We start from the raw sequence: 288358 nt of genomic DNA, 5'->3' as shown, positions 1-288358 counted from the left end.
TGATAGGCAGGAACACAGCAGAAAGGCCACTTAGAGCAAAAGTTACTGCAAGTTTCATGGAATATGTCGGGGGAGAGATCCAATTAAAGAATCAGAACTAGAAAGTCTAAGAAAGTTTGTGACGATTAATCCAATAACTTGAAAGAGATACTAGAAAAGAAGAAGTTTAAGAAACATCCACAGAAGCCAAGAATAAGCTTTGACTACTAGCAGGACTGATTTTCTACTCATCAAAGAGGCTGCACCTGGGAAAAAAGTTTGGCCCTGAGTTCCCTGTATATATATATATATATATATATACACGTATGATATATATATAAAAATACAAGGCATAGGGAAAAATGTTGATAAAATGATTCCAGCATCAAAACTGCTCAATAATTATTAAATGCTTGCTTATATTAAATAGGCAGCAACAAGTCACATCTTATTTTGAGGATCCATTCTGTTAGATATTCCATGTGGGTTAGGAGGAGTAACGGTATGTATTACAGTAACTCTCTTTGAAAAGATTACATTAGTTGAAAGGTAGACAAATGCTAGACAAAAGGAAATGCTATCTTCCTTACTGTATGTATACTGCTAACTATACTTTGGAGCAGAATTGTAGAAGAGGGGAGGGACTGGGGAAAGGGAGGGCTGGGAACAGAAGAAAAGGAGAAGGGGACAGCAAGGAGGCACCTGCTGAAGATTAACAGGGCCAGCTGGGGTCAACGAGAAAGAGGGACCGGCCAAGGAGCAGCAGGGAGGTAAGAACAAGTGTGACTTGATTAAATCTAACTGAGGCGGGAGCTGGTCTTGCCACTGCAGCGGGAAGAAGGGAGGCACGGGTCATTGCTAGCCCGAAGAGCTGGAAAGACTGCTGATCACATCCAGTGCAAGCATGAGCAGGGGGTCCTGCAGAGCCCTTCTCAGCACACAATAAAATGGGGCAAATACACCTGAGTCCTGGTTATTAGTGCTGCCTGGGTCCCAGAATAGACCCAGGGCAGATAGGGAAAGAAAGAGTGAAACAAGGTGCTAAATACCTAGTGAATTAAAACCTTCCTGAAAAGGTGAGAACCAAGAGTAGGAGCCAGGGCTCCTTTCTTATCTCCCGTGGGACAACACCAACTTTCACCTTTGTCTTCTCTCAGTCCAGGTAGGACTCCTGAACATGTGAACTTGAGAAGTACATTCCAGTAGTTTAAAGTTCCTGATTCCCTGGGGATGGAGGGAGAGTCCTTTACCTTTCCAGCCCCCTATACTTCTGATGGTTTATCATCACGGTGCTACGTCAGCATAAGATAATTGTGGAGAGATGACAAAAATGGCCTGAGAGACTACCACGTGATCATGAGGCTTGGTTTCTTCCATGCTTGCTCCCAAAGCTGTGGCCGCATCTCCCATCTCAGGGTTACCTGTGGTGACCACCCACTCCTGCAGGGAGCTGGGTGTGCAGGATCATTCCTTTCTGCCATGCTCCTGGAAAGATCCTGGTGCAGAGACTGCAGTTCCGCTGCTAATTGCCTTATATTTCAGTCTCCCCACTGACAGTGGCCACCCCTCTCCACTGTCATTGAGAGAATTTAACTACAGGAATTGATGTGAGAATAAAGAGACGGTGTAGTGGAGCTGATGAAAACAGTACTCTTTTTCCTGGGCTAAAAAGCACCAGGTGCAGAGGAGTTATGCTGGGAATCTGACCCTTCAAGTGGTACATACACACAGTAGGTGTGTATATTCCCCTCTCTTTCTTGACATTCTTGAGGCCACATCCACCAAGTAGTCTAGGGTGCTACTTTCTTACAATTAGGTAGGACTAACAGAAGCAAGAAGGGAGAACACTTTTTCTTGACCAAGTTAAAACCAGTCCTACGCAAGCCTGAGTAAAACAGATAAATATGCATATGCTAGTTTGAATATGTGGTTTGTCAGCTAGTTGCCTACATGTATTTAACACCCACAGAAAGCCTAAGGCAGCAGCCATAGACTTTCTTCAACTTGCTTTTTTGCAGAGATCTTACAGAAACCCCAAAGGAGTTAAATTACTGCCATTATGATGGTATGAATGACTGATAGAAGTATATTACTCTCCAAAGCATTGGTTGGCTTAATGCAAGCAAAAATGCAGCTAGTGCATAATGGCTTGGCACTAATTCTGCTGGATCCTCAGCTACAGCCTTTAGGAGCTCAGGAAAGTTGGCTTGTGTTTGTCATGTAGTCATTCTCTTTTCCGTTATGTGCCTCAAAGAGTGATATAAGCTGGGTCTTGGGGCTATCTATGTTGTTAGTATATGTCAGTACATATGTGTAGGTGCAGATAAATTAGGGAAGATAATTCTTTCTGATTCCTCCATCTTCTTGCCCCACTTGCTTAAGCTAGGTGGTAAGAGTTTAATTTGTATTTGGCTAATCAACAATAGTAGCATACATATTTGTAAGCTGAAACATCCCCTGATTTTTCAGCTTCTTGACAGAAGAAAAGGTATTTATTTCTAGGGCACTGTGTACTACTGTTTTAAAGTCAGTTTACCCTGACTTTAGTGAAACCATTTAGTGAATCATTCATTGTAAGTAAGTAGCAATTTGGATAAAAGTCTTGATTCTGCTGAAAATAAAAGTAAAAGCAACTTCTATATGAAATTAATTTTAAAAGAAAGAGAGCGTGAAATCTCATTTGTATACAATATTTCAATTGGGGCTATAGTAAATGTATAAAGTTCTACACCCATAATGGAGAGATGTCTAGGTAGAAAAACACATGTTCTTAGAAAAATGAAGGAGCCTTTGTCAAAGGCATGCATCTCACAAAAATCTTTATTCCCTCTCCATCGCCTGCTTTAGGACACAGCATATATCTGCATGACTTTGTGGGAGGGATCTATTCACTTATAGTTCCAGAGATCATTTGGAGAGCTGATAATTGTTGGGATTCTCATGGTTCTATCTCATCCTGTCTCCCTTTAAAACATCTGAATATAGATGGGTGCTGACTATATGGCTATTTTGATATGACAGTTTCCTAACAGACAGCTGGTATCATCCGGTATTTGATGTCCAACATCAATGATGGTGCCATTTTCTTTTGATTGTGAAGGGATTTCCTTTTACTTGGTAGCAAGCTGATGAGCACTCTGAGAGAAGAGAGGAAAACAGGGAGGTGAAATTGTGCTTATTTACAAGTTTCATTCTGAGGCCCACAGAAAAAGGAATGTAATACGTGGAAAATTTGCAAAGTAATAGATGAGAACACCAAATGAATGGCTTTCAGATGGAAGAGTTTGGGGACAGGATATTACTGAAGCAGAGGATTGAGGGGAAATGGGGATGATGCAGCACCACAGTGTTGTGCAAGGGCATGGGGAGCTCCGAGTTCTGCTGGGTGCCATGGTGGGAAGAAGCAGCAGTATGTTTTGGCAGACCCTAAAGCCCAGGGTAGGCATGAGCTGCTTCTGTTGATTAAAGTCTACACATCAGTATTTTGGAGGAAATTTCAAAAGCATTCTACAAACTCACACAACAATGAGGTGTTCCTATTCAATAAACAGTACAATTCCTCTGCCATTGGGGAAAAACTGGTATTTAACAAGGCTCTTAATGGCAAATTACCGACTGGAGCAAGGCTTCTTTGTTACCCGAGTTCCTAGACATTGCATGTTTTTAATGGAACAAGTGGGTTAGAAATTACTGTTATAAAGTAAATCAATTTAAAAAAAGAACTTTTCAGTTCAAAAGTTTTTAATGTTGCACTGTTACATTAGGCTTTTTCAGCTAAGATGAGAATTTGAATAATGACTTTTCTTCTTCCCACCCTCTCAATAAAATGCCAATGTATATCCTCATAATCAGTTGCAGTATTTAGAGTAAATCACTTGGTACTGTATACTTTAACATGGTTTTGGGCTGTTTTTCACTTTTGTAGTAAAGTGAAACTCAGTTTGCATGCTATTTGAGTTGGTTTGTTTTAATTTAAATAACATCTTTTCGACTCCTGCCATTCCAATGTGCCAACTTTTAACCCAGGAGGATGGTGAAACATCTGCAGAAACCCAAATATTAGCCAGACTGATCCCCTTTGTAAAAGACAAATGAGCATTCTGTAAATACAAACCCAGTTTGTTGATTTCCAGCTTCAGACTTCTCTCTTCTTTGCACTGGAAATAACTTTAAGGAAATTTCACTTATCTCTGCATAATCACAAGCCTTGCCCCGGGGCCTGCAGAAACAGAACTGTAATGCTATAGCACAAGAAAGAGAAAGTGCTACAGGTGAGGACAGACAGTGAAAAGGCTTGCAGATACAAAGGCTGGGGAGCAGTCTCTTCCAAGGCTCTTGGTGATATTCTGCATTTAGTGTCCCTCTCCTCCTCCCATGGGTCTCTCACAGAGCATCACGAGTGGAAACTGTGCCCAAAAATCCTGTTATGCACCTGATTTTCATTCTGCTTTTTTCAAGGCCCATTGGAGACTAGGGTATTCTTGGACTTATTCTTCCCTTCATTAAACTGCTCTAAATGCTTGTTTGATACTTTTAAATCAAGGTTCTTGCCTGTTCTCAGGCACATCTCACATCATCTTTACATTCTTTATAAATATTAACTTGTATAACGCCAGTTATGGCTACCCGTCCCTTTATGTGTACAGAGGAGGCAGTTTCTATATCTAAGATGTGACAACAGATGCAAAGACTTAGATATAATTACAGTATTGTCACCCTTAGTTAATGAAACATTTGGAGTAATTAAGAAGCAGTAATGTAACAGATTAGGAGCACACGTTAGCTTTATTATGTACAGCTATTACACTTGTATTGACTTAATTTTTGCTGAGTTCTGTATTTTGGGAGCATAACACAAAATTAAATGTCAGGGCTGCTGTTTGTAAAATCTTGGTGAGTGGGTATTATTATCTTTATTATCTATATTATCTGTATCTTCTGTATCATCTGTATTTATAATATGGCTATTAGTAGTAGCAAGTAAGGCTACGAAAATTAGCACATAGAGTTGTAGCACTGTGCTGTAAACAAGAATTTCATTTACACAGAGGTCATCTCTTTTTTTAAATAAAGGTCCTTAGGGAGTCACTCTGGTGTTCATTTTGCAAGACATGCTCCCCTGAGGTCCATCAGCCAGCACGCAGAACCTGGGGAACTCTGCCCACGGCGAAATGCCGCAGCTTCAGTAACAGATGCTGAGCTCTGCACCACGTTTCCAGGTCCTCCTGCCCAGCAGCTCCCCAGTCTCTCCCGTTTTGGCTGAGAAGTACCAAATGGAGCATGCAGAATAGAAAAGCTGGGTCTTTGCTGTGCATCTGATCTCCAGATGGGACCTTCCAGCCTGCTTCCTGGAAACACGTTCAGGAAGCAATGGGTTGAAAGAAGCAGGGAAGCATCCGTACCAAGGCTTGGGAATAGAATAGAATAGAATAGAATAGAATAATTTCAGTTGGAAGGGACCTACAACAACCATCTAGTCCAACTACCTGACCACTCCAGGGCTGACCAAATTAAAGCATGTTATTACGGGCATTGTCCAAATGCCTCTTAAACACTGACAGGCTTGGGGTATCAACCACCTCCCTAGGAAACCTGTTCCAGTGTTTGACCACCCTCCCAGCAAAGAAATGTTTCCTAATGTCCAGTCTAAACCTCCCTTGGCGCAGCTTTGAGCCATTCCCACGCGTCCTGTCACCGGATCCCAGGGAGAAGAACTCAGCACCTCCCTCTGCACATCCCCTCCTCAAGAAGCTGCAGAGAGCAATAAGGTCACCCCTCAGCCTCCTTTTCTCCAAACTAGACAAACCCAAAGTCCTTAGCCGCTCCTCATAGGACATGCCTTTCAGCTCTTTCACCAGCTTTGTTGCTCTCCTCTGGATGCATTTTGATGAGGCATGGAGACAAAGTTGTTTTACTGGCAGTGGTGTTTCTCCATCTTCTGACAATGTTGTTTGATCAGAGGTAGAAGAAAGCAGCTGTCCACGTGCTCATTTGATGTTGGCTTCTTCTGGAAGCTTTGCTTGTGCATACTTTGAAAAAATATTGTCTCAGCAACAAAAAGGCAGAAATGAAGATGCTGCAGCCCACAGCAACCACCGCCTCATTTCCTGAGTCAGCTTCTTTTTGCTACTACATTTCCACCTGAGGAGCTCTGAGGTCCAGCATTATTAGTGGTAGCATTGGTAAAGAGTGGCATTGGCTTGGTGGAGTACACAGGGATATTATTATATCCTGAATCATAGATGCAGCATGAATCATAGAATCATAGTTCAGGTTGGGAGGAACCTTTAAAGGTCATCTAGTCCAACCCCGCTGCAATGAGCAGGGACATCTTCAACTAGATCAGGTTGCTCAGAGCCCCGTCCAACCTGACCTTGAATGTTCCCAGGGATGGGGCATCTACCACCTCTCTGGGCAACCTGTTCCAGTGTTTCACCACCCTCATCATAAAAAATTTTTTCCTTATATCTAGTCTGATGAGGCAGTGACTGATAGATTGAGCACACTATATGTTAACTGCAAGCAAAACACTTGCTCTTATCATGTTCAGTCTCCATTTAAATGTTTTTGCTCTGAGATATTCACACAAAGTCTTACCTGTGCCTCTGTCCTACTGCACTGTTCCATGCAGGAGAAAGGAAACTGGGATAAAGATATCATTTATCTCACCAAAAATGTGTGCTTTCTGAGCTACTCCAGAGATTTGGACATTGATTAGCTGGGAGTAAACAGCTAGAAATCTTAGAGATCTGCTAATGGAATATCAATACTGCAAAGCTTGCAGGTTGAGAACTCAGGATATCCACTCAAAGGATCCTGTGGGATTATTCTACTTTCCTTTGAAACCTCATTATATTTTGGTCATCTGGATTACTATTATTTTTTAACTCCCGCATTAGCTTCTCCTGAGGAGGAAAATTTTCAGTAAAATCCACCAGAGACAGGAAGAGATTCTCCGATTCCTGATGGAGGACTGGGGTGTTTCCCCTGTTTGGAGACTGCCCCTTAACAGTGTTGAGATCAAGCTGTTTCTTATTACCTCTGCCTCCACTCCTACAAAACTCTGTCATCTTCTCTACTACCTTTGCACTAGGAAGACAGGCTGGCAGAAGGAAGTGCAATGGGCTGTCAACTGTGATAAGGCATGGGGCACATCTTCCTTTTCATTTTTACCACTGCTGGCCTCTGGGAGCCGAAGGGGAATGGGTAGGACCTTCCACTTTGACATCACATCTAGCATCCTTCTGCCCTCTATAATACTGAGAGAGCTGGTAGTAGTTTGAGCAGCACTCTCTCAACTGATGGTGACCAACAGCAGCATCTAGTGGCTCAAGCATTGTTTCAAAGAAGATTTTGGTCTGAAATCTTCAGACTTGAGGAATTTGTTTGCACATTGCAATGGAGTATAATTTCTCCAAAGTCACGACACTTGTGAAAGTATGCCATTTGGCAATCTTAATGCACAGAGAGGTTTTACAGCTGGATGAGGAGTTTGAATGCATCGCCTTTTGTGCGCAGACCTGATGGCCTCCAGGGAATGACTCTAGATCAAATTGACAGTGAGCATCTGAACACTGAGAGATGTAAAGAACAAAAGAAGAAAGAGCCAAACAATACGTCAGTGAAGCAGAGCGTGTAGTAGCCATGCTTGTAGAACCCGACTGATGAGTAGCTTCCTCCAGTGCTGCCTGCCCATCAGTTGCAGGCTCGTCTGTGAACCGAGCTGCTACACGGAGGTAGTTGGTTGTGTATGCAGTTGATGAGCATCTCTGGTGTGCAAACTCAGCAGAGGAGCCCACAAACGAGCTACTTGCCTGGGCAGAAAAATAAATACCAAAACTAAATGCTGATTTCCATACAGGCCACATAGCTAATCTTGTCATGTATTTTGGGGAGGAGTCTGAATATAAGACTCTAGTACCTTGTATCAAAATGGACTTTCTGCTCCTGTCTTTCAAGGGTTGATAAATGAAGTAGTTGTATATACTTACAGAAGCTTTCCCCATTTCCCTGGACCTAAGAAATTATCTGAAGAGTTGTTGTGTGTTAATTCTGTGCCTAAGTTTCTTCTGGGTAAAACTGCAGAAAGGGAGGGCCAGATTTCTTCCTTACGTTCTTCCAGTAACACAGGCAATATATATGTTCTGCAGCCATTTCTTGAGAACATTACTGTTTTGGAGAGAGGGCAGTTTCTGCCTGTTGTTTACATTTATCTCTGTTCAAGGGGTGCTGAAATTAAGAATTTTTTAAAAAACAGCCAATAGCTCGGGAGGTTCTGGTGCCTGACACACTAGGCTAAAAGTGGAGGTCTTCTTGCAAATTGAATGACTTGAATATTAAGCACTGGCTGTTTACTGTAAACAAGGATCTGTGTGGTTTGGCAGATAATTAATCTCCTGACAAGCCTATTTACCTGCAGCCCACCTCCCTCCCCTACTGTCTAATTTCTGGCTCTACCCTACTAAGTCCACACACGTAATTAAAGCATTTGTGCTTGTTTTCTATGCATAGCTGTTTTCATCCAGCAATGGGTCTAAGCCCTGCTTCTTATTTACTCAGACTAGGCTTGCATATGTGAATGTGTGGCTTCCTTGGGTTTAATCTGTATTTTTTCCCCAGTACAGAGCAGTTTGTCCCTCTAAGCTAGAAGGATTAAGCATTTGCTACTAAGTGCCTTGCCTTACGTAAGTATGTGGTCTTAAGTGTAATTATTTTACACGGGATTTCTCACCTGCCAGTGATAACGGGGTCTGTGTAATTACCAGTGTGATACAGGACTTCATCTGAACACACCTCTTCAAGCAGATTTGATTGTCCTTTTATCCTGTTGGTAAGCTGCATGTTGTTTGGGGTTTTGTCGGGTTTCTTTTAATTTGAACAAAATATTCGCCATGCCAAAATACTTCGGGGGTGCCTGACCCCCAATGGGTGCTGCCCTCCTTTGAAACCCCCTTTCCCAGCTGCCAGGTTGCCTCAGGACAGGGAGCAAGGCTCCTTTCAACTGCTTCCAAGAATGGCGTGGCTCAAAATGACCAGAAACTATGCAAAGGGGAGATTAGACCAATTTAAATTAATTCTACGTTTGAGACATAGCCACGGGACAAAGACAGAATTTGGACTGGTCACAGAAATCACCTGCATGTGGAGGGAATAGTCTGTATGTAGCTTTTGCAGTGTTTTCCAGTGCAAAGAAATAAGGGAGCGCAGCAGAGGGGTTTTGCGCAGAAGTCATCCCTGACAAAGTGCAGCAGTTCACGAACGCGGGATTAACAGATACAAACCTCTATTGCATCAAGTTATCAGATTTGTCTCTCAGTGCTCAGCTCCTTGCCTTGGTTGCAGCTTCTGTAAATTACCTGGGAGCTTTTGAAGGCATTAGTGCCTTTCTCTGTTGCGTCCGTAACAACATTAAGGCCGAAATGACTTTCTTACAGTTTTAAAAATAATATTGTAGTGCCTGCTTCAAATCTGGCTGAAGTTAATAGGAACTGGCTTAAGTGAGTTTCAGTCAAGGTCTGGGGATTTCAAAAAGTTGTTCAGAATTACCTGCGTTTTTTACATTATTACGTGGTTGTCTGAGCTACAGCAGGTGGGGGTCCCCTAGCCAAGACAGTTTTCTGAAACAGCAGCCAGTACCACCACGGATGCCCAGGCAGGGACGCGGTGCACAGAAACCCCTGCTGAGGGAACAGTTGAAGTTTTGACACCACCAGCCAGCTCAGCTCCTCCGGCGCAAGGTGCGAACTCCGCAATCACAGCACATCGCCAGGCAGCAGCAAAGACCTCGGCCCCGTCCCCCTTTTTCCTCTTGGCCATCAGAGAGGGTCAGTGAGCAGCCGGGTGGCATTAGCCTGTCCCAAGCTCTGGGCTGCCCCAGGCGGCTTCTCACTCGGCTCCAGCTGGCAGTTGTATCCATCCACGTCCACAGTCTCATCGCCGGTGCTGCAAGAGGTGTCTCAAACAGCATCCCCCACATCCTCAGCCGCCTCCGCAGCCAACGGGATTGAGAGCAACACTTTCGAGGAGCTGGAGTGTTACGGTCTGGTGCCTTCCAAGAAGTTATCGCTTTGCTAGAGGATCCCAGCAGAGAATCAGCTCTCTCCTGGGCTGGTCGCCAGACATACATATAGCGCTGATAGTGTCTCTGCCCTCAGGAAACTCACTGTCAAGAATTTACACCAGGGCTACTTAATACACTTTTACTATTTTCTGCTGGGTAATTTTACGATTATGATTTTATGATTAGGAAGGGAGCATGGCTTTTTCTGCTTTGCCAGGCTAGTCTTTCACATCATACCGCCTTCAGAGGGGGGAAACTGCAGTCTCCGCCTGGGACACGGGGAGGATAACCACAAATGCAAATCATTGGGGGGAATATGGAGACATCTGGGAGGTATCTATACTCTGAGTAGGGCATATTAGCCAAAAAAGTAGCAGTTACCAGAGCCAAAGCTCATAAGATTTTATGGTAGTTCTCTGACAAAACTCCATGCCTTCTGGAGCTTGTCCAATTTGCAAGAGGTGAAGGAGCATGTAAGAACTGTGACAACTGCTTTTGCATAGCTTAGTGCTCACGTTGGTCTGTGGTCAACTCTACCTGCTGTCAGTCTGAGAAGCACCTTAATACGCGAGGTCCTGCCTGAAAATTTCTAACTTAGAAACTCCACACATAAACTTCCTAACATTGCATTTGTAATGTTTTTCAGCTAGGCCTTCTCCCATGCCTGGAGGCTGCTGACAACACCTTTACATCCTAATGCCTACACCTCTCTCCAGTTCTTGAATTTCTGAGGCACTCAAGTGATTTTTATGCTGTTATTTTTTGAAAAGTGGGGTAAGGGAAAAATACCTTGCTCATTAAGGCTACAGTTGACCTTTTGAGACAGACCCCTTGCCATATTGTCCTTCAAAGAGGTGCTCTTCTAATGTAAGCATGCTCAGGAGGAGGGATGGAGCAGCAGATCCAACAATGAAGCCTTGTGTTCAGTAGGAGAGAATTGTTCCTGCCAGAATGTGAAACAATTCCTGTATCCCTGCCAAAACAAGTGCTTGATGTGTGCTCCCTAATAGCTCATAATGAACCACAAACAAGCTTTTAAAGTAAGGATAAGGACACACATGCTTATAATGTTCATAGACTGAACATCCAGAGAATTGAACAAAGAGCCAAAGAATAGCTCAGCTAAAGGGAGATGCAGTTTGCTCTTCAGTGTTTTTCTAATTAAAACAATGGGTCTCTGAATTACAGTATTTCCACTTTTTGGGATATTTAAACACTCAGATTCTTCCAAAGCGGCATTCCTCCAATCAGTGTGTTGGAAGGAAAATAGAGTCCTGATCCTGAAAAAAGAACCATAGGTGGTTCCCTCCGTTCATTAATTCAGTGAAGATTTGTGCAGGAAAAGGACTCGGCCAGGCCATTGGTCTGGGATCACATAAGTCCTACAGTAATGTGGACTGTGGATATTGTGACATAGAATGTTTGATCTACAGCAGTATCTGTTTAATATGCTTGGCACTGATAGCCTGCTTCAAATCTGCTGAAATCTGGGCGCACCTCTCCATTGACTTGAGCGGCCTTCAGTTTCTGTTCTCTGCTTTCTTTCTTTAATCTCTTCTTAAATGTTTTTAAAATAAGACTGTTTATTCCTGTAATAAACCAGATTTTAAAAGGAAGTTAGTGGATACCCAAAGCACTTGCTTAATGCTTTCCATCCACATATCTCAATCATGTGAGGAGTTGAATACATGTGGGTTTTATATTCACTTTTGACCACTGGGATAATAGAAGCACACAATGTCCAGATGAGTCACCCAAGGTCAGAGCAAGTCAATGGCTTAGAAAGAAATTAAAGTCTCCCTAATTTCCCAGGTCTTATCCACATGAGAATGTTGCCTTTTATATGAAAGGAGCAAAAAAAAAAAGGTTTTATTCATTTATGGGAAGGAAAAACACAAGTATCCCTGAGGATGACAATAAATTATTAGTCCAAAATTCACAGAAGGTTTTTATGCTGTATGATTTGCAACACCCAGCAAAATTCAACAGTTACAGCATTAAATAATAGAGAGAAATTAAAAGCTATAAGCAGAAGGGGGAAAAAAAAGTAGTTTTTTAATAAAATGTGGGAAGGAAGCAGGAATCAGTGAGGCAGGAAGCTGCAGGCAAAAGTATTGCAAGGGACTGGAAGCGTGAAGTCTCTTGCACCAAGATGGTGAGTTTATATTAATCTATTTATAGCAACAACAGTTATCCAAGTTGAAAGGTATACAGTACATACATATACATACAGAGGGAGCAACATGTTAAAATACAGCTTTAGGTTGAGCATGAGATAGCTCCTTATTGCCTTAATTTGTGCAAACAGTTCCAGCACAGTTGTTGGTACTATCTGTGTGACTAAAAAGAGAAAGGTCTCTGGGGCCCAGGCCAGCTTTTAACTTGGCCAAATGCTAGACAGCTGGAACATATTTTTAAATGTAATTTTTTTCTGACTACTATTTCAAGGGCATTCTCAACAAAAGTCTGTTTTGCTTCTTCTCTTATTTTAAAAAGTTGAGGCCTCAGCAAAAGCAACAAAGTGATAGAGAAGAAATAGGAATTGCTGGAAGAAGGAAGCCTGTGGTGGTTGATGCACAACCTGAGACGCAGAGTAGCCTACCCGTCCTGAAGCCAGGAGCCCTATTTGTCCCACTCTTGCTTGTCTTCATACAATACATGCCAAGGACAGGCCAGGTCCATACCATTGTTCTCTATATGCTCCCATAGCATAAAATGCAGCATAATTGCAAGTGCTAATTACCCTACAGCCGCTGATGCTGTATGCACATATGGGTGCAGCTGTTTAGAGTACATCCCAGTATACCTTAGCTGTAGAAGTGTGTGAAGGGAGGGCTAAGTTATATCAGTCATAGGACTCTAGCAAGAAACCTGTATGGAAAGAAGTTGGTATGTGGAGTCAAACCCGGAGGACACAAAGCTTTCACTGAAGCAATGAAAACCAGCCTCATAGGTAGGGAATTGAACTCCAGGGAGTTAGGTTCAATTTTCCAGCACTTCAGCCCCAGATTTGTTTGATTCTGAGCCGGTTAGATAGATACATCAAAACACAGGTGCAGACAAATCAAAGCCCATGAAAATTATCTCCCTTCTTCCTGTACGAGATATCTTCAACACCAGCGTTTCTCAGAAACAGGCAGCCACTGAAACTCCAGCCAGGTGAGCTCCTCTCTCTGATCAGTTGCCTGGTGATGAGAAGGCTATAAACTGGTGTAAGGGCACTGGGAATTTTCCCCAAGAGTCACATGTTTCTTTATTACTAATACTAGGTAGTATTTCATTCACTTTGATATTAGGACTTACTCTGAGGCCTGAGCTGCTTGCCCCTGTGTTAATAGAAGCTTTTCCGTTGCCTTCACTGGATGTACAGCTGGGCCCAGTACACAAATAGCCGAGGCATGTTTCTCACTACTGACACTACTATTCATCCTCTCTATGCTTATGTTGTTTTCATGACAAAATTCAGAAGGTGGTTGTGTAGAATATCATTTGGGCATATGTCTCTGGAGGTGCACAGGAAAAAAAACCAATACTCATGGAGTCATATCCTGGCATCACTGACCGCTTTTCCCCCTAACAAAATAAACTAATAGCATTTTCAGTACTTTTCCAACCACTTTCGACCCTGCCAATCCCAGAGGGAAAAGAGCTATGGAAAACTATGCCATTTTGAGGAAGGGCTGTTTCCAAGCTGTATCAGTACATTTGCAGGAAAGGTTACCAGGCCAGAACATGCAGTTGCATTTTATCTAGAAAGGAGGTTTCCTTGCTAATGCATGCAGGCAATTATAATTAATCAAAATGGTTTGGGAATTCCAGCCTAATCTAAGATCATTGTTGGACATTTTTGCAAAGACATGTGGCATGTTGTTGCACTCAGATTGTGCTGTAGATGTTTACTTCTTCCAGCCCTTCATCTAGGACCTCACTTAAAACATTACACATGTTAGAAGAGCACAGTGAGAATAGCTCCACCATACAAAGATGTTTTATATATAAAAAGTTTGGCAGCTTAAAAGGTCAAGTTAAGTGAAATATAACCATTGTTTTCTTTCTATCCAGAAGTCCCATATTTGGGTTTATATGCCCTAGAAGGCTGGCCAAATGTCCTTTATTGTCCTGTTTCACTTAAATATTTAAACATGTTTATACTTATGAATCCTGACATGGATGACAGGCTGAGGCAGGGTGGGAGACTATGCTTGAGATTTATTTTTTTTTAATGTGCCAAATTTTGGATTAAATAATTTTTTGCTTCAAAAAAGGACAATAACTAATCAGTCTGAGGGGGAATATCTAATAGGCATTAAAATAATAGACTAATCCTACCAGGATTTAAAACTTGCTGTTTCTGCAGTATGATGCAGATTGGCAAAGAGGTCCAAAGTAGCTAGAATGTGTAATTCACATTGCTTTGCAATTGCTCTCAACACATGCAAAAATTTATCTTCCTTCTAAACTGTGTTGGCTTTTGTACTGTTGAGTCTCATGTGGATGGTACAAAGAATTCAGAAAAGACTGAGCTGGGCTGCTAATTCATCAGTAGAAGGAAAAAAAAATATGGCATTTGCACAGGGAAAATATGTTGATAGCATAGCTGCAGAAATTTTCATATGCTTTAAAATAAAGACTCAGAGTTACCCATTTACTTGTGCCTAAATACAATATAGAAATTTTTTCCCCTCAATCTTACAGACTTATTTCCATCAGGTTCTTGTATACTGAACAAAAGGTTTCAGGAGTGAATCCTCAAAAGTTATGAATTAAGACTTAGAATTACTTGTACTTTCTCTAACAGCAGCACTCTCCAATACACCAGCCACAGCCAAAACAAAATTAAAATCTTTGCTGGTAGCTTGCTCCAAAAGCCATTCAGTTCTTCACAGTGTGGATGAGTGCTTGGGGATGGAGAGATACCAGGATCATAGAATCATAGAATCATTTAGGTTGGAAAAGGCCTTCGACCATGCCCACTAAACCACGTCCTGAAGTGCATTGTCTACCTTGTCTAAGGGATCTAATCCCTGCGGGTCTCTTGGTCTCTTTGTGGCATTGTATGGTGGCACTGTGACCCTGCAATATCACCATGATGCTGAGACTCCAGAGAGTCTTCCCCATGACAGCTCATGATCGTCTTCAACCCTTACATATCTCCAGAGATCAAGGAGTACCAGGGACTCGGCCTAAATGCCACAGGGTACAGGTTTACTAGATACAGCTCCAGGACAGCTGGAAAGATATAATGGAGGTGTCTGTTGGGAGCATCCCTCACCAAGCATTCAAATAAACTGAGCTACTGAAAAAAGTCCATTTGTCCTGGCATGGATAAAAAGCTGGCTGACAAATAGGAAAAAAAGAGCAAGTATAAAAGATGATGTTTCACGATGGATGGATGTTAGCAGGGTGGTCCCACAAGACCTGTACTGGGATCTGTGCATTTCAAAATTGTCAAGGGTAATCTGGACAAGAAGGTTAAAAATGAGGCAAGGAAGTATGCAGAAAACAGAATTATTTGGGATACTGAAATGTGCAGTAGACTACAAACAGCTATGGAAGGATCTCACAGTACTGAGTGATGAGGCAATAAAATCACAGATAAAATTCAATGAAAATCACAAATGAAATGTCAATAAATGCAAGTAAGGTGCACGAAGGAGAAAAAACAACTATCTATATGACTACATACACAGTGATGAACTCTAAATTAGCTATTAGCTGGGAGAATTAGCTATTACCAATCTAGCAAGAGATCTGGAAGTCATTATGGGTAGTGCTTTGAAAAGTCAGCTCCATGGCAGTGAAGTGGCAAATAGTGCATTGGGAATTATTAGGAAAGGAACTGAAAATAAAATAGATAGCATCCTTGTGATGTTATATAAATGCATGGTGTGTCTGCATCTTAATTACTACTGGGAATTTTAGTTACCTCTTTGGAAAAGGATATCATAACATGAGGAGAGATGCTGAGAAGAATCACAGCAGAATGAGGGAGACTAAATAGGTCTGGATATTTCTACATGGAAAAAGAGATGATGGAACAGGTACATGACAAAGCAAACAGTGGGAATGGGCCTTTCTGATGGGAGCAGGAGAGGGGAGTAATAAACTTCTCCAAGGGGCTGACAGAAACTCTAGGAAAACTCCGTATAACCTTTGTGTCTCTCCACCTTTCTTGCCCACGGTATTTTTTTTTCCTTTGTGGTAGCTGTTTGAGACATAACACTTGCCTCGTAGCATTGTGGACATGAGAAGCAAGCAGAACCAAAGGATCCAGCTCAGGCTGGAGTTCACTGGGTGAACACAGAGATGAATACCTATCTCTCGACAGAGCCCAGGCTAGGCAGGGCTACTGCAATGTTGGGCTGCCAGGAGCCAGGATGCTAAGGGTGGTGTGGGATTGAAGTTATCCTTCTCCCTGCAGTGCAAAGAGCAAGTAGGAAGGGGAGAACCTGGTCTCAGGAGGAGTTCTGAAGTTTTTGAAGAGGCTCCTTAGAAGTTCTGAGGGCAAACTGGGCAATGAAGAGTTATTTCTGGAAGCTGGTACAAGTCCAGGACTGGCTTTGTTGGGCACTGGCATGCAAGGGCTTGGTGAGGGGACAGAAAGTTACACTTCAAAGGAGGAGCGGGGAGCTGATGGATGGGCTTTATTTGGGAAAGGTCAAAGAATGAAGTTACATAGGCATGTATGATGGGAAAAGATAAGGCCAAAGAAAAGTGGAATAAATGGTCAAATCTGAATACTCAGTTTAATTATGATGTAGAAACTCATGGATGGTACAGAGAAGTCAAACAGGGAATGATTATTCAATATTTTCTATAAAACAGCCTGAGTAATGATCAGATGGAAGATTTAAACCAAACTTATAAAAATACTTTTTAACCCGCAAAGCATAATGATACTGTGGAAATCACTAAGAGATGTTGTGAAGGCCAGTGGTGTTCAAAAAGGAGCAAGCAAACAGGTAATGACTGACCTGGAAAATATTATGTTGTCAATTCATCACTTCAATTAGTACCACCTGTACCTTCCTCTGCTTTCAAAGAAGAAGTCACTAAGGACCACCTTGGAGCCTAGTATGTCCATCAGTGGGCATTACCTTCCCCATGTGGAAAAGCACTGAGTGTGAGCGGGTATAGTTTGTACATCACAGAGCGGAAAAAAAGCAATGTCTCCACACTATAAATTAGGTTTTTCTGCTTTCTTCTACTCAAAGCTGTAAGAACACCTAATGTAGCTCTTAAAGTATGTTTAATGGAAAAAGTACTGCTTTACATGGAACCTCTCCTTACAGATTTCTTACAGTAAAGTGCATGTTAATTTTGATGCTGACGCCAAGGACAGCAAAATCAGGCTGTTACATGGCAGCCTAGGAAGTATTTCATTTGAACCTGAGCACGGTTTGATTGAAAATTAAAGGCAAAACTCTTTTTAGGCTCAATGAGACTCTCACTGGACTAGTTTTCTTGAAGAATTAGGACAGGCTTGGTCACCAAAGTGCTACTACCATACTTTCCATCGAAACATTGAATAGCATTTAAAAAAAAAAACGACTGAAGCCCCCTACATTCGGATTGTTCTAGATAGCTAGCTGTCTGTCTATCTATCTGCCTCACCAGTTAAAGAAAACCACGCAGAATTTCTTGGTTTGCTTTGCGAATTGGAAGAATTCTGTCCTTTTTTCTCCTTTTTATGTCTTTAGTGTTCTCCATAGACAGCATGGGATGTATAGATAGATAGATTAATTGACAGATAGATTCGTAGATAGATGCACATATAGATAGTTATGTATCAATTCCTCTGTCTTGCAAGGAACCTCACAAATAAACCAAATGCTATAAAGTCTGCCTGGGCATCACCATGTAAATTAATTCAGGGCACCTATTATTACAAGAGCCTGACAACTGTATCAATTTAATGAAACAGATGATGCTAAATTAACCAACCTAAAGCTAGTTCAGCTCTACTATCTGGACAAACCCAGGCTTGGTCATGTGTGTTGCATATTTGGGTTCATGGAGTCTTTCTTTCTCTCTTGGTCTTTAATCTCTCAAACAGTTACCAAGCACAGGCTAAGAAAATACGTTAGACAACAACTCTTTTAAATATATGCCTATATGTGTTTGTCTGAGTGACAGTAGCAGTCAGAATCACCTCCTTAGAAATATGTCCCAAATTCTGGAAGAAAATTGTCTTTGCATAGAAAATAATGACATGACTGTATTTCTTTTCTAGTATTTCTAGTAGCTGAAATCACTGTTGTGACTCAATTAGCCCATTCAGGTAAGGAGAGAGAGAGAATCTTCTTCTTCCTTGGTGGTGCAGAGCTCATGTATTTACAAGGGAAGTCTTCCTGAAAGAGCATGTGGTATCTATACATTTGCCACCACAATTCCCAGGGAAGACAAGCTTGATTTATTTCTGCAAGGTAGCTGTGACTTGTTTCCCCTTGAAATTCTTAAAAAGCTATTACCATGTAAGAGAGAAATAGAATATATAGTTAATGTCAAGACACGTACATAATTTTCACGTTAATCTACAGTTAATCTGCCTGTGTATTCATTATTTCTTGGACAGAATTTGCTTGAGTTGCGCAAAGTCTTTCCTTTTCTCTCTCTGTCTCTCCCTCCCTTTTCTCATAATAGTGTGGTTATAAATTAGGAAGTGTATTACAATAAAAGAGCCTCAGACTGAGGTTCTGCTCCAAAGATCGATTGCAGCTATACTCCAGGAGAGCAAGCTGCCAATAACTGAGAGCAGGAGGACTTGGTGATAGGCCATATTACTCAAAACGTGACATGAGAGAGGAAGAGCCAAAGCATAGCTCCTGTACTGTTGGAAAGTTCAGCTCAGCAAACAACCAGTGAATGGAAAGCTGCTCCGCTTGCCCTCTGCCAGGCAGTAGTCAGAAAGCTGCTGGAAATGCTAACACTGTTTTGTTTTTTTTTCCTGGCAGGAAGATTTTCCACAAAAGGGTAAGGTTTGCACCTGCTTTAACATAGGTTGTTAGAAACGTGAATGATTCAAATGACTCTCTTGTGTTAGATAATTCAGAGACCATGGAGAAAAATCCACATTTTTCAACTGCAATATCTTTTTGTGAACTGGTGGAAAAGTACATATTCATTGGCTTCACTAATACTCTGAAACTCGTTTAAACCAATGTTTGTCCCACCTGCAAAAAAAGCCACAGATAAATCTAGTGAATACATGCTATTTATGAAGCTCTTTCTTCCCATAAAAAGCAGATGGATCATATAAAGTTATTGCAGTTTTGCTGCTAAAAGCAATGTGACCCATTAAGGATGTTAGGATAGTTAGGAGAGAGTACCTGGCTCTGGAATGTGCCCAGGAGACAGGGATTTAATTGCTCTCCGTCCTTGATTTCCTGAATGTTTCCTTGCTGTCACTACTCCTCAATTCTTCCACCATAAAGATAACACTCTTCTACCTTCTGGGATGTTGGCAAGGATAAATATATTAAACAAGTTTAGGTGCTATGGCATAGAGAGGGAATTTATAAAACTGTCTAAGAAGGAGAGTCTATTCTTCATTGCAACATACGTCTAAGAAGGAGAGTCTATTCTTCATTGCAATATACACAACTCTTGACTCCCACAAGCTCTTCCACCGAGGACTGGTGATTCATATTTGGCAGATGGAAGCAGAGTGATCAGGCCAAACACCCTCTGGAACAAGATCTATAATACATTGCAAAGTATTAATCAGTGCAATGCTCTTCTGCCCACCTTAGAATCTACGTGTAATCTTAACAGAAGTATAGTGCTATGGATTTACCTGAAAGGTGACTGTGCAATGCATTAGATGCTGCACTGGAATAAACCATTATAGCCTTAGTGAAAGTATACTGAATTATAACACTTAACAATCTGGTCTAAAGTTTAATTGACAGAGTGTATACTTCATGTCTAAACAGTTAAGAGAAAGGTACTGTCTCTGGCTGTATAAACTTATAGGAAAGTGAAATATTTCTCCCCAGGCAGAATCCAGGAATAAACTCTGGATGGTTTGGAATCCTTGAAATAATCTATATTTCCCTAGTTTCAGTACAGGGAAGTTAAGATAATTAATATATTTTAGCCAGAATGTTAAAAGAGAAAAAGAAGGAAAAACAGAGAGAGAACAATTATATGATTTTGTTTACTACACTGATTTTTTCTGAAGGTGATATCCAGGTTTAGATCAGTGACCTTTGCAATGCAATCTGTGCAAAGCAGGAACTAGGCTTATTCATAAACATATATGTCTTTCTAAAGCACTTTCTCAGATTGATTCATATTTTCTCTTTCTTGGCTGAACAGTGACAAAACACCCAAAACAATGTCTATCAATTTCTAACAATTTCTATTTACTAAAATGCTTTTGGGGGAGGGTGACCAAGTGAAGAATCTTCCCCTCAGAACCAGCACATCCCTCAATGGCTCTGATGTCCAGGTCCCCTTGGGCAGGGTTTGCTGCTCTAGTTGGAGAGAGGCGATACTGCAAGCCGATTCCCCTGATTGTATTTCTCAGTTTAATTGGAAAACTCCTGCTAGAACAAGTAGTCTTCCTGACATGTGTTGCTATGGTATGACAGTTTTGTCTAGCTGTGTGAGGTATTTATTACAGTACTGTGTGCCCCAGAGTTCAGAAGCAAAGGCATAGATCAAACCTGCGGCTGGTTCCACTTCTCTCTCCCAACCTCTGACAAGGCGACAGAGATGGAAGGGCTAAGTATGGCACCATGGTCTGTATCACCCACTGTCTGCCAAAATAAACGCTCCATGCAAGTGGACGAGAGGAAAGCGAGTAAAGAACTGTGTTGTGGACCACAACTTTGCCTTGGAGGGATAATGTTTGCTCAGGTATTTACACATCATTCTGAAGACACATACACATCAAATGTATGCGTCTAAAATCTCAGTGAGCACGTGGTTTACTCACTTCTCCATACAAGAAAAGTTCTTCTCCTCTCTTGGCCCAAAGAAAGGGAACTACCATTTTTCCTTGTAAAGGAAATGTTCTTCCAAAGCTAACTAGGGCATGGTTGGACTCGATGATCTTGAAGGTCTTTTCCAACCCAAATGATTCTATGATTCTATGATCATCAAAAAAGTGTCAGCGATTTCATACTCTGAAAGGAGTATACTTCCTCTCAAGAGTGAAACTGGAATCCTTACCCATCCAAACAAGTGGGTCCCATAGAAGTGTCTGATTCTAGTGTGGCTGAAGACATGTGCAGAATTTAACAGTTGCAGGTCTTTCTGATACACTATGTCTTCTGAAAAGCTGCAATAAAGGAATAGGTCTGGTCCCCTAGATGAAACACTGAGCATTACAGTTGCTCTGTCAAGGCAGCTGAGCATCAGGAAATCTTTTCTGCCAGAGGTCTGGACTTCTGAAGTGGATGGTGCTGGTGGTGCTTGCTTGGGAGGTATGAGCTGCCCTCCACAAAACAGGTGTGAAGGCACCCTTTTCCACGGTCAGCTCTAGCTTCCCAATACTGTCCTGCAATGCTTTACTAAGTACTTATGGCACCCTAACAGGATCCTCTGCTGTGCCAGGGACACCCTCATGAGATGTTACCCAGCTGCTAAAGCCTCAGCGTAGCCAATCCTTGAAAACAGTAATCCCAGGATTTTGTTGACCCAGCTAACTTAATGGCTTACAGGAACCCAGAAATTCCCCATGAATACCTGAAGAGGCAGTACCTGAATCCCAAATAAACCCAAGCTTTACAGGGGACTATGTCATATTATATATCTTGTTGACTATTAAAAATCAATTGTAAATTGAAGGAAGAGGGGGGCAATCAGACTCAGCTCATTCAGTTTATTAAACGCAAAAGATTACTAATAATTAGCAAAACAAAGTTATCATATTCTCATGTCTTGGTTACCATAGAAGTGCCACACCAGCTGAGAAAGGGACAAGTTCACTTGACAGAAAGATTATCTACCCAAATGTATACCCCGTTTATTGACTACAAAACCCCTGAACTGCTCCCTGATTTCCATCTCCTTATTTTATAAGCAGAAGGGGAAGAAAAACACAATAGCACCCATGACAACAAATAGAAGAGGAATCTTCCTTGATTTTCCTTAAAGTAACAAATAAATATATAAACTGGAAAGATATGTACCAAGAATGGTTATTCATACCATAGAACAAGAATCTTTTTGTCAGTGACATGGTAAATATGAAAAAGAGTTAACTATGCTGCAGGTCATGGAGAGTTCAGCTGACATAAATAGTGGAGTAGTAGAAGTTTGCCTTAGAGTTTAGAGCAGCAATAGTAAACTTTAATAATAGTGAAGTGTTTAATACAAATACCACCTTAACTAGATTTACAGTTACAGGCCTGAGCTATTGATTTCATAGTATTATATTGATGCATTATAGCTGCAGGGGACAGGAACACCTTATTCCAGGGAACAGCCAGCATGGTGCCATGTTGATTTAGCCTCTTCCTAACTGCTATGCTTTCAATACATGTAGTTCAAAAAGCAGGGAGTAGGTATATTCTCCTTCTATTTCTTCTCTAAACTATCATACCATAGCTAAATGAGCTTGCAGTGTCAGCAACCACACACAGTTATACACCCTTTGATGATAATTTTTGGACTGTGTCTCTCCTGCTCTGTTTTTCAACCATTTTTTTGCCAACTCCACTTCTAGAAGAACAATGGCATTATACAGATTAATTAGGAGCTTGAAAGGAAAGAACTTCTGTCGCAGCAATAGGTACAGAAAAGTAAAAGCGCTGAGATAATTTCTGTGTCTCGCAGCTTCACTAGTTCCTTCAGCTTTGAGCTAATGTGAAATGTTATGAGACCTGACTGTTCCGTAAGAATATTTCCCCTCTTTCTTCCAAACTTATTTTAAATGGTTAAACTTATTTAAATCACAACCACCCACCCTGCTCCTCCGGATTACTGCAGAGTACTGCACACGTTGTGTTGATGCAGAAGTGCTGCAAACAGAGTGTTTAAGGCAAAGATGCTCAAATAACCTGGCTTTCTGCAGCACCCCCCACACCTGGGGCTCTGAGATGAGAGGCATTATCCTCCCCAGGCACCCTGCCTGGCAATTCGGCCGCCTCTCCCACCATTGTGTGAGCCGCCCCTGGAATGCACAGGCAAATTCCTCCGACATGTCATCTCTTGAGTCCCCTTTCATCCGGTTGAGGATAGAGACAGGTGTTAAATCAGTGTTAGCACCCACCATACCGCAGATGCTGGTGGGTAAAAATGAGAAGAAAAAGACAACGTCCCTTTTGCCCAGACTATAATTTCTATGTTAAGACAGAACCTGTGTTGCTTCTTCACGTTCAGTCAAGTTCTTTGTCACAAGCTCCTTGTGCTCCATCCCCTGTGTTGGATGCCTCCAGAGACTAGGATGAACCTTTTTTTGCCACAGTGACCAGGAATAGGTTATTTGCTAGCTGCAAAGAATAAAAATATACAAATTTGAGTATGGTTGAGAAGGATTTTACTCCCATTACCAGAAGAGACAGGTCCTTCTCCCAGTATCCCCAAACCTTCAGAAACAGAGGACATTCCTGAGCACCCTGCACAAACATAATTTTAACCCTGGAAGTGTTTGCTTCTATGCATTGTGTAGCTTAAAATAAAAATAATCACGTTGAAATCTTTAGAATAAAGATGACAGAGATTTCAAGTTTGCCTTGTTATTTGTTTCTCATGTTTTCTACTGCTCACAACATTTAGTTTTATTTATAGTTAAAGCACCTTTGAAAACATCTTTACAATTATGGTTCCACATCCTAAGCAGTACATTAAAACACCAGCCTTTAGTGCAATAAAATCTGTGACAAAGTAAACAAAAATCCCTACATGAACTGTAATATGTGCACTGTTGAACTCGCATATAAAGAGCACGCATAACAGATTTAGGATCAAAGCCAAAACCAAAGGAACGTGCCTTGTTTTCAGACATCTTCAGTCGTATCATAGCAGCACAACACATTCCCACCTGTATGCTCTGAGCAGTGGTGGCATTTTATGGAAGCCTCCTTTCTAGTTGCTCAGTACCTCCTCCAGCCTCCCTTCTTGGACACACAGGAATTCTCACTCTTAAGCTTACCAAAGCTCTGCAAAGCAAATCAAGCTATTACAATGAGATGCATCTACTTCTTGCCACCCATCAGCTTTAATATCAGACTCCTCAATGTGTCCTTCGGTCCTCTGGGTACCGGTGGGTATGGCAAATTCTCCTTCCTTCTATCCAAACACTCTGTGAGAGGTCTTTACCCAGACAGTAAGCCAGTCTTCTCCAAAAGGCTGAAGCTATGCTGTGGATGGTACAAGTCTCCAGGTGAGGATGGCCATGTGCATCTGGCACATGGAGTGAAGCCCGTGGTGGCTGCTCCATCACTGTGGCCCTGAGAGTCAGCAACAGCACCCTGCCCCAAGAGAACAGTATCTTGGCTTGGCTCTGAAGTTGGGGCTCCCCAGAAAAAAAAATCCCAGAGGAACATCTTCATGATTTCAGGCATTGCCAGAGGTGTCCTGAGCCAAGAAGTTACAGCCTGAGTGTAGTTATGCTAACCCACACCTATTTGTATTCATCACCATGAGGACTGCAACGTTCAACAGCATCTCATCCATGGTGCCACTTGGAAAATGGCATTGGCTGTCTCACACGAAGTAGATGTATGGTGGGATGAAACTGGGGGAACACTGGGAGATGTATAGCTCAGTCGCAGCTTGTGTTGTCTCCCTGCAAGCCATCATGGGGCAGCAGAACAATGCACAGTGGGGTGCCCGACCAGATTTCCTTGGCGTGTATGTCAAAACACGGCAGTGTGGCACGGCAGCAGCTTAGTCAGCAGTTGCTAATACTTGTGTGCACGCTAATCGTGCAACAGGGGCTGCAGATCAGTTAATGCAGGATACACAGAAACCACAATAAGTGCCGGGTGTGAACGTGCCTCAAGTTGCATTGGTGGAGCCCTTTGCCTGCCCCAAGCCCTTGGGCATGTGTAGAAGGATGACTCTGCACCCTTCCTCCCCCACAGCTTCTCCTGAGCCAAGCTCTGGCCTGGCACAGGGAAGCATGAAATCTTTTGTTCAGAGCTGGACTCTGAGACCCGAACTTGCAGGGAATTAGCAACCTCAATGTACACCTGAATCCAAATTTCCAGGGTGTGGACTGAACCAAAAAATAATGGATTGAACTAGTACCTACTCTAAAGAGTCCCAAAAGTTAGGGTTCAAATTCTGAGCAGCTCCAGTGTTATTGCTAAACTAATCCTGCAGGTTGAGATGACAGGGATCCAGCTTGCCTGGTTTTCTGAGTGACATTTCTGAGACTTGGCCTTTTGCCCTGGCCTGCTTTCTGTCTTGTAAAGACTATTTTTCATTCCCTCCCCTTTCTCTCCTCCTTATCCTTTTAACTTACCACTAGCACATTTTATACATTTTAAATCTTTATACATAAAAATTTTCAAAAAAATATTTCTAGGCTGACAGTCTTTCATCATAGCTGTCATCTCCTATTACTCTCTGTGACATGACAGACCCTCATATGAATATGATGCATTATGACACGACACATGACACCAGTTACCCAGCATTGTACCTCATTAGAGGAAACTATAAAGGCATAAACCAGGGGTGAGCCCTTTCTATTAATCTCTTGTTCTTTTTACTAACGTCATTAGGAGTTCATGTGGTTGTTTCAGATTTTTTTCCCCCGTCGTCAGTCTCTTAATTGTTTTTGAGTACAGATAAAAAACAAAAAAGGGGGGGGGAAAAAACCCCTGAAATGTTAAAGCCCATCACACTCTTTTCTCTGTGAGCCCAGAAAGAAAATGTTTTGAGAAAGACCTAGTTGATCCCTTCTTGATATCTGGAAGGAAGATAAGAATTTGTATATCCCTGACAGCATTCAATGGATTTAGTTATTTCCTGACCACAGAATGTGTTGATCAGAGTTACTGTTGTCCAGGCAGGAACAAATCATCATGAAATATGCTGGGTTCAATTCTAGCTACAGTTTGGCAAAAAAAAATTGACAATTCTCAGATTACAGTAACATGTTTTCTGTCAAAATCTGCTGGAGAGAAAAAATGCAAAAGCTGATGTAGGAAAGTTGGATTATTGTTGCTGTTGCTTCTAGTTCCTCCCTTATGCTTGATAAATGGCATCTCTGATCTTTTTTCTTTCTAATTTTTACCTACAAAACTATCAGCTCCTAATACGGTAGAATGAGCCTGCATCGTTGTCGTGCAAAACTGTGCATGGAAAGACATGGAGGCCAGTTTCTCATCTGTTTCTGTGGAGCTCATAATTTCCCAGAATAGGAAGAAGCTGTTACAAAGGTGGATATTAGCCCAGAAGATAAGCCTCAGTCTGACTTTCAGTTATCCCAGCTGCCACTGCCTCGTTGTGTTCAGCACGGGCACTCTCTGTGTTGCACTAACATCTCAGGCCTGGCTAACAAACTCCTGCTCGGTGTGTGGTGACTACAGCTCATGAAACACCAAGGCTGTCTATGTTTCATAAATTTTAGTAGCAGAGAGGGTGAATGAGAAGTGGATGTTTATAAAACTGTAGGAAGCAGTAGGAGGCAAATCAATCAATACCAACAGCAGATTAGATATCTGGAGATAAGTTGCTAGCTCCTGCACTTACATCAGAGTCAGGGGATACAGCTGCAAACTATAAAATGGCCAGTATCTCCCACTAGATAGAAGAGTGTATGCATATATCTCAGATAACTGAAGATATTTCAGGAGGATGTCATTTGGGTTCCTTGACCACATTTGGTGTCATGAAGAGATCTTGTGTGTTAAGAAGAATAAAACATTCCCCTGGAGTTCACTGAATTGAACCAGTTATGACTGACAGTCACCACCCACCTGACAAAGACAGATGTTTGCATCCCCCAAAGACACATTTGGCTCAGTTGGCACCTTTAATGTCCATCTCAATGGACCAGGTAAAGATGGAGTAATCATGGAAAAAGTAATACTAAGTTGGCTCCTTCAGGCTAGAAGGATCTTCTACTGGCTATGCAGATGTGGCATGATGCTGTTTTGCTGTCGCACCTGAAGGTGAATAAATGTTCTTGCTCTTTTACACTGGCATTCTCTAACCTTTCACAAGATTTAAATTCACTTTAAGAGAAGGGGAGAATATTTTTAGGATTGGATTTATAGTTGGACTTCATCAACCTGTTATTGAGCTTGCTATTTCTAGAAAAATATACTTCGCAAAGCAGAAAGCTAATTTTCTGTTTGTTAGTAAATGCCAGATATTATACTGCAGCTCAGCAGAACAAATCTGAGGCACTCACCTTAACTAATTGGTACAACTGGTTTTAGAATGTGTTAACACGGAAAAGATTAGTGATACCCTCAAAATCCTCAATGAAAATTATTTCTGAACATTTGGTTGCTTATCTCTGACTTCTGCTGGGGAAAAAAACCAAAGTCCTGTAGAAAAGCTACTAACCTTCTTTTTCAATCTGCTGAGCTTTTTTTCTTTATTGGTTATGTTTGCCACAGAGCTTCCAACAACTTTGACACAGTCCATTATAAGGAATGAACTCTCTCTAACTGTGTTTTTTTTCATCTTAAGTGCCCCAAATAAGTAACAAGTTAGCTCTATAAAAAGCTTTTTCACTGCAGATGGCATATTCTCCATTTGTAATGGTTTTCTTTTGACATTGCAGGTGTTAAGAGCTGTCTAACACAGCAGACACTTCCCTAGTGAGGTGCCAGTAAATACTAGGTTATAGGAGGCCTCATTCTGAAAAAAGATGTGTGCATGGGCAGCCACCAGCTGCCAAATAATCCATCTGCAGGATCCATTTCTAATACCACGCCCTTCCTTCATGCAGGTGATCCATTTTGACTGAGGGAATGATCCTGGATAGCTACTCTATCTAACAGAACCATAATCTCTTGTGACACAAATCATAATATGTTTGGGGATCTGTGGCTTTGGGCTGTTTGAAAAAGTAGGTAGTTTTGCCTCTTTTAGTATCTAAAGGCACTGTGTACTTTCTTCAAATCTGTTCTGCTGCTACCTAACCTTACTAAGGACTTAGCTGTCTAGAAGACAAAATTCACCCAACAGGGTTTACACTTAGAATTGCTGCCTGCCATTCTCAGGTGCCCCATTAGACCTCCAATCCCTAAGCAGGTGTCCAGGCCCCCCACTAAAGGAATGGTTCCTGGTAAGCAGGACAAGCTCATCCAACTGAGAAGCAAGCACCAAAGAGACAAAAGCAGGGCTTAAAGGATCAGAGATGAACCTGGTTAACTCCAGGTTAGAAAAAGCCTTTTTTTTTTAACCAGGATTTATGTTCCTGAACCTCTTCTGAAAGCAGGCTAGGTCAGAAGAGTTTCTGGGGGAAAACAGTTGTGATGCCAATGGACATAGTGTTAGATGGTAGATTAGCACCTGAACACGTAGATATCAACACACTATTTTAGTGGCATCATGAAAAATGACCAAAAAGGCAAATTTTCTCAACAGGTTTCCATTCACTTTGGAGCGAATGAAAAATCTGTAGCGTTCTGTAAGTCAAAAAAAGGATGAAAACAGTCAACTAAAGTCCTGCATTTGTTTCAAAACTGGAAAGACCAGACACGGGTATCTTAAGCACCTAATCTGACACCCAGCTCCAAGACAGAGCTCATGTTTTATGATCAAAGCAAAAAAATGTACATACTGTCCAGAAGAGGAACCAATTTCTAGCAAATCCAGCCCCTGCCTACTTTCTCTGCATTTTGCTTCCACCTAGTATAGGCTGCTTTAGAGTGGTAAACATGCTGCTAGGCTTCTTTCTGCTGATTTGTACCCTAAATTACCAGCTACCCCTCCACACAACATCTAGCCCAGCACTAGCATGATAATTCTGTTTGCTAGAAGGCCACATAAGGATTAGTTGTTGCAGCGGTGCCTGAAGTGCAATACTCTTGATCAGACAAGTATTGTAACAAGAGCCTAATCCATGGCATACTGAAGTCACTGGAAATATTTCCACTAGTACAAATGGATTGAATTAGGACTTTCAAATCTTTGAGGCAGATATTGCTATTCAAGTATAGTTCCTTTGTTAATGATAATGATGAATACCTCTTTAAAAACAAAAAAAATTCCCTTTGAAAGTTAAGTTCTCATGTTTTAAATTGGTTGACACCAGATGTTCTTCCCCATAGGTTGATGTACAAGTAGAACATAGGGTATGAGAGGCCAAACTATTTTTTGGTACGTTTTAGGTCTATATATTTCTCAAAATTAATATTAGGTAGTTTTATTCTATCACTTTATGGGTTACTTCTCCATCCTTTCTGAACCCTCAGAAGCCTGATACCCTGACTATTGATCCATGGCTTACGTACCACTCTCAGATTTTTCTTATTTTGAAAGTTAATGAGCTGATTTCAGTCACGCTCATACAAAATGAGTAGCTCCCTCTGAAAATCATTATTGTTAATAATACTTTTGCAAAAAGGTACTGCTTAGCACCATCTGAGCCACACCAAATATGAGGAACACTGAAGCACAACTACCCTTAGCAACAGATTTCATTATCTTTACTCAAAAATTGTGGTATGCCTTACGCTGTGAGCAGTCACAGGGGTGGATTTATAAGAAAGAAGGTGGAGAGGAAGGGAGAACAAGAGGAATGTGGGTATTGATCAGCATGGCATGTGCTCTTGATCATGTAAGGACAGGTTGCAGAGCCCTTACCTAGCTCATGGTAGACCTGGCCTTGAGTAATACTGGTGTGAGGGGACTTGCTGTGGGGAAGAACGGTTGTGGCAGCAGCGTCCAGTCATTCAGTGGGGCTGGAGAACCCAAATAATACCTGAGTTTCTGTCCAAAGAGCAATGTAAAATTGTTATCTCTGTCCCAGTGTTGGCTACCCACCTGGACCCTCCCCAAAGCCTTTTCCTCCCCCCTTTCTCAGTCACAACCCCTCTGCCTCCATCTGCTTGATGGTGGGAAGGAGGAAGGAGAGAGGCGGCTGGGCCGGTATGAGGGGAGCAGATCTGTAAGATCTGCCTCCTGCCAGCTGAAACCACTCATTTTACTTTAAAACCTCCTTTGAAGGAAAGGTGATCTTTTTCTCTTTGTTCTCAATAAGGGCTGGGCTGTGACGCAGGTGCAATGCAGCTCTGGCATCAGCTACACGCAAAAGCCCTAAAAGCAGCTTCCAAGGGAGGGAGCCCTAGGAAGACAGCCGAAATCCTAGAGGCAGGAGTGTGCCCCAGGCCCTAAATTACCTGCAATTTTAAAGTGGCCTTTTCCACCGCAAAGAACCGGCACAAGGCCTTCACCGTCATTTTAGCCCTTACCTGAGCATCTACAACACGTAGACAAGCCTGCACAGGGTCAGCTGAATTACTAGAGAAATGAAAAATTCATTGCTCATTGAGGTGGTCTCTCTGCCAGCTTTATTTATCTATGAGGGTATCAAGGATGCTGAAAACAGCCTGAAGGGAGAAAATAAAACTGAGTTTTAAAGGCACGTGACAATGTCTGTATAATCCCAACAGATTGCCCACTATTCCTACATACCATAGCAATTTCTGTTCCTGTAATTCCCTGTATGTCAGCCAGATACCATATTGTGGGCAAGGGAAGACTTGGGAAGAATTAGGGTGTGGTACGAAAGACAAGCACAAGCACAAGACTGATGTATCAGATTGTATGCAAGGATGCGCAGCACAAAGCCGCTTTGAGCGAGGGGCCTGATACCATCTCCCAGGGACACTTGCCTGGAGTTACCCATCCTTGTGTGTGCAGGCTTGTTGCTAGAAAACCACGAAAGGCTCGGGCCGGCATTCAGCTGTGCTGTGACCTGAGGGTGTGAGGAAGGGAAGCTGCACAGCCGGGGAGCTGTCACCACCTCTCCTGTGCCTGCTCGGTGCTGACAGTGGGGAGGACTGTCCCATTAGCCCCAACCTCCATAAACGTGTTCTGGCAGATGCTGATCAGCACACCAAGACTTCACTACCTCCATGCAAAGCACAATCCATGGTGCTAGAAGGCTGTCACCACCGGTGTTGCTAGCAAATGCTTGCCTTGTTTTTTCCAGGAGGGGACAGGCAGATGGGGACAAGTGGAGCTGCAGTGCAACCCCCTGACGAGCCCCAGCCGGGTCTCCAGGCCAGCCCATGGGAGGAGCAGGGCTGCAAGGGACTGCAACTAAACAGAAACAGGCTGAAACCTGAAACACCCTCCTGCCTCCCTGTTCTGTCTTCGGCTCTGGTCTGGAACAAAAAAGCCTTTGCTATAGGATGCTGCCTACCTAAAATGGACCAAAGCCTAGATCAGAGCTATCTTGCTGATCTTGCCCTGGGTGATGCCCACAATGCTTTCTTGAAACTCCTTTGAACATATAGTTTAATCGTTTCCTCTTCTGAGCAAGACAGCTAAGACTCAATTAAATGCATTTCTTTTCTGTTCACAGGCTTTTTCTCTAACTGGCTCTACTGCTATTGTAGCAAGGTCTCGAATACTACAGAAGAAAGTACATTGATGTAAAAATATATGTCATCCTTGCCTTTTACAGAATGTCTTGGGAACGTATTTTTAGAGGTAGATTTTATAAAGGCTTGTGTTCGCTTTACTTAAACTTTGGACAAAGCAAAGTCAACAAAATCTTTTTAATACCAGCAGAGAGGCTGCTGGATACGAGGCAGAAAAAAGGAAGAAAAAAGGAAGCACTAAACTTATTGTAGTGCTGTAGTATATGCAATGTAATCTGTTCCCTCCGACATCAATAGGGTTTAAGCATGCTTAGCGCAGTAGGCTCCTTCTAAAGCTTTTTCTGTACGTCAAGGCAGAATTTCCATTGGTTTCAATAGCTGAGCTTTATTACGATGAAGTTTAAAGTTTTTAAAAGCATAAGTAGAAACAATGGAGTTGTTACAGTACTGGGGAAAGACTCTAACTGTAATCATGTCCAGAAGCATTTGAACTGAAGGATAAATTAAAAAAACTGTGGAAAACAATAGCCCACTACAATGGCAAAACCCATCAGCTGAAGAAAGCAGGGCAGACGTGGTCAAGGCATTGTGCTTAAAGGATATCCATAAGATACACACATACAGTAACAGAGAGTGACATTCTTCATGTTGTATCAGTTTAAAAATCCAGATAGATCTAGATATAGATGTCAGCTACTAGGACAACCAGGCTTCATCGCCCATGGACATCAGCACAGCCAGCACCTGTCTGCTCAGCAGGTTGCGTGCCTCATGGTGAAGGGATAAACATCATCCGCTCCTCCGAGCCCCCGCCACCCCCGTGCACGGGCCGCGGCACCAGCAGCCCGCAGCCCACAGTGTGCCTCCCACCAGGCTGTGCCAGCACATGGAGTGCAGTCAGGGGAGGCAACTTATAATTATTTGATGCAGATTGCAGATGGTCACTTCATTAGCATCGACGCAGAGCCACCCCTCACAAAGCGTGGGGTCGCCTTTGTCCCGTTGCAGAGGGGGGTGGCTCGCTCGTTCTGATCTTTTAATGCCTCTCCCGGGGCTTGATCCAGGGAGGTGCTGAGCAAGGTCTCTTACATTAAAGAAGTAGAAAAGACCAAATTAACAGCCCTTTGGGATAGAGGCTTGAAAAGGAAATTAGAGAATAGGATTTCTGCATCGTAAAATATTAGGGACAGAGTGTATTAAATTGCTCCTAAATGGTGACAAAGGCGATCTGTTTCACTGTCTGTTTTATTAATTGTTTTAACTAAAGGACGTGTCTCTCTTGTGGGGTATGGACTGTTAATTCCAAAAGTACAAATATTGCTGGTGCGTTATAATTAGGCTACTACGCCAATTTTTAACGAAATAATAATCAAGTTATGTATGTTGTGCTTCCAACATTTATTTACTTGTTAAAACCAGGCCTTTTATTGAGAGTGGTTTCATGCATTCTTTCACCAGTCAAGTCAACATTACTGTCTTTTTAAAACAGCTGTAAATCTCTTTGATTGGGACTTGAGGCTGGAATCATTCGTGCTGTGTTAAACTAAACTGTCTTATCTCCTTGAGTGCTATGCAGCCTCTAGCATGTCCAGAGCTGCATCTGCCCATGGCCTAAGGAGGCCAATATTTGAAAGCTATTAATAAAGACATTTGGGGAGGAGACAGAGACACGCCTTTAACCCTCAGTGCAATGCATTAGAAGAGATGACAGAGTAGGAGAGGCATACTTTTTCATTTTCAAGGATAGGGGTTATTTCTTTTAAATAGGGACAATCCGTGTCCTGCAAATAACCCATAATTTTCAAAAGAATGCAGGCTGCTGAACATCTGCACCACAGGATGGAAGGCCAACCCAGATAAAGGTTTCAAACCAAATATGGGATGAAAAAATAAAATTGCCACAAAACTGGCCCCCGTCAGCACCACAGCAGGGAGGGACGCACCTCTGGCAGCTCCTCCTGCCCTTACAGCCCCAAAACTGCTGAACTCTAGGCAGAGGGGAGACCCTCCTGTGGGCCTGGAGAGCCCCGGAAGTTTCCATAGGGCTGAGTCAACTAAGGAAACCGTAACGCACATTTACATGGGACCAGGACTTGCCTTGCATGGGGGAGTCCTGTCTTCCCACTCAGGCAGAATCTGCACTTTTGATGTCAAGGTGGCCCACAGAGAGTTTCAAACTGGTCCCATCATATCTTAGTACTAATTAGCCAGGAGGTCAAGTCCTGCTGTAATATGGAACACATAGTTCCCCTAGAGACATCAAATTACAAAAGAGAGGTCAAATGCCCAGCTTGTTTTTCCGTTTTCCCCACCTCAACGTGCACGATAAGGAGCGAGCCCTTGGTTAAAAGCTGGACTTTTGAGGGAGGCAGTATTAAAAATCTCCAGGCTGCTGGAGACAGGTGGCAGGAACTCCTCAGCTATCCAAAGTCAGACATCTAAGTGTCTGTACGGCCAACGTTGAAAAGCTGGGCACATCCAGAGCGGAGTTGTCACATCCATTGCAGAAGGTGGCTTAGTTCCTTCCAGCATGACAAGTGGACAGGGCACAGGTGACATGGGTCCTCTCAAACTTCAGCTTCCACAGAGATTAGTTTCACCCAGAGCAGTATCTGGGGCTTTGTCATGGCAAAGCCACTGACATCACTCTCAAATACGCACCATAAAACCAGGGTGGACATGGGGAAGGGAAGCTGTGAGATTGCTCTATAAAGCATGCTGGCTCCTGGTTTTCCTCTGAATCAGCTCTGCTGGGGATACTTCCTTTCTGGTGCTGAAGGTGTTGGTGACTTGTGCCGAATGAGTTGTACGCTCCTATCCCCACACTCCCTACCCCTACAGCTCTGCTCTCAGGAGCTGCCTGTTTCTCACAACTCACCAAGCTGAACCACACGTTTCTCTTAGAAGTTACGTCCAGAGGTGTCTGCTGCACTTCCTTCCAAGCTGGGCTACTTGTATTTAACATCAGGCAGTCAGGAAGGACTGTGCTCATGGCTAGGGGAAAGGCAAGTAAGTTATCACATTGCAAGGCAGGGTATGCCCTTGCAGTTGTCATTGCTTATTACAGTAAACCTTTGAAACCAAGATTTGGCCTCAGCTTCCCTTCGTGTTGTAGCCTCTTCTGCAGCAGTGAAAACTCAATGATCTCAATTCTCTCCACTGCCACAACTGCCTTTTTGATCTCCACAGTACTGATCACAGTAAAAAGAAAATCCAAGTACTACCTCTTACAAAAGTCCTCAGAGAGCACAGCACTGGTGACATACAAAAGGCCAGCCTTGCCCCTGAGAAGAGCAGCACCTATCTCAAAAGAAAGGTTCGTGAATGGACCGTCAGTTCTTTCAGAGACAAATCGGACAGTTTTCTCACTGGGGCAAACTCTACTCTACACTTGGTATTTTATGTCTATTTAAATAAGGAATTTCTCTGAGTTCTTGGATCATTTACCTATGTGGTAAAGAAAAAAAGACATGATAAACTAAAGTCATACAAAAAACACAGTTATCTACTTCAAAATGTCAAATTGTTACCATGCAAAAAGCTCAAAGTGATGGGACCAGCTTCTTCAATGCCAAGTCTGGAAAGTCCCAGTGAAATCACCACTCCCTGGATAGCACATAAATGGGCTCACTCGGCAGGCCTTCAAGCTCTGCTCTCACCCCAAATCTCAGAAGGCTTGTACCGAAGTTCATTTTCCTGGCCTCCAAAACTGCCTTTAGCTTTTTCTCCCAGAACAGTCTCCTTTGTTCAAATTTTTTTGCCACCACAGAAATCCCATTACAAAAAAACGAAAACTTTATGAATCAATGCTGCAGTTATAATAGGTCTAACAGTCCACTCAAAACAAATGTGTGACGATTTTCTTACAATTAAAATGGTCGGTTTTTTAATACAGAATTCTGACATTTTTGTCCAAAAGCAATTGTTTCTATTTAAACTGAAAAATTATGAAGATAGGAAATTGCAGTTGGGGGGAGGAGAGGACTGTGGAGAGCCCTCCCTCAAAATATATGCTATTTTCTGACTACCACTTTCTCTTATTTCTAAAACTTCCATCACTGCACTAACTGAGCAGCCTGAAGTCCAGATCATATTTAGTTTCATTTCAGAAGTGCTAAAGAGATTAAACGCCTTGCAGATTGGGTGATATTGCATGATATGCCCTATACATAATCATACAGAAACTGGAGCTCAGCTTCCCATTAATTGTGCATCAACTCACTTTAAACAGGCTCTGGATACAGGCTGAGATGTATTGATAATATTTTATTGTATTTTAACTCACTTCTGCTCTTATTAACTCATTAATTTATTTTAATGAATTATTTAGTTTTTCTCATAAGATTTATTAATGTGTCAGACCATACTCTCACCTGTAGTTTTATATTATATCTATGGCTGAGAGGAAATACCAAGGAAAAAAGCAGAAAGAATTTTTGTAGAGTATCTTTGTTCCAGTTGTACTATGTTAATTTATTATTACTATTTTGTTGCCTTACTCTGCACAAGTAAATTAACCAATGAGTGCCTAAGGACATGTAGCACATGTTCAGGGTTTGTGGCACAGAAGTGGATAAACAAAGATGGTAATACCGGCTAATAGAACATCACATCCCACAAGGGGTTTTCATTTCTTTTCTTTGTACAGTTCCAGTAAGCAATGCTAACCCTTTAAAAGGAGAAAGGCATTTGTCCCCGTGAGGTTTAGGCTAGCAGGACATAGGCTGTCTGGTTGCAACTATTTTCTTCCCAATCAGCTTGCAGTTGGGTGCGAAGTCATGCTGGTTTGCAGTTCTACCTTCATCTGACCTTCAAGATCATCTGCAGTGTTATCTCTTCAGCATCAAAAATCACAACAGACTTGGGCAGAACTGACAGAAGAAATCTGTGCTAGAAACCACACCAGCTCTAAAGAGGGTAAGGAAATTGGTGAAGCAGTGATTATTTCCCTGCAACTGAAACCGATCTTCTCCTCGAATAGAAAGCTTTCAGTGCCCCACATTTAGCAGAACTGAAGAGAAATCTGCAAACATTAAACGTTTTAGCAGCATTACCTTTATAATGAAGAATCTGCTGTTGCCATTACACTCAGATCAGAATATTTTAATCAGTGCTATTTTTGTGGCACTTGGGCTTTGATCATCTTGTATCCTATATCCTTTAACTGCCTTTTTCCCATTACAAGATCAAAACATCTGTGTGCATCTACTTGCAGCAGCAGACCCTGAACCCTAGATACACTGTCTTTCCAAGTAAGCACAAACCAGCGTGTTCCCTTATGTTCACAAGTTGTGATGACTCATCTAGGATCAAAGATTCATCAGATTTAAGACAAGAAAAAATATATTTGTCAAGTAATTTATTCCCCAGTTTATCTTGATTTAAAGATACCAAGAAACAAAAAACCCACCAATTCCCTGGCTACCTTACTTCGTGTTTAATCACCCTCTGTCTTGAGAACCTGCACTTAATTTCCTGTGTGAATTTGTGAGGTTTCAACTTCAGCCACCAGTACTAGTTCAGGAGCCCTGTAGTAGCCAGTATTTCTTCCCTTTCAAGGCCCTCGTACTCATACACCGCAGCATAAAAATTTGTTTCTGTGACTCTCTTCACCGCTGTTTTCGGTTGTTCCCACCTCCCCTTTACCATATGAACAGGAGACCTCACACCAGCATTGTGAGGTCAATGCTAGCCTCACACCAGCATTGGTCTCATCCAGGCTTTCAGAAAAAGACTACTCCTTCCCCGCTCCTACCTGTGTAGACCTACAGGGTCCCACAGGGAGTTCATTTTCAGCTCCTTGTCTAAGCGCTCTCTGCCTCCCCTGCCTTACCCTATGGACCACCTCCCACGCCCCTCAGGTACAGCTTGTATTCTTAGCATGGAAATGCTTTTTGTTTAAATGGGCCCATCCTTCCAAGGAATTTCAGTCGCTATGTAATTGTCCCCACTGCTGTTTATCACTTAGAGTTGTCTGCAAATTTTGCCAGCAGCGATGTTGCAATTCCAGACCATTGAAGAAAATGTTGAAGAACATCATCTTTAATGTCTCCTAGTTTTCTTTCCCCTGTTGGTCACAAACCACCAATTCACTGTGTTTATACCCTCCTCTTTTGTAATGTCTGCGGTACAGCTTTTTCAGGATGATGTGACACGCAATGTGTATTTCCAGTTGTGCACCTTCTCCATGAGCCTTCAGTCTGTGATCCACCAACCTTTCCTGTCCTTTGGCAAAAATCACACATCTACAGCAGGTCCAGAAGCTGTTCCTTCTGCTACGTGCCAATTCCTTCCACCTAAGTGGAAAGAATCAGCCCTAAAATCTCCCTCAAAACTTCTGTTCACCCACTCCGAGCGTCAGTGATGAGGTCTCCTTACGCAGCTGTACCACTGAGAGAGGACTGATCTGTTGGAGGTATCAAATCTTGGGTTTGATCAAGGGTTCAAGCCCTGGGTTCTCTGCAGGAAGCTGCATAGCTGGAGGCAGCCGACACACACAGCAAGGTAACATTTGTGTGTGGCTTTGGGTTGATCTCAGAGAACGGGCAAAGCAAGCCCACATCTGCCCGCTGGAGGCCGTGTAGACGTAACCCCAGGGCACAAACAGCAGAGCTGTTTCATGTGGCCTCCCCTTCCCCTCCAGCACACACTGAGACAGAGAAATCCAGAATTTATGGACTTCAGCAGATGGGGAAAAAATTAAGCAAAGAGTTGTGCCTGGCAGTTCTTTAACTGTAGCAAAGGTCTATATGGAAGCATTTTTCTGTAGGGAGTGAAGAGGGCAGGGAGACAGAGGGGGAATGTCCTGACTCCAGCTCCGTCGCGGGAGCTGCAGCATTCCAGGCAGCGTAGGCAGTGTGAGAGATGGGTCAGAGATAGTGCTGCATCCCAGGAACCCTATCACCAGGGCTTTGCCTACTGCGCCTACACCTCACAGCCCTGGGCAGCAGCCAACTGCTTGGCTGAGGTAGCTGGAAGGCTGCTTTCTCCTTCCTCTACTCCCTTCCCTCTACCTCATTAAAGCCAATGAGGAATTCTTCGTGCTGTTTTTTAAGCAGACTGAAAGAAAAAATGCAGTTGGATGGCATTTACCTACCCTCAGCCAAATTTCAGACAGAAGTTTATGCATTCAAAGAAATATAGATAGTAATCTTGACTTTTTTGTTTGTTGTTTGGATTGCAAAAGTATCAGGAAGCAAAGGTGCCCTGGAACTAATTTCTATTGTATTCTCCAGACAGCTTGCTCAGTAGCATAAATCCTATTAATAGATGACCTCAGATGTTGCCTTGTGAGCGGTGGTGAGTTTTTGAAGGCATGAGCAATGTTTGTCTGTGGCTCTATAATTTCGCTACTGAATAAACAATCCTCTTTCCTCCCCTTCCCCCAAGTGTGACTGCTTCATCAGCACTTCCCTGGCTGTGTGTGAAACATGGGCATGCTAAACAATAAACACTCTGTTTTCCACAGCTGTACTTGTGCCAGTACAACTCTTTGTATCACTCAGACTAAAAGCTCTCACCCCTCGCCTCATTCTCCTTGTGTGCACACCACAGATCCTTGGAGAAAAACCTGGCTTGTTCAGCTACAGTGAGCCTTACTTCATTAGCCCTTTAATCGATGAGAAGAAAGTCACTGGAATATGTGCCATAGCTGCCGTGCTGGAGAGCACTGCCGAGCCCAGCTTCTGAAAGGGAGGCAGGCAGCTGAGGCTGGAACTAGTATGTGATGCTACTAACGTTGTCTGCTGAGCACTCAAAAATGGACTTGTCACCTGCTGGGAAAAAGTCCCTTGCAGCCTCATTAACTGTGGCCAATGCAGTGGAAACTCCTGTGTATGACTCTGTTGGAAACACTCTGATCAAGAGATTAAAAAATTATCTCTGAGCTTATTTTCTCTCCTGCTTCCTCTCTCCCTCCCTCTTGCTATCCTTTTCAAGTTCATGGATCTCAGACTTGCTGATGGTAAGGAATCCACTCAGAATGAAGATGCTGTAAAAGAGGAGAGCTGAAACCAAGACAGTCAACACTTCAGCTCTTACAAGGGATTTGAACACAGTCTTATGCAAAATTCAATACTAAAGCCATCTTTCATTTTGCTTTGTTTACCTACCCGAAGTGGGCTCTTGCCAAAATCCCTTTTGCACAATTTGCCCAAATTATGACAAAACCAGGACTCGCCTCTGGGAAGAAGGGCCAGAAAGGAAAGGAAAAAATACTGCTGAACTTTTCCAAGTAAACCTCCCGTCAGACCAAAGGTGGTGTGACTTTGCGTTTCAAGACCTGTCATGAAAGACCCACGCGCTCTGTCAACTTCCAGCTCTTCAGCCCACTCACCTTGAAAAGCCATAGGGCTAAGCTAGCCCCGTTGCATTGTGAGCAGCACGTGGGTTTAACACCTACATTTGTGCTCTGCATCTGTCACTATGTGTAATTGTACTTCCCTACTGCTGTTTGCACAGTGTGGGACCACCGTGTAGAGCTATAGCTCTCTCCTTATTAAAGTACTTGGGTTTAATCAAGGTTACAGCAGCTTGAGGATGACACAGGCTGCCCACAGAACAGACAGCATCCCAAACTAGATTAACTAACTGAATAAATAGATAAAGAGGAGAGAAAGGAAGCAGTGCTTTTGTTCCTTTCACTTTGCACTTCTGCATTCCAGCTGCCAGGGCAGAGGGCCAGCACTTGCTTTTGCAGGCAGCCAGAACTGCAGGCTGTGTGTGTGCTCTCTTTCATATCGGAGCTGCTGAGCTCTGCTCCTGGACAGACCACATTGGATACCAGCATGGGGGTGGACATCCCTTGGGTCACCCTTCCAGCTGACTCTGCCTCTGGGGGAGGCTGGAAGGCAGAAGTGGGGAAAGGCTGGAGGAGGGAGATGTGAGCCAGAAGTCCTGCAGCCCTGTGGCTGCCAGAGTACCATGTGCCATAGCCCTCTAATACCTAAAAGCCTGGCTAGATTTTTTCTATCTGTAAATACTATGCTTGCCACTGTCTAGCTAATTTTCCAGTGACACTTGAAGTTTTCATACTAGGTCATGGATTCTGCAAACAGCTGTGCCTGTCAAAGACTATCATTCCTAACTGGGGGTTACCATGCCCCTACTAGAAGGCATTGTCACCTCAGTTCTGCCAAGAAAAGGGCACACAAGCCCTTCCTCATCTGCTTCAAGCCAGACAGTTAGCAAAACTGCCTTCCTTAGTTGTGTAACCCACCCAGCTGCCTTGCCCAAGAGCTCTCTCTGGATCACGTCTTCTGGCAGGAGTAGTAACTTCCAGCAACTAGGATGGGAACACCTTCAACCTGTGCTGTTCTGTGCAGAAAGAACATGCACCTATAGCTTCACTCAGCAGCACCAGCAGCAGGTACAAGACCATCCTTGCATGTGTATTCTGTTTCCTAATCACATTTAACCACCTATGCATCTGATACATACCTCCATCCCTGCATCCTGTGGACATCTTGGAAGCTCCGTAGTTACAAGAAGGATGGAGATGTCTAGATTTGGCATCCACTTCTGCTGTTTCTAGTCTTATGGCTGTGGAAAAGGGATGCCAAGCCCTTGAAGTGGACCATCATAGAAGCCATGCAATCATTTTTTCTCATATTCATAATGTGTTGGATTTGGGTTTTGTCATTTTTCCTAGCTAGGCAAAATCAAGCCTGATCACCTGGGGTAGAATTCCCCACTGAAACGACAAAGAGTCATTGGTAAGCACAGACACGGTTCCCTCCTGCAAGTCAGCTTGCCTGAAAGGTATGTTCATGTTACTGCAGCGTCATGCCTGAGCTCGCACTACCAGCATATCAGGTACCACACTTCTCTGTCGGTGCTGAACCAATTTCTTTAACACCTGTTTATGGGCTGCTTCAAGCTTCACATCTAGAGGCACAAAAGATATCTTGAACTTCTTCTGGCAGCATGTTGTTATTTGCTATTAGCTAACTTTTGAGTGCCCAATCACTGCAATAGTTTGTGTCAAAACACACTACACAGTGCTTGACAAAAGCTAGGCACCTCATAATGGAAGCCAAAACAGTCAATACACTTTGCAATGTAATTGTAGCCTCCTGAGGCTTAGCGCAACGTGGCATGAAACTCTGGACAAACAGGTGTATCTTCAGTTTCGCTTCTTCCAGGGGCTGAGGTATTTAATCTGTTGTAAGATACAGTTAACATAAATTTAGGATTCACTGCCTGGAATGCTGTCCCATGTGGATCATGGTACTCCTGTTTTTTAACAGCTGGCCACAAAAGAAGCAGGTCATTTGCCCAGCTGGAGCTGCCCTTGGATGGAGGAGGACTCAGCAAGAGGGAGAGCCAAATCAATGACCTTCATCCTTCGGGCTCCTGTCAGCTAGGAATGAGAGAGGAGGTTGAATGCCCTTGAACAGAGGAGGGCAGAGAACTGGAGACTTCACGGCACACGTCCCATGGTACTGCCACTTGGTCTCCTCTGTCCTGGGTAGGGCAGGGTTTAGGTTTGTGTGCCAGCTTGAGCAAAAAACAGGCCTTGCTTTAGGGGTGGCTGTGTGTAATTATGTACTGCTGAGGCAGTCACTGCAGACACTTGTAAGTAAAGTTCCCTGAATGATCCCTGCATAATTGTAAGCTATATAAACACTTTTTTCTTTTTTCTTTTTTCTTTTTTTTTTATATCAAAGTCCAGGCTATTTGTGCCTATCCTCACTTACCCAGAGCTTACTGGGACACAAAGCCTGAGGAATTTTAAGCACTGCTGCAAAGTACTGTTCCTCATTAAATTCTGTCCTTCCACACCCACGTCCCCTCACCTCACAGTATTAGGTGCCACTGCTACCTTGCAGCACAAAGCCATCAGCCCCGAGAAGTGATGATAGCCTATTTCAGGACTGCAGCACTGCTGTGAACAAGGTGCTCAAGTATGATACATTATCCCTCCAAGGCTGAAAATATCACCTCTGCGATGCTCCTAAGCTCTGAGCTAGGTGAGGTTAACACCACAGCCCAGGTTTCTCATGTGATAGAACATTATGCTCCTAACCAAAAAATCAAGACTGTTTATACATACAGGACACTGGAGCTTATTACCCTCTGCACTGCTCTGTGCACGATTTGTGTGATATCTGATGTGGGCAGAACAGTTAGTTGCTCAGAGTAGCATTCCAATAAGCTTTTACACATGTGGCAGAATTTGGTTAATTAGCACCAGCTAGTGGAAGCCCCACTATGAATTACTGAATTTTGTAAATTAATAGCTATGAGACTAAAGACTATCAAATGAACCAGCAAAGGATACTTCACCAGACATTAGATTTATTTCCTTGACAGATGTAGTATAGTTTTAATGCATTTACTGCAGTCGTTCTTGGTGTAAACTTAAATTAGTTTAATATATTTATAATGACAAAGCAAATTCTGTGATAAAAACCCAAAGTGGTCCACTAAAATGGAACTCCCCTACCTCGGTGTCCTATAGAGCCAAATTACAAAACAAAGGGATGCCTGCCACCACCTGGGCAGTAAAGGACAGAGAGGACAGATTTATTTTAAACCAGGTTTTTCTGCCCTGTCACATTAATGACTTGTACCATAGCTCATGCCATTCAAATGTTTAAATAAAGGCGCAAGTAGGTACTTCTATGACAGCAACCACTTCTCTCTGACTCTGTGTTTATAAAATTGTAGGCACCTGAAATATGATTCTTCTAAGACTTCATTTGAACTCGAAATTCACACACACACAGAGCCAAGATGAATCTTCCTCCAAGCAGAATGCACTTGCTAGTCCTATCATAGAGCAACACTGCACAAAACTGCTGGAAACAAACTGAAGAGTGCTTTATCCAATTGCAACTGCCTGGGGTCAATGAAGAAGATACTAGTTTTATTTTTAGCTTGCTTTTATAGCCTAATTGTGTTTTCCATAAGATAATCCAGTAGAGGTTCTCCTCTCCGTTGCTTTGGGTTTCTTTTTAATCATCAGGTTGGCCACATTATTAATTAACAAGTTCTTGATAAATCATTGACTGTTTAATGTGAATCAGAAGAAGCAAACACTGACATCGCTTGACTAAATTTTTTCATAGTTTGTTAATAGAAGTTCTAGGGTGTTCATCACTGAAGTATCTCAGCACCTCTCAGACAATAAAGAATTTGGTCTCATGATATCAATGAGAAGTGGAAGAGTGATGTAAAAAGAGGCTAACAAGTAGGGAACAGAGCAAAGACCAATTAAAAAAATTGCTTGCAGTCTCAAAAGAAACTGGTAGCATCAATGTCAAGGCATAGTAGGCTGTTTATCAGTTGGTCCTATCTGATAACCATCTTGCAGTCCCTCAACAGTCCTGGGTTTAGTTTTTAGTTCAGATTGGAAGACTACAGAAAGAACAGACTGCGGATGAAAATCAAGAGCCAAACTTGCTTGCAGTTTGGCTTTTGATATCAGATCCTGAACATGTATTTGCTTTTGTGTAAAGCTAGAGTCCCTGCTTGAAAAAATCTATGCCATGATGTTTTTAGTAACACTAGCAGTAAGGGTTCAGAAATCATGAGGTTAGTGTAAAAATTATAGGAATGTTTTTAAAGAAATAGTCTTTTTTTGTTTTTATTTTTGTCTTTATTCACACTTGCTCTAAAAAAGTCTTGAAACTTGTATCCAACAATGCCTTCAGGAGCTGGGTTTTTAAGACAAATGCTCAATGTTGTAAAACTCGTGGAAAAAATTGCTAGAGTTAGTACTGTATTTATTCAATAGCATTGATTATGCAGGGGGATTAATTCCAGCAACTTAAAGGGTTATGCCTTATAAAGCCTGGTGGCAGGCAAACATGAAGATTTTAGACGGAATTTCAATAATATCGAGTTGTCGCCTTTTGAGCCAAGACAGAGGGTTGGATTCCAAAGGCATGTTATTGGCCTTGTCAGGTCTTCTCTAGCTATAAACCTAATGCCCAGAATAAGAGGTGAAGATCAGGATTTACTGATGCTGTGGGCAAACACCCAGATGCTAACATCTCTGTTTTGCTCACCGTAGCTGGCACCGAAGTTGGGTGAGAGAGGAGTTGCTGAGGCAGTGGTGTGATGCAGTTGCCTGCACAGAGTGGGCTGATGCCCCCGAGATGCCGGTGGGTTAGACGAGGCTGGGGCAACCAGCGGGTATGGCCGGCAGGAGCCTGAAGCGGCCGCCGGGGGCCCATGCATGCTCTCCACGCTTCCCATGGCACAAGCCCCCCGTGTTCAGACAAATGTGTTAAGCCCAGCATTATGAGCCTGTACCATGACATACAGCCCTCCTTTGGTCCGATGTACTTGGGAGAGCAGAGTGAGTACAGAACAGGACAACATCTAACCAAGCAGAAACACATTCAGAGATATTTTTTTCCTAACCAAAACTTTTAAAATCCTTTGTTACAACAGACGATCTTTCCGCCTTTCTCTACCAACATCCACCTGCCACTGCCTCCATCTCTAGTGAGACTCATTTGGCAGGTCACTCACCTAACATGCATTTTGTTTCCCTAACTATCAGCATTGAGGTATTGGCTTTGCGTGACCGACGGTCAAAGCACTGCGCAAATCGCAAGGAAGGAGAAAACTCCCACTGGGAAATTCTGTGCCTTTTTGTAAAAAAATTTCATCCGTGCATTTACCTGTCTTTTCGGTGTGTAAAACACATCTAGTCTCGGTCTTAAAATGGTAGTCTTGTCTCTGTTAGTTTCCTCTTAAATAGGACATTGTGGTTGGGAACTTTTAATTCCTCTCTTCAGCCACTTTTTTACTCTTAAAATAAGTGTTTTGATCAGAAGGTAGAACACTGAAGCTGGCTGAGAGTGTATGCAAATTCAGCCAAAGCCTTTTGCCCAGTTGATTCAATCTTCCCTTTAATCCCCACAATGATCCGCAGTAATGGATAAAAATTCTGAGTAGGAGAAAGAAGGAAAAAAAAACCCCTCAGGAAGCAATTTCGATTGCTGTGAGGAAGCACTGGAGGCTCTTGGCCCTGGGGAACTCTCCCCAGTTCATTGGAGGCTTTTAGATACCATGGTGATGGGGGACTTTATGAATAACTAGATAGATAAATGGTAAGTGCTTTTGATCTCCGCTAGCCTGTATTTCATTTTGTCAGCTGGAGAAGAGGCTATTCAAATCTGTCGGCTGTAGGAGGTCAGCCAGGAGAGAGAAAATGTCTTCATTACAGCCTTCTGTTCAGCCAGTCCTCCCAGCTGACCTCAGTGCCCAGGCTTGTCAGTCAGACAAGGCAAATTTTCCAACTGAGGGAAGACATCGCTGCACCAGATTTATCCCTGGTGTAAGAGCTCGGAGGCAGCAGCGTGAGGCCAAGGAACACGTAGCTTGCATTGGGACATCTCCCCCAAAACAGCCATGGGATTCGCCGACACCTTCCCCAGTGGGGTGCACGTGGGGAACCTGAACCCGTTTATCTCAGTGCTGTTTTCAATACCACTGGGGCAGGAGGCTCCAAAGGCAGGCGTAACTGAGCGATTATAGAAGACAGCCTTACTCTGTAGTTAGAAATGCCTAAATATTAATTACATTTTCTGCACTGAGTCTTTTCAATCAGCTAGTCCCGTCTCATGGATCTGATATAAACTTCAGGTGACGGAACTGGAGTGCACTTTAGTTTACTTTGCAAGCTGAAGGTGAATTTCTTGTGTTTAACGATCATGCTCTGGCTCTGCGGGCACAGTCCCGCTGAGTTTTGTGGCAATACTCAGGAAGGAAACCAGGACAGGTTATCACGACGCAGAGCCCCGTCTAATGGAGAAGGAAGATCTCAGCTATTCAGGAGGGAGAAGGAGGGCACGTTTTTGCAAGAGGATGCATAAAAACTGAAATAGGAATTCCAATCCCATTATTTGGTAATGGGATTTGTAAACCTCATGTTCACAGGCTGAGATAAACAATATACGCTTCCTGAATTCCTCTTGGAAGAAGAGCTCCTTGCAGCATAGCTAAATTACACAGTAAGTTATCATTTACAAAGAACGAAAATAGGAAAAGGAGTCAGTGAAATTAGTTTATGTCTAAAGGATTTCTCAGTTTTTGGATTGAAGGGCGGGGAAGCGGAATCGCCTCCAAAACCACACTCTTAATGGAGATGGTTTTACTGTGTTAGATCATTTCCAGAAAGCATTATAAAAATGTTCCCTTTACTCAAGCCAGCCAGGTTTTAATAGTATCAAAGCAAAATATAGTCTGCTATTAGCATGAAATAACATTAGCATAAATGGAAAAGAGTAAGGACACTTGAAAAAAATTCCACGTAAGTGGCCTGCTCATTTCACTAGACATCACTTTAGCTGAGAAACTGTGAAATTTCCATAATAATCGAGTGCAGAGAAAAACAAACAACAATTTTATTGATAGGGAAATTACATCCTGTTGCTGAATATAAAACTACAGCTCTGTTCAATGGCCCTTTAACAGCACTGAAAGTATATATTAATTTGTAAGTGTAAATGAAATGTAAATAAAATATTCAGTTCAGTCTGGCCACAGAAACCTCCTGATAGTATTTCAGTGCAGGAACCCAGGAGACATATATTTGGATTCCATATCCTAGACCCTGAGCTAGTGGCATCTGATACCTTTGTGGAAAAGATTTACTCAGCTGCTATGTGGTGATATACTTCTGACAGAAAGCACAGTACCAACTGGTCTATGAGACAGTACTGGCTTTGGGGGAGAAGGGCTCCTTTGGGTTTTTTTTGCTTCCTTTCTTTTAAAAAGAGGATCCTTCAATACTTTGCAGCAATAATCCCAGATATTGCAGTTTGAAGTTATACTGCTGCAGCGCTTAGGACTTACAGTGGTGCTTTTCTTTGCAATAGGATTGTATTTCCAAGGGGAAGCAAATTGCTTTTTTTACCATCTGGGGAGCAGTAAGGAAAGCAGCTATGGAAAATGAGTCCAGTTGGGAGGGACCACAGACCATACCAGTTGTTACTACACAGACCCAGAGCTGGCAGCCGGGGGACAGGGCTCTGGCCGCAGGGCTGTTGGCTGCCCTGTGGGCTGCTCCACCAGCCCCTGGCTCCTTCAGGGCTGGGACGTGCGTGGTCACAGCAATGAAGCTGCTTAGGTTTCTTAATGAGCATCTTGCCAGCTGAAATTCAGCAGCAGTTACCATGAAGCTTGGAAAACCCACAGGGAGTCAGGGGCTCGCGCACACACAAGCTCGCTGGAGCCCCTAAGTTGCTGTGGTCCCAGCCCCTAGGTTGCTGTGGTCCCAGCAAGCAGAGGGGACCCCTCCACCCGTCTCAGCAGTCCTGGTAGCAGCAGATTTCTTCCTCCTGCCTGTAAATGTGCCTAGGCACTGAAGGCTGCTCTCCCCATCACCTCCTGCAGCCATAAACTCTCCTGCAAAGTAGGTCTGAAGCACTACCCAGCCAGCACCAGGGTGCTTTACATCCCCTGTGTGCTCTGCATGGCAGTATATGATTTCCCCCAGGGCAGCACAATGGAGAAAAAGGCACTGAAATTGTGCCTTTAGCCATGCTCCTGCCAGGTAGCCCCCACAGAGCCCTCCCTGGATGGCTCATCCTCAAAATGGTGTTCGGGGGAGAAAGGTTGGGGGGGGGGGGCTGGAAGCGATTGTGTGGCTGCACAAAGCCCGTTGAACAGTTAATGCTTTAACCTTGCGTATAATTTATACAATAAACAAAGTCACATGTTTCTCTAATAATTTAGATGTAAGCAAATGTTGATTTATTCAGGAAGGCTACTGCCAGCAGCAAAGCCTGCAGCACTGAAATTTGAATTAAACTAGGACAGAAGCAGGCTAGTCTATAATAACATTTGTATAATTTTATTTTTGCCCTTGGCTCAGTTCATTTCCTTCTACAGTAGATGCATGAAATTGGTTCTTCAGCCACCTTTAGCTGATGTTCATTGATATCGGGGGTAGGCAGAGAAGCAAGAGAATGTAACCTTTTTAGACTTTGTGTTTGCAATCATAAGGCCATGAATTCTTAGGTCATTTATGACAATAATTTTCTTCTCTGCCTTTCCTTCCTGCAGTACTCTCTGAATGGCTCCATTTAACCTGGAGTGATGGGGCTTTTCCCCCCATTTTTTTTCCCAGCATGGAGACTTCTAGAACAGAGCCTGTTAAAGAGATGCAAATGTTGTGTTGTTTTTATTCTTTTATTCAGGCCTGAGGGCATGGAATTGGAGTTCTCTTACTCTGCTTTCAACATGAAGGAAGGGGACTGTATGATACTTTAAAAATGATGGTGAAAAAAATATGCGCTAGTACAGATATCTGGAATGGATCCCTTGGCTTCTTTTCCAACTTTGCCTTCGAGGAGGAGAAAATGGGCTGGGTAACAGGGAAGATGCAGAGCAGCACAGGGCAGTGGTTCTGTCAGGGATTTCTGGTGTCAGCAAAAGCCCTGGTCCCGAGCCTCAGAGGATTCATTCACAGTGCCGGAACACAAAGATAAACCTCTTCGCTTTTGTCCAGGGAACCCACAACAGGTTTCCGAGCAAAGTCAGAGGACCCCGCTCTGCGAGCGAGATCTTCTGTTCCCAGGCTGGCCGGCACCGGGCACTGAGCAGGACCACACACCCTCCCACTGTGGAGGGGAAGCCTGGTGTTGTTACCTGGCTGAGAGCCCACAGGCCCTCTCCAGCACTGGGCTGATATGTCCTGCAGAGCCTGCTCAAAACTCTTCCAAGGGCACATTGTTCGCTTTTGCTGAGCCACGAGGGACACTTTTAGGCTGAGGGGACTTTACAGGCAAAGAAGCGGAGGTAAAGGAGAGGCTGGAGAGCCGGGGAGGTGAGGGGATGGAGAGGGGAGCTAAGAGTAGCACTGGTAGAAGAGTGAAAATGTCTCTGTCTGGCAATGTGACAAGGATCATCTTTTAACTGCAACCAGGACGAGCAAGATTGTTGCAGAGGAATGACTCAAGTTGTTTTTTGCCAGATGTAAGCCCGGCCAGGTGCAAAAACTCAAATGCCTATTGCAAACTGAGGTAGTGCTGCTCTTACACATCACCCATGTATGCAGTGATTTCATGGCTGTGGTATGAAAATGCTAAAGAGTAACTTCATTTTTGCAATCCTTTACATTGCAAAGAAAAGCTTCTTAACACGAGCCAAAATGAAACCAAGTCCTGTGGGCTCAGGGCAGTTTCTGGGACTCACGACCTGTCCCTAGCCGTGCACATGTCTGTGTCCCCAGCATGCACAGACCCTGAAACCTGTCAGTGACACTTGCAAAGACCAGCCTGATAAAAGTTTCAGCAGAAACAGCCACCTGATGTGTTTCAGTAGAGGGCCATGGCTGACTGTCAGGATGGGAAATGCCAGCCTCAAGCTCCTCCCTTGAAAAAGTAATATACTCCCTCTCCTCACCACATAGCGACCACAAAAATGGTATCGGCCCATGCTCCTCCAACGGCCGTACTGCCTCAGGAGTGTGAAAACTGAAACAGGAGTTTTCTAGTTCTAAATCCTAACAGTATGTGACCTATGGATGCCTTGAATCCTATGGCCCCACAAGATCCACCTTGCACTGTCTCACCTGGAAACTAAGGGCCATGACATATTCCCCTTCAAACAGCTTTCCCTGGCTGCAGACCACGGTGAAGGGAGGAGAACCACCTCTGCGTGACTGCTGCGTCCATTCGGCTCTGCCCGTGACAATACTTGCAGACCTTTGTTCCAGTCCCCGCTCCTCTTCCTCTCCCCACGTGCTGGTTCCTGCAAGCAAGAGAAGGGTATGTTGGGGGTATTTCCTTTTCCAAACCATGTGGGAAGCAGGAGTAGACTGCAACACCACCAGCCACAGTCTCCCAGGCTGCTCCTCGGATAGCGCTGCCATGTGCTGCCCCTGACCTGGGGCAAAGTCATGGCTGAGCCCTTAGTCCACTTATTATTAATTAAAACATCGGAGGACATCCTCAGCTGGAGTAAATATTCATTGCTTCTGGCCCTAGCCCACTGCTTTCTGAAAGCATGCAGAAGTAGCCACATTTATGCTGTTAACACTGAACTTAGATCACACTTCTGCGGTCAAATAAATAAATATCACTGCATCCCATTTAGCTCTGTTAATGCCACATTAAGAATGGCATGTGTTTCGACATAACCACCCTTTCCCCCTTTTTTTTAAACACCATAAATGAAGCATTAAAAGTCCCAATCCATCATGGTGACATCGGATCAGTGGACTGTGACTTTTATGACATCAGAGCAATTGATTATATGACTCTTTTATGTGTAGCTTGCTATGCAATGATTGCTCTTCTCTCCATATATTACATCCTAACATCCTGGAATAATCTCAAGAGATAAAAAGGAATCACTGTGAAGCAGTGAAGTACAGTAGTTACAGAATTGCCATAAAACTGTCATAAAAATTGTAGAAACAAAAATGCCTTTAAAGATGGCAATGTTCCATTATGGGTCCCTAGCTAATGGTCTGTAGTTGCCCTATGCATACCTTACTATATTTACTGCTTCTGGATATTTCTGTACTTTTCTCCCAGAAGCTTATATGGTTACCAAGACATGCAGGGCTGTTACCCTGCATACTGTAAGTCCCTTTATCCCATTATATCACCTCTAACAAGTCAAGTGCTGTTTTTACCAGGCTAAACTCAGGGCTTCTTTTCAAATAACCCAAAAAAAGGGGGAGAGAAAAAAAAAAAAAAAAAAAAGCTGACAAAGAGAGAGGTATAAGCTGTTTGTTGCCATAAAATTGCTGAAAGAAAACAGATACTCTGTAGTGCTTATAAAGAAAGGTGCTGTTCAAATTAGATTCAAGGCACAGAATAAGTAGCTCTTTCCTGCTGAGAAGTGACATGGAAAGCTCTGCCCAGAAGACAGAGCTCCAACTGGATTTTTTACTATAAACCCGCACGTGCCAGAGCCCAGTTAACACGCAAGGTGCTGTGCCACGTAGCTATGTGTTTTCTTGTACTCTCCAGGTTATCCACACCAGGTTACTACTGTGAGCAATGAGCAAGCCAGTGTTTCTCTTTCTCAGATACGAATGTGGCCTTTGTTGCTCTGTGGGAGGATAAGCCCCAACAGGCAAAGTTAAAGGCTCTTTTTTTTTTTGCCCCCCTTTTTTAATCTCAAGGCAATTTAATGTAAGCAAAGAGGTGCTACAGTCATAAGGAAGGTGCAAGCCATCTGAGAAGTTTATGCCTGGGGTCCTGAAAGATGAGATCTCGCAAATCTCTCCCCTGCCGCTGCGGATGTCCGTGCCCCCCAGCTCTCCACCCACGTTCCCTGTCACTGCCTCTGAGCAGGGGCACGGAAAGCATTGTGGGCCAGTGCCCTCCCTGCTCCAGCTCCCTGTGCTTCCCTGGGGAATGAGGATGGATGTACACCATTGCAGCAGCCCGCACAGGAGCCACAGAGGCATGGACAGGCATCTCTCCCACTACCTCTGCTCCTGCAAGGGGTGACCTCTGCGAGAGGAGAGAGGCGGGTGACCAGCGTGAGGGCTGTTATCACCTGAGCAACTGCAGCTGTTGCTGCTATACCTGTGGGTGGGCACCTACAGTCGCTTCCCCAAGTTGTCTTCCTCACTGAAGCAGCTTCATGAAACATCTTTAAAATACTTCGGGATCCTTATACAGAAGGCACTAGAGAAAAGATGTATTTCTATAAAAATCTGACAGGTAGCCGGGCGTGCCAACATCCTCTAGTCACCCTCAGAAATGATGCAGTGGAAGAAAAGCAGCACCTCTCCGGCTGGCTTTCTCCAGCCCCTCTAGTGTGCACAGGCACGCACATACGCCTGCCTGGGAGCTGCAAACCACAGCTGGACAAGCCATTTGCTGGGGGGGAGAGAGAGCACAGTCTGTTGGCCCTTCAGCCAAAATTGCCAAGCGGGGGAAGCTGCAGCGAGTTCAGCAGCCTAAAACCCAACCTCTGTGCCTGGTGGCACCTCTGCAGTAACCCTGGTGCTGGGGTGGGAGGTGAGATTCTCCAGCTGCTCCCAGCCTGGCTTGGTACTCATGAGGAGCAGGGAGGTGACACCTGGAGGTGAAATACTCCATGCCCTCTTTCTTCTTCCTCTGTACCTCCCAAACAGGCATATTTTGACAGGCTGAGAGACAATCTAAGCTATCTAAGACGATGAATGATTAGTACTTATCCTTCTTTCAAGGATGTGTGCTCTGTTTTATGGGGGCAAGGGGGGAAGAGATGTGTGGCTGGGACATTTACAAGTGCCCTGTGCAGACTTCAGGGTGATTTCAAGGGCAGCTTATGGCATAGGATATTGACAACAACAGAGCCCAGCTTGAGCACCCACCCTTAACTCACTCTAATTTATATGCAGACCAAGCAGCAACATTATTGTTCAGCTGGGGGCATATTTAATTGCTGAATGTTCTGCAGATGTCTTGCAGGCTGTATAGATAAAGGCATTTAAGTTGCTGACTTATAACAGCACATCTTTCTTCTTTTAACATAAAAATTCCTACCTTCTTTGATGGATGCGGAATTTTTAGGACTGAAATCCTGTGCTAGTCCTTTAGAATATTTTAGCGAATGTTAAACTCCCCAGCACCGCAAGGGAGCAGCTAAATCCTGACGCCTTTTCATCGGGGAAAAAAATGAGCTTCATTACTGTAAAAGCAGTGCTTTCCCATGGTATGAAATTGAGGAAGGTCCATTATTGTTTCTTTAAGCCCAGCAGTATGACTTGTCAGGCTCTAGCCAGACACTGAAGTGATTGCAGTTTATTTAAGTGCAAGCAGTCTGCTCGGTGCTGAATAAGATGTACAAGGAGTCGGAAGCCTTGCCCCAAGGAGACTGCAACCCAAGGGCAGTCGTGCAAAGTATTGCTGGTGCCAAGGGTCCGGCACAGCTCCCCTTCACAGCACTGCTGGGAGGTGGCAAGCGATACAGGATAAGGCCCATGAACTTAAAACTCTTGTCCATTGCTAGTTCATATCTTATACTTAAGGACTAAATACTGGATATTGTCTCTTTTTTCGTGGTTTGTTTTGTGTTTTTTTTTTTTAAATCCCTCCCAACTCTCAAGAATAATCAGATTTACAAACAGATGTCCCGTATATTTTTTTAATGACACCTACAATGTCCTTTCTGGCTTGCACTGCACCAGGACACCTCTGTCCTAGTGACATAGGTGTCTGACAATTTGTCAGGGAGATAGCCGTAAGTTAGGCAGAAAACCGGACTCCATTAAAAAAACATAAAAGCTGGGAGGAGGCAACTTGATGTGGCATGGCTCCTGGCAATGAGGAAGCATGAGTGCATACTGAAGCTTAGAAATAGAAAGTGATGTCCTCATAAAAATATGGCTTTAGGCTGGTGTGCCACTAGAAATTCTTCTGTCAGTTTAGAATATTTAGCTCTAAGGGATCTCTACTTTCAAATGCATCTTTTGATGCAAAATAGGCTGCACAGACAGAGATAGTGTTGAAGAAGGGAAAGTCGCATTCGCTCTCAGTTATGCTTGGTAAACTGAAGATTTTTAGATAGGCTTTTTGATCCCAAAGTATTGAGTGGGCAGGTGGGTTACCTTACCGGTGCATTAGGTCTCCAGGCCCTTCTAACTGAAAACCGTTACTGATGCCTGGGCAGCTAAATAATACTGAAAGCTTCAACACTGCTGGTTATCAGGGGAACCTCTTTAGCCTAATTTGAAAGCTCAAAGCTCCAGGCAACTGAATTTTTTTCGTTACAGGCTCTTTTGTGTGATGTTCCAATGCAGTATATCCAATCAATGATGTGATATCACGCACAGTACCATCATGTGGATGTTTATTCCCCCCGTGTTTTGTATTTGACTTGTTAAACTGCAAGAAGAGTTCAGGGAACAAACGGAAAAAAAAAAAAAAAGGCAAATTCCTCAGCTCCCCTGCTGCAGAAATTTAAAACTAGCAAATACACAAGCCTCAGTGCTCCAAGAGAAATCAAAAAGAGCAGAAAGTGAAAATATATACATATGTATACACATGAACAAAACATGAGCCACAGTCATGGCAATCTGGGCTCCAATGTGCCAGACAAAAGGGGTTATTCCTCCAAGCAATCTTTGTGCCGTAAAATTTAGGACACAACAAGGCTGGTTTGTGATCACACTGTAGATTCCACTATAAAACTACACAGTCGCAGTACAGTAAATTCCACTGGATGATTAGGGCAGGCTGGTTTGGGGGATTTTTAATATTGCATTTTCTAAAAGAAGTAATGTTAAGGATAGTCTGGATGGGGGGAAGGGGTCAAGACTAATTATCAAGATACTCATTCTTCCTTCCTTCTATAATTCCTCTCACACACCCTCTTTGTAATTTAAGTTCATTTGGGGAAATTACAAGAATTGTGAGGATACTTTCCACATTGATTTTTTTAATACAAATAATAATGGGCCAGATCTTCAGATGAAATAAATCAGCCCAGACCATTACATTTACTGTGTGGCTGTGTAAATAATGTTAAATTGATTTTATTTATTAGGATGCCAAAAATAAAAGTAAAAGCAAGCTCCATGATGAATGACTTCTTATTTACAGAGGGTGCCTAATGCCTCCTGAGGTTTTGGCCCAGAAGAGCAGGAGCAGCTTATGGAAACTTCATTTTTTTATAACACTTTTGATTTAATTTGTTGTGAGCTATTTCATTCAGTTCAATGCTAAAAACATAAGAGATGGTTCAGGACTAAGAATTCAAGCAGGACTAGGTTAAAAGATTTCAAACCTTTGGAATGAAGATTTCAGCTCAACTCAAACCAATACTTACATTAACTGCATTTTTCTGTGTTTACAAGATTTTACTTCCAGTCTGGTTTCTCTTGCCGCTCTGTTCTGAAGCAAGCCATAAACATGCATTTCTGATGCTGTAGTCCCTGGTCAGTGGGATAACTGTGACACTGGGAGTTTCTCCTTGTCATTTCACATGGTCATGCTTAAATGAGAACTCATATTTGAACCCTAATATCTGCGACGAAGACGCAAATGGGCAATCAAAAGTGGCAGGCATCTGATGGGGCAAGCTTCCATGATATACTCGGAGCTGTTTTCTTACACCAAGAGAAGAATCCCTTCTTGTCTGGCTTGATTGTGCTGGTGCTTAGTGACAGCTGATGGTGCTGATAACCTTGTGCTGTCATTGACATGAGCCAGGCATGAGGCTATTCCATCCTGCAGGACTGTATCCTGTGCTTGACATTACCTGGGAGCATTTACCAGGTAGCTGGATCTTACTTTTGGTTTTGGCATCCTAAAAATGAAATCACCTTACCACTATTGATACAGTTCCATGGAAGCAAAGTCTCTGTGGACATACGCAGGCCTCGAGTTCCACTAACGCTGCTGGCCCTTTCACTGCACTAGCTCTCTGCCACGTGAGTCTTCACAGTGAGTTCACGATGATTTTGCTGATTTCTGGAAGATGTCATCAGTGTAGCTGTGGCAGTGAGGGAGTGAGGAATGAAGCAACACTTACACATTCACACTGGGTGTATTAATCTCATTTACAAGGGAAACGTTATCCAAAATTAAAGGTATTGTTGACTTAGTAAACAAATCACTGCTGAAGTCAGCTGGGCGTGATCAGGTGAGACCTCTTTTCTCTCTTAAAGGCTTTAGCATCAGAGTAACAAATCAAAAGGCCAGCGCCCTGAAGTTTTGATCAAATTCACCCAAGAGGAGCAAAATTTTCCTTCTTATACCTACCTGTCTTACTCTCTGCATCCCCACAGTTCAGATCTTTTTGTCCGTCCACCTTCTAGCTGTTTTCAGCTTATGCCATTTGTAAACACGGGAAGGTAACCATAAGGAGGCAACAACTGCTGCTCAGGATACTCAGTTAAATAATGAAAAGACAGCACTCTCCAGATAGATAGGAAGAATGGCAGAAAAGCAAAGAATTACATTACTAGGAAACGAGGTGAGCCAGCTAACCTCCCATCCCAGTGAGGTAGAAAGGATCGAAAGGCCTGCCCAGGTCTGCAGGGGGTCTGCAGTCCCCAGGAGTCCTGGAAATTGTGCCAACACCTGCCAAAATGTGCCTGAGGTGGCACAGCATCACCTACCTTTTGGATTCCTCTCAAATCTGAAATGAAGCTCAGCAGAACCAAAACTAAATAAAACTGAAGGCTTTAGGCATTCAGCCTGTATAACCAGGCACTAAGAAACTAAAAAAAAAAAAAAACAAACCAACCCCAAAACACCAAACAGGTAGGGACTGTGTTTATTTAACCACCCCAGCTAAGAGATTATGAAACTAGGCGCGTTACAAACCCCATGCTCAAATGATGTAGCAAGTGACATTAAGAGGAATGCTTTCAGTACAGTCAAAGGTAATCTGATACAGAATTACCTTCAAAATTCAATAAGGCAGTGACAGCAACTATTTTACCTACTCCCAGCTTATTTTCCTCATTCATACATGACTGGTTGGGAGAGACGTTTTTCCAAAACCTTATGATCCAGAGGTTCTGGAAATATCGGCATCCCCACAAGCAAGAGTTTTTCCTTTTGCTGCTGTTTATTTTTGCTTTGTGCTGGGGGAACCTAACATGCATTTCTGTCAAGTCACATGGTAGCAAGTATACTGAAATGAATGCTCATCCTAACAACAATGTCTGAAATAACTCATTTTTCCAAACAGCAAATTTTAATTGCCAGCTTAATCTACTGTAATAACAATACGGAGGCTTTAGGCCTCAGTTCATTAAAGCATTTAAACACATGCTGAAGTATCATTGTATTTAATGAGACTTAAGTCTCTGCCTAAGTCTTCAGCTAGTTCAGCGACTTGACACAGGAACTGAGGAGTAAATGTTCACCGATTAAGTCAGACTGCTGTCAGTATGATTTCAGAAAATAGTGTCCGAGTAAAAACTTCTGAGTGTAAAGTTTAAGAATGCAAGGAAATTAGCAGGCTGAAAGGCAAAATAAAACTCTTAAGACTGGTGAATGAACTTGTCGCTATTATGAGCAGTCTCTCAAAGGAGGAGCTGATTGGCATACTCCCATACAAAACAGAAACATTAAAAAGTAATCAAATACCATTACACAGCAGAATCCAGCAAGTCAAATCAAGAAAACACCCTTTGAGAAGATGAGCTTGTCTCCAAATGGTAGTCAGGAAACAGGTCACCTCCCATCACTGGCGATCCCATTATGTACAGAAATGGCTGCCGTCTGCAGTCACCCAGAAACACCCGATGGCCAAGCAGGGGGACGGGCACCTGGACCTTGAGAGAGCCTTCGGGCAGTCTGTGATCCAACCCAGCAATTTCAGAGTATGGCATTTACATATCTTCTGCAATTGTCTCCACAGTCTGCCCAGCAGTCTTTCCAATTTTCCCATTTTTTCTCTTAAAAAAAATTACTGTAGGAAAGTCAGTAGGAGAAAGCCATTCTGAATAGAGCACTGATTGTATAGCTCATCATTTGAAAATTTAGGAAATGCAGAAGTAAGGGGTTTGTGCATAGCTTTGACTCTGTTGCTCACAGATAGAGATATGTATGTGTATATACACACATACAGATATATGCAGAAGAGTAGTCAGTACTACTACTCCTGTAAAGGAGTTCCTGTAAAACCAGGGAATGTTTAAAACCTGAAAAAAATGTAACACAACATATTTGTTACCAGTACTAGAAGTAATATGAAATTGCAGTATGTTTGTTTCCACAAACTTACACTTGGGATCTGTGATATGATCTTCACAGTAATATTAATTTAGAGATCAAAATAGAAATCAGAAGTACAAACCTGGATTATTTAAATCTATAGGAACTTTGCTATTGACTTCAGTTTGACAAGGAGTATAGTTGGCATGAAAATTATTTTTTCAAGGGACATACAAATCACTGAAGTGCACCAAGTAACTCTCTGAAAAATCCAGAAGGGTGGTGTGTGGTACACATCTACTTGCAAGTTCCTCATTCCCTGAAGTGCTATAATTAAAAAAGCCAAGCATTCATTACAAGGAAGTTTGCAGCTTAAATCTTCCAGTTAGTAAAGTTGGTTAAGAATAGAAACTTTAAAACACATGTAAAAAAAATCCTGCAGCTGTATAGCTAAGGCCATAGAGTTGTACTAACTTTACTTGAGAAAAAGATTGCATCTTTGTGATCTTACGACATCATTTCTCGCTGAAAGCTGGCAAGTGCGCGAGTTCCTTTTACAAACGTAAGTCATCTGCACCAATATAGGACAGTTCAGATGATTTATTTGGATTTCCTTCAAGCTTTTGACAAGATGCCTTACTAAAAAATCCTGTAAAAGCTGTACAGTAGAAAAGGAGTGTTGTTCTCTGTTGTAAAACGTGGACTGGGAGACAGGAACTACCGAGTTCTCATTGTATTTCCTTTGATCTATATGCCCTGTTCATAATAAGCCTGACACTTACTCCTTCTGTGGCTTTGGGCAAGTCATATAATCTCTCTGCCTCGTTTTCCTATCTTGGGGGGTATTGCATGGATTAGTTAGTCAATGTTTGTAAAGCAGCTGAAAGAGTATTGACCCGATTCTCCCAGGGAAGCAGGGACACTCAGCTTCTTGGGAAGTCATGACCAATAAATTCTAAGGCGTGCTATAGAAAATAAACACCAGAAGAAAAATTAACCCAGCCTTGACACAGACTACACCTGGTTTAGTTCAGCTTGTTCCTGAAAAAGGCTGCACACACCAACTCCCCTCCCACAGCTGTCAAAGGAGCCCAGGAACTTCCCAGGGGTGTTTGGAATCCTTCAGGTTTGGGGCTGTAGGTGCTGGTGAGAAAGGAGGGAGAATGGACTGCTCCCAAAGGCGACAGCAAAACCTCTCTCAGCAAGTATTTGCACTTAGTGAGCTGGCAGCAGAAAATAAACAGTGAGTGAGTGACACTTGCTGACAGTACTCATCGTCCCATGCAGTTGAAGAGGATTGTGAGAAGCCTGAGATGACTTAAAAAGCATTGGTGTACCCTGAATTTGGGGATGACTGATGATCAAATTAAATTTATCTTGGACAAATATAAGGCAATAAACATAGGCAAGGTTTTCTCTGCGATCTCATTGATTTTACTCTGATTTAAGTTTTGCTTGAATTTGCTGCACAGTCACAACTAGCGTGTTTCCATGTCCGTCTCTATGATCGCACAGAGAAATAACTGAGAGAGTATCACTCCTGTGCTATGCATCAGTGTGGGTGGTTTAGCTGACCATTGAGTTAAAAAGGCAAATTGAGAACATCATTCTTTAAAACTAAGGGGGAAATCAAGAGAGACAATATCATAGCCAAGCCATTGGTAAGTGGCAGCAAATCCCCAGGCGAAAGAACATTTTCTCAGTATTTGTGACCTTTCCTGATCATTTTGGAAACTGCTTTTCTCTGTTGGCTGATGTTAGAAGAGTGAAGGTGGCTGCTGCTGTATTAGCAAAACTCTGCATTTTCTGCTGGGGAAGAGAAGTGCACGACACAGAGGGATAAGCCAGTTTTGCCAATGTGAGTGCACCTGCAGTAGTCGTTTTTCACTTCAGAGTAGCTATTTGTGTGTACAGGTAGTGTAGTTGCAGAGAGAGGAGAAGGCAGTCAGTTGCCTTGACATGGAGCCCTATTCCTTTCTTTGCACCAGCAACTATGCCAGCTACGTTGAGCTGCTGACTCTTTGCCAGCACTGTTTGCTATTATATCTGTCAGGGGAGTGTTCCTACCATAGACATGGCCTTGGCAGTAACGCTCGCTTGTCGATGCGTACTTGTGAGATGCCTCTTTCGTGCCACCTTCCTTGAACTGTCTTTGGGTTTATATTTGGTGGTCATCATGTGCTTTCTTTTCTAGGGGCTCCCCTTTACTATATACACTCCATTGTTCAGCCACTTACAAGCTGACTGAAGACTGGAAAAAATACAACAACAAAACCCAAAGCAGGCTAGCAGGAGGTTGGCTGGCAAGGTAGGACTTCTCTCAACATCTGTCTTATGCTGGTCGGGATGGAGAAAGGTTGCCTGGAGGTATATATGGGAGTATTGCCTTTGCATGAACTAGCACAGTAGTTTTCAGTGACTGTGGCACGAGAGGGAGAGTTTTGCCAGATGGGCGTTTTTCCCTGGCAGACATTTGCAGCCTCTGCCTTGGGAGATGACTGTGTCTATTTTCACAGGCAGTCAACTAAAATCCTCTTTAAACTTGTAGGTCTCTTCATGTCCCCCTAGCAGCTGTGACAGGACCAGCAGGGCATGGATTAAAATACCAATGAGCTTCTGGCAAGCCACTATTTTTGACCAGGAAATGAACAAATAAGGATTGTGATGAGGCTGCAGGGTTCGTACCCCTGCCTCCTACCACTACCCAACAACCTACTGTTGTCTACCACTGCTCAGTGTCTAAAAGTTTCTTGTATGAAACAAGGTACTGGAACATTACTCAAACATGAAAACTGCCCTTATAACTGCAGCTGTGATATATACGCTACATATGGAACAAAGAGCAAAGCACATAGTAGCTTAACATTTATGCACCCTTCCTCCTTTGCATAAACTCATCCATCAGGTATGGCCAGAGTAGCCCAGCTCCTGTAGTTCCTTGCAAACCTGGGAAATGACAATGATGTAAAATCGGTATGAGGTGAAAAACTGCTGCTTTTCAGGAAGTGGCTACGATAAAAACATCATTGATTTAAAAGTGGATTTCTTCAAATTATTCCAAACAGAAAAATACAGCTGCTTCCTGTGGATTCCTGTTTCTGCAAAGAGAGAGCAAAGAGAAGCTAGCAACATCAGTTTTTGAAAGCTCATGCATAGCATTGAAAGCTGTGGTGGGTTGACCCTGGCTGGACGCCAGGTGCCCACCAAAGCTGTTCTATCACTCCCCCTCCTCAGCTGGACAGGGGAGAGAAAATATAAGAAAGGGCTCGTGGGTCAAGATAAGGACAGGAGAGATCACTCACCAATTACCGTCATGGACAAAACAGACTCAGCTTGGGGAAAATTAATTCAATTTATTACCAATCAACCAGAGTATGGTAATGAGAAATAAAACCAAACCTTAAAACACCTTGCCTCCACCCCTCCCTCCTTCCCAGGCACAGCTTCACTCCCGGATTCTCTACCTACTCCCTGCCCCGAGCGGCACAGGGGGACGGGGAATGGGGTTTACAGTCAGTTCATCACATGTTATTTCTGCCACTTCATCCTCCTCAGGGGCAGGACTCCTCACACTCTTCCCCTGCTCCAGCGTGGGGTCCCTCCCATGGGAGACAGTCCTCCATGAACTTCTCCAGCGTGGGTCCTTCCCACAGGCTGCAGTTCTTCACGAACTGCTCCAGCGTGGGTGTCTTCCATGGCGCGCAGTCCTTCAGGAGGACACTGCTCCAGCATGGGCTTCCCATGGGGTCACAAATCCTGCCAGAAAACCTGCTCCGTGGGCTCCTCTCTCCACAGATCCACAGGTCCTGCCAGGAGCCTGCTCTAGCGCGGGGTTCCCGTGGGGTCACAGCCTCCTTTGGGCACCCACCTGCTCCAGCGTGGGGTCCTCCCCGGGCTGCAGGTGGAGATCTGCTCCACCGTGGACCTCCGTGAGCTGCAGGGGGACAGCCTGCCTCACCAGGGTCTTCCTCATGGGCTGCAGGGGAATCTCTGCTCCGGCGCCTGGAGCATCTCCTCCCCCTCCTTCTGCACTGACCTTGGGGTCTGCAGGGTTGTTTCTCTTACATGTTCTCACTCCTCTCTCCAGCTGCTGTTTCTGTCTGTCCCAGCAACTTTTTTCCTTCTTAAAAATGTTATCACAGAGGCGCTACCACCATCGCTGATGGGCTCGGCCTTGGCCAGCGGCAGGTCCGTCTCGGAGCCGGCTGGCATTGACTCTGTCGGACACAGGGGAAGCTTCCAGCAGCTTCTTACAGAAGCCACCCCTGTAACCCCCTGCCGCTACCAAAACCTTGCCACACAAAGCCAATACAAAAGCATAGGGTAATTTCTGTTGCACAAAAATATAACACAAACCATAATATGCTTTTGTTTTGGAAAGGGAATGTTCCAGACAGTTGCTGCTTCTTTAGTAGAAGGGTAGCGAGTACCTCTTTCAAATATCCTTTTTAAAAGATACACTTGCTCTCCAAAGAGTCTAGAAAATTAGACTGTTTCCAAAATCTGTGGATGACTCATTACAATCAGTATTTGTAGGTCTAAAACCTTGGAACAGGCTGTTTCTGAAGGGTGGATATATTAATAGCCCTGTTCAAATTCTACAATCTGCCCCTTTCTTTATCCAGATCAGCTGCTTGACAATCCCAGACCAATACACGTACTCCCAGACTTTGGGCTATTCAAAACACAGACACAAATCCAGATTTCACAGCCTGAGTTTCTCTTGCAGCTATATTGTGTATCCCTTTGAAATATTTCCTCAGTTGAATAGGGTGGCTTATTGGGTAGAAATTCATACATCAAATAACTATCTCAATGTGTTACCATATCATGCTGGTATCTCACACTTTCTGGAAGAGTGTGTTTAGAAATAACAGCTATATTGAAAAAGAGTACTGTAACATCAATGTCCATTTTCTCTCTGAAAACTCATGGTACAGTTGAGTAACCCTTCTGAGAATGGTGGTTTTACTGTTAAAAATCCAGGAGGGAAGGTTGTTGGTGTGTTTTGTTATTTAACAACACCAAATACCTCTGCTTATTGTCTCTGTGTATGTAGGTGTGCTCAGGGAATAATTTTTATAGGTAGGAAAGCAGAGAGATTCTGACATCCAAAGGATGTGCAAAGAGATACACTAACATAAATTTCTATGGTGCCCTTAAGGTACTTCCATTGTATTATAGGGCTTCTAGTGAGCAATTTTGGCTCAGGCAATAGGACCATGAAGTAAAACTGAGTGGTTCTGGAATAGATGAAATGAGAATGAGGCAGACTGTACTACCTCTAGAAACCACGTTTTTTGTTAAAGGCTACTGGAATATAAAATAGCAAACCCAAGTCAATCAAATGCTTATTTTTCTCCTTACCAATTTCCCTTCTCCCCCAACATGCACGCACATACACGCGCATGCACGCTTTACCCTCTTTTCCTCAGCATAGTCTTTAATTAGAATGAGTTGAGCAGTTAAATTGGAACGATCTTAGAGCAATTTGTACAATCTCATGAGATACATTATCAGTTATGCCCTGAATTCTGCACGCTTTATCTGAACAGTTAGACCAACTGAAGTTTCTTCCATGTTCAATCCTGCTGGTATTTCACACGATCCAGCTCAGAAAAGCTTACAGTGACCTTAAGGGTGCATTAGTCCTTTTGCAAAGCATACTGACTAATCCAAATAAAACATCTGGGTTGCAATGGGAGGAGAGGTTTCAAATGTGCATAAGGGAAATCCAGTCAAAGTAAAAGATAGCAGGAACAGAGGTGGACTCTGATTTGCTCTCTGCCTTCACAGGTTGTATAGAATTGGTCCTCTCCCACGTATTTTGCAGCAAAGAGAGACAGACTTTTCTGTGCGATGAATGTCTGAAGGCAGCAAACAAAGCCAGCATGGTACTATCCCATTGTGCCCCTCAGAAAGCCTCTGCAATCACCAAGCAAGCTGAGGGGGTGCTTCTCAGGGGAAGGAATAACTGGGGTGGGAAGAGGGAAGCAGAGAACATCAGAGAAACGCAGAGAATTTCCCAAAGTCCATTATAAATGCATATACGCGTAGGAGGCAATGACACCAGGGTTCACATTTTCAATCCTGCATGCTCAAAGGCAATCTTCTAAGCCATTCTTTTTTACCTATCCACAAGTGTCATGATTTGCTAGAGGTCTTAGCATCTCAAGCTCCCATTGCTGGCAGAGGGATTTAGAGGTGCTGAAGGCTTCTGAAAGACACCCATGGAAGACCCCCAAAAACCTGACAAGAGGATTTCTCTGAAGCTACTCTGTGATCCCTTGATTACCCATACAGTCTGTAAGATCATCCGTTATCTTCACAAGGGACCCAGAAGCTCCCAGGAGATTCTGGTGTACTAAAAAACTGATGTTTCTGGAGAAGAACCTAGTTCAATCTGGGAGTTTTCATACCAGTGATAAAATTAGATAAATGAGCTTCATGTCCCACTCCAGTGATGCTGTTTCTCCTTAAAACAGCCACCCACAGGCTCCGGTCTTATTCTCTGAAGCAGACAACTGAGTGAGCTCAGAGTTCAAGAGATTTTGTTGCTGTGATCTAGAGACATCACCTCTTCTTACAGTGACTGGCAGGCAGAACTGTCATACCTGGGCAGCTGATGGCAAAGCTAAGGGATCCACATGGAAATCCATCACTACTTCTGTTTCTGTATGCATTTGCATTGCCTAATACAGCCAGAACCTCACAAACAGCAACTGTAGTGGGATATGGAACCAAAAGCAAAAGGGTGGCATATGTGGCATAAGTGCAAGTGGTACATAAGGACTACTTAGAAACAGGGTAGAAGTACTTGTTGCTGCGTTAGTTCAGCCACCTTCCTGTAGTAGACATGTAGCTTGATTCCCTGTTATTCTCACAAATGCAGAAGGGATGCTATTGCTTAGGCTACTTCACTGTTTGGTATGGTTTACACAGTTCAATCCATTTCACAGTTAAATAACAAAATCTATTTCTTCAAATACAGCATCAAAATGTTACTGGTAATAAAGAAAAAAATACATTATTTTTAACACTCCTTGGGGAAAACAAATCTGGAGAAACCGTGTTCATAAATCTCCCCCTTCAAATGCAATGTAAAATCCTTTTTATTTTTCTAAAAAGAAAAAAAGAGCCACTTACTTAGAAAACACCTAATGCAGACAACTGTTGCTAGCTTTTCTTTCCACACTTAGCTGATCTTCATAATATTTTTGAAACAAGATTGCAGCACACATGAAGCCTACGGAACTGCAGGAGGGGCCTTTCAAAAGAAGGTCAAGCTGACATGAGGGCCTTCCTGAGAAGAGCCCCTGTATTTGTTTCCAGACAGGATTACAGCTAAATCAGAAATAATGCCCTTTAGCAAGCGGACACATATGATCTGCAGCCGTTGGAAAACCTGCCTCTTCAAAAGCTGCAATTTTCCAAACTGTTAACATTGACAATGATGCGGCAAAACCACTATAGTTTTCCACAGGCTAATTATGAACAGGTGATTTGAGGAAAAATTCAGAAATCAAATACTGAGCTCAGTTTGAGCTCATTAAGGTTGCTATTCAGTATCAGTAAAATATTCATAATGCACAAACACAATGTAGTTTTATGTACACCTGTTTAAAAAAAGATAACTCCAAGTAAAACAGAACAGAATTTGGTTTAATGTGTTCTCCTTTGTATGCAAATTACCTCCGAGCAGTTAATAAAGGTAAACCTTGCTAACTTATTTAGATATATGTGACAGCCCTTTTGGGATATATTCATCTGTTGTGAACTCTCCCGATGACAAAAATTCAACCCTAGATCACAGTACGGCCACACCAGTGGTAAATTCAGGCCTGAGTTAAGGTAAGAAGGCAGCGGATACTGAAAGCTGTGAGAAGGGAGAATAAGCAACGCCAGGGTCTTTCCTCTCCTCTCCTGGGAAAGTACTATGGAAATGCTTAATTTGCATGTGAAAAGAGATGCAGATAGTACTTCAGTGTAGCACTGAACATCGTCTTCTTTGAGAATGCCTCCATTTTATTCATGTGTGTTTATTATTTTTGACCACTGTGTAGCGGGAAGGACCGGGCTGCAGACCCGTCCCCGTGATATGCCAGTGGACAAATGGACGCAACAGCATCTACCCCAAATGGTCTGCAGGTACCCCAGTGGGCATTTGCCCCATCCCATGAATGTGACGTGAGACTTAAGCCCATGATTTTCTGACTCTGAGATGAAAGTTTTGCCAAATGAGCCTTCCTGAGGTAATAAATACATTTTCTTACTTCTTAGGAAAATACACCTTTTCTTATCTAGTGCTGACATCATTTGATAAACTCTTTGCTGCAGGTAAAATAACAGCACAAGGATATTTTTCACATTTTTAAAGGATGCTACATTGCTATTTTTCTTCACCTTTCTCCATAATAGCCACTTGCAAGCTTGAAATTAAAATTTGTTCCTTTACTGATATTTTTTCCTCTGGATTATACAGGTCACTAATGAGTACCAGGCTGCTGGCATTGCTTTATTTATTTATTAGAAAGAGAAGAGCAGTGAAGCATTTAAAACAGTCGCATACGAAGAGCCATAACAATTTTTGCGGTGACACACTGTAAGACAGAAATAAAGTTAGGTCAAGACACAGGTCTACTGAACTTGTAACTGTTCATTTCATCTGGATGGAAAACTGAAAATTTTCTTTACTGCATTTTAATTGACAAACCATAAGAATCTTTATTATTATAAGTTATTAAACCAGCTTTAAGCACTTAAAAATTACTCTGTTGCTAAAGCTGCATAACATTAGTAAGGGTCGCAATGACCCTGTTCCACACAAACCCAGCTGGAGAAGTCATAAATGGTTGAGGGGAGTTTTTCCTCTTGTGTGCTACTAGTTTTTGGAAGAATATTAAAAATAAAATTTGACGATGAAGCCATGCTGAGTGTTTCTTGGGGCACGTTAAGTGTGTGATTACTTAAAGTTTTTCCTTTTAATTTCTGTCAGCCATTCCTGGTTAATTAACCTAACGTATTTATGCTGGTTATATCGCAATGACAAAGCATTCACAAATGGTGCGATTCCTACATGAGAAGTCCTACCACATTATTATGCTTATCATTTAAAGAGAAGAGGAAGGACAAAAAGAATGTATTGGGTTGGATGAATTTTTAAGCAAGAGAATTAGTCATTCCTTAGGCTGCAGCAACCGCCTTAGGAGAAAAAGGCGATTGTTGTATTTTGCATTACTTTCTTTAAAATACCAAAAACATGTAATGAAAAGCTAATTGTAGGTATTTGCTGGACATGTCTGGTTCCATTCAGGCGCTTTATTGGGCAGTTTTGGCCTCACAGCCTGGTCTTTTTCATAAGAAATGTCAGCAAAGTCTCTGAATTAATGGACTGTGAAGTGCTTAGAAACATACCGTTTCACAAAAGTATACTGCGAGGATGTGACACTAATGGGAGGTGACCCATGGGTTTACGACAAAATAGCCCACTCTAACAACAACAACAACAACAACAACAACAACAAATTAATACAGCTTCTATACACAGGAGCTTTGCACAAGGCAATATAGAGTGGAGTGGGAGGTGAAGAATGGTAGAATAAGGCAACCCTAATCAAGAACAAGATTTGTAAATTACTGGGTTATCCCCAGTTTTGTTTTCTTCAGGAGAAGGGAGCTGCAAACTCCCAGCTGAAGAAAAGGAAAAAGGCAAGGCTCCATTTCAATTGGATAATTGGAGAAGGAAAGTTAGGAGCATTTGCAAGCGATGTCACATGAACCTAAGCGGTAAATTCCTGGATTTGCTTACATGGATTTGTTTTCTTTTAATTTTGCTGCTTTAAAAAAAAAAATAAAAATAAAAAATGCAGTGCAACTCCTTCAATCTTTCTGCAATTCTGCATGGTTGAACATTTGAAATGAGTTTGTGTATCACCCCCAGGCATTGATTCAGACTTGATTGGGGCAAAGCAGACTCCATGTGCTTATTTTTATACACGTCATTTGGGAAGTTATATAGCCAAGGGAACAGAAAATGTGTTGCTCCACTGCCAAATTATCACATATCCCTCGATCAAAACGGGAGGTGATCCTAATCAACAAGTTGTGCGACCTTAGTGCAATGGCAATGTCAGGTCAACTCAGGAAAGCGAAGAGACAGATCTAAATACAAATAAAGAGAGAGAGAGAGAGAGAAAGAAAGAAAGAAACAACCAACAATCCTTATAATTATCATCATCTGCTGCTTTTCCCTCTTCTGGCAAAGAAACACTCCATCCATTTGCAGAAATCGCCCGCGGAAACGTTACATCAAAACTAATCACAACGATTAAAATCAGCTTTTCTGTGCAAGAGGAGAGTAAAAAGCAAGTTGGAGGCTGGAATGAGACTGTTTTTTCCACCAAAAAAATAAAAAAAAAAAATACACGCGATATATATATATCTATCTATATGCACGTTTCGAAGGAGATCAATTTTATGCCCGTGTGATCAGTTAATTTAATTTAACTTTTATTTCGGAGATTGATTCAGACTGGAGGTAGAGACATGAGCTAATTGTATCCTGATCCTTGCCTTGAGGGGTTTCAAAGCCCTGGAGCAACTATTCTCTGTATTTTGCTCTGTCTACCTTAGCCAAGCTATTGCATTTCTCTCTGGTGTAGCGAGGAGAGCAGACCGCTGCCGGGAGAGAGAAATATCGGAAGTGTGAGTTGGGGGGGGGGGGGGGGGAAAGGGGAGAAAGAGGGGGAAAAAGAAAAAAAAAAAAAAAAAAAAAGGAGGGGGGAGGAAAACAAAAAAAAACCCAAAAACCAGGGACACTTTTGCGGCTCCGATGTTCCAGGTAAGGGCTGCTCGGGATTGTTGTTGTTTGCAGCGGAGGGTGCGGAGGGACTCGGGCGCCGCTCGCTTCCACGCATGTGCCGGGCGCTCGCACCCCGCGCGGGGACGCGGCGCGGCCGCCTCGCCCGCCGCGCTCCCCCGCGCAACCCGCGCCCCCGCGCAGCGCCGCGGGGAGGCGGGGAGGGAGGGACGGGGATGGGGGGAAGCCGCGCGGCGGGCGGAGGGGGGGGGGGGGGGGGGGGGGGCCTCCTCCTTTCCCCACCGCCTCTCCAAGGAGGGGGAGAGGCTGAGGGGGTGGTGTGCGCGGGGGGAGGGGGGATTTATTTGATTTGAATTTGTGTATTTTCGCGCGGGGGGTGCGCGGCTGGCATTGTTCTCCGCCGGGCTGCAGGAGGGGGCCGCCATTGTGTGTGAGAGAGAGACAGAGAGAGAGAGCGGGAGGCACCTTCCCGCCCCCCCCCCCCCCCAGCCGCCCGCCCCCGCGCCGCCGTCCCTCCGCGGCGAGCCCCCTCCGGAGCCCCCCGCGGCCGCCCTTTGTTGCCGGGGCGGCGAAGGCGACGGCGGCCCCGCGGCCCTTCCCCCACACGGCCGGCGGGGCCGCGGGGCAGCGGCCGCCCTTCCTCCGCGCCGCCTGTCTGCCCGCCGGCCCGCCGCGGCGGCGGGGGCTGAGGCGCCGCCGCCGTTGCCGCCAGCAGCGCGCGGCCGCGGGGGCTGAAGTGACTGAGGCGCCGCCACCGTTGGCGGCGGGACGGCGGTCGCCCCCCCGCCCCTGGGGAACCGGCCGCGCTGCCCCGTCCCCCCCGGTGTCCGACGCCGTCCCGGAAGACGGGGAGCCGGGTCCGCCGTTTCAAAAGACAAAAAAGCCGTCGGCCGCCTGTTTCCAGTCGGGGAGATACAAGTTTATTTGAGCGTGCCCTGCGGGCACCGAGCGTCCTCGGATCGCTCGGGCAAATTAAACGCGGGCGAAACGCTTCTCCCTTCTCGGCGGCGGGGGCTGCCGGGAGACCTCCGGCTCTTCCCGGCGGGGGAGGGAAAGGGCCGAGTGTGTCCCCCCCCCCCCGGTGCACCTCAGGCATCGCTCGGTGTGCGGGCGGGGGGACGGCACGGCACCCGCCGGGCGCGGGGGCTTTGGGGCTGGTGGCCGAGTGATTGTTGTTGTCGTCTGTCACGAGCGGGGTGGAACGCTGCGCCTGAAGCCCAACTTTCCGTCTTCGTCTTCCCCCTCCCCGAGCGCCGGGGGGGGGGGGGGGGGGGGGTCGGCGGGGGCCGGCCGGGCGGCGGCGGCGGCGGGGGCCGGGCGCTGCCGGCGGGCGCAGCGGGGAAACTGCGGGCGGGTCCGAGGAAGTTGGCGCCGAGTCCGGGAAAGAAAAAAAAAAAAAAAAGCGGCAATGGAAGGGGCGGCGGTGGGGTTCGGCAGCGCCCGCGGGAGGATGCTCGCCCCGCCGGTCGCTAGGCGCTTGGCGAAACTTCCCCTCGCCTATTCGAAACGACTGCGGTGATTCTGGTGTATTAATGACGCCCGAAGCACCACACAAAATGTTCTAGCACACGCTAGAGGTCCCTCTCAGAGCTGTCAGACGTTAGGGTGTTTTCAGGTTGGGTGGTTCTGTATTTATACACCCCCCCCCCCCCAGTCTCACTGTTTGAAGACCATTGAGTATTGCTGCAAACATCGGCGCAGCGTACATTATTCAAATAAGGGTGAAGAAGGATTTGAGGCGGTTTTGTTTGTGCCCTTGTTGTTTGGGCATCAGTGGGTCAGTTAATACACACGTTCCTCTGGGCTCTAAAAAAAACCACGAACGTAAACGGGATTAATTTCATGCAGTGATTTATGAGTTTTGTTTGAAATATCCTCGCAGTTTGTTGCTGTTGGGGCCAAGTTCCAAATTCCGTGCCCGCTTTTCTCGTGCGAATCCTGCCACAGAAGTAAAGAGCGTAAAACTTGAATAAGGATTCCAGGCCATGGCTCACGGTTTCTAAGAGAGAAATATGCAAGCAAGCAAAAAGCTGAGTATCGTCATCATAAAGAGCCAATAAAGGTGATGGAGAGAATTATTGATCCCCAGCAATTTTCATATCCAGACCATGTTAGGGAACTAACTAGTCCCCCTAGTCTTCGTGTATTACAAGCAGTATTATCACCATTTTACGGATGGAGAAACTGAGAAATAAAAAGAAGGTCACTGACTTGCCTAAAGCCATATAGCAGATAAAAGATAGATCTGGAATCAGCTAGGACAGATTTAGATCTCTTGCTGATTTGCACTGCTGTAACCATTGATTTCAGTGGAATTCTTCTGGATTTAAGTCAGATTCGGACCTTAGGTGTTGCTCTGTCCCTTAGAAATGCTGCCTTCAACTGAATTCCATTTTGAACATGACTGAATTAGATGCAAGATTTGGGGGGGGGGGGGAATATTTGGTGTACATCTAATTTTTAAAAGACAAATTACTGTGAAACTTTAGGACTATGTTGGCTTTTGATTTTTTTTTTTTTTTCCATTTCAATTTCATCTGTCACATCAGCGTAGTTCCCTAGTTGGTTTTTGATATTGTCTTTTTTTAATGAAAAATTTCCTCATGTCTAGTGCAGCTTTTGTTACTGGTTTCTGAGAAGTGCTTCTTACTGGATGTCTCTGAATGAAGCCTTCAGTTTTAGGTCAGAACAACCTGAGAACAAATGATTTTGCATGAGGAAGACTTCCATTCATTGTGGATCTCACTCAGGCAGAAATGAAAAATTGCATGACTATCGTATACAAAAAAGCCAGCCTTTCTCCTCCATAGAGGAAAGGCTGCATGTAAGACTTGCTCGCATAGGCTCTTTATTGGATTATGATTAAGTTTATGTATGGAGAAAATGCGATGTGAAAGGAAATACTCACTGATCATAACAAATGTGAGTACATTATTCAAAGTGGGGTCTCTCACAATTAACAAAATATCAAATCTGCCAGTCACAGTCAGACAGCATTTCACATGAGCCCAGCTGGGAAGGAATGATAATTTCTGCTTTCTGTATTCCAACTACTTTAGAAACATTTTCAGGATATCATAAAACAGACACAGATGCACAGATTGTGATTATGGTGCTTTACTGTTCATTTATTAATGTGTGCTGGTATATACAAACTGCCACCACTAAAGCATAATGTAAAGTTCCTGCTTTTGTGTAAGTAGTCATCAGCTGGATTTAGTAAGATGAAGATACTTCAGGGAGCTGATAGTCCCTCAGTGGTGTCAACACCCCTTGCAGTGACGGTCTGACCCCACATCTTAATGGGTGGGGAAGCAGACATAGAACATGGGTGTAATTAAGACTGTTCCCCCCTTTCCCCAATTTGAACTTGTATGTCTGAAATAGAAAGCATTTAGGTGGGAATTGGCCCCACAGAGTGTACATGGCTTGTTTAAGACCACGTACTGACTCCCTGGCTGAGCCGAGTTTTAAATGCCAGAGCTTTAGCCTCCTTTCTCACGATCTGTGCGACAAACTACTATGCCTCACTTGCAATATGTGTTCAACTCTTCTCTGGTACCAGAGGAAAAATAGTGTCGATCAGAAGCAAATTTTAGCAGAGATGCCTGCTGTTACTTATTTTGGATCCTTTTACACTGCTGCAGCAAAGCCAAGTTGGATCTCCTTCCAGGAAACAAATTTAGTTAGTTGTTGTTTTTTTCTGACAGAAACATAATTCTTACTTTAAATGGAATCTTTTCTGTTGGTCTGCGTTGCACTTATGTTTTCTTTTTACAGCCTGGGCAAAATTCATCTCTGGTTTAGTGCCATTGACTTCTGTGTCGTTTCACAAAGAATTAATTTGCCTTTCTGTGTTAAAATACAGATTTCTGTTGTCCTACTTTCCACTGAATGCAATTTCATCTTTTTTTCAGTTTGAAGGAGAAAAATATAAAATGCGCATCTTCATTTTTATTTTGTCCACCTTTACTACTTGTGCAGACAAAGGTATCTCTTCTTTCACTACCTCTCTGGTAAATTAAGTTGAATATATATATATATATGTATGTATGTATTTAGAGAATGTCTATAGGCGGGAGGAGGGAGTAACTACTATCTTCCTAGCTGATAACACCTTCAAAAAAAATCTTAATGTATGGGAAAGCCATTAGCACATTCCATATTGATGATGTAAGTTGTAGCTTTAATGAACTTTGGTTCTCTAATGTGTAGTTAATCATGCTTTTGATCCAGAAATCAAATAAACAACATCCCATATCCAACTGAACCAAAGTTGATGCAGTTGCATGTGCAGTTGTTGTAAGCCCATGTTTATGAAATGAATGGCTCACCTGATAACCTTTTCCTGATAGCTCTTCATCTGGCTGGCTAAGCCCACTGGCAATGGAAGTTACCGGTTTGATGTGGTTGGCAGGTTAGCGCAAATGCGGCTTTGCAGGTGGTTTGTATGTAGCCGAAGTCTACGGGCGAGGGATACGAACCTTAGAAGTGCTTGTTGGGGCAACGGACAACTCATCCTGACAAATTATTTAGTGGCTTTTACTCAACTGGTTTTCCTTGCCCAGCGCACTCATGAATAAGGAACAGCCTTTAAAAACCCCAAAAAGTAACGCTGCGCAGCAGGGTTGCCCCCAGATGCTAGGGAAATGAGTTCTGTCTCACCCAGGTTAACGGCTCGCTCTGCTTCCACTTCTCAAATGAGACCTTTACAGTTGTGGTCGTTCCTCCTCAGCCGGCATTTATGACTCAGTTCGGCCTCAAGCCTCAGGTTCAGTATAAGCGTCTATGGGGTTTTCTTTATTTTCACTGGTGTAATTCAGGATGATTTGCAGGGTGGCTAACATGCGGGACTGTAACCGCTAGTACGTAGGCTCAGGCGTGTGCACCCCACTCCTGACTCTGTGATTGTGGTTGCCCCTATCAAACAGGCAGCTGGCGTGGGGACAAAACTGTCTCCTACCGCTGTAGTAGGTTTTGCCAGACCTCACCTGTCATAGCTTTTAGTTCTCACGGAAGAACTGTGAAGCCACATTTGGTCAGGCAGAAATGGTGGGAGGTTGTCTCAGGCAAAGTATTTCCAGCAGACATGAGGAAGTGTTAGTACTTCTGTGTAAGGCACAGGTGAAACGTAATCTAGAGCACAGTCTGCAGCTCTGAGTATCCATCTTTGAGAAAGGTGAACTTAAGGTGGAACCGTGACTAGAAGGATGATCGAGGAATGGAGTGTCTGTCCTGTGAAAGGAGATTAGAAGAGGCTTGAATGTCCATGTTAGCAAAATGTAGCCTGGAAAGAGATATGACTATTCCCTATAAATACACACAGGTAGTAAATCCCAGAGAAAAGAGAAGTAACTGTTCAAGATAAAGAACAATAACTGTGGACATAAACTGGCCCTGTTTGGGCAACAGTTTCCAAGAATAATTTCTGATACAGTATCTAGAAGATTCAGCATTGAAAGTGAGACCTTGAATTTGGCAATACTCTCCTTTGGGTATGTCTTTAAAACCTGGGCTGCTTGGAGAATATTTACAAAAAAAGCACTGCCAACCCTTTGCCTCAGTGACCTTACCTGCACAGTCCCAATAGGCTACCGTTGACTAAGTTTTTTCATCAACATTTCTGTCAGCGGAGAGGTGGTTTAGGGTTTTTTTTTGAAGAAAAAATACATTTTAGTATATATTTTAAAAAATCTATCAAAAAGCAATTTGAGAATCTTTTACAAAACTGAAACCAGACCTTTCTCACACCTGAAAACCACTATTTATTTTGAATTTTCATTAAATAGAGATTTGGAAAAGACCACCTGACAGAAAAAGAAAAAAAATAACCTCAATTTTTCACAGAAAAAAAATCCTCAGTCAATGTCTGTTTTTATGATCAGTGAAAATTTTGCGTAAGTGTTTGTCGGTGGGAGGAATTGCCGATTTGCCCTTTAGATAGGATTCATAATTTCTTCTCAGTTCCAGCTGCAAAACTATTTCTGTTCCTCTAGTTCTTCATTTTTTTCCAAGTTAGACCTTCAATGCTTACTGTTTTCCTCTGATTTATTTACTGGCATTCACTTTATTTTCATCATACTCTATAACTAGGAGAGGAGAGACTTAACAAAGAAAAAAGAACAAAGAGCCCTTTTCTCTTTTGCCCACCTTCTACAAACATTAACTTAAAAACACCCTCTTCATCATCCAATCATCTGGCAAACTTTCTGTGTGCTAGTTTACTTGTATACCCAGCTTATAAATCCTGGTGAGGAAGGACCATCTCTCCTGCTGCAGCAGAGCACTGCAGGTATTCAACAAGTAATTAATAATAGCTCCTGCTATCATTGTTGCCAGAGGAGCAGGGGGAAGAGAGTGGCAGGCATTGAGAACATACAAATAACTGTTGGAAACCGAAGTATCCAGGAGCTGCTAAAGCAGCTCAAAGTTAAGGCAAAGTGCTCGTATGAAATAAGAAGAGATTTATTTCCCTGTGTGACCCGAACTTGGCAGAGGCATTAGATGGAAGAGGTGCTGTGCGTATCGCATCTTACAAAGAGTGTACGAGCCCGTCAGCGTGATCACGCAGCCATCAGGGGAGGGAGGTAGGAGTGCCGCGGTCGCCCAGACCCAGGGGAAGGAGTGAAATGGGGGTCTCTTAACAAAAATACCGATGCTGGTCTCCCCAGGGTGTACTGTACTGCTTTCTAAATAAGTCAAGACTCACCTAGAGGTTTAGTTCAGATGTCCTAAGAGAGATTGATGGTCCATCCATTCAGCACCGGGGACCAGTGCTGAATAATTCAGAGGATCATTATCATTTCTGTAACTTGTGTACCCATTATACCAAACACTTTTCTAAACACTGAAGAGAGATAATCCATGTACTAAGGACCACTCACACAAGGTAAACAGACCTTCCTAGCTTGCCAGGCAAATTTGGCACCATTTATCTATAGCAGCCTGTTTCGCTGGGAGTGGTATGGCTGGAAAGGGGTTAGACGGGCTTGCCATCTGTATTGGAGGGGGCCTTATGGGTGATATCAAGGCAGCTGTACCGGCTGGTGGCCGTAGGTGAAGGCATGAAGACCATTATAGGAGAAAATGAGAAAAGGGCAGGCTGGATCGACGGAGGACAATTAACACCCTGATTATCAAAGGGAGCTCAGGGGAGCTGAGGAAGAGGGAAAGGGAGAGAAAGAAGCAGTGGAGTTTGGAGGTGGCTGCAGATGTGAGCTGAGCGGAAAAGAACGAGACAGTGCAACCTTCCATATCCTCCAGCTTTTCCTTACAGTGGCCTCTGTGGTACAAAGACAGCTTGGGATTCCTGGAGGCAAAATGAGGACATGATTTTTACTATTAGCAGAAAACTGAATTTCTAAGGCTGTTGATGGCGTTCTGAGGAAGAGGCTTCCTGAGAAGTGTGTAGGCAGGAGCGTTCCTGTTTTGGGGACATATCAGAAAGCAGCCGCAGTTTTTGCTGGGCCTTCTGCACTCAGGCAGGTGAGACTCAATCAGGAATAAAAAAAGTTAGCTCTTTCTCAGGGAAAGAGGTGGTTCCTTCAGGGGAAAACTGTAGCTTTGAAGAAGTATTTTCCTTGGCTCAAAAATCTGTATTTATTACTGGGTACATACAATCTTTCCTTTTTTCTTTAATCTTCTTGAACTATTTACATCAATGTCCTGCAACTGAGAGTTCCACGGGTTGCATAGAGATAAGCTGGAGAGTGATATCCTTATCCATTTATAAGCTAATGCCTTTTTAAATTCATTAGGTGCCCTCTTGTTTTATGAAGGGCATCTGATTTCTCCTTCACACCATTCATTATTTTACGTACCTCAATTCTATCGTCTTTTACTGTTTTCCTTTCTAAATGAAATAGTTCTGGTCTTAATCTTTTTGTTTAGAAATACCCCCACATGTCTCTAATCATTTTTGTTGCCTCTGGCTATCTAGTGTAGTTATCTAGCTCTCCCATCATTGCGTCTCACTGGATCTTTTAAAGCTAGTTCCAAAGTCATCAGTGTGAAAGAGACTGAAGGATGGTCTTGTGGTTAAAGTACATCACCGAGAGTCCAAAGTTCTGCTTCCAGATCTCCTGCCCTATGACCTTGGGCTAATCACTCAGCTGCAGAGATCCACAGTTTCCCTTTTAGTCCCAGGAAACGGTGTGGGGAAATTCCAAGCAAAATATGTTAAGTGTTTCTCCACGCCTGGATGGAAATTATTATAGGAGCACAGCCATATTAAATGTAGTAGTTTCGATTGTTTCTCCACAAGGCAGCTGCATGTGTGTTGAAATTTTTAACTTCTCCCTAACTGTTTGATTGTATGGCGCTTGACTGTTTTCTATTTGTTACACTCCTCTGATATTGGGTTCCAAACAAATTCAATTAAGTCATTTCTCTTTGTTATTTTATGGTGAACTTCATATGGAAAGTATGAATTACAAACGATTTGGGCCAAACAGACACATGGATTTCATGCGTCCTTGGGGACTTGGAAAGCCAGCGCAGTCCTGCTGAAAGTGAAAAACAGAATCAAATTCCAACCTTTTACATGTAGGACATGGCCCATTCCTGGGAGGCGCTGGGTACCCCTCACTCCCACTCATACTTCCCACATGTGGGATCAAGACTAAGGTATGGCTGGCTTGTCTCCAGTCTAAACAAACTAATTATCCACAACCTGTCAAGACTCTACCAAGGAACGTTAAGACTCACCCATCTGGTTCCCTCCTCTGACGGTTTCAGCTAGGCCTGGCTGTTACATATTTCTAGCACCTCTATCACTCTGCAAAAGCCCGCTTCGGGTCTGGGGCACCTCACTGCCTTGGTGTGTCATCCAGTGCCTTGTCGTTTCTGGCACACAGGAGCCTGCAGCACTGCAACGGGGTGTGCGCTGCTCTCACGACCCCACGCTCCAAGGGATCTCACAGGCAAATGCGTTCCTGAATGTCATCGCTTGCTGCAAAACGGTCATGGCTCAAGCACTGGGGTGGGAGATCTTTGAGGTGTCTGAACTATAAAACCATAAAACCTACTTTTTTAAAAACACCTTGTGCCACAAAAGGTGCTAAAAGAATACACTTCTTTGACAGGATGCTACTCCAGTATAATAACAAAAGCAAGCTGCTTAGATATTTGTAGCATAAAACTAAGGTTAACTAAATTCTGGTTTAAACTGCATTTTTTTTGTCTGCTTGTTATCCTCTTAGCCCTGTACCTCCTTTTTTAGCTTTGATGTCCTTCTTTCCTTTTGTAAGCAGATAGTCAGCTGCTGCTCCAATGAATACCCCAGACAGCACTGCCTGCTCCTTTTGCTGGCTGGCTCAAGCCTCTGAGCACATTCCCACGCAAGCCCTGGGAAGTTTGGTGCTCTCCTGCTCTCTTTAAAAAGGGGTCAATCCTACAAGACTCTCTTGATAACCCCAATCATGTCAATAGGCCTGTTTGTGTGATTAAGGGTAACACGTAAGGATGGTCAGGGGTTTGGTGCATCAAGAATCTTTGCAGCTTTAAAAGAGGAAAAGGGTGGTTTGGCCTTTGGTGGGGCTTGGAGGGTTTTGTTTCCCTTATGCCTTAGAGCTGGCATTTTGTCAGAGCCTTCTGCTCACTAGCATTCCCATGACACACGAACACGCTCAAAGAAAAATTTCCTGTGAGAAATCAGTGGACTTCATTAAATTTTCAAAGTTTAGAGCTGTGATCCTCTTTGCCCCTCTCTACGGGCAGCTGGTCCTGCCAGATTCTGATTGCTTATGTGAACATTTGCTAAATCTCACTGTGGACTACATTTGCTCTTTCACCCAAGCAGTTATCACACACATTTCCTTAACACTTTAAAATTATGCCTGCCAAACATTTTCTGATGTAAAGTTAAAAGTCATCTATTACTGAAGTGATTTTTCAGCCCTCGTGGGCATGTTTTTCTTTCTTTTTTTTTTTTTTTTTTTTTCCTTGTGTAGTTCAGATAGTTTCAAGCTCTTTTAAACAGGCTGCCAAGGGTCAGTTTCAAATTTTTATTTTTTTTTAAATTTTCTGTGCCCTAAAAATATATTGGTGCTATTATTCTCTTTTATACATCTCCTTTTAAAGCCAAAGTCAAGTGAATGTAACGTTGCCTTACTGCCAAGGCCACAGAGAACTTAATATAAAACTGGAAGTTCCTTCTTTCTTTCCCATGCAGGTCGCAGTCCTGCACTTACATCAGGAAGGACACTTTTCCCATTGACTCCAGTTAGCCACAGCCAGATAGGCCCCATACGACTGTGCTGAACTCAGTGACACTCTTTCTGAAGTGACCTCCGCTGGGTATGGTGGCACTTACGCCTGCTGTGCTCCCGAGATGTCCAAACCATGTCCAAACCCGGGATGTGGCTTGAAGGACGCTCAGCTCCCACCCCGCTGCCACGCTGGCTTGTAGGGAAGGGAAGCAGGTTCTTGCCCAGAGCAGAACTGGGACAGGACTGGATCAGGCATCCAGATTAGGAACACTCCCAGGTCCCCCGCTCTAAGTTGGACCTGTGTGGATTTAGTTGCAGCTTTGCAGTCCAGTGATTTGGTGTTGTTTATGTCCAGCCTCTATATGCAAACCATTCGTTAGTATTCAGAGCCTTGCCTGACCCTTTCCTCATTTTTCCCCCTTTTTACCTGCTGTACGGATCATACTCCTGCTTTCAATGTGTGAGCAGAAGGCAAGATGTCACTTCTTTCCTCCCTGATCCTCTCATTTCCCCCTTCTCAGTGCTCTTGGCATTTTCCTTTAAATGCCTCTTTTCTTCCTCTAGGTTCCAGAGCCGTGCGTGGCTTTTGAAACTGATGAAAACAGCTTGTCCTACCATGGCAGGGAGATGCTAAAACAAAGCATGTGTGTCTCTTGGTTTTAAACCAGTATTTTTCTTAACTCTTTTCCCAGTTTCTTGTTTAGCAAACATGGTTAAACAGGATCATGGTGTAAAAAAAGCCAAGCAACTCCTCCCTTCCTGGAGAGCGCCAGCCTGATAACACATCCAGCTTTTTTCCAAAACCCTGCTAGTGCCCTTGAATTTACTGAAGCATGCTCCGGCATCAAATAGTCTGACCAATCTGAATTTGTCATTTCCCCTTGAAGTGCCTTGGCAGGACCTTTATTTGAAATTGCATTTGCTGCTTGTTTGTCTCAGAACTGTATTTCATGTAGTATCTAGAAGTGTAGAGACTTGGGTCTGTGCCAGTCTTAAATACAGAAGCTGATGCAAATATCCCCCGCCACAGTAAAACACAAGAAACGCAAAACATCATACAAAGCCTCCTAGGGTGGAGATAGAAATCTAATAGCTAGCTAACACTTAAACTGCACTGCAATTAAAATATAATCCTTTAAATTTCTTGGATTTGGAGGGAAGAGAGGGTTAGAAAGACGTACAGAGAAGGAAACAAGTCAGAAGAGAAGACATTACAATCCTTAGCCTCAACATGGAACTACTTAAGCATACCATAATTGCATCACAGAAGGTATGCATACCCCGAAACCAAAAAGGAAGCAGGAAGGCAAGAAAAAACAAACACAGTATGATGAACCAAACAGGTAACCTTCGGGAAAAGGAAATCTAGCCCTGGCTAACCCAAAAGAAAGGAACGTAAACTGGCAGGGAAAAATGAAAGATGGGAGACAGGAGGACTGAGAGGAAATTTCAAGTGCAAACAGACACATTTCTGCAAACAAATGAGAAATATAAACATCTGAAAGAGAATTAGTGGATTTTCTGGATCAAAGGGGCAATTAAAAATGAGAAGGGTATTGCAGAGACTACGTTATATCCTCCCATCAGTCTTTACTGATTGGAAATACATTCACTCTCTACATATTTTATTTAATTACTAAAGATGGGGGCCTGTCAAACATCCAGGTATCGAAAGAGAAACTGCAGGATTGACATGCTAGAGTAACAAGCCTCCCAGAGCAGATGGCATCAATCGAAGCTGATAGCTGTTAACAAAATCGTGCAAGTTTCCCTTAAAAATAGACTATTCTGCTATACCAAATCAATAGAACATGGCATGTATTTTACTTTAAAATCAAGATCATCTCAGCCACATGAAAAAGAAAGGTTGAAATGTAAGTTAGTGAGTTATAAAATCTGCACACAAGCTTAATGCTAAGCATGACTGATCCAGTAACAGAAAAGCACGCCTTTTTAACTTCCTAAAAAAACCTTGAAGTATCTCAATGAAGCCATGGATTATGCACAACCATTTAATATAAATTTTAGAGGACATTTCAGAAAGTCTTTGATAACTCTTCTCACAGATGCTGCTAATAAAATCTAGGAGTCGTGAGGCGAGATGCAAAATTCTGCCCTAGCATCTGTTTTACAAAAGAAAGCAAGTGTTGCAGGAACAGAGAGTGAAAGGTTAGCAAGGATGGCAGGAGAATACCCACAGATAGACCCTAGGGGTGATCTTTAAAACTTTGATTAATTATTAGAACAATAAGCTGGGACATTTGGAGGTAACAACATTGTAAAAATTGTCTGTCCCCTGGGTCACCCAGGGCGAGACAAGACTCTGAAAAACTTGGGGACCCAAATACAGTTATGTGAAGAGGAAGATGACATTCATTTTTCACTTTGATAACACAGCGACAAACGTGAGAATAAATATTTTGAGTTCTCTGCCTGCACCATCAGGTTATGAAAAGCCTCTTAAAGCCTTACGGTACGCATCACGCGAGAGCGGAGCAGCGGTGGAAGGGGCAGACTGTGGTGCCCGGTTGCTGAAGGCAGAGCTGCAGAGACTCCAGGCAGCACTGGGACCCAGGGGCAGTGAGGGGGGCTCCAGTAACACAGCCAGGCTCCTCACCCTGGGCTGGGGGGCTGGCCCAGGACCAGGGGGGTACAAAGCCTGGCCTGCAAGGAGAGAGCCTCTGGCCTGAGTGAACTGGTCTGGTCACCCTCTTGTACGAAAGTTAAGCACAGAGGGGACCCAAAATGCGCACAAACACAGAGACGTGGAAAGATGGAAAGTCACTGCCTGGGTGCGCGAGAGCTGGTTTGTTTAGGGAGAAAACTTGAGAATAGGGTAAAGGCAGGTGATACAAAGAATACAGTCGAGAAAAGTAATTACATGTTTCATTTTACTCTTTCATAATATTAGGAAAAGGTTGGTGTGGCAGTGTTAGTTTGTAACAAAGAAACTGGTGTTATTCCTGGAAGACTCAGCTTTTCTAAAATCCTGCCCAGAACTGGTTGCAGCATCACTCCTGCCTATTTCTGTGTGTTTCCCTACCTTTGCAAACTGAAACAGCCAGGGCAATGTTCTCACAAAGATCAGAAATACAGTAAAACATAAAGCCAGCAAGTCTAAAGCTGATAAGAGGAATTATATTTTGATACCAAATGGAAACCCTCTGATGCAGGACATAACTGACAGAAAATACTATTTTGCCCAGCATAGGCTGGCACAGCAAGATTCACCCAGGCTGGTCCTTGGGAGAGAGACAGGAGAGAAGGCTGTGTGAAGACTGGACTTAGTGCCCTCCAACAAAGCTATGAACCATTTTTAAGGAGAACTGTACTCGTCCCTTCATAATTTTTGTCCCTAAAAATGACTAAATTTTGTAACTCAAAGGTCCTTTCACTGTTCTTGTGTATTTGCCTTCCCTTACTCCTGCAGTGGCCATGTTCTGTTGCAAAATTACTAGTGAAAAATGTTCAGTTTGGTACGGGTTATATGAAATTTTGTCAGTCCTGCGGTGGGCAAGAAAGAAATGGAGAGGTGCTTGAACAGGGAGAAATTCTAGTTTATGGAAATGAATAGGACATGATTAAAGCAGAGAATAAGCTCCTTTCATCTCACAGCAAATACAGTATTTGTGGGATGTCAGGATTATGAGTTTCTGGTGAATGACTAGAGTTCAAAATACTCCTATTTGTAATTTTGCAGCTAGTGGCACTTCAGGGTCCGAGAGTCACCAGAGGAAATTGCAGAGAGGGAAATAATTTAGAGAAGAAACTAAAAGTTTACTCTGACACAAATCACAGTGGAGAAATGGAAGATGAATTTTGTTCCAACATACAGTACATGCTTTAGTCTGGAAGCTAAGAAATAATAATACAAAACCTCTTGGCCTAACCTGATCTACAAATAAAATCAATTGAATTCCTCCACCTTTCCCTGGCAGTAAAGAGTGACAGTGTAGGTAAAATGTAGGTGACTTCAGGGTGATATTGCCAACACTGACTTTTTTTGTTATTTAGCTAAAAAAAAAAAAAAGGAAGGTCACATTTTGTCCTTTTTAATCAGTGTCCCCAGTGGATGCTTCTGTTCTTGCTCTTACAGAATATTTTATAAGAAACTGCATTTGAAAGATCAGTATTTGACTTCTGTGTTTGTCTAACAGGACTGATAATCTTAGGTGCAAAGTCACTAAGCTGTGAGAGTGCCGAGATGCCAGGCCTTACAGGGGCCACCAGAAAATAGGAAGCATTCCATATGTGATGAACCTCCCACAAACTCTTTTACAGAGACTCCTCGGGTAACACCTATTGCTATGTGTATGTGAGAAGGGAAAGGGAGGAAAGAGAACAGCCAGATCACAGTTTTCTCATCTGTTCTCAAGGGCAAATCATGTAATCTCCATAGGTGGGTGCGCATCTTTAAATATATTCTGAATTTTAATGAATTTGGCATTCATGTCTGCCAGCCACAAAATAGCAATCTGCAAGCTGCTCCAAGCATCCCTCTCTGTGCCAGGGTTTCTGTGGAGGTGGTCAGAACCTCACACGATTAGACACACTGGACAAAACCTGCTATATTTAGCTATGCGTAGGGAGTTCCCCTGCTTCCTTGGTTATCTATTACATTTGCAAATAAATGTTCTGCTGAAGGCATTAATAACTGCTATCAATAACTTCTTCAATATGTAAACTGATCACAGAGCAAGGTAAAACTGATTGCTAGATAGAAAGTGCAACTATGTCCCCATAGACTGGCAAGCAGAACAGCAGGAGTCACTGTCCTAAGGCAAAGAAATGAATACCAGGGTCTGTCCAGAAGTTAAAACCGAGCAGGTGGAGCATTCCCTAGTCACACATGGAGGAGGAAAGTGTTGCTTGGTACACTATGCATTTGTGAAAGGTTATGGGTAGGTAGTTAAACAGATAGAAGTGCTTTTGTGCTCCATTCTGAGTGAAATGAGAGAACCAAGTTCCCAAAAGACACAGATTTACCTGGAGAGGCAGCCACGGAAGTTGTGGACGTGTTTCCACTGTGCTCAGGAGAACCTCTCTTTTGCTATGAGCAGATGACACCAAAGGTTAATTTAAAACGATGTTTATTTGAATAGAGTAACCACAAAGCAAGATAATGATAGTAATGATAATGGTCACCTCTTCCATTGCAATTTTTGTCAGCAGATTTCAAAGTTTATAACAAAAGAGGTGTTTAGCTTTGGATGCATTTTAAAGAGAGGGAAACTTCTGCACAGAAGATGGAGTGACCTATCCAAATTCAGCCAGGAGGCATTTGGCTGAGTCAGGAATAGAAACCAGAGTGCCAGCCCAATGGGGAAGGCTTCCTGAACATGGAACCAAGAAGAAATGGGAACAAAGTCTCCACATTTCAGCAGTGAGAAGCACCAGCTGCCTTATTCACCATTTCTTTAGAATATTAGTACACACATGGTTTTTTTTTAAAGATGAGTATTTAATTAATTACTGAGATGGCTCTGCAGTTCCTCTACAGGATGAAAACAAACACTTAAACAAGCCTCTCCTGCCAACCCCACCCAACACCTACTCAGTTACAACAGATGGATGAGTGCCACAGACCAGATGTCAAAATGATACCAAATTTGACACTACACAAGAAACTGTAGCACACTGCAGAAAAGAACCGCTCCCACGGTAACATTATTTAAATGCCAGATCGCACTGATCCCTGTTAGAAGTGATGTGCACGGAACCCAGACAGCAGAGCCTGTAGTTGCTGCCACAACCTCCTGAAACCTTTCCATCTCTCTTAATAGTCTTGCCTAAATTTTGCCGCCTTCAAAGGGTGGGAAGCTTTGCTGAAAATGGATATAGAAATACCTGGCTGGAGTCCAAGAGGCATGGGATGACTGTCTTCTCTCCTTGGACCAGCTTTGATTACACCTGCTTTTGTAGCACCTAGTAAATACGGCCACTCAAGGTGCTCCTTGCTGCCCTTGGACACTGGCCTGGAAGGGCAGGTGATCTCTCTTCTGAGAGATTGTCTGTTCCTGAAAGATGAGGAGATTCAGATGTAGTGTAGACAGGGACATATGTATGTGAAGAGGGTATAAAGCTTTGACATTTACATATGCGGCAGCTTCGTTCAGATGGTTTATTGTACCAATTGCCTACTTTAAGACTCTAGCAGCGTACCCTTCTGAGCAAATCTGAAGACCTTGCAGGTTGGATGGATGGCCCAGAGTTACTGGGCTTTCCAAGGAGATTGGTCACCCTTTGTGTCATGGCACGATGACCTGAGCCAGGTGAGCTCCCCTGGAGCTGCGGAGCATCTGTAGTTGGTACAGCAGAGTTCAGATGAAAGAGGTGCCTTTGCAAGCCTAGTTTGACTTCACCCAGAGCAACAAACTTTGGAAACAGAAACTTGTACAGTGGGATTGGTACTCTCTTCTCAGAGAGTCCTACCATAGTCTCAGCAGCCCAGACAGGAAATGTGTACAAAGTAGTTGTGTGACAAGACAAGTTCTGTCAAAACTGAAGCTTTTTGCTGAAATTTTTCAGTTTTGATGAAATCCTGGTGGGGAAAGGTTTCTTGGTTAAACTGAATGTACAAACGACCTAGAAATGCCAGAAGTCTGCTGATTTGAGCAACTATATAGGACAACCTGAACACCTGCAAGCTGTATGAGAGGTCCTCCCCTCAGAACTGAGTGGGTTTCTTTTTGTCCCAATGGGGATTTGAAACCTCAAAAATACCATTTCCCAAAGACATACTTGTAACTGTCACACTGTGCCCATGCAGGAAGAAGTATTTTGCATATAGGAAAGGAAGTCCAAGGAGATCATGGCTAAAACTGTCTACTGATTTTAAGTTTCAGCTGCTGAGTGTCTATCTTTTTCAGAGTATTTAGCATTTTTGTAGCATTCTGTCCCAGTTGCATGCAATGAGTGCTTAGCTCTTTCACAAATGAGATCTCAAGTGATTCAAGTCAGGCACCCACAGTACATAAAAAGCAGCTCTTGGTGCCCACTTTGGTTGGTTTAAGTGACTAGTCCAGTATCTTAACACAGGAACTTTGTGGCAGAGCCAGGGATAGAATCAAAGGATGTATCTTCAGCTCCAGGCAAATCTGCAGACAAACTGTCAGACTACAGATGCCTATTCAATGAGTCCCATCCATCCTGGGCACTGAATGAGGCAAAGGCCCTGTAGAAAAAAGAGGATGTGATTAGATCATTAAGTGCAAAAGCAAATGTGGCAGTAGGAGAAGAAGCATAGCCATGCTGGCTTTAATCTAACTAGTGGGGAAACGGTTATATTGTAGATGTGGCTATATGGAAGACTCCTGTGTTGGGTGACTTGCATTAATGTCACACCCTTAGCTTGCTGAGCAAACTTACGATATTCTTTTTGGTGGCCACAAACTCTCAGCAACATAAGAGTCAGGATCCATCCTCTGATCAAAGCTTAATCATGTTCCTGCTGCCTTATCACGTTCTCTTTGTTTGCAGCATGCACATGGGATCATCCAAGGCAGGTATGACCTGAAATACCAAGGCACTACATGTAAAATAATGGTCCTGGCCAGCAAAGTCAGGAATTATACACATTTTTAATAATCTGTAAGATTTTTGCTTTTTACCACTATGTAGTCTTAAAGAACATCATCTGTTTCAAAATCCCTACAGTGTATCTGTGTATCCCTGTATTTTAGAGAAACACTGATATTATGTCCATAAGGCACAGGAGTTAATCCATGTTAATCATTAACTGACTCCGGAACAATAGCATATGAATGCAAATTCTTTGTGGATATTGGACCTCATTACTGTGCTCCCGTTGGAGCAGCGACCTCACCATTTCAGCTTGTATCATGTTAGTGCTGTCTAACACTGTGGAAATGCAGGTACCAGAGGTTTTTAAACACAGTTACTGAATTCTGTGTGCTTTGGTAGAAGTTTTTTATGTCACACAATTTTGTAATACAGAAGTTTGTAGTGTGTCACTCTAATTCCTAAGATGGAGGGCAGCCTCCATGATATATCCAAGATCAAAGAAGTGATGCCCATTTGTAGCTGCACAGCACTTGGGTGGTGGTGTTCTCATCAGAAAGGTGGCTTGTGTAGGTCATCTTCACAGCAATGCAACTGTGATAATGGTGATGAGATTCTATCAGTACAATTGTTGGCCAATATAAAATGAAAGCTCCTCCATTTATCAGTCACATTAGTAAAACTGTCAAGGGTAGACAAGTCCTGAAACGGTAAAGGAAGCCTAGTAACAGAGAATGGAAGGGACCTGGGAGGTCTTTTAGAGTTCTGTAGTTGGTCATGTACTACTTGATTAGAAGATTGCTATAATTTCTTGAGGTAAATATTTTCTTCATGACAATTATGTTTGATGAAGTGTTGGAGAGAACAAGGGAAAGTAAAGAAAAGCACCAGGCAATGCATATGAATTCTCCAGGTCATGGTGATACAAGTTGAAAGAGGGGGCAGAGAAGAAGCGATGGTCTGAATATAAACAGAAGGAAGAAAAAACAGTGGAAGTATGAGGCAGAAGAGGACAAATCAGGGAGTTACTTGACAGCTGAGGTTGGTTGAGAAGTGCCAAATACATGTCTCTAAACTGCTCCAAGTTCTCGATGGAGTCCCCAAGTAAGGGTGCAAATCAAAGTTTCAGATGTTTTCCATCAATGCACTTTCCATCCCATAGTCTGTCCCCAGAGCCAGTTATCTACCCCCAGTTATCCAACAGCTCTTCAGGAGCCCTGGTAGATGGCAAGGGGAAGGAGCACCTGAGACCATGGTTTCTGTGGCTGAGAAGACTAATTTTCCTTCATTTAAGGGTTTATCTTTTTCACAGTTCTAAGGATGAGTGCTCAAATGTTCTTAATCATGTGTGTGCTTGCTTGATGGGAAACACACAAGAGCATTTGGGGACTGTGGCTTTGGTACATGGCAAATGGCAATTAGCAGAACAAAATCTGCCTCTGGCAAATTAACCTTGCACAGAATTCTAGAGAGTTTTTTTCATTGGTTTTGTTTTGAAGTGACTTTATTTGCTGAAATGCAGGAAACTGAGGTTATAATTTCAAAACAGTTGTGGGGATGGAGTCCTCCTTCCCTGCCATGTGCATGTATTTTTCAGTCCTTCTTTCCCACTTCTATTTGCCTAGGCATTGGCCCGCATCCTTTCGTGTGTATTGCCTGTGATATCTGACATTATGGCAACAGAAGTGTTGATGCCAGGCCCAGAAGCAGTACTTAAAAACCTGCTATTCTCTCTCCTTCAAGCTCAAAGCTAACCCAGTTTGTGGCAAATGAAAGAAATGCAATCATTTGGCACTTTGTCCGTGCATCGGTTTGGAAACATAGGACCTTTCTCCTCTGCTTTTCTGAGTCTTTTTCTATTTGACTAGGCTGTCATAAAGACCAGTAACTCTAGGGTGTGGAGTTTAATGCTTTGAAAGGAAATAACTCGTTTATTGCATTCTTTTTTGGGTTGCTAAGCCTCTTCCCTCACCTTACCTCCCAGTACATTTCCTAGTGCCTCGTATCCAGGAATGAAGAGATTCTCTGATTTCAAAGCGAGAAGTGGTCATCCTTGCCCCTTATGTTTGGGATGGACGGTGAATGGATAGGGCAGTGGGAGAAGAGGAATGCAGAACAGGACTTGAAAACAAACGCAATCTGAAAATTCAAAAACGGAAGTTAAGTGAATACTCTTTAAAAAATAAGCAGGGCTTTTTCTCTTTCTTCATGCTTTGTTTGGGTATAGATTCTGGTCATGAATACCTGAGATTGGCAAGGACTGGGCGCTGTTGTACCCAAACACTTGCAAGGACACGTGGCTGAAAGCACAGATTCCCCTATGCATGGCTAGGGAGACCAGTACCGGCAGACCGCTGCAGCGCTTGGTGCCACCTTGAGTAGAGCATCACGGTTGTTTTGCGCCATGTGTCGAGGTGAGAAGTTGGAACCTTCTGAGGAGGCAGGCAGGGTTATACAAAAACGGAGGAACTTGGAGAAAGAGGGGGATGATCATCCTGTCTTTCCCACAGATAGTAGCGCTGTCTGTTCAGCTGTCTGTATGCTCAGCAGAGCAGACAGGCATTCTCCTAGAGAAGTGTGGGAAGTCATCCATCCTGAGATACAATCACAGCTCAGAGAGGAAGGGGTTTTTCTCTTCTGCTTTGAAGCTGACAGGCATGCAGTTTTTTTCCTGCCAGTTTTCAAGGGATTGCAAAGGAGAAAAGATAAAGCAGAAGGAGGAGACAGTAGAAGAGGTGTTCAGGGTAGCTTTGCATATCAGCTCCGTGTATTTTCTGCCCCACCTTTCCCTGTCTTTCATCTTCCCTATCCCACTAACAGAAATCTAGGAAACAGTTCAGGCAGCTGGGCATATACTTCTGCTCATTCCTGAAGGAAGAATAGGTGGTGAAGAAGAGGGTATGGGAGAAAGAAGGAGGTGATTTGGAGAGAGTGGAGGACAGATGAGGGGAGGAAGCACTGCCCAAGCTGGGACTGATATGCAGGGTTTGCGTCACCTAGGTGCGATGCGCAAGCGAGAGGGGAAAAACTAGGGAGTTTCTCGCAGAAGAGTAACAGCAGAAGGAATAGCGCCAGGCCCAGGACATTTATCATCCCATTTTATCAGCAGGAGACTGGACTGCCAAGAGTGGCATCAAAGGAAGAAAACCAGGAGAAGGGGCCTAAGACGAATTTCTCCAGAGTTGCTTTTAATTGGAGTGAACAAAGAGAAACTAGTAGATATTGTACCCCTTTGAGGGTTGCGAAAAAGGCAAATGCAAGAACCCTTGGTGTGCCTTAAAACCAGACTTCTTGTTCACTCTCAGCCTCCACTTCGGGGTGAAGTGACCCTGTCTGCCACTGGCAATGCTTGCGTGACCTCTGCAACATATGTGCTGCTTGGCACCACTGACTAGAGTCCTTATCAGTGTCCCAGGAGAAATCCTCCCTTGCCTCTGCAGGCACAGCAAATTTACTTAGGCTTTGCTTGTGACTCCAGCAGTTTGACTTCAAAGAAGGTTGCTGGAGGTTTTGAACAGAGCTGACCTGAGGCTCTAGCAACGCAGAAGTTACTGAAGGCAGGAGATTGCCTTGAGGAACAAACCAGCCCTGGCCCCAATTCCACGTCACCTGTGCCAGAGCCCTAGAAAACGAGGCTTGCTCCTGCTGCTGCCTTCACCAAGGGAGAGTCACTGCTGGGAGGGAAAAGAGTCAGATCCCACCTCTTGTCAGCTATGGGATGAAGGAAGTCTGGTTCTACAGCACCTTTTTTCTAGCTCTGTCACATCGGTCCCTCCCTTTTCGGTGTCCAATGTGCTCTGGCCCTGAGCTCTGTCCACCACTGCCCCTTCACTAGGACAGCAGAGTTCAAATTTAGTTGTGCTACTGAGAAGCGTTCACCTGTTCCGAGTATAGAGCTCATGAATATGCCTGTACATGCCCAAGGATCATAGATGGATCAGGGCTATAGGAATGCTCCCACGATGACTTTCTATCCACTGGGACTGCTGATGGGAAGAAACTGCAGGCAGCCAGACCACGTCTTCTTCTATTAAATGCTCCTCTCAGAAAAGTATAGGATGAATTGCACAGAGTTTGACAACAGGATGGCTTTAGGGCTGTAAAGGTTCAGATAATTGCGAACAGACTTAGGGGGCACACACGGATTGTTGGAGGAAAGCGCAACCTGAGTGGGAGTAATTTCAGAACCATTTCATATTCTTTTGTAGTCCAACTCCAGCCCCCCACCTTTTGCTGTCGTTCACCGTTGTTCCAGCTTAATTGCCTTGGTTAATGAGCCCAGCCCTGACATCCTGGTATCAGATCTTCTCTGATACAGCTGTGGCAGTTGTTCAAAAGGAGCAAGATGGGATGCTAATGAAGGAAATAGCCATCTGTTTGGTCTGGATTTCGGGGGGGGTGGGAGGGGTGGAGTGGGGGTGTGTCTTTATTCAAGAGGAATGCCCATGGCAAAATTGTACTTCTATCTGTTATGACTTTGCAAGTCATCATGTGTCAGACTGGTCGTCATGAATCCAAGATAGGCTCCCCCCGATATTGTTGGTTTTGCAAACATGATGGGAGATTTTCTAGACTTCCTGCTCTCTCCTAGAAAATCTTCATGACTCTGAGCTCTGTATTAACAGGGGAACATTAAGGTCTCACATATATCATTAGGGCACAGCAGCAGTCTTGGCATCCTTGCTGTTTACTGAGAATGTCCTTTAAAAATATAGTAGTAAGTTGAATGACGGTTGACTACACAGGGCAAGAGGGCTTCCTATTTCTTCCATGAGGAAACTAAGCCAAATATGTGATGCAGATTATTCTACCGGAAAGTCTTTAGCTCTTGTGCCCAGATTACTAATATTTTCCCCCAAGGTGTATACATTTTGCAGCAAACACAAACAGCGTGGCATGGATCACCACAAGCTCTCAGATGACTGCAAACAGCTGAGACTGAGTTCTCCTTTCCCCAGTCTATTTGCTAAGCCTTGCTCTGTGGCAGACTGAACAGAGTCAATCCAGACTGTGTCAGCCCGGAGAAGAAGGATACTCTTCATGGCAGAATGCAAAAGTAGAGGTGCAAGCAGTGGTCTTAGATTCAGGGTTTTCTCTTTTCTTGCTTTTGGGGTGCTTCTTGAAGTACTTGGCAGTATTGGATAACAGGTGCTTTGTAGTAATAGGTAATTTCCACATGACAAATGTGCCCTCTTCATTACCAGCCAAGTGTCTTCAAACTGGTTATGCCAATACAATGCAATTACTGCCCATTTCTGCGTACTGTTCTGTTGACTTAGTGACATTTTAGATACACTTGAGGGAAGAGATCCTCTTTAGCACTGTGTAAAACTCCTGTGTCATCCAAGCCAGAAGTTTTATTAACTGTTTTTGTTTCCTTATTTACATTAGTCTATTTTCAGCTAGGTGATTTTTTGTTTTGGTTTGGTTTCTTATTCCAGTTTAAAACATATCCAAAGTTGTAGAACATTCACAACATTTTTTTTTGGTTGTTTCATGCCCTTTCTGCAAAGCAGACGGAAGTGAGAGGAATGGTTCTCTCTCTGAGGTTAAAATGAAGGGTAAACCTTTCATATAGGCAAGTGCTAGCTTGCCTACTGCCTATTAAAATAATCATTTACGCATAGGATTTTGAGAAACTACTCTAGGGCCAGTATTTACCACCTTTCATTAAAAAATGTATTATTACTGATGTACTATGTGGAGGAGACTTGCCTAATACAAATATCGCAGTGCTTACATTTGAATTATGATGAAAAATGTTGTTTGACTTTTCTGAAGTTTTCAGAGGGTGAAAACTCTTCTATTTCAAAATTCTCTTATTGAACAGCAGATAAAAAAAGTAAAAGTACTATAAGCTTAGAGGTATTGCTCCACTAACATATCCAAAAATACTGAAGAAGTACTTGGTTTAGCTACATTTGTTGTTTTAACAACAGTCACCCAGCTCTAGATAAAGCCTAAGAGGCGCAACAGCCCTTCAGAGACCGTGCGCAAAACCAGAAATCAGCAGCCTGTCCCTCGGGTGGACTTCTGAGCAGGACAGCGAAGGGGATAGTGGCATTTGTCCATGGCATTAGGGAGAACCTTCACGAAAGCTCAGAGTTTGTGGCCAGAAAGCATGAAGAAATGAAGACCTGACAGACTTCCCTAAAGTGGAGGTGGTTGTGTAGGTTCTGTGTGTTAACTGGTTCCACTGTTGAGGGCTGAAACTCTCAACATGGCTTCCCAAAGTAGTACCAGGCCTCTTGGACCTCACAGAGCTTAAGAACCAGGCAGAGAGTACCCCTGCAGGGGCAAACTTGATCTGTTGGGTGGCCGAAAAGCCTCTGCACTTGTACCCTCTGTACAACAATATTTCAGCAACCGCAGTAGGGGAGAATTATTATAAAAATCCTAGGTGGGCAGGTTAGCCCATGAGCAATCCACCGTGTTTCTGCCATGATACAGCATCAGAATCATTTTCCCATAAGAATTTGGATGTGGCCAAAGCCAGGAAGCTCGGCAGGCAGGTTGAAGCAGATTTCCTGTCTGTGGGTGCTAATTAGCGCCGCTGACCTCAGTGGGACATCCGATTTTTTCTAGTTTATTCAGCAGCGTGTGGGTTTCTCTCTACCTGGTGCTAATTAGCCCAGGCACTAGCGGCCAAACTGGAATTCAGAAGACAAAATCCTGTCCCTGCCTGTTTGGGGTCTGACAAGCTCATTTGAAGGGATGGGTTAACAAATTGAATCTAGAACTTCCTTTCAAATACAGTGCCCGTCCCAAAAACATTACAAATTAATCCAGATACTTTGATCCCTTTAGCTTCACAAACAAAGCTCCTGTAATTCTGCCTCTCCACTTCACATGTGACTGAGATTCCCAAGTACTTTAAACACCAGTACTTTCTGATAGCATAAAACTAGTTCTTAGAGAATATTACTAAACATTTTAGTGTAAGCCAAGCCCAATACAACTTGCTGAACAAAAGAAAAGCTTTAAAATTTGGGAACTCCTGAAAATACAAGTAAGCTGATGAAATGCTGTATCTAGAGTTGGGCAGAACAATCCAACTGTAACTGCTGAAAATGCAGTGAAATAGCGGGAGCTTTTGGTAGAAGTATCCTGAAAGTCGCATCTAGCTCATTTCAGAGGAAAAAAAAAAAAAGGTGGTACAGAATATGTAAAGCACAGAAAGTATGTATTTTCCTTCACTCTTCTACCAGTGTACCAGAAAGACCAAAGGTCAGGTTTTCAGAAGAACGCTGTGTTCACTAACTCTAATTTAATTATCTACATAAGCAGCCATGTTTGCAAGTGGCTAAGCACCAAGCAGCTCCCATGGAAACCATATCAGGTGCAAGCCTGTTTAGAAGTACAGCTGGCTTAAATACCTGTACAAGTTTTTGAATGCAGAGACCTTCTAATAATCAGAACAAAGTTGCTGGTTCTGAGAACTTGAAGAAATCTGGGTATTAATTTCTTGAAGTAGTTCCTTGTGATTCTTTGACTCTTATAAACATATTGCCAAAGAGGTGGCAAAAATGGCTTGCACAGGATTTGGATGGTGATTTTTCGATAAAGAAATCTTGAGACGAAAAGAAGTCAGTAATTTAGAGACTTGTCCAGAAAACCAAGATACCAGCTCAGTTCCCATAGGCAAGTTTATCTGGGAAATCCCAGGAGTGCCAACCACGTCTTCGGAATAAGAAGTCTATTTTAAAAATCACAGGGATTTCTTCGCCCTAAAATTACAAAACTGTGGTTCTCCACCTGATTTCCAAGTTTCTACAGAGCAGTACTTAAAAGTTTCAAATGTGTCTTCCAAACACTAATTTTCAACCCCTCTATTCCAGCATATGGAGGAGGAAGCTCCAAACCCACTAGGTATCATGAGGCTAGGAGATTTGGCAATCCTGTTATCAAGATGTTACTGTCAAGGCCAAATCCGTAGGAATGACCTTGAAATAAAGGCTTTATTATCTCTTACCAGCTCTTCAAACTATCCATCCCCCAAGAAACTTCGCAATTGGAATAGGATGCTGGGCTGTTTGGAAAGAGATTAAATTGTTCACAGCTGCCTGGGAATTAACAAACTTCCTCCTCTTTATGGTGGAATGCAGCATATTTCTGAGCCAGGTGGAGGATACCATGTGAGGTTCTTGTAGGACCTGGAGTTGGCACAAAGAACAACATTTTCAAGTCTGCACATATATCTGAGTTACCAGGGCTCAATAATAATTTTCTGGCAGATTAGTCCTGCCCTACAGCAGGTTTCTATGATCACTAAAGCCAGAATGAAAGCAATGGGTCTGGATTTCACACTTTATATCCTTCCACACTGAAGCTTTGATTTTAAAAACTGCTTTTTTTCCTTTGACACCAATCAGCAAGAATGAGTCTGACAAAACACAGGTAAACAGCAGGGTAAACTGTAGGGACAGGCCTGTAACAGGCCAAGTGACACTCTCATAACTTGAAGGAAATTATTCAGAATAACTTGATAAACCTTTGCCAAGATTGCTAATGGAGAGATCGTGCACTGTAAATTGCAAATGTGACCTTGCTTTGTCCAAGGCAAAAGAAGAGCTTACAATTTTTTTCTTGCTTATTTTAACAATGCTCATTGACCTTAAAAACCAGGGTCTTTTCTAGCAAATAACTACCTGCTTGTAAATAAATAATTCAGTCCATGATTGTGCAAAGTGTTGGCTCTGAGGGTTTTTAAAATTATTTTTATTTATTTGATGACACTGAAAAGAGACTGAATTTTAGCCTTGATCTTCAAATAAGGAAACTTTGAATCAAGGCCATCTTAATCTTTCATGGATAGAAAAAGGCAAGGCAATTCAAAGCAAGGTACAACTCAGGGATGGACAAAAAAGTTTTCTATTTAAGCATTCTCAACAGTTGCAGAAGTGGTTTCCTTTTTTTTAAAATGCCAAGCTCTAACAAAATACTGGTAACCATACCAGCTGTTAGAAGGTATTTTTCATCTATTTTAGTATTACTGGATACTGACAAAACAAGAGAGATACATCCAATGCATCCAGTCTTTTTCACTAAACTTTGTAAGCTTGCTTTATCTTACCTCTGAATCATTTTGGGTTTTCCACTTTTCCAGGCTTTACCCTCTATAACTTAAAATACAGGTGCAAACTGCAAAGAGACCGTTCAGGTCTCTTTTATTCCATGGCCTCTGGCTTTAAACCTCAAATGAAAGTCCTGACAATACCCTGAAGCTTTTCCCCCAGTTTTTATGCGAAATCACATACACTAGAAACATTTAGTTTGTGAAAGTGCTTTTGCATGAAGGACCAGTCAAATCAAAATTAGCACACGAACTTTCTTTATCTATTCATATTCTGCCACATGTTCTACTACTTTTTTTCTTGATATGAATCAAATCATGCTCTGATAAAGGACGTGATGGGGGCTGAAGGTAAACATGCTATACTTTTTATCCCTGTGCTCTTCTTCCACATGACCTATGAATTTATTCCCTTCTACTATAATGCTGCATCATATGTTAGTGTGATCTGTGATGCAAACCTTATTTAGACAGTTTCTGTATGTTTAGATCTCACAGGATAACCAGAGATGCTTTAGTATCTCACACCTTGAGAAGGGAATGTGGCATTCTCTTACTAGGGCCAGAAAACATCATGACCAAATGATGGTTTAAAAGAAAATAGGTGCAAAATTTGCACAGGTCAGATTTGCAAACATCATATCAAATAAACTGGGGGAGAATGAAAGGGGGGCATACAAAAATTGAAGAGTTGTGTTTAATTGTAAGTTACTGTTTCAGCAACAGAAAGGTGGGTCTGGGTGAGAGCCTGAGCAGGGCTCTGACACTGTTTAACAGTATGGTTGCACCCTCTGTGGGCTTCGTTTGAACTCACCCAGTTTTAAAGTTGCTTAAACTGGGTTTGTGTCAACCCAGCTGAGATAACTCAATTGAGAAAAGAAAATCCAAGTAGACAGGCCATTGGTGCTGGGTTTTTTGCTACATAAATACCTGAAAAGGAATTTCCAAATTCACTATGACACAGACATAATACTGGTAGAAAAGGGGAATAATCAGTTTATTTCAGTCACTAAGTCAAAACAAAAGTATATTGACAGTGAATTCATGGTATAAAGAGGCATTAAAGCCACTAGCCGAGGGTCAGAGGAAGATTCCCTTTTCCAGGCTGTGCTGAAGGCCAGCTGTTGCCCTGTCCCTTGAGCACCCCTAGCTCTGAGAAAAGCCTGGCGTGAATAAGTTTTGCAGGGTGTAAAGCCTTACCTCTGGCCCTGCGCGGGAATCAGCGCTCAGCACACCTCGTGGCAACACAGAAACTTCAGGTCGTGCAATGGGGATGGAAAAAGTAAAGAGATAGAGTCCATACAGTACAGAAACAAGGTGGAAAGTGCATTTCTTCGGAGTCTCATTACATTACATTTTTGTTTGTTAAATTGTAAGGACTCGGGTTTTTTCTTCCTTTTTTCTTAAAGGAATGTTTAAGGAGCCTTCTCAGCTAGAGCCTGCTGTCATATAACCAGTAATCTCTCCTTGCATTTCTAGACTTCATCCAGCCCACTGTGACTTCCAGCCTGAACTTTTAGTTCAAAATAAATTTTTATTGGAAGGTTATGAACGGAAAATAGGATTTCAAGAACTCCATATTCAATACAGCATCAATTTATGCTCTATTACACAGTACTAAGAACACTGTATAAAGTGAAAACTTGTACTTACACAGACCTACAACACCTATAAACAAGGCTTTGTGGTTGCACAGGGGAGTCTCTTTGGAGGTTCCTTTCTTGAGTTACTGGCTTAGTCCTTCTGAATTTCCCTCACCTCCACATAGAATTTATGGGCCCAGTTGAGAAGGATTAAAAACTGACTTAAATTATCAGCCTGAATGGAAAGAGCTCTTTCTCTCCACAGAGGATAAATGTTACGCCACTAACATGCTGGGTTGCTCGGTGTCAGTAGTTCATAGAAACAACCGGACAACTGCTAGAGCAACTATAACCAGCTACTGCTGTGCCTCACAGACCAGCCAGTTTGTTTCAAGTGCCCTCATCAGCACAGAACCAAAGACAAACATAAACTGAAACACAGCTAAATAAAACGTTAATATATCTCCTGGCAACTTACCTCCAACACATTTTAAAAGACCCTTAAAACCTTTATGCAGTGCAATGCAATTTATTACCTGCCTCTCTCCAAGCTGTCTGACAACATAGCTCTTCTATATTTTTGGAAGCAAAAAAGCTCCAGCTGCTTGACACTGAAAATAACGATGATTCACGAAGTCTTGACTTTTAATTTGCCAAGCACTAAACGTGTGCTTTCTTACAAAGATGATGACCCAGGTTTTTCTCTGGTTTGTTTTGAAAAAGGAGCAATCGGGAAACAAATCATGGCCTCAGCAACAAAAATATTGCTTTTGTAAAAGAAAAAAAAAGCAGTCAAGTGAATAACAGCAAATACCTGCGGGAAAAAAAATATGAGCGTACTTCAGAAATATGCTTTCCATTGGCACCGTGGAGCTTCGTGAGGGGGCTGGTTTGATGCTGCCTTCACGTTTCACAATGTGTCGGTAGTAGCTGGTGCTTTGATATGTGCAACTACCACTAACATTTCATAATATGACAATCTAAGAGGTGAAATAGCTTTTGTATTTTAAAATTCATTAAGAACAGCTGCAACTTAGCACTGATGGATACATCATTGCTCTTCTAAATCAATGTCTCCTTTGTTGAGTTATATAAAGCCATTTCATTGCTGTGCAGACAGGAGACACTAATCTAAAAAAGAAAATTTTAAATAAAAGAGATTTAAAATCTATTAGAGCACATTATATGGCAGCATTGGCTGCCCCTAGTATCAAGAAGCAATGAAACAACTAGAAATATCGTATACCCGAGTAAAAGAGTAAAATAAAAATTGAATTAGCATTTTGAAGTGACAGTTCTGAAATGCTAAAAAAGCTTATCTCAAAACTGTGCGTTTCTGGGTGGGAGAAGAATTTCTAGGACATGCTTTTTCCCTAAGTGAATTTTCCAGGAGTCCCAAGCATTATTTGCCTTCTAGTTCTATAGTGTCAATATGGATTTCTCATACCAATTTCCACATAGGCTTCCTCTACAGCAAAAATATCTTGTGTTTGGAAAACATATTAACACATTTTACAAACACGTTTATTGCATTTAAACTAACAGTACAGGTGTACATAGAGAAAAAGCTGTTTTCTTAAAAAGATGCCATGCGGTCAGCCTTAGAGTTAACCAACAAGCTTGTTTTAAGCACTGTTTTTTAAAAATCTTTTCTAGATGCCTAGACTGGATCCCAGGGAGCAAATGAGTTCAATGGATTTTCTTTGCTTCTTGGCTTTTGGAGATATTCCGGTTTAGTTCCTAGTGAAGCTTCATGATGAAAAACCTCCCAAGAAACACCAAACCAGGAAGACTTAGGTGGCTGTAAGTGAAATAACTATTGACAGAGGCTACAGGAGAAGTAGCCTGTGTGAGGCTGAAGGAGAATAAGGCTGTGGAGAGCTTTAGCACAATAGTCGGATTGTCAAAGAGCGTGGCTCTAGCAAGCCCTGTGCTTGCCAGGAGCGAGAGCAGGGGCCAGGGGGAAGAGTAGCTTAAAAAAGAAGTGAGGAGAGGCCTGAAACTGTTTGGTAACATGGTTACAAGCATGTAACCTTTATTGTAAACCAACTGACTCACGGAGAAGGGAGTTTGGTTTTGGTTCTTAACCTGACATGCTAATTCTGTGGCATATGAACTGATGTCCAAGTATAGAAAAGGAATGATAATTTGGTCTAGGGTTGCAACCTTAGCGGGGCAGGTGCGTTATTAGTGTTCTGTGGGTATTACATCTTCTTTTACTGACAGCGGAAATAAAACGCCTTCTCCAAGCGTGGACAGGACCTATATAAGAATCAGCCTCAAACCTTGCGTCCTAAGGGAGAATGCTGCCTATGCCCACGCGGAGCTCTCGGCAGGATAAAACTCTGCTGAGTGACGTGGAGGGTGGAGTGGATGTAAGTTTAATGTTATTATGCCAGCTTGCATTAGACAACCTTGTGCAACTCTGGCAGTTTCGGAATGTGGTTCGATTACCTTGTCTAACTTGAGAGCTTGAACAATAGTATTTAAACTTCTGGAATACAACTGACTAGGCTAAATCTTATCTTTAGGAATGTAGACAGATAGGTAAGTTAACATATATGTGATTAACTTACATATGTATATATACAAATACACACATATATATACATATAGGTTATACAGGTATGTACCTTATGCGGGTGTCTTCCCAATTATGGGCACCTGCAGCATGCTCAACACCTCACTTGCTACTCTCTGAATTCCCCCTGGCTGCTGAGGTGCTTCCAACTGATGTGTGTAATATGGATGCTCCGTATACGTTTTTCCCCTCCAACCTCACTGCAAGTTCTGTATGTCCTTTATACTTACTATTAGTATCCTGGGCTCCATATTCATCTCCAAGTCTGTCAACATAGTTCACCTCTTGTAATCAGGAAATGGTGATTAAATGAACATCCAAGTACAGAAGCTGTCAACCTGGTGTTCATCTTTTTTAAAGTTAAAAAAAAACCCAAACGTTCAATTACCTTTTGCCCTCATGGCTCTGAAAAGCTCTTCTTAAAAAAAGAAAGCTGCTTCATCTCTTCTACGATCTTAAGACAGAATCAAGTTCAAAGGTTAATGCCAATCATGTCATTTTTAGCACTTACGGGAACAAAAAAGGAAAAAAGATCTCCGCAGAAAAGGTGTATCCTGCAAGCCCTGCAGTTCTCTGTCTTCTAGGGTGGTTGTTATAGCTCCTAAAAGGAGTTTGTCTGGGGCATTTAGATTTTAGCCACAACAAGGTCTTGCTGCTTTTAGCTGTCTGTTTCAGCATCTGGTCCATCATTGGAAGGTCTTTGAGACTTTGTTTCAGGATTGGGTTGCAGATAGCATATGACAGGGGCAAAAAAAAAAAAAAAAAAGTTATTTATATCCTCTTCATGTGCATAGGAAAAAAATCTCTAGAATATATATACATATATATGCCATCAGCCTAAGAGGGAACTTAATCTGCTCTCAAACTGCAGAGCGAGCACAACTTCTTTAGTGCATGCAACAGCTTTGACCTCCGTGTACTGACTCCAGGCTTACATCAATATAACAGCGCCGGGTTTCTTTTCAATTATTTTCTGGGAGTGGCAGGCTCTCTTCCCGGAGTGCTTATTTGTTTCGAATTGGCCTAATTTGCTGAACAATTTGCGCATCCCTGCTATGGGATGCCACGTTTGCCCGGACGGCGAGGGCTGGCGCTGCCCCGGACGCCCCGTCGGTGGCCGCCGGCCTCCGTCCCGGGGGGGGGCGGCCGCGGGGCTCGGCGCTGCCCGCCTCCGGTACCGGCACCGAGGGCCCCTACCCCCCCGAGGTAACCACCGCGGCCGGGGCCCGGCGCTGAGCAATTGCCTACGGATGAGTAAGCAGCAAATGTGGTAACTCAGGCCAGCAGCTCTGCAATTAAGGCTATAATTTCAGATGTAGCCAGTAGTCGTAATGAATATTTATTTCAACGTACGAAATAAAAGAAATCGCCCGGCTAGGCGGTACGGGGGAGGTGGTCGCGGGGTAGTTTGGTTTGTGTAGCGCGGCTGCTGCCGGCGGGGAGCTGGTGAGGCCCGGCCCGTCCCGTCCCCCGTGGGACAGGCTCCCTCCCCGGCGGTGCGTCGGCCGCAGGCAGGGCTTGTGCCCTCCGGCCCGGTGAACGACCCTTCCCGGGGAAGGAAGGGTAAGGAGTGTGCAGCGAAGCGGCTGGCTGCGCTGCCGCTGGGTACGGCTTCCCCGGAGCGGAGCCGAGAGGGAGCGGGAGCGGGAGCTCCCCGCCGGCCGAGGACAGGGCCGAGGCTCCGCTCCCCCCCCCCCCCCCCCCCCCGCCGCCCCCTCCCCGCTCTGGGATGCTCGGGGGGCTCCCCGCGGCGAAAGCCCCCGCGGAGCGGCCTCGCTAGGTCCGGCGGCTCCGTGCGTCTCCCTCGGGTTTTGCCCCGTCGCAGAAGGGGGTAGCTGAGGAAGGAGCTGGGATCCCTGGGAGGCGGCGGCACGGGGGGACGAGTGCCCTCCGGCTGCCCTGAAGTCCGCAGCCCCAGCGAGCTAGCGAGCGGCCCGGGGCGCCCGTCAGCTCCCAGACTCCTGGTTTCTCCCTCTCCGCAACCCCACCTCGTCGGGGCTCCCGCAAGCCAAGCGAGCGCCGCGGCTACCGACTGGCTCTTCCCGGGCGGATTCCACGCCGCACGGATGCAAAGCCCCGAGCGTCCATCTCCTCCCGAGCCCCTCGACCGAGTCCCAGGCGCCCGGCTAAAGGTGCGAGGCCGGCGGCGGGGAGATGCCGCGGCGGTCCCGCAGGCGGGGACCGGGTCTGCCCCGCCAGCGTCCCGTCGAGGGCAGCAGAGCGGTGCTGCGGGACAGCCGCGACCCGAGGTTTTGGGGTGGCTTTTTTTTTTCTTTTCTTTTTCTTTGTTTAAGTTACTGTGAAGTGAGGACGGGCGAGGGTGGAGGAGGCGCGAGGCGTGCCGACCTCCGTCCCCGCTGCGTGGTGGCGGTCCGTCCCTTCCGAAAGAGCCGCTCCGCAGACGGTGTGCGCTTTTTGGCAGGGGGGGGGGGCGGGGCGGGGGGAACCGCCGGGCCGGGGCGAACGCCCCGGCCCGGCGGTTCCCCCCCCCCCCCCCGCCCCCCCCCCCCGGCGCCCATCTCCGTTGCCGGACGGGACGGACCCGAGGTGAGCGGCGGGCGCGGTAAGTAGCGCTCCCTTCCCCGCGGTACCCCCTTAGCGCGGCTCTGCCTCCTCCCCATCCATCCCAACGCCTCCCGCCCCTTCCCCGCCGCCGCCACTGAGAGCGCGGCCCCTTTAAGAGCCCGGCTTTGCCTCCCGGTAGCTGAAGGTCATTAAAACACAAAAGCGCTCCAGCGCTGCGGTCCAATATAGCGCATGCGCCCTGCCCGAGGACTGGCAGGGAGACGGCAATATGGCGAGAATGCCTGGCAGCGGCGGCGGCGGCGGAGAGTGGAGCGGCGGCGGCGGCGGCGGCGGGGGAGGCGGCGGCGGCGGCGGGAACAATGCGGGCGACCGGCCGCCCGGCCGCGGCGTCGCCCCCCGCCCGCACCGCTACTGCAGCGCCGGCGAGGAGGAGGAGGGCGAGGAGGAGGATGAGATCCAGGAGGTGCAGATAACGGGGGACGAGGAGGAGGAGGAGGAGGAGGAGGAGGACGGAGCCGATGGGGGGCTGCTGCTGGACGAGGAGGAGGAGGAGGAGGAGGAAGAGGAGATGGGTCTGGGGTGGGACGGCGAGGAGGAGACGGAGCCGCTGCCGCCCGCCCCGGGCCGTACGCCGGGCGGCGGCGGCGGCGGCGGCGGCGGCGGCGGCGGCGGCAGCGGCGTCGGGGCGGCCCCGGGGGGCGCCGCGGCGGCTGCCCCGGGGGGCGGCGGCGGCGGCGGCCCCGGGGGGGGCGGCGGAGGACGCGGAGCTGGAGGCGGCCCTGCTGCTGCAGCGGCCGGAGCGGGCGCGGCTGAGCGAGAACACGCGGCTGGCCACCCGCTACGCCGTGCGCATCTTCCGCGAGTACCTGAGCGAGAAGGCGCAGAGCCCCGACTTCGAGACGATGGACAAGGGGGCGCTCTGCCGGGTCCTGCGCTCCTTCTACGCCGAGGCGCGCTCCAAGAGCGGGCAGCTCTACTCCAAGTCCTCCCTCATCAGCATCCGCAGCTCCCTCAACCGCTACCTCAACGAGCCGCCCTACTGCCGCACCCTCGACCTCACCAAGGACCCCGAGCTCCGCGCCGCCAACCTCACCCTGGCCGCCGTCATCCGCAAGCTGGAGGAGCAGGGCGCCGGGCCGGTGGTGCAGAAGCAGGCCATCACCCGCGCCGACCTGCGCAAGCTCTACACCTGCAGCGTCTTCAGCACCCAGAGCCCCTTCGGGCTCCTCAACAAGGTCTGGTTCGAGACCTGCATGTACTTCTGCACCCGGGGCCGGGAGAACCAGCGGGAGCTGGAGGAGGACTCCTTCGGGCTGGCCGTGGACGAGGACGGACGCAAGTTCGTCTACTTCAAGGCGCTGGGGCCCTACCACAAGTCGCGCTCGTCCTCCTGGAGCAAGAAGCGGGCGGAGAGCAGCGACGAGGAGAACCTGCCCCGCATGTACGAGACCGGCACCGAGTTCTGCCCCTACGCCAGCTTCGTCAAGTACCTCTCCAAGCGCAACCCCCTCTGCAAGGCCTTCTTCCAGCGCCCGCGGGACCACTGCAGCGAGGGTGACATCACCTGGTACGAGAACAAGGCCATCGGCAAGAACCTCCTGGGCACCCGCATGCAGATGCTCTCCAAGGCGGCCAAGCTCTCCAAGACCTACACCAACCACTGCATCGGCGCCGTCTCCATCGCCACCCTCAACAGCATTGCTGGCATCGGCACCAAGCTGGGGGGACCGCAGCCGCCCCACCACCCGCCCCCTCCCCACCACCACCACCACCACCACCACCTCCTCCACCACCCCGCCGGCGGGGGCTGCTACACCCCCGCTGCCCTCAATGGCGGGCCGCGGCCCCGGCCGCCTGCCACCAACCCCTACGTGCTGCCCAAAGACGGTGACGCCGCGCCGGTGAAGGCAGAAGCGGCCGCGGTGGCCCCGGCCAAGCGGGCCCTCTACGAGGCGGTGTTCCCAGCGGGGGCTGCGGCTGGTGGCGATGCCTGCGGGCCCTCCGCCTCCCCCAAAAGACTCTGCCGCCGCCCCGCTGAGCCCCTGGACGCTGCCGCGCCCGCCGTGGTGGTGGTCTCAGTGAAACACGACCCCCTGCCTCACCTCCTCCCTGAAGCCAATGGGCACAGAAGCACCACCTCACCCACAGTAGTTTCACCTGCTATTGTTTCCCCCACACAGGTAACCGGAAAAAGAAAAAAGAAAGGAGGAAAAAAAAAAAAAAAAAGAAAAAAAAAAAAAAAAAGGTGGCAACCCCGCACCCCATCCCACATAGCCCCCACTGCACCCCTCCTTTCTTCCCCGTCTCCCCCAAGGCTGGGCACTGACGCACACTGCTGGCCCCGGGGTGGCTTCTGGGGCGACACTCACTGTCCCAATGAGCCCGGACGCGAGTTACCCGGCTTCCTCGCCCCCCAGTTGCCTCTTCCCCCTGCCGCCAGTCCAGTGGCCGCTTGCTGCGTGCCTGTGGGTCGGACTGGAGAGGTGCCCGGGTGCTGCCATGCTCCCCCTTGACAGCAGCACAGACCGCTCAGCCCTGGGGGCTCCCCCTTTCCCTCTTTTTTCTTTGTTTCCCCCCTTTTTTCTTTCTCTTTTTGTGGGAGATGCGAGTTATGAAAGTCGGGCCACAATAGTAGATAAGGGCATCAGGTATCATTAGTGTGTGTGGTGTTCTTGATGTGCTAATGAACTATTTGAATAACCTCAAATGCAGGAAACAGCTGGGAGAATACTCAATTACACACTAGTAATGAGGGTGTAATTTTAAACTTCAGAAGTTAACAAGAGGGTTAATATGGCAATTGCATTCATCTTGTATTTGTTTATTTAAAATAGCTCTGTTTCCTGGCAGTGATCCTCTTTTTTTTTTTTTTTTTCCTTTTTTCTTTTTTTTTTTTTTATAAGGCAAATTGGCTCTAGTTGCGTTAGTTACCGTAGTGGCGAAATATATAGTAATAGCACAATTAAACGGGTTTAGGTGCAGCTTAACCGTGGAACGAGCCCAAGTTCGTTAGCTGTGTTTCGTTGAGGTAAAGCAGTCTTGTCAAAAGCGCTGTTGAGCTGGTGCCTTTATGCGCGCCTTGCGAACCCCCTCTGCTGTGTGCCGGCACGTGCTGGTGCCTGCTCCCTGTCCCCCCCAAAAAGTACTTTCCTTTCGGGTGTTTGAGTGCTGGAGCTAAATTACTTCAATTAAAGATTCGCTGCACCTCTGCAATTGGCTTGAAGTTTGGAAGTCATTCTAACTAAATCTATAAAGCGTGCGCAGTTACGTTGTGCCCCATAAAATACCGCGTTTCAGGCAAGAACTTTATTGCTGGCTGCCCTACGCGATTACAAAACCCCTCTGACATTCTTGTGTCGAGTAATAACAGGGATCGCAGCCGTCGGCCGGAGATCGTGGCGCTGGGTGAGCACAGGTATATGACATGCCTGAGCTGTTTCCCAAGTGGAAATACCAGTTCTGGACAGACTGACCCTTTCAAAGAGTTTGCCAGCTAATCAACCAGCCTGAAGGCTAATTGGGGGGAGGGAGGGAGAAGGAGGCTTCCAGTGAATGCCTGCATAAGCACCTATGTTCTTTAAAATACCTGTGACCTCTCCTTTCTCGTAGGGTTTTGGGGGGGTTTTTTTGGACCACTTCAGTGGAGTACTGTAGTTTGATCTCCTGCTGTGTGTATCTGGTGTCTCTGAATGGCTTAGAGGCTTGATTATGTGCAGATAATGTTTTTGTTCTAGCTCATTATTTCAGGTATAAGCTAATGCTCTTTGCTGTACTTAACCCTCGACTCCTCTTTCCCTCGCTTTTAATGACCTTGAAAGTAATTTTGAAACTTCAGGTGTGGTTTAACTTTTTTAGAGCAGCAGCGCACATGAGTACGGGAAGGAGAAGAGGGAACTGGGCAGAGCAGTTCTGATCCAGCTAGTGGTAACAGAGTATATGTGTCTTTAACCTGTTAAATGAGGTGTCGTCGTACGTTCAGTCATCAGGCTGGAGAGCTTGATCTCTACCCGGGCCCACAAATCTCTTCACACTTGCATACAGCTTCGGCGAGGAGAAACCCAGCTGCTGTGCTGTTTGTTGCAGAGCTGCGCTTCCTACGTGAAGCATTCGGAGCTGTAATTCTCATTAGTGGCGGACCATGGGGAGGAAGGGAGAAATATCTAAAGTAGATGGTAGAGTACACAGGCATGTGCTGTTTTCTTCAGTGTATCAAGAAAGAAAAAGAGCAATCAGCAAAGATACTAGACAGTGTGGGTTTTTTCAGTAATTATATGGAAATGTTCATCTCCTTTCACAACTTAATGAGCTAAACAAGCTGCCCAGCCACTTTTGTAGCTGAATCTTGCCTTCACTACAAAACTCGTTAATTTAAGTCTTTAGGAGAAGGAAAAGTGTTTTGTGGTTTTGTTTTTGTTTTTTTGTTTCCTTCTTTTTAATCGCCAGTTCTTCTCGCGTCAGTTTTAACTTACGCACTTCTTCTGGCATGTGACAAAATGCAAAAATACTGGCCGTGGAATAGATTTCCTTGGGAGAATGTTAATGGTAAACTTTTTCTTCCTAGTCTCCTTTTATAATAGTTACACTAATCGAGGTTCAGGGCATTTCCTGGGGAAATTAATGACTGGCTGGGGTTAATGGCCCAAGGCATTGCCTCAAGCCATCGACTCTCCCAGCTGGTCATTAATCCCCAGGAAATGCCCTGGCCCTCAATCGTTATTGCTTAATTATAAACAAAGACTTTCCAGGCCTTTTTACTGAATACATATCATCAAGTAATGTGACACTAAATTCCGCTGTTGACAAATATTACTGATTCCTTGAAAACATGAAGGTCATAAGTTTGTGGTTTATTGGTTGCCTTTCTAATTATTCTTCCAGGGGACAGATTCTGCTGCCCTTATGGACCTGTGCAATATTCTGGTGAAAAAATAGTGGCGTGATGAGTGGGTGTTTTAGCATCGTTATACTCTGTGCATGTATGCTCTTTTATAGCATTGATAGCATTAAGCAAGGTATGGAAAAGGTTAAATGAAGGCACTAAATGGGATGTCTTCAATTTGCACTGACTACAAACTTTAAGAATTTGAGTAAGGATGTTAATTTTATGCTTTTCTATCGTGGCTGCACCCATCTTTTGTTTTAGCCCCAAGATGTCTTTTCAACGCTGGGTTTGTAGGAGCCTCCTCCAGAGCTAGGGAAAGGTAAATTAAATGTTTGTCTTGATCCAGCTATTGCTTTAGGTTGCAGCCTTGAGAGCAGCATTTATAGAGTATATTTTAAGCATACTGCACTGTGCCATCATGGCACAACTTTCTTTTCAGTCGTTATTTGCTCTGAAGTGTAGTAATTTTCCTGCCACTGACAGCAGTACTTCAATTCAAGTTGATGACAGAGGGATGTAATTTGGCTGTTGTTCATCTCTCGTGTTACTGAAAGATGAACAATAGCTGAAGTTTAAGCTTTTGATGCTACAGTGTGGTGGTAGCTGTTGACATTTATAGGTCTGGTACACGCTGAACTTAGTACAGTAGTAATACCCCAAAATAGGTCTAGGAAAATAGATTGGCTTCTGCCATGGGTGAGGGGAGTTGCTTGTCACCTGAAAATGCTTCTGTTATGTTGGTTCTCTAACTCAGCTGGGTTTCTCTGGGCTGCTTGCGAAGAGTTTCATCGGCTATTAAGATATCTGCCAAACACGCAGTCGTTAAAACATGACCCACGTGCATTTGTCTTGGCTCTTCCGGGGTATCCTTAAACATTTTTTCCTCCTGCTTTAAATCCAAAGCTGCCCTTTTTGTTTTTCTTTTGATCTGGCACATGTATTTTCATTGCCTTACGCTGTCTTTGAAGGGCTTACTTTGACCAGAACCAGAAATGTAGTTTTGACTGCAGGTTTCGCAAAAGAAGGCAAAACAGTAGCACATGACAAATATAAGTAGGCAGCAGGCACAACTGGGAACAAATCAAAGTAACTAAGAAGGTAGTCTAGCTCTTTTTAGTCTTTGTTTTTGGAGGCGGATAAGAATCTTTCTGCTTGATCTTTGATCTGGGAACATCCTGCACTTCCATAAAATGGCCACAAAAAAGGCTTCTGTTCTGTACAAATGTTTATAGTAGTCTGACGAGAATCATCGCTAGGTGCTTTCCAAGTATACAGGGCAGGAGAACTCCTCAGCTTCAGGGAAGGATGCTTAGGATGGCAGTGTTAGGATGCTAGGCTTTATTTCTATACAGATAATAGATGGGGCAATATCCTGATCTTAAAGGCTTAAAGTACAGTAGCTATTAAGACTGATGACTGCTAAATACCTTGCTAGTTCTTCTGGCAGTACTTCAGTTGATCTGGTTTCAGAGGTTAGTACTGGCTGCCCTACTGCCTAGTTAGTGCCGTCTTCTCTGATTAATGGATTATCCCAGGTTGCAAGAAAATCCAGGATTTGCTTGGTGTCTTTTTTAAAAGAAACACTGAGGTTAAAATCTTGGTGTGAGGGTTAAAGGAACTTTAACCTACAGTTAAAGAAAGGGTACCTACCTTAGAGGCTACTGTTTGTTTCTTGGTTGTTGTTTGTGGTTTTTTTTAATGGGGAAGATTTTAATCTTCTGCTAGATTACAGATGTGGAAAGTGATAAACCGTAGAAGGGACCTATTATACCTGATAGTCATCAAAATTGCTCTGAAATCCTCAGGAGGCAGGGGATAGAGTAGCGGGGTTGTCAAATATGGGCCCCAAAGACAGAGCTTTCTTACCAGTCTCCATAGCAAAATGTGTGAATTCTGGCTATTGCTTTCTTCAGTGTCAGTCAGTGTTGTTTGTAAGTGAATGCTTCTAAAGATTGTTGAACAGAGATGGGTGTTTTTTTGAAGACAATAGGATATCCTGGGCTATGTTCCTTATAACTAACATGAAGTTTGATAGGCATGGGAATGTTTCCCAAGATGAGTGCAAGAAAAGCAGAATAGAGATTAGGCTCAGCGATCTCGTATACAGCTTTGGAGGCAGTACATGCACGGAAAGGGATGAAAGGAACTGGTTTTTCTTTCCTAGACTGGAGTTGGTCCGTTTTGGATCAGCTATTGAGGAGGGAGTTGATTTGAGGTGACTCAGAAGAGTATTTTGCAGATGATCTGAGAATGGTGTTTTGATACAAGCATTTGGAATTGTGGTTGTGAAGTTTAAAGTCTAATACTGTCTTTGTAGGTCCTCTTAGTTGCTTTGGAACGATATATTGGAAGTATTACGTTTTGTAACTATTTCAGATAGCGATTTCTTCCACTATCACTTTAATTTTCAACATACTTCTACTTTTCAGAAATTAGACTCCTTTTATTTAGTTGCATCATGTGAGCTAGTCAGAGAACTTGCTTGGTCCAGCCTTCAGTGGTAGTAAGAATGCAAGAGGTGATCAGTTTTGTATAACTCAAATGAAGATGACCTTTTTAGTACAATTAGGAGGAAAAACCAGCATCATTGAAGCACTGCTGTATTTTGACACTTTTTAAAATTCTATAGAATCTGAAATAACTATGTTGGTACTCTTCCTCTGTGCACATCAAAGATAAAATGCACTAACTTAAAGGCAGCAGAGTTTGGTGGTGGTTTTTTTTTTTTAACAAAAAGTCTTCTGTGATTATCCTGTAAAAGATTTGCCATTGCCCACTGCTCTCCTTCTAGAGAGCAAGAGATCAGAAACTGTTCAGTCTAATTGGTGAGTCTGTATGACAGTGAGCTGCCTTATTTCATGTATGGTGTAGAAATAAATGAGTGCTTAAACCCTTTGAAACACACCACTACTGCAAAAGCCATAGGCAGTAATTAAATTGAATGTGGGGTTGTATTGTCTTGTGCCCTTGGCTATAAACTTGATAACAGACCATGGTACACCCACTATTGTGTTAGAAGCTGGAACCTAATTAGCGATGTTGTAGATTTTCAGTCACTTTTGAAGCCCTTCTGTTCGTCTTTTTCCCTGTGTCCCTTTCTTTCTTATTATTTTGCTTTTCTGTTTCTGAAGCAATAAATGCACCCTTCTTTTCAGAAGGAAATCATTAAGGGCATGTAGCCAAATATGTACGTGCAAGATAATTTTTTATCATATTTTGGATTCAAGGGACACATGTCGGTAACTGCATTTTATCTGATGTAGAAGAGATTTATTAGTGTTGTGATAGTAAAAATATATAATCGTGTTTCCAGGGAATGCTTTCTAAGTCTCTTCCAGGCATTTGAGGGGGGAGTGAGGAAGGGATTGGAACTTCTCATAATACCTTGATCTAAAAGTAACATTGGAAGACACACGATTGAGTTCTGTTCTGGTTGTTTTTTGGGGGATTATCTACAAGGAAAAATGGCTCTTACGGGCTTTTAGAAATCCATGTGCTTTTGCACTCAGCCAGTTTTAGTTAGTTGATCTGAAAAACCTTCAGACTTGCTAAGGACTTAATCCCTAATGAGGGCAAGTGCCTTTGATGTGTTCTTAATGCCATTTTTAATTTGGGAAATAATCAAAGTTGTAGTGCATAGATGCAGTATATACATTTCCAGTAAGTTCTTAGTTAATTGATATGCTTGCCTGTTGTATGTATCTGTACACTTCTGTAGCTAGGACAGATCATTTTAATTAAATTGAAATTGAGTGAAATTTTTAAGCCCTATTCACTTTACCAATTATATGAAAACATTGTTTTCACTGTATGCTTAGGGCACATTTGTTCTGTATAGCACAGTCCTGTGCATAGGTACTTGAGCGAGCACCTCCTCGGGACTTCTGAGTTGCTTCATGTACTAGCCTGAGTGGTACACTGTGCTGATGTGTTTTGCAGTGTTTCTGGTACTGCAACTGGGTAGCGTAGCCTTGATAATGCTATCATTTAGCTTTTGGCAAGGGGTAATCGCAACTTTTCCAGCAGTGGCACCAGCAGTGCGGAACCGATGCTTCTCCTGTACTACTCTCATGGTTTTCCATTGGGAAGCAATGGGAGTCCAGGAGGACAAAGCTGATGTGATCTGTGGGGAGGAATGGACTACAAATCCCTTGGTGAAGCTTCCCTAAGGTGGAGCTAGAAGAGGTTTGAGTGTAGCTTTTTTAGTAGTGGGAGTAGCTCATGGGGGGTAGATTGTTTGTTTGGTAGGTGCTATTCAGGTAACTCTGGCTGGAGCACTTGTCCTTGCAAAAGGAGGAGGGCAGAAATCTCTTTATGGGAGGCGAGGTGCCAGGATGAATTTTTGCTTCCCTTCTGTTTTCTTATCCCAAAGATGTTGTGGAGGTGCTGGGGTGATTTCTGAGCTGAGCTTATCTCTAGCACAGTGCTTCACTTCACTCTCTCCTCCTTAAAGTGCCTGGGAACCGGGTCTGATGATGCTGTCATTTGTTTTAGTTTGTCTTTTGGGATGGGAAGTGGGAGGAAGAGGAGGCTGTGTAGTTGGGACTCTTGTGCTTGGTAGCTCTAGTGAAGGAGCCACAGCTCTCAGGCTTCCCTGCAAATTGGCACCTGTGTATGCTGCTAATACTTTTGTATCTGTCTGTTAGAAATGTAGTGCATAAATGAATGACTTCCCTAAAACACCACTGTATTTTAAGCTCCTCTTTTTTTTGTGTGTCCATTTATGTATGTTTAAAATCAAGGATTGCTGAAGAAATTTCAAGAGCGGTTTCTCAACACCCTTCCACTGAATCCTGAGCTTTTACTCACCACAGCAATACGTATAGCTGCTTCTTTTGCTGTTGTTGATTTTGCTCCGTGTGTTTCTAGTAGGCTTCAAAAGTGGCAGGGAAAGGTTGGCCTGAAGTAAGGACAGAATGCTGTGTCTGATGCTTTGACTTTAAAGGTCCAGTGCAGTCATCCTGGGCTCTTACTCCGATACATGGTTACCGGTGGCAAAGCCTGTGCCCACCTTGCTGGCGTGAGCTCTCCTTTCATGGATGAGGTGTCTGCGGTGCACCCGAAGGAACAGCACCGAAACTCTCGGGCGCAATAGGAAACCACCAGTGGTTAAATTACCAAGCGTCCTCTGGCTTAAAGCTCCCCTGGAGAAGAAGCAGCGGAAGCATGTGGTGTGTCTGGGCGACGTGGGGGTGGGAACACGGGGTATGTGGGTTTAGCACGGAAGAGAAGGGGAAATCCGGTCGCGTTGCCCTCCTCACCTCAGTTCTGCTTGGGGTGGGTTGAGACTGTTTTCTCCTTGCGCCTGAAATGTGGGGAAGAGGAGGAGTGAGGAAGATGGAGTGGGCTGAAATAGCTTCCTTCCTTCCTCCCTTCTTAGAAGGGCTGGCTGTTGCCTGCGACATGCCTGATAAACTCCTTCCCTTGTATTGAAATCGCCCCATTCAGAAGTATGCGAGTCATCTGAAGTGCTGTAATTAACCCATATAGTTTTGATGCCAAATTAACTGTGAGAGTTAGGTTGACGAGTTGGAAAGTGTAAATGGGAGCACAGATGTCATAACAGACAGACCTACGGCTGTAGCATGAACGGTGTGGCAATGTCGGGTAAAGAGGGAACGTGCTTGAATTGGTTGCCTTTTTGAGGGTTTCCCAGTGTTTCTAATAATTTTGTGACTAGCAGCGCTCATGTAAAGGATGCTTCTTTGCTCTTTCCCCTCACCTTGGATACGACAGCCATACTGGCTGCAGTTGTTTATCACGGGAGTTAGCTAGAAAATTATTACACAGCACGTTTGTGGTAATCGGCAGATGATGCTTTGTGTAGGCTTTTATCAAATTTATCAGTACTAGTTTCCATATTGGGTTTAGAAAACATGTTGTCTTTTTCCTGTCATCACAACACTAGTTTCTGGAAGCTCTCCCTAGACCGTTGCAAGACCAGGTTCACGTTTCTACTTGATTCTTTAAAATGCTTTTTAGGCGGCGGGGTGGAAATAATAAGATGCTCTAAGCCTGTGGGTTTTGGCAAATAACCAGTTCAGAAAGAACTGTTTAGCCTTTTAGTATACTTTACGCTTTCTCATATCTTTTATTTTGGTATCTTGCTGATTATCTCTCTTTGAAAATACAGTTTTTCTGGACACACACTCTCTCTCTGAAAACGCACACTAATCAGTGACTGGCAAACTTGGGAGTGGAAAAGTAACTGTTCTTGGAGGCAAAAGGGATAATGCAAAGCTCTGGTCCGTGAGAAGTAAGTTCTCTCAAACTGACTGATGTTGGTAGGAATATGACTGCTTTCCAGCACAAACACTTGAAAAATTTATGTTCCTTAGCAAGGATGTCAATGCAAATCCCCCAGCCTTTGACTCTGATTCTTTTGCCCAAGTACTGTTTGAAAATAAAACAGGCAGAGTGAGACTAACACGGTTTCAGTGTCAGACTTAGTGCTTCAGAATCGACTTTCTGAAGCTGCTGCCAATCCAAAGCAGTATGGGTAACACAGTTATGGTTTTATTCTTAAAAGCAGAAACAACTTTAATATCCTGTCAGAACTTTGCAGTTTTGCCTTCCTTTTGGGGTATTTGACACACTTCTAAAGCAGCCTTATTTCTGGTTTTATCTCTTTAGAAGTCTTTGCAAGTTAGCTTTTTTGTTTTTAAAAGCATTATTTTTAAAATACACCTGCATTTGCCAGCTGGTCTCAAATAAAACATTGCGAGGCTTTTTGATATCTCTTAAGTAGTGTCTGGATACAAATGTTTCCACTGAAAGTACTTTTAGTTATAAGCTGTTCTCTTCACTTGTATGCATTGAAAAGTATCAAAAGTAAGAAATGCCAAACAAAAAAAATCTAAGGAAAAGCCAGGTTCCTTGTAACTAGCAAGTACAAATGTGTCAAAATGGGTATTGTGTTTAAAATGTAGAGGGACTCAATAATACTAAACATAGTATTAATTGAAATGCTAATGCATTGGTGTATGGAAGTAGCACTACGCTGCTGTGTAAATGGCACAAGTATCCCTGTGGTACAGAGGAGGATAATTCAACGCTTTTTTTAAAGTTTACTATGGTAATTCATTAGGAAAGGATTCCGCATGCCTGTGCTAAAGTGGAATTTTAACCAATCAGTTTTCCTCAGTATGGTATATTCACTTCCAAACTGCTAATAGATATATTCAGGATCATGAATATAATAGTAGGCTAGATTTGCAGTACAGGCTAATGATATGGTAGTAATTGCTACACTCACGTAAAACATACGGCAGACACTTTCAGAAGCGTATGTGTGTTGTTTTAATTGTTGAGAGATACCAAAGGATCAGGTCAAATCTATATCTTTCCAGGAAAAGATATATTAGCAGATAAATTTATTATTTTTTTTAGATTTCACAAGGCCCATTGTCCAAATTTTTGCTCAAAAGCAAAACACACACCCACACACCACACACCCACACCCCCCGCTTGGTAACTTAGCTGAATATTCTAATGTACCAAAGTATTTCTATTTCTGTAAAGGTCTGGACTGATTCCACTGGACACTTTTTTTACTGCAGGGTTATGATCTCGCCACCATTAGTTGCTGTAAAATGCTCCGGTGTGGTGCCTTTGGGGCATTCTTCTGTGAAGGTTTCCAGCGACAGAGCCTCAGCGACTCAGCAGCCCCTCGCTGGGTGCGTGGGGTGGCCGAGTCCTGCGTGGCCCCCCCATCCCTGCAGGGAGCGGGTTCAGGCTCCAGCACAAACGGATGCTGCCGCTTGAGCGGCGACCGTGCAGCCCCCCCACCGCAGGGATGCTGGGCACCGCTGCTGACAGCCCCCGCGGCTTTGGGCTCCTTGGGTCCTCTCAGGATTTCCTCAAAAAAAAGGAAACTAATGCTGTAAGGAAAAACTGAAATGTCTTCTCCCCCCCAATTCTTTATAGAACTGAAAACCTCCCAAAGAAGCCCCAATCTGAAAAGCTTTTATTCTTTTTAATATTAATGGTACTGGTCTGAAATAGCTCTTGTCTCCTTTACCTGAAGGGACTAGATTTTTTAGGAGGGCAGGAGAGCAGAGATGAGCTTACCAACCTATCCGGAGGTTGGGAAGCAGGTGTTAATGGTGCTAGGAGGACTTTGAAGGCAGAACATAAGAATTTTGTGAGAAGAAAAAGGTCTGGAAAAAATTTGAAATGGAAAATAAGGAGGAGAGGGAAAGCAGGGTCAGAAAACATTACCAACCATCTTGTTGTAGCACATCAGTTTAGAAACTAGATTAATTTCTGGATACCAGTGTGCTTCTGCTGGATTAGTTTGATGGATTCAAGGGGTGGGAAATAATGCTCCTGTTTGAAGAGGGGCTAAAACTGGAGGAGGAAATTAGGATTAAAAAAAATCCTTCTCTCCTAACGCTGAATAACGAATGTGGTAGGCACTGAAGCAAGATTTGATCAAGAAAAAGATAGACCCAGAGGGTCTTTCTACTTTTTAGTAAAAATGCTAGAGGAAAACGTAAAAGAACAGTGAGGTGTGGAGGGGAAGTCTTGGTTTTCTTCAGCTTTCAACTTAGTTAAAAGAAAATGAGTATGATGTAAATTAAGTACAGTGAATTCTTGCCTCTTACGGAAATTGAAATTAAAGATTTTTCCCTTAACCTTAAAAAACTGTGACACTTAAACCAGTGATTTCCTGTATAGTTTTGCTTCAGAGTAAGCATTAGTTCTTGGGTACATATCCCAAAAGAAATCCACTGGAAGCGCTGTGGTAAAATGGCCTATAAGCATTGTGTTTGTTTTTATGCCTAGTCGACAATAAACTAGTTTCCTTAAGCTACTTGAAATACTCCTTGTAAACTAAAGTGTCCAGATCAATTTCTCATTCACATCTTATTAAAACGCAGTGAGGAAGTTGGGAAAACATGTTTTTGATCAAAGTGCTGTATAAACTAGTCATCTACTCCATTAATCTTTAAGCTGCTTCATAAAATTTCTGAGAGGAACCCTGGTGGGTTCCTGCTTTCACAGACAGCTTCATCCCACCTGGATGCCAAACAGAGAGAGAACAGTTCCACTGTGTGATGGGAGGGCACACGGGAGGTTTACAGGATCTAGAGGAGAGGAGACAGTTGGAGAGTCTTGTTTTTCCCATGTTCATCTGACTCACGGTTTCCTAGTGGAATACTAGAATTGTTGAATTATTTCCATGAATAGCTGTCTGCATCCAAAATGACTTCTGTATGCTAGTCTATTCTGTACGTTAAGGCCTATATTTTTTCTTGTGTAGTCAGTTCACGTTATATATGACAGCCTTAAATGCCTCAGTGGTGTGCTTAATCAAAATACATTTTTTTCCCTACTGAAACAAATGTAGGGTCATAGGTCTGAGAAGTCAGGACTTTCTTGTTAGTTCTGGTGGTAGATGGCTGGATGCTAGCTTTCAGCAACCCATTCTTGAGAAGAAGTTAGCCTGCTATCATACTGTACTCCACTTTTTTCATAAACGTATTTTAAACTTCTATACAGGCTCTCTTCAGTTCTCTCTTCTATCAAGTTTCTGCCTATGCATCTTAATGAGTAGGAGACCTCAGATCAGTATTTACAGCGTCTGCTTCTGTGCTTTTATATATGAGGCCATATCAAGATACATGCTTATGCACCTTATATGAAACTTACTTCAGGAGAAGCGTTCATCTGATCAGCAATATCTACTCGTTGGCAATGGTAGGGGGATGCTTGAAGCACTGTTGTAAAAGCGGTAGTGTCGTGTTTTGGAGACGCTGTCAAATATGCTGGGTTTGTTGCGACTTGAAAATTAAAGCTTTGTGTTTTACTGTGGAAAAAAGTATATGAGAAGTGGCCGCCACAACTTAAAGCCTCCCTGGAGTGAGAAGCACTCCGTCTGCCTGCCAGCAGGGCGATACCATGAGAGTACGAGGTTGTGCTTCAAGAGATAGGAGATGGCAGTCTTGGAGATGGTCTGCCAGTTGATTAAAGGGCAGAAGGAGGAGATGGGCTACATGACTGAGAAAGCTGGTAAGAGATGTTGATCTGGTTGCACCAGCAATCTAGCCTGAAAGAGGGTGGGGGAAGAAAGTTGTCATCTGTAGTAATGGAAAGTCGTTAGCAGGGTTTTTTGTGATTTATGTGAAAATGAGTGGTCTCAGTCGGATCCTAGTGGGCAAGTATCCTCACAGCGGAGGCGGCCGCCGGAACCGACAGTAATTGTCACTCCGGTGGGCATCCTGCGTGGCGAGACAGGGGAAGAGCCGCCCTCACCCCAGAGGTGAGCTCCTGACCATCAGGACAGGCTGACGGCCGCGTGAGGAAGCTCGCTCTGCTCATGGCGCATTCGCTGTCTGGATGGTCTGCTGGGCTGTGAATGCGATGTTATCTAAAAGTAGCAGATTCCTGTACCGATTTAAGTGGAAAAACAAGACTAATGGCCAAATTCGTACTCTCTGTGTTTTTCACTAATCCTGAAAAAGAGCAGTTTGCTTCTCCATCCTCCTGGCTTAACCATCTTCATACAACTGCATTGACTTTTACTGATGGCTTCTTGTGGCTAATAATTTCTTAATGAAGCAGGCGAGTATATTTTATTTTATCCTGCACGGGTTTCTTTTTGTCACTCGTTCTTGTTTCCCTCCACTCCATTTCCACTCCAGGCAAAAATTATTTCCAGCTGAGAGGGGCTGGATGCATGTCATTCCAGAGCAATTGTAAATGACCCTGCAGATTTGCTTGCAAAAAAGCAGAACATATTTCCCCTCGGTGCACACCCCCCCTCTTCTCACCTAGAATGCATGCAAGAAAGGTCATACGGGGCCAGACCTGAAGGGTGTCTGTCTCCGTACCCCATCCCCACATCAGTGGCCAAGAGCAGATGTCTATAGAAGAGAAGAGGAATGGGTGAGTAGGTGATGCTTCTCATGTGGGTCTTCTAAAGGTGTTTGCTAGGTCCCCCTCTGAGGTGTAAGTGATGTGGCAGAAGGACATTAATCATTAAAAAGCAGATATTAACACAGTCATATTGGGTCTGTGGGACGAACAGACCCCTTTGCATTTTCCTCTCAAACTGTTTTGATGGAAATGTTGATTACAGACAAGGTAAACTTGTTTGTACTTCATTCATTAATAACAAACTATAAACTGCCCTGCCTCCCCTCCCCACAGGCAAGGCACTTGAGGAGATGCCAGGCAATTAAAGTACTTAAGACAGTAATTACAGTCAAATATACAACAAAAATAAAATCACTGCACATGATTTTTTTTATGCTTGGTTTTGTTCTCTGCGTTTATTAAACCGCAATTCTTGCCTCACGATTGAACAGGAATCTCTCAACTGGTAATACCAAAGTGTGTGACAAGTTTGCTTTGGTTCAGCCTGGGTATTTAATAACCTCTTTGGTCTTGCTATTGAATTCTTCACAGCTCTGAAACGCCTGCTTTTTAGATGGATCTTGGTATATAAAACCGGTGTACCTCTCAGTCTTAACACTGATCAGTAGGGAGGCGATACCAATGCTCTCTTGAAACTTCCTTTTTTGGTTTTCTTGCTAGTTTTCTTACTGTGCAATGAGTAGCATCTCCCTGGTTACTGTGACACTTAGGAGGGAGAGACTGAATTAGGCTGAGGCGTTGGGTCAATAATCCATAGTTGGCTTCAAGTATTTAAATTTAGCTGATGCATTTTAAACTTCAGAAATAAGTGTCCACAAACTTGACTTGTTGTGAACCTATTTAATGAGTTAGCGTCCTGCAGTATAAACTTGTGTGTATGCCAGCTCGACATATTTTTAAGTGAAATTCTTAGTGACTTCAATGTTCCAGATAAAGTACACTTTAAAAAGACAGAAACTTAGCCGTAATGAGATCCAGCTGGTGTGCATAAACCTTTCACATTACATTACATAATTAAGTTGGTAAGTAATGTACGGGGAAAAGTTCTTGTTGCTTATTCTTTTGTACTAGAGTTTTACAAGGCTATATAAATACTGTAAGTATTTAATGGGGGAAATGCAGGATTAAAAGCAAATAGCAGATGATGTATGGTACAAAATCTCATAAACCAAATGTGTAATATTACTGGTTTGGTATTTAATATTAAATGACTGAAACTTGACAGTGTTCTGAATGTCACCTATGTTAAAATAGCTCTCATAAGAACAATTTCCAATTGATTGGCTCGATTAATGTGACTAGTTTAAAGGTAGATGGTTTTACGCTGGATGATACCAGAGCGTGGATTCCTTCTGAGTAATGTTTTGACCGGTCTTCTTATTTGGTAAAATCTACATCGCTGTGGTATTCAAAGCAGGGTACAGGCTCACGAACTTCTTACCATAACTTAACAACCTGTTCTCCTTTTAACAAACTGTAATTAGAGAAACATAAACTTCATCTTCATTTATTTTGACGGTAAAGCATGGGAGAGGAATGTGGGAAGGCATTCTTTGTGCCGCCATCAATTTAGTTGCCTACCTTGCAGTTGTTTCATAAACATCCTAGAAAGCTCCTGAAAATACCGAATGTTGAATGTGCCAAAAATGGTTAAAATGCAAGACTTTGTCCTCTGACAGACAAGCCCTGGCAAATCTTAGCTTGATGTTGCTGCCCTCGGCTGCCCTCCTCCTTTGCAGAAGGCTTTTGCTCCCTTGCAGAGTCAGCAAAAGGTACCGTATGCCTGTGCTTCAGCAGCTACAGCAAACCCTGGTCAAGGGATTATTATTTTTTGGGTGCTCTCGTCGTCACCAGCAATTTGAGTTGCCGTGTTTGGTGTCTGAACTGGAACATGGGAGGCATGGGCATATGGTCTGTTTTGCCAGCTCTGCGATGGGGGTGGTAGCCTTGGGGAGAGGAGTGGTTAGGAAAGAGTAGTCCTAAATTGCACAGCTGTTTGCTGCTTGATGGTGAGTGAGCCCTCAGCTATCCTCATTTAAAGGGAATGATCAGACAGGTATCATACTGTATTTAAAGCTTAGGCTGTTGTTCTTGTGAAGAGTGTAATTTACAATAATTGCCGCTTTTAATAATGAACCGATCTATTTGAGATGTCTCAATGCCCACTAAACAGTTAAAATGACAACTTAATTTTGAGATGCTGTTACCGATGTAGGTATATTAACCTTGAGCTGTTCAGGGGGGATGTTGTGGGGTGATTTCCATAGGAAAGGTGTATTACGCTTAGGCTCTCTTCTCCAGAAGGGACGCCGAATTTTGAACTAGAAATAAACTTTCACTCGCCCGAAATGTATTCCATGAGAGGTGAAAGGAACATTCAGAATGTAAGTGAATAACAAATATCTTTTGGTTTTGTGGGTTTGTAAGTTCACATAAATCAGTCAGCAAGTTCCCAGTTGTGACAACCACATGTCCCATGCTCTGATATTGCAACCACCACAAAACTCAAGTGAAGGGTGCAATCAACCCTGTAATAAGAGTGGCAGGACAAATGAGAGGCATTAAAAAACCAGGGTGCTGTCTTGCAGATTTCTGACTTAATTTTTTGCAGGCTGCCAGTACACCAACAGACTCTTTAAATTGTGCCCTCCCTTTCCTCTGTGGGTCCCCACCTCGCCCCTTCCTACTTGGTAAAGCAGCAAGCAAAAATCCATTGTGGGACTTTGTGGGGGACGAATGAGCTGAAGACCTTCAATGGTTCATTCATAAGGATTTGACATGGCTCAGTATTTTGTGATCCTTGTTTTTAAGCAAGTGTTTGTGTTAATGAGCATTCATTGTAAAATGTGGAAAAGAAATAGGTTGAAAGTCTAAGTAGTGATGATGAGTGATTCTCTGGTTTTCTCTCTCTGCTCCAGGGGGGTGAGGTCCCCACTGCTCTTGGTGAAGCCAGCACGAGGAGCGGGGCTGCACCGCTGGGCAAGTGGCCTGTCTCAGGGTTTCCAGCAAGGGTGAGCTCTGGAGACACAGCCTGGTGCCACCCAAATGTCATGAATTAAAAAATGAGGATAGGAAGCATTGCTGCTCAGCAGCCTCCGATCGCTTGGCAGAGCTGCACTTCTCAACAGCTTCTTGCTGCGTGAAGGACTTGTGAATAGCCGGCGGACCTGCCAAAGCGGTGGGAGCAGTGGTTGAGGGTGCTGATAGGGATGTCTGCGAGCGCCCAACACCTTGTGTGCTCCTACTGTGTGACGCGGCCTCGCTGGGAGGAAGGTGCGAGCTCGCTTCAGCCTTGGAGGGGTCAATTCCAGTGCTTTGCCGGCATCTCTCCAAATGCTGGCCTGAACCGACCCTGCTTGGCTTGAGATCCGCTGGGGTCACGGTGCAGTGGGAATAAGAGGCACTTTGTTCTCCATCGTAGCTACACTGTGATTAAACTTGATAGTCATGAGGCCGGATTTACTGCTGTGCTCTCACTGTTTTGTGTTGCACAACAGCACAAACACCCCGAGAGCGAGCGAATTTGATCCACGTTTCCGAAGGATTGTGAAATTCTTCTGTATAGATTTGCTGGCTAAATTTTAAGCATGACTTATAAAGGGGGCCTTTTCTCTTACAGTAACCATGATTTCCCTTTCTGTAGGCTGTAAGACGAATGTTCTTAGTCCGCAAGGTGACTTTTTCAGCATGCTACCTGTAACGTGGTTTTGGCTCATCTTCTCTGCTGCACGCTAACTAACTGAAGCTATTTAACTGAGGTGCAGAAGAAAAATACTGTTTCTTCAGCATTTGGACCTAGTGCTGGCTTACGAGAAACGTAGAGCAAGGAAGGCATTTGTTTTGCACTGCTCAGAAGCTTTCTAAAATCCTCTGAAGTGTGCCGTGGTTCTTATTTTTGGTACGTTTCCTCCGTCTGCTGTTGCAAGTAGACTTTCTCTTGCTAATCTCCTGCCTGAAATACTCTTTGTTCAGAAAAGCAAGTCTCTTTCTGTTGTAATCAGGGCTAGGAATTCAGCTGCAGGGTCACTCTTGGTGCTGTAGAGTTCACTGACCACGTTTTGCTTCTGGCAGTCCTAGCTTTGGCCCCTTTACACAGATCAATGCCAGGCTAACCCCATTTATTGCTACTACTGAATCAAAACTCTGCTTCTCCTATTTAATTTAGCTCAAAATAGATGTAATGCAAACAAGCGTCAGCATGGCAAGAGAGCCAGAAGAAGGGGAGGAAAAAAAAATGCACTCAGGGTTTTTTGAATTAAATATACCAAATGGTGCCAGGCTTCAGATGGCAGGAATTAGTTTGCACTGTATCGTTAGACCCTTTATAAAAATCAGTCGTCATCATTGATTCTAATGTGCACGAATGAGGGTTTATCTGCTTGCCTTCAGTTCCCTTTTTGTGTTAAAAAACACTTCTAATGTAACTTCTGCTGCTTAAGCTCAGCCATGCATTCAGATCTCTTCTGGGTTTCTTAGTCCCAGATGAATCTCCTGGTTTGCTTCATTGTGCCCTCACTAGTTGAACCTCCATCCTTATTACTAGATGCCTTCCACCAGTTACCACAGCGTCAGCCTCCTAGAAAATTCCAGGCTTGCTTCTGGTCAAGTGAAGTTGCTGTTGGCAGCAGTGTATTATTCTCAGTGAAGCTACTCGGTGCAGAGCACTTTGTCAGGCTCGTCACTGTGCGATGGGTTAAGAGATTTTGTTAGAGCAAGTGTGTGGCAGGTCAGACTCCTGTGGCTATCAACCCTTGTGGCTGCAATATAATTTATTTTTTTTTTCTGTATCTGTGGCACACCTCAATATGAGAAAGTGTTGGGATCCTCAGGACCTTACTTGAAGTGTAGATGACGAGACCTTTATGGCGTGGTTGGCATCCAGCCACCTTTCCTGGCCAGGGCTGGAGTTACGAATTCCACTCGCCACACCTCATTCCACACTGCTTGTCAAATATGTGGAATAAGGTGCACACATACCCTCCTTACCTGTTGTTGTCTTCTGGATTGAAGCTCTGTTCGCTGTGCAAGGCAGCGGGTGGAAAACATGAGGTTTACTGTTTCTGCTGAAAAACAAAACAATGTTTCCATGCACCCTTCCTCTCCACCCCCGCTCCCCCCAGAAAAACCTCTCCCCAAACTAATGCCCTTTGGTTCTTCAGGTCCATGGTGGTGGTCAGCAGAAATCAAGCAATCATTTCAGTGTGTCTGTAATGGGAGGAAGGTGGCTGCCATGAGACAAATCTATAATTTAGGAATTGTTGCTGAAGTTAATTTCTGCTACCCTCTACTAGGCGATCACCACAAGACCCCTGAAACCTTTCCTGTTTGTTTCAAATACTCTTTTATTTCTGACACTACAATTCATCTGTTCCTGAAGGCAAGCTTTTTGAGTATTTGTTCCAGAGGGGAGACCAAAGCCTGCCAACTTAAATGTTTGGGTTTTGTGTTTGGTGTTTTGGGGGGGGGGGGGGGTGTTGTGTTTTTTTTTTTATTTCACCACCTGTCTCCCCACTCTTACCGATTAAATGCCACCTCCTCCTTCTGCCTGCCCATTTCATTCTCTTGCAGGGCTTTGTTGTTCCAATGGGGGATGCTCCGGTTTCCCACTCCCAACATGCATTTTGCATTTCTGTTGCCGCCTTGCCTTGCCTTTTGCGGGAACGGTAGTGCTTCAGCCTCTCTCCTCTTTCCTCCCCTGCCATGCCAGGGAGGGAGCTGGTCTGATGGTTTCCTGCACTCCTCCTCTGGGCGGGAGACAAGCGTCAAGTAAAACAGCAGGAGTCAAGCGTGAAGAAAGACACAAGCTGTAAGGCCTTCCTGATGTTTCCCTCAAACTTACCTGGTTCCAGATAAAATCCTTTGCAGATGTTATCTCCCAGACTTAATCTGGAATTGGTCTTTTAAAGACTCCGGATGTGTCGCTGTGTACGATTGTCCCTTTATCTGCTCCTTTACCTGTCAACTCTTCCTCTTGTGATGGTTTCTTCCACTTTTCCGGCCTCTATTGCAATGTGGCAGGTTTTTTGCACGTTATTTTTAAAATTATTATTTTGTCATAGCTGGTGGTTGTATCTACCTGACACCTTCTCATACTTTTGATAGTCAAACTGCTCTTTTAAAGATTTATTTTTATTTTTTTTTTAAGATACTTCCAGATCTTGCCATCTTGATCCTTCTTTAAAGTTGTTTTTAGTCTATTGAAGAAGCCAGCTGTAGTTCAGAGTTGTCAGTTTGGACCTATAGAGGATGTTTCCCTGTATCGGCATGGTCTTACTGGTTATTACCACTCCAGGTATTCAGTGGGTTTGTTTTCTCTATTAGATGAAGTCTTCCCACCAACCCAACAAAAGATTTCTTCAAGTATTATTTTGAATGAGGATAACTTATAAAGCTTACTGCCTCAGCAGCAGTTGAATTAGCTGAGCTTCTTGGCAAGGACCAGCTTCTCCAAGAGCCTGGTTATACAACAGCCTACCAAAAGAGAAATGTCATACCTAAATGTTTACCCCATGGCGGTTGGTCCAGCTGTGGCAAGTGACTGTGTGTCCTGGGTTGTCTCGCTTAACTTCTATATGTTTTAAAAATAAAATAACTGTGTATTTTGCTTAGCTTTCATTTTCTTGGTGAAGCTGCCATTTGCCTTTTTAATTTCGAGCTATCCCTCGCAATCATCTAACGATGTGATTCTTCTCTGTTGTTGGCTTCTGTGTCATAACACAGCTATATGTACTACCAGTTTGTTAATGTGTCTTTATTTCTTGCATTTCAATTTTATTGAAATGTATTACACATTGGAGGCCATGAAAGCCAATAGCTAGAGAAAAGTGAGATAGGCGTTTCTTGTTGGTTGACAGGCATAGTCTTTTCTGCTTCTTTAAACATTTTCAGGTCCTTTTGTTGTCCAAACACTGGTGCTTTGCTTGTTATCAGTGACCAGAGCACCACAAACACAGACTTAGAAGCAGGCCGTGCCGTCCAAAGAAATGTATATTGTATACGATTTCATCCACTGTTCTAAGCTTATGTGCATGGTCTGTTGTGGTGTCAGGTCAAGTAAAAGCCTTTTAATATTGTCGTGGTTTAACCCCAGCCAGCAACTAAGCACCACGCAGCCGCTCACTCACTCCCCCCCCATCCAGTGGGATGGGGGAGAAAATCAGGAAAAAAGAAGTAAAACTCCTGGGTTGAGATAAAAATGGTTTAACAGAACAGAAAAGAAGAAACTAATAATGATAACACTAATAAAATGACAACAGTAGTAATAAAAGGATTGGAAGGTACAAATGATGCGCAGGGCAATTGCTCACCACCCGCTGACCAACACCCCGCCAGTCCCCGAGCGGCGATTTCCCGCCCCCACTCCCCAGTTCCTATACTAGATGGGACGTCCCATGGTATGGAATACACCGTTGGCCAGTTTGGGTCAGGTGCCCTGGCTGTGTCCTGTGCCAACTTCTTGTGCCCTGGCTGGGCATGAGAAGCTGAAAAATCCTTGACTATAGTCTAAACACTACTGAGCAACAACTGAAAACATCAGTGTGTTATCAACATTCTTCTCCTACTGAACTCAAAACATAGCACTGTACCAGCTACTAGGAAGACAGTTAACTCTATCCCAGCTGAAACCAGGACAAATATAAAATTAAGAGTTTGCTGAGCTAGTTAGCAGAGGTCATTCTGTCTACAGCTAGATAGTGGATTGCTGCTTCATGAGGTTGGCGGTGGCAATGATGGCTTCTGTTGTCATATAGCATATGGTTATATAGATTCAGGGTTAATCCACCCTTGTGGGCAAAAAAATGCTAAAATTAGGTGCCAAATGGTTGTTTTTATCATACGAGCTACAATGACTACTTGGAGAAATCTCTACAGGTCTGAAAACAATAATAATCCAAATGGTATTTCTTAGCCCTGGATCCTAAAGTATCTTTTACACATAATGGAATCAAATGAACCGAATCTGAAATATGCTTTGTTCATATGCCATATGGTCGTCATGTTGCCAAGCCCTCTTCTTGCCTTCCAGAGCAGACTCCTGTGTTCTCCTTTCCTCAAATCCTGCCCTTCACACTAACCAAAAAAATTGCTGCTTGACCCCATAGTCATATGGCTACCGTTCCTTTTCTCCCTTCATCCCTAAATGCCTTCCTAGCATTTAAGAAAACCTCAAACACCAGAAAAGAGGTAAAACAAACTAAAAACCTTTATGTACTACTGCATTGAAGGAGTATTTTGAATTTAACCACGGCTGTATTTAGCTTAATTCAGGACTTCAGCTCCTTCCTACCAGCCACCAAAAAAGCATACCTACTCCTCCGAGGGATTTAAAATCTGAAGGTAGACAGATTTTAGTACAGGGCAGGGAAGTATCCGGGTCACCGACAGTTTTTGGTTCAGGTCCCACGTGCTGCATGGATAGCCCATTTCCAGAGCTCTTGGGAGGTCTCCGTCATTGCGTGCTGCCTCGTATATGTATTTTTAGCAGGGATCTGTTTCCTGTCCCCACACCGGGAGCACCTGTGTGGTGTTATGCCGCCTGTCCCGAGGTGTTAAGTAACCCACGTGTGTTTTGAAATAGCTAATGTTAATACGATTTTTCTCGTGATAGTGTTCAGGCTTTTTCATTCTCCTGCATGTTATGAAATCTGTAGGCTGATAATTTTAATGGGAGTTACAAGAGGAGAGGAAAAAGTCCCAGCCAGCCCTGGAAATGCATGGGATCGTGGTAGAGCTGAGTAAACGCTCCCTATTGCAGTCTGTCTTAACAAGGACTTCCAAAAAGCCTGTCATTTCAGTAAGTTCAGCTTTTACCCTTTCCTCGCACTGTCCTCCCTCTTGGCAGTCTCTGTCCATCTGGTGGGGTTTCAGTAGATTATAATTTTTGAGAGATAGGGTTGGTGCTTTGCTAAGTTTGGCTTCGGAGACCTGCTGGGAGGGGAGGTGGATGGGAGGGAGACGGGAGGAAAACCCAGCGATGATGCAGGGCTCCTAAAAGTCAGTCCTTCTTGCCCATAGCGTTGTGTTTCATTGATAACGGGAGCAAGGGATGTATAATTTAAGATTACAATTTCACACCGTATTTCTAATTCTCTATCAATCAGCCTGATCTGTAACTGTCAAAATTGCAGTTCTGTTTACATCTTCATCATAAATTAGATAACTACAAATGTATGGCTTTAAAGCCCTTTTCTGCCTTTTTTTCTGCAGTTAGGTTATAGATGAAGCTGTCTATCTGTTTTATTGTCTAGTCTCATAATTACTAAGTGGACACAATGTCTTCAAAATTACGATTCCATCTGAGAATATTTTATTATTGGTTGCTGCAAGAAACATCTGGAGAGTGCTTAGAGCTCTTGTGTGTTACAGTATTTCAAAGGCACTGTTTTATTGGACCCTTATAATTTCTCCCTTTCCTTTTTCCTCTTCATATGACAGGAAGGGCTAATAGAGGCTTTCCTGTGTTTTTCTTAAGCCTGGTAAGGTGATTCCAGATACCAAATTCTTCAAATAGTCTGAAGGTGGGTTTTCTGTTGTTTGCATGTTCAGTATGAAGTAGATAATGTTCTGTTGGTATGTCCAAAACCGCATCTTCTCTAGATGGGTCAGTATTATCTCTTTCTGCTCCTAGGCGAATTAATAAACCAAATTTTAAAAGTGCAAAGGAAAGCAGGCGGCTGGCTGATTCAAAGGGAGAGGCTATGTTTTTCATCACCACCCTTTCAAAGCCTCTCTGAATCAAAAGAACCAGTGGATTGCGAAGGCAAGACCTATGCCACACCAGAAGCTCCCAGTTCAGCAATTTTCCCAGGGTAAAATTATAACTCATGTTTCCTCAGCACAGGCTGTAACTGGCAGTGTTCCTTCTACTTCTAAGGGTGAAATTGCTGGGGGGGGAACAGACATCTAATGTGCCTCTGGAAGTTTTACAATGGGTGTTAGCCTCCCTTTGTGGAAAGGTAGATGTTCTTCTGGAACATACCCAAGGGCAGGTGCTATTCAAACTGGAGTGTAAATTAACTTCAAATAAGGCAGTATGGGCTTATTTTTCTTTGGTTTGTGAGTGAAATCTAAAGAATAAACCCCCATTTCTCAAATTCTGACAGTTCATGAGGATCTCCCAGTTATCCCACTGAAGTCTGCATTTTTATGGGTCTTTAAAATCTTAAGATATGACTGCAATTCAAGATGTTAATCTTTATTCATGTACTACTGATAGGATCTTAACTCGCAAACAAAACAGATTTCAGCAATGCTTGTTTTTTGGTGTTGCTTCTCACCAGGAGATTATCGGACAAATTGCAAACTCCGTCCGAGAAGAATGTAACCAGTTGGTTTCTTTCCCACTCAAATTTTGACATCATCTTTAAGGATTTGTTTAACTTTGCATTCAAATGTGCCAGCGTGGTTCTGGCAAACAGAAGTCCTTTCCTTCTAAACCCAGGAGGGAGTGTTTTTTTTTTTCTTGTCCTTTTCTTATGTAAAGACTCTTACAAAATATGCAGAGTGCCTGCTAGAAGTGGATAAAAGGCAACAACACTTGAGTGAGAAGTCTGTCTAAAAATTACATTATTAATATATCTCAACCTACAAGGTGTCCACCTGGGAACAGTTGGAAGATGGATTCCCCTGTTCCGAGCTCCCTTCTCCCTTTCCATGTCCGTTCCTGGTCCGAACCCCACGTACATGTGTGGGGCGGAGGTGGCTGTTGCACACCTGTCTTCACGGGTGCAGGAGATGAGCTGGGAGATCTTCCATCCCTCACGGAGGCGGCAGGAGCTGTTGGCTGCTCTGTGCTGGGCTGTTCCCAAGGGCTGGGGAGAGCTGCCCGAGCGGCTGCCTCTGTCAGGGAGGAGGTACAGACTCTGGATGGAGCCCCAGAGTAGGTAGGTACGTTATCTGCAAGGGTGCTGGCAGGCCACGCCTCTTGCAGCAGGGATGAAGTGGTCCAAAGTATTGGAGTGATGCTGTTCGCTGGAATGAATGAAGCCTCGTACGGAGAAGAACTGGTCTGTCGTCTCTGTCCTTTGCCAAAACGTGAAACTCCCTTTGTGTGCTTGCTTTCCTACGAAGTACAGGTATATTCACATTGTCTCTGCTACCTGAGGTTTGATAGAGGTAAGAGAAGAAAAGCGACCTATTTTCCAGGTTTAAAGGCAAGTAAATGAAACTGTCCTTGGGGCAGCAGAAGCAAAGACTTTTGTATCAGCTGTAGTGTTGTGGGCAGGGCTGCCAGGCTGCTAAAGGCTCTTCAGACCTGGCAGCCTCTTTCCCAGGGACTGCTCATCTTTTTAATAGCATTTCCTATTTTCTTTCTTTTTTCTTTTTTTTTAAAAAGGGGCAACAATGACTGCAGCCTTTCTCTGCTGATACTGAGGGATCTCTTGGCACTTACAGGCTAGTAATAGTTTCTGCAGTTATCTGGCAGGATCCCCCTTTTGCCTGTGAGAATAAAGAAGGCTGAGTGAAGGTCACTGAAGTGCTTTGCTATACACCTCATGAAATATTTTGAACTGGGCATGTCCAGTTAGAGAAGGCTCAGGCTGGGGAGTTACGCTTCCTTTTGGTTACTCCTAAATCAATTTTATTGCTGGTTTGAGTAGAAGCTGGTGCAGAACAGACAAGCTCCTGGTAGAGCCAGTGGTCTGAAATGCCAGGTATCCAGTCTGCTCCTATCATAGGACACCATTAGAAGCAGCACAGCAGGTCTGTTGACCCTTGGTCCTGTGTCCTCCTGTGTCTAAACACTGCGTCCTCCAGCATGGTTAGGGGATGTTTTTGCCTGCTACATCCTGGGATAAACACCCTGTGATTATACAGTGTCAGGTGGGCAGTGGTGTGCTGTGCAGTAATTGAGGGCAGCTTTCAAATCCGGTTTTGCTTGTAAATTAAATGGCCACTTTTACTGAGCGAGAATCGAATCGGCACGTCTGAAGACCGTAGAAGTTGTCTTCCATTATGAAAGACAAAGTGCCTAGTGGAACTGTGTGTGTTTGGGGGTAGTGAATCCAGGCCGGACCCCCAAGTTATACGTGGGATTTTTTTAATAGTGCAATGGCTTGGATATATGCCAAAGATCCTGCTTGCATTACAGGCTTAAGTCCAGTCCTGTGTCAGCCACATTTACCACTCGCTTGACCAAAGCATAGAGGGTGTGCACAGCAAGAAATGGGTTGGCAGAGCAGAAGAACAGAGCTTTCCTTGCAGGGCCTGAATGTAATAAATGAAAACATTTGGGCTGGCCTCAGCACTGCTTACCCAAACAAGCAAGGGGCTGAGTTAATCTTCCATAAAGAGTACAAATTTATAGACTATCTTGAGGGAGGTACTAAACTTTTGTCTGCAGTTTCAGGCTTAGGGGAATCTTCAGAGAAGTTTATAAGCACTTGAGCAGATGCATCCAGTCTCTGTAAACTTGACCTTTTCCAGGTTTTGGACTCGCCTTTACTGCCATACTGGTATAAGCACAGCTCCTCATTTGACTCCTGCCCTTATCCCTAAATCCTTTTTCTTCACTTAGAGATTTTTCTTAAGGTCTTAGTGACCGGTTTCTGATGAAGGAGTGGTTAGAGCTGTTCTGCTGAAATTAGCTGTGTGCTGCAGATTTGGCTGCTGGGTGCTGGGATTCTCAAAGTGTCTTCAAGCTCTTGTCTGAGGGCATTTTTAACTGTCCTGCGTCTCCAGGTAGGCAGCTCTCTCCATCCAGCACGAATACCTTGCTTCCTTCAGCCCCTTGCCTTGCATTTGGTTCTCTGCACCTGTGGCATTTATTCTAGGTCCTGATCAGCTCCAATGAAATCCCAGCAAGGCTTGTTTTACCGAGGAAATGCAACCACAATCTCTCCAGCACTTGTAGCACTGAGCTGGTGTATGTGCTCAGCAGCGCCAGCATCTCGAGGAGGAGGAGGAGGAGGCTGTGAGCAGCCAGTGTGCGGGATGTGGAGCAAGGGCTGGATCGGCGCTCCACCCCAGGGCCAGTGCCTCTGGGACAAGGAGGATGTAGCAGTTAAAGTCGTCCCGTCAGGTAAGTGCTGCAGTGACCACTGCTATAGGGCTATAGGGTGTTTGGGCTATTGCAGGATACAGAAGACAACCTAACATGGTTCCTGGCACCTCCAGGAAAGGGTTTCAGCCAAGGTTTTGGTTCATGATAGCCTACACCTTACACCCTGGCTATGATGGACCCCTCTGGATATATCTGTCCCCTCTCTCAGGCAGCCTCGTGGCATCCACCTCTCTAAAATGTATTGCTGCATTTATTTCTGCAATTAATACCGAGTGCTGCAAGCAGGGCACGTGTGGTGGGAGGAGTGAGCAGCTGCTTGGAATAGTATAGTAGTAGGTCTGCTGTGCTTGGGTGCCTCAGCATCTCAAGAAAACCTTCCTGCTTCTCAAGCTCTCCATTATATTTGTCTTGCATAGAACAATTTGACCTTCTGTCACATGTTGACAGACATTCAGGATTTAAAATGAGGCTTTTCCTCCAGAGGTCTAAAATAATAATTCTAGTACTAATGCTGAGTCTCAGGGGACCTGGTGTCTCAGCTTACTGTGGTACTGACTTGCAGCTGATAGTGTTTTGGGCCTGTTTCTCATGTGGCACTCAAACACAACTGGTTTGGAGTTGTGCTTTATAAACATAATTCGTCATGTTTGGAGTCAGCATTCCTAAAGCTCGCAGCTGTGAGGAAAAGAGTAGTTGGATTATATTGATGAAAGGCAAAACATGACAGTGCAATCAGCATATTTTCGCTGGGGAAAATAATGCGCTATTTCTTTCTTTTGCAGACCCAACGGCACCAGTACATTCCAACCATGTCCTCAGAAAGATGCCAGCTATTGGTTGAAGGGTGAAGAAGCAGAAGAAACGGTATGGATGTGCTCACGTGGAAAGACTTTTTGCCAAAGATCTGGCCAACTTCTTTGTGCTTCTGGGCTCTTCAGAGTGAAGGTGAAGAGAAGGCACTGCAAGGCACGCATGCCTTAAGAGACCAAAATGCAGCTTGCACGCTCCGTGTCATGCACGTGGTCGTCTTTGACCACCTTGCAGGGCTCTGTCTGAGGGGCCGGCATAACCTGGTGTCATCTGTGGATGTAGCATACCATGGCCATAGCCAGAGAATTCGGTGTGAGGACATCGCTGGCCCATAGAAGTGCCCAGGGTGGGATTTTCCCCTTCCAGCAGGACAAGCACCTGGGCTTCCTGGACACGTAGCTCTGTATCTCTGCCTGCTTGCTACACCTTCCAGAAGTGCTGTTTGTACTGTACTGATATTATGTTGAATAAATGCTTTCTCCAGCCTCTTTGTTGTGGTGACTGTTTTTGCTGAATTGAAAAAAAAGGGGGGGTACTTGTTTAAGCATTGTGGTGAGACGTGATTTTTTTTTTTTTTTTTAAATCTTTAATGAAATGTTTGTTTTGAAAAAGTACATTCTCAAAATGGGACGCTTGTGCAGGAGCCGAATCTGAGAGTAGTCCTAATGTTCCTGGTTTGGATGAGGGACTTGAACTGGGCTTTCTTGCATCCCACAACCACCCCTAAGCATCAGCCTGCTGTTTATTTCGGAGTCAGGTGCATAGCTGTCCATGACACTTGAGTGATTTCTGCTTTGGATTGAAGGAAAAGGGATTTGTCTCCAACTTTTGAAGTTTTTTCACTGTTTGGATTCATTCCCCATAAAGTGAACAGACTTTAGAGGAGACTTTTCTGCTGGAGGTGGCTGATGTGGGTGTGCTAACTGCTGTTGCCAGCTGTTCCTGGGCACCAAGCTTTTGTGAGGAGAAACGTCTCTCTCATGGCTTTCTGTTGTGGAAAAAAAAAAGATAATGAATACAGACAGATTTGATGCTTCAGAATAAACTACTGCATGATTATTGTTTCTAATGTCTAGACAAGGTAAGACAAGCTTGTCCTCACCTCCCCCCAGAAAAATCCAGGAGAGTTTGAAATATGTAACTTTGAGTTTCTCAGCAGAAATAATTGCTTGGGCTGTGACAGGGAGCATCTGATAATTTTAGAATTTGATACAAAGGCTAGAGCTACAGTATATTGAATAGCATATATACATATACACTCCTGCTTGAGCTAGGCTGGCTCACAGGGAAGATGTTGGCTATAATAACCCCAGCCAGCACTGTCTTGACCTGCAACCCAAAATGGTCCCCACTGTCCAGTGAGTCAAGTAGATGTTTTGTGCTTGAATGTCAGTCCTCCTGTGAGTGAGCTCGGGTTGTCTTGTAGTGACATGGTTTTTGTTGAGGTTTCTGGCTTAAGGAGGGAACTGGAATGACTTTACTCAAGACCACAGAGTGTAAATAACACTTCTGAAACCACTGCTAATCATAGCAGTCTAAAGTGAGTGAATATTTTGAGGGGAGGAGAAAGCCTCCTGTCTCTCTGATTTTTGTACACTTAGCACTTTGTAATCACTTGCTTTCTTCAGATATCGCTTACTTTTTCCACTTGCTACCAGAAGACGGACGTGGTTCCTATGTTGTTGTTCTTTGGTAGACCAGTTGCATGGCTGTGCATCTCAGCCCTACAGCTACTGTGTTTTCTCAACGTAGATGTAAAGGCTTATTCTTTAACAATATTCTCAAATGGAGTTGGGGAGAAGGTGGTGTAGAAGAAAAAGGCAGGGAGGAAAAGAGATCTGAAAGCCCTCCTCCATGATCCTTAATCCCCTTTGGTAGAAAGACTTCTAAATCATAAGGATTTTTGTAAATCCCAGGGAGGAGTTCAGGCAGGGCTGCTTTTGCTTCTGTTGAGCCTAGGGGAGGGCTTGCCTAGAGCAGAAAATGAGAAGCAGGTTCAGATATACTCAAAAGACCTGGGCCTACAAACTGCTCATTGTTGAAAGACTCCTTCCAAATATCAGCAAGAAAGTGGAGGAGCCCCAAACTGCTGTAATAGAGCAGTGGTTTTGTGTGCTGAACCAAAACTGAAAACTTTTGTACAACCTAAATGCCTTTAACCTGCCTAGCACACAGATTTTAGCACTTTTGAGTATGTAGTTTCAGTAGGAAATTAATTCTGATTGGAGATCAGAACTCATTTTTTTGAAAAGTTGTTGGGGGGGCGGGAAATCTTTGAGTACTAATAATGATAAATGTTTTACGAGGTATTTGAAGTATTTTGGTCCACAGGAGCTGTTGTAAAACCTGGGATTTCCTGGTCTTATTTACTTTTTGTAGGGTAAATATTAAAATGTTTGAAAAGAAAAGGTGCCAAGTGAAAAACGGACTGTTGACAGATCAGGAAGGTCGCTGCCCATCCAGCCTGCGCAGGCACTAGCTGTGATGCATGTCCCACTCGTGAATAAAGTTGGTGCGGAATCCTGAGGTAGATGACAACCTCTGTGATCTCCTGTGTGGGAACAGCCATGGCTGAGCTATAAACCCTTCCTGGGTGCAAGTCTCACCTGCCTGACACCAAGCACACCAAAGAAGGCTTCTGAAGAGCTTTTTGGTCCTTTTTTGTCATCAGCTGTTCTAGATAGCTTGCTGGATCCCATTAAGTTTAGTTGCTATGACTCCCTTCTCTCCTCTTGTAATTGTTTCTAAGGAATTATATTTGTAATCACTTTAGGTAGTAGAAGCTTAATTTACCAGCAGTGCCTTGTTCTAACCATTTTTACCTAAGCTTGTCCCCTTCCGTGTTTGCAATAATCCAACGCGAGCCATGTATTTCTTCAGAGAGACTCTTTATCCCTGTGTTATCCTTTCCATAGCTGAACCAATACAGTGATTTAACTAATGCAATTGTTTAACTCTGATGTGTTTAATGTCAGAGTGGTCTTAATGCCGTACCCACTGGACGGTGATGTTCTGTGCTGTGGCTGCGCTCGTGGGTTCTGCCACATAAAAGAAACTGTTCTCTTAAGCACTTGGTTCTCTGAATCCCATTTCTGCTTTAATTTCTCTGGGGCAACTGCAGTAGAAATACCATTGCCTAATTTCAAAGTGGTCTCCAAAACAGTAGTGAACTGGTTTTATCGAGGGAAATGCGCTTTGTGAGCTAAGGCTGGAGCAAAGTTAGCATTATTGTATTTAATACCTAAACATTGAGCAGATGGGTGTTGTTTCTTGAGGCACAATAAATGCAGGTAACTTGAAGGGGAAGTGTTGAAAAGAAGGAGGGTGAAATAAGATAGCAAAAGGTTTTATTATAAAGCGTTTTTATTTGGGGGGAATTTTAGTAGGTAGACTGTGTAAATGGCCGCTTGCTTACATCTCATTTTTGGAAACTGGTTTCCTTTGACCTATCTCCCATCCTGGCAGTGATGTTTACGCTACACATTCTTCTACCATTCCACACAGCCGGCACTATCGCAGCTGTGCTGAATGAGGTCCCAGCCTAACTACAATATTAACCCTGCAAATCTGTTCATTTTCTCCCGAGCAGCCCCAGGCAGGGTATACAGGAGAATGTGTCCAATTGAAAAACTATTACAGACTCGGTGGTGCTGCAGTGTGCTAAATTGCAACAGGGCTGTGTCTTTCTGCCAGAGAGGATCCTGCTAAGGGAGGTTGTGGTGTCTTCCTCATACAAGTTACAGAATTTGTTTTGCGTTTTAGTCCCAGCCTTTGTTGATGATTTTATTTTATTTTTTTCAAACTGTTTGTCTGCTTTTAAGCACTGAAACGTGTTCCCTTCCTCACACCCGCTGCTTTCCTCCTGCTAATCGTCCAATGCGTGGGGGCTCTTTTTGCCCCCAGTTTGTATCACTCCTTGCCTTCTTACTTTCACCTTTCCAGTTGTTTTTAATTTTTTCTTCATTATTTTGCTAAATATCATACTGCAGATCAGTAGCATCTTGGGTGGTGGTTGTACCACATAGCATTTATAGCAGACATTAGTTTTGCATAGCGTGTGTACCTTATTTTGTCTGGACTTGTCTTCATTATGCTGCAGGCGCCTCCTCAAGCAATCGTAGTGATTAAGCGTGGTATTTCTGCAGATTTATATTAACTTCTGCTTATAAAGAAACAGAAGAAACCCAACCCTCCCCCCCAACACCCAAACTAGATGTTTTTCTTCATCCCCTTCGTTTTTATCAGTATTTGACCTAAGCTTGCTTTTGCGTATGAAAGAAAATTAGCTAAGTACCTTGTGGTTTATAGGTGCCTTTTGTTACATATTACTTGGATTTATTGCGCAACTTTGGCCTGTAAATCATTTCAGTTAGACATTTACCTGGCTCATGTTGCCTTTATGGTTTGAGTCTGTTAACAGCCATGAAAAATGGAGAAATGATGTTGGCGGCGGACTTTGCTAGTCCAAATACCCCGTAACTCTCTCTCACGGCCGTGCTCCGCTTCTGCGAGGTTTGCTGCCCGGCTCTGCGGAGATGTTTACAGCTGAAAGACGTGTCGAAAGAACAAAGAGAGTTTTGTGATGAAGTGTATCTGACTTCTCGCTGCTTTGCTTACCTTTTAAATGTAAAACTAAGTAATTTGCAAGGGCTTTTAGTTCTCAGTATAAGATTCCACCCTGTATGGAGCTTTCCTTCAGTCAAAAGCGGGGTTGTCTCAAAACCGCTCTCGAATGCATTTCTATTTTAATCCCCAACTTTGAATGCAGCCTGCCTTACTGGCTCCAGCAAATCGCCCTGCCCTGCCCCACCCGCCGCGCGCGCAGGCTGTGTCTGCTCTTTGCTGGCGTTACATCTCTTCCTTTGTGACTAAAAGTTGGTTTCATCAGCAAAGCATCGCTCCCGCTCCGCTGTCGGAGCTCGCCTGCCTCGGGAAGTCGCTCAGACCTGCAGCCTATGCGGGGCACGCGGGGGCATCTGTCGCCATACGTATAACTTTTAAATGGAAAATGTCTTTCTCAAAGGCTGTCGATGTCCAGTGGTCTGCAGTCCATGAGCAGTTGACTAGTCCAGGTGTTTCTGCTTCTGTTTCCGTGCTATGTGAATTGGGAATTCGAGAGAAGAGTGTGCAGGATGGAGGAGTTGAGGGTTTGTATTTCTGTTCTGACTGTACGGCAGCGACGGAGGGCTTGGGAAGGAACAGAAAGTCTACCTGGGGTCATCTTAATTAAGGAAAATAGTAATTGTTCTGGGTCTTTCTGTCTGCAGCTCTTTCTGTCAGAGCCTTTGTCACCTCTTAAATACGAGAATGACTTTTTTTTTTTTTGGTATGGGTTGTCTGTCACGAGCAGTGTTCAGGAAGAACTTGTTTTATTGAACGTGATTTCTACTTTGTGGGTTTTATCACTGATTTTGCCCCACTTTACATATTTTAAACTTAGCCAGTTAAGACTCTTGGAGCTGGGTTGATTTTAAAAACTGCCAAATAATTTGTCTGTGCTTTAATAAGATAAAAATCATAAGGTGAGACTATGAGACAATGCTATTGACTCGAGACTGTGGGTTTCTGTGAGGTGTTTAAGGAGATCATTAACCCAGGTCTATCTCTTCACAGGACAGTCGGCCCAATATGTCAAGACCTCTGATCACTAGATCCCCTGCATCTCCATTGAACAATCAAGGCATCCCCACTCCAGCACAGCTCACAAAATCCAACGCACCAGTTCACATTGATGTGGGTGGGCACATGTATACCAGCAGCTTGGCCACGCTTACAAAATATCCTGATTCCAGGTAACTTTAAAAAGCTTGTTCTGCATGTCTTTGGCAACTCCTTTTCTTCCATTTCATGCTTGGACGTCCTGGGGCTGTCTTAGAATGATAAATTTAGTTCCTTTTGTTTCAAAATTAAATTAGGTTCCTGTGTTCGTAGGAGGTTAGAGACTGACTTTTCTTTCCCCGCTCCACTGTTTCAGACAAATGGCACTTCTGCAAATCCCGATGCGTATGTACTGAAACGAAGTCGATGGTAAAGAGCACTTACTTTCTACCACCTAGAATTCTGGTTTTATGCCAAGCCACCCGTTCTGTGGTTTATTACATTCAAAAACTGTAGCGATACTGCATTTAAGTCCAAAGGTGGGGGTGTTGGGGTATTTGTGTTGTTTCTTTTGGAGGAGTAACCGCTCTCCTGTACTATCAACGTGTAATCTTGAATGTGTCACTTGAGGTAAAGGCAAGGTTGAATGTAACAAAATATAGGACAGCATTAACTGAATACTTTTTATAGAGTCTTAGGACTTTTCAAATAATTAGACTCTTAACTCTCACGTACCTTCTGAATGAAACATTTGTGACTCTGGTAGCTTACTGGTATTAAGCAGTTGGAAAACTTCTGCATGCATGAGCAAGTGGTGTATGTAGAGTAGATGAAATAAGAGTGCATCTTTAAGAAAACAACAGTGCATTGAAAATAGTGTGTGTGGATATTACATGGTGGTGATGGCAGATGGACGCTGTAGTGATATTGTAATTCTAACAGTTGGGTATCAGTTAGCAGGTGTTGATTGTGTCTATGGTATTAGTCTATTACCTTGCCCTTTGCTGCCTGATCCTGCTCTAAAAGGAAGGCGGTGTTACCTTCATGGTCTTTCCACACGGGGGGGAGTTTCTGAGTTTCTTGATCCCACCACTCTGACCCGCCTTTCCAAAGGGTACAAGACACACTTCATGGGATGTGATTTTGTTCTAAGCGTGGGTTTCACTGGGACTGCTGCCTCTGCAGCATTGCCTACGTGGTTTTAGGTGGGACTGGAGTAGTGCAGCTGACAAGGGCTAGAGGAAGAGACCAGTAAATAAAGGCATATGAAAAAGAAACAGCTGGGCACATGGCTTTTCTTACAACAACCTCCTCAAGGAAGGGCAGTCAGAGGGAAGTAATAGAAGCCATGCCAAAGCACAGGCCTGCCAGGAGAGATTGAAGAAATGTCTGGAAAAACTTGAACTGTTCTTCAAAAAACAAATCTATAGTTTTGGGGAACTTTTTTAGGACCTGCTTGTGTTCAGCTACTAGGAGTTGTGATTACTTAACGTTTTTTCAGTAGCTGGAGTAGTGATGGTGTCTGAAACTGGTGTGTGTGCAGTATGAGAGGCTGCTGCTATTAATATATGCAGCTTCTGTTTCCATGCCAAATTTACCTGGACAGCATATTAGTTTAAGTGAAGAAACACTAAAATGTCTTTCATAAGTGTGTATGGTGGCAGTGGAATTTAAGCTTAATGTATTCTGTGTTCAATTGAGCCATTGTAGCACTTGAAAGTGGAAGCTATGCCTGTAGTATCAAAGCCTGTTTAATAAATTAAACATTTTAAAGCTCTTCAAACATAATTGAAAGAAAACCCAAACTCTGAGTTATAGTCATTCTGTTTCAAGTCGTTCTGACATGCGTTTGTGTTTCAGTTCTTACAATGTCTTTTGAACCCCTTGATGAGTGAATATTTCTAGCCTAGCTGTTAGAACCTGGAATTCCCAGCCACTTCCAAAACTTGAGATATTTTTTTTTTTTTAACATTAACAGCTTCAAAGGAGCAGTTATTAAACTCGTTTGGATGTCAAGACAATGACATGAAGCAATAAGCTGGCAATCACAATATAGTCGTTTGGGTTTTGTCTGTGAATTTTTACCTTAACCTTTTTTTTCCAATGGGGGGGTGTGTGTGTATGGGGGTGTGGGTGTGTGTATATATATGGTGGGTGCTGGGTACAAATTATGCTGTAATATTTGGACCTTAATACAAATTGTTCCTCGTAGCCTGATCTGGTCAGTCTATATCTGCAGACTAACTTTGTTAGTTAATCCAAGGTGTTGGTCAACATTTCTTGTATGGTTTTTTTTTTTTCTGCCAATACCACATATGTGAATGAGATCAAAACTAAGGCAGGGTCTCACAGATATCCTTGGGCCAGCTGAAGCCTCCTGAGTCTTACTGTCATACGAAGTATTGTCTATGAAAAATAAGGTCTTGATTATCTTGCCTGAAAGAGCACTGCTCCAGGGATGAGTCAAGGCATAGGTTGCAGGCTCCAGCATCTAACAGGTTGAGACATGAAAGTCATTAGGCTTCTGACTCGTATTACGTGTAGTCTAAGGGCCAGAAGCCTAAAATGAACCTTTCATCTGTGGGCCAGGTACCAGAGTCATCTTTCTTTGTGAGATTGAAAGGGTGATATCCAAACCAGCAGCTTTGGAGTCACTGTGACTTGCTGGTGTGAAGGAGGGCTATCCTGATAGAGCAGTCTCTGCTTTGGAGCAAGTGTACTCTTCCTTCTCCTTTTGGGTTCAATAGCATCTCATCTTGCGCCTCTCTTACTTTCTCTTTCCTGGACAGTAGAGTAGGAAGTAGAAAGAGTACTTTAAAAAATGGTTCCTTGAATGATATCAGGTAAAGACTTGTAGCTCACAGGGCTCATTTTCTGTAATTCTTTTGTTAGATCTCCCAACCTGGTTTGTGCCTTGATATGTAAAATGCCTACTGATGGGTATCCATTCATTCCTCCAAAGAAATCCAGATGTGACTATAAAAGCATCTTGCTACTGATGCTGGGTCCCTGCCCTTTGTTATGGAAAGACCACTGAGGGCTTCTCTCAAATGCTCTTGTGATTGAAGAACCCAAGGAATCAGAGCCTATCTGTGTTCTGGCCAAAGGCTGACACAGTGAAGCAATCCAACAGACAAGCAGCTTATCTAATAGATGGTTTGAATTGAGTCATCCTAGAATTTTAAATTCTGAAGCTGAAATAATGCTAAACTGCAACCTCCTCCCCCAAATTCATTTAAAAATCCAGTAGCATAGAATTCAAAGGAGCCCAGTTATATTCCAGAGCAGGCAGAACCCACTGTTTTCACAAGGAAGACCCCATATGATTATTTTATCTCATCAACAGGCTTCAGGTTCTCCCAAGACACCAGTGAGACCATGCCTCAGACATGATCTCATGCAGCTGAATAAAACAGTTTGCCAGACTTAAGCTTCAAGAGGCAATTTGAATCACTATACCTACCAAGAAGACCTAATGTAAGGTCAGTCTGCTGAAAGAAATAGTAATTTTCTTTAAATGCCTGAGGAGGGGGCAGGTGTCCTTTTGTGCAGCTCTCTCCACCAAGACTGTAGACCTTGATGCATTCACCCATACACAGAATGTTCCTCCTGTTACTCAGTTGTCGACTGATAGTTTTTCCTATGTGCATGTGAATCAACCAAAGAAATTGTTTCTATTCTGCGAGGAGTTTTGTTGTTTTGGAATTTGTTCTGGTTTGAACTAGATCATGCCCTCCTCTTCCCAACGTCCTTCAGTTTATTTTATGTTACCATATCTGCAGGATGATACCTGGCAACACAAAGTTATCCATTAAATATTTGGGTGCACTATTTTTTATTATTATTTTGTTTTTTGCAAATGAAGATTTTTTTTAAAAAATAGGTCAGCTTTTCACCACCCAGAAAAAGCCTCAATTTTTTTATTCCAGGGAAGATGGATACAAGATGAGGATCTGCTAAAAGAGCCTTTCTACCCTGAGAGCTGAGGCACATGCATGCTGTCCCATTGTTCCTGATGGTCACCAGAGAAAACGTGGAAAATGGGTTGAGGTTTTAGGATTTATGATTATAAGCAGAGGAAGCACAGGCCTGTTAGTTCTGACATTTGAACCTGAGCAGCCTACTCTCCTTCTCTCAGTGCATTATCAACTTGCAGTAGGATCGAACCCTTTGCTTGGAGTCAGCATTCCTACATCTCTCAGCCTTAACGCTGTCTGTATGGTATCTACCAAAAGTTATTGTGCACCAGGCTAAGACAACCTCAACTGATTATCAGAACTGAATGGGAAGATGTTTAACTTTGATCATATGAGCATCAGTTGTCTGATATCTCTGATATCAGCAATATCAGCAGTGCTGTCTATCTCATGGGTTCAAAGCACCTAGGCTTTTAATTAGTTCCGTCCAAGTCATCTGGTGCAAGTATTTGCATAACACCATGGCATTGGATTGCCACATCCTGTATTCCCACCATAGAATGGGAAGATTTCATTAAGAACCTTGTATACATCTCTTTGTAGAACCTTTTGGGGTATCTGTTTGCATTGCTACATCTCCTATCTTGAGTTACTCCCTGCATATGAAGATGGATTCTTCTTATATGGTATTTCACAATACTTCCAAATTTCTGCCCAGGGCTGTTTCAGGTTTTCATATGAACCAATCCATTCGTGTCCCAGTTTTCTTGCCCAATCTTCACTCTCAGCCCTCAGGGAAATTAAATTTCACACACTTGGATCCACTTAGGACACTGGCATTTTTTTGGTTGCTAAGGTTTTATTTTGCATCAAGAGCACAGAATTACTTCGGACAATGCCCAGACTGTCCTTGGCTGCCTTTGACAGTTTGCGAGAAAGCCTTGGTGGACCTCCAAGGACATGCTATGAATTAGGCAGGTTAGCACTGTTTACCTGTTTCAGAGCTTTGGTGGTTTCTGTTGTCTGTAGACGGTGCCCCGTTCCAAAATAAGACACCAACGTGGCCCTTAGTTCAAACTTCTGCAGGTTGCAACACCACGCTAGAGACTTCTGATTCAGTAGGAGGTCTGTTGGAGGGGGGGAGGTCTGCACTTTGCATAGGACTCACTCCCTCTGTAATGTCTCCACAAGAGCAGCCCCATCACACGTTTCCTACTCACCTTGGATAGTACCTCTCAACCTGCTGCCATGTGATGCTAATTGTTTAAAGAGATAAATCCAAAGTTTTCTAACTAATAAGCATTTGAGGATTTTTTTTTTTAAGCAAATATTAGCAGAACAGGTGTTAGTATATCTTTATTTCCACTCTCCTTTTTTGAATTCATGTTCCTGAAGGGCACACCTGTATCTGTAGAGGTATTTGGTGATCTTTCTAGAGTAGCAACATTAAAGCCCCATGAGGTGGCGGTTCTTTAATAGCCATGACGCTGTAGTAGCTAAAGACTACAACAGGCTTGAACTTTTGAGAACAAACATTGTGTTGCAAATTGTAAAGAGCAAGCTTCCGTGAGAGTTTCCAATATTGCTATGTGCTAGCTCAGCCAGCTGTGTTAAGTGTGAGTGGTCCAGTTTTTTAGTATTTAGTAACATTCCTGGCAGGGGGGGGGATAGGCAGAAGTTGGCAGAGGCTCAATTTAATCTTTATTACCTATCCTGGCTTGCTCATCTAGTTATTCACCTTTTATATTTCATCATTGGATTGCTGCATGGTCTTGTGGCAAGGGGAAGGGAGGGCTTGGGATAGGGAAATACATTGACTCTCTCACTGACCTATTCTGTGACCCAAGATAACTGATTTAACTTTGAGCTTTGGTTGCTTCCTACCAAGGTTAACAAAAAAGCAATTTGTAAAATGCTTTGGGATGATGACTGAAAGTGTAAAAGATTACTATCTCTAAGCATAAATATTTATAGATGCCAGTAACTGAGATAAACAGTTGATGACGTTAGTATCATCAGTAGCATGTATTTGTGAAAAATGAAATGTTGACTCACAAGGACCAGACTCTCAGTACAGTTACACAGTACAGTTGTTCTGGCTGGTGTAACCCCATATACAAACTTGGGTGGGGAAATAGAAGCAGAAGTGTGAATTATAGTGTACTTTATGCCTATTTCAAGAAATTGAGAAAATTTACACAACTAATACTGTAAGGAGAAATCTTTTGTAACACGCATCTGTCAGTAAAGAGCTCAGAGGGGTATTTTCTGGTCCTGGCTGAACCAAGATTAATTGTATCTCTAGGTGTGTATATTGAACTCAGGGTATATATTGACCTAATTTTGCCTCAATTAATGATCACCACAGGTCAGCCATCACTGTCGCCTCAGTAGAAGTGAGTATTTTCTGAATTTTAGTCGTGTAATATGTCTAAGTTGCAAGGTCAGCAAGTCGTTGGTGTTGCTGGTGGCTGGTGACTAGGTGAAAGAAATAGCATGATCAGATTAGCAGGTTCTCACATTCTGCGGTCAGTAGTAACTGGTGGCAAGTCATCACTGAAAGGGGCCATGGAGTTGATGTCTACCCATTCTAAGTGTCAGTAAAAGTGGTTTTGTGTGTTATTTATTTGGAGGATAAAAAGCAGTGTTTTCTACTTGTTCAATGCCTGTGCCCTCAAATGTGTAGAATGACGGCAAAACCAAGATAGTGGATTGTTAGAGTACTCTTTGCACATACACAGACCCAGAGAAAGTAGATGTGCAGGCTTTATTGTGGGATTCATGCCATGCTTATCTATGGCTGCATGGCTATGACAGCGTGGATGGAAATATTCGGGGGAATAAATTTCTACATTCAGGAGTGTTACAAAGCTAAAGGCTTCAGCTCCTTATTTCTGAGGCTAGTAGTCCTCTGAAGTAACAAACATTTTTCTTGAGGCGAAAGAAGAAAATCCATATCGTCAGTATGGTTCATAGATCCCTTTCCCAGTAGGCTTGCATGAGGTTGTATGGGTTAGATCAACCTGTAAGTCAGGGAGAGGGAAGGTTGTCAATAACTAGTTGAAGGGTCTGTGCTCCGAGAAATCCTTTCATTGCAAAGGCTGATTGATACTAGCTCTGTGGGTGGAAATTTGTCAGTGAGGAACAGCTTGTTGTTGTAGTGTTTGCACTTTTCTACTCAGTAGCATGGCTTCATAAACCAGGCTGAAGGCACCCAAGCAGTATTTCTTATTCTGACTGACCAAGAAAATACTTGGGAAGGAAAAAAAGAGTGCTGAGTCTATGGGTTTTGCTGATCTGATAAGAAAAAGCCCATCAGAAACTGAGGTGGCACTGAAGCATTCTGCTTATCGGTCATTCCTGATAGGGTCCAGGTTTGAACCATAGTTTTGAGATTCAGTTGCCTTTTGCTGTACTCAGTCCTTGCACTCGGGAACCTCTGTATGTTAGCACTAGGTTCTCATCCTGCTCCCACATGAGCTGTTTGTACTTCATTGGTCTTTCATAATTTGCAATGTAGTTGCTAAGCAAATTGGCATCTAGTACGTACGTAATTGCAGAAGTAAACATTTGGCTTCCAGTTTTACTGTCAACACCCGGCCACCTCTTGGGTGTGTTTGGAGCTTTAGGATATAGATTCCAATTTCTGTCTGTCTTCCTTCTGGTAATGATCAACCTTCTGGCTGGGTTTCATGTATACAAGTCTGTTTGCCATTTGGGGATGTATTTACAAAGGTTGCACAGGAAACAGTGAAAACTGCTTAGGACCCAATGGTTATCTGTACTCATTTTAATGCAAATAACACATAAATGCTGTGCTGGGCAGGGGAACATCACCAGTTCCTGTTACGTGGATGTGTCCTCTAACTTAACTGGTTTGCCGTTTATTCAAATGTGGTCATGTCATAACTGTCATCTGGCAAGCTTTATTTCTCCTTTGTCAGTTGTTCTCAGTCTTTCTTTCCCCTTAGTCTACAGCTCTCAGGATGTTGCTTTCTCTGACTTCTGCACCTTCAGTATCTTTTTTTTCTGTTCCCATTCTGCTCTGAGCATTGACCCTACTTCTATCATCTGAATTCCCTCATTGCATTGTCTTAATTTCTTTTTCACCTATACTTTTTTGTCTCTGTTGGAAGGAGTCAGAGCTCACAGAGGTCACAAGTGATCTTCACCTGACCTGATCAAGGCACTCCACTTGCTTGCTTGTCCCTTTGTCCCCACACATCCTTGGTTTTCTGGCTTCTGTTAATGGTGAGCTTTCTTTGAGTAGTTAAGCAGCCAGCATATTTTATAGATACCGCAGATGACGCTTTCATACTTAATGACATCAGTTGGAAGGATGCTTTGAGACTCATTGATCTCCTTCATTGAGTCTTTGAATCAGTAATAAAAATAAACTATTTCCAACTCTAATGTGTACATTAGCTTATATCTGTAGGACTCCTCCAGCCCAGTTGTCTCTACACCTCATTTGGACAATTTTCTAGGCACTTTCAAGGCACTTTCTGCCTGCTTCAGAGAACCAAGGGATTCCTGCAACAGTTTGAAAGCATTTAAGCTGAGCTTGTAGCTACTTCTTGTGGCATGCTTTGTAGGGGCACACCTTTAGGAAAGCAGTGGTCTCACAGTGACCTTCCCACCCAGTCCTTCCACAGCGCGTAGACACTTGGGCTAGCTCAGATGCTCCAAGCAATATAACGCAGTGCTCCACCTGGACTCGTTTATCCTGCTTCCAGCTAACTCAGCTGTGCCGCGTCTGGTACCCAAGCTAATTACTGAAGACCTATCTTTTATATTTCTACACACCACTGCATTTTGCAGAACAGGCACTCAGTGAAGGAGAGCAACATTGGCAATTCAGTTTCTGTGAATCAGAAACTTTGTGTTTGTGAAGGATTAAAAAAGGTGAAACGGAAGACTAGTAGAAAGATGCAGGGGTTTTGTTCCTAAGATGAGATGGTTGAGCAAAGCAGTGTTAAATGCAATGGGGTATACTTCAGCAGTTCATCAGTTAGTAAAGGTAAAGATTAATACTACCTCTTAGACCCCGGTGGCATTTTCATGTTAACATGTGACATGCCTGTCAGTCAAATGGTAGACATAATTGTTCTTTAAGTGACCTATTAAAATACTATTCCTTTTAATTAAAAATTGTATTTGTGTTCTCACGCAGGCCAAATTTGAACGGTAAAAACTCTTTTCATATGAGACGCGTTGCAGGTAGAGAGCTGTCACAAGCTGTATGACACATGCATGAAACAGGAGGAGTGATTGAAGTCCCAGTGCAGCAACATGTGGCTTGCCTTCAGCTCCCGCTGACATGGAGGGAGATGGAGGGATAAGCAGCATCTCCCAGGACCACACCCAAACCCTTTGCATTCCTTGCCTAAGAAATTGCTTGTAGTTACTTATTGTGGCATAGAAAGTTATAATACACAGCATTTGCCATAAGTGTGTCACTTCAGAGCAAATGATGGATTACGTCCTTCCACACCCCAAAAGTCTTCTTTGTGCTGTAATTAAAAAATAAATGTTGCAATGTTGAATTGGAAATATTTTCTGCCATACAATGAATTTGTTTTGTTAGGTTGCCTGGATGTAATTGCAACAATGTCAGTGTATTAAACCCTTGTCACGGGGTAATGGTTTCCTGCCGCTACACCAGTGCCAAGGACTGCTTTGCTTAGCAGCTCTATTGCTGTTTATCTGCATCAGCAGTAGTGATTATTTTGCTTCTGCAAAACTTTTTTTTCTTATTTTGTTCTGTGTATGCATACTATAAATTACAGTTCTGTGCAAATGCTAACCACAAATCCTAAACAGTAGGAAGCGGTGCCATGCCAGAGAGCAGCTCCGCTGGGAGCTGGTTTTCAGTTCGCCCAAACTTGTCGGCGATCCGAGGGGAAGAAGGCATTCCAAACTGTGAAGGTCTGCCGGGCCCCTTCTACCCATCTGAAAATTGATCCCTCTTAAACAGTTTAGAGGGCCCTCAGGGTCTTACAGCTTAGATAAAAAATGAAAGCCCTTCCTGTCTTAGAGCAGCACAAGCAGTCAATACAAAAGAGAAAAATGATCTTTTAAATGTATCCCACTGAATCCATTATCTTGAGGGCCCGTGCGTGATGCTTCATCAAAACATCATCATCTGTGATACATGGGGGAGAGGGTGAGGTGGCGTTTGGGGGATTTCAGAGAAAATGCTGCAGTACTCTCAGTGCCACAGGATAGGCTAAATAAGATACAAGCCAGAAAATGAGAGCTGCAGAAGAACTGATATGTTCGTCCTTATAACAAATTGAATTCATATTTTACATGTTTGAAACAAGCAAATAATTTGGGAAAAGTTTTGAATGTTTCTTTTGTAGGTATGAAAGCCCTCTTGGGCATCTTGCACAAAATTGCTTTGCTTCCGATCAGAATACAAACTTCCAGATTTTTTTTCATTACAATGATAAAGAAAATAAAGGAGGAAAGAAAAATCAGTGTTTGTACCATCAATGCATTCTAGCCTTGTTTTAGGAGGTAGTGAAAGGGGTTGGATTGCTCTGTCATGAGCTGAATTGCTGTTGAATTTCTGGTTCCTGTGAGCAAGTGTCAGAACTGTTAGTTTTCAAACACTGAAATTTTTTAAGTCTTTTGCATGCCTGTACTAATGATTCGTATGTTTTTCTTAGACTACTAGCACGAAAGGAAGATCTTTGATTTCTGGTGTTCTGAGTTTGCAGTATTTACTTAATGGCATAGTGGTGGTTTTTACCAGTTTATGTGGTTAGGAGCTGATCTTTTGCTGTCGGTGTTTCCTTACTGAAAATAATAAGGATGTTGCTCTTTGGCAGATTATATGCAATAAAACAGAGAAGAAATCAGATTTGTTTCCAATAACCAATAGTATCAATAATTCAGAAGTGCTATTGAAAAAATATATTTTTGGAGGGCAAAGGGAGGAACAAAGAAGCAGTATTTCTGAATGCAACTGAGTTGTCAAACGCACATGCTTTGGGGTGTCCTCCATTTCCTCTGGTGAAAGGTCTGCTTAAATAAACTGAGCAGTAGGCAGTGGGTGTGTGCCTTTGCACAACAACATACACCCAGGTGCTTTATTGGCCAGGGTGATCCTAAAGGCAGAGCGCTGTCAACGTTCCTAATTGGTTATTACCCAATAACGCACACCCTCCAGTGTCTTGGGACTACAAAACACTTTTTACCTAGCCTTCCTACATGAATAATGAAGCACTTCAAATACTCATCCAATTATAGTCAGCCTCTCTCTTGACTAAGGGTTGCCAAATGCAATTGGACATACTTCTGACATAGAATTTCAGGCTATGTCTGTGTTGGAAGGGTTTAGTCATAATTCTTGACTTCTGGGGAGAGATTAGATAACGCCATGATGGTAATTTCCCCAGCCTCAAAAGCTATTGTTTATTCACTTTTGCTATTAAATTCTAGTTTACTAGCAGTATAATTTCAGAGTTTTAGAAAAATGGTAGTGTTTTTTTTTTAATTTTATACTTGGAGGTTGTCACATATGAAACTGCTCGTGTTCTGTTTGAAACAATAAAAAGATTTGCTTGTTCTCCAAGTGCCATGGATACACCTGCATATGACTGAAGTCACCATCAAGCATATGAAAAGCAGACAGTTAGCATGTGTACTTTTCAAACATGTAGACTGTATTTATTTTCCTCTCTCACTTTTTCCAGACATTTTGCTGTCCACATGATTGGTTCCTGATATGCCAGTGTCTGACTTTTAAATAGGTTTTTCTCATGTCTTGCTAACGTTCTCAAAAACAATGTCCTCATCCTCTGCAGAATATTAAGGTTTAATTTTACTTTGCTAGCTTTTCCTATGAATGAGCTCCCCTGAATGTTAATCTTCCCTCTGGCCTTCCAAAACCTGACGAAGGTGTTGTGCCATACCCCTGCTCGTGGCAGTTTCCAGCCCCCCTGCAGTAACGCCGTAGGGAGTCACGCAGAGGAAAGCCCTGTGACAGTGTATGCCTTTTTGGTGCAAAGGAGATGCACGAGTAGGGAAGCGGTGGTAAATTCTAGGAAAGATGTAAGCTGGGGGAATGGTGGCAGGAAAGATGCCTCCCTGCTTGTATTTCCTCTGTGGAAGACCTAACTCACGGGAAAGGGAGAGGAGAAAAACTGCTGCTTTTCTGTAGCTAAAGTGTATTTGGAGGCTCCACTTTTTATCAGGCATTCTCATTTTCCCAGTTTCCAATATTGCTGTCTCATAAAGCTGGGCCTTGGGCCATGCCTTTCATGCTGGCCTTTTCTTGCTTAGTAGCTAACCCCGATAAACTCATCAGCAGAGCTACAATTGCGCTTTCCTGCTTCCGCTTTGGATTAATGGTGTAGCTCTCTGAAACTGAATGGATGTTGCTCTCTGGACTGCAGAGGTCTGGTTCGAGGTGAGCATTTAATTTCCTGCTTGGGAAGTAGAAATAAAAGCCCTAATCAGGTATGTTTCATGCTTCTCTCTTGGTAGGCTCAACAAAAGAAGGGGTGAAAAGGATGCTACTGGAAGTCACTGCTTGTCTGGTATCATTACAAGGCACAAAGCATTGGTTTGAAAATAGAAACAGCTGGTGTGGCTGTGACTTTCAATTGCATTTAGCCTCCATGTGGGTCACTTTATTTCCTATTAAAATGGAAAGTAGCTACATCAGAGGTGTGAGTCCTCCTTCCTTCTCTTTATTAATGAAGTCCTGAAAACATGACAAACATGAAGGGCCCTAGGAGTCATGAAGAACATATAATAGGCTTCTGTACCATGCAGAAAGCATAAAGCTGGTAGTGCAGTTCTCATTCAAAGAAGAAAAATTAGTCATGTTGTTCTCCAAACCTGTCCCTGAGCCTGCAGAAGCTCTGCCGGGGCGTGCTGGGCTGTTCCCGATTGGGACAGCTTGGCTGCAGCTCCTCCGGGAGTGCTTTTTCCAAGGGCCCTTTCTGTTGCTATGATGGACCGCAGGAAGGACTCCATCCCTTGGCCTCGCATGCCTGAATATTTTTCTTCGCAGTGTGCTTCTGCTGGGTAAGGTAAGCAGCGATGAAAGTTTTATCAGCCAGAAATTGCATAGGCTTCAGACAGAACAAAATAAATGGGGTGAGGTCCCCCCCCAAAAAGTGTCAGTGAAATCTAGTCCTGATAAAGGTCAAGTTTGTTGTAGCACATTGCTGATTAACTGTACGTCTGAAATGAGGGCACATCCATCATAGCAGAGAGAGTTTATTTTCCTCATCGCTGTCCTAATATTATTATGCCTTAGTAACAGGACACTTGTGGCGGCATGGCAGGGTGGTGAGGGAGCGGGCTGGGAGGGGGGGTAGTACAGGGGAGAGCCGGTCCCCCCCGGTACCAAGTGACTCCACACGGTTCAGCCAGCAGGAATGCATTCCTGTTGGCTTTCCCTGCTTCGGAGGTTGAGGTGAAACTCCTTCTTTGTCTTGTCTAAGTGTCCGGTGATAATAAATAATAAGCCAGTGATGCACTCCCAAAATTAGATGTGGAACTTAATTTTGCCCGTGTTCACAGACTCTAAGGAGCAAACATGTCTTGTCTGACTTTGGTCCTGCAAAGAAGCCTGAGCTGCTAGCCGCAGTCATACACTGGCTGTTTCTGTACCCCTCAGTATTGTTTAGCAGAGGATTTTCCAGCCCTTGAAGCACAGTGGAGAAATACCCCTTCCTTTTGACAGTCTTTTGTGAGGCCCAAGTCTTAGTCAACACTTCTCACTGATCCCTGCAGAGCCATCGCTAACTGCCTTTGCACTACTGGCGTAGCAGTGGCAGACTCCTTCCTTCCTTACAGCAGTGTAAATCCCTGGGGCATATCCCTGCCAGAGGACTTCTAACATCAAAGCAAGGCAGGTAGCGGCTGGTGGCAATTAGAGGCAGCAAAGATCGCTTGTGTCCTTGCGCTGCTGCTGCCCACCACAGCCGCAGCTCTCCCTGGGTGGGCTGCTGGATGCAGGGATGGAGTGGGTCTTATGGGCACAGTAGGGCTTGGGGCAACCATCTGACAGGGGCAGCTGCAAGCCAATCTCAGTCCTCTTGCTGCTTTTCTATTGACTGTATTGCTGCAGGATCAGTGGTAATATCCCAGAGCCCAATCTGACCTCCAGTGCCTTCTCCCTCCTGTTAAAACCCATCATGAAGCTGGTGCTCAGCAGCTGGTTCTCTGCCTCCTGCTTTACAGCTGGGCACAGGGGTCCATTTCACCTTCTGTGATTTTTTTTTTTTTTTTTTTTTGGTAGGCATCTTGTGGTATACACTGGAGAAGGAAAAGTTGTGCAATAGTGAGTGGCCAAGGACTGCACTGTAGGTTTCTATGACAGGACTGTTTGGTTAATGCAAATAAATACATACTTTTGTGCATGTGGTGGTTAGCAAGAAAATATAGTTTTGTGGTCTGGTTTCATGGTCAAAGTTGGTTGTTTTAAGACATTATCTTTCTCCAGACTCCTTCCTTTCATTGTGCTAATTGGCTTCTGCCTGTCTCTGAAGAAGTAGGTTTTTATGAAGGTAATGGAAAATAATCAGAATCATCTCATAGCCCCAAACTGTTTGTTACAACACTGGTGGCTTCTGGAGAGGCACGGCTTTGAGGAAACAGCGCAGTTCTTGATTATCCCAATCATTTTCAGGATTCCGTACCATTCGATAATGTGGTTCTGCAGATCTCCTGTAAAGATAGTAGAAAACAATTATATCTATGCCTTGTGGTGATGCAAGAAAAAAATAAATCAGAAATCTACCAAAACACCTGGATTTCTGCTAAATTAAAATTTTATTACATTTAGATAAAGAACAAAAAGTATCGGTATTAAGCAGCTACGCAAGTGGGGGGGGGGGGGGGGGTAATGCAAGGTGGTTGTAACATGTTGTATTTTCAGCAACCACAGAGAGGAGGAGAACTTTCTGAAAATGCAAGGTGGTTGTAACATGTTGTATTTTCAGCAAGCACAGAGAGGAGGAGAACTTTCTGAAACAGTTTTCTGTCCCTGAAAATGCCTGTATTGGAACTTGCATTATTCTAAAAAAACCTGTAGTTTTGAAATTCAGGATTTTTCTCACTAAAGCATCAGCTTTTTTCTTCTGGTTGGTAAGGGAGTCATAGCCTTTTGGCATACATACCTGCGTTGGTTGTCGATCAGGTTTTTTGCAGTATTCATGCAAGCTGCAACTTAATCTACTGATACAAGAGTTGTGCAGTGGTACCAGTGTCTGGGGACAAGGACAGATGTGGTATGGAAAGACCTGTAGGCAATGGCTTCCCCCCTACACCCTTATTTCAATCCAAGTGTAGTTAAATTTGGTTGTGTCTTTTTAGAGAAAGGCTTCAAAGTTAAGTGAACGAAATAATGAAAACATACAAACTCAACCAGTAGTCTGCTCTATGGTCAACAACTTTCTGCTAGTTTAAAAGCAGTGCTCAGCTTGGTACGCAACTCCTTGTTTATTAGCAGCCTGGAATTGCCACAGGGAAATTTTGGCTGTTGGGTTGTGCTGGTTTCTACCGGGAAGATCACAACAGATGCAAGACGTGTATCCTCACTACTGTAAATCCTCCAGACTGATGGAGTTATGCTTGCTTGCCTGTTTCTCCACAGGTTGTTTCCCGCTTGTTTGCCTGCGTTCAGAATTTATGAGTTGCTGCATGACAGAGCTGTCATAATTTTTCAGCTGCAGGATCTCCAGTGCAGCGGTGCACGAGGCGTACATAGAATGAGATCCAGTCCCATGTAGGTGGGCTGGGCTGCTTGCCCTCCATAGGGGTCTGTGTCTGTCCATTCGCTGCAGCTTGATCCTAGAGTCAGCTCGCTTCAACACCCTGCTAAAATACTCGAGGCTGACTGCCTGCATTCAGGAAATGGGGATCCTAACACACTTGCAGTATAATATGACTTCGGGTGACACTCATCTGTGTTTCCTTTGGTAAAGCTGCATCTCGGGAAGAAGCTAAGAACAGTCAGGTCCTCTGTGTGAGGGTAACCTGAGCTGCAGGATAAAATAGCACTTAAATTAAAAACGTTACAAAGTCCTACACATTTTAGGAGCCCTACAAACTGTTGCTCGCAATTTCATATCATATAAATTTGTTATTTTTTATTTAATAAAGCCTGATTTTCTATTGAAATGAGTATCTAGGAAGAATAGTGTTAGACTTTGTTTAATATAAGGATTTCGGTACAGTTAGTTTCTGGTCATTTTGTGAGTGGGATATGGTCGCCTCAACACGGGCAGCTAGTGCCCGTGCACAGTTCCTGCCTGGACTCCTGTGGCTGCTCCAGGAGAGCACGAGTCTGCAGTAGTGTGCGTTCCTGTGCCGTCCCTCAGCCCTTCGGGAGTCCCAGAGATGCCCTAGAGCATCTCGAGTGGTACCAGACACCTGTATTTAGGCAGCTGAATCACATCCTGGCTGTTGTGTATTAAAGGCACCATGATGTAACATTTAGTTTTGTCATGTGGTATTTTTGAGGATTTCACTGGCTGCAATTATAGTGTCTGTTTTCACATGTGTGGATTAATTATTCCTTATGCCACTATTTGTGGGGCTATATTGGTTCTGTGCTGTGTATCTCAGTTCTCTTCCTTTCTTCTCTCTCTACCTCCTCCACAGAAATACATCTAACATACTGTTAGGTTTGGTATGGCTGCAGGGGTGATTATACCATGAGAGCATCTAATTTAATAAACAATAAAGCCGCTGGTTTGTGTATGTAAAGTTTGTCAATGGAAATAATGTTATCTGTGTGTTTTTTATCACCCCCACCACCAGCAGAATGTGCAGGTGTGGCTTTGGCATTTCTAACCTATGCATTAAGCACTACTTATTGCTCAGAGCCACTGTCTAAGCTGTTGTAGGTGGACTTTCCTGTCCTCTTAACTGATTAGCGCACAGGTTTTGTATGAACTAATTTGGTTAATGGTGTGATTTTCCTAGTTACTGAAATACTTAAATCATTTCAACCTCTAGCATGGAAGCAGTTAAACATGTAAATGTATGGAAATTAGTTATACGGGTATAAACACGTCTCTCTGTAGGCACATGTGTGTGTCCACACTAGGAATCACAGCAATGTAATTGTAATGTATATAAGTTAGAGTTAATCAAAACAAGAGCAGTGTACAGACCTGTGTTTCTCATAGTAAATTCTGTGCTTGTAACACCCACATCTTCATTGCCTCTGTTGTGTACGCTCTCATGCTATCTGGATTGCCTTTCTCAAAGAATTTATAATCTAGGACGTTAGCCTGGAAGTAGCATTTTCGGTCTAGGTGGAGGAATCTGTAAGCAGGTGAACTAAAGTAGTAAAGCAAAACACAAATGTTTGAGAGAAGTATAATAAACATGTTATTGTGTAGCTGGCCTTGCAGCTTCTCTCATTGCAAATAAAGTCAGCTTTATAGGAAAAGAACATTATTAGGGCAGCCAGGGCAACCTTAGTTTGTAATCTTCATTGTGTATGTGTACTAATACCATCTCCAATACGTGATTGCCTGCTGCTGTGCGCAGAGAAATGTGGTGCTTAATTACTAAACAGGTCATCAGCATCTCCTGTTCTTCCTCAGTTCAGCACGTGTCCTTGGGCTGTATTTTCTGTGTACTATTCAAGTCCTGTTCTGAAGAGTCAGTCTTGCATGCTTTCTTTGCAGCATTCCTTAGTGTAGTACTTTCTTGCTTCACAGAAAAGTAAGGCGGGCATCCTTAGTGGTAGCATCGTGCAGGACATCTGGCACATGCTTGGACAGAGTTTATTTCTCCAGGGCAGCCCCCATCTGCCTTGCCTGCGTTCCCTTCCTGCAAGCCCCTCCTCATCCATTAGACCTTCTCCTACTCCTCCAACAGATGGAGCAGGGGTCCCGTGGGCAACTCTCTGCTACACTGTACAACCCTGGCTTATACCCAGCTTGCATGCTGAATTGAGGGTGCTGTGGGAAAACAGTAGGTCATTAAAGATCGAGTCTAAAGTGTTTTCATGGAGAGAGAGATTTGCAAATGAAAAGTTGCAGGAGCATCTCTAATATCTGATATATCTTAACTTGTGAAGCTTGTGTTGACTACCTTCATAACGTTCTTTATATGTGTATTTTTTTTCCTTTGTCTATTCTTGTGGGGCTTTAAAAAAGCAGGCTGAACATCCTTTCCACCTTCCCTCGCAAATTTGTCTTGTGACAGTCCAAGCCCAAGTTCAGCAGCAGGGTTGAAACCTGTTAATCTGTTTTACAGGCTTCTGCTGCACAAGCTACCAGTAGCAAATTGTTGTCCTCTGCGTGAACTGCACTTGAGAAGGATGTTATGAACTTCGCAAGTGACTTGCATGGGTATTTATTGAGAGCAGAGGAGCGAGGATGTTTGGGAATACTTTATTCCATTCTGGGCTCTGGAGGACAGTGTTTTCTGGGGCCACAGGCTCACCACAGTTAACAGCTAAAGGTTTTAGAAGCACATTCTCTCGCTGAATTTTATTCATTAATGAGAAGCTTTTACTTAGGCTTTAATGTGGAAGTGGCTGCTTTCTCTCTTGAGGAGCAGTCCCCGTAGGATCCCCTGTACAGCATGCAGAGGTTAGTTGTACAGTCTCTTGCCTTTATGGGCTGCAGTGCAGGAGGAGTTTGTGCAGCTCTTGCAAAGGGAAGGGCAAGTGTGTTCTTGTCCTGTCTATGGAAACGGGTTGTCCTTTCTCTTAGAGGAGGCAGCAGTTAACAAAACAACATAGACAGGATTTCTGGCCAAGTAGTCAGAGTTGTGAAGATCTTGGAAAGCTCGATTCATTATGGTTTCATTGCAATGATTGTCGCTTACAGCGGCACAGGCTCCAGGCATACAAAATGTGATTCCTGGTTCCCAAAGCAACATCCTGGAAGGGGGCAGAGTTAGTGATATCATAGCAGTTCTTACATAGCATATACGTGCTTAACTGGGGTATCTGTTGGTTTTGGATGCACAACTCATTTTGCAGCTACTTTTCTAAGGGATTTCATGGAGGATCTCTGAGTGTTTCCTAATTTCCAGTGATTTGTATGTGGAATTTTGATGCTGAGTCTTCTCAAGGGTACAGAGGAAATACTGAGAGCTAATAGTGGTTTGAATGAAATTCATGAAAGCTGAGGGGCAAACTTGATGTATGAAGGAATACATCAAAGGATTTCCCCCATTCTGAGAAGGTTTTTTTGTTGGTTGGTCAGAGTTTTTTTCAACATCCAGATTTTTGGAAGGGAAATGGCTCTGGCAGCTTTTTCTAAGTTGCTTTAACAGTGTTCTGTCTTTATGGAATCTGCATTTACAGGTTTGTCGATAGGGATTTGAAGATGGGTATTGCTAACAAGTCTTTTTTAAGAAACATTAACAGGCTTAAAGGAGAGTGGGTTGGAACTAATATATTTTTGCTTTTTATTTAAACATGATCCTGAGACACAAGTTCTACTTTTTTACATTTCTGCCTGTGAAGGGGTTCAGTGTTCTGAATATATAGATTATCATGGCCTTTAGGATGTTGTGCATCCACCAGTTTAGCTACCTTCTGGCTCTTGGTATTGAATGATAAACACTCTGGTTCTGCTCCTACCCTCCATTATCTGTACTCACAGCAAACCTGACCATCTTAAACATGATTAAAATATAATTCAAAAGTTATTAGCTAATTATGACGCAAAGTACTTAATTTGCCATTGCACCTAATAACTTAAAGGTACTCCTGATAACTTGGTAATAACCGTATCATAAGCAAAAGGACACGGTTGCTACTAACTTAATAGGCAGCTTCCCTCAAGATAAAACATAAATAACGTACCTCAATGAAATTGGATTCAAGCTTAGTAAAATTATCTTGGCAAGCAACGAGAATATTTGTTAATTTTTCTGTGAAATGTTATCATTGCCAAGAAAACTTGGTTACAAAAAACAGAGATGGAAAAAGTATTTGCATGAATAATGGATTTAACATTTCATTGGTTTAAATTATTTTAGGAAAAGTGGTTTTGATATGCTCTGGAAAACTAAAAAAGTTTTTAAGGACTTATTTGCAAGATACCAAGCACTGGAGGAGATGTGGGGTGTAAAGGCTTGCAGTCTGCTCTTCTGTATATCCAGTGTGTGAGCGAGCCTGAAAAAAAAAGGAGCAAGGCGAGATGGTATTGTAAAGCAGAAAATACCGGTGGTCAAGCTGCAGCTATGGAGCAGCAGGCGTGCAGGTGAGCCGTTGCGTGTAGCTGCTCATTGCCTGATGGCCTCACGAACGGCTGAAGCAAAACGCTTCTCGTGATGAGAGGGGACGGCGACAGGTATCTGCAGCCTCCTCCCCTGCTCCCAATCTCCTTACCTTGGCAGGCGGGGTGGGTCAGTCAGAGAGCCAGCCAGCCAGCCGGAGAGGTGTCTCGGGGTCCTCGAGGGAGAGAGGGGCTGCGGTACCGCTCTGTAGGTGGTGGTTTGGCTGAAGGAACAGCCTATTTGGGGATCGCAAGACTTAAGCTCTCTGGAGACGGGTCTGTATGGTAGCAAAAGGGCTTGAGGGAGCGCTTGGCCTTATCTCTTCCTCCTTACATCTAATTGAAGGTTTCGTGTCCATGAGTCTCAGGAATTCCTTGGCACAGACAGTTCCTGTGAGGGTCAGGGATAGACGCGATGTCTTGGGAAGTGTCAGCAACTTCGGTGTCTGCCAGATGGAGGAACCTCACTTTGTCAACAGTGATGGGGATTGTGGGGATGAGGATCCTGGTTTGGGGTGGGGGAACAGCTGGAGAGCAAAGGACAGACCCCTCTCAGCCACATGTGAAGCGTGTAACGCAACCTAGAGGTTCAGGAGGTTTGGCTGCCGTGGTATTAGAATTGCTTTTAAAACACTTACCTGCCCAGCCTTGTGTGAAAAGGTGCAGATTTGGGCTGCAGCCTGTTCCTCTTATCTGTCTGTATCTCTTTGGTATACCAGAGCAGAGGGAGAAGGTATATGGTAAACAGAAACTCCCTGGCCCATCATCCGCAGTCTGGGCATCACGCTCTCCTGGCCTCACCCTTGCTGCCTGCCGTTGTGCGATGTGGGAGATGGTTTCCATCAGCCCACATATATAGCTTTCTGGCCATGAGTCACCAGCTCTTGATATTCCATCCCAACTATTTATTCCTTTCTTTTCTAAAATGTCAGCATTTCTACAAGAGCTGTCTGGGTCCGGGGTGGATGATTGTCCTGAGTTTGGGAGTGGGGGTTGAACGTGCTGGGAGAAGGCTGTGACAGAGCCTGTGGTTTTTTGGCCTACTTCTGTTGGACCCACCATAAGGCCGTCAACCAGTGTGTTATGTACGTCGGGGGAGTTACTGTATTAGCTCTGTTTTGTAGTGTAATTACTACTTCTGGTGTAAATCTCCTAGGTAGGTAGATCACCTGTTTAGCGGGAAAAATACAGGTTTTATTTTTCTTGGAAAAACTTCCTTTTCAGGTAAACAGAGATTAGGGTGTTGCTACTGACTTCTGGAGCCTTAGCCATCCATTTTTTAATTCACCCCAATGTTTCCTGTGACCCACATACCCTCTTTTGTTCACCTGTCATTTAGTTACACGTCTCATCATCTCCATGCTCATCTGCAGCATGGAAAGCCGGAGTTCACTCTAGTATAAGTAGCATTCCTGCACATGACTACACGGTGCACTACACGGTGTTGTGCAATTTATTCTTTTCCAGTTAATGTGTCAGTTTGTCCACGTGGGTTAGATCCAGTGACTGTTAGTTCATTTTGTAATACGTCTGATTTGCTTTCATCTCTGCTCCTGGTGCTGCCTCTGATCAGGCAGGTTACAGCAGATCCCATGCTTTGGGTTTGTTTTTTTTCTCTGATGCATTCCCTGATGATACCACCTCACTCATCATTTCAGATCCTTCCCATCTGTTCCTCACATGCTTTACTCGGCTTTTAAGACTATTCACCACTTCTTGTCTATCTCAATTTCTTCTAAATGTTTTATTAGCCCTCTGAGCTTGCCCTTACCTTTTCTTTCGCTTCCATGCTCAAATAACAGTCTTGATCTCCATGTAAATGATTCAGTTCTTTAATCTTTAGCAAATATTTCCACAAAGGTTTGACATCCTTCTACTCAGTATCGGGGATTTATCTGTTCTTTAAAGTGCCACGTAACATTTTCTTTTAACTCTCGTAAGAACTGGTGTTTCAGTACATCCTCCTGTACATCCTTCTTGCTCTGCCATTTTGGCTTCCATATAAATATCTTTTCTATAGAAGGTTTAATGAGATTTTAGTTTTAATACATTTTTCCCCTGTTGCCTTTGCTTTATAATCATTGTATTCACGCCTCTTCTGATAACGTAGGAACTGTCTGTGCCAAGGAATTCCTGAGACTCATGGACATGAAACCTTAAATTAAATGTAAGGAGGAAGAGATAAGAACAAATTATAATAGCACTGAGAGCAAGAGATTACAACAGAGTATTTGGTTAAAATGTGGTTTTCATAATATATGTTCCTGAAAATTGCAAATGTATTCTGTTATGTTTATGAGCCAACTTTTGTTATGCAGAGTTATAAAGATTGCTAGGTATTCAGTCACTGTGGATCCAAATGACGTGAGGTATTCAAAAAAGAAGAGCAGGCTGTTACTGTTAAAGTGGTCCTCTGAAAAAAGAATAGAAACGTCATCATTCTCCAGTTGGATAGGATAGCATTTCTCCCTGGTGTGGATGCCTCTTCAAATGTTCTAGCTTCTAGGGGACAGTGCAAAATTATATAATTTAGACGTACAAGAAAGTAAAATTAAATAGCCATGAGATGAGCATACTATTAAGCAGATCTAATTTATAATGGGCTCTTATGCAAATTGCCTTTGAGCACTTAGTTAAAGAAAATGAAAAGAAATTAATAAGGACAACGTGGACTAAGAAGTCACAGAGGAAAAAAAGGAGTAAAAGCCTATTCCAGCTCGCTCTCTGCACACCCCAGAGTGTTAAATAAGCATTCCCATTAGCCACATAAATATAATGATGTGATAGTAAAACTTACATTCACTTACCCTTTCAAGGGCCAAACCCCTACTCACTTTGCCACAGTGGCTCCAACCAGGTGAGTAACATTTCAGCTAAAATCCTTTTTCTTTGCCCTGTAATTCATTATTGGAGGGAGACAGATGTGTTTTCATGAGTGCTTTGCCCCTTGCCAGCCACTAAATATCTGACCTCAGTGGAGTCCCAGGCAGCTACTTGCCTCGCCGTTAGCGTGGGATTCCAGGTGCCAGGGCATCTCTGATGCTCCTCCTGCTGCACAGTTCCCTCTGCCGGGTTATTAAAAGGGCTTCACACCGGTTCTCCCTTTTTGTTCTGCGAAAGACACAGAGAGCGGGGAAAGAGGACAGCTTAGAACTGTTGAAAATAAGTTTATTGCAAAAGATTTTCAGTTAGTTTTGAGTTCATAGAGTCCTCTGATAAAGATGATAATATCAGACATAATATACTGAATATATGTAATAATAAGCAATCTATATTTTCTCAGAAAAAAAAAAAAAGTTTATTTCTACCTTAGTTTGAAAGTAATGCAATATTCTGCATGCTTGCAAACATCAAGGCTTGCAGCTTTTCCATGTTCCTTGTATCCCTTCGATTACGGAAGTGAAGAATTTTATCTCTGTCCACTGAAGCCACTAAAACAATCTGCAGAACTGTGTCAGTTTTCTTAAGTGTTAAGAAAGTTGTGCAATAGTTGACTTGTTTAATTAATATTGGCCATCTTGTTCCTAATTGTTGCTGCTTTCCCAAATTCTTGACTGAGGCACAATATCCTAAAGGGAAGTCTTTCTCTTTATGTGTATAATATATATATAAATATTTATACGTGAGGAAAGCAAGGTTATAAACGCTTACACAAGGTTATAAATGCTTACACTATGTATACAGTTTTGCTGCAGACTGAGTATATTTTTATACTTGACAAACAGGACTTGTTTCTGAAGAATTTGAAAAATCCTGTAAGCAATGTCATCTTCCCATGCTAGCTTTTTTGGTCTAGAAACACTGCTATGGGAGTGCTGGTCTGTGGGGAGTAGGATCCCTACAGTATTTTGTGGAAGTAAAGTATTGATCTCTTCCATATCCAGTTGTTTTCTGCCCACTAAAACCAGGCTTGTGGCTGTACCTGTTTCGTGTCCTTAAAGTAAAACCAAATTATCTGACAAGAAGCTGAGTTTTCCACTGGTGATATTTTCAACCCTTGAAGCATTCGATTTCTGACAGTGGAACATGATACTTAAAGCCATAGACATTAATTATTACCCATTGGAGGTCGCACTTTCAACCCATGGGACATTAATTTTCCTGATATACAGAAAATTCCAGGCTGTTAGTTTTAATTAAATATTTCAGAAGTACATTTTCTTGTAAATGGACTACAGTTTCTTATCCTTTACCCTTGATATTTGGCTAATTCTGCATATAATTATCAGCTTATTTTGCAAGCCTCCTTCAAAGCACTTTCCTGTTTGGAAATCCATTCAGCTCTTACATATTTGTAATAAAAAAAAAAAAAAAAAAAAAATTTTTGCCAATCATTGGCCAACATCGTCAAGAAGATGAGGAAAAACATCTTTCAGGTTTTAATGGGAAGTGAAATTTTAATAAACGTGACTTAACAGTTCCTTTTTTTTGTGCCAGTGGATTGATGTCTGTGAAGCATTTATGATTGCACTGTGAGACCAAGCAGGAGTGACAGCCGGAGCTATGGGTGACAGGGAGGGTGGTTACTCAAATCAAATTGTATAGAAAAGTTGCCAAGCGAGGCACCGCAGAGAGCTCGCCGCTGTGCTTCCAGAAACCCAGGAGTACAGGGGGAGGCTGGAGGGTGAAGGCGTGGGTCGTTTCCCAAATCCTGGCATAGCCCAGTCTCTCCTCTCCTGATGAGTGTAGCAAATGCAGCTTAGGAGAATGACCGTGCCACCAGATTTGGGTCCCCTATTATCTCAAGTCTTTCCCCGGAGGCCAGGTGGAGGAAGCTGGAATCTACATTTTTCCATCTGAAAAGGAAAAAGGCTTTAATTTTGTTTACAGAAGTCTTTCTGCTGGGGGTCTACCCTTCCAAAGCTGTTTTAACATGTGAAAGTGCAGTTGTGTATTGCAAAGGGACCCTGGGGTCGGATGCCAGGGGAATTGGGACTTTGCAATTCCTTGGGGGTTTTTTTGCACTAAGGCAGCGCTTTCTGTTAACTCTTCCAGCTCAAACCCAACGGCTTTCAGGTCCCAGGTAGCACTCCTGATGGTTGTGCACTCTTGTCAGCATTTTGGTTTTGTCAGAAGGCTCCATCCTCTGATACTATCTTGTTATTCTCCTAAACAATTAATAAAACGAAGACAAAAAGCCTAGAGGTTTAAAATATGTAATTATGGTAGTAATTTAGAACTAGGAAAATGCTGCAGAAACCAATTACCATTATACATTTCAACAATGACTGACTTGGCCACATATATATGTTTTGTGTGTGATTTCCATGATAGATTCCAAGACAACATGCTTAAGTATAGGGGAAAATTAATTCTAAATGCTGAGTGTATCCATATTAGACATAAATGTTGCTCATCCACCTAGTGAACGGGAACCTGTATTATATGGCCTGTCACAGCTTACATTTTGAGCAGCAGGGCAGGCAGTAACAAGTATCTGAGGAAGAAAGCTTGAATTGTTCTAAGGGATGGCTTTGAAAAAAATATTTTGTACCCGATCATCCCGCAAAATATATTTAATTCCTTATACGTTACAGTTTTCATGCAATTTGAATTGATTCAGGCATTTCCTACAGAATTGTCAATGGCCTGTTGAGGCTAATGGCATTTTATTTCTTTCCTGGTCTTCATCTCTCCCGCCTGGTGAGAAAGAATAGGTGAGACTTGGATTCTGTTCACAGCTTATTACCAGGTGTACTGCCGAGGTCCCTGCTGCAAGGCACAGACATCCCTTCAAACTCCATTTGGGTTGGCCGTGGTACTTTTGAAGGGAGGGTGTATGGCTGTGGGTGTGAAGTGGCGTGTGGTCACCTGCAGCCCCGTCCCTCTCCAGTTCCCCGAGACCCCGCTGCAAGCCCTGCTGCCTCCCCGTCTTTGGTAACCGCTTCTGTCTTTTGCCTCTTGACCCTTTCCTGGCGATCCCCTTCTGCTGGCTGATGGATGGGGGTGTCTCTCAGCCTGGGATGCTCCATGCAGCCAGGAGGGCTGATCACCTCTGAGTTTTTGGTGGGTTTTTTTTCTACTGGTGGTGGGGAATGGTTGCTTCTTCACTTCTTGTAAAACAAAAATAGTGTGCCATGACTGTTCGTTGTGCTCGCTCTATCCTTTTCATGAGAAGACGGACCTGTACGTTGCCTACGCCACAAACTGAGCGTGATCAGGGAATACAAGTGCCTGTTGGTCCCCTAGGTCCATGCTGATGCCCAGTGATACTACTGTATGCTCTTTAGTAACCTGCAGAGGTTTTACTGTGCTGGTTCCCAAACCAGATTGGTTATACTGGGACAAAAACTACATATGAATGAGCCCTTTCATTAAGATAATGAAAACGCAGTATCTGCAGAATGTAACAGGTTGTGACAAGGCTCTGAAATCGCGTCCCAAGTTGTCGGCAGTATTTCACATGGACTGTCCGTGTGACGTATTGCAAGGGAGCTATTTTGAGACCATTTTGTTTACAGTTCTGCTGTTGGAAAGAATCAAAAAGTACTTCCACATTGCACATGCAGACACATAAACAGGCACACAGAATCAAACCTACCAGTTACTCCTGCCAATTTCATTGGGAAACTGCGAGTGACTCAGGAGCGTTTTGCAAACGCCCTGGTGCAGAAACACAACATGTATTTCATGTTACACTGGCAGGGTTTTTCTTCAGAGTTTTCAGCCCTTCCTGTTGCTGTAACATAAGCAGGTTTGTGGGGCACACGTCTAGAAAACGTGTGTGTGCCCAGCGGTTGATGTTGCAAGACCTGTTGGCTGACGGAGGCTCTCTAGGTGGCTGTGTGGTTCTGGTGGTGGGTGGGTGGTCTCTGTCAAAACTGAAGGTTTTTTCCTGATTATTTTAGTGTGTGCTAATTGATACCTCCCACAGTTAATCGTTACCTCACAACGAAATGTTATAACCTTTGTATTCCCAGCTTCTTATTCCCACAATGTGCTGCCCCCTCAGTTGTGCCTGTTCAAGTGTTGGTTGAAGTAAACGGCATCCAAAAAATGAACTGGGTTTAAAACGAAACAAAACCCAAGCAAAGAACCAAAAAAAAAAAAAAAACATTTCCCAAGTGCAATTTCTAAACTAAATCAGATTTGCCGTGCAGTACCCCAGAAAGCAGAATGAAGTCAATCAAGGGGGTTGGTGCATCTGGGGGGGGTGGCATCTGCTGATGGGGGCTATTGAGAGAGATGTCCAAAATCATCGAAGGGGTGTCGTATCATGAGACATGGATTTGGGCGGTGAGGCTGGTGCGAGAGGCTCCTGCCCCAGCTGCTTCCCCCTCCACCTCCTCAGCAGAGCTGTGCTTCTTAAAATTTTCTGAAGCCATGCTGGAAAACACCTAGCTTAAATCGTGGTTTGAAACCAGCCCTTTTCTTATGAAGTGCAACTGCAAAGCTGCTTCCTTCGGTGAAGTCAGCGCAGGGGGTTTTACAGCATCGGGCCATTCGGGTGGCTGCTGAGCCAAGCCTGGTCTGACCCTGCCGCTTGCCTCTTGTTTCCTCTCCAGAATCGGCCGGCTTTTCGATGGCACAGAGCCCATTGTCCTCGACAGTCTCAAGCAGCATTATTTCATTGACAGAGATGGGCAGATGTTCAGATATATCTTGAACTTTTTAAGGACATCGAAACTCCTCATTCCTGATGATTTCAAGGTGAGATTTCAAGGGACTTGGGTGTTTTGCGTGTACCTTGGTAAAGCAGGTATCCAGCGTGTAGTCAAAACAGAGCTCTAGATGGCGGGGGGGGCTCGTAGGGTATGGGGTTTGATTTTAGGTACATGGCAAAAGTAAGCATGGGGTTGCTAAAGTGGCATCTGTCAGCCTTTCCTAGAGTGGCATCAATATTAAATTTTCCCCTCCTGGCTATAGCATAATGGAGCAACCTTGCCATGTTTGATCTAGGGAAATTAAATATCGTAGGATCCTGATGGAGGCAGAAAGGATGTTACAATCTGGAACCGGCTGCTTGTAAGCTTTGCTGATTACTTGTCCTCTCATCCACTTTTATGCTTCCCCTCTGATTGCAGCAGCTCCAGCTTCCACTCCCACGCTGAAATTCAGAGAACGGTGTGGGAATCACAGTATTGACAAAATAAACTGCACACATGGTAATATTTGAGCATTACGTCATCAAATATTTTCTCCCTCAGACTCTTGAATGCATATTGCAAGTTTAATTTGGGAGTTTTAGAGAAGTCAGGGAAGAATAGTTCCACATTTATTATTTAAACTTTATTAAAGAGCCTGCTTTTTTTCTCTTTTTAATAACAAATTAAATTCGTGGTGGTTCACCACGTTAGACATTAGCCTACAGAGGCAGAACTTCAGACTCCGCGTGTTGCTCTGTGTTTATCCACTTGCAGGCATGTGGGTGTATATGTGCTGTCAGCGAATTCAGTGCTGAAGACCGCGGCTGCAATCAGAACAGATCTTTATCGTTACTTAATGAATGCGTATCAACGTAGCTGGCTGTGCCATTAGTTCACCGTAGGAAATAGAGCAACTCAGATTGAACAAGAGAGGTGATGGGGAAGGGTTAGAACAGTTCACACTGGCGTGCAGTCTTTTATCCCTCATATCTGAGACAGATTTTCAGGTGTTTGGGGCATAACAGGTGTGAGGTTGAGTTCAAGAGCTGTATTGCAGCAACCTTTGAATCATCTGCTGTAGACACATACTTACTTCTCCCATGCGTGACAAGGGCAGATCTACCTGAATAATGTGGGAGTTTGGAACTAGCCAATAAGATATCCCTCTTTTGAAGCCTTAGCACGGCTTTGTGCTGCTCTTGGCACTTGTCCTGAAGGTAATCAGAAATACAGAAAAAGGAAAAGCCACCTTCTGTGCAATATTAAGAAATTATATATGCAGAGCCTTTTAAACACATAAATATACTGCAGCCGTGCTGAAATTAGAAATGTAAGTCTTCGCAAGTTCACCCAACCAGCATGATGTTCAAAGGGGTGTCCTTCCCAGTTATGCTTTAAAGTGTCCAAAAGATCAGTGCTTAAAATTAACAGCAGTCCTTGTTTCTTAGAAATAAATAGATTGTGTGACTTTTTTGTTACTCATTAAATGTAAGCATTATTTTGAGCATAATTTAGGTATTCCATTCTTATCAAGTATTTGGTTTATATCTCAAATGCAGGGCCATATTGACTGTTAGCAGTCTCCTCTTGTCATTCTATTCCTCTGTCTTCCCTAATACTCATGTATTGCTTTTCTCTGTATAAATATTTTCCAAATGGTCTTATGCTCTTAAACCTAGGAAAATAAGATATTTTTTTTTAATTTAAAAAATGGCAGTAGACAGACTCCAGATCATCAGTTGTAAATTACTTTGGTACTGGCTATGCTTGGAAATGTGTTCTCTCTGCTCTGGCATTTGAGACAATGTAGTAAACAATACTGTTGGCAAAATGGGGAGGTATTAAAAAATACTTAATTTTTAAAATGCAGTAATATGTGCAATCCATTATGCAAATATCTGAATCATTTTACACTAAGAACCATTGCAGCCTCCCTCATTTACATTCTTATACCTGTTACAATGCCTGCTAGTATTGCTGTAAGACGCAATGGATCGTAGTGATGAATTTTCTGAATCCTGATTGAATTCTGTTCCATCTGTTCAATGAGGTCATTATTCTATGACATCACTGTGGGGATAAAATACGAGGGAAAGTGGGATTTTTGCCTGGATTATTCCATAGCAGGAGGGAGTTGAGCAAGCATAGCCTCCCCCTCCCGTAACGAGTGCTGCTATACCCAGTCTGTTTCAAGTGGCTGATGGTTATTTTTTGCTTGCACTGTTATTTTATTACACCTTCCTACACAGTAATTAGAAACTATGTCTGAAGGGTTCCAGATCTAGAGCGGCATTAGCCTGAATAACCATATACATTAAGCGGTACATTAGCAATGCCTCTTTCTTAATTATGCACAATAATATACATGTCTTTCAGGACTACAGTTTGTTATATGAAGAAGCAAAGTATTTCCAGCTTCAGCCCATGCTAGGAGAGATGGAAAGGTGGAAACAGGACCGGGAGAGTGGCCGCTTCTCAAAGTCTTGTGAGTGCCTGGTGGTACGAGTTGCCCCAGATCTTGGAGAGAGGATTACACTGAGTGGCGATAAGTCATTGATAGAAGAAGTGTTTCCAGAAATCGGAGATGTGATGTGTAATTCCGTTAACGCCGGCTGGAATCACGACTCGACGCATGTCATCCGATTTCCACTGAACGGATACTGTCACCTCAACTCAGTTCAGGTAGGAAGTCACGTATGCGTTTTTTGGAAGGGAGCCTACTGGCCGGCTACCACTGGGTTGACCCTCTTCCCTGTCACTGGAGCATTTTGGTGAACGAAATCAGCTGGAGACTTTGAGCTAGTTATTTACTTCCGTGGGCCAGGGCTGCTTTCTCGACTTAATTCACACATATCATCACCAAATCTCTTTGCAAGCAAACTACAGTAGTGTTAATAACCTGCTTTAGAAGATAGGTGTTTGCCTCACTATAAAGACATTGTATATTTGGAGAAACATTTTTTTTTTTTTACATTTGAATATAGGGCAACCATTCAAACCTGCTTCCAGTCCCTTGCCTTGCTTGTTATAAATTGTTTTCTGGCTCGATGAGAGGACACAGGGGCATCTCAAGCCAGGGAGGGAAAATGCCACATCCCCACAGAGCGTGTTGTGAGGGCACTGGGAGCTGTCCCTTCACCTGAGAAAGGCAGTGGAGATGATCTGATTTGCCAGAGTCCACAGGAGCTCTGAAACTAAATAGGAAGAACAGAGGAGCAAAAAGGAGAAGCCCCGGTCTCTTTACTCTGGGTGTAACAAGTGAGAAGTGAGGAGAAAGGGAATTTAATGAGAGAAAGAGACAACGGGACAGTAGCACTGGCCAGCTACTGGAAGGAGGGCCACACTTCCACAGAGGGAGAGCACAGCTGGTGTCGTCGTCCTTTCTCCTCCTTCCTCCTGAAACAGGACCCAGTATTTCTGGAGAAGAGAGCAGCCTGCAGACACAGGAGAAGGCAACTGTTGAGTCTTACCCTTGTAGAGGGGACTTTGCCTCAGCCCCCTCTGTTATCTTTCAAACTGGGACATCCTAGGAGGACTTTGACCCTTCAACGAGACTATCAGGCAAGACGTGTAATGGGAGGGGTACAGCGGGGTGGGGGGGGGGGGGGGAGTTATCACAGGTGTGGTTAAAAACTAGGGCATCCTTTTTCCAGTGTTACCGAGGTCTTTTGCATTTGATAAACACCTCTCTAATACTTCTTGAATAAATCACTATATCCTTTTTACTTTGGACAAAGAAAACACGTTCAGTCTTCCTCCTTGCTGTGGTAACAAAAGCAAAGGCACATCTGCTTATTGCAAACAGGGACCCATCCATTTCTGTGGTTTCAGGGAAGACCCTCCTGTCTCACTTTCAGTGGGTTTTCCCTAATTTTTTAAGGCATAGTAGAAGCCTGTTCCAATAGGACAAGGTGTAATGGTTTTAAACTAAAAGAGGGTAGATTCAGACTAGATATAAGGAAGAAATTTTTTATGATGAGGGTGGTGAAACACTGGAACAGGTTGCCCAGAGAGGTGGTAGATGCCCCATCCCTGGGAACATTCAAGGCCAGGTTAGAGGGAGCTCTGAGCAACCTGATTAGTTGAAGATGTCCCTGCTTACTGCAGGGGGATTGGACTAGATGACTTTCAAGGTCCTTTCCAACCCAAACTATTCTATGATTCTACGTAGCAGTATCTAAAATCAGTGGCTGTTATGAAATGGATAAGAAAAAATCTGGGAGACAAATGCAGGTAATTTCTGGAACAATAATAATAAACTTATGGTGTCATCTGTTTTATCCTTTGCTGGTTAAAGACAACCAACCTCACACACCTGTCTCCACCTAGTTAGCACGTCCTGCACAGCCAGCATTTTGGAGGGAGAACAGCTCTTTGCATCTGGAATTGTCACTAGCACTATTGATGCTGTTTGGTTTAGACACACCTCCGAAATGGTGCAGACTCATGAGCAAGTTCTTACGCAGAAGAGACTTGCAAGCTGAGCTTGGCGTCTTTCCATCTGCCAGGTCCTGCTGTCCAGGTCGAGCAGCTCTGCTCCGCTCCCTTCCCAGAGGAAGCGAGCCGAGTGCCGCAGCGTGCACCGAAGGCTCGCCAGGCGCTGCATGTGTGCTAGCACTTTACACCGGAGTCTGGATAGACCTATCGAGGCCTATCGAGATACGCTTAACCCATGTTACGCTTGGACAGTTGTCTCCTGCTGGCCTTTACTGTCATGCTGAAATATCAAAGTTGTTTTGTTGTAGTGACTAATGCAAATTTAGAACTGCCCTAGATGTAAGATTACAACTGAAAAGAAGGTTAGGACTTTCAAGGAGGGTTATTTAGCCAGATGTCATATGATAGTTCTCAAAGCAGTCGTATCCTTTAGCTGTTTATCACTTGTTCTGATGGTTACATTTTTGTCACACAAATAAGAATTGCCAAGCGTATTTACTGATGTGAAAAACCCAAGTCAGAGTGGCAAAATACATGCAGGCTTCAAGAGAGATGATGATGCCACATTGATAACGCTGCATCTTCCATCTGGGGGGAATGTAAGCATCTCCCAGTCCTAATAACAATGTGGGGCGGGACAGGGACTACAAATAGATCTGGAGAGTGAGGGACAGACCAAGCAGTTTGTCCAGGCCTGGGCTAGTATCCTGACCAGTTGCTTCCACCGCATTTTTCTTCTCAGGACCTAAGTTCTCCTGCTTTATTTTTCAGTGGCTCACACTGAGACATTTTGGGGGGATTTTGGCTTATATTGTTAAAAGCTAAAGATCAGGGTAAACAAAAATTGCAGAGATGTTTTGATGGTTCCTTCTGAGTCTCTTTTCCCACCCCCTCCTTTTTGAGATTTGTCTGCCGTGCAATTAGCCATGCTCAGGTATTTTGGAAGGACATTTGCTGACCTGAAGCAATACATGTAAAGACGTGGTATGTCTTGTTTTAAGTGTTTTTAAACCACAGCTTGCTTCTCCCCCACCCCAATTCCATGCAGCCTTCTGCCGCTCTGCTTACCCTTGCTCTCCCAGCACACGTGCAAGCCAATTTGCTAATTGGTGAAATAGCTGGGAAGGACTCGGGAGGCACTTGCTCCCAGCACAACCCAGCAAGGTCCGGTCATGCTGGACAGAGAGGCCCATGTCCTGTGGGGTGCGGGAGCATCAGCCCCCCACCCTGGGGCCGGTGGCCATCACAGCTGACCCTGGTGAAGCCCTGGAAGAGTCTTCTTCACAGGTGAGGTGGAGGAAGCCCAGGCAGCAGAACAGATAAAGATGATGATAAAAGTAGCAAAGAGTGTAAACAAGGGAAAGAATGCCTCAGCCCTGCAGTTACAGAAAACCAGCATGAACATGGGTAATTTAAAAAAAATAAATAAATAGTGGAATAGTGGTGTGGAAGGAGACCATGTTCTTAGCACCCTGGAGCTGGCGCTGGGACCTGAGGTCTTTGCACCATCATCTGTTGGGTAAGCTGTGTTGGGCATGTCTCCCTGCTGCTCTGCAGACCATGCCTGACTATTCTTTTTTCCTTGTCTTTGGTTGTTGGTTTTTTTCACTTTTTCTTTTTGCCATTTTATTTCCCACTGGAAGCAACACTCATGTTGTGAGAAGGGAGGAAAGAAGATGAAAAGGCAGAACTCGTTAGTCCCATAATTAAAGTTAAAAGGTCCCAGGTTTTACCACAGGTAACTATAGCCACAAACCTTCATAGTCGCGGTTGGTTTTTAAGTCTCTAGAAAATATGATGGTAACTTTTCTGAAATACAGCTGCAGTATCTGCATTGTCACCATTTAGTTGAGGTGTTTGCTCAGCATCCTCTGGCATCTGCTGTGTAATCCTGTATTTGCCCTTTTGTATTGCAAATTTTGTGAAGCAGAGAATGCATTTTTCCAGGCATGTTCCTGTAGCTAGAAGAGTACTAGATTTGTTGACAGTACTAAAAAATAAAATACAAAAAGTCAGCAGAAATCAGTCCAATACAGTGAAGCTGAGGGAACCAGTTAGCAGATCGGTGTAACTACTTTTGTTTCCTAGCTGGATCCATTTGAAAACAGCAGTATCATCCTCAGACACCAAATAGTCTGTTTATTTACTTATACATTGGTGTTTGTTTCCTCTTTTTTGCAGGTACTTGAGAGGTTACAGCAAAGAGGGTTTGAGATTGTTGGCTCATGTGGAGGTGGGGTGGACTCTTCCCAATTCAGTGAATACGTACTGAGACGAGAACTCAGAAGGACATCTCGTGCACCCTCCGTCATTCGAATAAAGCAAGAGCCTCTGGACTAAAATGGACATGTTTCTTTATGCAAAAAAAAAAAAAAAAAAAAAAAAAAAAAAAAGGAAAAGAGAAAGGAAAAAAAAGGGGGACATTTCATGTGCAGTTTGGACTCCAAACAAGTCCTGGAACTAAAATTGAATAAAAGACACATTTATATCAAATATAGAGACCACACCTGAATTCATATGGGAACATTTGGAATGGTAGTAATAATAATAATAACCTCAAGGTGTAAAAGAAAACACACACACTCACATATATATAAAAAATATGTATGTATATGTATGTATGTACATATATATATGTATGTATATGTCAAAGGGTAGGAAATGCAACAACAACAAAGTGGTAGATGAGGTTGGTGCTGTGATGGCCATTAAGTGTCCTAGGCCTTACTCGGGCTCACTTAACGGTGTACAAGCCATTACCATTGGGGGGATACATAGACTACTCTTCACCCATTTTCCATTGCCAAACAGCCATCCACTTTTTAATGTGTACACACCTTGACTCAACTTTATTTGCATATGGAGGTTTATGTCTGTCTTTTTTTAGAGGTGGATGGGCAGGTGTTCAGGAGACGACCATCCATTGCATTGGAAAGCTAGTCGACTGAAATTTTAAATGTAGTTTGTACAGAAGTCGCACACTTTTTGTCTGCCCTCACAGATGTGAAAGGTTAACTTTTCTTTTGAATGAGTTTTTTTGTTGTTTTTGTTTTGTTTTGTGTTTTTTCAAAGGGGGCCAGAATAATTAATATTTGGTAGAGATGCTCTGGTTTGAATCTGCTGCTTTCCTACAATTTTTTCAAATTTTATAATGTATTAAATACAATAAACTCTGTTTAAAATAACGAGGGTCTGATTTAAGCCAACAGGAGCAGAGAGGTGGGATTTAGCTCACTGCACTCTAGCGTGTGGCGTGGCGGCCGGTCCGGCAGGCAGCGGGCGGGCAGCACTGCCCGCGCACAGTGGAGTGAGTTAAAGGCAGCAGGCGCTGTTGCAGGATCTGTCTGGTGTGCCGCACGTTGCTGGTCTTCCTTCAGCGCTGTCCTTTTTAAGCTCTGTCCTGGTTTGAAGAGAGGCTGTTGGTCAGAGTTAAAAATAACACCAGCTCAGGCCAGGGAAACCCATCAAAAAATGACGTCTGGTTCTGTAACCTTCAGTGTAACAGTGAACAGTTGCATCCTTCCCTCTTGCCTAAGGAGTTGGCAGCTTCAACTCTGCAAGCCCTTGCCCTGCCGAGTGTTAGTCAGCCTGTTTGGTTTTAACATTGTTCATTTCCCTTGTTTGAAGCTAGTGTTCTTCTGCCTAGAGAGCGAGATGGTCAGCCCCTTGTGTTATGCCATCGGCTGCATTGCTCTTAATAGCGGGCGGTAAGTCGATGTCCTGCATTAGATGTCCTGCGAGTTGTTCTCTTGCAGAGTCTCACTGAAGCCGCCTCTGCAGCTGCCTGGTTCGGGCAGGTGAGATTTTGCAAAGGTGCCACGTCACGATACCGCTGCACGGACTGTTCACGGGTTGATGCTTTCACCACCTAAGACGCACCAGCAACCACCACCGTTCCTCCAAAGTATCTTTTTATGCAATATTCCAGAATATGACTGTGTATTCATCCTAGTATGGAAGTTTCTATTGATGCAATGGTGCCGGCGTTCCATTCATTTTGGTGACACTTTGCTATTTATTTAAGAAAAGAAAAAAAAAAAAGAAATTGTTAAATACATGTAACAAGGTTTTTAATATAGTCTGATAACTCAAAAAAAAAAAAAAAGCTACCATTTTTCTGGGGTTTATTAAAAGGTGTCAGAGGGCATACTTAAATAACTCTCTGGCAGCACATATCAATGGATTTGAAATTATTGAAATGTGGAAATGGGTGAGGGAGGGGGCTCCAAAAATTAAGGTTCATTAACGGGTTATTAGATCTTCAATGTGATGCTGATCTGTCTATTCACAGTACTGAAACAGCTGCCTCATTGAAAAAGCTTGTTTTCAATTAGCAGCAAGTAGTCCTCTTACAAAATAAACAAATGCTTGCTCTTACTGCCCACAATTTGGTTGTTAGTTTGCATAGAAGTCGGAAAGCTAAAACCCTGGGAAATAAATATTTTTAACAGATCTTCAGACTGTTGGAAATGATATGAAATTTGTGATGTTGAAAAAAAGGCCGGTCCCCACGGGTTGAGAGTACACGGGTAGCAGTGCAAGGCGACGTGATGTTTCAGAGACTGTTTGCTGCAGGAGCTCTCCCTGTGCTTCCAGGTGGAGCCTCACTTTCTGGGGCCTCCGCAGTGTACCCGGGGATATGTTTACACTGTCTGTTAAGCCCAAAGGTACTCTCAAATCCAGACCTGCCCTGCTAGCCGCCGTGTTTACATATGGGCACATGCTCCGGTGCAGTCTGGAGCTGGGGGGGGGGGCGGGGGGCTGCAGCTCCTTTCCCTGCTCCCTGCTGCTTGGCCAGCAGGTACCCCAAGCCTGCCTGGCCAGGAGCATCAGCGGTCCTGAAATCAGCCCCCCAGCACCTGCCCCAGCGCTGGCAGCACCCACGCCACCCGCAGCCTTTGCACAGGCTGGGTGGGGAGGGCGAGGAGCTTTGCCACGAAGGCTTTTCACTGTGTTGCTCCAAAAGCCGTCAGGTTGTGCTCAGCTGGTGGTTTTGCTTGCCCAGCGCATACCCGTCCGACTCAACGACGCTGAGGATACCTTCGTGCTCCTCCCAAATCCCTGACTGGCCGGGTCACCCTCCCACCGAGCCTTCGTTCTTTGTTGATGGAGTCAAAAGTCACTCCAAGACCCTGAATGTAAATGTCTCTGCAATTACGATGTGGTCATGGAGTAAGAGGTCATGAATAAACAAAGCGATGGCTGATAAAAAATGTATGCAGGAATAAGCTAGATGTAGACTTTTAGAGCGCAAATGAGATTAGTCCTGTTTGCAACTGAGACTTGTAACCGTGTGTTTTTAAAATGTTCTTTCAAAAAACTGATCAACAGATGAATGAGCAATAGATCCAGGAAGGGGGAAGCGAGGGGAACCAAGAAGGACCAGATTGCGGTCAGCTTGTTTCTGGGGGTTAGTAATTTTGACGTGTACAGTAGTTTAAATTTATCTAATTTTTTATTAAAAAGTATGACTCCATTTTATGCTCTCAGTGGTGCTGTATTTAATAGCAAGAGGAAGAGCTGCAGTGAACAGTAGCTGCCAACATTGTACTTCGACCACTTGGTTAAGCAGCTGCCAGGAGAACTGCTGTGGACATGCAGAGATTGCAGATGCCACCTAACACCCCTTCCCACAATGAGACACAGGCAGAGGAACCGGGTCTTCACCTTTTCTTTTGGTAACGTGAACACTGGATTTCTGCAATAACCATTGACGCAGGGTTTAGTTCTTCCTTTATTGCCTCCTTAATGTACCAAACAGCTACAGAATGTAAGTATGGATCCTGGCACGCTTGGGTGAACCTTTAAACAGCGAGTGTCCCATTGAAGACCGAGTTAATTTACCTTGCGCCAGAGAAAGTGAAGTCCCACTTAGTCACTAGGTTAATCTGTTTTTCGAGAAGCACTGCTTGTAAATAGATGCTGCTAATTTATTCTATCTCCAGGTACTTATTGGCCAGATAATCTGGCCTGGCAAATGTTTTTCTTCTCTATTGCCACATGTCTGGAAGAAAGCTGATCATTTCAGTGCTTGACTGTCACAAGCAGGTATAGTTGAGGCATTGGTTTTTGATGCCCAATAGAATCCATAACAAAATCCAATGGGGACAACCTACTACCCTCTAAAAACATGAAAGTTGAGCCACCCATTCGATTACTTTTCTTTATGCTAAACAGGCACTGATTTCAATTTGAAGAGAAGCATTTTGTTCATGACCATAATTTTTTGCAGCAACCTTTAAAAATTGATTGCTATACTAATTACAGGGGCTTTACTGTCACCCAAATGACTTGTCAAGTGCATTTTTCTTTAATGTTCACATTTTTGGGGACTTGGGGGAGGAAGGGTTTGCTTTTTGGGAGGTGAGAAAAGAATTCTTATTGACCAATCATGGGTTTTTCAGAAAAATAAAAACATTTATTTCCATCTGTCATTTCTTGACTGCAGAATTCTATATTATGAATTATTTCTAGGGACAACTGGTATTTGTATGTCGGCATTCATGCTGCCTGAGGTTTATTTACAGTGGAAATGAAACCAAGGCATCCTTAGGGCCTGTAGACCAGTTGCTTTTTCTCAGACTTCAGTTTGAGTGGTTTATTATTTCTTGAGGGTCTGGAGGGATCACCACCACCAAAAATCAATACATTGCATCAGGTCCCTGTGTTGGCTTTGGCTGCTACCATTGATCTGGTTATTGAAAACCCCAAACCTGACTTAATATTTGGGATCATGTATTTGAGATAGATTGAAAATGCTAAAATCGTATCCCTACTCTTCTTCCAAAAGAAAGATGCAGGCACATAGTACAAAAGTTCACCCCCTTGTAAGCTGAGTTAGCTCTGCTAGCTGGTAACCAGGATGCTAATGTCGATGCTGGGGGGAAATCCTAGTGCCAGCCTGCTGCAGCATCTTCTGTTTGTGCAAGGATGGGCTCCTTGAAATGGAGGTGTCCTCTGACAGATGGGGAAAAGTCCACTTTTCCTTGAATCTGTGATTTGTTTGGGGTTTTTTCACATTTGTTGACTAGGGGTTTGCTACGTTATTGAGTCCTGTGCCCCTAAAATAGTGAGGTGTGTATTATTTTTCAACTGATGTCAGATATTATGGGCCAGATCCCATCTTCTGCCCTTTGTATTCATGGTGAACTTGTCCCACAGCCAAGGTATGAGCTGAATTACAGATTATCGTAAATTAGGGATTATGAGAGGAGGCATGGCATGGTGATTGCCTGTCAGTATTGTTGCATCGACAGCCATACTGCGGCGTCTCTGTTGCATATTGCTTCTAAAAAATACAGTATTTTTCCACTGCAGGACAGAGTGCATGGTTCCATCAAGACTCTTGCCTCTGAGTGCCATTCAAACTGTATGTGTGTGAGCTCTTCTCTCTGGAAGGGCTGTCGCTGGTGTGAACAGGCTGGGTTTGTGCCCCTTGGGGAGCGTGGGGTGTTGGTGCCTGTGCCCTCGCCCAGCCCAGCAAGCCCCATCCCCTGGACCTCGGAGCACAGCTCTGACTTGCTGGTCTGGGGAGAGATGGCGGGAGGGAGATCTGTCTCAGTAGCGTGGAGTTTGGACTGATAAATGATCTCATCTACAACGCCAAATGGTCTTCTAGCTTCTGTTCTATTATGTAGCTTGTCAGTATTGTTATTGATTTTCCTGAGGAAAACGCATAGCGTGTGGGTTGGCTGGCCTTGCCTGCTTGCCATTAGGATGTGGTCTAAAGGGCAGGGCAGCAACCTGTTGAGCGGGCATTGACTTAAAACAAAAACTGCCTGTGCTGAAGTCCCCTAAACTTGTGTACTGCACTCATTCTGGCTTCAGTTCAAACCAGAGTGCGTAGTGAGGAACCCTAGTGGATGTTTGCTACTTCATTTGATTAGCGTCCAAGAAATTGCAAAAACAAAAGACAAAACAAGAAGAACGTGGACACTAGTTCTGAAAGTCTGGAGCCGTGATTTCGCTAATCCCTGCCGCTTCTGGGTGGCTCACATTAAAAACACTTATTACCAGAAAATAACAAAAGTAGCTGTGCATTTCTTTCCCTTGCTTTCTCCAGTTCAGGAGGCTTGTTTTTCTTCTGCTTGGGGCTGTGCCTGGGAAGCTCAAGAGTAATAATTTTGGCCCTAACACAGTGCTTGCTTGGTCTCTTCAAAGCATTGTACAAACCTTCAATTAAGCATCTCTCCACCTGTAAGGGAAGAAAGTAGCAATAAGCTCATCTTGCAGCTGGGGAGGCTGAAGAGGCTCGGCTGCCACCCTCTTTCACAACCCCTCTTGCAGTACAGAAAGAGGTTGGAATTGGTCAGGTGCTATGACACAGGATTGTTTTAAAGCTGAGAGTTGCAAGCTATTCAAGCAAATACAAGGCATCTTTGAAATGTCTGAATAAGCTTAAAAAGTAACAGTACAACCATGTTAGGCTTGATGGTACTGTTGGGATTTTTTTTTTTCTAATTGATTCCTAAGTGAGAGAAAAATAAATTAAATAAAATTCCTTTCACCTTTCATGTTTTAAGTAGGGTTTACCAGTGTCTTCATCTCCTTCCTCTGGTTCATCTCTTCAGTAGTGACTTGTCGTGGTTTAACCCCAGCCAGCAACTAAGCACCACGCAGCCGCTCACCCACTCCCCCCCATCCAGTGGGATGGGGGAGAAAATCAGGGAAAAAGAAGTAAAACTCCTGGGTTGAGATAAGAACGGCTTAATAGAACAGAAAAGAAGAAACTAATAATGATAATGATAACACTAATAAAATGACAACAGTAGTAATAAAAGGATTGGAATGTACAAATGATGGGCAGGGCAATAGCTCACCACCCGCCGACCGACACCCCGCCAGTCCCTGAGGGGTGATTCCCTGCCCCCCCACTTCCCAGTTCCTATACTAGATGGGACGTCCCATGGTATGGAATACACCGTTGGCCAGTTTGGGTCAGGTGCCCTGGTTGTGTCCTGTGCCAACTTCTTGTGCCCCTCCAGCTTTCTCGCTGGCTGGGCATGAGAAGCTGGAAAATCCTTGACTATAGTCTAAACACTACTGAGCAACAACTGAAAACATCAGTGTGTTATCAACATTCTTCTCCTACTGAACTCAAACCATAGCGCTGTACCAGCTACTAGGAAGACAGTTAACTCTATCCCAGCTGAAACCAGGACATGACTGTAATTTTCTGTTTATGATATTTCAGTTCCTTACCACAGAACTCAGGCGTTACGGGGGGGGGGGGGGGGGGGATAGCAACAAAAAGCTGCAGTGCAATTTGTGAAAAAGCTTTGGTCATTCATATGGTGGTCACAACAAAATCCTGATGCACGCCGGGATGGTTGATGGCAGGAATGTTTTTCAGGTGTGGTTGCTGAGATGGGGCAAGGCACGGCTGTCTCCCAGCTTCAAACGCTCCTAAATAAAAATGACAACAGCGCAAAACTAGGGCTTAAACCCTCACGGATTATCTTCCTCCTTAAGCATCTGCTCCTCTTTCTTACAGTTGTAGCCTTTAGATGAGTAGTTTAAAAGCTGTGCTATCATCTCTGCTGTAACCAGTGCAGCTATTCCAGGAGAAAGCTGCTTGGCTCAGGGACAGCTGTTCTGCAGAAAAATTCTCTTCTGATGCATTATTGATAGATGTAAGTTAAAGCCATAAAGCTTGCAGCTTTATCAGGCAATATCTACTAAATCCTGGAAGCATGTAAGATAACCTAAATGTAATCTACTGCATACCAGCTCCTTCAGTGATGGATAGCACAACAAAAGCAGGACTAATGAAAAATTAATGAAAACAGTTACTTCCATAAGAAAAATGATCTGTTTTCTCCCACCTTTGTATTGATTTTAACTGGCCCTGTAATTGGAAGTGTATAATTTTTTCCTAAGGTAAAGAGGATTGAGGGCGAGGGAGAGCGAGCGTATAATTCTATTCATGTTTGTGACATACTTTCAGGCTACAAAAACAAAGCATTTTCCTTAGGATGTTGAAGCCGCCTGTGAATGCAGACTTCAAGCATATTTTCTCAGCTCAGGCAAACTGCCACGCTGGTTTGCCTGAAACCAGATATTGCATGAGCAGAGTACTTGGGAGTACTTTGAAGGCTAGCGAGGAAGTACAAAGAAACAATGTTTAAGAAAAATCAAATACAGTGCATGTAACTTGGTGGGTTTAAGGTTTCATGCATTCAAGTTCATTCCTGACTGATCTGCCACTTTCTGAAAGGGAAAAATCCTTCAGTTGCTCTTTGGAGAGTGAATGAATGTCAGGCTCAGAGGAAGGACCTTCTCTGTGAGACAGAACCAATTGCACCATGCTGTTCATGCACTGGCTCGGTAGTGAATTTGCTGCCACATGTAGTCTCACCACCTTCTCACTAACACATTTAAACACCACTGTCTTTTTCCCTAAATTTAATAGAGTATTTCTCCCTTTTTCACCATACAACAGCAGAAGTCAGTCAGATCTGTGACTGCTGTAAGCTCTATTTTAGATTATTCTTAAGTCTTTACCTGCTTAATGTTAATATATCCACTAAGCCCAAAGGGCACTGCTGAGATAATAAATCAATCAGAGTAGCATATAGTTTGTTTTGGTAGGGGAAAAAAAAGTGCATTTCTCAAAGTGTTTAGGAAATGCTTCTTTCCTCTTCCCTGTTGTGTATGGTGTGGGTCTTTTTCTAATCTCTTCCATCAAAGACATGATATGGGGCCGTATTGTGATGAGAAGCTGAGAAGCAAGATGTTTCTGCACATATTGGTAGTAAATGTTACTCTTTAGCTATGCCTTTTCTTAACAACTTTTGGCTAGTACGCCTAAATATACGTCTATTTTTTTAACTTGAGACATTTAGCCACATCCTCGGTTGTTGCTTTTTTTGTTGTCTTTCTCATTGGCCCGATTAACAGCTGCAATACAAGATGAACTGCCTCTTTCAATGCATGTCATTAAAAATTAGGGCATTTACTTGTCCTCAATGCTTGGCTTGGCTTTATTTTTGTTGCAGCGGTCTCAGCTGGTGCTCTGCACAGCAGATGTGGTGACCGATTGGCATGGGTGGCAAAGGGTCCCGCTGTGACGGTGCCCTCCCCAGCTCGCTGGGCCTTGCTGCACGAGCAGCACCAGTGAGGAGAAACCACCCCACCGTCGCTGTGGCTGCAACCGTCCCGCAGCGAGGGAGGGCTGCAGGCCCGGGCAGCTCCTGTACCCGCCGCCGGGGACTGCCCGGGCTGCAGGGGTGGGAGGGTTGCTGCTGGCAGCAAGGTGTCCTGGGTGCCCGGCTCCCTGCAACACCCTTGGCAAATCCTCTGGGTCCCCTGGAGATACTCCAAAGCTGTTTGGGCACGGTCCAGGGCAACCAGCTCTAGGTGGCCCTGCTTGAGCCGGGGGGGTGGGGGTGGGGGGTGGGCGAGATGATCTCCAGATCATCTGCCAACCTCAAAGCATTCTGTGTTTCTGTCGTTTCCAAGAAGGTTGGACTGACGGAGATGTGAAAAGTTTGTCAGGGAGAGTGAAATGCAGCCCTACCCCCCTGCTTGGTGCCATCAAGGTCCTCTTCTTTTTGCAGAGTGACGCGCCAGGAGTGCAAAAAATTTCCAGAGAGGAGATAGTGCTGGCTGCAGAAGTGTGCGGCCAGGCCAGGAAAAAGCGCTATCTGCATGAAACAGCGTTACCGTAAACCTGGTGCTCGCAGCACCTTCAATAAACCCACAAGACTCGTTTAAAAAAAATTACACCGGGGAAAGCAAGCTGGAGGAAGGCATCAAAGCCCGTCGTGGAAAGGCACTGGGGCTTCCCGGGGGCTGAGGGTGCTGGTGAAGCGCTTAGTGGTGTGAGCAGAGCATTACTGGGATGGGCGAGCTGTGTCCCCGGGTGACAGTGCATGCTTGAGTAGTGAGCTGGATGGAGGGCTCAGCGCCCTGGGTCCCAGTCCTGCTGCTCTGCAGGTCGAGCTCAGCTTTGCAGGGGTGGAAGCAGCCTACGGAAGGAGGAACACTGTGTAAACAAGAAAGGGTCTTAATGTAGGAAAACAAAGCTGTAAGTCATCAAAAATGGTTAACAGCAATGTCACAGGTGAAGAGCATTTAGGCTCACTGGCAACTCTGGTATTAGGTCTGTATTTTGTAGGCCACTTGTGAATTCAGGCTAGTGATGGCAAAATGTGGGAATGATAAATAAGGGCAAGTGACTAGCATGTAATTTTTCCTTAGCATGCCAGAGTGGCAGAAGGACAGTAATTTGAGTGCAAGTGTGTGGATGAGAAAATTACCTTGATTGCTTTCATTCTTTAAAGAAGAAAAACTTAACTGTTACACTTGTTGCTGCAACAAAAAATAGAGGCCAGCCACTTTATGCTGAGCAAAAAAGAAGGGACATCCTGAAAAAGCCTGTTTTGTTACAGATGATGTTCTTATTACTTTTCTCCTGCCATCATCTGTACATTAATTACAAAGTCAATCTTCTGCCTGGCCATCACTTCGTTCTGTCTTGCTCAACATGTGCTGTGGACTGGAAGAAAGTTCATCAAGAGAGATATAAACAATATAGAGATTTTTTTCAGAAACAATCATTATTTACACTAACATGACTGTTTTTCTTAAAAATGAATGTGCACTCCGTGTCTGTCTGTTCCCCCACCTTGGAGTTTAATTTTGTTTTGAGAGAACCTTGGCAAGGCAGAGTCTGAGTAAAGATTTGCTTTGAGAAGTGCAGGAAAGGAGAACTTCTCTGCTCCACACAGTGGGATAAAGTTGATAGTAGGTTGCAGGAAGAGCTCTTCTCCCAAATGACAACTAGGAACTCGCATGAAACAAACATAAATAAAAGCAGAGCCTTTCGAGCAGCATCAGAAACAGAAAATAGTCTGCATGTGTTGCCTCAAAAATAAAAATCAGCAGGGAAAAGGCTTTCATGCTTCCTTGCACTTCTCAGAGATCCAAAGAAGCCACAAACTTCCTCCAAGTGTCACTCTCAAATTATGCTGTTTACTTCTGGAGCATTACAATTGTCTTGCATCTTCTTAAATTAAAACATCACTTCATTCTGCTTTCCTCCCCTTGTCCTATAATCTGAGGGTTTAATTCTGTCCTCTTGGTTTTTTTCAGTCAAAAGAGATCTTTTACAACATTTTTTTTCAGTAGGGAATGGAATGGGGATTCAGTCCTTAATGGGGGGGTTGAAAGCCATCAGGTGCCAGTGCTGAGCTTGATGTAATAAACTATATTTAAAGTATTACTCATAGAAATTCTGCAAACAGCGAAGCTCATAATTACATGACATTCTTGCTGAAGAATGAACAAACGAACAGCAGAGCTTTGAGAAAGGTAAACCCAGTGCTCCTCACAGCTCCCTTGTGGACCCCTGATTTGGGAAGGCATTTCAGGGTGTCCGTAGCCATCAGTACGGTAAAGCTTTAGTCTTCATTTCAGTGGGACACTCGCAGTACTGAAATTGTGCATGTATTTCCATACCTCACCAAGCTAAGACACAGATGCTTAAAAGAAAGAGGAGTGAGAAGACACCAAAGAAAGCTTCCCAAAATCTGTTCTTTCTGATTTTTTTGTTTGTTTTACTGATTGTTGGGCTAAATACTGATTTTTCAGCTCTGAAAAACGGAAAACATAGCATGTTCTGCCATGTTCTCAATATACTTAAAAGAAAAATCACTTCATGACCACGTTTTTCCCCTTTAAAAATGTAAGCAATTAACACAGCAGGTTCTCAGTTCAATATGTATAATTTATTGTAAAATGTATATAATTGGTTTGGCAGACAGCAAATGCACCAACACAAGCATAAACCTTTTTATGAATCCATATGTAATACTGGATGTTGATGGATTATTACTACAGCAAGATGTCATGTTAAATAACTGATGCAGATGTACAGTAGCAAATTACTGCTTTTGCCATTTTCATTAAAAAAGGAAACAAACAACTCCCCCCCCCCCCCGCCTTCACATCTCCATTATTTATTGAAGAGTTTTTTTAATACACTCACTGCTGGAGCATCTGGGTGTATTAAACAGCTGAATTCAGTATCACATTAAGCTAAATTGCCCACAATGGGCAGCTGCCTCATTTCACTGTTCTTAAAAGTCCAGAATTTGTTTTCTGAACCTGAGGTATTTGTCTCCTTGCTGAAGTGGTGCGCTGGTGAGTATTTCGCTGAAGAAAGCAGAGGGGGAGCATGTTGCTGTGCTGCCAAGACCCTGGCCAAACTGTGGCCAAAAATTTCTGCGCGCCGGAGAGAGGACAGGAACAGGAGGAGAGGTCAAAACTGCACTCCCAGCTTCGTGTGCGTGAACCTGGTTTAAAACCTGGTGGCCAAGGAGCATTGAGTGTTGGGTCTGTGGGGAGAGCCGCCATCCCGGGTTAGCTCAGCAACTTCTCAAGCACCCTGGCTCCCAAATATCTATGTGCCACGTAGGGGTGTAGAGGCAACATGAGTTGTGGGTACCCCACTGGTGCTGGCTCGCAGGCTGGGAGCAGCAGAGTGGTGCAAAGCGGGGTATGCGTGTGTGTCAGGGCAGGGGGGACATGGTGGAGGAGCCACCGGGGTCTGTCCTGGTCTCCATGCCACGTACCCCTACCCTGTGCTCCTTGGTCCTGCAGAAAGCCCTGAAGCCCCTCAGGAAAAAGCAGGGGCTCCTGCAGCACCTGCCCAGGCTTGGTCCCTGGGGCATCTCTAGAAAGTTGAGCATGACAAGAGGACACACACCCCACTCCCCCCCCATCCCCGTGTTCCTTCCCTTCCCCATTACCCCTATGTCTTTTTCTGTAGAGACCACAAACAGCTCAGACATTTTCCAGCCTCTCTGGCGGTGTCAGTACTCCCCAGGGAAGTCTCTTCACATCATCGATGGCGCTCAGACCCTGATGTCAAACCCCTGTGTCTGTCCCTGCACCCAGCAGCTCCTGTGTTTCACACCAGCATTCCTCCACTTGTATCCTCCTTTCACGTCTTCTTTGGCCTTTCCCTCATCCCAGAGTGGATTTTCCCATTCATTTTCCCAGCTTTTATATGGTCCTCCTCCCTTAGCCCATTTTTCATCATCTCTTTCCAGTCATCTCTTTTCTTTCTTCTCCTATAATCCTGTACATTTGGATAATTTTCATTTGGACTGTTTAACATAACCACTAGATTTGTGTTTTAGCCTTGTTCAGCAGGTTAAAGGCTCCCCTTTCTATCTTATGTTCTGCATTGTCTTCTCCCTCTTAATATGGCAGCATTTACAGACTTGGGATCCAGCACAACTTCAGCGGGAAGCTTCACCAGTGACTTCCATAGGAGCAGGGGAAAACATTCAAAATGTTCCAATGTGAGAGGCTAAAACTAAGCGTCTGGGTTTGTCTATGGTCAGATTTCCCAAGCTACTCCATGCTTCCAGCATGTCCCAGCTCCAAAGGGACCTGTAAGTAGAAAGAACAATGTTTCTGAAAAGCAGGCTGCGTTTCCTTAGGTTACAGATGATGGAGGCAGCATCCTACCTGGTTTGATCCAACATGTCAGAGCAGGGACCTTATCTCCAGCGAATCTCTGCTAGGCATCATGCCCGGTCCTTCTGCTGTATTTATATTTATCAGTAGTACGTTTGGAAGGAAGGAGAAAGTCTTTTTTGCTTTCCAGCTTCTTTCCAGGGGCAGCAACCATAGAGGTTCACGTGTTTCAGGCAAGCCAGAAATGTCTGTTCCATCACCCAACTTACACAGTCGCACATTACGCGACTGTGGTGCTGCCCCATGGTAGTTTTCTGAGCATCTGTATCCTGCAGACATGCTGTGGCCATCCCAAACCAACCATGGGTGAAGCCATTCATCCCCATAGCTAATCTAACAAAAAACCCCCCATAATGTACATTGAGTGATATGCTAGAAGATATGCTTTTGCTGGCAGGATTTATTCCATGACCCTGCTCTCCTTAGCCAGCAAAGCAGGGACTGACGCAAGGGATGCCTGCAGGAAGCCCACTCAAACTCTGCATAACCTGGGATGGCTGCGCTGGCAAAGTACTGCTAATGCAGCCCTGGAAGTAGGCAGCCCTGGTTGTTTCCAGCCTTGGTGTGCGGAAAGACAGACTCCCACATTATGCTCCCATCACATTCAGATAGTTTTTATTCTTCAGTTGCAAAACACCACAGAAAAATAATCCAAACTGATCTCAGGAGTGAAAGAAAAATGGAGCGGCAGCTGCTTTTGAGTGAGGCTCCTTTATCAAATGCTGTCTGTTCAAACCCCTTCTGTTCAGTAGGAAACGTCCCACTAGAAAAAGTCCCCATCTCCAGCTTATCTTTTCTGCAGCTGTCATTGCGCTGCTCATTGTTCGTGAAGTTACCGGCACCTGTGTCTCCCCGAGATGCGATCTAGAGGCTCCCACTGTTTATTTCAATGTAAATATTTTTTTTGTTGAGAAACAAAAGGGCTGGAAAAAGGGAGGTTATGGGAATATTCAGGATGAGATAAGGAATCTGAGGCAGAAAAGAACACACCAATTACCTCAGCTCACACGCTCATCTGCCAGATGAAACCAGTTTTACCGGCTGTTGCCCCAAGGCAAAACACCATAGGGCTTCTGATGTCATGTTGGCCTTTGGTTATGAGCCCGGGTAAATGGGTACCTGGCAGAGAGAGAAAAAGGGCTGTGCTGCTTAATGCCAGCTTCACCTATTTATGTTCGTCTAGCATCAATTAAAAAGATCTCTGTCTCATTCTGCCTGCCTGCCTGCCTGCCTGCCTGCTAGTGTGGTATTTGTTTTCTTTCCATAACACTGTAGATTGCCTTGCCTTACAGTTTCCAACAAAGTTGGCATTTGCCTCTGGCAGGCCAGAGGATGAGAAACCATTTCACTTTCATACTACTTTTCCTCCACTCTGTCTCCGCACAGAGCAGCGAAGGTGTTTGATGTGCCGGTTGTCGTGGAGGGGTGATGTACAAGGCCAGGGCTGTTGTTAATTTGCAGTGCTTCAATAGCATTAGCTTTTTCCTTAGGATTTAAATTGAATTGGTGGCATTGCTGGGACAATATAGCGCTGTAGATCTGAACTGTGTTCCGTATAGTCATCTCTTTTTCTTTATTATATTAACCTTCTTTTTCATCCGTTTTTTTCCCTTTTTATATAAGCAAGACCCAGTAAAGCAGACTTTATGTTGCAATAATTCTGCATGTTTTGGTTATAAATATCCTGAAGCAAAGTTAAGGTTTTTTTCATATAACTATCAAAGCAAGTGTCTGCTTCAGCACAGAGTGAAAGGGACGTTTTACACATAAAAGCTCATCAGTGGGTGGTAAACAGCTTTTGTCCTAATACATATTGCAAATATTCAGCTGCGGCACAGACTGACGGCTTTGGTGAAATTGGTAGCATCTGACTGAGACGCAAGTGTTCCCTGTGCTGGTTGCTATCGTGGGAGCCTGGCCAGGGTCTGAGCACTCAAGAAATCCCAGGAAAATCAAGTCTTTTGCCTATTGCACTACAAAAGACGTCTCTCGCGTTTTAAATTTCCAGTTGTCTCCCTAAGAGCAAATAATGCCACAAAGTAATTTAAAAGCAGAGGAGGTAAAAATCAGTAACTTCAGCAACAGCAGTGTAGACAGTTTCCTCCATCGCGATCTCCCATCTAGATTTTCTGAGCAGACTCGTGATTTCAGCGGCTGCCTTGGCAGGTGCCCAGCGTGATGCACCTGAAAGCAGCCAGGCTGTCTGAGAGCAGATGTGCAATGGTTTTGGAAAATCAGAGGTCTTCAAGACTTCTCAAGTTGATCATTGAAAACTGCTAAATATTTCACATTTTTCTTCTTCCTCAGTGTTGCACGCCCTCAGAATGGCAAATGCTTTGTGATCTGAAGTCAACACAACAGCACTGCTGTATCACTGGCTTGCAACAGCAACTATTTGAAGGGATGTTTTAAAGCAGTCTGCAGGGCTGGAAGGCAGCTTTTTCTGTACTGCTTCTAGCAAGGATGTGCTGATCTGAGCACTCGGCGACATGATTTATTTATTAGAACTTCATAACATTTTTTTTTTTTTCTCCCCATTGACACAGGATTAAAATTAAACATCCTTAACTGTGTGAGATGGAAGTATAGCTTAGCTCATTCAGGTGCGTCTGTATTAGATATGTGTGTAAGCGATTGCTCTCCACTAGCTTGATCTCGCATTCGTGTTACAGGCAAAACTCCCCCGAGATGGCTTGCCTGAGTCAGATGTTCAGATGAACCGTGACTATGCCTGGAGGTGGCAATGATTGGAGTAGGCCAGGGCAAAACTTTGCAGCCTTTGATTCTCCAAAGACCCCATCGATAGCTGTCATTAAGGCTGAGGTCCTTGGGAATGCATCGGATTCATGGCCTCGTCATTTCACCTGCTGAGCATGGTGCTGTGCCAACAAGCGTTAAAGCTCGATAACTCACCTCTTCATGAATTGGTGAAGAGAAGATGCATTCTCAGGTCATGCACCTGCCTGGTTGCCAAGAGGCCCCAGGGACACCAGTGCTGGAGGAGCCTGGCCAGGCAAGAGGCACCTCCACGAGTGACTGCGGCGCAGTGGGGGTTCTGAAATTGTAGTAGCGCTGAAGCAAAACTCGATGCATTGGCAGCGAGCATGGTTTACATTCAAAGACCCATTAGAAGTGTGCTGAGCTGGGGATGGCACTTCAGCACGTGCAGATTTTGCAAGGCCCCCTGCAGAAGCAAGGGACTTCCAGGGAAGGCTGTGCTGGAGGCACAAGGCAGCCGCCGGCGGCACGCCTGTGGTCATTTGGGCTGACTCTGCTTCACAGTAAGACTTTGCTCATAGCAGTTACCAACTCTCAGGTGAATGGTGGTACCTTACAGTGGTCTCATGCCTTGGTGCTGCCTTTCCCGGAGACAGTCCAGGCTGATGGAAAATGTCTAGCTGGGTGTCCTGCTGCTGGTACACAGCAATGTCTCACAGGGTGGCATTGTGGGGAGCCAAAATGCTGAGAGCAGCCCTGGAGATACACAGGAGCCAGGAGAGGGAAGGGGAAGCATCCCCCACCAGAGATCCACTGTCAGGGAGGCAGTGCTGGCTGCTTTGGATGTTGGGAAAGGAGCAGGCACATGCAGAAACCTGGCTGGCAGGGAAGGCGGCAGATGCACAGGGAAGGATCTCCCTGCATCCAGCCACTGCCACGGGGACCTGGGTGATCCATCCCTGAAAAACACTGCTGGGCCAGACCGTGCTGCTGCAAGCAGGTTGCGTTCTACCACTCCGTTGTTAAAGTTTCTCCTGCTCTATCAAGCGTACTTACCCCAGTGTCTGGGCTGACAGGCGTGAGTTTGAGTTTGGGGTTCAAACAGGACAGATGGGGGAAAAGGGCTCCAGAAGTTACCAGGGAGGTGGTTTGCCTGCGCCTCTGCTTCCCTTGCAGTCGCCGCTGCCCTCGCAGCTGGGGAGAGAGCGGTGGGAGGTGGTCACCCGTCCTGGCCACAGGTCAAGGGGCCTGATGGTCTTCTGCTGATGGACGCGGTATGGAGAAGTCAGAGTCAGGCAAGCCGGTGTGGTTGTTTGTGGCATACTAGGAACATGCGTGGTGCAGACTTGCTTGCGCTGAGTGGAGTCTGAAAGAGCCTTGTCGGGGATGCGAAGGGTTTTGGGGGGCAAAGTGTTGCCTACAAGGGCCTCTAAGCTTTGCAAAGCGTGGAGGTGACCACGGTGCTCTGAGAGGAGCAGAAGGGACTGTGGTGGAAAGTGGGCTCTGCTCGCTCTGCCAGGAGCTCTATACAGCATCCAGCAGACAAGCGCAGATGTGGGCTTCAGGGCAAAGCAGCCCCTGTAGCGTCATCTAGAAGCTGAATGCTTCCCCAGCAAGGATCACAAAGCAGAGGTGAAATATACTTCTTGCTGGAAGTATCGTTGTATGCACAACTTGTTGCCTTTTACACCAGCTACCTTGAAACACAACCTCACCCTGCATGTAACCAGCTACAAAAGCAAGGTCTGTTTTATCCTTCAGACTGCCCATTTTCCCTCCTTTTGCAATAACTAACAAGTGTATTACTTTGTCGATTGGTCTCTGTGCGTAAGTTATGTGGTGACATATGATGCGGTGATGACACTGAGACCAGCTGCCCTGTGCTTGAGATTCCCAAAAGTTTGGAAAGGTGGCCTGAAATGAAAGCTATCGTTGCAAAGACCTTCACACATGGATTGGTTGGCGATTACAGAGTATGAAGGAATGAGATAGTAGAGCTTGGGCAGTTTTATTGCAAACACTGCGGTCAAGGTTATGCTGTAGATGTTGAGGTGTCCTCATTCATGAAGCTTAAATCACACGATAGGAGAAGCGGCCATGTTACCAATGCTTACAGAAACATAATGTATATGAAAGTACTTCCAGTGCTTCCATCTCCACAGAAGTAAACAGAAATTAAAATGTGCTCTAAGTTTGCACACAGAGAATCATTAACTTTGTATAGTTAGGGACTAGAGGGAGGGAGGGAAGGGGGATTTTTGGTAGGTTTTTTTTTTCTTTTTTTTTTTTGCCCTGGGCAAAATTTTCAACATTAACTAATTAATGTTTATAAAGCACTTTGCATATATAGTGCCTTTCATCAGGGGATCTCCGAGTATTAGATTATATTATCTTGAAGGCCCCAGGCCTGTGCATACTAGCCCTATAAAGTATTAGCCTTATAAACTTTAGTAATTCACTTTGGGTTTTTTTCTGGGCTTTTTTGGTTGGGTTTTTAATCTTCCCTCTTCTGAAATTGTGCCGAGCATTTTGGCTGTGTATGTAAAAAGGTGGTAAGAAGGGTGGTGTCAGCCAGAATGACCATATGAAAAATCAGGGCCCCATAATGCACTTCTCAAATCCTCTAATTGCTGGAGTTGCTGGGGAGTAGCAACCATGCCAAACTTAAATTGAACTATAAATCCCACACGTCAAGTAATGATCAGGAGGAGGCATCATCACCAGTGGGGGAAGCAGCTCCGATATTTGCTCTGGATTACCTGGTAATGACAGCGGAGACAGGGAAAGAAAGGGAGACCTCTGATCTCTAGCAGCATCAGGAGGCAAACATAAGCTCCGGCACGGGGGCAAGCTGGTCGCTCTTCTATATCACATTAAGTTTCTGTTGCTGGTGGCTGGGAGCTGGGAACCCAAGGATGGGCTTGAAAATGGCCACATTTAGCCCATCTGGAGTGTCTTCATTGCTGTCACCCTCCCGGGCAGAGGCAGGAGGCAGAGTACCCCAAAGCCATGCCAACAGTAGTGAATCTCCCATGCGTTAAATCTGAAAAGTCTGCTTGGGCGTGGGCTCAGTGGATGACTCAAACAATTACTTAACAATAGCCGGTTGCGTGAGCTGGCAGGGATGTAGCCAGGTTCACAATGGAAAAAATGTGTGGGCATCTCGGCTTTAGTGAAACACATGGGGAGCAGGCTTGCTGCTGCATGCAGGAACTACCAACAGAGAAAGCAAGGCCTTGGGGAGCAGAAACTTGACAGGGACAAGGCAGAGGATGTCTTTGCCCTTACTTGCAAGTCTTACAGGTGGAATTCCCCCAGCTGAATTTAGCTGGGTAAGGGCTGCTGCTCCAAGGGCAAAGACCAAGCAGCAAATCCAGTCTTTCAAAGAGTCAGCGGATTCAGAAATCAAGAACAGAGCCATCCCTTCCGAGGCCATCTTGCCCAGACCAAAGTACCATTGCGAGCAGCAAAAGTTCACAGCGAAGGGTGGGAAACCCCTCCCCTTCAAAGGAGAAGGAGAGTTCAGCAGGCTGATGGCACATGTAGCTAAAACCAGACAGGTATTTCTTCATAAAAACAACCTGAGAACTCTTCCAGAGCCTGCACGCATTGAAGAACTTGATGGGGAGCTTGGGATGAGTAAAAGCGCTCGCTTGCTGCTTGTGGGCTGATGTTCCGAGTCCCAAAATAACCACTGCATGCGGCTGCCAGGGGAGAGGCAGCTGGGAGAAGTGTGCAAGGGAGCTGCAGGGAACAGCTCGCCAGCCATGGTGCAGGCAGCATCTGGACATGGAAAGTCGTAACAGGAAACTGAGCAAGTAGGATTCACTCACAATTTGCTTGTCACATTTGCAATGTGGAAAAGGGACTTGGAAGGCTAAGCCTTGCAGCCCACGCTGTGCACTCCCGGCCCTGAGGAAGAGTGGGAACCCCATGCAGATCTGGAGGGTGTTCACTGCGTTGACCTAAAGCAGCATTCGGATGGAAACGCAGCTGTAGCACAGCTTTTGCTGGCAGAGAGCACCCAGAGATGGCTTTGCTGTGGAGCTCCACGTCCTCTATCCCTGGAGCCAGCGCTGTGAGACACCAGGAGGCCCACATATCATGTTGGCAGGTCTCCTAGGAAACATGGCTCACATGGGCTGCTCTTGTTGTTGCAAGCAAGAGAGGGGTGCGAGGGGCAGCTGTGGATTGAGAGGAAAAAGAGAGCTAACTTTCCTCCTCTGGAGACACTACAGTGCAGAGTCAGCCTGGAAGCAGCCGAAGGTCTCATCACCCTGCTCCAACCAAGTGTAGGCTGATGTACTGTATATGACCCCAGTGAGCGTTGAGAAGGACTTCTGGTCTTTTCTCTCCCCCTCAGGTGGCTGTGGTTGAAGAAAGACAGGGAGAAGATGAATCAAAGCAACAACTATGCAGGGGTATGGCTGGGTCTGTCCTCCGGGGCTCTGAGAATGCTCTTTTCCTGAGATCTCCACATGTGCTAGGCTCATTTTGCTCTTTCAGCTTCTCCTGGGCCACACACACCATGTTTGTCTCCCACTTGCAAGTGTGTATTTATATTGGTAAATGAGACCATCTACCAGATAAAGGGCCTCTAACAAGGCGAGCAGGCACGTTTACGAGGTGCTGCTGCCGCTGGCTGTGCGTGTACGCGTTATTCTCACCTCTTCTTTGATGTAGACACTTCACTTACGGGTCAGGCTCATATGCCTGGTCCTTCAGGCCAGGGTACTCCCACGCTTGCTTGTAATGCAGCAGGAGGGCGTGCTTGGTGCTATTGGTATTACCTCCAACCTAGGGCAAGAGTGGATTAATTCATGCTCATCAATAGGGAGCGAGGCACCTTTTCCCTTTCACTGAACTCAGGAAGCAGACGTTGCTGCACCGGGCCCTGGGGAGCCCAGAGCCGGGCATGACAGCTCACAGGTAACCATAAACCAGCTGTGAGTCAGTTCTGCCCTGGAAGCCGACCAGCTCGTGCTTGTGAGCTACCATTGCAAGAGCTACTGCTCCTGTTAGACATGAGTGGTTTCACTGCCTGCTGGTTGCTGTCCCTGCCCGTTGGGTTGGAAGTCACCTGCATTCCTCTTCCAAGGGTGGGTGGTACAAGTGCTTTGGAGCAAAATACGATGCTTGGCTTTGAAGGAGAAAGGCTGTGAGGTTTTACCCATTGCATGGCTGCAGCTCCACCCCTCACCAAAGCAGGTGCACTGCCAACTGCAGACTTCAGCCTCAGCAGGTCTGGGAGAACTGGGGCTCTTTGGTTGATCTTCCCATTTGCATGCAATTCCCTCTAACTCCTGAATCCTCTCCCTGCGACAGGTAATTTGCCTACCTGACGGGAGCTCGGGAGGAGCCATGCAGCCTGGGATTTCCCCACGTTTCACACTAATGAGTCCTGACGGGTACGCTCCTGTAACTGTGAGCTGGGATGCAAGAGCAACACGCAAGGATGAAAGTGGCTTCTGCTGAAGGAGAAGAGGTGTTGGTCCAGTGCAGGGAGGCAACACTAACATACGTGGGCTTGGGAAGACCATCTCACAGCGCTGTGTAGGCAATCATCCTTGGGAGTCCTCTCCCACAGAGGTCACCCTGCTGGTCCTCCGGTGTGGACGGCTGTAGCTGAGCAGCTGTAGCACAACCGAAGAGCTTGCAAGGACCAACATCGCGGCACAGGCAGTGGCTGAGGGACTCCAGAGGGATCGACAAGAAAGGACTTGCAGCAAAGCTGACTCTGCAAGGCTGAGTTGGGCAACAGCAGTTTAGATCAGCTATAGATCTAGAGGCCCTCCAGTGAGGCAGGAGACAGAGGAAGCTTCCCTCTCCTGCCAGCACATCCATATTTGGAGCTGCGGGTGAAGGCTGCTCGCTGCCTAGGGGCTCAGGCGCCAACAAATTGGGCGACTTAATCTAGCACTGGGGAATTTTGCCACAGCGCTCTCCTTCTCAGGTTTTGGGGGGGGTTGGGGTGTTTTTGGGGGAGGAGGTGTTAATTTTGTACCCCCAGATAAAATATCTTCAGCTCTGTCTTATAGCGAGCGCTTGCATAGTGTGGAGAGCAATTCACATCCCTCCAAAACAGGCGTCGCGGGCGACTCTTCCTACCTCGGGCAGTGCTGCTTTGGTTTTATGGCCCAGGCTACGTAAGTCTTTGAACTATTCAAAGCAGTGGCTCTCTCTTATGAAAGTCTGTGGGACAAAATAGAGATGCCGCTTCCTCGCCACCTCTCCACGGGGAGAAGACCGACCCTGGTGCAAGTGGCTGTCGTTCCCCACTGTGGCGAGATGGGCGCTGGGGCTCGGCAGTCCTTCCAGGCACCTCAGCAGGGATGTGACAGAGCAACAGCGATGCCCCACAGTGGAGGGGAGCACTGCAGTGAGGCAGGTTTGGGAGATTGGGAGGGTAGGATGATCGTCTCGGGCTCCAGTATAGGGAAGATGGTTTCCTATAAGCAGACGTAAGCCTCGACTCCAGCCTGTCAGCCCTCTCTCCCCGACGGAGGGCATGCAGCTTCCCCTAGAGCATTGAAAACGTGGAGGGAAATACCCTTCAGAAACTGCCCAGATTTCATATTTGAAATTCAGACCACCAGTCTTGTGATTCCTGGAGATCTGATTCATGCTTTTTGAACGTGTGGGTTTGGCAATCCTGTGCTTGCACTTACAGCCGTTTCCCAACCCCTTATTTTCCCCAGAGGTGTTCTTACTTTTCCCTTTTTTACTGTTGTATACATGAAATAAACTGCTCGGGGGTTAGGGGAGTTGTTACCGATAGCAAAACTCATCTATTAAATTCACAGTGAGCTGCTCACTAAACAACAACAAAAAATCCCCCACAACTTTAGAGTCTAAAATAACAACGGGTTGGAGCGATTCCTCCCTGCTCTTGCTTTGCCTTGAGGCGGGATAGACTGGGCAAGGGCCCCTCTCCCCAAGGAGCAGCAGGAAAATGCTGTCCCCCCACTGCAGCCATGCCAGGGGTGGCAGACAAGCCCTGGACCGTCACAGTGGATGTGACCTGTCTGTCCCCATGTGTTTCTGTGGGAAAGCTGAGCTTCTGCCCTCATCAGTGGCTCTGGGGAGGGAGGTCTGCGGTGCATGCAGGTACGTAAGCCCCTAGGAGAGCATCTAAGGGCCTCTCCTGGGGTCACAAAAAGAGGATGGTTTTGTTTTGGGAGAGTGAGTATGAGAGTTTTGGACCCATATTCAGTCAGGTAGCAAAAAATCCTGGTTTTTCCTCTCAAATATTTTTTTCATCCAGTCATGGCAGGGACTGTATCTTTATTGCTGTAGATATCAATCAGGGCCATAAGTGCTACCTTAGCTCAAAGAAACAGTATTATCTGAAGTCTGTGCTGAGCACCATTTGTATTCCCATAGACAGCCTGCTGCTGACACGATAGAAGGCAAAACCCCACACCCATGGGAGTGGGAACTGTTTTCCATTCCCTGCGAGGGATCCCTGCCCACTTGAAGACAAAGCAGCAGTCAGGGAGCAAAATGGAGCCCCGCTGCAAGGGAGAGGGTCTGCAGGGTGCTGGCCCTGAATTAGGCTGTGGGGGCCAGGCATGAGAGGTGCTACAAGATGTGGCCTTGGTGGTGGGTTTGGGACTTGCAGCTAATTTCAGGTAAGGGCCTCACTGTGGTAAATATTAGGGAGGTATAAATAGCCCCTGCTACCCTGGGGCTCCACTGCCTCAAGCAACGTGCCAAGGAGAGCCCCAGAGGATGGCACATCTGGAAGGGGGACTACCAAAACTACATGGAAGGCTTTAGCTGCCGAGAAGTGAGTGCTTCCTTCTCGCGGCGTTCACTGGGATGCCGCAGAAGCCTAACAACAGCAAGTTTTTATTGGCATCACAGCAAAGCCCAACTTGAAGGAGACAGCTTAATAGCCTAAAAGCGTTGTAGCTGCCTGGGACAGCCTGCCTCCTTTCTGCAGTAGATGCACACAGGGGTCTAGGAAAGCAAAACTGTTCCACCCATGGCTGTCCTCCCCTGTGGAAAAGGGAACCTGCATTTCCGACACCTTGGGAAGCCAGAGGTGATGGTGGAGACCTTTGCAGTCAGCACTCCTCAAGGCTCTCCAGAAGTCACGTCCAAGATTTGGAAGCTCTCGAGAGGGCAAGTGCAACAGGAGCGACATTGCCTAGCCATTAAAAAAAGATTATGGGAAGAGAAAGTAACTGAGCCCTATTTTAGCCCTGTTGAATTTGATTTAACATCTCAGCATGGCCACAGGGTCTCCAGGTGCTCACAATTTCTGCCTGTGCAGAGGACAGCAGGTTTGCAATCAATATCTGTGAGCCATTAGCCTAGACAGGTGGCAGCTGAGGACCTGTTTGTGCAGATGTCTCCTTTGGAAGGCAATGAAAGCAACGAGCCTGAAGAAGGCTGGGCAGGAACGGTAGTCTTCCAAGGGAAACAGATTATTTGAGGAATGGGGAGGAGAACTGGAGCAGCCATGGAAGCTGAAGAGGAAGGCAAGCTTTTGGGAAGAGCAGAAGTGCCTAACAAGCTGTGCAAGGTGAGGGTGGGAGCTCCAGGTCTGGACCTTTCTTGGCCGTGAGCATTTCACTTGGGTTTCACCTGAGCACAGAAGTTAAAGCCAGGCCAGAGGGTGCTTGGCCAAAGCAGACAGTTCACTCCGTGCTCACAAATACTTCCTAGGGCTTTAAACACCGAGAAAGGGCAGTGGGCAGGGAGACCAGCGAGGGAAGGCAGGCAGCGCTACAGCATGTTCGCGCTGCAAGGCGCTAGCATGGGGGCAAAATGCAAAACTGAGGCAGCTGGTGGGGGGAAGGGGAGGTTGGAAGGAGATCCAACGCCACAGAAACCAGGTGGAAGGGATGAAAGGCAAGAGCGGGAAAGAGGAGCTGGGCTATTGCGCCCGCATCTCAGCCAGACGCGTCTGGGGATCTTCGTTCAAAGAGTCAGGGAGCATTTGTGCCGACGATGTCAGGAGCTCAAGCCCCTTACGTACGGCTTACTGCCCGTGATGGAGACTGGCGCGCCAAGGACACCTCCTCAACGTGGGCCGTGCCCGAGGAGGCTGCGCGTACGGTGCCATGACGGATCAAGGAGCACCCAGGGGGGTCAGTTGGCCCAACGAGGGCTCAAAGTCGCCGCAGCCAGGCCTCCCACCTACGCGCCTACAAGCTCATCCTCTGGCCAAGAGCCACCAGACCCCAGCCCGGCGCAGCCGAGGGGCAGGGCAGTCCCGCGGCAGCTCCGCGGGCCCCCGGCAGGCTGGGCCGGGCCGGGCATGCCCGGCGGCCCTGGGGCGGCGGGGCGGTGCTGGCTCCTCTGGGCCCTCCGCCAAGCAGGCGGCTTTCTCAAGGGCACCTCCGCCAGCGCAGCCCCACCGCCCTTCCCGGGACACGGTCCCCGCGCAGGAGCCACAGGCGAGTCGCCACCAGCTCCCACCACCCATCGTCCCCGTGCCACCCACCCTGCCCGAACCCTACGCTGCTTCGACTTCTTCTACGTGCCGAAGCGCCGCCCAAGGCAGGCGACAGATATATTGGGTTTTATATCCCGTCTTGAGCAGACCGCTGTGTTTCGGGGGTGGGGGGGGGATCGCCAAAAGAGGCAGCACCCCTGCAAGGGCTGGGCTGCGTCTCCCCGGCTTTCTCCCTGGGGGGAAACTGCCCCTAGGGTCAGCTCGGCTTCCCCGCTCCCAGCCAGCGTCGGAAACTCAGCCACGGCTCAGGACTGTAAACTTTTTATCCTGTTAGAGAGAAAAAGCCTGAAAGGCAGCCGTGTACCTCAGGAGGTGGAGGAGCCTCACCCAGGTATAGGGAGGTCTGGAAGAGTAGGGTCCCTGCAGAGTTTTCTTAAGTTTTGACTTGATCAAGACTATAGAGAGAAAAAAAAAAAAAAAAAAAAAAAAAGCCTCCTGACTCACTCTCTTCCCAAGACTGCCCTAGCCCAGAGCATTTTCCCTGCCTTGGGAAGTGTTGCAAAATTTGAGCTTGCCCTGGAGGTATCTCTCACTAATTACTGGATATCCTGGTTTTGTGTAAGGACACAGGCAGAACCTTCCCACAGGTTCTTCTTTACAGCATGGGAAAAAAAACTCGAAACACTGATTTCTGTTTCAGCATCCCCAGCAGATTGCTGTGAAGGGCTGATTGCACACTCGAGGGGATCTCTTTCTGGAGCCATCCTCCCCAGCTCTGGGGCAACACTTACCAACCGTCTCTAAGCAGCAAGGAATTTCAAAGGCAAAACTAACCTTACTTTTAATATTTGCCCTCTGTACCTGAAGTTTGGGTCACTTTCAATTTTTTTCCCCTGTAATAAAGAAGGCTAAAGTGTTCAAATTAGAAGCAAAGACTCTGAGAGCTGTGTGAGATGAGGCCTGTTTGAGTTCACACCGCCTGTCAGCCATGCTGCAAAGGGCTAATGAATCAGCTGGTGAAAGTCAGGGTGCAGAAAATAACAGCCCTGGCCCTGACAAGAGGTAGCACAACCCCAATTACCATGTCAGCTTGATGCGAGACAGATGCTCACACGGGCTGTAAGCCCCCACCCATGGTTTATTCACATCAGTAGAGGAAAACTGCTTCAGCTCTGAGATGTTGAATAGCCCATGCTGTATCTACACATCTTCTGCTCATTCCAGCCTCCTCTTTCAGCGTTAGTCAGGCCGTCAGCTCCCATGGACAGCACATGTGCCCCCTGTCCCGCAGCGCTTCAGCTCTGTGGCTCGACCACAGCACTGGGCTGCAGCTGGTGACGATCCTTCTTACCACTCCTTCAAAGATGAGATGATTACAGAGGGTTTCTCCAGATTTTGAGAGACACGAAGAATGAAAACTGCATTGAACAGGAAGCAACGATTTAAGGATTTCTTCCTCAATTAGTCTACTTCATTAAATACATAGCCTGCCTACACATACCCACCTAATTTGAATGGATTTTTTTTTTTTTCTTTTTTTTCTAGAAAGGCCCTTTTCTGTCATTTCTGTAAATGAAAGCCTCTGCCAGAATGCATGTAAAGGTATCACTGAAGATCCTGGAGAGAGGAGTGAGCTCTGTCTTCAATCCTCTGAGTGCCTTCTCCTTTTCCTACCTTCCCTTCTTGAGAAGTCCCACTGATCAGCTCTTCAAGGGAGTCTTTATTCTCTGCCCAATTTTGCACAAAGGTACCAAAGGATTTTAATGTATTAAAACTTGCAGTCTCTTCAAGAATTTGTCTCCTTCCTCTCTCTTTCCTTGTTGCTGGAGTTTCACACCTGGGAGATGTTATAACTCAGTCTTTACAAGAAGTAGGGTATTTATTTTTAAAAGTTACTTAGCCATCCTTATACACACAGAGTACATGTATATTCACACATAATTACTTGAAAAAAAAATACTTCCCCTCCTCCCTTCAGGCTTCTAAGGACAGAAATAAGAAACACCTCCAAATAACTGTAAATAATAAACCCTGTCATGCTCAACACTTCAAAGCGGAAGTGCAAATATCTCAAGAAGCTTGGGGAACTACACAAAATTATGAATTAGCTCTCAAAACCAGATACAGATGATCTGTCAGATAATTTTTCATTCCAAATAGATTTAAAAATAATATTCCCTGTGATCTGGCAGAGAGAGTAACTGCTTACAGATAACTGCAGTTCTTCAAGTAAAGCCTGTGGAGCGGGAGCATGCATGCCAAGCTGCTGAGATGAAAACGACTTTTTTGCCTTCGCAGTACCCATGCAGAAGACCCCCACCTTTGCTCTCTCCCCTCCAGGGCACAGCCCCAGGGGAGGCAGTCTTGCAGCGACACTACTGATGGGCAGAGCTCCAGACAAACACATACTGGTCACCCCCTGGGGCTTCAATGCAGGTCTTGATACCACCCAATGTCCACCTCAGTCATGTGAGGCATGGCTCCATACCCTTTCCTACTTCTGAGACAGAAATGGACTGAAGAGGAGATACCTGGAAGAGCTGTAGGACTGTGGGATGGGGGGTTGGGGAAAAGAACAGATGACTGTCTCTGATGGGGTCTCTGGCTGGAACTTCAGGTGGCTCTGCCAGGGAAACAAACATCCCTTGGAAGGTGGGAAGTACCTACTGCTGCCAGGACCTTGTAGAAAACTCTTGACCAAAGCAGGACTTAATGGCAGGAGTCTTGGCCACCAAGAAACACAAACTTCCTCCGAGGATGTGCTCCCTGCACAGAAAGTAGCAGCCTCAGGGCTGACGTGAGCTGACCTGCACCACCACCTCCTTCCACTCCAGAATAGCCATTCAACTTTCAAGTCCTGGACGGAGATCCTCCTTTTCCTCCCTCCTCCACAGCAAAAACCCTTTCAAAAGCAGGCTGCCTGGAGGCACCCTGCAACCTGTGAAGCAGGGGATCCTGAGGAAACACGGGGTAGCAAAGTTAGCAGCCAACACGCCAGAATAGCTACAGAAAGCAGGTGAGGAGTGACCAGCTCATGCCTGCAGTAAAAGAGGAAAGAAGAAGTGGTAGGAACAAGGACTGATGTATCTGGAAGGAAAAGACAAGGTTTCTTGCTTGTTCCTTCAAAGTGTTACAAAGCCAAAAGGGGTGCTCATCTAGCTTACAAAAGCCCTGCACCAAGTGGAGCAGTGGCATTGTGGCCTGCAGATAGGCAGCCTTTCTACCAAATGAGGGTGGGACAAGCCAGTGACACGCGGTAATGAACCCAGTACCCAAAATGGCAAAACAGAGAGGTCCGGTGTGCTCCGTTCTTCAGTCTTGGTACTCGATTTTGCACTCATCAAAGGAGTAAAGCCTTCACTGTGGTTATCTCCAGAGCTGCAGGCTACAGCCATGGGACTTTGGATAACAACGGCTGGATCCAACTCTTGGAGTATCTGTAGACATCACATGTGCTACGTGAAGAGGGAAGTGTGTGCAGCGCTTGGCCTCAGAAACCCAGCAACCCTCATTTGAAAAGTCGCTGGGAGCAAGCCCATTTCACCAAGTCCAATCACTTGGACTGTCTGCCCCTTCAGGGCATCCTCGCTTGCTTTAGTCTTTCCTCCTTCACCCCAGTGATTACAAATGAAGAGGAAAGCAAAGAACAGAGCAGAGATGAACCTGGAGAACAGCTGACAGCATTTTTGCCGAGCGCAGTGCACTCACATGGCAGGACACAGGTGCCTACACGAGTGGGCCTGGAACAACTTGATGCAAACAGTAGCCTTAAGCTACTCGTGTCAAAGTGTCCAAGACAGTGCAATGGCTTTGAGGAATCATCTAGCAACGTCTCACGGGCCCCTGCTACCTTCCTCATTAAACCTCGAACAAAGCTGCAGGGTGTGTTAGTGCACTCCGGCTAGTCTTTCCCAGGGGGAGAAGGGAAAAGCTGGAGTCAAAGACAGTGCAAAGGGCTGGATTCAGTGGCAAGACTTGAAATAGCAATAAAGGGAAAAAGCAACAGCTGGAGGAGAAACAGTGCAGGGCCCCTTTTGTCACCATGTAACGTACAAAACTTGGCAAACTATGCTGCTAAGAGAGTAGTAGTCAAGAGCCAGCAACAACAGCTTTCCCCCCACAACTGTGTACACAGTTTTCTCTAAAGGCTGAATACTTGAGTGGCAGGGATAGCTGCCCAGACAGCTCAGTGCATCAGAAATAGCCACTAGGCTAGCAGGCCATCTGGACAGCAAGAAGCGCCTAGAGCAAGCTTTAGACCCCTCACAGGATCGGTGGCATAGACGGCTCTGCTGCTGGGTTCCCAAGCTTGAACAGGAGCATGCCGAGAACTAAGAGGGAACGGAGCACGATGGCAGGGTTTGTCCTCATCACCTTATTACTGGGATTTTATTATTCTCATAAAGGGCAGCAAGGTTGGGGAAAAGGGGGGAAGTGAACGCCTGGTCATCTCTCCTTTAACTCCTGGTGTGGCTGAGCGAAGCCCAAGTGTCTCCTAAGTGCCACTTTAGAGGACACTTGTTCTTCTCAGAAGCAAAGCTGAGCTCGAATGAGAGGCAGGCTGAACCCTTGGGAGGGAGGCAAGTATTTTTAGTCTTTGCACCAAGGCCTTATCTGTCCCTGTCTGAAACTAGGCCCAAAGATCTGCGGAAAAACCTTTCTGAAAACGCCTGCTACTCCTTACAGGATAACATTTTTGGGGTTGGGGTGTGTTTTGAGGGGGAAGAGGTGGCACACAGGGAAGAACTACTGGTGAAAGAGACTACTTGCTATGGCAGCAATGAAATCATGCAATCTGCATCATAGGCAGGCCATAGAACACTTGAATCGTCTATGGTACTTTATTTGTATTTATTTATCAATTAAGTTATTTTCTCCAGCACCTTTCATTTTAGTATCACTTTGGTTTGAAGAAGACGAAGAGGCAGGCCAATACATGCAGATGCTCATCTTTGGTCTCCAACCTGCACTTAATTAATTGTGAGTTGCTTTAAAAATAATTGAGGACAATGCTTCCACTGCACATTGCTGAAGTCTGAGACTGTTGCTGTGTTTTTACTTCCCAGAACATATGCGAAGTGCTCACCTGTGCCCAGCTGTTAAAAAAAATAAAACACACACCCCACCCCCCCCCCAGCCTCTGTGCTGACTGACTGGGGGAAATCAGACAAATGAGAAGTGGCTTTTTCTCCCTGCCCACCCCCTCCTTCAAGTAATCCTTTGCTCTGTCACCTAGTTCTGTTTAAAAACCTTAAAATATAGATGTTTATCGTTAATACGTCACGTGAGGCAACCATGCCAATTACTGTGATGGGCAGATAGCCGGGGCTCGCTCTCAGAGGCACGCCATTAGTCATGGTGATGACAGCTTCAGACGCTGAATTTCTCATGTTAGGAAACAAAGTTACCGATTTATTATTTTTAATAAAATAATTGCTTTAATGCAGTATTTAAAATAATTTTAAACATCTGATCAATAACAGTACACAAATATGGAAAATGCTGCACTTTACATAAAAAGTAAAGCTAAGCATTTAATTATACAAAACAATTTTGCCTGATGCCATCAATATCTTGCAAACTATAGCTTAGTCAAAGTACTGCTTTTCTTTTATATATATATATATATATGCTATATACACATATATAAATAATTTACAGCATTCATGTACTAGAGTTGTTTACTACTGTTCCAACAAAAAACCCATAACCGATTCAAAACTTACTGAATTTGGTAACTATCTGCAGTGGTTCTAACAGTGGAGGGCATTTGAATCATCGCTTCAAGTTCTGAAGTAGCATGCCAAATAACCACAGGAAGCTAGTTCCTTAAAAGAAAAAAGTTTCAGCAGGAAGCCATTCAATACAGTCAGTGCCTTTCCCACCAGTCCTGGGAAACAGCCATGCTATACAGCACTGTGTCACGGGAGGCAAAATGTTTGGAGGCTGGGGAGAAGAGTGACTCAGAGGGTTTTCCTTCCACCACAAGGCAGTCTTTACCAGCAAGTAGAAAATCTTTGAATCTATTCTAGCAGTCTTAATAGTCCAGAGTCGTCCTCCTCACTGAATGGAAACCAGGCAACTGTCTAAATACTTTCTATTTGGGAAGTTTCCCTGTTATACCGCATTAAGGTATTAAATCAATATTCTAAATAAAGCTGTGAATCCTGTGCTTTGCAAACACTGCTTCTCCTTAAGAGAGTCTGCAGCTGCAAAGTTTCAATGCATCTCAGGTTCTCCCTTTTTTGCAGTCAGCACAGATTGCTTTTGTCCATTTCATCTACATCTATGCTCAAGTTCAATGCTATTTTTTTATCTGCAGAAAGATAAACTGTTTCTTCTGTTCACCCTTCCTTTTTAGGCTCTTGCGCTCCTTGTATTCCAAGTTTAGTAACACCAGACTTTCCCCGAACATCAAAGTATACCCTAACTACACTGTCTGATGTACTTCAATCACAAGAACCATCGATTTGTTCTCCTTCCCTCAGTCACTTTCTCAGAGGAAAAGGGGAGGGCAGTTGAGGCAAGGTTTGAGGGGGAGAAAGCACCCCTCATTCCTTACACTTGCTACTTTGCTTTCACAAATGAGCATCCAGTAGTAATTCTAAACCCAGAAAATTTAAGGAGATGCTGAGTCAGATAGGCAATACATTAGCATGTTGACTGACTGCTGGTTCATGATTAAATACAGTTGCCATGCTATGCAGTGCCTTTAAAGTGTTATTGGTTCCCCTAAATAAGGTTGGATTAGAAGAAGGCACTACACATAGAACAGATGTTGTAGGCTCTGGAGTACTGAAGCAAGCGACATACATAAACTAGGGACACATATCAAGCCCTCAGAGCCTGCAAGACAGTTAAATGCAAGCAGGTAGTCAGGTACTTGTGTGTGTAGCTCAGTGTTTTCACTGGTTTACAGACTGGTTTAAACCAAACATTATTAAAAACCCTACAGGTGCTAAGTTAGGTATTTAATAAAAATGTTTATCTGTAAACAAGAGTTATCCTTACAACGGATCATTTTCCAGAAATTGGAATTTCAAGACAGTGCAACAATGCTTCAGTGTTTTCTTTGGCAGTAGACAGCAAGGTGAAATGTAAAATTCAAATCATTTGAGAAGAGCACGGTACAAGGTTAGAGAATGCTTCATCTCCCTCTCTTGTTCCATGCAGAATATCAAGTCCCTGAGACAGACGCGGGTTATTCTTGGACAGAGCAGCTGTTTCGTAAGGCTAAAACCTGATGATCCTGGAGCAATTCCATTGCCATTCAAACCCTGAATGGGGGAAGGAGAGAGAAAAAATATTAGAATTCCATGTAAAGACAAGTTTTTAACCGAACTGGTTGGATTATACTGTCTACTTGCATAAAACTAGCCTGCTGATGTTCAGCTTTACATCTTGAAAACCAGCAATCCAGAAGTCCTTGCACATTAGATACTTTAAAAGACAAAGCAAGCACTTGCCAGTTCGTGGTTTATTTCAGTCCAAGCAACCAGAAAATTCTATCTTTCTTTAAAACTATATTATTATGGTAAGATAAATAACTGCGATTTCACTGAAGTCATACTACATAGACACTCGCACTGAGACAGGACAAGCTAACTACGAAGAAGGTACTACTGCAGTTCCTATGCAGAGCCTCAGGTTGTGCATGGCTCTTACTCCCATGTGCAAACCCCCAAGTTCCAGATGTTCACATCTCTTCTTGAAGAAAACCATCACTGCGAGTGGGCTCTAGCCTCGAAACATGGCCGGGAGAAACTCTTACCCTGGCCATCACCTGTGAATTGTCCTTTAAGGGAGCAACAAATACACACAGTCGAAGTATCTGCGTTTTCAGAACACTGTATATGAGCATATCCATCTCAGTCGGCTGCCTCGCTTGGTTATGAAAGCACAATTGGTAGGAGCTGATGATGTTTAGTAGTTATACATTCAGGCTACTGGAATGAGCAACCCCCACGCATTCCAAAATGCCCCAAGATTTATTATTAGGGGCGGGGAGGAGGAAGATTACCATGAGCTGCACAATAGACTGGCTACTTATCTTGGAGCCAATCTATGCTACACAGCCAGTCTCTTATCACTACTGGAGGGTTCTTGGTAATGAATGCAATTTGTACAAATACGAGTGCTCAGTCTCTGTAACTTCAGCAAGGCAATGCCTGCCAGCATCAACACCACTTGGAGATGGTGTTGCTTGGATGCCGTGTTAACTATATCAATTCTTACCCTAATACTCTCTGCAAGACTTCAGCAAAATGACTTCGCCCACTTTGCTTAGAGAAATCTGGTTAAAACCCCCATATATTAGAAACAAATACCAGTGCTGGAATATCTATAGCAGTGAATGCTACTGTTGTTAGAGGGGGAAGCATTGAAATTTATTTAAAAAGTAAAGAGATTCACCAGAGAGCACACACCAACCACAGAAAACCCAGGGCATATTGCAGAAATGGAAACTGTATTTCTTACTAGCAGCATGCAGGGTATTCAGCACCATTTCATTTGCTTTACAGTCGATACTATTAAACACTATGAAATGCCATCATTTTAAACTTTCAGTTTGTTAAATGGCTTGGAACAAATGCATGCATGGGGAAGACTGCTGGCCACATCGCACAGAGCGGGCACTGCTGTCCTGGTAAGACACAAAAGGGTCACAGTTCAAGTTTGTCATATGACAACCCTGAAGGATCCGGGGAAAAGATAGCTCTGCAATGCAGCTGCCAGCACGGGTTGAAAAGGAGGTCAATCCAACAGGATGCAGCAGAAGGCCTGAGGCAATGTTATAAATGAAACAAACCCCAAGGGTTTTCAGTAACCCAACAGCAATGCCCTTTATAATTCAAAGAACTTTATTGAGGTGAAAGTATTTTCTCACTAAATAGTCATTAGACTAGAAGTCTTACCTTTAAAAAGACACCAAAGCCACCTCAATCCTGTTCACCCCCTTACAAAAAGAAGGCAGATAGCACAAATCCCCCAGCCTGCTTTGGAAGCTGTTGGAACTGCAAGATGCTACAATAGGGCAGAAACATCAAGCTGCCTGCGTTTGAGACAGAGTTATGGATTTGTTTATTCTTAACTTCTTACCCATCACGCCCAGTGCAGAGATGTAAAGCGATGTTATGCTCTAATACCACATCCAAAGGCAAAGCTTATCCCAGACTCCTGTTTGCTAAGACAGCCAGGTCATACTTCCAAGTTTTATGTAGCATCACACTGGCCAGGGCTCTTTGACTAGTTACTGAACATAGTTAAACCAGCAGCTGCTACCACATCCAAGTTAAAAGAAAAAGTCCTTCCCTCAAAGTGCATGATGGTTTAAAATTAAAGAAGCCAACAGACAGCCTAGGTCATTCCAGTTTAGACTGGGACTGCATTGGGGAAACTCACTCTGAATTAAGTTTACACGGGGAGGAGCGCTAACTTCTTTTAGCTACTGTCCTCCATAGCGGTTTGGACCAAGCAGTGGAGGGTGTACTGCTTGTCTTTTTGTAATAAACAAAAAGTGAAAACACTTGAAATTAAGATGCCATCTGTGCATCACAGTGAACCATCATAGGCGCCTCTGTTAATGTCCAAGACCTTATTTAAGAAGTGCCCAACTCTGAGCCCTCCAGCTGACGCAAGGGACACTTTAGGGGAGGGTCCTCTGGTGCTTAGCTCTCAGAGCCTCCTCTTGAGCAAACGCCTGTTGGGCAGTAAGTCAGCCTTGTCTGGCCCTAGGCAACAGTCAGCAGTCCTCTCCTTTACATCTCATATACCCCTTCCTGCACAGAAGCTCCCCACGCTGCTTTTGAGACCTTAAATACCCTGATTAGGACAACACCAGCCCACTCCTTGCTCCCAGACATCTCTATTACGTTGCTCCCAGTTGGGCAGCAACTGCTTGCATCTTGCTATTTTGGCGGTTTCTTCACTGCAGAAGTCTTCAGCCTACCCTAAGACAGCTTTGTGAGCCTCTTCTGAGGAGAAGTGAAAAGTGCTGCTTTTCAACCAGCCCACAGACAAGTACAAAGATAAGTGAATATAAAATGCATCCCTGTAGAACCAATTCTGGTAAAGGGTACTGCAACCAGCCTGCACCCCCCTTCTGCAACATCTAATTATTAGTGCCTTAACTAGCAACTGCATTTTGTCTTTTTTCATTTTCCCTCTTTTTTTTTTTTTTTTTTAAAAAAAAAAATTGGAAACATTCCAGGGGAGACTGGACGACATCAGCCGTATCCTGAAGTTCCTGCCCTTCACTGAACCTCCAGCACCCTGCTTTCCTTCCGAAAGAGAAATAACACAGAGTGCATGCAGCCTGGGAGGGATAACTACCAGCATAAACACTGCCAGTCAACCTCGGTATCAACAGCTGACAGACTCTGTTCGTAAGCCAGGTAAGGCACTGCTGCAATGTGGCTCTGTACCACTGGAAACCACCCTTCACAGTACGGAGACCACCAGCTGCCTTAAAACCAGCCCCAGGAGGCCACAACAGCTGCTGTCCTGCTTTTGGCCTATCCTCAGAGTCAAGTCAAATCAGCAGCTTTGCCAAAGCAACACGCCGTCACCCCTTCTTGATCCTCAGAGCCTTTCACATACACCTGACAGAGATCAGTTACTCTCACCGATCTTGACAGCAGAAGACACCGTGGAGCTCCTGCTGTAGTCCCACGCCTGTTGTGCAGCTAGTTTTGTTGAGAGGTTGCTCCTGAAACCTCTTTTAAGATCTCTAGGGCTCTCTCCAGTGGCTGGACCAAGAATTAAATACCAACTCTCTCTGAAAAGGCAAGAGTGAAGTTGATACAGAGCCGCAGCTCATGACAAGGATCTTCCTTTACCTGAGCTACCAACACCACTTTATTCCTAGTCTCCAAGGTATCTGGAGCACGTGATCTACAAGTCTGGATCACAGGTATTGACAAGGATATCAAAGATTCTCAGAGCTAGTCTACAGGCCCCGATACAAAGCTTAGAGGGGTCAGCAGACACCTTCCTTCCCACCAAGTTCGGGTCAGGCTCAGTGAGCTGCTCCTGGCGGAGTACATGCTCCCTTCTCAAGTTCAGTGGCTTCACACCCATCGCATTCAAAATTTTAAATGCTTGGGAGGGGGCGCTTTAAGGGACCAGAGTGTTCAGTTAAATGTTAAAAGACAAGCCAAGAGTTCTCATTTCAATTTTTGGGGTGGCATAAACACATCCCAGTCCCAGAGTCAAGATCCCAAGAGAGCAAACTGTCATTGCCGCTCTGCTGCACGTTATAAAAATACCACCAGCAGAAGGAAGCAAAGTCACGAGATAGTTTTCAGCGACATCTTCAAACACTGAAAAATTACAGCTGTGCGCAGCAGAGAGGTTACTGAAAGGTGGTAAGAGCACCTAGTGAATCGGAGCAAAAGCATCCAGGTTCAACCCCCAGCTCTGTCACCTGTGGTCACACTGAGGTTGGTGTTATCTAAGTGTACCCTGTACATGAGTTTCCCAGCTGTAAAACACAGAACACATTCCTGTCTCACACAGGAGGATAACAGGTTACAAAGCCATTAACGCATTGTGGAGTCCTCAAACACTTTCCTGGGTCTACCCCAGCAGCAAGGGGGAAGGAAGAGATCTTGTCAGAATTGTGACGGTTTTGGTTGTACAACTAAGTGCCTAATTTAGGCCAGAGAATAGAAAGAGAAAGAAGTTGATACTATTTTGGTGACAAGCCAGCCTACTGATGCTGCCTATTCTAACAAGCCTCAGTCTGATAGAAATACTCCCACATTCACAACACTAGAATACTACATTACTCAATATTTATATGATTCTTTTTTTAAAATAAGTTGGTTGTGCTATGTGGTTGGGGTTTTGGGGATTTTTTTTTTTTTTTTTTTTTAACCTTATAGACCATTAGGGTAAATCAAGCCAATGTCTGAAAGGCTTTTAGATCTCTATTTCTGGGCTGCTTCTTGTGCAGCTGAAAACAAACATGTATATTTATGATGTTATCTGCAGCCTACAAAGAGGCCTCACGAAGCTGTCAGATCTATATAATAGAGAAAGCTATTCAACTACACATTTTTCCCCCGATTTCATTGCAACATTCTACGAGTCCTTTCAAATGTAGGCAACAACATGTTTTACATATTGAAACAAATTACTGCAAATGTAATGTCAGTTTATTCACTATTATGCCCAAGATTCATGTACGCATGTCACTTTGTATGGCTACATCAGATGCTTAATCTGTACCTGGAGGTAATGAATACTATACAAATATGTCATGTTAGTTAATAGACAATTATTAAGCTGAAATTTTCTGGCTCTTTGCCACATCATTTTAAGCAATGTATTGTCAACTAAATTATAAATCTCTTGACCCTTCACATGTCATCAACGTTTGTGCATTACCAATATGTTCAGCCTAAAGCTACAATGCAATTAGTCATTTAAATTGCAGATATCTTTCACACATAAGAAGAATTAAGTTCATCTCTAGCACAGAGAAGGCACAATATGGGCCAATGAACTGTATTTCTGAAGTGTGTGAATGGCAGTCAAGAATATTTTTGCCTATTTAACATGGGAAAAAAATTCACATCTAGTGTATGGCCTAGACTGACAGCAGCCAGGAAATTCGGTGCTGAAATTGAAACTCTCTAGCTGACAGGGCTGTGCTTAGTTAGGTCTATGCAGCAGGTAAGTAAGATGCTGAAGCTATTTTTATAACTGCAGTGACACTTTTAGCTCCCCTCTTCCCTAAAGGTATGACCACGCCGTAGACTCTTCAGTTGTTTGATAGCTTGAATAAGAACTAGGAACTGAAATCAAGAGTCTGCATGCATTAAGCATACGCAAAGTAGGAAAAAACCAAAAACACACACCCCACCCCTACCTCAAAACCCAAAAACCTCCTGTATCACTTTAGACCTATGGGCTGGGGGAACGGCTGGTAGAGGCAGAAAGAGACACAGAAAGAGAGGGAAATCCCTCAAGTGTAGAAATAGTTTTTGTAGCCTTGCTCTGAACACCTACTTACATGCAAGTAGTCTAGGTCCAATTTAAATTGATTGCTTTTAAATTAATTTTCTGCAGCTTTTAAAGAAATACTTTAGCAGCCTATCATGTACCAATGCCAAGCACCAGCCAGCAGCCTCTCTGCACACCATGGATACACAGGGAGCAGCAAACCTATCGTCATTCACTACAGAGCCAGTTTCTGCATTTAATTCACATTTAGACACAGTCACATCCTTAACACCAATACTGACGTTGATGAATTGTGTTAGCATGTCCTCTCATCAGAAAAGCTTATGGCCAAAAAGGTGGCAGTAACTTCTACAGCTACCACTTATAAAGAGTGTAAAGCCACATACCCCTTAACTACCACACACCCCTCCCACAAATGCCAAAAAACTTGAAAGTGATTTGATTGTCACACAGTGGAAAAACCAAAACATCTCTCTTCCCCCATCATTTGGAAGAGTTGGGGTCTTCTTTTAATCTGAAGAAAAGGACTTGTTGCTCAAAGGCTTCGTTCTTCCTAGGTCAGCCTAAAGAGCATTCCCAAAGCTTAAACAAGCACCATATACAGAATGTTTAATCAACATGAATACCAGCAAAGCTGGTAAACAAGCTGTAAGCAAGAAGGGTAAGTTTAAGTTCTGCTAATAATGATCAGATGTGGCAGAGACCTAGCCCTAGAAGAGAAGATGACAAGCTTGTTTTCTCCACCCACCATCAATACTAAAAATGGAACAATGACCAGTGTGGTAAACAAGACATTTCTCCTATTTCTTCTTACCAAACTTCTTCCCAGAAGAAGAATACAAGCTTATTTGTGGACTGCTGCATTAGATGTGCATCACTGTGGAAGTATCACATTATTTTATGCATGTTGGCCAGAGCTAGGAGTTTGACAGAAATAAAGTGCTTGAATGCCTCTGCACTGACCCCAGGATATCAGTTGCATCGTTTACTTTTGTAGCAGCTACTTGCAGTAGCCTAAGTTTCCACAGCAGAGCTAGACGGGTGGCAAGGCAAGACCCACACTTACTAACAGAGCAGCCAGTCTTGGCAGTGGACAGAACAGCCACAAGCAGTATCTGGAAGGAAATATCCTTCGCTAGTGGATCAGGCAAAAAGAAAAGACACAAGATTTACCCCCGAGTCAGTCAATGTGACAAACCTGGAAGAAGGCAAGTGAACAACCCACCACCAGCAGCACGTTGGGGCGAGACAGACTGCATCACTTCCAAGTAGTTAACGTGTTATCGCTGAGCCAGAAAACGGATGAGAAGCAAGCAGTGTCCCCCCAAAAATTACACAGAAGTGCAGGCATCCAAGTAAGTTTTCCTGTATAAAGCAGAAGAATGGTCCAACCACAGTCTTCAGAAGCTGACTGTAAGAGTTAGAGCTGGTGTCCTAACTCTACTTTCAAAAACCTATCTAGACTTTTTTTCCTCCCTTCTGCATGATACCACACAAGTATACTGCTTTCAGTTCAAGACCAAAGATGAACTGGGACACGGGACACCTTTGGATAGAACGAAAGAAAGTTTAAGGACTCAGAACTGCCGCCTGTTTCCTCACTGAAAAAAAGCTGCAGTATCTGCAAGGGTTTTCAAACTTCTAAGTCTCCAGTTACAGCGAAAATGAGACAAAGCTGTTTCGAAAATAGTTTTGCCATCAGAAAAGCAGTAAAACAATCCAAAAATAATCCTTGACTATTTCTCAGCATTGAAAACATTAGGGGCATGTTACTAACCAATAAAAACTATGAAACACAACACAGAATCAGGAAAATAAGTCTGTGGCTTCAAGTTTACTTTTTTCTGATTTGTTTCCCTTCTCCCTTCTCAAGTCAAGTTATTTTTCAATTCTTCCCACCCTTTAAATCATTACTGTTCACCACATGCCCCCAAACTGGGAGAGAAGAGGTGGGTAATAAATACACAAACCCGAAAACATACATGAATCAAATCCAAAGGCCTCTCCCCCTCATTGTATCCAAAAGTGTCCAGAGGGACCAGAAAGAGAGAGATGAAGATATTACCACCTCTAGAATACAAGTAGCACCAATTAACACATTTTCACAATAGAGGGATTTTCTTACCAGGGCTTTCTCAAATTACTCTTTCTGAACAATACCATTCAAATGTTAAGTTGCAGTGAAGAGAATATGCAAAGCTACCCAAACGAGTGTTTCCAACCAGAAAGGGAAAAGAATTCCCATTAAACTGATGCTTTTTTTTTTTTTAATTAGGCCTAGAGCATTAGCCTTATTGTTTCATTCCGTGATCTTCATGGATTTGCCCCTACTGCTATTTCAAGTTTACTGATACATAAGCAATAATCATGGCAAGATATAGTTTACCCTTTTTATATTGCTTTTAGGTCCAAATTAGTTGACAGACACTCCTCTGGGCAAGAACCTCTTTCTTTATTTGCTACCTGTCACACTATGCTCATATCACCACATGTTCTAGTTCCCAGATTAAAATAATCCATATTAGGTCTCCTTAAAAGACCAAGTAAAGAAAGCAGAATTTCAGAGAGCAAGACAGGATGAATGTGCAGGAATCAGGCATTCAACTATCCCATGAAAAAAACTTTCCAGAAGAGGTGCAAAACCAGGTGACAGAGTACAGAGGAAGCAGATACCCAGGGCTGAAGAACCATCCCAATAAAACACAGATACTCATTTGTGGAGAAAAGAAACACGATATGCTAACAAAATACTGTTCTTAGCCCTTCACACTTACTGTTATTGCAACAGAAGGTAGCAGATCCATACCAGCCCAGTCTGCTGAGCTGACTTTTCCAGTACCCATTACATTTTGGTACTGAATAAAGGCAGGCAAGTATATAACAAATTTGCTTACAGAGTTTCACTTTTTTAATACATACTGTGAGTATTTCTTCCCTGTCTTCCCAAATACCTTAGGGCTTCAGTTTACACCAATAATGGCTTGAAACAATTCCTTTCCTTTAATTATTGCAGTAGGCAATGATAAAAAGAAGCTTAACAGAGTCAACTTTGCTCTAACATGGACATAAGAGACACAAACATTGTACAAAGAACGTTATACAGGGAAAGTTGAAGTTTTAGTTAAAAAAACAAATGCAGTTAGCATCAGTGATTTCATTCAATCCTGTCAAATGATCATTCATATTTAGGAATAACTTCTTCCATCATACATGTCTACCAAGATATTAGGCTTTAAAAAAAAAATAAAAACGGTCACAGGAATATTATGCACAGATTTACTCCTTGCCATTGCAGTCAGGAAGTTCTGACATTTAACATTACTTGAGAGTAAAGCTGTCTGTATTTGCAACTTGAAATGAGAAAGTACATTCTGCCTGTTTAAATTATTCTCAGACAGGTTGCCCAAAAAGATGATTTTAAAGATGCCCAAATGCATATCAGCCTAAGGCCATATTGTACTTGCTTTCAGTTTCAAAGACCTCCTTTCATCTCTGAAGAATGGAATGTTGTTTACTGCTCAGGATGTTTTGCCATGTTATCATGAATGTATTACAAACGTTCTGCTTCTTGAACTAGAAAGTGTTTGTCAAAACCATTCTTTATTCTACATGAGAAATCTTAAGGCTTTTATAAATCCTGCTTAGATATATTGGGACACCTAAACGTCTAAGTCTAAACATCCTTCTCAAGTTTGCTATCATGCATAATTTTGCAAAAAAGAAGAATGGTCCGCAGAGAATTGCTTTCTGGTAGCATGAAGCCTAAGTACTAGACACTGGAATGCAAGATTGCATGCAAGAAACAAAAGTAGTTTCACTGGCAGAATTACTTTCACCTACTACCCTTACAACTCAGTCTAGTAAGGCAACCTATATGAGAAGCAACTCAAAATACAGGAGGTAAATTTGTGACAACGAAATACTATCAAGATTTATTGGTCAGTCTTAGGCACATTACGACCACGTTCTTTTAAACTGGCAACGTATAGAATGGACTGCCAGTTTTCAATAGCAATACTGTTATCTCTCTGTCTTTTGCACAATCTCATGAAGTTTTTCATAAAGCAGACACACTGCAGACGATGAGAAATAACTGAAAAATACTTAACAGGCAGACTTGTTAAATATTCAGAAACAAATCCGGCAATAATTACAGAAAACCACTAAGAAGAACAGGAATAGTTACTCGATAGAAGCTTGGGGGAAGAGGAGAAAAGGATGGGGAAAACTGCTGTTGTGCTAGACTCATTTTTTCAAGTTTTTCCAGTGGTATTATAAAAAAATAACTATACCTTCAGCTTCACGTGAAAGTGCATTAAAAAACTTCAAAGAAGTGAAGAATAGCTGCTCAACAGCTAGGAACACTGCTTTCAGTGGCTTGTTTAGATACAGATACCTTCAGTTTACTAGCGATAAACAGGAAGCATTCAAGGAGCTAATTGTGTCTCCACATCAGGAAAAAAAAATGTCAGAGAAACAAGTCTACCTCACCTCCTTAGAGAGGTCTCTTGTCACAGTCCAGGCTGAGGGAAAACCTACAGGACAGATGCCACCACTGTCTCAGTTACACTGCAAATAATTTAGCTTTATATGAGGTCCTTCCAGACTCTAGCATGCAAAAATGCCAGAGTATTTTCAATCCTAGCATGTATTTAAGCTTCCTAGGCCACAAGAATGAAAAAGACTTAAGGTTTATCAGAAAGGACAACTTTACCACCACTTCTTCCAAACAGGAGTTACTTTCCAGGCTTCTGTTCACTGTGCTTAGGCCTCAAGCCAACCAGCCGTTCACTTGAGCAACATTGAGGCTTCATGAGAACAAGGGGCAAAACTGGAAACAACACTTGAATGACAGCCCACAACACATTTCTCCCGTCTCCAGCCAAGATGATCACTAACAGAAGTAGGCTGTCATTCTCCTTGGAAAGAACTTCTGCAGCCCCGTAAGCTTCCCAGGTCCCAGAAACAGTAAATCACCAGCACAACATTAAGAGATTTGTTCAGACCAAGATTAGTTAAAAGCACCTCCAAGGCACTTTTAAAATGCAGCATGAGCCAGGAAAGGTGATCTGGTTCATTGCAGGAATTGAATGGTCTAGCTTCATTTATTTATTGAATGATTTTTGGAAGGATCTAGCCAAGGCAAACTCACAGTATATTTGAAAAGAGTCCCCATGCATTGTGCATGGAAAAAAGTCCCCAGCCAAATGTCAGAGCAAAAGCCAAGGCGCCAGTTTTGCTCCTCTTTCTCCTCTCAAAAGCCATCCAAAACAGCCATCATGACTTCAACTGAAGGGCCATGACAACTAGCTGCTGTGGAAGACCACCACAGCTTCGTTCCCCTCCACTGCAGATGGAAGTTTTTCTGAGCCATCGTTTCATTCAGTCCCTTACACACAGTGCTCTTACCCGCAGTTCTTCCTATAACACACAATTAAACTTCCCCATGAAATTTACCAGAAACAACCCTTTCAAGTATCTAACACACAGACTAGTTTTCTTACAGTATGTAACCAGCCATTTAGTGTAAGAGAATTCTCGCTTCTTCCTACAGGGAAGGATAAAAACAATTCAGTATGAAGATACAACATGCAAGTCACCACCATACCTCCAGCCCAGATCGGACATCTGATGAATCCAATGGTCTTTTCTTCCTTGGTCCAATGGCTGCCAAAGCTGTGAGGTTGGCTTCTTTTTGTTGCATTTGTGCTAACTCCAACTGTTGCATCTAATTGAAAAGGAAAACACCTCCATCAATTACAATAGACAGTATCCTAAAAGTCTTGTTCTCTTTATGGCAGCTTCAGACAGCTCTGCAATCCCCACCGAAACAATGTATTTCACAGCATCTTCTCCTGTCTCTCTGGAGGCTTTTGACAGATTCCAATACTCAGTCACACTTAGAGCCTTGAAACACTAACGACCCTAGAAATAGCACCGTGGAAGTAACACTTTTTATGGAGATCGCATTGTAGTATTTATGCAGCCTTAACAGGTGCCTTGCTGCTGGTTCTGCAGCTCATAACCTTTGCTATTTCTGATTAACAGAAAAAATTGATCAGAACTGGTTTATGAGGCTGGATTAGTATTAAAAGCTGAAGTTACCGAGTTCTGTGAACTGGGCATATTCTTAATTCAAAATCTCAATTCATGACTGCACAAGCAAGACACTCAATTTCTTCATGCTGTATTCCCTGAAACCAGCACTCAATGTTGCCATTCTGAAACACCTTATTATCCAGCTGAACAGGATGCTGCCAGTGCACTGATATTCCTTCTTTTCTCAGTACATATTTGGATGTTCAGGTGTATCTGAAGCAAGTTAGAGATACGCTGCATATATTTATTTTCACTGACCTCCAAAACCTGTTCAACATGAAGAAATCCTTAGAAACAACTTCTACCTGGGTTTGGTAAACTTGGGATGGGAGAGAAACCCATAGTCAAGAGGATTAAAAAAATAAAGGTTTTATCTCTGTGTTTTGAGGTACATCATTCTACTTCATTCTAATTGATAACTATAGATGCCAGCTGCTCTGGAGCTTGGCCCAGTCAAGTCTGGCAACAGACTTACTAGCTTGGATTGGCCACCTTGCTAATTCAACCACACTGCTTTAGATCCGCCAGCCATCCAAATTGGAGCATGGGTGGAGGGGAGTGATTTCTCTCTCTATAGAGAAGGAAGCTTTCCTATTTATTCAGGTTGAGTTTGTCCTTAAACACAAACCTCTGGGTTTGATGTTAACCCTTAGATGATCTGACATGCAACTAGGACAGCTCCTTAGCCCATGCTCTCCCCATTCCCAGGACTTACAAAATTGTTTCGATGGGAATTCTCTGCATAGATATGTGTGCGTATCTTTAAAGAAAGTACAGACATATCATGGTAGCAAAGCATCCAATTCTCCTCCCTTACTCCCCCCCACCCCCCACAATCGTAAAACCAATTAATTAATTGGAATTCCTCATCCAGTCAGTACAGATATTTTGCTTGCTAAGCTTGCAATACACTGTGTTTTTGCCTGCTTTCAGCTCTCAGAAATCCCAACTGGAGAAAAGAAATTCAGCTGTTAAGAACTGAGATTGTAGCACCTATATGGCATTACTCCCCCACTTGCTACTACTTAAAGACAAATCCACAGTACAGAAATACTGTGGGGTTTTGGGGGGGGGGGGGGTGTGTTTTGGGGAAGAGGACTGGTTTTTTGTGGGGGGTTCTTTGCAAGTCTTATTTTACTTCAGTTAGATAGACTCATTCTTACTTCAGTGATGCTGGCAGCTTCACATCAAGTACTGCAGCAGCTAGGCTATGTAAATCAAAATGGTATTTCAGTGCAAGACTCCTAAAAGGACATCCACCGCTGTAAGACTCAAACTATATGCATGTTCAAGATTTTTCAGCAAAAATCAGGAAATGCAAGACTGACATACATATGTTGAGACTAGTTGTTTGGGGGGGGGGGAGGGGTGGTGGTGTGGCATTTTTTTTGGTGTTTGGGGGTGGTTTTTTTGAAGATAAGACAAATGCTTCAGTTATGAAAACAACACTATTTGCAAGTCAGCTTTGATCACACGATGTAGGCTTTTGCTTACAGGAACGTAATAGTACTTCTTCAATGCTAGATACCATCATTCACTTACCCCACACACTATTCTTGCTTTCGTGTGCAGTATAAACACTTATAACCTTATTTATCAGAATTCATTCAGTTCTGAATGGGAATTTGTTTGTTTTTTCAAAGTATACAGTATTGCTTTCAAGAATGTTTTACAGACTATAAGGTTTTATGTCCCTTAAACTTCAAAACTAGTAGTGTTCTGCAGTTGTCTGAGGTTACCTCCAGCTAGCCTACTTGCATAAAATGTTTAAGATAAAATTCTCTTTAATCTCAATCTTAAATACGTATATTTATATTCAGGAACACACTGCAACCCATCAGGGATGGGGGGGAATAAGACTAAATCCAAAAATGTAACTTGAAACTTCACAAACTCTGTGAACACTGAGGCTTAGAAACTCTTTTTATGCAACGTCTTCATCACTCCCTGGATTAACCAGGAGCAATAAAATGCTGCGATTCTTTGGCAGAGGCACATGCTGACTTCCAGCCCCAGCCGCCCAGGCCTCCAACACCTGGAGCCACCCCCACTTACAGGCTGCTACGGAGCATCCCTGTAGAAGTACACCTTCCTGCTAGCAAGTGTAGTTCAGTTGTCACGGTGGTCACAGGTACACCACAGTTGTCTTGCCATGAGAAGAGGCATTACAACATGCCACACACATGGCATCCTTCTGGGGTTAAATTAAATTCAAAAAGGCTCCAGTGGCAAAGAAAACCAGAAGGGGAAAGATGATTTGCTTTACTTTTAAGAATCATTACACTTAAAATGAAAACGACTTTCAAAACCATTAAACTTAAAACAAAAAAATCCCCACCTAACCAAACAAAAGCCTTTATTAGCCTAACCTTGTGCTTCCATCCCTGTGAGTCATTGGAAAACATATCCCCCCCCTCTCCCTCAACCCTACAAAACACGCACAAACCAGTTTCACTGCAGTTGGGCATGTCAAAAATGGGTGGCTGCTGAACATTTGGCCATTGGGTTGAAGCAGCATTGAAATAAGACCCCCTCTCCTTTTTACAGCTGATGTTGATAGGCAGCCATGGTAAAGACCAAGGACAAGAGGCAGAGCTATGACCGAGGGAGCTTCAGGTTGGCATCAGCAAGGGGTGGAGGGGACTCGGTGAGTTGAGTGCCTCTTCATGGAGTACCAGAACGCTGCTCTGGCTGAGGACTGGGTAGTGCTCCAGCACCATCACCATTTACCCCACAGAATTCAAGCTGACAAAGCATGCTGTCAACACAGATGCCCTTCTCCAGGTTTCGGCTAGGATAGAGTTAATCTTCTTCCTAGTAGCTGGTATAGTATTATGTTTTGGGTTCAGTATGTGAAGAATGTTGATAACACACTGATGTTTTCAGTTGTTGCCAAGTAATGTTTAGACTAAGTCAAGGATTTTTCAGCTTCTCATGCCCAGCCTGCAAGAAGGCTGGAGGGGCACAAGAAGTTGGGAGGGGACACAGCCAGGGCAGCTGACCCAAACTGGCCAAAGGGATGTTCCATACCATGTGATGTCATGCCCAGTATATAAATAGGGGGGAGTGGGGCTGGGAGGGATCACTCCTCAGGAACTAATTGGGCACCGGTCGGTGGGTGGTGAGCAACTGCATTGTGCATCACTTGTTTTGTATATTTCAATCCTTTTATTATTGTCATTTTATTATTGTTATCATTATTAGTTTCTTCCTTTCTGTTCTACTAAACTCTTCTTACCTCAACCCACTAGTTTTACCTTTTTTTTCCCCCCAATTCTCTCCCCTATCCCACTGGGCGGGGGGGAAGTGAGCGGGTGGCTGCGTGGTGCTTAGTTGCTGGCTGGGATTAAACCACACCAGCCCTGCAGGAGTGAGCACTGCTAGTGGAGGTCAGTGCTGGCAGAAAACCCACTGATACAAAAAACGGGATGACACTTGGTGGATGGTATGAAAAAGACGTGCTTTCTAGAAACAGAATTGATGCATCTTTGACCACACAGTTCCCAAGACAATGTCGGAAACACATGTTATTACCATCACCTACTCTCCCCAATACATTTTCAACCTCGTAACCAGTCAAAGGATTTTTCAAGTCAGGCAGAATCTCACCAGGGTTTTGGAGCAAAAGAAAAAAAGAAATCATAGTCTTATTGCATTTTAGACATTTTGGGGATTTTTCTGAGAACATAATTAAGACAAATGAATTTAAACATTCAATCTCCATAATGGACTCAACAGATCCCCATTAAGTGATATGGGCAGGCATCCAAATTACTCTGCTGAAGCCAGCAAAATCATCTTTTCATCAAGTTTTGTTCCATTAAAAAGTGTGAGATTAAATGTGTGAGCAGTTAAAAGCACAGGATAAGGAGAAGACAGGCAGATAACATCAAGGGATACCCAAGGATACTGGCTGGCTAACTACTGCCAGATTTTCCTAAACAAGATTAGGAAAGAGCAAGAGGCAACCATGTTGAATCAAATCTTTCTTTAACCAACAGTTTTGTAGCACACAAGTTAGGGCAGAAAGATCACTGCAGCAAGTGAAAGACAGTAAAAGTTGTATATATACTTCATTAAAATATAATACAGAGAAGCTGCATCTATAGCATTGTTTCCCTTCTAGGGGCCAGTCTTACTAATAATGGTGTCTCTGACTAAAATAGGATACGACTGTCATACCCAGGTTTGTATCTTGAAAATAGATGATTTTTCTCCCTTGAAGATAGAAGTGTGTAATGACAATTCAAGAGGAGCAGAGGGCACCTGCACCGTACGTGGGACCCACAAACTAGCAGGTTCCCCCTCAACCTGACCTACTTCATCTGCTGAAAGATGCTGCGGTTCCACCACGACACGGAAGTCCAACACACGTTCTGTTCAAAATTCATTCCTCAAGAAGGGCATTGACAGGGGACAGTCTCCAGGCAAGAGGCAAATGAATGTTCATGCACCTTCTCCCCTCTTTCTGATTTTTACATACGCTAAGAATCACAGTACAAAGAGTTCTAAAAACCTGTGTATAAAGATCAAATTGCTATGAAAACGTCTCAGAACTTGTAAAATAGTCTTTGTTGCTGCTGGCCTTTTTAATAATAAAAATAGGGTTTAAAGTCTGGTCTTGCAGCAAGCAGGAATCTCTAGGGTGACACAATAACCATTTTAGTTAATCTGACCTGCAGCACAAATCAAGAGGTAAGGTATGTTTTAAAGTCCTCCCTTATAGTGAAATGGCATTTGCAGCATGGCTGTAATCACACAAAATGAAAGGTTTTAAAATTGACCTCTCTGTTCTTCACTCAATCCTCTACTGAGAAAAATATTTCTTTTCCTGCTCACAGAAATTCTATCTCACCTATGTCTCGTACTCCACATTTCAAAAAATACGCAAGATCTATTTTTACTACTACACCAATGACATTTCTGTGGCATTTTAATATTAAAAATTAAATTTCAAGTTGTGTAAGAAGACACGAAGTACCTCAGCTATGAGATGCCCAGACTTTTTTTTAAAGCAATACTGCAAGTTGGTTTTAAAACCCTTTCAGTTACCAAGTACATGGTATGTGGTTGTTAGCATTATCAGAGCTCCAATAATTCAAGCTATGCAAATCTCGCAAGATTTTCCCTAAACACTCCAAAAAATCCCTTAAACACAACTGAAGAACGGAAAAAGTATATGCTACGACAAATAAAGTCAACTAGGTCTGTGGTTAAAGAAAAGCCAGACAGGTGGCACTTGTCTGCATGATGCTGGCAGATAACATGCATCTCAAGAAATTCCTACCACTGTCCACTTCTGCAGGAACCTCAATATATAAAGTACTAAGAAATAAATGAAGAGATTTCTTTTCTCTGCTTCATAGGAACTTATGTTGAAAAAAAACCAACCCCAAAATAGTCTTGGCAATGCAATAACAAATAAATACAGCTGTATGGATGTAAATGAGCTCAGCAGAAATGCTGGTAAGACAGATGGGGAAGCTGAACACCACAATTCTGGACTTGGTTATAATTAATTCAAGGGAAAGACTAAAAAGCATATGTATATGATACTAGGTTTAATATCAAGAATAAAGCGGGTCTGTCTCCATCTATGACATTGTAGGCTGACAGAGTATGGGACAGATTAAATAAATATTTAAAGTAACAGAAGAACTGGCAGGAAAGGAAACCAGGGAAGGCTGAAGACAAGTTAATGTATGCCTAAGGGTTATGTGTGCTATCCAGCAATAAGTACATCAGGAGTAATAAAAGCACTAAGGTAGATGAACATGAATTTGTGTAAGACTTGCAGGGGGAAAAGGCAAGGAAGGTAAGCATACAAAAGTGGCAGAAGCCCCTGATTCTTTCAGCTTCCACAATAAAGAAATTAAACAATAAATTAATGAATATTAAAATTCAAAGTAAAACAAAGTAAATGTGACCAAATACCAACATTTACTTTTTTCTAGCTCGCATCAGTGAAAAAGGAACGTGAACACTTACATGGGTCCTTACTACTGCCCTTTACTGTACATTTTTAAAGAACTAAATATTGAGGTACCTTTTAAGTGGGGCCAACTGATCCCACTGAACTGACTTGTCTCTTTTTTTTTTTTTTTTTTTTTTACTACCTTTTTTAATCAAAGTTTCACTGGGTTTCATTGTGTCCTCCATTTAGTGCCTTGAAAGTTTTCTACTGCTCTCAGTCGCTTCTCCCTTCATTGTCTTTGGAAAAAAAGAACTAAATTTTTTTCGCGTTCCCTTTAAGGGTTTCAAGGAACTTGTGATGAAAATGAAAAATAAACTTTAAAAATCTGTTTTCAATCCCGAGCCTCTCACACTGGTTGTCATAAAGCTGAGTGAGCATTACTGCCTCCAGCCTCCACCTTTCCTATACAAAATTTTCTGCCCTACAGGTTGAATGCAGCTGAATAGCAGACTTCTCATATGGGGGACATTCTCTGAGGAAAACTGACATTTGAAGGCTGCATATTTAAACATTTACCATCCTCTCCTCTTGCCTGTAATGCAATTTCTCTTCTTGCAATTGCTTCCTTTCAAACTGTTTTAATTAGCCATACAATTAGTTTCCACTGACTCTTCCCTCTGTTGTAATTTAGATTTAACAGTAGAAAGGCAGAATAGCATGCAGTGGTTTGATACGCAGTCCTAACTTATAATAGGGCTGAATGCAATACTGTAGATTTCTTTCAGGTTAATATTCTACACACATGCTTCAGTGGCAGAACAGGCCCTACCGTGGCTGTGTCCCCCAAGACCAGGTTCCTTGCCCGTCTAGAACTAAAGAGTGCAATAAGATCTTTTGGAGAACAACAGAAAATTTTTCCAGGATAGCCATGAAGTAACCTACCCATAAGGAAAAAACAAATTCCTTCCGTTGATATCCGAGATTCCCTAATATATAAATAATTAACTCCCCAAAAGAATTCAAGAAAAAAATCCAGGGTGAAGTGACTTCCTGACTCTTTATTTTGCCCGTTCTTGTTCGGAATTTCCCAAGTATGAAATGTATATTGCCTTTTACCAGTTTTTTGGTTTGTTTTGTTTAACAATTATTGACGCATTTCTGTGTATCCTAGAACACCTGGAGCACGCTTTCCCCTATGCGGTCCCATCAGCTTGCCTGACTTGGAGGCTCAGCAAAGTTCCTGGGTGCCTGGCATCCAGCATCAAGCTCTCTATGCGCATTTTCAGATGCTGCCTAGGCTACTTTTGTTGGAAGGCCAAGAAAAGACTACAGCACATCACACCAAAGCAATATATTCTGTAGTTTTTGTTAAGACTGCTCAATGACCGTCAGCAGACTCGCATTATCAGAACGGGACAGTGTCCAGCCCTTGCAAGACGTTACTTTAAAACCAACTGCAGTTCTTCCAAACACATGATATTTCGAATGACTTTCAGCTGCTGTAACACTTCATATTCATTCACTCACTCTTGAGGTCTCAAAGCTAGAGAACCTTTAGGACTTGCCTTCCACCTGCAAGTTTCTCCATCTCATCATGCAGTCCACCCAACACTTGTTCTTGGCACAGAACTCTCTGGCTCTCCATTATCACCTTTTCATCATACTTTTAGTCCTAAAATTCCCTCTTATTTATTAGCAAGTTTCTAATTCAAGGTCATGCTTTCAGCTTGTTACATGTCCATTATAGTCTCTCAGAGAAACTTAGAAAAGGCTATTTGAAAATCCAAAACCAGGCTTAATGGAGTTTTGGGGGGCTTTTGTTTTTCACTGGATAAAGATAGTTGCTACCATCTTCCAGCCAGCTGGTTTTAGGGTATCTGACACACTCAGCTGCTCTTTTCTTACGCTCCTTCAAAACACCAATATGAAAGCCACATATACAGGGACTTGGTTCACTTTTTAGTTTGCTCAATAATCTAACACTTCACAGCGTTTCCATCCCTAACTTTCTGCAAGACTTGTAACACAGAATCTCTGATGATAACCCTTTGTTATTTGTAGGTCTACACTGCAGGATATCAAAATTTATGTCTGCTCAATAATCATGCTTTTTTTTCCAAAACATACAGTAGCAGGTAAGAAACACTACAGAACAATAAAGATAATATAAATCAGATAATTAAGCAGAAGCTCTCAGGATGTCACTGAAGGCTCATAAAAAGCAATTGATCGCGATGAGATCTTATTTTGCTCACAGCATCGTTTGCTTTTTGAGAGGTTATGGTTAACTAGGGAGTCTCCTTTTCCCCTGCCACAGGAGTGGTCTTAAAGAATTTGAACCATTGGGTTCAGAAGACTAAATACAGAAGCAGCCCAAGAGGTGTGGAGGGAAAAGGAAACAGCTTGAAAGTATGAGTTGAAGACAGCAGGGAGAGCAGCAAAGATCAGGTTACAGTTAGTTGTTATCTGAGAATGTGAAAGGAAATAAGGGAAAGAGCTAGGATGGACACACATAATAGAAAAAAAGAGGATTTTTGAAAAAAAGATAATACAGAACAACTAAATTTCCGTCATTACTCTATAACTCCCAGAAACTCACTGGAATCATGCAAACCTTTTGTTCTATGTTTTTGATAGGGTTTGTTTTGTTTCTACAAAAAACCCTAGGGTTTGCTGTTTTCCTCCCAGTCAGTTGATACTAAAGGTATTTCTCAGCATCTCATCTATTGACGTCTTGTGACATCTATGTCAAAATCTTAACAGTTAAATGCGCAAGTACATCAAGCAAGCAGGAGCAAGGGACCTGTGCAGTCGTAAGTGAACAGAGCTGCTGGAAGAGCAAGGAACGGGGCAGGCAAGTCTGCTGCCCATCAGGTGCTTGCTCCACATGCTCCTTCCCCTAGTTCAAAACGTGGTTGCTCACCTTCATCTACTGATAGATGCTGCAAGGTAAGAGCAGAGACAAAGATAGCTACTACGGAATAAGCAAAGATGCTATCAGTATGATACCTGTTCACCTGCTCAACCCCAAGCAGCAATCTTGCACACGTACAATCTGAAAGGTTTGCCCAGCCTCAGCCTTACGCTTCCTGAAGCCGTATTATAAGCACGCTCACTTTTGAAGATGAGAGACAGAAGTACAAAAGATCAGGGTTTATATTTAAATTTACAGTATATACTGTTTAATACTGACATTTATTTTTACAGGTCTTCTGGGATGCACCGCTCATAAGGCATACTTGCACGTTTGACAGTATCCTATACCTACTCTAAGTAAGCTCATTTCAGAAAAGGGATGAAGCCAGAGATAAACTATAAATACAGCTACAAGAATTGCATCAGCTGAACATTTTCTTCGTAACTGGAAGTATAGTTGAAAGTAGAACAGGAAATAGCAGAAAGCACCTAAAAAAAGTTATGGTTTAAAAGTGCAAGCATTGGGGACAATGCAAGGGCTGTATCCCCTCAGCTTGAAGTAGCAGATAAGGCTGAAAGAAAAGTGGGAGTAATTCACCCAGACTTTGGGAAAGCTGTTGCACAAAGAGCTGGCCCATGAGGTGAGCAAAGACAAAATTCTTGAGTGCACAAAGGAGCAGCTCGGGGCAAGCCTTGCAGCTGTCTCGGAAGGAATGCGCACTTTCCACAGGTATTAAAATCTGCTGAAACAGGTGAAAGGGGGAAGTAAATAAAGATTTAATTCATAGTGAGCTACATAGACTAAGAATATAGGAAAGTAAATGACTTAACATAGGGGAAGTTTGAGGCAATAGGTCATGCAAAAAGGGATGAAAAGGTCACAGCAATTATGTATAGCCTTTTGGATAAAAGAATCCACTGCTGAGTCTCTGGATGTACTTCCAGCAATGTTAAGATGTTGCCTCCAGCTGCTGCATGACAGCACATCCTGGATTTATGAGAATTCATTGTTAGGATGTACACTCTGCATTTTGGGAAACATTGCTTTAGAACTTGCTCCAGTGCCATTACCCAACACCCTCTCCCTTCTCCCAGGGGTCACCATCAACACATAAAAGACAGCTTTGAGGAAGGAAGGCCCATATTCATTCTTAAAGAACTTTAAGTGGATCAGATCAGGCTTTCCAGTGGATACTCAACCAGAGTGGCCTGGAAAGGATCCAATTCCAGCTGGCAGAGGTATCAAAATTCCCAAGTGTGGTTTCTTAGGAGCATACTACACTCACAACATGACAAGACAGAAAGACAATGGTGACCCTTTTCAGGCTTTCATCCCAGTATACACAGTGCTTCTGCATTACCACTTTCAGCCTTGGGATATTTGTTGATTTTTATTTTGCTCTTATTCCAGCTCTACTCATGTTTGTATTTTTTTTTAATGCAAATGTGTGCTGACCATTTATCTCCAAACTGTCAATAAAGTACCAAAACTGACCAGAGCTGCATTTGGGCTCATTTATACTCAAGCTTGAGAGGGTCTCACAGATAAGAAAGCACCCCCAGCACAGAAGGTGGGTTTCCCATGTGGCATGTGAAGCCTGGAGAAGTTCTGGCTGCCTCATTTTCTGGAGAAAAAAGCAGCAGAACAGAGGGCAAGGCAATACGAACAGAGAGATAGGGGTTGTCCCAAGAAGCACATCTGCCTCTTCTTTTGGTGAAGCAGTTGGAGACCATCACTATGGGAGCAAGCAGCACAGCATGGAGAAATAAGCAGGACAAGTGTGATGAAGGCTGTTAGTCTGGCACAACATAAGATGCACTGAAGGATGTGAACTCAAGCACTTCACAGAACATTAAGTACTAAACTCGGACACCTTCTCCACTCTGCTGGCTCCTTTTTTGTACATCAATATTCCACTCTTTAACAGAGATCTCATTAACAATACCAACTAATCTAAAAAGTGACCCAAAACACACACATATAACTTTTCTGTTCTAAATATCCAAATCAAGGAATATTTTTCAAGATCCTACACGTTATTGTTCAGAGGAAAAGAGAAAAGAAGTTGGATAAACAAATTGCTTTGCAGTGTTTTATTAAAAGAAAGAACCTCTAGAAACAACCAGATGATGCAGAGGTAAAGCCACCTACAAAACAAGACAAATTAGCATCACCCACTGACTGTTGATCCTGGTGGCACTAGAGGCAAACTGGGAAGGGCTTTAGGGCAACTTTGTACTCACAGACTGTAAGCATGAAGAAAGAGTGATAAGCAGAAAGAAAGAATTAAAAGACAGATACTAAAGCAAGTTCCTTCTCTCTCTCCTCTTCTTTTACAAATTTCTTCTACTATGGTGCAAATCCAGAGCATTGATTCTAATACTATTTTACTGGATTTCCATTTGTTTTGCCTGGGCTCCTACATTAATCCAAACAATAAGGGCCTTTAAAGCATTCATAAATAACCTGCTGCTGCTGCTGGCACCTAGGAGCCAAGTGCAGCAATGTTAAGCAACAACAAATTTCATAGTTCAAGAGGCACAGTTAAGGAAAAAGGTTGCTCAGAAAATCACTCTCATTTAGCACAAAGATCCTTAAAAATTGCATGAAATCAGTCAAGTAACTATAGAAACCAATTTCTTCAGCTCTGTATCACACGTCTCACACCTCAATTGTCTTTATTATCATCCGCTGTCAGATCCTTAATCAGAAATGTGAACAGGCTTGATGATTTATTCAGCAGGGAAAAGAATCTGTAGGTCAAGTGAAAAATTTCACACACACATACACATGCACACACATCTTCAACCTTAGGTACTTTCATTTCATTCTGTTCCCAGTAGCTCTGGGGGCAACTCCAGTGAGATCCAATATTAAGGCTCAATTAAAATAAGCTCCAATTAGTGGAGCTTTTTTCTCTCAGGCTAGAAAAGTCAGGAAATGGATATTGGGAAATGTAAAAAGTCAGCTACTGAGAGGAGGCTGCAGACATAAATGAACTTATTTGTTGATTTCTACAGTTGCTATGCAGAGGCCTCTGGGAGTAAAAGCTTAACCAGTCTAAGCTATAAACTAAAACCCCTGCAGCTAAACATGAACTGTGTGAAACAAGGGCTCCATTCCAGAACAGAAAACTGCTGGGCCCAGAAAATTAAAAGCCAGAGGCGTTTTCCATTTAAAACTAAATCCCAGTACCGCCTCCCAGCCAAAGAATTATAAGCAGTATCAGATTTACAAAACGAACAATTACCCTGGAAAAATGTAGCCTATTGTACAGTCCCAGATGCTAAATCTCAAAGTTTCTTTTTTTTTTTTTTTTTTTTTTTTTTTCCTCTAATCCCACATTATATTCCTACCAAGTGTACTGCCGCAGTTTACAAAGGACCATTTCTAGACAGGACTGAAACTACGAAAATAAAATGTTAAAAAAGAGAGCTCATAATTCATTGACCTCATTTGAAGCGCTGCCCTTGCCTGTGGCAGTTCCTGTCCTTCCCCAAGGCCTCTGCAAATGGTATGCAGCAGCAAAATAAACCCTGACCTAATTGCCAGGACAGGGCTGCCAACCTTCTCTCAACACACAAAGGCAAGCATGGTAACTGGAAAGTCCTACCTCTTTCGCTTTCTGCTTTAACCGCAGTTGCTCTGGATCTTCTTTATTGGAACGGCTCTACCAAAGGAAGAGGAAAAAGATTGAATAGAAATTACTGGCATCCAAACACCATCGTATCCGTTAAATATTTAATAAATGACAATTTTCTCTGATGATTGAAAGATTTAGCCCCAGGGGTGAATGCCTCAATCCAGACTGGCTTCCCTCCCCCTCCACACACATACGTGCACCCCCCTCCTCATCTGGGCCGGCTGCCTCTGCTCTAGCCCTGAAGCAAGATTAAGCTGAAAATGATGCTAACACTGTCAGTCAGGTCCAGTCTAGGCATGATGTTGTTCATGTCAGCAGCAGACACTTAAAAAGGACAGGAACTATAAGAAAGAAAGGGAGTTGTACTCATGCAAGTACAACACAATTCTTTCAACTCTAGATAAGGCTTCCACCCAAGGGGCTCCAGAATTCAGCTTGAAACAAAACCAAAAAACCCCCCAACAAACAGAAGATTATCAAGTTACACCTGATGGAACAACATCTACTGATCTTTATTTTTTTCTTGCTCCTGTTCTTGAGGGGAAGGAAGGCAGAAGAAGGGTACTTATTCTGTACTGGCAGTGGCTCCCATCAGGGGTTTGCAGATGCTAGGGTACCACCTCCAAGACTAGCCCTCTGATCTGACTACAGAAAACAAATACATCTGGCAGGCCAGTGGATCTCACCAGGCTCCAGCCTGAACAAGCATAGCGAACCCGTATTTTCAAGCAGTGCCATACACAGATACGAAGAAAGACATACCAATTTCAGAGCCAGAAATAGAGCCAAGAAAGACATTCACAGCTATGTGAATACATCTTTTATTTCAGATTGACCAGTAGGAATAATCTCAAAAGAAGAGTTCACCCCACCACACATTTTAAAGAACTCCTGTGATTCTTTTAAAGAATGTAAAAGGCTAAAAGCCTTTTCTGTATAGCCTAAGCTATCCTAAACATTACGGATTTCCAGTTACAGGATTAATGGTTACTAAACTTAAAGCAGAAATAGGAGAAACCTGAAGATGTTCACCAGTCTAAAGATACCACTACTTCCTTGGAGAACAAGAAGTGAAGTTCTTACCTTGGCTGCTCGAAGCAACATTTCACGTTCCTCTTCATCTCTTCTCTGCTTTTCTAGGTGATCAAGCTTTTCAAGAAATCTCAGCTGTGCTCTGGTGTCACTAGATATGATATAGCTATCACTCCCCTGGAAAGAGAAGTTTGTTACAGACAACCAGACTTTTATACACACCACTAGACCTAACAAACCCAATGGGAACAACCTGAAAAGAACAACATTATTTTTTCAAAGCTGAAAAGTATAGGCTGTTTTGAAAATACTTCAGGTGGGAGGTAGTCATTTACACATCTCCTCTCCACTGAAGCATGTTTCCTGGCATCTATGACTAGTAAGAGGTTATTGAACAAGTGACACTAACAACATCTAGTCTTTACTGACTATAACAACAATAAAGTCTTTAAAAGCTGAAACTTTGTTTTAAACAGTAACTTCATATCCAGTAAACATACATACAAGACTGTCTTCTGGGCTGGTTAAGAGTTAAAAAAGAACTGTAAAGCAACAGAACATCATATCCTTTCCCCTTTAAAGAGACAGGGTGAAGAAAAAATAAAATTTGACATTTTAAGTTTCTAGTGTTCGGTGTTCTAGTTTCATCCATTTGATCCAGAACTTGAAATAAGCCTCACCTGGTATTTCCAAAAAGAGCTTTTATGGAGTGGAGGGGTGGTTTAGAACTAGTTATAACGAATCTTGGGGGTGTGGAAAGTGACATAAATTATATATGGTTTATTATAGCTTTAGGAATACTTATTTTTGCCTCAGTGGATGCTCTCAAGTCATAGAATAGTTTATGTTGAAAGGTGACCTGCGGAAGTCATCTGGTCCAGCCCCCTATGCAAAGCTGGGCCAGTGAATACTAACAAATACTTCCAAAAATAACTGGACACACATGCATTGAAACAAGGCTACGGTCCTATCGGACTGAAAAATAACAATCCGTCATTTATTTTTCAGACTGTTTTTGCCCTCACTGGAAAGCCTGAGTTCAGTTTTACTTCAGATAGGAGAGAACTCAAGAGAAAGGAAAGATCTAAAATGTGGTCAACAGGCAATGAAAAACTAGTTTTTTATTATTATGCTCTTCCAAAGACAAGCTATTTAAGGCATGTGTTGGCCAGAGGGCATTAGGCAAAACAAGGCCGAGAGCCCACTGTAGATGAGGAATGTCTGTGCCACTTGTTTATACCACTCTTTAATGCATGTCCTAGACCCGTCTTCTTTCTGCGTTACCTTGTGAACTTACCTTTTCCTGAGAAATTTATCCTTGGGCTTTTACCAGCCAAACAGATTATATACTTTCAGCGACCCTTCTCTCTACCCTACTCCAATCTCACACTTTAATGAAGAACCCTGACACGCAACTATTCTGGAATATGCACAGCACATTTTACAGCTGTGTTTTACGCAAGGGTATATTTTAAGTATACAGACTATCAGTGACTTCAGTTGCTAAATTTTTAGTTTTCAAAACACACTATACTCAAGATTTCTTCCCATACCCAGTCATATCCTTTCCAGAGCTGGAAGGAAAGTAAAAGTCTTCCTGTGGGGCACTGTTGTCTCCCAATATGAATTCTCACAACCCAGCCAGAACATGAAATCAATCCCTCTTCCTGTATTAAGTTTGGTCCTTTTCAGTGAGCTACCACATTGTCACGTACCACCAATTGTGGCTCAGACCACACCATGTGTTGCAACCAAGGAAAATTTCTTTCCCAAGCAGAGTCTGTGGCTCTACAAAAAAGTCCAACAAACCTTTCCCCTCTCTTCTGTTACTGCTTGAGATTTTTTTTTTATTGCTCCCCGTAAAACATACACTACTTTCAGTCAGTCTCAATCCATTAGTACAATTTGTTTTGAAGCAGCAGTTTATAATAATCCAACACCATGCCACAATCCTTTTAAAGGGACAAAGAAGAAAACCGTATTACCAGAAGATTATTTTTCCAAAGTTTAGAAATGTTTTGCTTTGGAATGCCCAAAGTCAGAATCAGATACTTAACATTTTTAAAGCCAAATCCAAGACCCTATGCCAATTAGGAATGCAAGCCTCTCAACCAGAAGCACCCCAATACACTACCATGAGCTTATATGGAATAAGAAATGGGTGGATCCATAATAGTATTTCAGCTCATCAACAACTGTTTTAAGATGCTTATTTCAGGAATTTTTGCAAGACGAATACCTGCAGTTACATTTTGTCCTGCTCAATAAACTTGTCTTCTGTGATCATTCACCACTGAATTGCTTAGACAGAAAACTTCATACTGTATACCTGTTAATAACTTCTGGACATGATCAAGCAAGTTGGATCCAGTATTTGTCATGTAACAGTTTAACTTACTCACACAAGGCCAAAACCTGTCCCCTGCTACCACAGTGCAATCCCAACAAAACTAAAGTTACAAGTGTAATTGAGGCCAGAATTTAAGTTACTGATAGATAAAGCACGTAACCACAATACAGAGCAATGGTTAGATATGGATGTGCCAAAGCTGAACTTGTGTATCTGACAGTTAAGAAGTCATTCTTACTTTAACTGAGCTAAATTTAATCTGGAGTTCACCAAAAGCAAAAGGAAGTTTTTCTGCTATCCTGAAAGACACTATCGCTTTCGCACAACAACAGCACATTAGCACACCTATACAATCTTGTTACAAACTCGTCTTTTTGAACCCATGCTTTTTGAACCACACATCATTGAAGTAAAGCATTCCCAGGTATGTCTTTAATGAGACGAGAGCTGGCAACAAATTCAAGAACAGCAATAATGCCTTAGTCTGTGATGTGCAACTTCCTTCCTAGATTGTCGCCTACCTGTAAATGAACCTGAAACCTAAGACACTTGTGGTTTAGCACCAGGAACACATTGTATGTCCAGGGGCAGAAAGGAAAAATCCACACATGGGGAAGCTGCGCTCCACTTCAGTCCACCAGGGAAGAAGTTGGAAGAATCCCACAAAGACCAGTTCTCCCACAGAATCTGAACAGTTTAAGTCATGCTGAACAGCCTTGCTGAGGACGGCAGTTGCAGAGGCTCAGCTACTATTATGTGGGAACCTATTAAGCTTTGGCTTTTCATAGTCAACTCCTAAACCAAGTTAATAACAGAAAGGCTTCTGATAAGTTAGTTCTGCACTCCGCAGCTTGATGGTGGCATGGGATGGGGAGGAGGAGGCTGGCTATTTTCACATCTAGGAGCACTCATTCCTTCACTACATTTAGAGCTTGACCCTTAAACCAATGCAGTGGCCACACCGTATTGCCCTACAGATAGTGCAGTTTAGGGTTGCAGTGTTTTACTGCTGCTGCACATGGGGAAGCTGTTTTCACGGAGCAACGTTTATAGCACAGCAGCGTACCATGCCTCTCGAAGCCATGTGCTCATGGGCTCCAAACACAGGAGAGTGGCAGTCAGATCATGCTGTGCTGAATCCACCGACATCAAAAACATTTTTAAATCATTGTACTGTTTAGTTGTCATTATTAATTCTGGTCTTGGGTATCATATTATGTCACATGCATACTCTTACACCTCTGCAGTTCTCCGGATTATAGGAGGGAAGCAGCTGAGGAACTAAACCAGCTAGCTAATCGCCTTTATGGTCTTACCAAGGCTCTATAAAGGCACTGCAACAAGAGTTGCAGCACAGAGAGCAGCTTACAACAATCTGAAAGGCTATTCCTACTTCAGATAGAGACCACCATGATAGTTTTATCCTAATTAAGTTAGGAACTTCCCATTATATACCTTTTTTTTTTTCTTTCTTAAATTTAGCAAAAAAGGGCAAAAGTTGGCAAGCCTACATGGTGGCATGGCATGAAGTTTTTACCTTGCCAACTCTCTCTCTGCAGGGCTACCATCAGATGTAAGCTGCTAGGCATGAGCTAAGCAAACTGGGAAGAAGAGTTTCCTGAGCACAATCCCATGAATTACTGGCTTTTTACACCAACTTCTACCCTAACAATAGTTACCTTGGTTTCACCACACCTGTCCCTATTACTGTCTATCTTTTTGTAATTAAGATAGGCCAATACAAAGACTTACAGGGCAACTACCCAATTCTCTTGGAGAGTTTCTGGATAATTCTCTGAAATACATGGAGCCCACATTGCACACTGGTACCTATCAATAGCCTAGAGGGAAAAGAGGATGGGGCAAGCTCTGGGGTAGATGGAAACCCTGTAGTGTTCTGTTCTTGAACTTAGATTTCTAAAAGCCTGTTAGCATCTCTCACCATAATATTACTCACAAACGCAATCCTGTAGGACACTCCTCTGTAGCGTAATACCATCTTCCTAAAGTAAGAGGGTACCTGTGCCTCCAGGATTATTATGCCCATTACTTTTTTGTTTGTTTGTTTTGTTTTTGAGAAAAGAGGAAAAGAAATCAAGCTTATTGTAGTCTTACAATCTTATCATTGCTTCTGGCAATTCAATCAGACAAAAACCTATCAGTTTTTCTATTGCTTTAGTTCAATGAGAAAGAAACTAGCCCCATCAAGCCCACTGTCCAAAAACATTCCCTTGTGTCCTTAGCGTCTGCAAGACACTTAAGATCTACCGGTTACTCAGGACTTCAGCTTCCACCTCACTTTTGCTCACAAGCAATATTGGATCTCCCACTTTGGAGAGACAACACAGAACATGTGTAGATTTCTAAAGACTTCTCATAAAAAAAAAAAATCTACTTTTTCTGTATTGATTTTTTTTCTACTGCATCCTCTTCTGGCAAGGAACAGCATACTCCAACTGCTCCAGACATCACTATAAATACTTGGAAGTTTCCAAATAGTTCCTGCTCTTTACTATTGCTTCCCCAGTGCTTAAAAGCCTATAAAAAGTGTTCAGTACAAAAATAACTCCTATCCCATCAGTCAGTTGGTCTTGTTAAATTTCATGAAGTATAAAGGTCCTGTAAAAAAACCCAAACAAACAAACAAGAACTTAAGAGTTGACAGATACATCTGCTTCTAACTTCCAATTCTTTTCAAAAACAGCTTGGGACTGAAAATGTAAGGACTTATATCTTATTATTTAATGACAAAAAAAAAAAAGCCTCAAAGCTTCCCATTTGTACTGTACAAGCATCTTAAGGGATACTGGCTCACTGGAACACAATACACTTTATACTGAATGAAGCTAATACGAAAGGGAGGGGAGGGAATCTTAACTAGCACTGGCAGAAAAAACGTTCCAGAACCTTTAAGATCAAAGGGGTCCCTGCCTTCACATGGAGCACTTCTAAAAATAAAATACTCAATTCAGTTTCCCAAGGCCTTTTACTAAGCTAGTACTTCAGTTCCACCAACAGTAAATGCATAAAGCAAACACAAGCCCCTAAATCAACCCAACCACCAAGAGCATTCAAAAATAGCTTTACATTTACCGTGCAAGACAGATTTTGTAGAAGAGCCACCACTTCTGTGGAAGTGAAGAAATGCATGCACTTACTCTTATGCTGGGTTTTAAGAGCACCTATCCAACAAGTCAAATGGAAAATGTAAGGAATAGTTAGGAGCTATAAACAGTTAAAACAAAACCACCCTTTGGTAGATACTGAAAATGCATGTATTGCATATGATGTGCCTATACTTGGAAGAGGTGTACCTGCAAGGCTGCAAAGCAGGAAAACTTAAGTGCAAAACTTGCTTAATGATTTCCTTTACCTTGTGGGTTGATACTCTGTGCTGAGCAATTACAGTTAGTTTTTCTAGGAGCCCTCGTAATCTCTCCTGTGTAGCGTGGGAGATCAAGTTCACAACATCAGAGTTAAGTTCCATAATGTCATGCCTTTTACCTGTGGAAGCAGAGAAAATCCATTACGTGTTTTAGTAGTAGCTGATAATTGAAATAATTAGCACAGCAGGTATTCTGTTCCCCCTGGAAGTCATACCCATTATGAATAAAGGTTTGGAGATTATGATTTTCCTGGTAAAGTCACAACTTCAAAGATCTTAGACATTACATTAATAAAACTTAGCCTGGAGCTTCAGAAAATATAGACATTGTTTCACTTAGCCTCCAGAACCGCTCTCCTTGCAAGGTCATTTATAGGACAAAGTTAATAAGAACACAAATCAAGCTTCATGTTCGGGGAGGGGGAGAAGCGGTAGCTGTAAAAATTAGTGCCATATTCTGTTAATTCCAGTAATTAAAAAAAATAGAGAATTACATTTTGCCCTGCTTGACACCATACTTGTTAACAACTCATGACATTTATTCGATGAGCGGGGATAGTTTTTGCAGCGCACTCCAGGCGCACGGGACCCTCTCACCTGCCTTGGCTGCCCGGCACAGGGCGGACAGACCCAGCCATCCCACGGCAGCAGCTCGGACAGCACAGATCAAGTCCAGCCGGGGTCATCGTGCCATCACCTTCAACCTTTTCTCTCGGGCTGCCGCTGCCTCTCTGCGTTTCAGCAGCTGCGACCGAGGCTGCCGACAGCTCTGGGCAGAGCCTGTCCCAGCCCCGTGCCCAGAGCTGGGCATCACCTCCACAACCTTCCTGTGGCTGCAGGCTGCCGACAGAGAAGCCTTCCCGTGGTTGACACCATCGATCACTCGACGCAACTCCGTCTAGACACCTGGATGTCAGCAACTTTTCCCTGGTAGGCATGGCAGGCAGCAGTTTCACACGCTTCATATGCCATACCCATCAGAAGCGCTCTTCCTTGCCCCTCACTGCATTTACAGCAGCTGTAATACTTTATGGTGCAATATACAGCACGCCTTCAAAAGCCATTTCAGTATTTATTGCCAAGTGTAGTGTTAAGAATGGATAAACAGTACACTGTAAAAAACCTAATCACCTATTTCATTTGCCTTTGCTACTCTAACTGAAAATGAATAACAATCTCACAAGACAGGCAGAATCTACAATGTTTTCCCAGATACGACCAAAGTGTTCCCACTATTTGATCTCAGACAGTAAGCATTGACCTGCACCGTAGCTGAGTGCAAACTCGTTTTGCTCAAGCACCTTTCAACACTTCCTCAGCAGTATTCCCATCAGAATACTGAAACATCAACTTAAAGACAAAACGAAATGCCCCCAAACCTCAAGACCTCCCTCCACACACACACACACACACTTCCTAAACCAAAGTCGGCTCAGTTCAAGAGTGGAAGCATTCATTTTCTGAATTGCTGTACTCCCTGACAGTATTCCTTTCCTTGCAATCAAAGCACTTTTCATTTGTGACATTAATAATAATAAAATATAAGAATAAAATACAAGTTTTTAATAATTAAATAATGATTGAATAAATATTTAAATAAAATAATTATTATTGTTGTTATGATGATGATTGGTGGAGCAGCTACCATGCCAGCCATGAAACAGCCAGGCTTGTATTTTCCATCTTTCAATGAACTGTCTTCACACTCCAAACCAGACAATTATCTAAAAGTACTTTCTGTTTATGTTTTTGTGGCAGTCTTTATCTTTTCTTATATCTACTTCCCATGAATGACTGGTTAATCCTCTACTGAATTTTGAGAAAAGCTTCTAGGCAACAGTTTCAATGTACATTTTCCCTTTTCAACTAGTAGCACAGCACTTACTTCACTCAGCAATGCCCCATACAGCTCAGATGGCACATCTGGCTAACTAGTGTGGGATGTACTGCCGCAGCAGATAGCATTTGCAGGTTACATGCTTGTCACAGGCTAGCTACTTAGGTTAGACTAGGAACAAGTTGCATGCAGAAAGACTTTGCAATCATGTAGTTAAACCACTGTGACAGAATTATGACTGCATGTAGGAACTGCAAGCTTTCCTGAATGCTCAGCTGTAAAACTCACTGTTCCAGTATGGCAAGCTACCAGGCAGACAGCAGGAGCAAGGAGTTGAGCAACATTCACCCAGCTTGCTGTAGACAGCAGTGGTACCAGTCAGTGTGGTGCTACACAAATGCATGCTCCCTGCTCTGACAGAATACAACATTGCTAAGCAACAGTTATTATTTTGCTCAGAAACTAACAGCTGAGAGATACATACACTAAAAAACTTCCTGTTACAGTTGAGTCTCAGCCATTCAACATACGTTCCACAGTATTATTCATAGATACAAACAGCTTTAACATCTCTTTCGCATAAAATTAATGAAAGATTTTTCCATAGCGGGACTCATAAACACAGGTCTGCCCCATGCATATTGGCAGTTTGAAACTTATTCCTAATCACATGGGCGGGATCTGTAATGTTTGTCAATAGAGTACATATATCTGAACAGGCTGAGGAATGCAAAAGCTGTTAGGAAAGTCAGCGTAATGCATCAAGTTAGGAGCCGCAGAAATAGAAAAGCACGCTTAAGTGTTTGATTTGACACTAGCATCTATATGGTTGTTATGTGTTCCATTAAGAGTAATATAGTCAATCCATTCTCACATGTAAAAGTGGCAGCAATTTCTTTTTTCTGGTTGTGCTTCAGACTACTTCCATGTAAATAACTTAGACAAAAAAAAAACCAAAAAAAAAACCCCAAACCTTAGTTGTTTCCTAGAAGAGGAAGTAAAAACTCAGTATAGTTTGGTAGAAACATGAATTGAGATGGCAGATCTTTATAGTTCCAGCTCCTTCTTCAAAGATTGGAGGCTGGCTGATGAAACAGGCAAGGAAATATTACATTCCTACATCTCTGTTACACATGCTTTGTTCTCACCTATGTTCAAGATCATCTTCTGAAGCGGTCCCGAGGAGAGAAAAGGTTCATCTGCACAAGAACGGATCACTGTACCAATGAGCTCAGAGTTTGTTGCCAAAATGCACGCGTTCTCCTCGTTAAGACTGACCCCAGCCATTGAAGTCACATCATTTATGTCATCTTCATCTCTACTAGAGAGAAAACCAACATTTTATACTTCGTTCAGAATGCATACAAAGAGAAAGCCTCTCGACTATCAACAAACAGCCACAGCCCTGTATCTTGGAGGCTACCCCTATACAATAGATGTTTAGTGTGGGCGTGGACAAGGGCAGACAGCTCCTAAAAGCTTTCACATTTCAGTCAAGTGCCTCTCAAACGTTAGCTTGACTAATGCCTCAGTTGCTAGGCATGCAAATCCTTTACATGAAACTGAAATCCCGAGCAAGCTCGGAAACCAAGGACTGAGGTAAACCTGGTTTAAAAGTCCCTAAAAGCCCCCTACCCTTCACCACTGCTCTTACAGCCTTGAAATTTGTTCTAAAACTCCAATTCACCAGGTAGAACCAAGTGTTGAATAAAGCTGAATACTGACTCATTGAACTTACAAACAGGCCCATTTTCTGAGATGCCTATCCTACAAACTGAAGCTTACAGCACAAGCGTATTAGCACAAACCTGATCTTCACTTTTATTTTAGTGAGTTCCCTTAAAAAATAAGATACAAACTCTCCTTGTCAGTAGTATACAGAATCAGCCAGACCTTGCCCTTTGAATCAGTCCTATCATACAGTACTTACGTATGTAGCAGGGAAGATGCTATGCTTCTGAGGAACAGAGGCAGAACTCTAGTTTTTTAACATCCCTCTGTTAGCTGGATTCTGCTGTAGCAGCTTTGGTCTACATGTTCAAAATAAAAACCGAAGTCTGGTGTACCTAGGGCTAACATAACTAAGACTAGATATAATCATGGCAAAGCTCATGTTAAGCAAATAGCCTGTGTGCCTCAGCTTTGAAAAAAGAAAGATAATTTTGTTAAAATACTGAATGAATTTTATATGGGAAAGGTTTTTGCAAGACTCTAGCAATGAAAATATGCAAGTTATTTTCAATTAAGTTTAGATCATCAAAAGAACGCCTTTTTTGCTTCACAAAGTGACAAAGGCCCTAATGGTGGCTTCAAGCGTTAAGAACCAGAACGCAAGTCAGCACACTATTAATACAGACAGGTGGAAGCACTCAGTCTGAAGGTCTTCGGATCTGGAAAACAAAAGAAAACAAAAATCCCCAAACCAGACACACACCCCTCCTGAAAAGTATTTACAGGGAAGGTTTGATAAGTTAATCTTCAGAAAATACTGTGTGACCTAAGTAACTCTTGAACAAGGGGTTTGTCAAAAACTTGCCATCGTTAGGTGAAATGGGATCTCTTGGAGGCTGTCTTCTGACTGGCAACAGGTAAAAGCTGAAGTTATTAGAATGTGGGTTGGGTTTGAGCAATACTCAAAAAACAAGAAAGAGTTGGTATTTTTTTCTTAAACTATAGATGCATTTTCTCCTTTGGCCTTCAATAGGTTTCTATGGCGCAAGTCTTCTCCCACAAACTTCTAGAGAGAAGCCAGGCTAGGAAAGGAGTCCAGCCTTCCCCTACTCCTCCTGCCATTTGTTTGTGAGCCCTCATGGCTAGGAGTTTCTACATGATTTGTTCAGGGAAAAGGAGACCCAACAGATTCTCAAACCAGCTTCATTCATTAGGTCTAACTAGGCATAGCTTCCTGACTAGGCTCGTGCCCCAAATCCATTGTGCTAAGAAGTGTTAAAACCCTGGGATTGTCAGAATGGTTAAGTGATCACAGGATTCAAAGCTTAAGTCACTGCTGCCAGAACAGCTTCCCTCCTCCTACCCCTTCACAACCAGCCACTGAGCAGTTCCAAGTGTATACTCATGCTTTATCAGCCTAACAGAGACCCTGATCTTTCAGGAAGAGTGTAAATGAAGCTTCACTGCATGCTAATTGAGTGCTAACTCATCTTCACAAGTACACTCCAGTTTCTTCTTCTTAATGACCCCTACAGGGAAGCTGGTGGCAGAGACAAGAATCCCACTTCAAGTGCAGTGACTGTCATGGATCTGCTGATAAAGAAGATCACAAAATCAGCACAGCTAGCACCAAGAGCATAGATCACAAGCTATCAGATCAGGAGATGCTGGAACCTGACATCATCCCAATGGAGCTGTTTACAGAATCCAAGTAAGGATGCTTCCACCTCAGGTACATAGCGCATGGTTTCATCAAATCTTTTTAGCTTTTAATCTGGCTGCATACTCCAAATACTCAAGTAAGGAGGAGGTAAACTTCTATACTATACATCTATCCACCTTTCTACGTACGCAGGTTTCAGTTCTCTAAACCCAGCTTTTTATCAGGCTACTGTCTTCTTTAATATTTCCACGCATGCAGTCTCTCTTGTGAGTACACACATACAAGAGCTTATATGCAAGCGGACATCTCTGCCTGTGCTACTTTTAAGGACCAATTCTAACTTTTTCACTGTGGGACATAAGTTTGCATTAAGTCACCGAGTCACTAGCGTTGATGAAAGATTAATTTGCACCTATGAAAACACTGCTGCATTTATTTTGCTTAACCCAAAGAAATTAGCATTACATTTCCTCAGAAGTAGTACTCACTAAAGATTAACGCAAGTTTCAGAAACTGTGTTAAGTTTGTACTTTCTACTATTCTTTTTTCCTTGCTGTTCAAACAAACCCCAATCATTTTAAGCAAGGTATCATGTACTTCCAGTAGGCTATTCTCATTCTACTAAGGTGATAGATTTAAAATATTCCAGAGTATACATGTAGACGTTTCTGTTGCACACCGACTTGCTTTCATTTTCAGCAATCCCACCGTAATGCCCCTCTTCTACACCACTTCCTTTAATGCTTTTTGCATTTGATCATGTCACACCCAGAAATCAACAAGAAAAACTCTCCCAGCTGTTATAAGTCTCCAGTAATTTAATCTTATCAGGACAAGGGAGAAAACAGAACACAGAATTCTTTCTGAGCATTACCCTGCCTGAAGCCAGGTTCACTATTTATACTGAATATTCTACTGGAAAAAAAGCCCAAGCAATGCAGATGCACTTCACAGCTATGAATGTGCCTATAATGGCTGAAAAGTGAGTCTGTGGCACCCTCTGGTGTTTGACCAACGCACATGTCACTGTCTGAATCCATCTTTACTGCATTTTATACAAGTCAAAGGGAAAACTAGAAAGGCATGCACAACCCAAACCTCCGTGCATCATCATGGACAACTACACAGGACAGAACAATTCCAGCAGAGTGAGAACCAGCCCCCCTCCCCCTCCATGGGGCCGGAGGAGCAGCTGCCCAGATGTTCTCCACTCTGCTGTTTCACTCCCGTTTGTCTGCTAGCTGAGATTGCTAGTACCTTCCAGACAAAATGCACAAGTCAGAGTTGTATGTGCTTTGGTGAACAACTCTATTAAACAGAATAGATGCAAAACAAATATCTGAAGATGCAAATATGCCTTATTTTTTCCAGAGTGCCCTAGCATATACTTTACAGAAGTATGCAGAGAAGCTTATAAAAATCTTGATGCTTTTAAAACCTACTTCCGTTTACAGTACATGCCATGGGGAAATCAAGTGGGCTAGTGATGCCCATGTTGAGCAGAAATAATTTCCAGAAGTTTTTTTTTTAACTGGGGGGGGGGAAGGAAATCACCGTTTTTTCTACTGTTCATCTCAGGCAACCTAAACCAGCCCACTAAAGAGCAGACAAGGTCAAATTGCAGTTTATTAAGTACAGCTTAGTGAGTATTACGTTCTCAAATCCTACCCTAACCTAGTCAACACAATGGCAGAGAGTCAGGTTCAATGATATACTGCAAGGAGAATACACAGCTTGAAGTGTCACATATATAATCACATCAGTTACAAGACATGCTCTCTGCCCATAATGAATCCCATCACAAAACCTGAAAGGGGGCCATGGTGCTTCTCTCTGTCTCACACATGATCAACAGTTGATGGATCACAGGTCACAAAGAATAGCTGTGCTGGGAATACTAAAGTCAGGACAGAAGAGAGCAAACCACTTCACGGCTTACTGGGGAACATCTACTGCCCAAGCCAGATTAACACTATGTGGTGGTAGACATGCTCAGAGAACACAGATACTTGACTGAGGGAAGTACCAAAAGTTCAGGTACATTCTGCCCAGGTTCAGGTATATCAGGATTCTCATACGTAGTTTTTAAAATTGGAAAGTTTAGTTACAGCATTGCAAAGAAGCACCAAGGGTGTATCCAAAGACAAATTCTTCAGAAGCAAGAGACTTACTGGAAAAATTTAAGGTGAGCTAGAGATTTCAAATCTGAATTCTCATGGACTTAAGCTACTCTGAAAATCATAATCCAAAAGCAAGAAGAGAAATCCATCTCAGACCACAGTGTAGAAGCAGAGTTTTTCCTGTGCTAAGAATTTAACAATTCAGGGAAGGAACTTCAAGAATTCAAACTTTTTCATGTAACACAGTTGATACACTCCACTTGGAAGATGACAGAAAAAAAATAATGGTTTCTATTTTTTTTTGTAGGAGTTCATTTGTTTGATGGGGTTTTTTTTAAATAAAATTATGTTATTTATGAAGTGATTTTTTTTCCCAAACATCACTACCCAAAATTACATCCCAAATTATATTCTGAAGTATATTTCATAAGAGCTTGAGACAGCTGAACAGAGATATTGCTTTAACATCAGCTTTTCATTTCAACTTCTGGCTACCAGTGTTTTAAGTGTTCATTGTATACTGCATGTCACTGTAAGCAACAACAGCTCTCTGTCTGTATCAGTGCACACAAAGCTGTAGCTTTCAAGAGATGAGAAGTCAACTGGTCAGCAAGACAAATGTGTGATATCTGCTTTTATCCCTGCAAGAGCAACTTCAAGCTTGCCTTAAACTTGTAAGACCAGTAATGCTTATGGCAGCCTGTACCTCTGCTCCAACATTACATTTCAGAGCTACAAAAACAATTTCTGCTTTCAAAAAGTTAATGTTACCAGAACTAAAAGCTGTAAGCTCTCTTATAATTTAAAGGCCTAGAGAATATGCCAGAAGTCATAATTAAGAGGTGTAGTCAAAGACTTTCACCTCTACGTACAGGAACAAGCTTGTCAGAGGAGCTAATAAAAAATTTCAAAATACAGCACAGAGCCTTAGACAGGTTACCAGCCAGTCCAAGAAACAGTTCAATGCTATCCGGCCATCTGTAAAAAAGAGAGGTTATATCTGCTTTAACCCTATGGAGAGCTTTTAGTACAAGGTAACGTTGCTTTACATTAGTTAATAGTACTCACAGGATGGAGAGATCAATATGCCTCCTCTACAAGTGAAAAACATACTTACTGATGCACACTGTTTATATCATTACACTCTTGTAATACTGATGAAAATCCAACTTCATCAGGACAGTTTTCTTTCCTTAAGAATAATTAACATCTGCTATGAGGTCAAAGTTTTTTAGGTTCCCCCTTGCCAATTAGTATTACAAAGTGAAAAACACCTATCATAAACAAGTTTCTAAAGAAAGTTGCTTTCATTTGGGCTCCCTTCCCACCTCTATGCTTGCTGTCTGTTCCTTTTGTTCCTTCCTATAGTAAACTTCTGATATTCTTTATTTTTACCTGAAGGATGTTGCTCCATTCTGTTTTATTTTAGCTTTCTGAACAGGAGATGCTTGAAGCGACAAAATTTTATTTCCTGGCAGGGTAATTTGTTTCAGAATGGAACCTAAAACAAAACAAAGAACATGCCATAGTAGAAAGCAAAATGCTAAGACAAATGCTTAACCAGTTCATACTTCTAGCAAAGGCTACTGCAGACTCAATAGCAACTAACTAGGTCCATTGGAAAACCAGACACTCTGGAGTCTTACACTCTACATGTTCTGTATGACCAAAAACCCTACACGCTCTCAGCAAACATCCTCCTCGGTGCTGAGCAGTAAAAGGTTTTAGTGAAAACTGGCTGGCTGAGACAAACTCATCTTATGTGTCAACCTGGATCTGTTGAAGGAAAAAGCAAAGTCTCATGAAATGACTCTCAAAAGCGTCATGGTTTAAAGGAAGTTCACTGCAAGGAGCTTACTCGCAGTATTTCAGCAAGTACAAATTGTTTGATTGACATGCTTTTAACAGATGCCAGAAGTAGACATGGCACTGAGTTTCTCATCAGAATTCCAAGCAGTCAGTAAAGATGTTCAACTTACTGCACAGAGCTAGTTGCTCCCAATAGACAGACCACCTTCTTACATTCCTAAAATCTACCAACAGCCTGCACTTATTTATGTAACTCAGCAGTCCTCTCCCTTCTCCATTAGAGAGGTTCCACTTTACCTGCAGGAAACTGGTTAGTTTGAACAAGTGTATTCAGCGGCATCCTTTCCCCAGCAGATGTCTGTAGGGTCAGTGTTGAAGGTTGCGGGAGTGTGGATACTTGCTTTACAATGGTTCCTGATGGTTGTTGGACCACCTGGAAGTGGAATATCCAGTATCAAGAACAAGAAGAGCTAAACATACAGAGAAGTAAATAGTATCAACGTGTTCATTTAGCCAGAAGTGCCGCTGGGCACGCATGTGTGTCTAGCTTTCAGTTCAAAGGAAACGGCATGCTCAGAAAAACCTCACTTTTTTTTTTTTTTAACTTCATGACAAATCTTAACAACTAGTGGTGAGCTTTAAGCTCCAGCTCATTCAGTGAGCTCTAACAGACACTTCACCCCTACTCTCTACAACCATGTTAGACGAGTTTCACTGAGTCTTATTCAATCCATTAGACTAAGAGGCTTTTCTCTCCGTAAGTCTCGCTTAAGAGACTAACAATCGAGTATTGAGTCTGCTTGCCAGTAAGTTCAAAAGAGTAGGTATCACATACATCTAGTTAAAGAGAGAACACCAAAACAGTCAGAAGTCTTGCATGAAATCCTTTTCCTGTCAAGAATTAAAGAGTATACACTATAAAGTTACTAATGCATTTTTGGAGATGCAACATCGATTGTAAATTGAGATGCTGCGTTTCAAAATGTTAAGCAAAAGTACACTGAACACGTCAGTTAGCAGGAGCATGAAGTACCAACTAGCAACACCTATAGTGAGTAGAGCCTCTACACAAAGACATCAGTACACTGCTGAAGGGTAAAAAGGAAGGGGATTGATAGTTTTGTTTAAAGAGGCTCTTGAAAGAAACAAAACCAGACAGCAGGATGTCATCACAACACAGACCTACAGGCACAGCCCATAAATACTAATTCTTCCTCTTCAAGGGCAGCTATTAAAATGCAAGAAAGTAATAAAATTGCAGCATCCCTAAAAGCCTCATTTCTAAGCCTCCTAGCTAGCAGAATGTGGTCTGCAGCTTTTGATACATCCTTTGGAAAAGTTCTTGATTACAAGTAGTAGAAAGACGTGCTTTTACCGAAGCATAAAATTATCAACATCTTCAGATTGAATCTAGTTTTTTAGCAGCAAAAACCTAATACAAAGGAATTTTCAGGGTCAAGAAACCACTTTTTTCTCCTCTACATCTTTTATTCTAACTACAGAAAGTCTAAAGAGTGTTTGTACAGCAACACTGTACAGGTTTAATTAAAGAATTGACATTTATTATACTTCAGAGATTAGGCTGTCTCCTTCTGTCATCTAACTTCCGATTTATCAGTAAACATCATCAGCATAAGCACCACACATTCACAAAAAGAGCTATTCTGTGTATCAAATAGTCAAGATACACCCCACCCATCTCCCATATTCATAGCATCATGGTTTGGTACAGCAGCAGTAACGTAGAATAACTGAGCTGAAGGTGGTGTCTGAAAACCAGTTCTCGAGAAGAAACCTAAGACCCGTAAGAGAAAAGAACCACGCGAGCAGAGGGACAGACTGTGGACAGAGTCAAGGCTCACACATGCAGCACTTCCTCACGAAGTAGTGCAGACACTAACATTTACTTCTGTGTGCTTTTACCAAAGTGCAGTTCAATCTTTCTGGAAGATCCAGCTTCCATACAGTGGAAGTTGCAAATAACATTAACAGCATCATTTATGTGTTCAGATAATCACTGAGCCACCGACCAGCCTGGACAAACTACTCACAGGCTCCACACCAGCACCCACACAGACACACACCTAGAGATCCTTCCTACCACCCGTGAGAATGATCTTCAGCATGCAAAACACAGCACAGGAGGAAATGTAAGCATTCAAGATTAAGGTATGGCAGACAAAAGAACAGAGATAGGCAATGTTAAATCAATAGTGTAGATGGAGACTGGGAAATAAGTCAAGTAACCGAGGAGACTAGATCAATGAGAAACAGAAAGGATGTGTTGGCAGTAAAGCTGATTTTCTGTTTGCCATTCTAGCTGCTAGACTAACAAAAGCTGGAAGTCCTTGGGACCTGCAACGGGAAAGGGCAATAATCCTAGAAATTTCAGCAAGGATCTAATGCCAGAAAGTAGTATTACAAAAATAGGTAATATCTGTGAGAAAGAGTTACTGTCTATTTTCTTCAGTTTAACAGCCAGAAGTAATGAAGAAAAAGGACTGTTCCTTTGTGCCCCGTTAAGTAGGCTGACAGAGACATCAGAATAAAAAGCACCAACACTCTCAAGTAAAAAAAAAAAAAATGCAATGCAACATCCAGCTGACAGCATAGACAGCTGCCCGAGAGAGACTTTGATTAGCCTTATTTGAACCTATTTTACATTCATAAAGCAAAGTTCAGAGATCAGCAGAGACTTATTGAGATACCATCACACACTACAAGCAGTATTGCTTCACGAAGGAAGCCTCACCAGCTGAATGCGAAAGCATACATCCAGGACAAAAAACTCTTGAAAAATAATGGAGAAGACTCTGTTCAAGAAAGCTCAGCTCTGAGGGGACTCAACATTAACAACTCACTAAGAACAAGTAGTTGGAAAAGCACAAGCACTTCGCTACTTGCTTCAACCATTAGCAATGTCCAGGGAGCGTGTCTCACTGGTAATTGCAGGGACTACACCATTAAACTGCTGCTCTTTATGCTTAACATGAAGTTGTAGTCTCACAGCAGCTTTCTCACCATTGGAGGCCAGCAGCTGGTAATGTAAGTTCTCATTTATTGTGCTTTAACAAGAGATAAAGCAATACTACAGCAACGCAAGCTTTATTTCCAAGATGAAACTTCTTTGGAAGCCAATGCCCTTAAATGAGGCTGTGCTAAGAAAGTCACCAGGAGGGAACCCTTCCAAATGTACAACTCTCACAGCACAGGCATGCGATCGATCAATCCCAACAGCATCCCAGAAGAACAGGTCCCTTGGTGTCCAGCATACAAACCCAGACTTCCAATAATCATGCTACAGAAACAAAAGTTACATGTTGCATCACTCTGGTCACAATGTTGATACTAAAATACTGCAGTGCTGCATTCTTAAGCACCACCAACATTACAACGGAGCTGGCACATGAAAGTTCGCTTTACATTCCTCAAGCACAAGAGACCTAAATTAGAAATGGGCATGCAGAGGGAGTGTGTGGCATCAGGCAACCCTGTGGGCTGGAAGGGAAAGAAATTGCTGGCAGCATTGTACGGACAGATTTGCACAGCTGGCGTGTGCTTCCTTTCAGCTGGCAGCAGGACCCTTCTGTTCAGGGAGGGGAGATCCAGATTTGTTTTCTTGTGGGAGGAAACAGACCCTCCGTCCTTTCAAGGAAAGGCATCAGGGAAGCCCTAAAAGACGCAACCGCTTCTACTAACTCGCTCTTTGTGCTAATAGGTTGTCTGAACAAATACAAGCTCCTGATATGGCTAAGCTGCAACGTGGTCATCTCGGCCCTTCGACTATACCCAAGACCAAAATTAAACAGGTTTTTGAAGAGCAAGTTATTTTGATCACTGTGCCTGTGATCTACCCAAACGAGGATAAAAACATGTTTTATATGAAATTCAATGTTTGTAAGGCACAATGAAGAACCGCAATTGCAATAGGCTGCCACACTGCAGTAGCGGAGGAGGCAGAAGTAATGTCTTGAGTTCCCCAATATATTCAAGAAGTGTTTTGACTCCCCAGTGTAGAGTTAGGCTTCCTCTTCTATTTGTACAGATGGTCAACCTTTCCCCTGGATTACATGACTTGCTGTGTAGCCAACAAACTGCTCTCCAGCCCTTGTACAATCTAAGAAGCCATCATTTTCTTCTGGCTGGAATTTCAAATTTAGTCCTCAAAGACATTAAGGGTACCAACTCCTTTACCAATTTGGCTTTAGCTACTACTATCGAAGACTGTCAGTGCATATGCTTGATAACCGTTTGGGGTTTTGGTTGGTTGGTTGGTTGGTTGGGGGGGGGGGGGGAGGGGGGTGTTTTTTAAAACAAACCCACTCATAAAAAGGATCCCCCATCCCGCCCATACAGTTGAGTGCTTTGTTCTTTTTAAGCAAGTCTGGAAAGGTGAGAATCTGGTAGCATGAGCTCTTTATTTAGAATGCAGGATTCTTGTTATTACATCCACCTTATGCATTTGAAAGGAAGAAAATTTTAAAAGCAAAATATTTTAGGGGTCTGAATACTGTTAAATCGAGTATACACAATAAACAAACCACAGAGGAAATTCTCACACTATACCTGTGGAAAGTAAATCTAGCTTCATAGGAAGGCTAATGTTTTCTCCTATTTTTAAAGAAAAAAAAAAAATAAAAATCTTTTCAAGAATTGAGACTGTTCTCTCTCAAAAAAGTGAGAACATTACTTACAGGTGGACCAGTTAGCACACTACTCAGTATCTCAAACACCCATAAACCAAACCTAATGTCTTTCACAACACTGCTCTTTTGGGTATACCTGCGATCCACAGTTTGTTGGTATTTAGCATTAACATTAGCAAGAAGTTAACCTGTGCCAAGAAAAAAATGTTAACACATGGCTTTTGAGGGTATTGTCTTAGTAAGACATTTACTCCTCCTGGAATTTGTTAGCTAATGAGGCCTGATAGAAAAAGCTCACTTTTGGATGACTTCATAATTAACAGGTCTTCGTAAATTTGGAGGTCAGAACTCTGCTCCGAGAAGCTCCTTGAGCTACTATGTACGTTTCAGTTAACATATCGCTAAACATCATCAAGCCACCTGTGCCTGCAAAGTATCCAGGGTAGGAACTACCAAGGTAGAGAGACTGGAATCCCTGGTGGCTAGCTGATGCACAGCCCTAACAGGGCATCTAATAGTAATTAACGTAAGCATCCCATCAGCAATTTCTGACACTAGCATTTCCTGCCTTTTCTTTCAGATGCCAACCTAGCTTGGCTGCACTCATAGCAGGGGTCAGAACTCGTATCCCTTGTGTCTCAAGCTGGATGTTCAGTCTGGTGGAATGGCGGTCAGCACATCTTGCAAGAGACCAAGCTTAGAGCTTGGCTTTACATTCACCTTTTCAGCAAGGGCTCCACATCCCTAAACTATGACAAATATAACGAGATAAGATCCAAATTGATATCCTCTTTACAAAACTCTAAGAGTCAAAGTAAAGAATCCCAGTTAGACAGGACAGAAGCAGAGAAATTCATCTTACCAACTGTTTCACTTTAACCACCTGCTGAGCACCCACTGACTGCGCAACGATGGAGTTGGGCTGTGAGATTTTAATACTGATTGGGGTTCCAATGGCTGGTTTCAGAGAAGGCTGGAGAGGGGCTGTTGCTGAAGATGCTGCTGTAGAGACCAGCACTGGCTTTGCAGACTGGAGAGGGGACGTTGCTACCGCGGAGGTGAAGACCGGCTTGCCAGTTTGGACAGCAGCCTGCCCTGATGTTGCTGTCATCGTGGTGAGCGCTGAAGCTGCAGGCCGAAGAGATGCTGTCACCGCTGCAGAGGAAGAAACAGGCTTCACGGTCTGCACAGAACCTGATGTGCTGGCAAGGACTGGTTTTATAACTGGATGGGCTGTGACTGTTACAGAGGCAGACACTGGTTTTATAACTGGAATAGAAGTTGTTGCTCCAGCTGAGGTTGCCACTGCTATCGAAGGAGCTGGTGCTGCAGAGGTACATGTCGAAACAGCTTCTTGGGTTGGAACTTGCTGCTGCATACACTGCTGGATAAAGCTCTGAGCATTGGGCATTAGCTGCCGTAGGGCAAGCATGCTCTTCTAGAAGAAAAACGAAAAAACACTGGACGTAACATCAGCAGAGTCTTCCACAACACTGATTCATTAGCAACTGAGTCCTCTTCCAATTTAATTTTTCATGAGATAATAAATTGTTTATTTCAAACAAGTTTTGCTGGAATTCAGACACCCTTAAATTGATGATGATACTGCTCAGTGAAGACCATAAGAATCACCAGCACAGGCTGAGCAAAGGTCAACAGTCGCCATAGCTTCACTGCTCATAGCAAATCCCATCTATAGGGAAACTACCCATAACTTCATGCTTCCGTTTAGATTTTTCAATTTGGAATTTATGTTTCAGAGTAAGACCATTTTAACTGCTTTACTGCATCAAAAAACTTTGTTTTGCAAAAAATCCCTGCTATATGGTTAACAGCTGTGTTTATTCCACAGAGCCTGTCTGACAGAGAACTACAAATTATCCAATAAAGTCAGAAACAAGCTCTGAAGATATGAGCACTTCTATACCAATACAGCTGTATCTACACTAGGGGGGGATACCACTTTAAGAATGTCTGTATAGCTGCAGCAGCACAACTTAAGCCAGATAGTTCTCTGCAACAGGAGAACATCAGTAAAGGTACCTGGCAACATCTCATTTTTTACTACAGCTGTGTTTGAGAAGGTTAATGGACAGAATAATCTTCAAGCCCTCTACAGATTTTCCTCCTTGACTATGTACAACCTGTTATGGCTCAGAACCAGGGGAAATCAGTTCTGCAGCTACCTGTATACTCTCAAACCCCTTTTTTCCCCCCTTGACAGTTTTTGAAGTTTTTAAGAGTCTCCAGCATAGAGCTACTGCTCTGTTTCATGCAAAAGGAACGTCTCACATACTAATATACCAAGTGAACAAATTGTTTGCACATCTGGACCTTCCGCAGTACACCTTTCTTTAATATTCACTTCCTTTTCTTTTAAAAGGCTGCTCAGCTTTCCTCATGCTCCTAATGCAATTTACCAAAAGCACTCGGCACTGATTTGAAAATCAAGCAGGCTTCACAGCCAAAGTCACTGTACTTTTCCACTTACTGGAACAGACACAACATGTGCAACAACTTCATCAAAAACCTGCAGCTCAAAGATAAGAGACAACTCCAGAGAGTCCTCCCTACAATTCCACTTCACTAGCTAAAAGTGAATTGGCAACAAGCCGTATCACATTTTTTTCCAGACTCGAGCTGCAAGCATTTCCCCCACGAACAAGGCCTGCACCAGTCCTTGTAGCACCTTAGAGAAGTGCTCCTAAAGTCAGCTTCCATTTGGCACTCAGTCCTGTCACAGCTGCTCAAGAGTTACAGGACAGACCTAATTGGCGTGTGTAACATCCTTAAGGTATTTCAGAAAAAAGCAATCAGGGTGCAAGACATTTTAAAGGATGGGTAACACTACGAAGTCAGCTAACTGACCATGACAATGTCTAAAAACGATTCTGAAGTCACAGTATTTCTTTGTTAATATAGTGTGCAACAGGGAGAGCGCACCTTGTCAAGGACTATGGGGTATGGATACTGCCCAAAACAGAAAAACTTAGATGATTACCAGTACCTGACAGCATGCTGCAGTAGAAACACGCAACAGCTGATGACCCAACTTCACTCCTGACCCATGCTGATGAACCCAGCTTAACTCCTGTGGAACCGCGTCAAGGTCTGTGCACCAAGTGTAGCAGCTCTCCACATTGTGGGATGGCTTATTAACTCAAGCTGAGCACTTCTGCAAGTGCATGAGGACAGCACTGTGCTTGAGCTAATAACTAATAAACCCTCGGGGGACCCGACAGAGTGGAAGCATTAGCAAGTACAATGCAGCCACCCCTCGGCTCCTCCGCGTGAGCTAGTCCAGGGCTATCGGGGCTCATCAGCCCTGGACAAGGTCTAGCTGTGCCAGATTTAGGCTGGGTCTGGGCAGAGCTACTGAGGTTCACTTGTGCTGTTTCGGGAACACAGCACAGCAGCACTCAAGGTGGCCCCACACAAGCACAGCCAGCCCACGTCCAGGGGGTTCATCAGCCAGAGCCCTGCAGAAAGGTGCTACGCCACTTCGGAAGCCAAACTCGCCCTGGGAGTTAGTAGAGCTCTGGTAAGACTCCACACAGCTCACGGGAAACCTCTGCCAGTCACACAGACCCTATGCTCACAGCCCGGTCCTTCCGCAGCCGGAGCTGCACTGGACGCAGGAAAGCCCATACTCGAGCTGTTCATTTTTCTAGCTTTTGCACAGGCATTTAAGAAGCCTCCAAGGAATTAAACAGAGAATAAATGACCAATATAAAAATTTTATATCAAGCCCTGCAGAGATGACTGTAGTCTTCTAGACTCACAGCAAAGCATTTAAAGGCTGCCATTGTAACAAAAATATTTATCTCACACTTGAACAGATTAACACCAAGCATCTAAAGTAATATCAGTATTATCACATGCATTGTTACATGTGCTGTCAAATACCAAGGAAGAGGACAAACTCCAGAAAACCTCTGTCCCAGCTTTACCACTTAACTATTCTTCTTTGATTCTCCACCATGCCTATAATGAATGCCAAGGAAAAGTACAGATCTATCAAGCCTAAGAATATGTGTACATTGCAATTAAGTAAATGTAACCAAGTTTTCCATTTTTCACTGGGATTTAATGCTTGCTGTACAACAAAGATGTTCATTTTTATTTTGTTAATACCATTCTACCATATGATTAAAAGTGTTAAGAGAGCATTTTATTATATTTTTTTTTAATTTATGTGATTATTTGCTTGAATGGAGGTAGAGTTGTCCTGGGTTACTTTTCCTAAGCTGCAGTAGTTCTGTCAGACCCTTTCCGGAGAAAGGGGTGGGTGTTTTTTCTGCCTCCAGTTAAAACACAAACCAGCAGACATGACTAGCTTTATGTAGATTCTTTGAGCTTACATACTGCATAAGCTGTGCACAATCACTGCTCCCAGTCTTCTGTATTAGAACCCAGAAGAGCTACAGTTTTGATAAGAAAGAGGTCACCTTAGTATAGCTGCTCTACTGTAGATGCACCAGCTTGCAAAACATTAGTCTCCACTAACAACTAGAGGGTCATTATTCTCCAATTTAAGAACACAGCATAACTTAGTCCTCTGAAATCCCCCCTCCCCCCAAAATGTCTTTCCAAGAGCAACAGGGCTAGGTTAAGCACCATTTCCTCAACTGACCTGAGCAAGTACCTATCTGAATGCTCTGATTCTTTCCTTTCCTGGTCCTCCTCCCTCCCCTCATTAAATACTATATATCCACAATCGGACACTTACCTTGAGAAAAGGAACTAAATACGGTTGTGGAGACGACTTGAGCTCTATATATAGCTTTTTTGTAAATTCTTCTGGTTCAATTTTTGCTTCCTAAGAGGAAAGTATAATTACAATGGTAAGTTATAACTATGAATCTACCATATTTTTTCCCCAGATGTATCAAAAATTCGCGGAAATTTACATTACCATGTAATTGTTCAATTTCAGTACTCAAATGCTTTTCTCCTGCTGTATTGTTAAACAAAAGGTTTTAAGACAGAATTTCTTCTGTCATAATTTAGATACAGTATTATCAAGTTTAATTACTTTCTTCAACTACAGGTAGTTAACACATTTAAGGATACTTGTTCAAACATCCATTCACTGAAGTGAACTGATAGAAACAAGTTTATAAGTAGCACTGATCCTTTTGAGTACCTCATTGTCATGCAGAGAGATGTAAAATAGACTACAAGTACTTTTTTTTTTTTCTCTGTAAAGGTAGTTTATCTACATAAAGATCAATTGAAAGGGACCAGAGACAAAAGACAACTCAGTAGTTTTTGCAAGACAATTCTAGTCTAATGCATACATAGCACAATAAAACAGAGCACTTCGCATGTCTTTCAGAAGCAGGAGAAGCTGAATATGAGAACGTCACTTCCACATACCACTGCTGTAACAGCCCTCTGGCTTGTAGAATACAGTCTCCTTTCTCAGTGCATTCGGCTCTGCCCCAACACAAACACCAGACTCAAGGGCCTGGGAAGGTGAGGAAGCTGCAGCAGACTTCTGAGACCCCTCACTCACTACTTCAGTGCCACCACGATGGAGCTAAGGTGGTGGGTAGCCCCAGACACTGCTGCCCTTTCTCGCCCTCCAAGGTGAGACCCTGCCACAGAGACACCGAGAACGTTGCCTCCTCCAAGAAGGTACAGACAAACAAGGAAGAGGAACCCCAGCACCAATCTCTGCCTCTGCAGAGAAACTGCTTGTCTCGCCCATATTATCCTTCGGAACAACCGTTCCAAGGGGCTACATGACCAGTGCAGGACTTGTAAGGACTGTATATTCACAGACAAACTCTATATAAATGCTCTCCTATCGAGTCATTTGATCTGCTGCCCGTTAGGTCTCACTGAGCTGTGCCTACAGGTCACTGAGGTCTCACAGATACAGATGCAGTGATTTGGTATGCTGTATCTCAGTGCATACAAGGCACTTGACACCCCGCTTCATGAGATGTTGCCTTAAGGGCCATTTTACTTCACAGCTGCCATTTACTCGTTTTCCTCATACATATGAAACATTAATTTACTCTGCATTTAAATCATGTACACATACTGAATGGCAGAAGAGCAGCATTTTTCAAATACTACAACAAGCAAACAAGTGCACAGTTACTGACGCATTAATGTCTGGTAACCACTGTTCTTAAAGTAAATAAATAAAGTACTGTAAGCACAAGAAGCAACAACTCTAGTATTTCCCTACAGAAGCAAGGTGTATAGTCCAGCAGGGATACAAAGGCAGAGGAAGCAATTTTTGCAAGGCTGCATCTTCTAACAATCTGCTCTCTGAAATTACACCTCTGTCCACACCACGCTTTTCTAGACTGAAAAGTCCTTTGGTACCACTAGCAAAGCTATCCCCCTCCACCAGTCCACAGCCTTCTGCTATGGTGGAACAACAAAACAGCAGCAGTGGTCAAATGCCAAGACAAGAAGTGGCAGGAGAAATCGTTACCAAGAAAACCCAGCTGTGCTGGGGTACAGCACAAAGCAGCATACGGTAGCCACCTGCAAGGAGAGGGAGACATTGGCAGTCCCCACATTATTTTCCCCATCCCACTGTCTGAAGAGATAGATAATGTCATGCTTGTTTCCCTGGAGCTTCACTGTCAACCTGTAAGTCAGTCCTGTCTTGGAGTAAAGCAGTAGTATGGACTTAGCACTGCACTGCAACCTCCATGGTAATACTCTTGCCATTGAGGACTCAAAACTACACTAACATGGAAAAAAAAGCAGCTCAGACCGAGGAGCTGTGTTAACACTATCACCTCCTCCTGCTGTCAGTTATCTGTGTGCATAAAATGAAACAGGAATGTGAGGGGCAAAAAAAATACAGCATGGGATCCAGTTAAAATAAGAGTTACAATGTAAGACTTAAAGAGGGTCAGGTGTACTCAGACACAAATCCAACTCTTCAGCTGTTTAAAAAGAAGAAAAAAAGACAAGGAACAAAACTACGATTAAGTCATGTCAAAAGCGATACACAAACGATGCAGACTTTGTTTAAAAAAAAGTCTCACCAAAAGATTTTGCACCAGATTCTTCACATTCTGCCCCATCTCAGGGGCCTGAGGTCCACTAGATGCCAGTTTTATTAGCGTAGCAAGAAAATTCTTGCATTTCTTCACATTCTCTAGCATCTCCTAGTGTGGAAATAAAGAGAAGACTCGTTAGATGTTGCATTGGCTGTCCAACCTCTGATGAATATAGAGAATGTTAATTTTTAATTAAAAACTTTTTTTTTCCCCCTTACTGTAGAAGCGCTGGTCTGTGCTACTGTTGTGCCCTCTGCTTTCACAGAGACTGCCTTTTGGGAGATAGCTTGTGCAGGTGGTCCTGTAACTGGAAGTTTTACAGGTGTTCCAGTACTCGAAGGCTTTACAGCAGTAACTGTAGTAACACTAGCTGTTGCAGCTGCTGGCTGAAAAGAAAAATTAACACTTTTTAACGGAAGACTAACGTGACAAACATACTGTATTTTGCTAGCATATAAGGTAGCACCCTCCCTCCACACTACTATTTAAAACATAAAGAAATTATTTTTATCTTTGCTTTTAAAGTTTAGATTCATTTGCTTTGAGAGGCTCTATTTAATACAGTAAGTGACAGAACCCACCCCAGCCATAATTCTGTTTTTAAATCGGGGGGGGGGGGGGGGGGGGGGAAGAAATGACAAAGGCTTACCCAGACTGAAGCACTGCCTGCAACTTCAAGTGAAGAGAGAAAGGTAAAGTTTTCTAGAAGAAACCAATATATTAACTTTGTCAGGCTCCTACAGCCTAAGAACTAATGAATTTAGGACAATGCTAAGCCAGGTGATACTACTCTGAAGATAAATACGACCTTAAGTGATTATTTATCTTCCTTTCTTCCCCTGCAGCTCATCTCCCAACTGCAATATCCCTTACTCTTCCTATCACACAAGCGGCAGGCAAAAGACACCGTGTCCACTTTCGAAGGATACATGTGCCAGCAGAAGCAGCGAGCTGAGCAAATGCACCCAACAGTTCTTCCTGCCTTTCCCTTGTGGGCAGCAATTTGGATCTCCCTCTTCTCCGCCCAGACACAAAAGCTCACAAAATTCAGTTCTTTTGAGACATCTTTTTAAAATCTCATTACAATTTATCAACAGATTCAGAAGCTCCAGCAACAGGAGAGTAATGAAGGTTTAGCAAAAAGTAAAAACACAATTGCCTCTCTCCTTTGCAAACCAAGCTAAATAGTAGTTTCCAGAGAAAAACCTCCCAAACTGAAGTATTTCTACTACAGATTTTAAAGAGAAAAAAAACCCCACACCGAAAAAACGCAACACAGTTCTTCTGATACAACAGAATACAATATGAGTAAGACTTGGCCTCTACAAAAACCACTACTTCCAATTTCTCAACCTGAAAACTAAAAAGCCAGATTGAACCTGCAGGTTACAGAAAAGCAAGTGTTTCAGGTTAGCATTTGAAACCTGAAGTTGGGTTTGTTTTTCCTCCAAACCTCTCAAGAGAAAGGGAAAGTCTGGGTTTGCAGGCCAAATTCCAGGTTCAGATCTGCACAGCACAATTGCTTTCACTGACTCTTAGCATGTTTAAACACCCCACTTTAGTCCAACAATCACAAATTAATACTAGCTAACTGCATTAATGATAAAACAGCAACACAAGAGCCTAACTTACCCTACCATGGATAAAACAAAAACTAATCACAGTTGGACAGACACCATGTAGAATATCAAAGGGCTTTTAAGTCTTTCAGGATAGGGAAAATTAATGAACAAACATTTAAAGCTATAGCAAACAACTGGCACTTTTCTTATTTATTTATAAATTATTTTCTTCCTGGGTGGGTCCATCCCGTGTCGTGTGTCCCATCCCCGTCCCCCACCAAGCTGCTGCCAGCTTGACATGAAAGAAGCAGGCAGCTACCAGAAAGCTTTCCAGCTCAGGCTCCCACTGTTGGTAACACTTTAATAGCTCTCTGCAGGATCTTTGCCACCACCACTGCCTCTTCCAAGGATGAGGCTCAACAGCTCTAAGACCACAGGGACGCAAACTGGGCACGGGAATCCCACAAACAGATGGACGGGAGGAAGACGGAAGGGGACAGAGTACAGATCTGTCAAGCTGCAATGCCCTGGGCTTTTAAAAGTCGAAAACATGAGGTTCATGGGAGCTGATCTCTTGCAAATTCCAGCATGTTTACACATCAAGACCAGAACGGCATTTTATCAGCTAAGGGAGGGAACAACAGGAAGTCTGCTGGACCCTTTTCCCAGGAAGATGAATATATGGGAATTAACTTCTGTCATCTGCCCTCAACCTTTTTCACTACTGACAATTCTCATTCTCACTTCGAACAACAGAGAAACAGTAGCAAAAAAAAAAAAAAAAAAAATGGCATTAATCCTGCATATTTTGAAGTAATTTCAAGAGAAGAAGTGCTCTGCATCTAAATGAAAGTGCCCCAGCATGATGCTAATTAGATACTTTGCAGCTTCTTTACCCCATCTGGGAAGAAGGTAAAAAATAAAAATGTGCAGGTTTTTTGTCTAACTTCAGAGCTTAAAACATTCAGGAATGTCAAAAAATGGAAATATTTTTGTAGATGAGGAAAATAATCCTGGAGTCAGTAACTAAAGAGTTTTGCAGACAGTAGTGTTCCAAGCTGTACTTTGCACAGGACAGGAGATACGCAACCAAGCCAAGGATTATTTCCTCTCCGCTGTCTCCTACATTTTGTGATGCCATCATTTCCTAGAGTCATTGTTCCTGCTGTTTAAATCCAGCCCTATGGCTTATATTAGAAGTGTTCAAGTTTCTACAATGGAAAAAAATAGAGCTTACAAAAAGAATTGCATGTCTACCTCTTTGAATATCTCAGGAGAACACAAGTTAAATTGATTACATCAAAACTGAACTAAGAAAGTACAGAAGAACCAAGTCAAAGGCGGATGTAAGTTAAAAAAGGGAAAGTTAATAGCATGATGAGTCTCAATGTTTACCCACATGAGAGTATGAGGATGCAAGCAGCCTCATCCATCAGATGTAAGAAATCTTTACCCCTTCATCTCTTCTCCACAGTGCAAGGGTAGTAGAGTAGATGACTATTGCTTTTATATCCTAAAGATCTCTATGCAGAGATTACAAGCACAAGGTTTGCAAGCTAGTATTCGAAAATAAAAGTGGGTAAGGAATACCGGTTACTGTTCTTAGACACAAAGCATATGTTGTTTCCATTCTAAGCAAAATAGAAAATGTATTGAGAGGCCTCTGGGTTTTCCCCTCTAGCCCCAACATTATCCGTATGTAGTGAGAAGGATGAGAAAAAAAGATGACAGAGCTGTGAGTAGTTTTCAGTTGCTGATACAGAAGAACAGCAGGAGGACGAATTTGTAAGTCAGACTGTTAGTTACCACTGTCAGTGAACATATCCCCCAATCCTTCAAACACCCTCAAGGTCAAGAACATACATCCAGCATGTTTTTTTGAATGATTGATACTGCTCATTTAGTAGAGCGCCTGGTCAACTGCTACAGCGTAGTCTCCTTCAAGCTCTTGTTCACAAAAAAGTATGTACAAGCCAGACTTCCTCCCAATTTATCCTCCAGATTATGAGGAGAACAGAAAATTTTAGCTGCAGATAGAAGCAGCTTTCTTCACATCACACATGCTTATCAAGAACTCTGGTCCCAAGAATAGAGGATCAACTGTATCTAGAAGTATCATACTCTACAGGTGGCAAGAGCCTCCTCAGAAGAGTCCTACAACATTTTTCTCTGAAAAAAAGAGAAATAAGACCTAGAAAATAAGACAAAAACCACTACCTAAAAATAATGAGGCATTTCCAACCATTGTCTATTTACAGTCGTATCTGTGGAACCTGTCTGCCAAACTCAATCAGAAGACAGGAGGTCTTCAGCTATGACATTCCTTCAGTTTTTAATGAGGGAAAAAAATGTACACCTGAGAAACAGCTTGACTGGTGCAGACAGCTCATTTTCACCTCAAGATCACCTCAGGTATACTTCTTTTCCCCTAAGGGATCAGGGAACCCCAACAGAAGAGAGCATTAGGAAATCTCCATCTCCCAGAAAAGCTTCAGCTAGAGCTTGAAAGAGCTCTGTTACAGAGTACAAAAGCACTGGAAATGGCTCTCTGAACTATTTATTTTATCCATTGTTCATGTGCTTTCTACTGTAGTGAGATAAGATGATCTGACACACTGGCGGAAGCATAATTAAAATTATGCATTTAAAAAAAGACATTCAGGAGAGAATTTATTGTGAGGACAGAAATTGCCAACCTTACTGAAAACCAGATTAGAGTCAGAAATAACAAGAATGTATCCATATTTTCTTCAGTTCTCTCTGTCACTTATTCCACTGCACTATAAAGCTTCCCACCTACCTGTATTACAGTAGGTGACTGAACAGTAGAAGCCACAGCATTTGTTGTTTGAGTTGTTTTCACAGGAGTAACTGCTACTTTCTTTAGTAACTGGGTGCCAGAGTTCTTTAAAAAAAAAATATTAAATAATTATACATGTGCAGAGAACAGCTATCAGACAAGTCAATGACAAAACAGACAGTGAAGTTAGTACCTGCCCTTATCCAATATAAACCAAGACACCTGCTCATACAGTAACAATACAGGCATCATTCACGTAATCCATATAGTTTAAACACTGTTCAAAGCTATTTGTCTATCAGTTTAATACTCAAGAACAGATTCGGAGATATTTAGGCACAATGCCTAATCAGAATAAAATGGTTAAAGGACAAGCATGTTGGCAAGAAATATGCAGATGGTTACTTTTTTTTGTACCCCCCTTACTCTTGCGTGCTGACCACATTACAAGAGATGGAAGCAAAAAGTCAGCAGAGCTCAGACAAGGACGAACATCCTGGGGAAAGGGCCTCAGCTTCACTCAACTTCAGAGAAGTATCCCTCCACAGGATTGCAAGGTTGCAGTTACTAGCAGTAACCATTCAGGTAGGTTTTTTGGTTTTGGGTTGTTGGGTTTGTTTGTGGGTTTTCGGGTTTTTTCCTCCTTAAAACCCTTTACATCATCATCAGAGAGGAATTCCTTAATTTGAACTATACCGTATGTAACAGCTAGCAGTTTTTTCAAACTGAGAAAGCAAAGCACGTAGTGAAGTTTGTGGTCAAAACCAAACACCATCATGCTGTTCAGAAAGCGTTAAAATGCTTATCTAACCCTCCATAACTTATTTGCAAACCCTGTTATAACTACATAACATACAGCTACATCAAATCAAAGCTATGAGAGAAGTTACCTGTACAGCACATATTCTGATTGCAGGTGTGCTGGTAGGTACAGATGGTCTCACGCTTGTGTTATTTTGTGGCTGGTTCTGTGCTTGTGCTATTGCTTGTTGAGATACCAGCATTAGCTGGCCATTACTGCTTCTGATAAGAACAGCTCCTGGTGGAGAAAAACACCCAGACTGTTAGAAATTAAGTGATGTTATGGCTATCCTATGCTTCTGTGGAAAAAATAACTAGACCACGCTGATAAGATAATTTAGTCTCTTACTCCAAGGAACAGCTGCCAAGAAATGTAAGAGCTAAGCATACATCAACTTTACTCTGCATTTTATGACAGAAAACAATTCTTGAAGTCAAGAGAAAAACTTAACTAGACAGTCACGTTGAAACACTACGTGCATACAAGGTGCAAGTAGCGAAGCAGTTCATCATTCGAGTCAAAATGGTATTTTGGACATGAAAAAGACAGACACACCCCACACACGCTCTGGGACTACTTTAACAGTAACTTCCTGAAGCAGTTCTTCAACCTGCAGAATTCATCACTGTCACACTTGGCTGCCTCTATACATTTTCACTTTCTGAACATTTACAGGTGAAGATACGGTTTAGAGAAAACCTGCAATGGGAACTGAAGCCTGATTAATACCAGTTCACCTTCAAGACCATCTCCCTTGGTCAGAGGGCAGCGATCTCCAGTGAAAGCCAAGGCCACTCTGTACAAAAGCATGAAGATGCATGGTTTTAATCAAAGTGGCTTACAGCCAAATACGAGATATTAAGGGGGGGGGGGGGGGGGCGGCGGAGAGGAATGGGGGCCGGGGGGCCGGAAAGAAAACTTTTCTGCGTTGTTTCCTTGCTTTTTAATGTTTTTCTTTCAAACCTACAGCAATGTCAGCCCATCACGATTCAATTCATGCCCCCTTTCTCCTACCCCATCAGCTATAACGACAAACAATTAAACAGTTGACAAACAAAGAGTATTTTTACTACAGCTTTCAAATGAAAATCACCCTAAGGGGAATCGGTCAGATGCCAGAGCACAGTCCCATTTTCCCTGCATTTGGAAACCACTCAGCTAGGGATGCCGCCGGGCGCTGCCCCCTCCCCAGCCCCTGAGGGCTAAGGCTCTGGAAAATCCAGACGTTTCATCAGGGTCACAGATAAAGTGCCAGCTGGATCCCTGATCTGAACAGCTTCAGATCCTTCAAGGGAGCTGCAGAGCACCCTACTTTTGCCGGTGTCTCACCTCCTTTACCTTCAACAGCAGCTGCTGCAGAGCCCACCACCAAAACCACCATCCTCGCTTCACAAAGTCTTCTCGCAGAGAAGAAAAGGGGAAGGTACAGGAGAGTGTCAGATACGTAAATAAGAGTACCTCAACATTTTTGGAGGACTGCATTAAACTTTCTTGCAAGTTACCCAGTATCTGAAGAATCCCAGATCTTCCATGCACACTTATGATCATTCCTAGTATAAAACAAGACTGCATCAACGAAATAGTCTTTTTACTACCTGGTTAGTCTGGAAGCTGTCAAAATATTGCTGTACAATACAGCCTAAAACACTGCTTCTGTCTGAGTTTAAATTAATACAACAGGAAGATCCAAAAGCTCCATGAGTTGGGTCTTGGTTATTTAAAAAAAAAAAAAAAATTAAAAAAAAAAAATCAAGCTATAACCACATGCTTAGAAACAGCTTTTCATCCTTCACATCTAAAAGCATAAGAGGATATTGCAAGACAACACAAAACTTGGTATAAAATTTCGTAACGTCAACATATTGCCATTTACATAGTACAGACAAAGTGAGACTGCAAGCATAGCATCTTGATGATTCCCTCCTTTCTCAAGCAGTCTTTACAGATGGGGCAGATGCACAAGACAGTTGCATACCCAGAAAAATACTGTTACTCCGTCTGACAACTCAGCTTTCTCCTCCTCCACTGAAGTCTTTAATTATATTTAGGTACAGATGGATCCTTTAATTTAATCAATGAACCCTGGAATCATAGAAAACATATCAGATTTCTAATTTTTTTTCATGCCATTTTATTTAGATAGTGGTTCATGGTGTACAGTTTATCATCAGTCAGAAAAAGGGCATTTTTTTAGCTTGTTCACATCACATGCTTATGCAGATTCTAGGGGAGGAGAGAAAGCTGACAATGCCACGCATTTTGATAGCAATAGCATTTCTCTCTGCTCTAGGTCTACATTCAGGATGGCAGAAGTGTTGCTACTGGAGGTTTTAGGTTTTTCTTTTCTATGCTTCCTTAAAAATGTCATTGCTAGCTCTACTCTTTGAGAAGGCACATATAAATTTATCATTTAATTCCTTTAGAGATTTGGAATGCATTAAGTGTTTTGTTTTCATGTATTTGGATATTTTGTCACTACCCATTACATTTGGTTTTTAAGCCAAACTGTCAAAAGCACAATTTCTACTTCTCTGAATCATACTGCATACCAGAAACTGCATCGCTACCAGTCAACTTGATTATAGGGTTGGGGTGTTTTTTGCACTACTGTTCTGAAGTTTCAGCTAGCATTTGCCAGAGATGGAGACCCTGCCTGAAGAGTATCCCGTCCTCCAGTCACTTGAATGGGGAGTTTCCAGCAGACTCCACTTGATGGGAAATTACCTCCAGCAACACAGCTAGCAAACTCATGCAAATGCAATACACTTCATATTCATCTCAAAACAAAAAGTAAACAAAAAAACAACTACCACAAATAGTAACAAGTCCCAGTAGCCCCTTTCCATTAGACCATGACTGCAGTGATCCCCAACAGCACTGTACCCTGAAACACAAATCAACTTTCCTCCTAGTAACAGGACATCCATACTTCATCAGAACACTGTAAAATTACTTTAGGCTTACTCATGGTGAGAGCATCCACAGAAGTAGTTACCTAAGGCCACTCCAGTGGTCATAGCCTTGATTGGAATATACGACTAGGATGATGCCTGTTAACTTCCATGTAAGTTATGGCAAGAACCTGCTCCATTTGGCACAAACATTAATTTCCCTATATTTCTTCAATTTGGCAGAACTTTTAATATGGTGGTAGTCTTTTCATGGCAGTAGCTTTTCTGATGGCTAGCAAAATTAGAACTTCAAAACCAACAAAACCCAATATTATGGCAATCTACTAACTACAGCTTTTATCAGCTTAATACTGTAAACGCCTTATGCCAGCACAAATAAAGCTGAAGGCAAATTTGAAACAACCATCATAGCTACAGATCCATACAGTGAGCGAAGAGCCACAAGACATCACTTCAAGCATGAAACACACAGTTCTGGGCAGTTACAACCTAATGTCGCAGAGCAACAGTAAACTGACATGTGGCTTGTCTGACACAGTTTGAAAGCTGTTGAGAACAGCATTTATTTTTTATTTCTTTGCCACAATTTACTTTCACTTTTTCGCAACTTAAAAATACCCCCAATCTTTTGATACTCCCCCTCTGCCTTGTAACAAAAGCAATGACCCAAGACTAAAGTCAATAGTGCAGACTCCAAGAGGAGACACAAGACATGACTTCTGCCAGAAGAAAAGGTTCCACAGCACTTAAAACCAATGCCTGAAGTCTCATATACCACGTACAGCTGCACAAGTGTGAAATGGGGGAACAGCAGATGATGGTAACCTTGAGGTTCTCAACAGAAAGAAGTAAACAGACTTGTGCAGCTACCAAGATGCAACTATTAGAAATGAAGTGCAAGAATCCACATTCTTCACTTGGGGGAAAAAGAAGATACTATTTCTTATCACGAGCTGTTTTTGCATTCACTAGAAGGCAATTTTTGCCAAACTAAATGTGAAAACAGATCAGGTCTTGCAGGCATTGCAACTTCACAGGCAAATGGGGGTGGGGGGTGGGGGGGGATCGACACACGACACCTCTGAACAACTGAAACAGTGATGTTTCAGTTGGGCAACACCTCCAAGAAAGCACTGTTTACAGGATACAATTTGATAGTTTCACTGAAGTTGTTTCAGAGAACAAGACAGACTTTCTGCCACTTGTGTACTTTGATAGTAAGAGGAAGGCACAATCCCTCTGGGGCTACAAGGCTGTTCCTATTTTCAGATCATAAACAAAAAACCTAAGTGACCAGTTACCAGCAGGAATTAGTTCTTATGTACTTCGCTGGAGGACTCAGGTGTCTCTCGCAGATTAACAAACAGCCCTTTTTACAATTAACTGAGACTTCTGTCTCTAGATATCCTGCCTGTCCTGCCAAAAAAAGTTTGGAAAGTTATTCATTTTTCTTGACTGCCAAAGAAGGCAGTTAAAATAAAATCAGCTATTTGAGCCCTTTGTTCCCTGCGCACCTTCCTTCGGCTGCAATCCGGAGGAAGGCTGGAGAAGGAACTGACAACCGAAACCCAGCTCAGCTTCCTCCAAAGCTACACAAAAGGAGCCACACTATAGCTTCTCACCTTGAGAAGGTCTCATTGGGATCTATACCCTTTCTCCCCCGTGACCTGCTTTCTCCTGGACAGGGGGCTCCAGGAACCATGCCTCCAGAAAGAGCGCCTGGTGTTGCTCCTGCAAAGCTCAGGCATCCACCACCCAGAACAGCCCCTACCTAGGCATGCCAGGAGTCCATGCCATGGAAAACCAGAGGCCTTCTATTAAAATTCCATTTGCTACTTAAACCTGAGATACCTTCACTGTAAATTTTTGCTCTCCCAGCACCATCATCCAAAGAAACCCAGCTTTTTCTGAACTTGGTTATAACGCACTTCAAATTTTCTAAGCTGCAGCTGTGTTTAGCATCCAACCCTGGAATCACGAAATACAGATTAGCAGGAGGAGCAGCTTCCAGATACTTCATTGTAACTACAGACAGAGAACCAAAAACGCACCAGAAACATGAACAAGATGCTGTGGGATCATGGCAGAGATCTGTTTATGCCACTGTACGTAAGGCCACCTGCATGGGCTTCGTGGTGTTTCAAGGAAGAGTGTTAAAGAAACCACACTGCTGTTAACGTAAACTGTGCTGCCAACCGAAGCTCAGGGTTTCATCCAGCAGCACTAAACACCAATGTATGCTATGACCATCCCAACATAAGGGCAACTTTCACCATTAAATTTCTACCACATAAGGCAAGCCTGAGGCTATTTCTGAAGGGGAACATTCAGAAGGAATTTCCTGAGATGAACCAGCTAGCAAGTGTGCTCCAGTGGAGATACACCATATGCTGCCACACATGAAGCTGAAGTTGTCAAGTTAAGCCACCACTTTGATTACATGTTTTCCAGCTCAACTGCTCAACACAACAGCTCTTCAGAACTGCTGGGTGGGGAGCAACATGAGAAAATGAAAAGAAGTCTTCTTGCTCCTAAAATAAAATACAAGCAAGAACCAACTGCATTAGACCCAACTCATTTAAGAGAGCACAAGTTACAAAAGCCACTTTCTAAGAAGGGTTAATTTAGCTTATTTCAAAACAATGGGTGCCTGCAATCAGGTATATTGTCAACCTTAGTAAAGTTCACTTTAACACCAGTTACAAATATATGGCTAAATGAGACTTTCAGGTCCCAAATCAGTAAGTGACCAGTTTAACAACAAAAATGTTCTAAAACAACAGTAATGTTTGGGTGCTCTCTGTTCCTAAACAAATCTCATTGTTTCACTGAACTATTCAAAACAAAGGGATAGCTTTTAATGGCAGCCAGAAAGGAATATTGTTTTTAAGTTTCTTAGCCTGACTATTTAGGATGACTAGAAATTCAGAAAGTAAAGAGCCAAATACTACTAATCGATGCAACAGCTTTGAAAAGTTTCTCTCTCTAAAGGCATCCTTTAAAAAAAAAAAAAGCATTTTTTCTTCTTCAACCCCATTTATTCAGCCCCACGGAAGAGGTCTTAAAAGTTACAAAAAAAAATTACAGGACTGAATAAGACAGACCCAGAACAGACATTATTAGAAACATAGACTGTTTAAGCAGTGATCATATCAAGGTGCGTTACGTTGTAGACTGGCTGTAAAAGACTGCTAAAGAGGCAGAAAGTGTTAACGTAATACCGTGAAAGACACGATATGTAAGTCCGATACTGAAGTGACTTAACTTTTACATGACTTCCATAACCCTTCTAATATGTTGGGGCTGTATGTTTTCAGATTAAGTACAGACTGTACTGCATGCAGGTGAACTACTTATTCCCCATGACTCTCACTTGGTACCTGAGTTTTCCTAGATGTCTACTGCAGATATCTGTACTGAAGATGAAGAAACAAAGACGACGGCCCAATCCAGAGGCAACATCTAGCTATGCTTCTCACTGTCTTAGGAACGAAGCTTCAGTGAAGATCTGGTGGTCACCCCAGGTTACCTCACCACAGGCTCCCAACGATGGAATCTAACTTCTATTCTTAAATCAAATGCAACTGACTTTGGACAACTGATCTTCTGTGAAGTCACAAAGATCGCCTGCTTGTGGCTCTTCTTGTGAAAACATCTCTGATTGCTCATAGATTTCCCAGACAAGCAGGGTAGAGAGCTCACCTACACTGTATGGGTCCAGCTGAGTTGTTCACCTTGTACACTACACCCACAACACATTTTACTCCACATGAGAAATCATTCCAACCTTTGGAAGTAAATTTTAGTTGATGCGAGAGGAATTCAGCAATGATCAACCCATAATCAACACTCTTATGGCAGCAACCAGAATCACTCACCACATACCCAGGCCCTCAACCAATTCATTCCATTCACGTATCATTTCACTAACCAAATAATTACATCTCTCAGAAATCACCCTCTGCACCCTTTCCCTCTTGTTCCAGGGAAATTTCTATACTAACGGGTCTTTGTAGCAATGGCTCAGGACCGGTGACTAGCATGTAGATACTAAAGTGTCACAGTGAGATGTCCGATTTTGAGTTCCAATGAAAGACACCTTGCTTTGCCCACAGATACGGAATTTATTGATATCCAGGTCAGGAGAAAAGTTCAAAGGTCATAATAATCCCAGTATGCTTTCATGCTACAACAGAACACAGACAGCCTACATAAACAATATCACGTTATACCCACAAGTTCTTTAAAGAAGTTGATTGCATCTTTGCCAACTGCACAAACACTGCACCGCAGATTCTTGTAGACTCTGGCCTACAACTTTTAACATTACATCAGCCTCAGATGTCTGACCACATCTCACCTTTTCAAAGCCAGGGATTAGCCTTACTCACAGACATCACCACCCCGTTGATAGCACTGTTTCGCTAGCATTCGTGTTTCCCAGCCTGCCTGGGTTGCTGTGAGCAGCTTTTTAAACTACCACGCACCCGCAACTCTGTCACACCAACAGCTCGAAGGGCGTACAGTCCCAGCAAAGGCTGCTGCTCCAGCAACTCCAACCTTTCCCTAGCAAGGTTTGGTGCTAGAAGCGGGCAACAGCTCCTGAAATGCCCAGTACAGGCACAGCCTTTTCAAGCATAGGGAGCCAGGAAAGGGATGAAGGTATCTCTTAGAGGCAGGATGGAGCAGAGCCCGATAACCTATTGTTTCAAATAGTCTGGAATAATGGACACCACGCATCTTTCTGAAGAGTCAAAACATCCCCTCTCCCAACCTTCCTCCAGGAACCAGACACAAAGTGCTAAAAATGCAAAACTCTGAAGCAAAGTTTCACACGCTGCTTAATCAGTCAGTCCTATCCAAGCTGTTGGAGTCTAGCTGCTCATCAATGCATTTTGGTGCCCAGATGGATATCTCTATTTAACAGACTAGCAATTGGGCCCCCATAGTGCTGATGCCTTTTCAGAGACTACAGGCCCACGTTTTAGAGCTAAGAGTTCTCCTCGACTGCACGCGCAGTTGAGCTTCATTACTTGAGAATACATTTATATCCAAGCAATTTTACAGTTATAGTAGAAATCCTGTGCAAAAATAAAACTGTCCCAGTTGCAAGGTAGTACACCATTTATTTATAGCAAACAACAGATGTCCATACCAACCATCTAAAAAAAATCTGGACATTGCACTGATTCTTGGAGGAGCTGTAAATAACCAACAGGTCATAGATGTTTTCTGGGCATAGTTCCAAAATGGCACTACTGTTTCTGTCTGAATTCAAAGTGTATTTATTACACTTGAATCCCAAGAGTTTTTGTTTTTATTGTGGGTAGGCATACAGGATTCCTGGCCAACGCTGCGTTCCACAAGGCAGAGTCTTATTTGATATCGTGAGAACATCTAGCTCTTGTCCTTGGGCCACGTCTTTCAGCAACCGGGATCATTTCCCATCAGCATTTCCCCATCTCGGCTTTGTGGTTTGCAACTTTGCTACTTGAGGCTTGGTTGCTTTCCTACCCAAGTAATCAGACAGTTTCAGGATTGTCTACAGATAAGATGATCTGACTTAAGAGTTCTCCAGGATCCAAGTTACTGCATGAAGAAGCTTCAAGTATTTGCAGAGGACTCAGCTGACAGCAGTGAAATAGTACGTCCAAGGAGCCAAAGTGACACTTCCTTACTTTCAAGACAACTCCTACTGCACTGAAAAAGGCACTGAATCTATACACCACACCGTCTTCTAGTTTGCTGTGTACTCCCTACTATTCACTGGAGTCAAATTCTTTAAATAGCAAGTTAGATGCTTGGCACATTACAGCCACATATATACAGCGCACAGCTTTGTAAGGACCAGAAGGTATGCCAATACCCTGCACTTACCATCTCTAGAACACTTTGAGCTATCAAACTGTTACAGAGAAATCTGAAACTTACAGAGTGTTGAACTATAAATCTTAATTTTAAACCAAGAGATGCTAAAAACATAACTGGTGTCTTGCTGGAGTTCTAATTAAGGACAAGATAAGCCCCCTTTAAATTTCTGTCTCCTTTAAATAAGAGAAGAATCAAGTCGATTAATCCATATTAATTTTGCAATGAGACACTTGTTTCTTTGGTGTTCACATGGGGACCAGCAGAAGGTTGAACTCCACTTAATTTCCTCTAAAAGTACACATTCACCCCTCTGTTGGATGGATTTTCACTTCTTTCAGAAGGGCAGGCAAGGGCTTAACACTGAATTTTAACAGTGATTACCACCTTGCTCTAGGTGGGATGGAGCAAACCAAAATTCTCGCAGAAGACAGCAAAACCTTCATGGAAGTATTAAACTTCTGCCTACGTGGATACTGTGTAAACTGCCACCACAACTGTGTGACATTTGTCAAGCGTCCTAACCCTCTCCAACACACACCAGCGGCTGCCCCAAGCAGACTGCCTAGTAATGCGCCACCATGCAGTCAGCTGGACCCGGCTTCGAGGGCTCCACTTGAACTAGACAGCAACTGCCACTCGGCAGGCTGCAAGCGAAAGTCTTCAGGTGTTGTGCCACCCAGGGTATGCTGTTTCACCCACTTGTTAATCTAGCCTGGACACCCACACAAGGAACTCTGATCTCCCAGGCAACTCCTAGGAGCAGCCAGTGCTAACAAAGCCATCTCCTCCTCTGCCTCCACCAAACTGGAAGCGTGCGCTAGAAGAGGTCTGCAAACGCGAGCTATGAAAACCATGGGTCATCATAACATCTGACTCTTCTTAGTTCACCAAATCACCCCAGTAAGATCACTGAGCTTCACAAGTTCTCAGCCCTAACCGATCCTAGATTTGCTCATTAGCAACAAGGATCTTCCACCTGCTGCCCTTTTTACCCTGCTTCTGTTGTGATCAGAGACTATTTCCTCAAGACACTGATGGAAAAGATCCATTAGTGGACTTTGTTCTAAACGTGACCCAGATGGCAGAACAGACCTTAATCCTGACAACTTGGAATAGCAAGCCACTTAGAAACACCTATCGTGATCGTTTCCACTTCGCAAATTATATTTTCTTCTTAATTTTTCTTCTGAAATCATCATACTTTTCAGAGAAGTAGCTTCAAGCAAAAAGAATTTTAAAAAAAAAGTATTTGCCCTTGGGTTTTTGTCTAAGTGGTTACGGCAGTACTAATTATTCATCTTTGGTAATTATCAGAAGCTTTGCAACTTACAGCAAAACTTGCATATACAACTGTAACATAGAATCCTACCCACTAAGCACAGCACAGACTTCTGCCGCATGGCACAACAAATACTTGGTTCTCTAAGATAACTTAAGAAAATCTGGTATTGCAAAGTACTCAAAATAACAACTCGTGGCTTACCTACTTTATCAGTGTCTTTGGGAAAAGAATACTGAAATATAGTTAGTATTTCTTCCAGCTGTCACTTCTGTCTGGATGATGCTATTTTTACTGCTACAAGCTGAAGGGTCCTTTAAAGACTGCATAAGCAACAGAAGTCAGGCTCACATTCTCTCTAAGGATTAAAAAAGTTTACTATTCACCAATCTGTAGCTGTAATTCTTTGCAATACACTCCAATTGATTGTAAAATCTGAACAGCATTTAACATTAATTTTACTGAGCATCATATTTCAGTGCTTCAGTATTCAGAATGCATCTGCGTTTTTTTGTGAAAACCATAAATCTAGAAGTAAGCTTTGTATCTTCTGCCAAGATTTAAATCTTAATTCCCACAGGGCTGTGCATTTAATGATATGAAGGCATTGTTTGCTAGACACATTCACTCCTGAAAGCAAAATCAAGTTCTACAGAGCTGCTGAAATTTCTACTGGTTACAGCAGAAGACATTTACTCACTATTTTTTAAGTTTGACTTAGTTCCCCAAGCCTGCCAAAGTTTTGCTGACCCCTCCTTCAGAAAAAAAAAAAAAAAAAAAAAAAAGTTGACCAGTGTCACCTAATGTGGAGAAGTTTGCGAAGGAACCATCCTGATAAACCTGCTAAACAGAGGGCACTATTGGGATATAAAAGGTTGCAACCATGTATTATTTAGCCCCTACTGGTCTCCTACGGCACAAGTATTATGCTCAGACTTTGTGAGATTATCAACATCCGGAAATTGCAGATTTTGAAGGCTTTTCTAAGTTTTTTTTTGTCTGGTTGAAACAAGAAATCTTTAGGTAGCCTCCTCCCACCCAAACATAATAAAAACTAAGAAGTATTTTAAAATCGGCGCCTCCTCTTATTCCAAAGTGAAGGACCAGATGCAAATACGAAAATATCAAATTCCTCATGTGGTCTTACAACTGAGAAATAACAACTAGAACATGAAGAGGGAGATTCAGAGTATTATACCTGAGAGGTATTAGGCCAACTTCAAAAGCAGAAGGTGGCAGCATCCAGATGTTTACTGGCCCTTACCTGCTCAGGTTACCATAGTTTCTATATCCAATTAAGAGAAACCACCCCATAGCAGTTTTGGGATACCTGCATCAGCTTTCTCCCTCCCTCCCACCCACTGCCTGCCCGCCTCTTGCCACCTGCCATGAACGGTGGTTGTGCTTTCTCAACAGTTACCTACTATCAGCCCAGATAAGCTGTAGGTAGTGGAAAACCTGCCAGGGACAAGCCAAAACATCCAAGCAAAGACAACCGAGCTGCGAACAGAAACCAAGGACCTATACCTGCTGTCATTCCTCTCCAAGTCAGGTGCAAAGGAAACTTTCTACGGCAGCCATGCCTAGCACCAGCTTACTAGCAGAAATTAAGGCAGACTCGGGGCAACTTCTGTTTGCTGACACCATACTTGTTCAGCCCATTGGTGTCACAAATAACAGAAAGCGTAAAACAGAAATACACACACCAGAGGCAGCTGATGCTACAGTGAAGAGCGCTGGCAGCTGCTGTCACAGCCCTGTGACCAGCAGCAGTGGCATCAGATGAGCTTTTTGAAGAGCTTCCTGCTGTAAGCAGATCCTAAGGTAACAACAGAGGATCCTTAGCATCCGGTTGGGTTCTGTATTTTTTCATCCCTCCACAAAAGAAGCAGCTACATCTGCTAATTGTCCTTTCAACGCTTGCCTGTAATGAGCATTCAAGGGCCAGGGATAGAATGAAAGCCATAAGAACAGACACAGAAGTGAGAAAAAAACATAAGTTCAAGAAAAGTAAAGAAGAAAGGAAACCAAGGAACAACATTCTCCTTGTTATTTTTATGCTCTTTTTCTACGCTGCTGTCCTGGTTTCAGCTGGGATAGAGTTAATTTTCTTCCTAGTAGCTGGTATAGTGTTATGTTTTGGATTCAGTAGCAGAAGAATGTTGATAACACACTGATGTTTTTAGTTGTTGCTAAGTAGTGTTTAGACTATAGTCAAGGATTTTTCAGTTTCTCATGCTCAGCCAGCAAGAAGGCTGGAGGGGCACAAGAAGTTGGGAGGGGACACAGCCAGGGCAGCTGACCCAAACTGGCCAAAGGGGTATTCCATACCATGGGACTTCGTGCCCAGTATATAAACCAGGGGGAGTTGGTTGGGGGGATCGCTCCTCGGGAACTAAGTGGGCATCAGTCAGCAAGTGGTGAGCAATTGCATTGTGCATCGCTTGTTTTGTATATTCCCATCCTTTTATTATTACTATTTTCATTTTATTATTGTTATTATCATTATTCTTTTCTTCCTTTCTGTCCTATTAAACCGTTCTTACCTCAAACCATGAGTTTTAGCTTTTTTTTTTTTGCCTTTTTTTTTTTTTTTTTTTCAGTTCTCCTCCCCATCCCACTGGGAGGGGGGGGAGGAGTGAGTGAGCGAGCAGCTGCATGGACCTTAGCTGCTGGCTGGGGTTAAACCACAACACCTCCATTTCTCCAAAGTGGTGCAGGACCCAAGGACATTAAAGTGAGCTATAGACATTTGTCATGGCCCACGGAAGCCTTGTCACTCCTTCCCCTTCCCAAGGCTTTAACTATTTCCTCCCGTTAATAGCACAGCCCAACCATTTTTTCCCCCAACATTAAGCTCAACTTAACCAAGGACACGATTTCTTGTTAAGCAGATGTCCATGACACGAGACGTTTGCAGTTTTGTGAGCATCAGCACAGACCACAGGACAGCAGTGCTCAGGACTGAGGCAGCACTTCACTTGCCATGCTAGTCTGCTCTCTGCCAGTCCCACAGACTGCTACATGCCAAGCCTCCTGAAATGCTGCTAACGTGTTCTTGTCAACAAAGAGGGCAACTGAGGAAGGGTCCCTTTGGCTGATCATACAAATTTCCTCCATTTAGGAAGACATAGCCCAACCATTCAGTCGAAGAGCTGGTGATATGCAAGGTCAAAATGCCACAACCAAACCTTCAAGGCAGAAAACGTAGGAAGGGGATGAAAAACCCTTGTTACTCACGAGCAAGTCTGGGTGCTGCAAGACCTGGAGAACTTGTGAGGCTCGGTGATCTTTCCTGGGTAACCGCGTAAAGTGGCGCTTGGTAGAGGGACAATCAGAGAGGTGGGGAGTCATACCTGGTCATCTGCCTTTCGCACCTCCTGGCTTTATTCTGGGCAAGAGGGAGGGGGAGGTTGAGATCCAAGAGAGAGAACAGCCTAAACCCGTGACTTCCATGAACCTCCGCTGCCCTCCAAGCCATGGGGCCAGACGCAGCTCCCCCGGTGCCCTTCCTTCCCCAGACTGCAGCCCCGCAGCAGCGCAGGAGCAATGCCTGCTCCAGGCCACAAGCAGCTCGCCAGTGCTTCGGGATGACCAGGAAGGGCAGTGCTGTGCAGCCTTCCTCAGAACAAGCCAGTTCAAATACCTCCCTTTGAAATTCAGGGGAGGATGCTTTCTGTATGCATTTTTCTTAGCAGGTGCCACAGGTTGAATGCCGTGATTTTAAAGCCAAGTGCATTCTTCCTTCTGTATTTTATCCTGCGTGGCGAGATTTTGCAATTTATTTGAAATACAAACTTTTCAAGCCTAAGAATTGGGTGATTTATTCCACTTTCTTTTTTAAGGATGCTAACACTCGCAGCTTTAATGCTATTCATCTTGCATTTAAGTTTCTGAATGATTTTACTATTCATTAAAAATTGAATCCACATAGAAGACAGAGGTAGAATGCTAACGCTTACTCAAGCCAGGATGCATTTTTAAATCATCCTTAGGACAATTATTTAAACGAGTTTCCCTGAAACAGTTATCCATTTGAAATCCGACAACTGTGCTCCTTCTGAAGCATTAAACTCCACAGAGTTACTTCTAATTTACAATGCTGCACAGCACCAGCACCTCTGAACTTCTAATACAGAGTCTGCTTGCTTTGTTTCTTGCCCCAGGAGCAAGGAAAACAAGCTGATGCAACTGAAGGGTAACACTACTTTTGTTAAACCTGCTTACTGCCAGGATACAAGTCAGATGACATTTAGCAGCAGTACACCTTGATGTAATCAAACCCAAGCTACCAGGAAAAACAAAAGTTGTGCTAACTTGCGGTTCCCAAACTACAAGCAACTCACGTGACGATTCACGTTCACGGAAAGATGTTTAACTGAATGACAATACATTCCAGAAAGCCAAAATATTAGGTAGAAAACCTGAAGATCTGGGGGGGGCCCTACTACAAAAAAATTAATATATTTCCATCATGGTTCATTTCAGCAGAATGTTGGCAAGGATTTAGACTCAGCCTTGCCTGCTGACTACCCAGACGTTATAGCATCACGTGAGTGCTGGGAAATCTACAGTGAAACTTACCGATTAAAGACAATTTTTTTTTTTAATTACATTAGCATTACATACTTCCTTGAAAGGTACACATCTTTGATAAAGATGGGGGGGCGGGGCGGGGAAGGAAAGAAAAAGAAAAAGGAAAAAATACAAATATGCACCAGCAGCATAGGAATTAAGGTCAACCCAGCCATGCTCTTAGGCAACATCCTACCTGAAAGTAATTGCAACAGATGCTCCGACAAAGGAACTGTCCTGGCAGGAAATAATTATAGCAACAATAGCAATAAAGTGATTGCGTATCTTGGGGTCTCAATATTGTGAGACCAAGACCAGCAGAATCAAAGTAACCTTCTTTTCTTAAAAGCATTTAAATACAGCCTGACAGGGAAGTTCAGAACCAGCGGCACCTTCTTCCTCTTGTGAGAAAGCGCACGTCAGAGCCCTGGCTAACCCTCTGCTGCTACCCCAAAGCATTAAGCCACCGTTATCACCACCCCGTAATTCCTAACGTTAATACCTCCTTCGCAGCTATAGGAAGTACCTCCGTGAGCGTGGTACCTCTCTTCGTTTCCCACACATGCTTTACAGAAAAAAAAAAGCGTTTCAAAGGGCAACACGTAAGGAAATTTCAACGTCGCGCTCCTCATGCGGGGTCGTATTTTGTTTCAGTAGCGGTTCGCACCGGCCTGGCAGTAACAGCGCAGACAGCTCCCCCGGAGCAGCCTGCTCGGAGGGGGAGTACGAGGACTTGCACTGCAAGCGGGAGTCCCTTCGCAGTCGCTCACCCACGTTCAGACTTCCTTCCCCGCGTTACTCGTTCCTCCAAGTTCCACGAAAGCCTCAGTTAGTCCTTTCCGAGTCACAAACGAAGGTGACTCGGCCGCCGAGTTTGCGGTTAAAGCCCTCCCCGCTCCTCGTGCTATCCAGCAAAGTAAAAAGTTGCCTTAATCCAGAGACTTCCAGATCCCTCCTCCCGATACGCTACGAGCATCTCGGATGCTATCGGCATCCCCACTGCTGACTGACTTCACCCGTTTCCGTGTCCAACGCCCCGCAGGGCAGACGAACGCCCCAATTCCCAGAAGTCTGGGGCAGAACAGCGACTCGCCCCAAACTTTCCGCGCACCGGCGAAACAACCCCTCCCGTAGCGGCAGCTGCCCCCCGTTCCCCCCGCCCTGCCCGTCCTGCGCTACGGCTCGTCCCCCCGCAGCAAGGACCCCGTCCTCCCGACCCGCTCCCAGGCAGCGGGCAGCCGCGACATGCCAGGTAAGTCGCGACACGGGACCCTGGGGGGGGGGGGGGGGGGCGCGCCCACTCACCTGGGGGCAGCTGGAAGTTGGCCGGTAACTGCAGGGTGGCCGCGGGCGGCCCCTTGGGCGCCACCGGCCGCGGGCCCCCGGGGGCGGCCACCCGCGCCCTGGCGGGGGCGGCCGGCAGGCGCGGCGGTTGCGGGGCGGCGGAGGGCGCCGGGCCGCCGGGCACCTTGGCGGCGGGGCTGCTCCGGTCGGGCGCCGGGCCCGCGGCGGGGACGCCGAGGAGCTTCGCGGGCGGCGCGGCGGCCGCCTGCTCCGGCTGCCCGCCGGGCATCAGCCTGACGGGGGCCGCCGCCGAGGTGCTCATGGAGGAGGAGGAGGAGGAGGAGGCGGCGGCGGCGAGGGGACGGGGACGGGGGGCGGCCGCGTCGCGTAGAGCCCCGCGCCGCCCCGCAGCATCGCGGGCGGGGGACGCTCAAGCGCTGCCCCGGCCGCCGGCTGGCTCGCGGAAACACATGGTGGCCCCGCTCTGCCGGCTCCCGGGCGCCGCGCACGTGGGCCCGGCCGGCCCGGCCTCCCCTGCCGCCGGCGGGAGGGGAGGGGAGGGGAGGGGAGGGAGAGGCGGGCCCACGCCGCCGGCGCGCCCTACTGCGGCGGCGCCCGGCCCGGCCCGGCCCCGCCGCCCCTCAGAGCCCGCCCGGCCGCGGCGCGCCCCCGCCCGCCGTGTTTATAGAAGCCATGCGGACCCCCCGCGCAGGCGCCGAGGCCACGCTCCCCCGCCCCGCAGCGGCTGAGGGCCCGCCCGGCGCCCAGAGAAAAGTTGGCGGCGTTCGGCCGGGGTCCACGCTGGGGAGGAGCGGCGGGCGTGGGGGGGTGTGTCTCGCCCCGGGGGGACGCGGCGCGGCCCCCGCGGAGCCCCGGTTGTAGGCAGCCGAGTCGCGAAGGGGAAAGGAAGCGGGCCGGGCGCCGCTCCTGCCGCCCGATCGATCTGTCGTTCCCCCCCCACCCCACCCCGGCCCGCCCACCTGCGCCAGACCTGCGGCGGCACCCGGGCGCTGCCGGGGTCCTCGGACTTCCCTTAGAAAGAAGGGGCGCTGCAGCAAGGCGTGGGAAGTTGCCCGTGTCGCCATCAGCTCAGGAGCGGGGCTGAAGTCGCCGACAGGCCGAAGCGGCGCGTAGCTGTAGGGATGAAGGGGACGAAGCCGTCCCGTTTGACCTTCACGGCCAGGGCTGGGCGTGGAGGAAGGCTGAGGAGCAGCCTCGTAGAGCCAAGCGCCGTCGTTGCGGGATACGTGCGAGACAGTTTTAAAAAAAACGACTCTCGGAGCGTAACTGAAAGTTTTTGCTCGTTTGATAGGGGCGTCAGCATGACCTTCAGTCGTTCTGTTGGGAGGCTTTTGCCTGTCACAGCTCAGTTTGGGCTAAATTTCAGTAGGTTCTGAAGGGGGCTTACGCACGTGCTGCTCTTCGCCCATAAAACTTAAGGGGCGTTGCTCATCGGCCCAAGTTGAGCGCAGCCTAATTACAAAAAGCAAAGCCTGATGCACAGTTCATTGAAGCGGTACAAAAAGCACGAAATCCAACAAAATGTGAGGGGAGCAGAAAATGATTTTCGCTTCAATTACTCTTGTATTAAACATCCTCTGCAACTATGTTTTTCGGGTGGAAACGCAGACAAGAAATACTAATACTTGAGGATACACTGAAAATCACGTAAAATGCAAACAAAACGCAAAAAAGTTACACAACTCTCTTTCCACGCCCTGATAAGATAGTTCCATGCACTGCTGCTTACAGGTTTGTCAGACGGCAGGAGCAAAGGAAACACTCCTCCTTTTGACCATTTCCTTGCGATCAACCTTGCTTGATTTCACAGTGGTACTGCTTTAAAACGCTGTCGGCAGCAACTGAAACAGCAACGGAACAGGAATCGCTTGAGAACTGAAAGCATATGGCCACGGCTTGATTTCCAGTGTGGTCATAACACAGGTAACTGTACCCTCCCAAACCACGAGTACAGGTCACAACAGGCATGAAGATAAATCACATGGACTAGCTGGATAAGGGTCTTAATCTTCTACGTGCACGTCAAGTTCATTCTACCATGCATTCACCACTGTTGTTACACTGGTAGCTTTAACAGATTACAGAAGGTGCAGCAATTTGCATTTGCAACGTGCCAGGTAAGAAACACAGTGCCACAGAAGCCTATATTCAGGAACGCAAAAAAAACCCCAACCCTATTTAGGATCCAAACACAGCATTTGCTCCCTCACACAGCATCCCCTTTCCCTCATCGCCACAGCTCTCACAGTGCCTACCATTCCGGAACAAACTTGGCCCAAAATCCCAAAGAGGCGGCAGCAGCAGCAATGGTTTCAGTTTATAAGTACAAGAGCAGGCTAGGAAGATGGTGGAAGAGGAGGTGATGGGATAACAAGGAGGGCGGCAGTCTCTGTACCCCTTACAGTAAGCTCTGCCAAGTGCCAGCAAATTACAATCATCTCTTACACATATGAAGCTGCGTTACACACACAGAGTAACAACCAGGGTAAGGTGAGTTACCTCCCACATGCCGAAGGATGCTTGGAGACCAGGAGACAGGGAAACTTCAGTTCCAGCAAAGACCAAGAGGGACTGATGGCAGAAGAAGGAGGGTGCAAGGAAAGGCACACTGTCCGCTTTTCTTGGACTTCAGGAAGAACAGCGTCAGCTTACTGCTTAAGGCCAAGTTTTTCTCTTCTTGAGGCCATTCAGCTTCTAGAGGAATCTCTGAGAACCCTATGCAAACACTCAGGAGTGAAAGAGTATTTGGAAGAGACAAAAACAGCTGAAGATAGAATTGTATACACTAAAGCTGCGAGGCACAGCAGAGCATGAAAAGAGGAAACAGAAAATACAGCATAGCTAGAGAAAAACATAGGGAGGCTGCAAAAGGAGCAAAGGAAGCAATACAAAATACAACACAGGTATAGCAGAATGATAATGAAGAGAGGGGAAAAAAAAAAAAAAACCCAGACAAAAATACTGAACAAAGCCCAGAAGATTTAGAAATATGCATATATGTAAAAAAAATACTGGGCTACGTTAACGTGCCATAAGTGTCCTTTCCAAAACAAAGCAGAGGCACCCATCATTCTATGAAACTGCACAGGAAATAAAAGGAAGAGTCCTTTTTTCACACTGGAAAAAGTGTGCTGTAATATATTACCAGTATACAGTCTTCATTACCCAGAGTAAACAAAATGCAAAAAGTCAGTCAGAATAACAATGAACAAAGCATCTGGAACTGTAAAGCTATTTTCATAACTGAACAGGTTACAGCACATGTAAGGGAAGTTACTTTTGTCACTACCTGGAGTTTGGATTTTTTTTTTTTAAATCTTTATTTTCTTGGGGGACTCGCTACCACCAAAGAAACCCCATGCACTGAAAAAAACCTTTGAATTAAGTCACCATTCTTGTCTACAGCTTTTTTCCACCCCAAGACCTTGTCCAGGACATACTGATAAAAATGGTAACTACGTTTCAAAGTCAGATATCTAGCTGTTCATTCCATGAATGCCCAGCCTTAGCAAATTGACCTGCTTCACTACTTCAAATAACCCATGAATGGACTCATCGGACATTCATGTAGAAATATCTGCTTTAGCTCTGGGCATAGGAAAGCACTACTGTAAACAAAAGTTCACAGAACTCTTAGGTTATATAGTGCCCATAGTTTCATCTGCATAACCCCTTTCTAACAGCTGAGACTTACACAGTGCACATCGAATCGGTCTCTGCTGTTCTAAGCTTTCTTAAGGCTTCCAAATAGCATATTTAAAATACAAACCAACTACCCACCCTCCAAAATTTCTGTCCAGGCAGCAGGCCTTAACTCTTCCAAAGACAGACCTTTAAAAGTCCTTAGAACTTAAGTCGGTTTTACATCCAACACTTTGGTTTTAGTTTCCTACAACCCTACAAAATCCATCTAATACACTTCAGGCTTTTTCATCTGTCAGTGGTCCTTTTTACAAGAGTTTTATTTTCTCTCCGATTGATAAATCATCAATTAAATACAACCAGCAAATTAGCTGGAATGAGAAACTTGTAATATTTGCCTTAAGCTTTTCTTAAATGACAGAGTTGGCAGCACTATGGAATTAACTTAAGCATGTAACAGCAACATGAAGGGAAGAAATGTGTGTGAAGATTTAATCTCATTAGTTAAAATAGTTAATTTTAATGGGAAAAATTAAAAGCTTACCATGAAACAAGTTAAATAGTAACAAAGAACACTAGCATTTCAGGAAAAGATGCTGAAAGAAATGAGATACTCTAGATAAGACCAGTAAAAATCAGGGAATAGAAAATTTCATTTAAGAAAAAAAGAGAGGATGCGTTAGCTGGAAATGCAGGAATAGAAGACAAGACCAAAAATATTAAGTAATGGGAATACAGTTGCAAATATGAATTTATTTACTAATGAAAACAACCAAGTGAAATCACAACTGGCTATTTAATATCCTCAGTAACCACACCTCTACATTAAGTTTTCAATTGGAGTAGATTTCTTCTTCTTTTTTTTAATGTTTAGTCAGTGTTACAGTCTGTCCTGGTTTGTCTGTCTTGACTTTTTGGACATTCAGGTCACAAATGCCAAACCAAACATTACACTCACATAAATAAGTCAGACTCTCTGTTCCATGAGGTACAATACACTGGAGCTTTAAAACCTTATAAAACATTTACAACAGCAAGGTACAAGAAAAGAATTAGGCATATACTTTTATATTGTTCTAAGCTGTAAAGCTTGGTTGACTACACTGAGCAGCAAGAGAGCGAACTGGACATGGAGCGTAGCCACATGGTGAGGCACGTTCAGTCCCAGCAGAGGAAAGCCTGTCTGGCTGTGCGCCTGCAGTTCCTGCTGGTTTGGGGAACCCAAAGCTATATCACGAAGCTGCAGAAGAGGGAAGGTCAGGGAAGCCCAGGCACCTCACAAGCTAGGCTTCAAGTAAGGAAGAAATATCAGAAGGCTTAAGTGCACAGAGGGAGAAAGAAGGGAGGAATGGGCATAAGCAATAGAAATGGGTAGCTGAAAATACACAGTAACAGGAAATAGGTACAGTTAAAATGCCTCTGAAAAAAAAAAAAAAGATTCACAGCATTAAAGGCTTAGCCATTGGGCACAAATATGTTCTCAATGGAACACAGAGTAAAAAAAAAATTGATCTAAGATGTAACATTTTAAGAATTAAATAACTGTATTAAGAAGTCATACTGAATACCACTCGCTATTTGGTAAAATGCCTTAAAAGAAAGCAGTTTTATCACTGAAGCTGCAGGGCCTGTAATAATACAGCATTATGTAAAGTGACATTGCTAATCTATTTTTCATTAATAACGTACAGCATTGCAACACTTAGTAAATGAAACCGAACACAAATCAGAACTTTACTGGACTCGCAATACCACTGAGCAGTAATTATCCCATATTAAAAGTTACAGTAGAAAAGGGAAAAAAAAAAAGGGGGGTTCTAACAGATTTTACATCTCTTGTACCAACACTAACTGGGGGCAATCATCAGCTTCTGGAAAACATGTTAGCAACTTTTTGTGGCAAATACATGTGCAAGAAAAAAAGAAGAATATGTGAATATATGCCTCTTTGCACAGTGCAGGATGAATGAGCATGTTGGGTGTAGCACAACTGTAGCTTCATCAAGTTTCAAGAAAACTACAGAACTCGGCTTAGGAAGAAACAAGTTCATTTAGCAACTCTGTGCACTGTAAACAATTCCTGCCTCTTAGAACTTCAAAAACAAAACAGCTATCATAATTGTTCTCTGAGTTAGGTATTTTTCTCTGTTTCTTTTAAGATTCTTTTCCCCTTCTCTGTTTCTGTAACTTGCATTTCAATATCTTTTGCACCAAAAATCTAAGACAAAATGATTAATACTACTGATTTCCAGTTGTGACACTCTAATCTACTTAGTTACATTCCATAGCAAAACCTGTGCTGCTAAATATTTGTAAAGCATTTCAAAGCGATGCAAACAGTCAGAATCAGACTTATGAATCAGATAATGGTGAATTAAGAGACTGCCAGCAACAAACAGTGGAGTTACCAAAGGGTCTAACGAGGGCTGCATCCCCCTCCTGCTACTTAACACCAGCCACGATAAGGCTGAGCGAAAGCTGTAACACAAACTACACCCGTAAAATCTGAAATCCAACTGCAGACAAATTGAAACTGGTGTTGGTGTTCACCTACCTCCTTAAACAGAAACTGGAATTGTTGTAGCATATAGGATATCTTCCTGTTCTTTCATGCTGTGACCTAGTATTAGACAAGCTCAGATGTTAGGCAGAGCCATACTCCACTAGGTACCTTCCAAAATTTAAAAATATGTAAAAATATTTAAAAATATTTAATTGTTTATCAGTATTTTATAAACACATAGGTAGTTATGCCAGCTATTAGAAATTTTTATTTCTAAAAGAAAACAGAACACTCAAGAATTAACACTCTGGTGAGTATTCCAACTTTGTTGGGAAAATAGTTATTCTTTCCTCTGTAAAAAAAAAACAAAACAAAACCCCAAAAAACAACAAAACAAAACCAGAAAACCCACTACTGACTGGGAAAAGGCCATAGCAAATCAGTTTCGTCGGGGCAAATCACGAATCCTCCTTCAAATGACAAGGTTGTGTCTTTGTCTTCCTTTGTCCTCGTAAGTATCATGTTGTAGGAAACTATTGCTGGAGTGGTGCATTTAATTTCCACCTCGCTGTGCTTGCATATCATCTTGGATTAAGCAGGTGCATGTTTTTTAGCTGAACTGCTGGCCTTCCACTGGGAATTCATAATTTGATTCACCCTAAACACACACAAAGCATAAAAGCATGGAAATACATGATTTCTGAACCTGGAACTGCAATCTTGCTTCCTTCTTTTAGTTCCATGGGTGTTTCAAACAAGCTGATTTACTTGATCAAAAATAAAAAGTGCCTGCAAAGAATACCTGGATTTATCTTTTTACTTCTTTCGGTGAATAATAATAATAAAAAAAAAAAAAAAAAAGATTTAATTTTTTTCCTTCTCTTCCCTCCCCCCACATTGTTCTCATATTTGAAGGTGCAGCAAGGTATTTTAAACTTTGAACAAATGTTAAAACTAAAAAGTTAGTCTAATTAATGTCAAAAACATTAATGCGAAGCAAATTAATTGCTTCTTTATATATATGGGAAAGTGTGTTTACATATTGTTCCCTCCCCCATTTTCTCTGTGCTGTTTTCCTAAACATCCAAGTCACAGTCACTCTACTATTGTATTGGAGAGATGAAATGCACACTGAATTTCAAAGCACACACTCATTAAAATTTGTTATTCAAGCTGAAGGCCTAGAGACAGTCAATAGGAAACCCGAGGTACCTGTAGGTAAATTTGAGTCCACCCCTTTTCTCCATCCACACTGGAAGAAAACAAACAAACAAAACACCAAAACATAATGAGCTGGAACAATGAACACAGTTTTGAAGATGGTGTCTTCATTTTTTCCACCAACTATCACAGAACCACAGAATGGTTGAGGTCGGAAGGGATCTCTGGGGGTCCTGTGGTCCAACCCCTTCCTGCCCAAGCAGGGCCACCTAGACCCAGTAGACCCAGCTGGCCAGGACCATGTCCAGACAGCTTTTGAATATTCCTAAGGATGGCGACTCAACAACCTCTCTGGGCAACCTGTGCCAGTGCTCGGTCACCCTCACAGTAAAAAAAAAAAAAAAAAAAAAAAAAAAAAAAGTATTTCCTCATGTTCAGAGGGCACCTCCTGTGTTTCAGTTTGTGTTCAGTTTGTGCCCGTTACCTCCAGTCCTGCCACTGGGGACCACTGAGAAGAGCCTGGCTCTGTTGTCTTTGCACCCTCTCTTCAGATATTTACATACATTAACATCCCCCTGAGCCTTTTCTTCTCCAGGCTGAGTAGTCCTAGCTCTCTCAGCCTCTCCTCATAGGAGAGATGCTCCAGTCCCTGCTTCATCTTTGTGGCCCTTTGTTGGACTCTCTCCAGTATGTCCATGTCTCCTTTGTACTGGGAGCCCACAGGTGGGCACAGTATTCCCAGTGTGGCCTCACCAGTGCCAAGTTGAAAGGAAGGATTGCCTCCCTTGACCTGCTGGCAATACTTTGTAGTGTGTAGTAAGTATTCAAGTAACTGTTCCAAAAAAAAGAAGATCCTGTATTCCGATATTTTTAATGTAAATTTTTGTACATACTCTAAAGCCCGTATTTTCCACTTGTGATAGAAACAGATGCTATTAAGCTACGAAGGGACCACAGCACGTCAGAAATACTGTGATAAGGATCACTACAGGATAAAACACTGCTATCATTTTCAAAAGACAGTGATAATGTCTTATACAACCCACACAAGTAGCATGTTGCCATACACCTTCCTACACTGCTTGCTGCATGAGATGTTCCCAACAGCATCTTACACTGTTATAAATTAGCAGCAATCACTATAGCTCCCAGCACTATCAATCTACAGAGACACTACAGAAGTCACCTAACATTGTACCACCAGATGTTAGGGGAGATTTCATACATCAACTTGAATGCACAGGTGTCACCTGGAATAATTTTTGTGAGAAGATTTTGTATACCAGTTATATACTTGTTTCCTGTAAAGTCATTAACACATACCTGTGGTGGCTGGTTTCTCCTTATAGGAAGTTCAATGTTTTTTCCACCAGATTTCACAGTGCAGCATACAATGAAATCATTAAAACAAGTATATTTACCAAGCATTTCACATTTTCATGAAGGAAAGAAGCCCAAGCTTTTCTTGAAGCATTTATCACCCCCTTTGTACTGGATTACTTCTTAGCAAAGCTGATGGCTAATTCGATGGTGTCCTTTTGAGCTCCTGTAGCTTCTTCTCAGTAACACTTTCCCAAAAACTCTTATGCAGTTTTAGCATTGCCACCAGTTGCATTGGCCTTTGAAGGACAGAAAGGAAGCCACATATACATTAACATACCTGCCATAATCAATCTTATAAAGGCTTGTGTACATTTCATACTGGAACTCCCTCATTATCACTATGCAATATGTAGCGCACAACTTGCCTGTCCGCCAGGTCAACAACTTCCCCTTGCAGCTTCTACTTAGACTCTGCTAATGTTTCAATATTTGATCTTAGGGTATCTGGGAACAGAAATATGTGAGAACAGCAGTTCTCAAATTTTCATGGCACACATGTCTTTTTCTTTATGTAAGCTATTCTAGCAACTCTATGTTTGCCAGAACCTCTTCTGATATAGAACAAGGACAGAAATCTCAATCCCCTTTAACACAGTCCTGTGAGCAATAGTTGAAGAAACTCAAATTAAGTTCTGTCCATGGGAGAAGCATTCCGAGTAAGCCAGGATGCAGAATATTTCACTAACCAATGTAGATCTATATTCAGCATTTTACAAATGCCATGGTTTGGTGGTTTTGTTTTGTTTGTTGTTTTTTCCCCAAAGCCAAGAAGTTCTGTTTGGAGGAACTGCCAAAGTTTGATACCTATTTCTTTACATCAGAGAAGAAAAAAAAGGCATGTGCAGGGTTTCTCTCAAATGGAATTCAAAACTTTTTTTCAGTTTCACTGGTATCTCAATTGCTATCAGAGCTTTCTGGTGAATTGAAGAATGTCCATGTGGTCTGGTGTGCAAGACTGGCTTCTAGTGCTGCAGCTATTGCCTTTTCTTGCAATATCTAGTGAATAAATATTTGTAGTGATTCAAGGATTATTTTCCTCTCTCTGAAGTTTAATAATAATAAAAAATTATTCTAATAGAAGAATAATAAATCACATTTGTTCATTTAAAAGGGAAGTAGAAGGTGGGCAGAAGTTTTGTCTGGGTTTACTGAAGAGCTGATTATGACCATGTCCACCTGAGCCATGACTTTGTCACCTAACCATATCCCTGGTGGCCCAACTGCCAACATACCCCTGCCAGCCCTGCAGACAAGGTTCCACCAGCATTTTCTCAGATTAAAAAGAGAATGGCACAAATGGTCTCTTGCACTGTTTACAGTGAAAAAAGTACATTCAGAAAGTTGTTTTTCTTTTCACATTTACAATACTGTCATTAATAAACCAGTTGCTGGATTGTGTAAATCCTCAGTTTTTCATGGGCTCATTGCTTGATCTATCCAACGTCTGTCTGCGTGCCTCAGAACTCTTTTCCAGCCAGCTCAAAAACACCTTTGAAATATTACGATAGCTCATGAGCACAGTGGTCTGTGTTTTGGTCTGAGTTTATTAGAGATGAAAGAAATCCACAGGACGGGGGAAAAGCAGATGGTAGCTAGGACTTCCCTGCTTTCTAGCTCTTGGGAATCAAGCAGAGAACATGAACTGTAATTCAATTAACCACACCCTTGAGGCAAAAAAACTAGGGAATAAGAGGCAACTACAGGCAGGTCCCAGCAGGACAGGAAATGAAGAAGGTGCGATGGGCACATCACAGTATAGAACAATAGAAGACTGCAAAGCAAAAACACTATCACATGCATTGGTAAGTAACTCTGCTACTCTAGGCTTACCTTGGGAAAAATAAAAAACAAACAAATAAACAAATATGTGATAATTAAGAAAGGAGGAAAGAAGGAATTAGGACTTCTCCTTGCCTTTTGTCCATAACCTCCAAGTTAAAAACCCAAACCTCAGAGCAAAAGGGAATTGGGAGGGAGATAATGCTAACAGCAAGAATGGCTATTACCTGACATATATCTAAAAGGCAACTTTCCCCACAAAGTTTCTTAAACAGAGACAACACAAAGTGTTTACTTACTTGCCATTTCTAGCAGCTACATTAAACCCATCAATAGTGTTGAG

General features: G+C 43.6%; 2 protein-coding genes across 10 annotated transcripts; one reads left to right on the top strand and one right to left on the bottom strand.

Moving 5' to 3' along the window:
• The first annotated feature begins 68760 nt into the window (after positions 1 to 68760).
• KCTD1 (potassium channel tetramerization domain containing 1) lies at positions 68761 to 174430 on the top strand. Of its 9 annotated transcripts, XM_049821084.1 has the most exons (6): positions 102618 to 103043; positions 103081 to 104585; positions 137595 to 137773; positions 165222 to 165366; positions 167679 to 167984; positions 171921 to 174430. In XM_049821084.1, exons 1-6 carry the CDS (start codon positions 102674 to 102676, stop codon positions 172077 to 172079), a joined length of 2664 nt encoding a protein of 887 aa, XP_049677041.1. In that variant the 5' UTR covers positions 102618 to 102673; the 3' UTR covers positions 172080 to 174430. The 9 variants fall into 9 exon arrangements, with proteins under 9 accessions (XP_049677009.1, XP_049676992.1, XP_049677019.1 ...); XM_049821052.1 differs by lacking the exons at positions 102618 to 103043; positions 103081 to 104585 and adding an exon at positions 68761 to 68798; XM_049821035.1 differs by lacking the exons at positions 102618 to 103043; positions 103081 to 104585 and adding an exon at positions 68888 to 68934.
• A 29859-nt stretch (positions 174431 to 204289) lies between these two features.
• On the bottom strand, positions 204290 to 277848 carry TAF4B (TATA-box binding protein associated factor 4b). The gene is made up of 15 exons (XM_049820958.1): positions 277548 to 277848; positions 261694 to 261842; positions 260804 to 260908; positions 256660 to 256827; positions 256427 to 256549; positions 254137 to 254226; positions 250270 to 250845; positions 245059 to 245194; positions 244348 to 244453; positions 238647 to 238816; positions 235650 to 235780; positions 229978 to 230103; positions 228865 to 228921; positions 215930 to 216049; positions 204290 to 204629 (listed from the first exon to the last, which is right to left on the bottom strand). The coding sequence occupies exons 1-15, from the start codon at positions 277846 to 277848 to the stop codon at positions 204462 to 204464; spliced, it is 2526 nt and encodes an 841-aa protein (XP_049676915.1). The 3' UTR covers positions 204290 to 204461.
• Positions 277849 to 288358: the final 10510 nt, after the last annotated feature.

The sequence above is a fragment of the Accipiter gentilis genome, chromosome 2, assembly GCF_929443795.1.
Source record: "Accipiter gentilis chromosome 2, bAccGen1.1, whole genome shotgun sequence".
Classification (NCBI taxonomy): domain Eukaryota; kingdom Metazoa; phylum Chordata; class Aves; order Accipitriformes; family Accipitridae; genus Astur; species Astur gentilis.
Note: the sequence above shows the minus strand (reverse complement) of the source record. Positions and strands in the feature narration are given on the sequence as shown.

Coding starts and splice junctions, on each gene's coding strand:
- KCTD1 (XM_049821084.1), top strand. CDS start 102,674: ATGGCGAGAATGCCTGGCAGCGGCGGCGGCGGCGGAGAGTGGAGCGGC. Junction 137,774..165,221: donor ACAAAATATCCTGATTCCAG/GTAACTTTAAAA, acceptor TTTCCTCTCCAG/AATCGGCCGGCTTTTCGATG. Junction 165,367..167,678: donor TCATTCCTGATGATTTCAAG/GTGAGATTTCAA, acceptor CATGTCTTTCAG/GACTACAGTTTGTTATATGA.
- TAF4B (XM_049820958.1), bottom strand. CDS start 277,848: ATGAGCACCTCGGCGGCGGCCCCCGTCAGGCTGATGCCCGGCGGGCAG. Junction 260,909..261,693: donor TCAGAATATGTGCTGTACAG/GTAACTTCTCTC, acceptor TTTTTTTTAAAG/AACTCTGGCACCCAGTTACT. Junction 256,550..256,659: donor CACAGACCAGCGCTTCTACA/GTAAGGGGGAAA, acceptor TTTCCACACTAG/GAGATGCTAGAGAATGTGAA.